Here is a 279,827-nt window from a genome sequence, read left to right as displayed (position 1 = left end):
ACTGTGCTTGTATGACAATGATATTTTTGGTAAAAAAAAACAGGCTATAAAACCAAATAATTCAGGTAATAAAACCAAAATATGTGATATTTAAATCAGTTCTTCCCAACCTTTTGATCGCTGCTGACCGGTCAACGTTTGATCATTTTACCACGATTCGCTGAAGGAGGGGGGATATTGATTGTTTATATTACAGATGGTTTTAATTTAATAACTTTAATTTGTGTTTAAACATGCCTTTAAGTAATACCGTTGTATGCGGGGTATGGGCTTTAAGCGATGGATCTTAGTTTCAAGTTTATCTCAGATTAAGTTTTTATCTCAGCTTCTAGTTAACCTCTTGTCTATAGAAAGTCCCACAAATCTGAGAGAAATACCTCACAGAAAATAAAATAAAAATAATTCAGTGTTTCTTAGGTGGGCCAGTACCATTTGATCCACTGACCAGTATCGGTCCACTGCCCAGTGGTTGGGAACCACTGATTTAAACCATGCATTTGGTTCACATGGAAATGGCTGGGAACAAAGTGGCCTCATAAGGTGGGCCTTTGGCAAGGAATGAATTCGGGTTATTAAACCGTATTAGATAAAAATAATCAATAAACGTTTTTTTCTCACTTTGACTAGCATCTCTTTTACTGTTATTTGACTGTTTTAGCTGAATATGGTAAAGTAACAATTAAATAAATTGCTATTTCACCATTTTTTCCGAGAAATTTCTAAGAGTGTGCATATGAATATTTTTACTGCTCTATACTCAATTATAATGATAATTTGGGGTTATAAAATCCTTGCCACTGATAAATTCAATTTTCCGCTTTCACACAATGTTTGATCATTAAGAATTAACCAGTCAAATTTCAAAAATTAAGTTCAGAATTCCAAAAAAATTTATTTTTTGCCATTCAAAGAAATGTTCCAATAACAACAATTTATAATCTCTACTTGGGTATCTTTCATCGTGCGTGTGCACATGTAGCGGAAACTCAATCGTGCCCTTAAGTGCACGCCGTTATTTTCTAGGCGCTTACTATGTAAACATATTGACAGAGAAATTTTGTCTGTTCCACCTAATCTTTTGAAGCTATTGTGAATGATACGAATAATGCAGGTAGGAATCAATATTTCTTGGTATGTTAAACCAATTTTTACGTTTTTTGCATATATTTTCAAAACTTCAAAGAAATAATATTTTGTAATTATATTTCCATGTTTACAAGACATTTTGTTATATTATCACCTTTTCTAGGGTAATGCTTGTTATTATATTGCATTACTTCAAATATAAGACTACGTAATATGAATCGGGTTGAGCATGGGTAACTGTAGATGGCCAATTAAAAGAAATTTTATTTATTGTAGTTATATTTGGTACAGTGGGTGCTTAAACAGTGGATCCTAAAAGACCTTTACGATCAAATACAAAAGCAAGATTGTCTAACTTGGATGAAAAGTTTAAATATCTGGAATAGCTGGGAATTTAAGTATCAAATATATGCTTTAAAATTAAACGTCTAAAAACTTGATGAATATGCCATGGTAATAACAAAAATTGTATGTCTTTAAATCCAAGCAGCAGAAGCCAAAATAAAAAAAATCACCTTTGGTCATATTCTTTACAGTACGAAAGCTACGCAAAGAAGCTCTCAAGAGATGAATCCAAATGTATAAAAATATCTGTATCTCCGTAAATATTTGAGATAGGCTCATGAAATTTTAAAAAATAAATCAATTTTAGTCATATTCTTTACAGTACGAAAGCTACGCAAAGAAGCTCTCAAGAGATGAATCCAAATTTATAAAAATATCTGTATCTCCGTAAATATTTGAGATAGGCTCATGAAATTTTAAAAAATAAATCAATTTTAGTCATATTCTTTACAGTACGAAAGCTACGCAAAGAAGCTCTCAAGAGATGAATCCAAATTTATAAAAATATCTGTATCTCCGTAAATATTTGAGATAGGCTCATGAAATTTTAAAAAATAAATCAATTTTAGTCATATTCTTTACAGTACGAAAGCTACGCAAAGAAGCTCTCAAGAGATGAATCCAAATTTATAAAAATATCTGTATCTCCGTAAATATTTGAGATAGGCTCATGAAATTTTAAAAAATAAATCAATTTTAGTCATATTCTTTACAGTACGAAAGCTACGCAAAGAAGCTCTCAAGAGATGAATCCAAATTTATAAAAATATCTGTATCTCCGTAAATATTTGAGATAGGCTCATGAAATTTTAAAAAATAAATCAATTTTAGTCATATTCTTTACAGTACGAAAGCTACGCAAAGAAGCTCTCAAGAGATGAATCCAAATTTATAAAAATATCTGTATCTCCGTAAATATTTGAGATAGGCTCATGAAATTTTAAAAAATAAATCAATTTTAGTCATATTCTTTACAGTACGAAAGCTACGCAAAGAAGCTCTCAAGAGATGAATCCAAATTTATAAAAATATCTGTATCTCCGTAAATATTTGAGATAGGCTCATGAAATTTTAAAAAATAAATCAATTTTAGTCATATTCTTTACAGTACGAAAGCTACGCAAAGAAGCTCTCAAGAGATGAATCCAAATTTATAAAAATATCTGTATCTCCGTAAATATTTGAGATAGGCTCATGAAATTTTAAAAAATAAATCAATTTTAGTTATATTTTTTACAGTTACGAAAGCTAAGCAAAGAAGTTCTCAAGAGATGAATCCAAATTTATAAAAATATCTGTATCTCCGTAAATATTTAAAATAGGCTTACGAAATTTTATGCAATTTACATATAACCAAAGTAAATGATTCAAATTGCAAATTTGTTGCTATATTTGTTTTGGTATAGTTTATTCAAAAACACTTTTTTTCGTTCGTAATTTATTGGTGGTACCTCAAACTTCTAAAATCTTTCAACTTCATTGATACGTAAAAGAAATTACGTAGCCTAAAAACAGTTATAAAATAATTCTCTTGTTGTTTCTTGAGAAATTTGAAAAAAATTCCCAAAACTGAAAGTGTTTCTTCAATTATTGTAGGGTAGTGTATGGAATGAGTATACGTATTGAAAGTATATGAAAAGAAAGAATGAAAGAAGATAACTAAATAATCCTTAATATATGTATATATATATATATATATATATATATATATATATATATATATATATATATATATATATATATATATATATATATATATATATATATATATATATATATATATATATATATATATATATATATATATATATATATATATATATGAGAGAGAATGAGTTTTATAAATGAATTTACGTGTTTAATTTTGGTGACACTACAAAAAGCATTTTGGAAAAAATTTTCCCTACATTGTACTTTTGTGAATATTTTAGTAAAAATAAATAAAATATTTCCTTAAAACACTATGGAATAAGTAGAAGGAAAGTAAGAATAGGAAAATCGAAAAAATAATGCAGAAAATATGTAAGGAATGAGTTCTATAAATAAATTCACTTGTTTAATTTTTTTGAACCTACAGAAACATTTCGGTGAAAATGTACACAACATTACATTTTTGTGAACTAAATGTTGGGGAAAATAAGTTAAATATTTTCTTATAAAATACTGTGGAATAAGTAGAAGAATAGAAGAATCGAAAATAATATTTAAAAATATATTTATGGAATGAGTTCTATAAATTAATTTACATGTTTAAATTTTGGAGACACAGCATAAATTTGATAAAATAATACATATGGGGTTATACTAAATAAACAGGTTGGAAAAAGTTGCACAAAGCCGATTCTTTAAAGTTTTCTAATTTTCTCTAAGAAATTCCTTGAATAAAATTGTTTAACTTTTTATTTGGTTGATAAAACAATCCTTTAATTTGAAATTTATACAAATTATTTATTGTAAAAAATGGCTTGGAGAGTAAAATATTTATTTTTTGGAAAGAAGCTATAGCTTAATTTTATCCGACCAGGTCGGATAAAACCAAGTATATGTAGAAATTATATAAATTTTTTTCTACTGAATTTTTAATTTATAGCAACAAATTATATTGACCCAACTGCACATACGGAAGTTTAGAATCCAGAGATATAAGGAATATGTATGAAATTTATAATAAATAGAGCATAAATCTCAAATGAAACTTTGATCAATTTCCTTTGTAATACTCCAAGTTTCATGTGTCCATCGTTTATAGTTTGATACACTGTATATAACCTTCCAGAAAGAAAGGTTTAACATATTTTAAACGTCATGTAAAATTTATTTTAACATTTGAAAGCAATAGCTAAAAATACACAACCATACGTTGAACTCACCAAAAGTTATAAGGAACTATAGAATTATCATCATTTTTCTAATAGAATTAATTAAAAAAGTAGACTTTGACAAACGAATAGCTTACTCTGTTTTTCATTTATCTCTAAAAAGCACGAATTCTGCCTGTAGCTATTTTCATGGAGTTTCTGAAACTTTCAACTTTCTTCAATTTTATGTATAATTGAACGAGAACCCAAAGTTTGTACCATTGAAAACACAGGGATGACATTTCCAGCAAATTTTAATACACTATTTCACTTCAGAAAATTTAATCACTAGGTTAATTAGTTATAAATGTTGTAACGTAAAATGTAATAGGGTAAAAAGAAGTTAGTAAAAAAGTAATACTTAGTAAATTTGAATAAAACTTTTAACTGGCATCTCTAATGCAGTATTTTATGAATAAAAATTCAAAATTTTTCGGTAAGGCTTTGTTAAACACTTTGTTGAGATAGATAGATAGAGAAATAAAAATAAAAATAGATCTGAAACTTGGAATGAGTTTCTGAAACTTTCAACTTTTCAAATTTCTTCAATTTTATGTACAATAAGAGGAAAACCCAAAGTTTGTACAATTAAAAACACAGGGATGACGCTTCGAGCAAATTTTAATACACTATTTCACTTCTGAAAATTTAATCACTAGGTTAATTAGTTATAAATGCTGTAACGTAAAATGTAATAAGCTAAAAAGAAGTTAGTAAAAAATAAAAATAAGTAAATTTTAATAAAACTAATAACTGGCATCTCAAATGTAGTATTTTATAATGAAAAATTGAAAATTTAAATTTTTCAATAAGGCTTTGTTAAACCCTATGTTGAGATAGATAGATAGAGAAATAAAAATAAAAATAGATAGAGGGGGGGGGGAGAAGGAGAGAGAGAATTACATACATGACAACTCCTTTAGTTTTTACGAGTGATTTTTTTGGAACATTTAAAGCGTTATTGAAATTTAAACTTTACCGTTTCATTTTTGTTTTAAAATGATATTTATAATGACAATTAAAAATTAGCAATCAAAACGAATAAACAAGATATAATAATCGCACAGTGAGAAAAAACTATGGTCAAGGCTATTAGATTAAGGAAAATGTATCGCATTTCTGGATCTATGGGAACTCTCCGTTGGTTTTTGCCGGAGCACTTTGTTAATGATTTCGGTAAAATTAACAATAAAATATGGTTTTATAATAACTAAATTTGAATAAAATTGTCATAAAATTTGGTACTTTTATCATTCCTTCTTTGAGGTTGGCATAAAAACCATTTATTCGGTTTAACTTGCTTTTTAGTTTTACGATTGTATTTTTTACTAAGCGTATGGTAATCAGCTATAATTTATAGAGCCAGGAGTTTCGGTAAACGTTAGCATATGAACGGAAAAATTACCAAAGGAATGGTTTAGGTACAGTGTCTTTCCGTTTTCATTATTAGAATCACGTTTTATATTAAATTATTTTTATCAGATATGTCATTTCCATATAGTACGGTAATTTTGTCGGAATGTCTTTCTCTGTGTACATTGAAGTTTTTAAATGATGATAAAGATAAACAAATTAAATCTGACCTTGACTGTTATATCAGTTAGGACTTCCGGTTTGAAAATATTATTGGCACTTGCACTTTTTGAAGTAATTAGCTTCTAAATGCAGTCATCAGATTTTGGATAGATGATAGGTTAAGTGATACAGTATCATTATCTGCTTTTAGAATTTGTTTTCTATTTAGGTCTAGATTTATACCCTCAACAATTGAGTTTCGTGCAAAATATATTTATTGTTGTAAAGAAGTAAAGTCGATAGTTTTTAAGTTAATGAGACCCTTATAAAACCTTTATCTAGACTTTTAAATATAACCAATTCTTTATCGGACTTTTAATATATCTGTTTAAATTATTTATATATAGTGGCAAAATTCTTTTAATTCCAATTTATTACTCTTTTTACCACTAAAAAATTTATTTTCTGAAACCGTAGCATTCGGAGGATATGTAAATTGAGCTTTGAAACATCTTCTGAGAAGTCATAAAGAAAATTAAAAGACTTATTTGAATTACTGTTTACAATATGTATAGGATTTTTTCTGCAAATTAGTAAAGATAGGATAATTGTAAAAAAATGCCATAAAAAACTCCCCATTATATTAAGAAATATAACGAAGTTAACGTATTTTCAGAACTGACTCCTTGCATTGAAAATGCCGGAATGGTTATGTCTTCATATTCAGGTAAGAAATTCATTATAAATTATGCATTGTTTTAAGTAAATTACCTTTCTAATATGTCGCGTATTAAAATTCCAATGTTGCAAAAGTTACTATTTCACATATTTTAACAATTTATACACTTATTTAAAACTTCAGCTCAATTTGTTTTACTTACTTTTGTAACATTTGTTTTATTTTATGAATTTGAAAATAGCGAGAGTAAATATATTAATATAACTTATTCAGGGTTCGTGCTCACCTAATAACACTCATAAAATGGTATTCATTTTGTTCTAAATAAGCTTCAAGTTTCTTAGAATAAGATTTTCCTTTAGAATGAAAAATCAAATTCTCTGATTTCGGAACCAGATATATTTCCTTTGTTTTATTAAAATATTCTAGTTGTGAAAAACATAACATCATTCTTAAAAACATTCATCTTAATATTGCTGCCGTTTTTTAATTTTTCCTAGAAGCATATGAGCACAGTAAGTGTTTATTACTTGATGTATTTTGTGTCTGCATGAATTGTTCGGTCCTTAACTTATTTTAAAATTAATTTATCATATGCTGGTCAAATTATTTTTATTTTGTTACTTACTTAACCCTAACTATTTAATATTTTTTTTAATCTTGAAAAGATATTATAGTTTTTATGATAATAGCTCTCTTTGCTCCGAAGCCCCTTCAGGCTTCGGATACTGCCTAAACATAAGAGTGAGAAAATGTTCTAAAAATGCAAAGAAAAAAAAAAGGAAGAAAAAAAGGAAAAAAAGAAAGAAAGAACGCTCCATTACTACAATAAGCGGATTCAAGATTGAGAATGGTCGCGTCTACAAGAAGTATTGTACGATAAAATTAGGAATTAAAAAAAAAAAAAAAAAAAAAAAAAAAAAAAAAAAAAAAAAAAAAAAAACTAAATCGAATTCGGACGTTACGGAAAAAAATGATACTTACAAACCTCAAACCGTTAACGCTTGACTTGTTAATATTAAAACTTGAAGATCAAAGGAAAAGAACGGTTATGTCGACGAAATCTAACTCAGAGAAAAAACGACTTTTCGCGCTGACGGGAATATTGTTCTTCATTTAGCTTATTACAGGGTTGTCCAACTGCAAAGAGCCCACGGGCCAGAATTCCGGTCACTGATCACCTGGCGGGCAGCAGTTTCAAAAAGTTGAACAATAACCTCTTACCTCTAATACAATAACAATTAATAGTTGAATTATTAGTTTTAAAGCAATGGAACAGATGGATTATAAAACAATTTGCTTATATTTTAATGGGAAAACTGAGCACCAGTGTGCAGGGTAGGAGTGCTCTTGACCTTGACCTGTAGATGTCCTGTACCTTTTTGTCCTAATACAATGAAAGGAGTGAAAGAGCGATCAAGAGGAAACTTCGGGGACCCCGACTTGACCTAGAATGATAGTCTCGTATGCTTCTCGATACCATAAAATTTCGAAAAAAGAAATATGCTGAATAAGAAGTTGGCGGGCCGCCAGTTGGACAGCCCTGGCTTATTATGGCGAAATGCCAAACTTATAAAAATCTCAATTTTGATTTCTTTTGTCACTTACGGTGATTGTTCAACTGCATGGCAGAATAGCTTCCCCCCACCCATCTTCACTGTGTCATAACTCTCGGGGAGAATCATTTTCTCACATTATTGATTTTTCAAAGCTTAGTAATCCTATAAATGCAACACATGACAGAAATGACGCTTGGATCATTGTCCTTTTTGCCAAAAATTTGCTTAAACCATTCTCCTCAATTGTTACATCGACACCATAGCATATTTACGGTGGACATGTTGCATATCCCCCAAAAAAGTATTAAGTAAATAAGTTCGGTACCTTATTTTTAATATTTTTAAAGAGCAAACAGTTCTCAAATGAATAAGCTGCTTGCTAACGAGTTAGTGCACAACTAATCATCTAAAGATTCAATATATAAGTCAATTATCTGTGAAACTAGAGCAGTGAATTTAAACAAACTTAATTGAAAAAAAAAAGTAAAAAGAGTCTTTTTGTTTACGTTAGACAACTGTTCCTAAGTATCAGGTATAAACTGTGCATATAAATATAAATTTTTACAATGAATCTTCCAACAGTTTGCTTCGAAAACAGTCTTACATAATTGAGACACACCTTTTAAAGTCATTTCGGTAGATGTCAAAGTATTTAAATTAAGCAATTAAAAAATGTAAATTGTTTTGTTGTATCGTATGATTCATTAGTTTGCTGTATATTTTTTATGAGATCGGCGTTTATGACCTTTAAAAAATTTTTTTTCTAGGATTTCGAATATTTTTAACTTTTTTTCCCTAAAACCACTTCAAAATTCAAAAAATATATTTAATTCAAAAAATATATTTAGGAGAAAATTCAATGACTACATCTATAGATACTTTTTTACTATCACTCTTGAAGCAGTTTGTTTCAAAGAGTAATATTACATACTTTTTATAACCGTCGTTGAACAGCCGATCCAATTTTTTGAGCTTACGACTACTAATGTTCAATTCCGTAGTCTTGTAATTTTAAACCCAATCCAGAAGACAAAGGAACTCTTGTATCAAGTATTCGTAGAAATGGTCCTTCGTGAAGAACTTTTTTGATGAAACTAACCCTCATTTTGGTTACATGGAGAGGAAAACCACGAAAAACTCCCACGGTTAGCTTCAAGACAAGGGGACTCTAACCCATGATCCGTCTACCACTGTGGACATTTTGCGTGAGCACTGTGGTCGGTGCAAGCCGAGTGCGGAATTCATTCCGATCAGCCAACGCTGGGATTCGAACCAGGTTCACCTTATCAGAAGACGAGCACTCTATCCCCTAAGCCAGTGGTGCGCAAACTAGGGGTCGCGACCCCTCTGGGGGTCGCCAGAAGTTTTTTGGGGGTCACCAAATTTTTATGAAATGCATTATCCCTGCATGCTGCATACCATACAGTGTACATATAAAAAGTGAAGCGCCATCACTCACTGTTTAATTGCAATTGGATTTCCGAAATGTCACGAAATATCGAGTCAGAAGTCATAAAACGCATACAAAATTCATCGGTATTTGCTTTACAACTGGACGAGACTACCGATATTACTAAAATATCACAACTAATTATTTACGTTAGGTTTATTTTCAATGAAGATATAACAGAAACGTTTTTATGTTGCAAAAATTTGGAAGGAAAAACAACTGGAGAAAAAATATTAGAAGTAATAAATGAATATTTTGAAACAAAGTCCCTTACCTGGGCAAACTGTGTTGCGGTTTGTACTGATGGTGCTGCAGCATTAACAGGTTCGAATAAAGGGCTCAGAGGCTTAATTCAGAAGGTGGCACCTCATATGGTATTTAATCACTGTATGATTCATCAGAAAGCTCTTGTTGCAAAAGATATGGATGAAGAGTTGCACAACGTATTACAAGACGCTGTTAGTTCAATTAACTACATTAAATGCAACAGCCACAACAGCCGTCTCTTTTCAATACTTTGCAATGAAATGGGCTCAACGTATGAGAAATTACTGTTACACATCGAAGTCAGATGGCTTTCACGTGGGAAAATACTACGACGGATATTTGATTTGAGAAATGAAGTGTACATGTTCTAAATCGAAAAGAAACATAGATTGGCAAGTTACTATATCAATGAAGTTTGGCTAGGGAAGCTGACCTATTTAGTTGATATTTTCGAAAAACTTAACGACTTAAATTTGAGCTTGCAGAGTGAGAATTCAACTATCATAACTACAGCCAGTAAAATTCAAGCTTTTAAGAATAAGTTTAGTCTCTGGCAAACTGAACTGAATAAAAACAACACCAACATGTTCCCTTGCTTTAACGATTTTATCAAGGAAAATGATATAGATATATTTACATTTAAAAACATCATTTCCAATCACATTGAAAAGTTAAAGAAAATTTTTTCGAGAAGATTCGAGGATTTTCCTGAAAACGATCTTGGTTGGATTCGTGATCCATTTTCCTTTGACATATGCAGTTCAACGCTTCAAATTAGTGAGAAAGAGCAATTGATAGATCTGATTAGTGATTATACTCTTCGAAATCAATTTAAGACTCAGCCTTGCCAAACATTTTGGCTATCCGTGGAGAAACAATATCCCGTTTTAAGCAAGAATGCCATCAGAGTGTTAATACAATTTGCATCAACGTATTTATGTGAAACTGGATTTAGCAAACTAGTTTCAATAAAAACTAAATACCACTCGCGTTTAAAACCTGAAGATGACATGCGAATTGCAATTAGCAACATACATCCAAACATCGATGAGATAATTAGAAACTTGCAGCCACATACATCTCATTAAAGGGCAATTTACTGATTTTTGTGTTATACAAAAAGTATTTTCTTAAAATTATAAATAAAATTAATATGAGTCAAATATGATGATGTTTTTATTCGATGAAACGAAAGAAACGCTCGAAATATACATCGTATTTGTGAACATTTATCTCTAGGGGTCGCCAAAAATTTTCTCTCTACAAAAGGGGTCGCGGTCGAAAAAAGTTTGCGCACCACTGCCCTAAGCCATCACTGCTCCCTTATTACGTAATAGAAGTACACGTTTTAAAATCGCTACGATAAAATGTCAACGTATTTAAATTCAGCCATTAAAAAATTAATATAGTTATGTCGCGCCGCATGCTTAGTTGACTTGCAATATATTCTTTATAGATTGGCGTTTCTGATGACCTTTATGAGATTTTTTTATACTTTCGAATATTTCCTTCTCTTTTTCCTAAAATAACATTTTATTCATGAAATATTTAAGTGAAAATGCAATATCTATACACATAGAAACTTTTTACTAGCAATCGTTCAACAGTTAGTTTCGAAAACTGCTTTGTTTCATAATTGAGATAAACGTTTTCATGCCGTTTCGTATTTACAATAAAATGTCAACTTATTTAAATCTTGGCATTAAAAAAATTAATATCGCTTAACTGTGCCGTCCTCTTAATTGATTTGCAGATTATTAATTGATTCTTCATAGATAGAAAGGTATTTATGGTGACCTTCAAAGAAATGTTTGTAAGCTTTCGAAGATTTCCTTCTCTTTTTCCCAAAGCCTCATTGTATTTATTCATGAAATAGTTGAGAGAAAATGCAATAACTGTGCCTATAGACACTTTTCTTACTAAAAAACTTTTACGTTTTAAAATTTTTACTTCCTAACGGAATAATGTCAACTAATTCAGATATTAAAAAATTAATGGCGCTTCGTTGTGCTGAATGCTTAATTGGTTAGCTGGATATTCTTTGTAGATTAGCATTTATGATTACCTTTAAAGAATTTATTTTAGACTTTCTAATATTTCTACCTCTTTCTCCTAAACCACACTATATTCATGAAATATTTGCGAGAAAATGCAATATTTGTATCCATCGATACTTTTTTTTTTACCAAAAGCCTTTTACGTTTTAATATTTTTACTTCCTTACGGAATGATGTCAACTAATTCAGCCATTAAGAAATTAATGGCGTTTCGTTGTGCTGAATGCTTAATTGGTTAGCTGGATATTCTTTGTAGATTAGCATTTATGATTACCTTTAAAGAATTTATTTTAGACTTTCTAATATTTCCACCTCTTTCTCCTAAACCACACTATATTCATGAAATATTTGTGAGAAAATGCAATATTTGTATCCATCGATACTTTTTTTTTTACCAAAAGCCTTTTACGTTTTAATATTTTTACTTCCTTACGGAATGATGTCAACTAATTCAGCCATTAAGAAATTAATGGCATTTCGTTGTGCTGAATGTTTAATTGGTTAGCAGGATATTCTTTGTAGATTAGCATTTATGATGACCTTTAAAGAATGTATTTTAGACTTTCTAATATTTCTACCTCTTTCTCCTAAACCACACTATATTCATGATATATTTGGGAGAAAATGCAATAGTTGTATCTATCGATACTTTTTTTTTACTAAAAACCTTTTACGTTTTAATATTTTTACTTCCTTACGGAATGATGCCAACTAATTCAGCCATTAAAAAATTAAAGGCTTTTTGTTGTGCTGAATGCTTAATTGGTTAGCAGGATATTCTTCGTAGATTAGAATTTATGATGACCTTTAAGGAATTTATTTTAGACTTTCTAATATTTCTACCTCTTTCTCCTAAACCACACTATATTCATGAAATATTTGTGAGAGAATGCAATAGTTGTATCTATCCATACTTTTTTTCTACTAAAAACCTTCTCCATTTTAAAATTTTTACTTCCTTACGGAATGATGTCAACTAATTCAGCCATTAAAAAATTAATGGCGTTTCGTTGTGCTGAATGCTTAATTGGTTAGCAGGATAGTCTTTGTGGATTGGCATTTATGATGACCTTTAAAGAATTTATTTTAGTCTTTCTAATATTTCTACCTCTTTCTCCAAAAACTACGTTGTATTCATGAAATATTTGCGAGATAATGCAATAACTATTCCTAAAGTTACTTTTTTACTATCAATTTTTCAACAGTTTGTTTGGAAAAGTCTTATTACATAATTGAGACAAACGTTTTAATATCTTTATTTCTTTACGGTAAATTGTCAACTAATTCAGTCATTTAAAAATTAATAGCGTTTTTTTGTGCTGTATGCGTAATTGGTTCGCCGTATGTTCATTATAGATCGGCATTTATGATGACCTTTAAAGAATTTTTTTGTCGAATATTTCCTTTTATTTTTCCTAAAACCACGTTGTATTCCTGAAATATTCAGAGAAAATGCTACAACTATATCTAGAGTTACTTTTTTGCAACTAATCTTTCAGTAGTTTGTTTCGAAGATAATATTATTGCATGTATGAGACACACGTTTTTATTTCTCTATATACTCACAGTAAAATATCTAGGATCATCTATTGCAATGTTTCGACTTAGTTTCGTATTCTTAATAGGTCGGCATTTATGATTCATGGCTAGGATGTAAATGACCTAAAAATTATTTAAAAATGCCCTTATAACGGAATAAAAGTTTCTGAAAACCGCTAAAAGTAACCAAACCTTAAATTAAAAAAATAATTCCATAATTTCAAGAACATCGGGATTGTAGTGTATTTTCTAATATTTTATGATGTTCTTAAAATTGAAAGAACGTCAATTGTCCAAAAGAAATTTCTTATATCTTAAAAAGTTTGCACACCATCAACGCTTTGCTCAGCATTTTTTTGGAGTATATTTGAAATAATGATAAGTAAGATTCAATGCAAAACTTACTGCAATTTATTAAAAAAATATGGATATTGAAAAAAACGACTCAAAAACGTTTTATAATACCCTTTTAAAATGACCAAAAATGTGAAAATTAAATAAATAAATAAATTATATATTTATCCTCACCATCCTAGGCCTAAATTGTCATTAAAATATTGTTGTAGTCAGTCTTTCGAATATATTTTTTCCCAAAAAGTTTTTTCTCTATTTTCTAAGAAAATGTATTTATGTAAGATTCCCCACTAAAGACTGGTACTTTTCCAAGTATCATTCTTTCAGCATATTCTTCAGAAGAAAGGTTTATTAAATGTCTGGGAGACGTTTAAAAGAGTTTGTTTCTTTTATTGCTCACGATAAAATATCTTTAAATTTCTATTTAACCACTAAAAAATAATAACACTTGGATTTCGTGTCTAATTTTTAATTGAACGGTAAGGTGATCATTCAGAAATTTTTTTTAGTCTATCTGGCACCTTTTATTCTATTTCTTTCGTTCTTTTTTTTTCTCACGCCATGTTGTATTCACAAAAGATTTGTGAATCAAAGGTTGCAAATAAAAGATTATATTCATAAACAATCAGTGTAATGAAAGATAACTAACAATCATATATTATCATGAAATCTCTTTACCCCTTTTTCATGGCCGTTTGTATTTCTTCCGAATTTAAGTTCAAGTGAAGAAAGTAAGTATGTCGCTGAAGTTTTAAAACAATTAAATATTTTTGTTTAAGTTTAATCATTTAAAAAATTAACATAATTGTTATCTATCCAGATCTTTACATCTATATTTATTTAAATATCTATGTCTATATCTATATCTATCTATCTGTCTCTCTCTCTCTCTCTGTATATATATATATATATATATATATATATATATATATATATATATATATATATATATATATATATATATATATATATATATATATATATATATATATATATATATATATATATATATATATATATATATATATATATATATATATATATATATATATATATATATATATATATATATATATAGAGAGAGAGAGAGAGAGAGAAATATGAAAACATATTATTATCTAAGTATTTTTTTTTAATTTCATAATCTTTTTCAGTCAAGTCATATTATAAAAATGGCAAAAAACCTATTTTATTGCAAGTTTTCTGTTAACAAAGTTTCCTATTAACTTTGAGAAAAAAGTATGGTCAAAACTACCAGAATACGGTAAAATTTACCATGTTTATTGCTCTATGGCAATACCAAAAATCTCGATAATATTTACCAAATCGCTTTGGTAATGATTTTGGTAGAATGATATTATAATATATGGTATTTTAATATGCATATATTATGTATAATATGTAAGTAATATGTATGTATTATGTATAATATGTAAGTAATATGTGTGTAATATATATGTGTATATGTATGTAATATGTATGTGTATATGTATGTGTATATGCATGTATAATATGAATGTCATATGTATGTAATATGTATGTGCATGTATAATATGTATGCAATATGTATGTAATATGTATGTGTACATGTATAATATGTATGTAATTCCTATGATATTATAAAATGTGATAATATTTGATAATTTTATCATGATATCTTAGAACATGTCATTGAAACCATTTATTCTCTTTTCTTTCAGTTTTGTATTTTTTTCTAAATGCGTGGTAATGAGAACTATAATTTTGTAAACCAGAATTTACAGTAAACTGTAACTACATGAAATGAAAAACTGCCAAATGAATGGTTAAAATACTGTACATTAAAATTTCAACTAGAAATATGTATTCTTTTTTAAAATTAGAAATGTTTTTATTATACAGTAAGGAAATTTTAACCAGAATTTTTTTCTCTCCGCATAATGAACTACAAGTTAGATAAACTATATAACCACATTAAAAGATCATACTATTTGTTTTACCAAAAATCACGAGAAAATAAAATTTATAGCCCACATTAGAAGAGAAATGAAATAAAATTCTACACTGTAAAAATGGATACTAAAATTTTAGGAAACTTTCTTCGTTTCTGACGAAACCGTTTTCTGGCTTATGCTCCGGACGAACATTTTGTCAGAGTGCCGAAATAACTATCACTACTTCTTCAAAGGAACATATTTCCTCAATCGTAAAGAAATATTTCGTATTTCATCGTTGTAATTTCATCAATTGAAGAGTTACTTTTGTAGATAGATTCGTTTTATGTTGAAAAAGCATGTTTGTTATAGATTTTAGAGTTTACGTTTCGTCACTAATTATGCGATTTAGTGACGAAATGATTCACATGATTAACGAAATACAGCTGAAGAAATCGTGATAAATCGTGAAAAGTGAGAGTTTAATATCTGAGAGGGGATATTATTTTGATATGAGAAGTCAGTAAACATTACCAGTACTAAATAACTTTTTTACATATTTATTTTTCTTTCCGATTCTTTCGCACTTTTAGAAATAAAATATCGACTTAAAGTCACGCAGGAAACCATGAGTTGTATTTCTTTGTTTTTGACAGAATTTTCGTAGCGGAATCATGTCATTTTTAATGAAACGTAAGCTGTCAAATATTTGATAAAACTACTTCTATATTCATGAATCATCTTAGTGTATTCATGGAGATTATGTTGTTTCCTAATTGTATGTGTTTGTAATTACAGTCGATAAATATATAAACTTGCTTTTCATCTAAGATTTATAAAAATGTTACCTTTTATGCAAATTTATGCCAAGTAAAAAATTCCATAAACTTTTGAAACACTTTTATTTGGTTTTGAAAAGGGTGTACAGTGAGCTGCCTTCCTCTAAAATAAAGATAACACTCTGAATAACTTTTGTGCTACTGACCAAATTTTCCATTCTATACATATCCTAATATCCTAGTTCTATATTTATCCAAACGATATTTAAAGTTTACTATTAATTAAATAGCTGATTTTATCACAAAACATATTTCTCTTGTAAAAACATTCTTTTTTTCCCCTGACGATATTGTCAATTTGATCATTAAAACGTGGGAGGGGGGCTCTTGAAATCTGGAAATATGGTCTCAATAGTTTAGCACAGAAAGCGTTCAAAAAATTAGGCCTCTCAATGTTAATTTTACCTTCTGCGTATTTTTCAAATATCGGAAACTTTTTAAACGAATCGAAATTTCTTTGCACACATCTATAAAAGACTCATTCATTAAGAAATAAGTGCATAAATTAAATAATTTTAAATAACAATTTCTTAATTTTAATGTTTCCTCTAATAATTTTCAAAATGATTTAAATAGCGAGTTACGCAGTTTTGAATGACAAATTTTGAACCAAAGCGTGTAAATACTTTATGAGCATTTAATTCTTTATAATTCCGAAAAGCTGTATTTTTAATTTTCTTATCTCAAAATGACGAAACTCTTTTGACGAAATTCGTATCTTCAAACTACAGAAATTTCCTCAATTTGACGAAATGTTTGCTCGGAGCATTTCTCGGAACACAATTATGTCAAACACAAAGTAACGGTTCGAAACATGGAAAATGAAATTTGTGTATCATTTCATTGCCATAAAATTTCGCGTCATGTCCATTATTTAATTAATAAATATTAATAAACTTTTAAAAATTTCATTAATAAAAATGCAAATTTAATTATTTTAGAAAATTTTCTTCATCTTGTAGTTTAAAGTTTTACAAAGTAATAAAAGTGCAAAACTAAATAGGAAATAGAGGTAACGAATAATTTGGGGTGCACAATTTTGATAACGAATAATAACGAAATATTGCTACGGCTTAAAGTAATAAACACTGCAAAATTAATTTCGTGCAAGGGTCATTCTTAGATTATGGGTAGTTTTATGTCTTCGTATTTTTAATTTGTATTTCTAAGATAGACAGTTTAGCAAGTCAGCTATGAATGTTTGAAATTTTTGTCAATATTTTTTTAAAGAATAGCCACATTTCGATGAAGTTCTTTTTTTCCTAACTTATGTAGATTTTAGATTTGTTCCCTTATGCGTAATTTGTTTTTATTTCACGTTTAACAAAGTCTTATGAAAAATTTTAGTGCGGTGCATGTGATATTTTTGGTTTCATATCTAGTTATAACGCTCCAACTTTACCCGGAAAAGTCACTGATAGAAATACAAGTTTTAAGCGTTTTCTGACCACTAAAACTAGAATTTATGTCAATCTTTTCACCGAAAAGTTGTTATAACCGTATCAAATGGCCTTATTTCCGACTAATTGTAGTGCCTAAATTTGAACTGAATTTCGGTTCCCGTTAACACTACATGTTTTAATTTTTTTTCCTAGCTTCTACAAGCTGTTTTCATCGCCATTTAACTGCCAAATAAAATTTATTGTCAATCTAAAATTTGACTGCTTTTAACAAAAAGAACAGGCGCAAAACTAAAATGATAATTTAAAAAAAATATGTCTTTAAATTAAGTAAAAAAACAATAGTTTAAATTTTGTCACATCTAAAACATACTTTTCAGGATTTTAAGTGAACACCACTTAAAATATTCCCAAGTTTTTCGAAAGTGAAGCTCTTCACTTTTTAGTTTCAGGTGAAACAAAAATGAAATTACTTTTTCTTTTTCAGATCAGTTTAAAAACATAGTTTTAAAGTGTTTATTTAAAAAAAAAAAGAAAATCCCAACTAAAAACTGAATAACTTAAATTTTATGTGTAGTTTCAGCTATTTATATTTGCTTACATACCCTTCTAAATTTTAAGATTTTGTCAAAGATTTTGTAGAGTGATAGTGAAAAGTTGAAATTTTTTAATCAAATTGATTTTTATCATCACTTATGAGCATGACCATTAGTCTCTGCTTTATGCATTTGTTTCACTTATTTATTAATACGGGAGGACAAAATTTATTTAATTCTCATTTATTAAAATGCTAATTATTTATTAAAATATAAAACATTATTAAAATATTTTATTAAATATATAAAATATTAGTAAGTATTAAAATATTAATATTTTCAAATATTATATAAAATATTAAAATTTCATAGTAGTTGAGCGCATGTCTAATACACTGTAAAAAAATTCAGATCAAATTACGGTATAAAGTGCAGGCAATTTGGGTGCATCATCTTTGAAATCCATTTTTACCATAAAATATTATACCGTAAATTTTACAGTAATATTTATTTAGTTAGCCTGATTTCTCAGTAATTATTGCTATAAAAATTACGGTATTAGATATGGTAATATTACGGAAAGTTACGGTAAAATTACGGTAATATTAAATTTTTGTTTCTTAACGTGCTCCGAAAAAAATGGTAAAATTTACCGGCACCCTGAATGCAGGTACTTTTTACCGTTATTGAATTCTGAATTTTTGACAGTGCTATAACAACTAATGCTGTCAGATTTTCACGAAGTATTTCATATTTAAAGCGATAACAAAATATAGGCTTTTCTGCTGAATTCTTGGATTGATGAATTTAATTTAAAATGATTTTAACTACCTTTGATCATTACAATTTGCAAAATGCCTATATTTTATTCGTGGCTATTTTTACCTATAATTGTAATTTGGTTATCTTTTCATTACCACTTGGAAAAATCATCTTTGGAACAAACCAGGAGGGAGCCAGTTGGCAGATATGGCCTAATTTGTCGTCCACTACCATTTGTCCTTAAACATTTGCATTTTTTTTTCGAATTAACATTTTGTCAATCAATATGATGCCAAAACAGCTGTTGCGGAATTTATTGGAGTCAAACAAAAGTGTACATTAGTGTATTAAACCCAAAGTGTTGCGAGCAGATGTCAGAGAAATGTTTTATAATTATTGCCAGAAGTACATTGACAAATTTGTACTTGGAATTCTATATAAAAATTGCAAATCAAGAAATTTCAGTTCACTCAGAGGAACCTACCTTAAAGTAAGCAAATCCTTTCAGATTTTCTATGTCTTAAAAATTAAATTCCGCAAATAAGTTTTAAAAGTTTTCTTTTTTATGTCATTAAATTTTAGTTTATTTACTTATAAAGAACTTTTTGCTCTGTACTTGTCTTACATTAATTTTTTATCCCAATCATTAGTTGAATATTTTAATTCAAATTATCTTTTTCTGCAATTAAAAAGCTTTTTTACGTTCTCAGATAACTACGATTTATTGATTTTCTTTAATAACCTTAGTTTCATTATTATACTTGCTTTCTTTATTAAACTTCATTATTCTTATACTTTCTTTGTGAAACTTATTTTCTTCATTATACTACATTATTCTTATACTTTCTTCGTGAAACTTATTTTCTTTATTATACTTCATTACTCTTATACTTTCTTTGGGAAACTTATTTTCTCTATTATACTTCATTATTCTTATACTTTCTTCGTGAAACTTATTTTCTTTATTATACTTCATTACTCTTATACTTTCTTTGGGAAACTTATTTTCTTTATTATACTTCATTATTTTTATACTTTCTTTGTGAAACTTATTTTCTTTATTATACTTATTTTTATTACACTTCATTATACTTTATTTCCTTTGTAAACTGGACGAAGTATACTAAAAAACGATCCATTATAAGCCATTACTATGTTGATTTTTACCCGCCTTATTCCTATTAGAGCAGGAGTATTTAAGGCTCTCATCTATCATTGTAAAGAAACGGGTACTACACTGAGAAACAAAATATGGTCAAAACTACCAGCATATGGTAAAATTGGCCATTTTTTGACTCGATGCAAGCATCAAAAAGCTCAGTAATTTTTACAGAGGCGCATAGGTAATGATTTTGGCAAAATCAACAATGAAATATTGTTTTATAATAAGCGATAAAACTTGGTGAATGTGATAAAATTTGGTAATTTCATCATGATACTTTAGAGCATGGTGTAATTTATTTATATAATTTACTTTTAAGTTTTATATTTTTTTGCTAAATATGTGAAAATGAGAACTATATTTCTGAAAACCAGAATTTCCGGTAAATCTTTTCTATATGAACAGAAAAATTACCAAACGATAGGGGTAAATACCGTATATTATGGTTATATTATCAGAATTATAGTGTTGTTTTTTAACTAGACATGCCATAACTATGCAGTACGGTAATTTTAACCAGATTTTTTTTCTCCGCATATACCAGGTATTGGCTACTCGATCTGACTACCCGGTTAACCCAAGGACAGGTCATTGAACACTAGTTTTTGTCTGGAAAGTGAAGGTAACTGGTGTTCATTGATGACCACCTTGACCACATTAAGCCCATTATACCGTTGGTCATGAAAATGTAGAGCCTTAATCTCCGTGATCATCTTCATCGATAATTGGCGGCTGCAGAAGTGTTTTTACTCTTTTTTTTCGTTTTTTGTTCACTATAATCCTCAAGCAACACTGAAATTAAGCAATTAGTTCACGCTGCAGATGTCATGATTTCATATTAAGGTTCATAATTAAATGTCTCGATCATTTATTGTTACAACTGTTTATTTTCTTCCAATGATACGATTATATTTATAGTCAAGAGTTCTTTTTTTGTTACTTAATTTCAATAAAATCTAATGAATCAAAATAAGATCACATAGTTTTATGTTTTGTGAAACTGATAACATAAATATAAAAAAAAATATTCTACTATATTTTCTTCTATGACATTAATAAATTGTCAGCAATTTACTAAGCCTATAACCAAGGATGAATAGTGAACTTATTTTGTCGAAAAATGTTGCCATTTTTGCACTCTTTGAAAAAAAGACTCATCCTTTTAAAAGATCTAGCATTAGAGTAAAAATTATGTAATTTTTTTCGTAATCAAATCCTAGTATTTGCAATTTGAAGATGAGAAATATTTTTTGTTCTACTTTTCTTTATTCTTATGCAGAAAAAATTCAAAATTTTTGCTTTAGACAAATAAAAAAAATTCTTAGTTACAAATATGTTTGACAAAGTCTAAGAAGTATAACTCTTTCTTTATAGATTCCAAGAATGTTTTAAACGTGGCGTAAATAGTTCAGAACTATTTTGTTGTTAACCATAATATAAACCATTGCAAGATTACATATCACATATCAGAAACATTCTGAGATCTTTTAATTCAATACATGAAATAAATCAGAAAGGAACTACAGAGCGGACAGTCTGTTCGCAATTTTTTACCGTAAGATTATTATTTTAAAAGCAAAATTTCTTTTTATTAATACTTTGAATGAGAATAATCAATAGGAATGGAGCCACGATGACTCAGGGGATAGAGCGTTCGCCTTCCAATGAGGTGAACCGGGGTTCGATCCCGACGATGGCTGGTCGATACGAATTCCGCATCCGGCTTGCACCGACCACAGTGCTGATGTGAAATATCCTCACTGTTTGACGGATAATGGGTTAGAGTTCCCTTGCCGTCAAGCTAACCGTGGGGGGTTCTCGTGGTCTTCCTCTCCATGTAACGCAAAGTTCTATCAAAAAGTCTTCCTCGAAGGCAAATTTCTCTCAATACTTGATCCAGGAGTTCCCTTGTCTTCTGGATTGGGTTCAAAATTACAGGACTACGGAGTTGAACATTAGTAGTCACAAATCCAAAAATTGGGTCGGCTTTTCAACGACCGTTATAAAATCAATAGGGATGAGACGTGGTGGCTCAGAGGATGGAACGTTTGCATTCCAATGATGGCTAGTTGATACGAATTCCGCTCGAAACACAATGATGACGTAAAATATTCTCACTGGTCGACGGATCACGGTATAGACTTCTTCAGCCGTTAGGCTAACCGTGGGAGTTTTTGTGGTTTTTCTCTTCATGTCACCCAAATTCTAGTTAGTTCTCTTAAAAAGCCGTCCACGAAGTCAAATGTCTCCCAATACTTAATGCAGGAGTTCATTTGTCTTCTGGATTGGGTTCAAAATTACAAATCTACGGGGTTGAACATTAGAAGTCGTAAACACAAATATTGGGTCAGAAGACCAACGACGGCAATAAATAAAAATCAATAGGGATTCGCAATGCAGTGAGTCTGCGACGAAGATCCAATAATTTAGAAGAATTCTGTCGAAAATCTGACTAATATTTACAAGGAATTGCTTTAGATTAGCAGAGACAAAGGGTTTATATTTAGCTAAAACATACAGAAATATTTACTGCATTTCTCTCCCTTTGTCTTAGAGCTGACAAAAATAGTTTTTTTTATAGGAACACATTTGCTACTTTTTGAACATTTTTATTTATGTTTCTCATCTTGCTCTTTGCTTTATTAGACAGCTAATATCATGATCAAGTGTGTATAAGATTTTTGAAAGAAAAATTACTCTGCTTAATTTTAAAAAATATATATACAAATAAAGGAGCTGAAGTTTAATATCGAGAAACAACTGATTAAAAACTGAGTAAATAAGCAAAAATGTTTGTCATATTTTTAACAACATCAATATCTATACGACATCTATACGACCCTCAGATAAAGTTTTCAATGTTTATTACAAAAAATACAAGTCATGAAATATTTGCTGATATTAATTCATAAGCCAATTACACGCTTTTATCGTAAAAATAGTAATATATTGAACAAGGTATTTGACATATTTTTATCAGCAACTGATGTGAAAAAAATAAAAACACATATCAACATATCAAGATTGAATATATATAATAAATTACGAATTTCGCGACTTTCACAGACACAATTTTAAATTAGTATTTTAGTAATTTAAGCGGGAATACTTGATTAAGTATTCTTCTAGATTAAGTATATATATATATACATATATATATATATATATCCTCAAGTATTCTTGAGTATAAAATGAAGATAAAACAAAGAAAAATTACAAACATATGAGAAAAAGAAAAGGGTGGAGGAGGAAAAAAAATAATTAAAAAAAGTAACAAATAACTGGGGAAAAAAAGGATAAAATTTTTTATAAAATCCGGAAAATAAAGGATATAATCTTTTCATCAGCCCACATGATTATATCCGCATATTGTTTTTCTTAATTTTCTTTGTGTTTTTTTGTATTTATTTATTTTGTTGTATATATATATATATATATATATATATATATATATATATATATATATATATATGTAATACAAAAATTATAAATAGTTTTGTATTAATAAAAGAATTAAACCTCTTTTGGTTTCATAAAATGTCTTTGTTGAAGAGTAAGGGTAGAGATATTCTATTTTGGGAATTCAAGGCTGAAAACATGCCATTGAATAATAATTAGATTTATATTTGAAAGGAGGAGTTATTTTAGAATCTTGATCCTCCTTCACTTCCATATTAGGAAGCATTAAATGATTTTCCATAGTGCGTAGAGTTACAAGGGCATGTACGACTGTAACCTAATTGTTTTCGCATGTCTCTTGCTGAATAACGTGTTCCAATAAACATCTGCCGGAACCATCCATAGTTTCGTCCACAACCCCTTCTTTGCAGGAGTGGGGATGTGAACTGTTATCACCACCAGCCTAACTTTTAATAAAACTTTTGATAACTTATTATGGTTTTGACTGCATTTTTTACACCCATGATAACAGAGATGTAGCCCTGTTATTATATATATATATATACTGGATAAAGTATTGGGAGAAGTTTGCCTTCGTGGAGGACTCTTTGATGGAACTAACCCATCCTTGCGTTGCACGGAGAAGAAAACCGCGAAAACCTCCAGCAGTTAGCCCGACGGCAAAGGAACTTTAACCCATAATTCTTATATCACTAAGGATATTTTACGTCAGCTCAGAGGCCTGTTCGAGTCGGGTGTGGGATTCTTATCAGCTAGTCACCTTTGGGATTCGAACCCAGTCACCTCAATGGATGGCGAACGTTCTATCCCCTCTAAGTTGTTAGTATAAACAGAATCGAAGATTTCTGACTTCTGTTTAGAAGCAAATTGCTTAGCAGAAGTATCATTCGTCTTACTTCTAAAAAGAAACTGTTATAATAAGCCTAAATTCTGTTATAATAAGCAAGTATTTCTTTAATTTGTGAATTTGTCAATTTCCTAAATTGATTAAATAAATTTAAGGTAGCACAGAGGAAGAAAATCGGCAATTTCGATGAAAATTTCGATTTTTATTAATTGTCCATATTTGAACTTAAGTTCATGAGCCTTCTAAATCTCTTTAATTTTTTGTCTTCCAATCTTAAGAAATGAAACTATAGTTGTTTTTTCGCATGCTGACGGATGAAATTGAAACCGCAAGCAAGCTCCCGAAAATGAAACTCTAAAACCTTAATGCTAACACAATCACAAAAAAAAAGTTTGGAATAAAATTTTTCGAAACTTAGAATGCGTATTTCCTATGCTTGTTTTTTCGTTTTGAGTTAAAAGCTGAGGTCTAAATGTGAATTTAATATTTTTAGCATGCTTAACAGTACGAAGTTTTAGAACTTTTCTGTAAAAATCAATATTAAAAATATATTTTGTTCTATTTCATTATAAATTTGATATTTCTCATAGAATTTGGTTCATAACACAGACAAAAATATTATTGATCTAGAAAAAACTATTTTGATATTTATGCATTACGCGTTGTTGTTAGCGGGCATGTTGTTAGCATGAATCGTGTTTTTATTCTCAAATCTGTTCTACTGGGAAAAAATACTTTATATTTATGTTACATTAAACTTACAATTTTAGCACCTTCTTACCAAAAATTATATGAAAATTTTTTAAGGCTGTTTTTGGAAAGAACAGTCTTTAATCCCTTGAAGTAGATGGGGTACCGGTCTCTTTATTATATATATTTTTTCTGATCTTCTAATTACAATCAAAAGTATATTTTGCTATTTTTTTAATTATGAAATTAATCTAATAGTTACTAAAAATTTGTCAGACGTTTGAGTTATATTTCTACTACATAAAATATGAAATCCAAGAAAAGTGTTTTTTTTTCCATTCATATTTAAATTTTTAATCAATAATTGATTTTGTAAATAAAAGCAACAATGATGAATAACTGTTTCTTTTAGATCTAAAGAACTATAAATAAGTGAAAATTTGAAAAATTATTGTTTGAAAGAGAGCCGTGTTTGGAAGATTTTACATTTAGCGCAGAAAAATACGCGAAGTCCCAAGCTGTATTTCATAATAATTATAAATCATTAAAATGTTATATATAGTATTTTTAACTTATTTTTATTTAAATCAGTATCAAAATAATGATAAATATGCTTAATAAAAACTCTGCGTCAAAGAGTTAAAATAAGCAGCTAAGTCTAACGCACTGTAAAAAATTCCAGAACGTAAAAGTTTGAAGTAAACAACGATGTTTAAAGTAAATATCGACACTTAATGCACGTGGACTATACATTGAGGTTCATGGGTCTTATAGCCGGATTTTTAAATAGTTTTGACAGTTAAAATAAAACAAATGTTCCATATCTTATTAATATTTTAAAAGTGTTTAGAAATAAAGTTTAATGCAAAAATGTAGCAATATTTGTTTTATGCAGTTTAAGATTCAAAGCTTATAGAAAAATCGTATAATAGTTGAAATCTGCTCTACACTGTTGAAAAATTCCAGATCTAATGATGAAAAGTACCGGTACTTGAACAAAACTCTTATGTACCGTACTTTTTTCAGCAACAATTACAGTAAAATTACTGAATCACTTTAATTAAATAATTGTCGCTGTAAAAATTACGGTATAATTTTTTATGGTAAAATAGAATTTATGGTGAAATGGATTTTACGGATGATGCACCCAAAGTGGTGGTACTTTTTACCGTAAGTACTTGCGGAATTTTCGATATAATATATAAGAGTCTTTAAATAAAGGGAATTTTGAAAGCTTTAATTCGATTTGAAACTAAAAATTGAAAAGGGTCGAAATACTAAAATGATACAAAATCGTATAATCTCCAATTATTGTGTTAAAAAAAGTGTGAATTTCAAATAACCAATTAATTATTGAAAAAAATAAGATCTGTCATGACAAACTATCATGAAAAGTTGTAACTGGAACTTAGGACAATTGCTTTAAAACAATTTCTTTTTAAAAATAGAAAAAAAATTAGCGTCATGGAGAATAACAGATCAAATCTTATGACATTGGTTAAAAGAAATTTTATTAGATGTTATTGCTAGCTCACGCATTATAATGAATACGCTTCCATGTTCCCCAGTTGTAATAAAAAGGTCTCTTTCTCGCGTCTTCATCTCGTATCTTTTCATGTTTAATTGCGATTCAGTTTCTATTCTGCTATCAACCAGCAATTTTCCATGTCCTAAACTAATTCCATAATTATAATAAAGGAATTGAAAGGTAACAAACATTTATTTTTAATGTTAATTATTGCTGTTGTGTGTATAAGCTTGCTGATAGTCGAATGTTTTATGAAACCGTGTATTTTTTTATTGCTTTTAAATCATCGGTGCCACATTAGGCATTACATATTTCCTAGCTTTTCAAATTTCTCTAATTTCTTAATCCTTCTTAATCAAATTTTAATTAAATTAAATGATTTATTTAATTTTTATAACATTTTGCAAAGAGCGAATATAAAATATTTTATCCTTTTCCTAACTGTAACTGTAACGGCTAACTTTTTATTTCAATGCTAATATAAGACTCATTAATTAACTGTCGCAACTAAATTGAAAGCAAAAATTTATTTATAACTTTTTAACTCTTTATTTCGTACCACAAATGTGTTTTAGTTACATGATTATACTAATTCTCACAGTCTTTTTGGTGATTCGCCAGATTATTTTCAAGTCTAATATTGATTATGGGGAGTTATATTTATTTTTGGCTAAGTTATCTTTCGATGAATCACCAACCATGGATCTCTTCCCATGCTCCTAACTGTCTGTTGGGAACAATTCAATCACTTTCTCAAAAATGAGAGTTTGATTTTTGAGAACGTTTGAAAAATCGCTTTTGACTAAGGGTTGAAAATAAATAAAAGCTATTACTATCAAACTACTTTTGCGTTCATCATTTATCGTATTGGGGAACAATTTTTTTTTGTTTTCTGTTGAATGAGATTTTTCGCAGATGTAAGAGATTTTCGTATCTCTGATTTCAAATTTTTCAATCAGCTTTAAAAAAAAAAAAAAAAAAAAAAAAAAAAAAAAAAAAAATAGTCTATTTGCACATTGCTTCAAAAAATAGACTAATTATTAGAATTAGTCTATTTTTTGAAGCAATGTTCAATTTTAAAAACATTGTATATATCATAGGGAGTCACATAAATGTTACGATAAACGTCCAAGGGAGTAAGAGCACATCACCAGGATAAAAATTGCATAAACGTCATCATACGCCAGTAGGGGTACTTTCCTAGCATTAACTGTTTCTTTGTGTGGTTTTGAACAGAGCATAATAGGAAAGCACCACCAACCACGCTTGATGACGTTTACGGGCCTGTGTTCCTATGCAATTTAATTTTAAATAATGTGCTTAAACTCCCCTAAAATCTGCAACATTTACTCTACTACTTGTTATATAAAACGTTTTTAAACTTGCATAGTTTGGCAAAAAATAGTCTAAAAATTACATTTAAAACAAAATCTGTAGCAAAAAGTAATTTCAAGCAAAATAAAGCATTTTTATAATTGCAACGAAAAATTTGTTCCCCATTGGTATTTATAATGTATACCAAAACATCTTCGAATTAACTCATTATTTATTTTAAATAAATACCGATGAATATAATAATCATAAGTTCATAAAATCGTTTATTTCTTGTTTGATTTTGTTTAAATCATATTTCTTTTAAGGTAGAAAAATGGAGAACCCAATACTTTATGTAGCAATATCACTAATGTTGACTTTTGTCGAAGTGATGTCCAATACGGACAATACTGCAGATTGTCCAAAAATATATCAAAGATTCAGCACTAGTCATACATATTGTCAGCCAAAAAACACTTCTTGTAACATAATACGATCAAATTTGGCACAGCAAGAGATTAACCAGGTCATACAGCTTCATAATAATTATCGAAGCACTATTGCAACTCAAGGAAAAGGAAGTAATGGTCTTCCACCTGCAGCTGACATGCTATATATGGTAAGTGAGAAAACATATTTATATCCAATACAATATATCTCATTACTAGAGGTGAGAGAACATGAATAAATAATTTCAGGAATGAAAAGTTTTACTCCCTAACATATATTCAGTCACTTGAATAACGTTTCAATGTTAATTGTTAAAATTTCGCTGTAAAAATTATCAAAAAACAATTTATTTAATTATTATTTTACCATATTAAACCGAAACAGCCAAATAACCATAAAAAATTATATTCAAACTGTTAAGTGTGAGGAAATGCGTTTAATGATTATTTTTCCCTGTTGAAGACAGTTTCGACTCTGGGAGCGCGATTGTTCTTGTTTTCCAGTGGCGCCATCTATGGGCAAAAACTCCACTCATACGTTACATCGGTTTACTATGCTGATTCATTCTTATATCCATTCATTCATCCACAGATCGCAATTTTGACTTGAGCTAGAGAACGATTAATCTGCATTCCAGTACCCCGAAAGGTATAATTTGCTATGGTAACATAGAGAACTTTGTGACCCGACTGATTTAACGTTCACCAATCACCATTTACTACACATGGAGTCTGCGACCGGCTGTATTCAAATTCCTATTCTCACGAACGGGAGTCTAGTACCCTACGAACCCGGCTATCCTGTCCATTGTTTTTTCCTAATAAGGTTCAATAACCAGAATTCTAGTAGCGCCAACCAGGCCCACCCTGTGAAACCATTTTGTGCAGCTTGTACATATTATAGCTAAGAGAAGTAATCAGTCAATCTCATTACCGGCTGAACAGGGGTTCGAATCCCAGCGTTCGTATCAAAATATTTCTCCCATTTTTTCAATTCATGATAAGTTTCTGGAGTCTTACATTCTTCAATCGGTGACTTTTGACTGTTAGAATGCGAAACTATTATTCACGCATAAATGGCGCAAGAGAGCAGCATTGTCCGTTTAAAGTTCAGTTTTATGGTCTTGAAACTATGCTAGTTGTAAATGGTTAGAAAACCGTGCAGTTTTGTATTAGCAGTTTCTTAACCGTATCAAGTGTTAGAGGGTTTCAAAAATCTGACTTTTTCAAAATTCGATTTCTCAGGAACTATTGGACCGATTTTGTTCAAATTTTCTTATTTTGTCATTTAAAATTATATTCTTTAAAATGATGTAAAAAATATAGTCCATAATTCAAAAATTCTTAGAATATTATTGAATAAAATAATGAAAAATAATGAATATTTACTTAAAGTTATATTTTGTATGTAATTATTTTTGGATAAACGAATTTTATATTTGCGTGCAAAATTCTTTCAATTCCCTTAAAAAGTTTTCGATATATGGTGAAATACTCAAAAAGTAAGATTCATATTAAGGGGTCCAAACTTTGGACCGCTCTCCTATCAAACTATTGGGGCCATATTTCCCAGATTTTGGCTACCCATTATATTACGGCGGTCAGAAATTTAATTAATTAATTAATTAATTATTTAAATTTAATTAATTAATACGGCCAAAAAAATTATGTTTATTCATAGAAAGTACGTTTTTATGTCTGAATACTCAACTTAAAATATCGTCTGCACTAATTAGCATATTTCAATTCATCCCCTCGAACAATTAACATTGAGTCCTAAAACGCGAAGATCCAGTCATTAGATCATAAGTTATTTATGGTGGTGCGTATATTTTGTGTGAACTCTATAACACTATCAAATGTATTGAAGTTGGACAATATATTTTGGCCGTCAGAAATCTGAATCCGTCAAAAAAAACTATGCTTATTCAGAGAAAATGCGTTTTGAGTCTGATTGCGTAACTTAAAATATCGTATGCAGTAACTAATTAACATATTTGAGGACACTTCTTTGAATCATTAAGAAGAACGTGGAGATCCGATTATTAGAGCAAAAGTTATTCAGGGTGGTCTGTTTATTTTTTTGCGCACTGCACAACGCAGAAACAAACAAAGAAATTATTTTGACATTTTTTAATTTTTATAATTTTGTAGTCGAATTATATATTTTCTTTGTTTGTTTAAGGAATGGGATAACGAACTGGCTGCGATTGCACAACGTCATACTGATTCGTGTGTTTACAAACATGACGAGGGAGATGAGAGACGAGTTAGTGAGTACTGATTATTGTTATATAACATAAATCACTTAACAACACATTTATTCTGCATAATTTTTTAAATTAAATTTAAGAAAATTCATGAGTATTGTGAAAATTCTTCCCTGATATCCGGAAAAAAATGTAGCGTCCATGTGTTTTTCTCTTTCTGGACACAGCTCCAAATGCATATTTGAGAAGACAGACGCAGCTCAAAATTCGTAATTAAGAAAATGGACACAGCAAAAATACACTTTTTCAATGCTTAAATCAAATTTAACAATTAAACAAGGAATTTCGTAGTTACCTTTTAAACACTTAGCTCGAAACTCGTATTTAAGAAAATGGACACAGCAAAAATTCGCCTTTTCGATGTTTAAATGAAATTTAACAATTAAGCAAGGAATTTTCTAGTTACTTTTTAAACACTTAGCTCGAAAATCGTATTTAAGAAAATGGACACAGCAAAAAATACGCTTTTTTCATGTTTAAATCAAAGTTAACAATTAAGCAAGGAATTTCGTAGTTACTTTTTAAACAGTTAGCTCGAAACTCGTATTTAAGAAAATGGACACAGCAAAAATACGTTTTTTCCATGTTTAAATAAAAGTTAACAATTATGCAAGGAACTTCGCAGTTACTTTTTAAACACTTAGCTTGAAATCCGTATTTAAGAAAATGAGCACAGCAAAAACACGCTTTTTCCATGCTTAAATAAAAGTTAACAATTAAGCAAGGAATTTCGCAGTCACTTTTTAAACACTTAGCTCGAAACTCGTATTTAAGAAAATGGACACAGCAAAAATACATATTTTCCATGTTTAAATAAAAGTTAACAACTAAGCAAGGAATTTCGCAGTTACTTTTTAAACACTTAGCTCGAAACTCGTATTTAAGAATACGGACGCAGCAAAAAATGCACTTTTTCTATGTCTGAATCAAATTTAACAATTAAGCAAGGAGTTTCAAAACACCAGGAACTATTCTTTTTGTTTTGGTGTAGTAGACCACAACACATTTTTTCACCACCATTTTTGGTTTTCAGACAAACAGAAATTTTTTACAGCGTACCAGTTGTTTTTGGCTGAAATTAAAAATTAATTACTAATCCTTCTCTAACTTGCATGCAAAATTTTTTTTTAAATGAAATTGAAAGAGAAATACACCGAAGAGCCATTACATTATGACCATCCTGCTAACAACATGTAGGACCACCTTTAGCCCTTAAAACTGCTAGTACCCGCCATGGCATTGATTCCACAAGGTGCTGATAGGTAGTCTGAGGTATCTGGTACCAAGCGCTCACCAACTGGTCCTGCAATTCCCTCACATTGCGAGGGGGTAGCGTGGCAGCACGAATTTGGCTTTCCAAGTAGGACCACAAAGTTTCTATTGGATTAAGGTCAGGTGAATTTGGGGGCCAAGACATGACTTGAAAGTCACTGGAATGTTCCTCGAACCAATCCAAGACGATTCCATCCTTATGACAGGGTGCATTATCCTGTTGGTAAACACCATCCCCCGCAGGAAAAACTGTTGCCATGAATGGGTGAACCTGGTCTGCAACTACGTTCAAGTAGCTTACAGACGTCAGGGATTGTTCTATGAGGATTATGGGTTCTAATGTGCCCCATGAAAACATTGTTCCTGAGCGAGAAACCATGAAAATCTGGGCGAGCCCATTGTTATGGATGAAGGGTGGTCATAATGTAATGGCTCTTCGGTGTAAGTTCAGTATAAAACTGCTTAAATAATTATTTATCTATAATTTATCTATCGAGACTTTTTAACGATAATTATTCGATAACATTTCCGTTTTGTCTTAGAACATTTACATAACAATTATATATTTTTAGTTTCATATTTTTAACTATATATTTCAAATTATATATTTTTATAATTTGGAATATATTTTGTATATTTGACTAATTTGACATAATTTGTATAGTTGACTTGATGTATTAATAACTGAATATTATATTCGAAACAGCTGAACTTCATATACATCAGATAGAGGATAATATATAAATAAATAATGTCGCAAATGCTATTTTCAAACGTAATGATTTAAAATATTATTATTATTTTTTGTTTAAACTAAAAAAATTTACGAATTTATTTATTAATTTCTTATTTATTAATTTTCTATTAATTAATTATTAATTTATTTATTATCTATTTATTACTATTATTTAGGAAATTTCGGGGTTGGACAAAATATTGGAAAACAGACAGTTTCTGGTTCTAATGTGGAACAGCCACAGCCTGATTGGGCGTGGGCTATTGGAGCGTTTTATAACGAAATTAAAGATTTTTCAAGAGATATGAATTGTGGATCCCGAGACCTGCCACCAGGTCATGGGGAAATTGGACATTTTACTCAGGTGATCTTTTTTTAAAACTACCTACTTTGTTAAAACATTGTTGTGGATAAAAAAAAAATTTATATAATCCCCCATAGGCAAAATATTTTCAAATATCTGCAAAAGGACTTATAGATTTATACAAATGTTCTGCAAGCCTTTCACAGCGAAAAAAAGTCAACTTAATGTTAAAATACTATATTTTCATTTATTAAAATACAGGATAACACACAGATACACTACATTATTTTTTAAACCAAGGCAAACAATCTTGATTGGTTACTTTTTCAATCACTTTTGAAGTACAAAATTTTGTTGATGATAATGATGATTTGTTGATAAAATGCCTCTGATATGAAGGTTCGGACATTAAAATAAAAGCTGCCTTAAAATTCTTTCGAAGGGACAAGTGCCCAGATGGTGCACCATTTGCAGACACAAATATTCGCTGGTCAGTTGTTCCAACAACTTCTTCATCTCCATCGAAAGCATTTGGCCTTTTAGAAACAATTCTGTCAATCGTGGATCCCCACGACTCACAAATTGCTTCTGAAATGGGAATTTAAAATGTAAAAGTCATATACTTTATGAGATTGGAAATCTCGGAATTTATTATCTTTTACAGCTTGCTTTAGGAGCTCTCTTAATAAAAATGGTGATCGATTTCTCCCGCTGTCTGATAATATATCATTTTATAAAATAATACAGCCAAAAGCTAATTCATTAATTTCCTCCTCAGAATGTCAAAGATATGGGAGGGAGATATTACTGATAAATGTGCTGAAATTTGTGCAGGGTGTCAAATGTTCCTCTTCTAAAGCAACATCACTCCTGGGAAACAGGAAAGTGGTGAAAGCTAAAGAGAATTTTATTCAAGATACAAATTGTTCTGCAGGACTTCATGTGTTCTGCGACGTACGCCACAGTTTTAGGCACTTTCTGTTCTGGGTATAATCCTAACTTTCAGAAACCAAAATACATCCAATTTAAGTAGTACAATCAAATCGTTCTGCAGTTTAACATTAGCTTTTCCTAAAATTTTCTCGTATCTGTTACCACTAAAATGCAGAAATCAGTTATTCCATTGATTATTTAGGTAATGTGCAAACTAGTGTGATCCTTTAAAGTGCCGAAGATTGTCTTATTTCTCAAATTACTTAGGTAATCTAAAAATTACCTAGATAATCAGTACATTATCTACGAGGTGCTCGTTAATCAGCACAGTACTTACATATTAAAGTCAATCGGTACTTGTTACCACTAAATTGCAGAAATTGGTCATTCTGCTGATTATTTATGTAATGTGCAAATTAAATAGATCCTTTAAAGTGCCAAAAATAGTTTGATTTCTCAAAACTACTTAGGTACTCTGAAAATTCCTAAGATAATCGGTACATTTTCTACTAGGCGCTCGTTAATCAGCACAGTACTTACTTATTGAAGTCAATCGGTACTTGTTACCACTAAATTGAAGAGATTGGTTACTCTACTCTTTTTGTAATGCGCAGATTAAGTAATGTGATCCTTTAAAGAGCCGAAGATTGTCCGATTTCTCAAATTATTAAGGTAATCTAAAAATTACCTAAATAATCAGTACATTATCTACTAGGCGCTCGTTAATCAACACAGTACTTACTTATTAAAGTCAATCGTTACTTGTTACCACTACATTGCAGAAATTGGTTATTCTACTGATTATTTATGTAATTTGCAAATTAAATAGATCCTTTAAAGTGCCAAAAATAGTTTGATTTCTCAAAATTACTTAGGTACTCTGAAAATTCCCAAGATAATCGGTACATTTTCCATTAGGCGCTCGTTAATCAGCACAGTACTTACTTATTGAAGTCAATCGGTACTTGTTACCACTAAATTGAAGAGATTGGTTACTCTACTCTTTTTGTAATGTGCAGATTAAGTAATGTGATCCTTTAAAGCGCCGAAGATTGTCCGATTTCTCAAATTATTAAGGTAATCTGAAAATTCCCAAGATAATCGGTACATTATCTATTAGGCGCTTTTTAATCAGCACAGTACTTACTTATTAAAGTCAATCGGTACTTGTTACCACTAAATTGCAGAAATTGGTTATTCTACTGATTATTTATGTAATGTGCAAATTAAATAGCGTGATCCTTTAAAGTGCCAAAAATAGTTTGATTCCTCATATTAATTAGTTAATCTGAAAATTAGCTAGACATAATCAATACAATATCAACTATCCATTCGTTAGACCGCACAATACTTACTCATTGAAGTAAATTTTTTCTTTGTATTTGTTACCACTAAATTGCAGAAATCGGTTATTCTACTTTTTTTTGTAATGTGTAAAGAGTAATCCTTTAAAGTGCCGAAGATTGTCTGATTTCTCAATTTATTTAGGTAATCTTAAAATTAGCTTAATAATCAGTACAATATCTACTATGCACTCGTTAGACTGCACAATACTTACTTGTAAAAGTCAATTTTTCTTCGTATTTGTTACCACTTAAGTACAGAAATCAGTTAACCCACTGATTATTTATGTAATGCGCAAATTAACTAGCGTGATCATTTAAAGTGTCGAGAATTGTTTCATTTCTTAAATTACACAGTAATCTACAAATTAACTAGAAAATCTGCATATTACTAACTAGGCGCTCGTTAATCTGCTTATTACTGCACGTTAATCTTACTTATTCATTAAAGTGAAAAAAGAAGATATGTGAACGCAATAGAAAAGTGCTTCTAAGCTTAAAATAACAATGTTATTTATTTATTTTTTGATATCAAAAGAATCAAGTTAATCAAACAAGCAATCAGCATATTGGTTGATATAATTAACCCTCAATCTCTATAAAATTATTATTTCAAGAATCATATGGTTTAAAATATTATCACAAATATGAAAAATAACATAATGTAATTTATTTATTTTTAGATATTTAATGAATAAAGTTAATAGAATCAAACAATCAACAAATTAGTTAATAAAATCAAGTAACGAGAAGAGGAAATGAGAGAAACAAACTTTTGAACTTTAACCATATGGAAGCTATTAATGTGCATAATAGGAAGACTCATCTAAGTATAATTCTGAAAACTCTTGATTCTGCATATTAAATTATTACCCTGATATGCATATTACCTACTTAATTCGAAGATTAACTAGGAAATGTGCATATTAACGGATTTCGAGTCTTAGCTAAAATATACTCATTATTCTTATACCTTTTGAATTTATTTTCTTTTATTTATTGCTAATTATTATTAACTTCGATTTTTTCATCCCATATAAAGAAAGGGTATATATATATATATATATATATATATATATATATATATATATATATATATATATATATATATATATATATATATATATATATATATATATATATATATATATATATATATATATATATATATATATATATATATATATATATATATATATATAAATTATAAAGAGTAATTTTTATCTCAAAAAATTATTTTTTACTCAGAAATATCGCATTTATCGTAAAGGAATGTGCCCTGATGATGACCTTTGCGTTTTCCCCTTAAAATATTTTATTTTCTATGTTATTTTATTTTATTCTTCTTTTTGTATATATATTTCTATTTAGGTTGTTTGGTCAAGATCTTTCAGAGTTGGATGCGGCTACACTCTGTTTAAGGAAGGCGATACTTACACACGATATTACGCTTGCAATTATGGTCCAGGGTAAGTACTCTAGTCGATTATGATGATCGTATGATCATAATAGTCGATCATAATAATGATTATGATTTATCATCGTTGTAATACTCGACACCTTAGGTAAAATGTTAAATACTTAGCACTGCTAAAACTTTGGTGTTTTTTTTTATCAATTTTATTGGTGCATTTTGTTTATTGTTAAATTTTATGAATTCATTGTGAGGTACTGGATTGGAACATACGACAGACTGCTATAGTGAACCCCATTTTATGCTTTATTCCACGGTACAATGGTTTAAATGTGACGGAATAAACCTGATTGAACTTATCTCGCAGCGAATTTACGCGGTATTATGGCTAAAAAAACTGATCTGATATTGTGGTTTAACAATTTTTTAAAAACTATTTCATTGTTTAATTCTTAACTGTTCATTCTAAAACAATTTCATATTTTAACTTTGAACCGATTATTCATATTAACTTGATCAGTAGATCACCGTTTTACATTATACAAACCTGTTGACATTTGACATAACCTACTTAAATTTGTTTAGCAATGTTTTGGACAGTCTCAAACAATGAAAATAAAAACCAATATTGCAAAAAAAGAAGCACAAATGAAACTTTTGGTCATATGTAGGCTATAAAAAAGTAACATTGCTCTATATTTCAATCTGGTTTAAACTTTAAAAAAGACTCTTTTTTGCGTAGGAATAACGAATATTGTTGTTTCAGATTTTTTGGAATCATTCAGTTTAAATCAAAACAGTAACATAAATGGAGTTTTTTTTAAAATTCAGTCTTCATATATGATAGAGTAGATATTTTACCCTTTTAATGGGAAATTGCAATACACGATACAATTTTTTAAAGTTTTTTTTGCAAGGAATAATAAAAGGACAACTATATTGATGAATCACTTAAGATACTGAAATAGTTACTTAACAATTGAGCAATTTATAAAATCCTTATTAAATAATTAGTTTTATAGTCTTTATTAATTAGGATAATAATCATTATAATATTTATTAATTAGGATAATAATCATTATAATCCTTTTTAACTAATTAGTATTTAAATAATAATAATTATACTAATTGAATAATTCAATAGTAATAACTACACTGTATAAAAGTTTGATGAATTTTTGCCATTATTTTGAGGTAAGCTAAAGTTATTTTAGAGTGCGTGTAGTCTCAATATTTACTTACCTTTACCCTGTAATAGTTTTATTTACTTATTTTTTGCTTGTTTATTTACTACTAACACACATTTCCATGCTCATTAAGGGCCAAAAATTTTTGCAATTGCAAAAATTTTTGCTTAACAATCATAGAATATTTGAATGCCAAAAAATCTAATGATTAAAATATTTTTACCTATTTCCTCAACAAGTAAAATATCGATACGTATGTTTGTACCACTGTCTTCTTAAAACTGGTACAAAAGTTGAATTTTTGAATAAAACAATAAAATGTGTGTTATTTGATAAACAAATGCAAGTTGTGTTTCGTACTTGTGTTATTAAAGACATTCAGTAATGTGTTCATTTAATGTGTTTTCTTTTATCCATAGAGGAAATGTTGGTGGTGAATGTGTATATACAGAAGGTCCAGCATGTAGTAAATGTCCAGCAAATACTCAATGTACAAAAGACACAACACATCCTGGGCTTTGCCGTATGCTTCCTTTTATTGTGATACATTTAACAAAAATGCTTAATGATACATTTTTGAAATTTTCCTGTTAAGTTTTTATTAATAAAAAACTTGAATAAGTTTTCAATCTATAATTTGTGGATAATATATCTAATATACTTCCTTTTATTTTTAAGTGCCAATGCAGCAATATTGCTCAAAAAAGTATATACTTTAACACCTTTGACTCTTGTATAAAAATTTAAACAGATATCGTTTTTATTACTTAAAACCACTAAATATATAATATAATATACTATAATATAATATAATATAATATAATATAATATAATATAATATAATATAATATAATATAATATAATATAATATAATATAATATAATATAATATAATATAATGTAATATTATATAATATAATATAATAAATATAATAAATATAATATAATATAATATAATATAATATAATATAATATAATATAATATAATATAATATAGTAGCTACCACTACAACTATTAAATTCCTATTCACTAGTATATAAGACATGTTAACTGGATTCTACCAAAAGGTTCCTTTTGATAGATGACGATTGACATATCAATCAACACCTTACATTACCGGTAACCAACACCTTACATTGGTGAACTTCGGACGTGATCTGAACACGCCTACCTCGACAGAAACGCCCACATCGATATGAAAACGCCTAGTTCGATGGATGGAACGCAGTGAATAGTTGACTGCGACATTGCTCTCCTCGTGCTGTTACTTCTCAGTCTCGATCACACATCACGGGAGCCTGTATAAACTCAACTGCTAATAGCAGCACGACCAAGTACACCATCGTAACCTTAATACAACACTCAAAGTTCAGTGATCTTAATATATCTCTCCCGTCCTCTCTCAAAACAGCAATGTATCAACTAGTGATATCCATTCATCGAATTCTATTCACTGATAAAATTCTAGTGGGGGGAGTAATATAGAGTAGCTACCACTGCAACTATTAAATTCCAATTCACTAGTATATAAGACGTGTTAATTCGATTTTCCTTTTGATAGATAACTGTCGACATTGTCGTAAACAACCTAACCCTACAATATAATATATAGCATAAAAACCTTAAGAAATCTTTTTTTATGTTATTTCTTTATCTAAATTCTCCTTTATTTTTATTTATTATTCAAAATTTAATGCGTTCGCACATTTTATTATTCACATCTGGTCTTTTGTCTTTAAATTTAGATTAAAGTATGCAAGAATTAACATTTTAGATTAAGCTAGAATTAACATTGTCATATTATTTTTTGATTTTTTTTAGAACGAACCAATACTGAGGCACCTTATCAGCCTCTTAAAGTACCAACTATCTTCAATTGCAACTTTATAAATGCCAACTCAGAAGATTGCAAAATACATGCCATTGGAGATAACAGTTGGTATTATACGCCAGCTTTAGGTGGTAAGTATTACTTTAGGATTAAAAGAATTTGCCCTAAGCGAATATAATTCTTAAAATTGTTTATTGTTTATTTTCAACAAATGATTTTTTAAATAAGTGGCACAAATTGATGGTTATATCAAAGTAATAATCAGCGTTATGATTATTTCTGGTTAATCTGCTCTATTGCCGTGCAAAAGTTTTTCATATTATGCGTATTTAAAATTTAAAACGTAAAATTTTACTAGTTTGACGTAAAATCAGTTGTCATAGATGCCAACCTGTATTAATAATTTTATTAGTTTGACGTAAATCAGTTGTCATAGATTCCAACCTGGATTATTAGTTTTATTAGTTTGGCATAAAATCAGTTGTCATAGATGCCAACCTGGATTATTAGTTTTATTAGATTGACGCAAAATTAGTTGTCATAGATGCCAACCCGGATTATTAGTTTTACTAGTTTGACATAAAATTAGTTATCATAGATGCCAAACCGGATGTTTTAGCCCCTCGCACTGTTTAAAATGATTGTGAACTAACTGTATGAATAGTCGGAATTTGTTTAATTTTGCTACCACTAAAAATTTCACTGACAGATTCGCAAGCCTCATATATTTAACGCCTTGACGCAGAATGTTTTATTAAACATATTTTTCATTCTTTTTTTTCAAAGTTGAACCAAAATAAGTTAGAAATATATTATATTTAACACTTTAATATCTAATGTTATGAAATACAGCAGAAAACGACAGTTTCTTTTTCTATGCTAAAAGAAATTTGCACTGATTTGCATCAGCTATTTAGATCTAAGAGAAATGTAAGGGAAAAAATTAAATTTCTTAATTTCTTAAAATAAAATTTCTTAATTTGTTTTAATTTACAAAATCAATCATTGATAAAGTTTTGAATATGAATGATTTTTTTTCAAACTACTTTTTTTTAATTTTATATTTTAGTACAAACGTAATTTAGAAAATCTATATAGCAGATTTTTTTCGTAACTATAAGACTGCTTTTATAATTAAAAAAAATACCGAAATGTATTTTTGCTTCTCATTAGAGTGTCAAAAAATATACATAAAAAGGACACCGGGGTTTCATCTGTATCAAAGGATCAAGTCATGGAAAGTCGAATCCAATTAAAAATAATAAAATTATTAACCATGAATTTTTCTACTACTTGAAATATTAAAAAAAAATCTTGCAATTAGACGAGAAAAGTGTCAACTATGAGGTGAAGTTAATTTCTTTAAGTGGCGGTCAAGTCATGGAAAATCAAATCTAATTAAAAATAATAAAATTATTAACCATAAATTTTTCTATAACTTGAAATATTTAAAAAAATCTTGTAATTAGCCGAGAGAAGTTGCCAACTATGAGGTTAAGTTAATTTCTTTAAGTGGCTGTCAAATCATGGAACATCAAATCTAATTAAAAATAATAAAATGTTTAACCATAAATTTTTCTATAACTTGAAATGTTTAAAAAAAAATCTTGTAATTAGACGAGAGAAGTTGCCAACTATGAGGTGAAGTTAATTTCTTTAAGTGGCTGTCAAGTCATGGAAAATCAAATCTAATTAAAAATAATAAAAAAAAAATTACAATTAGACGAGAGAAGTTGCCATCTATGAGGTTAGACAACAGCGTCATCCGGGCGAAATAGTTATAAAAGTAATACACTCTTTAAGTGTTGTTAGATTGACCTGCTGTTTAACTTCTCAAGTATTATGTATCGGTTGTTGCAATTCCTGCAAAGTTATTACACCATACGTAGTTCTTTTTTCAAAACTACCAAGGATCTTAGAGAAAAATTTGGCTAAAAGTTGCATCAGAAATTAAATGCATTTGGTTGCGCTTTTTATTAACCTATGTTTAAAAAATACTTATGAAACAGACAGGGCTATAACTGACAGAAACAAAAGAAAAAGAATGATGTAAAATGATTTCATTCTCAGCTTATTATCAGGGAAGAGAGAAATGTATGTGACTGCATGACTTAGTAATTTTTAAAACATACATTCAGGCCTTGTTTATTACCCAGAAAAAATGTGCAATGATGCATTATAATCAAGCTCAGAGAGGGCTCATAATTTTAACCTACAATCTATGTTTTAAAAATCGCAGTTAATGATAATTAAGGATACTTTAGCGTCTGAAAAAAGGAGGAATTAAAGCCTTTTTTTAAAATTTATTTTCTTATCTTTCGAATTAAAACCTTTTTATCTTAACTTCACAATTATTCTGTTATATATTTGTAATTGTCTTATGTATTACGTTCTTGTGTTATACAATAACTTTATGTTTATAGTAAATCTATTGAATTTTATATAGATTCCCAGCATTACATAAGGCAATTTTGAAGCTCAACTTTATTTTTATAGACTTGAATTAATAAGATTAATGACACAGCAACTCACAGCTTAATTAATTAGCACATGGAATATTTATAAAATTTCGAATGTGAAGTAATCTCAATATGATGTACTAAGTCTGAGTAGTCCACGCGTAAACTGCAGTTTTCTTAAAAAAAATTATGCGGTTAACATATTTTTGAAATTTGCTTCAAAAAACGAAATGGATTAATAAAAATATTTTTAAAATATAGTATCAAATTAAGTTTTTAGAAATTATGAATGTAAATAGTTTCTTAATTATGAAAATATTATTATTTTTTTCCTGACAGGTAATTACTTAGAAACAGTTCTTCAACCTGGTCAAAATGGGACTGTTATATTTTCCAAACGTATCATTGGAGGTCCAAGTGCAAAAAAGTTATGCGTCCAGATAAAATACCGTAAGGGACCAGAGTTAGCGAAGAATGCTCAAAATAATGTAGGAAAAGCAATATTTATTGTACCTGCTTACAACGACTTCACTGCACCTTTTGACTTTCCAAGTTATGATGGTGGTTTCCGGCAAGGTTTTACTCCTTATAGTCTTACTTTAGGGTGGAAAGAACCAACAGAAGTAAGTGATAGACATTTTCTTAACTCAACATACCTCTGTTTTTAAATACTTTGTCTCATTAACCCTTCCTCAATAATACGTCATACATCGAATACGATAATGCAGCGAATATTATCAATAATAATGATAATTATCCAATATGTTAATATCCTGATAATTATTAAATACTATAATATCGCGAGTAATGTATATAATAATGATAATTATCGAATACGATGATGTCGTGAAAATTATCAATAATTATGATAATTATCGAAAACAATTTCCTGATAATTATTGAGTACGATAGTATCCTAATATTTATCGAATGCGATAATGTCGTGAGTATTATCAATAATAATGATAATTACCGAAAACGATAACATTCAGATAATTATCCAATACTATAATATCACGATAATTATTAATCATATTATCGTAATTAATCATTATATTACGATAATTGCAACGGCATCACCGCACCTTTTGACTTTCCAAGTTATGATGGTGGTTTCCGTCAAACTTTTACTCCTTACAGTCTTACTTTAGGTTGGAATGAAGTAACAGATGTAAGTGATGGACATTTTCTTAACTCAACATAGTTCTGTTTTCAAATATACTATGTCTCATTAACCCCTTCCTTGCCTAAAAATAATGCGACTAACATCGAACACTATAATGTCACGAGTAATATTTGTAATAATGAAAATTAGCGAATACGATGATGTCACGAGTATTATCAACATTAATGATAATTATTGAAAACGATAATATTCTGATAATTATTGAATACGATAATATCCTAATATTTATCGAATGCAATAATGTCGTGAGTATTATCAATAATAATTATAATTATCAAAAACGACAATATTTAGATAATTACCTAATACGATAATCATCGACGACGATAATCTCACTTTAATTATTAAGGTATGTTATCATTAAATACGTCAACATAACTAACATAACTAAAAAGGATAGTTATCGAACACAACATTATTGTTAGAGTAGATAAAGTTCTTCTAAGTAAACAAAAATATTGACCAAAGTAAAAGTAATCTAATTAGTTAAATTGCTAAACTATATTAATATTTAGAAAAAGAGACTATTTTTTATTGTTAGCTTTCTTTTTAGCTTTTAAAATATCATAACAGCATGATTTCAGGTTGAAATAAAAATAGTTAAGTAAAGCATTCTCATAACAGCACATTGCACATTGGGTCACGGTATTTAAGGCTCCACAATTTCAAGAGTAACAACGGCAAGAGGTTGTCGATAATCATCTTTGTTTTCCAGACAAGCTGGTGCCCATCTATCTGATGCTTGGTGGTGTTGGCGATCTAATTCTAGTACTTCACAATGGCAACTTATTGCCTTAACCACAGATAAGAAAATGAAGTTGCCAGACTTTATTATTTATTTATTTATTTATTTTTGTAAAAGGACGTGTGCTCAAAATATTATATTTGCGCCTTATAGGTTATAACCTACAAATCAATGCATACATACATAGTCTGCATTTGATATGCTGGTTTATTTGCATAAGGAAAACGGAGTGAGGGGTACGAGCTCAGACGATGCGTACGTCGTTTCTCCGGGATCAAATTTCTGTGCCTTTCGCCACTCATGACTATTTAAAGGCTGAACCTAAAACGAACCATGGCCATGGTTGAATGGTGGGTAGTGCTGGTTTAATATTTGTGGGCTATTGCAATAGTGTGATAACTGACATTTACGAGTTGATTATAGATCAAAACTGTATTTCTTAAATCATATTCTCTTGTATACATAGCAATCGTATTGTAGTAAGTCCAATAAATCGGTATTTGTAGGATAAAAAAAAAGTATAGTTTAGTCATAATTTAATTAGCCTATCTTTTCCCTTACGCCAAATTTATAAGAGAGCATTTTTTTTCTTTGCCAACTCGTCATTTTCATATTCTGAATAGTTAGAATGTAAATTATTTTACTATACAAGTTATTAAGCAATTTAATTGGCTAATTTATGGTGTTTTATTTTTGATTTTTCTGCCTACCTTACACTTCTGATTTCCTTTGCATTTGTGAAATCAAGCTTGTCCCCAGACGTTTCCCTTGATTTCTCTAACTTTTACTAACTTTTTATCTAGTTAACTTAGAAACTTTCACATTTTTAGGGAAAAATAGAGCACGATGTGAAAAAAGTATTTGCATTGCGTATGACATTTTTGCGATTCAAAAGCGGCTTGTATATAGATTAAGAACGGCTGACCGATGTTGTGGAGAAGCTTATGGCTCAAGGGCCGCATGTAATATTTTTGCGATTTGAGAGTGACTTGTATTTGGATTAAGTGGAAGTGATAGAAACATTGGAGAAGAGAGTGCTAATCTATTGTTAAAATTAACAATAAAATATGTTTTTAAAATATGTGGTAAAATTTCGCATATGTGACGAAATTTGGTAATTTTATCTTAAAGGCTTACCGCATGGCGTTAAAATTATTTATTTGGTTATATTTACTTTTCGGCTTTGTATTTTTAATTAAATGTTTGGTAATAAGAATTATAATTTTAAAAACCAGAATTTCCGGTAAACCTTTACCATATTAACGAAAAAATAAACAAAGGAATGGTTTAAATACCGTATATTTTGGTTTTATTAAATAGAATGATTTTTTTACCAGAAATGTCACTACCATATAGTGCGGTAATTTTATCAGAATTGTTTTCTCCCTACACATATAAGGCGTTATTTTCAGAGTTAATATGTATGATTTTTTAAATTTTTTTATGTTGTGGTGGTTAAAATAATTTTAAATTAAGTTTTTTTAAGCCCAGAATAATATATTTCAGCATAAAGTTGGCTAACACTAAAAATTATAGTTCGGAAATTCGCAAAAGTTGAATGCTATTTTAAATTCTTTCAAAGTGTTTTGAAGTATATATATTAAAATATTTTTCAACAATGTTTCTTTCAGTTGAAGATATCTTTCGCAGTTCCAAATGGTGCTACACCCCAATTCTTTAATGTAAAATCTATAGTTGGATTTAATGACAAATGCGAAAATACTGGGGACTATTAGAAGAAACCAAAATGTTGTTATGGATACATTGTTTTGATTGAAAATATAAATAATTGTTGAAAATAAATATTGATTAACTTAGTTTGTCTGATATATTTTTTTTTATTTAAGTTTATACCTTTAATCCTTTGACGCAGATTAGCCACCGGTGTCCCTTTTATATATTTTTTTCTGGCGTTTTAATTGCAAGCAAAATTATACTTTGGTATTTTTTAATCTTAAGAAACAGTCTAATAACTATTAAATGAAAAAATTCTTTTTTTTATTCAGATTCAAAAATTTGTGAATGATTGATTTTGTAAATAAAAGAAATTTTAGTTATGAATAACTGTTTTTATTTGACTTAAATGACTGCAAATAAGCACAAATTCGATGAATTATTGCTTGGAAGTCAGCCGTGTTTGGAAGATTTTACTTTTAACTCATAAACATGCATCGATGCTTTATGCTCTTTTTAATAACCATAAGTTATAAAAATGTTAAGTATAGTATTTTTTTACTTATTTTGATCTAAGTTAATACAAAATGATGAAAAAAGTATGAAATTGATGTTGCATTAAAGTATGAAAGTATGTTATTAAAAAAATCTGTGCCAAATGGTTGTAATATCATCATGTAAATCATAGGTTTCCAACTTTTTTGGAAGATCATCCAATTGGAAAGTCAGAACTTTTCATCACCCCTTTCCCATTAGAAAGGCAGAAAAGAAATAATAATAAATAAATAAATAATAAAACTGTTTGCGCTAATATAGTTTTTTTTATGAATTTTTGTTATCATTATAATTATGTCTTTAAGTTTTTGAAAATATAGTTGATGACCAATGCTTTCAAATTAAAAACGTTTTTTACGGTAATTTCGATGAAAATAATCCATTTATAAATCCATTTGCATGAGAGTAAATTCAGCATGCAATTTTGTAGTTTAAATTAAATACTTAATTTTAATATTAATCTTAAATTAATCTCATTTTGATAATATCCCTTTAAATTATTATATAAAAAGATAACGCATAAATTATAAAATTAGATTAACTTAATGTTAAATTCAAAGTTTCTTTATAAAATAGGTTTGAAATAACAGAATAGTAACCAAACATTTTCATAGGGGAAAGTGGAGTAAGACCAGAAGATTCGAAAGCCTGTTAGAGCATGCTATAATCATAAAAACTCATGAAAAATTGTAGAATTAACGTGATTAACGTTTCTAAAATTAACGTGAGTTATCGTGTTTAAGGTGATGTAAAATGTGAAAAAAACTGATTATGAGATAAATGCACTAATAGACTTTAAATAATTAGTCTATACACTGTTATCACCATGCACAAAAACTGCTGTTTCTTGGTAAATAATTGAAGTACAAACAAAAGAAAAATATTTTTAGAAAGCTAAGAGTACAGGAATTTTAAATTATTAGTGAAGTCAATTTCAAAAATTTTACCCAAAATCATGTTTTTGCACTAATTAGATTACCTTAGAATTAAAATGAATTTGAAATGTAAATATTAGAAATAATCTGAGAAAGTTCATGAAAGAAATTTATTTTAATTAGAAGTTTCAAATTTAGAAAAGATTGCAAATAAATGAAAATATATGTCATAGAAATGATGGTGATCGTCACGCAGATTGCAATTCTTCAATTTCTCTTTCATGATTCTGCATTCTACTTCTTCGGGATCTTCTCGCTTGCAATTTCTCTTGCAATCCCTGTGTTGTTCGAGCCTTGTTCATTGTTTGAGCTTTTTCGAAATCTGCCATTTCAACTGCATGTTTCTTTCTTAACTCGTCAATTTTACCTAAACATAAAATTGAGATTTACAAAATTGATAAGGTTAGAACATTTAATATTTATACTTTTTTAAGGAATACGTTAAAAATAGCTTTCTCATTTTCAAATAATGAACACATAAATGTACTTTCTCGGAATAAACATTATAAGAACCAATATCAATGGTGCAATGGAATCAAAAACATATATGTACTTTCTCTGAAGAAATATTATAAGAACTAATCTTAATGGTTCTAAGTGCAATGGAATCAAACACATAAATGTACTTTCTCTGAATAAACATTATAAGAATCAATCTTAATGGTTTAAAGTGCAATGGAATCAAACACATAAACGTAGTTTTTCTAAATAAACATTACAAGAACCAACCTTAATGGTTCAAAGTGCAATAGAATTAAGCACATAAATGTACTTTCTCTGAATAAACATTATAAGAACCAATCTTAATGGTTCTAAGTGCAATGGAATCAAACACATAAATGTACATTCTCAGAATAAACATTATAAGAACCAATCTTAATGGTTTAAAGTGCAATGGTATAATGGTGCAATGGTATTAGTGCACATAAACGTACTTTTTCTAAATAAACATTATAAGAACCAACCTTAATAGTTCAAACTGCAATGGAATCAAACACATAAACGTACTTTCTTTGAATAATCATCCATTTTTTTGGACAGATTTGGATTCTTCAACACTCAGATGTAGGAGTAATTTCAATTCGGAAAGTATGATCCCAATATCTTAGTCAGGAGTGCAGCCAAAATTTTGGGCTCCTTTATTTTTATTTAACTTTTTCCGTATTACGCTATCTCTCGAGAACATTTGAAGCAAATGAAAAAATTTTATGCGCAATTATAAAATTTCTTCTACCCAAACATGATTAAAAGAGCAAAAAATAATTTTAATTATTGTTTATTATTTTTTATTAATTTATTTTATGGTAGACAAAAGCATTTTAAATTTTATGATACATTAAATTTTACATCACTTTGAACTATGTTATTTTAAATGACAAGATATCTCATAAAATATCCTCAGTGGCAGATGGATCATGGGTTACGGACCCTTGCCATCAGGCTGAACGTGGGATGTTTCATTGTTTTCTTCTCCATGTAACGCAAATGCGGGTTAGTTCCATCAAAAAGTCTTCCACGCAAACAAATCTTTCCCAATACTTGATCCGGGAGTTCCTTTGTCTTTTGGACCGGGTTCAAAATTACAAGGCTACGGTGTTGAACATTAGTAGTCCTTAACCCAAAAATTGTGTCGGCTGTTCAATGACGGTTATAAAATTGCTGATGCCTCTCCCCATAATTTGACAATCAAAAATCCAAATTGTCAACAAAAAAAATGCATCTTTATTCTGAAAAATTGAGGTTTTGTGTCTGATTTCGTACCTTAGTAAATAAATAGCCTTAAATAATTATTATATTAGAAGTTGACCCTTGAACCATTAAGAGTTATTTTTAGACTGTTCAAGGAGAAAAATAACTTTGCCATTATATGACCCCCTGACAAGAATGAAATTTTTAGAAACAAAATAAAATTTTTATAAAGATGTTATTGGGTTCGCTATCAAGAATAGTGTTAAAAGCTGTTTTCTACCAATTATGGTTGAGTTTACTGGGAGTCAATTCCAAAATTTATGCACGGTAGTATCTACAATTTTTCCCACCGAAACGGGATCCACACTGGAAAACAAAAATTGGTGTTAGTATAATATTTTTAGTATGACAAACGGTGGAGCTAAGCAGAGAAAAGAAAAAGAGTAAAAATTATTTTAGCGAGTGATTTAGCTCTATTGGATAAAAAAGAACATTAATTTTCAAGCTCTCTCTTTATTTCTATCTTCTTTATAATTATTTATATTAAAAATATTATTACAACTCCATTTTTAGCTTCTTTACTACTTCGATAAAAATGTAAGTGCTTCCATTCGAAAATTTCGAAATTCTGTTATTGCAACCATATTTAAGAGGTCTTGATAATCCGTTTTTACGTTATTCTTGAGTACACCCAATAATATATTTACAAATTTTTTTTTCTCATCAAAACACGGAAACATATGTTGAAAAAGTAATTTCATTAACACTCTGAAAACAAATTGAAATCTTGTTGAATTATAGATTTTTATATTATTAAAATGAAGAAATTACACAGAATTCATCTAAACGTTTATTTACATATGTAAATATTGCAAAAATGTTTTTATTTCCCGAAAAAGGGCTTTTAAAATGTTTCAATTTTTTAGATAATCTTTTCTATTTCACTAAAAATTATATTTACTAAATGTTCTTCAGCTTCAAGTGAAAATAAATAAGAATCACATATTTCATAACATATATTTTTGTTAACTTACCAAAAATTTCTTCATTTGTAGGTATAGGTGCTAAGTCCGATACTGGCACAGGTGTTGGCGCAAGGGGTAAAGTTGAAGTTGCTCGTAATAGGTTTTGACTCTGAAAAATATCTCTTTATCATTAGAATCATAGTTTTATTACATATAAAAATTTAAAAATATTAAAAAAAATATGCTAAGTAATTTCAGTTTATTATTTTTTTAACAGGGATCAAAAATGTATAGGTTCTTTTCAAAAAATTGATTTCATTTTTTTGCTTCCTGAAATTTTTTGTTTGCATCTGAATTTCACAAAGTTTCTTGTAGTTTGAAACGAAATGCAAACTTATGTTTAAGCATGCAAAATATATAGTAATAAATCTTTCAAACATACAGTTAGTTTATAGTATATTTAAGCATTATTATTTTTCAAAATATAAATATTTTTTAAGACTCATAAAACTGAGTAAAATTTTAAATTTTTTAAAATATTTATTTATATTTATAAAAATGTAAAACATACAGCTTTGAAGAATTAAAGTTCTTTGTGAAAGAACATACAAACAAGAGAGCTAAAGTTAAGCAAACCAAAACGTAAGTTATTGCATTAGAGAACCAAGTTTGTGTAATGTAAAAAATTAGCTATTTTTTGGTAGAACCACATTGGGGTAAACATTGGGATAACAAAGTTGTGTAAGAACTTTATGCAACTTACTGGTTCTTCCACAAATGACCTATTATTTTAAAAATCAATCACAAAAAACAAAGAAAGAAGAGAAAACGAAGTGACATAGAAATGTAGTTTCCTTCTGCTTTTCTTTAAAAATTAAATAAAGACCGATTTTTAAAATTAGTAGTAACATTTGTCACCAGATGGAGCGGTTAACTGAGTAAAACTGTAAAACAATGTTTTCAAAATATCCACTATTTGAAGCAACACCGTGGCGCAGTGTAAGAACAGAATTAAAAGACACCCATGTGAAAATTTAAATTGACACTATCTTACATGCGTTTGAAAACATTCTTTTATAATCATTTTCATTTTTTTGAGCCGTGATGGAGTAGGAGATAGAGCGTTACCCTTCCAATGAGGTGCTCCGGGTTCGAATCCCAGCGATGGCTTGTCGATACGAATTCGGCAAACGGCTCACACTGACTACAGTACTGACGTAAAATATCCTCAGTGGTAGACGGATCATGGGTTAGAGTTCCCTTGCCATCAAGTGAGCCGCGGGAGTTTTTCATGTTTTTCCTTTCTATGTAACGCAAATGCGGGTTTGTTCCATCAAAAAATCCTCCACGAAAGCAAATTTCTCCCTATATTTGATCAAGGAATTCCCTTGTCTTCTGGATTGTGTTCAAAATTGCAAGGTTATTAACAGTCGTAAACTCAAAATTGGGCCGATTGTTCAACAACGGTTATAAAACCTTTTTCGATAGCTGCAACCTCTGTTGTCAAAATTCGAAACTAATTTTGAAATTTAAGGAGAGAAAATTGTCGAATTTTAAAGCAAGACACTACAAACCGTCTATTTTCATCTCCCCCCTTTCATTCTTTATTAAGATATTTTTTAAATCGTTGGTCTCTTTTGTGACAACAATTATCTTAGGTGAGTTTTAATTTCTTCAGGCCCGTTTTTATCAGTTCACATTTTTTAAATTTCAATCATGTTTTTCCTGGCTAAATATATTAAGTATTAATTTTTTATTCCTAATGTACGTACGCTTTTGACTTCCATTTTGACAAGCATTCTGAAAATGTATATCAAGAGCAGCTATTTTAGGACACCTTGCATTTTAAAAAGGTTTCATAACTATAATAATAACTTTTGAAACTGAATAAAGTTTTGATAAGACAACTACAGTAAAAATAAAAATTATATTGAAATACTTATTACTCCCAAGATGAGACAGAATTTTTTACCTTTCCGTCAAGTCTTTCCGCTTCAAAAAGTTTAGCTACTTGTTCGTCGGCTGCTAATTCTTCAGCTTCTGTATCTAAAGATCCTACAATTGTTGAAATGATAAGTATTACAAACACATACTAGGCAATAACGTGATATTTTAAAATTAGTAATATTCGATATAATTTAATGATAAGAAATATCATTTTTGCGGTTTTAATAAATATAAAAATGTTTTAATACGTAGTCTTTAGTGAATGTGGCGCGACATGTGCTCAAGAAAGCCTATTAGACTTTAAACTAAGGTGACCAGACGTCTCCAACTTTAAAGACAGTCCTCGCATTTCAATCATTAAGAACTTACAAGCTCATTAAGACAGAAAATGTCGTCACATCTTTATATACGCCCTCTAATGTTGTCGAATTGTCCGAAAACGCATAATCGTTTGTTATATGTTTGTTGTTGTCAGTAAAATATCAACAAAAAAAAATCAGAAATATTGTATTTATTGTATTAAACAGGATTATTTAATCAAACGGAGAATACTATCGAAAGGCAAAGAAGTACCATGCCAGAACTAACTTGGAAACTTCATGCTCTTATGAAAAATATTACAGCAAAAAACAAACTAATAATATAATTTTTTTTATTTATGCTAAATAAAGCAGAATATGATAAGGTATATCGAAACTGAGAAAAATTTAGAAAACAAGCTTAGTTAACTTCATCTTTTTGATGCTTGAAAAAACGTTATTTTTTATCTTTGAAAAAGGTAAATCTAGTTATCAATAGAGTTTTTATTTAATGAATAATAGTTTCAGTCAAAGGTGAGTTAAACTTAGGTTTAATTTTTTTTTAAATATTTCAGATTCTTATTAATATTGTGATTTGTACACATAAAAGCGTAAAATTAATATTAAAAGTACATTTGTTAGAAGATAATAATATTGATACAATAAATTTTAACATAAAATTTTAACATAAATATTCAAAAAAGTATGAATTAAGAGTCTTTGAGAAAAAATATGGTCAAAACTACCAGAATATTGTAAAATTGATAGTGTTTTTGGTTCTACGAGAACACCAAAAATCTAGTTAATTCTTACCGAAGTGTTTCGTAATAATTTTAGTAAAATTAACAATAAAATGCGGTTTTATAATGTGTGATAAAATTTGGTAAATTTCGTAAAATTTGTTAATACCTTGAGCCATGATACCTAAGATCACGCCATGAAAGCGATTTAATCGGTAAAATTTATTTTTCAGTTTTGTATATCTGACTAAATGTGTCGTAGAAAGAACTAAAATTTTAAAAACTAGAATTTCCGTTAAACCGCTATTACATGGACGGAAAAAAAATTACCAAATAAATTGCTTAAATAAATTTTTAATAAAATATTTAAGATATTTAATTAAATATTTGGTTTTATAAACCGGATTTATGTTTTATTTTTACTGGAAATTTCATTACCATACAGTACTGTAATTTTACCAGAATCTTTTTCTCCTTATTAAAATAATGCAATTTATAAATCACGAATAATGGAGCTAAACATTCAGTTATATAGCAATACTTCATGTTGAAATAACAAATAATGTGTTAAGAAATTAATATCTTATATTATTTCTGATGTTGGAGTGAAATATTAAAAAAGACCTCCTTCTCGATAATAGAAATATGATACATTTTTAATTCGAAAATTAGTCTCTAATCACTTACGTAAAACATATCTTAAAAATATTTAACTTAATTTAAGAAAATATTCATAATTGCATAATTATAAATATTATAAGTACGTAATAATATAACCTAATAATAATGCATAATTTAATTAGATTATACATTTAAAGTCGAAGCAGTGCCTTCCATTACGAAATGAATTTCATATTCCAAGCAAGAGTAAGAAATGAAATAAAAAATTAGTTAAAACAATGTTTAGCTTCGACAGTTATTTAGTGGCGGAGGGGGATAGAGCGTTCCTTTTCAAATGAGGTGAACGGGATTCGAATCCCGGAGATGGCTTGCACTGATTGCAGTGCTGACGTGAAATATCCTCAGTGGTAGCCAGGTCATGGGAAAGGATTATCTTCCGAGAAAGCAAATTTCTCCAAATACTTGATCCAGGAGTTCCCTTGTCTTTTGGATTGGGTTCAAAATTAACAAGGCTATGGAGTTGATCATTGGTAGTCGTGAACTCAAAATTGGGTCAACGGCGGTTATAAATTGAAACTAGTTTGAGTTTTGAAAGGATAATTTTTTTTCACTAGTTAGTTAAATAGTTGATGGAATAATTTTTTGAAAATTCATTCAACAGCTAGTCAAAAAGTCTAAAAGAATTGTCCGAAATGTTTTAAAGTAGTTTTAATTCAATACTGGTTTTATTTATTTATTTTTTTAAATAATCTATGTCTTTGACCTTATGTAATTTTCATCAACTAAAAAAAAAAGAAGATAAATCTGGTAAAACTACTGAGCTTTATGGTAATACCATTTCTGGAAGAAAATTACAACATAATTCTGGTTAATAAAACCACAATATATGTTATTTGAACTATTCATTTGTAAATTCTTCTGTTCAGAAGGAGACGATTTCCCGGAATTTCTAGTTTTCGAAATTAAAGCTCTAAGTACAACACATTTATTAAAAAATACAAAACTGAAAAGTAAACTTAACCAAATAACTGTTTTTATGCTATGCTCTAAGGTATCATGATAAAGTTACCAAATTTTACTTTTTGACCGAATTTTATAACATATGATAAAAAATATTTTATTGTTAATTTTACCAAATCATAACCAAAGCGTTACAATAAAAACTACTAAGATTTTTGGTGTAACCATAGAACCAGAAACACTTTCAATTTTAAAATATTCTGGTAGTTTTGATCATAATTTTTCCCCAGTGCATCTTATAATATATTTTTTTATTAAACTATCACGCAGAGTTTATTACTAATTTTCTATATTGCAATTAGCAAATGATTTGTGTGTGATATTTTAATCAATAACCAAATGTAATTTACAAATGCATTTTATAACCCCTTCTTATAAAGAAAATTGATTAGAAATTCAGGTATTTTTCAATATTTTCTATCATAAAATAATAAGATCTATGAAAAACAAACAAGCCAGTATCGTATGTTTCTCTATTGCTTTTAGTCAATAAGTTATATCAAACATGAATGTTGTAGCAAATGTCGATAAGAGAGTCGTGGTTTTGTTTATCGCGTGATGATTTTTAAATAAAAAAGAAAACATTCGAGACTCATTTGCAGTCGGCACTCTCTTTTTGTAATTTAAATGTCAGTCCTTAGCAATATGGGTCAATACTTGAGCTGCTTGGAAACACAAAATTTCTAGTCAATACACTCTTTGAAATATAAATAATTTAAATAGTTAAAAATGGTTAACCGAACAATATAACCTCTCTAATCCATGTTTTATTTTAAATGTTTTAGTCCTTTTAAATGAATTAAAATGGCTAAAAAATTTTATGAGAAAGAACTAGTTAGGAATACCAGTCTCTGAGCTATAATGTATTCTTTAAGTGCTAATGCGTTTTCATTAGAGATACTACGCAACATAAATATTCAAACAATTGTTTTGAAAAGGTGATAGTAAAAGTTATTTTTCATATTCAGAAATCTCCATCTAAGAAATCAATATATAGAAGTGTCCTTTCTTTAGTATTGATTATATATATTTTCAATTTGTGGCCGTTTATTGTAGCTGATAATATTTTGAATCGGTACTAGTAGCGGGTTTTTCAGTGCTAAAGAAAATAGAGAATGTAAAAAAGTTAAATCATTTAATGAATTCTAAGCGCATTACAGATATCATTTTAATGAATGGTACAAATAATTGATTTTTGAATGTTGGAGAAAAAAGAGAAAATAAAGAATTAGGACCTATATTCAAGTTGAAACATATATTGAATAACATTTTAATATCTGAGTTTTGGGTACTATTAAAGAGTTTTTGAGTGTGATAGAAAATATAGAATGCAAAATATTAAAATAAAGGAAGTTATTTAAATGATAACTAGATTAAATTGCGAAAAAGAGTGTGATATAAGCTAATAAAACTTACTTTTAAGTATTCTAAAACTATAATTTACTATAACATTAAACATTAATTTACTACATATTTATTTTGATTGGATAATAATTTGTGCTTTTTACAGTTTCGTTTCATGAGTTTTCAAAATAGTCTTATAACGCAAACCGAAAAAATATTGTAAATTACCGTAAAATTATCGCATTGTAAGGACATTTCTGGTAAAAAATGACACAATTAAGGTATTAAGAACTAAAATATACGGTATTTAAACCATTAATTTGGTGATTTTTCCGTTCATATGGTAACGGTTTACCGGAAATTCTGGTTTTAAAAATTATAGAGCATATTACCACACATTTAGTAAAAAATACAAAACTGAAAAGTAAATTTTACCGAATAAATAGTTTTTAAGCATTTTTTTAAGGTATCGTGATAAAATTACTAAATTTTACCGTAACTACCAAATTTTATCATACATTATATGATCATATTTTATGGTTAATTTTACCAAAATCATTACCATAGTGCTTTGGTAATGATTGCCGAGTTTTTCGGTGTTTTTCCATATTCTGGTAATTTTGGGCATATTCTTTTTCTCTGCGCAGTATATATTTCCGTAAGTTAGTTAGACATAATAGTTGTAAAAATTGCTTAGTTAGGATCTTCAATATTGTCTACTTCTGTTGAAAAATTTGTTAATATCTTTAATGTTATCTTCCTGATAATAGAAAAGAACTGTAGTAAATATAATAATAGTTAAAAAAAATAATCGTCAAAAAGGGTCTCATAATATCAGCTTGGTGAATAACACAATTTCCAAATAGTTTCAAGAGTTAAAGCATATAAAATATTATGGCGAAATCTTCTTAAAAAACAACAAACAAGGAGAAGACAATAAACAAAATTGTATAATGGAATCACGTTTATTTAGTTTCTCATTTCAAAGCCATCCCTTAATTTTTTATTAAATGACATTTACAGTCCAACTTAGAGTAGAATCCTGCAAGACTGGATAATATTATCATAGAAACAATACAGTAGTACACCGCATAAGAAACAATACAGTAATTTTCAACATTTATAACGAAAAAAAATTTTACGATTTTTTTCATATTATTTATTAAAATTTATTAAAACAATTACGTTAAAAGAAAGGAACATGAAAACAATGCTCAAAGGCATTACTATTATACCAAAGTTTTGCGTTATAAAAGCATTGTTGTTAGCAGTTGTAATACGTTCTTAAGAATTCTTTAGGATTTTAAATATTTTTCAAATACAAACTGAACATTTTTTTACCGTGTGAGATATTATATATATATATGTATATATATATATATATATATATATATATATATATATATATATATATATATATATATATATATATATATATATATATATATATATATATATATATATATATATATATATATATATATATATATATACATATATGTTCATTTGTTCATTTTATTCGCTCCTCACTATGTAGATTTCCTTTCGTGTACTGTTCTCTAATCTCTTAAAATTTTATTTTCTGTTTTTGCTTGATATATTTGTTTGTTTTTTCGTATATATTCTTTACTTAACGTGTTCTAATTTCGTTTCAATTTTTTTTTAGTGCTCCTCACACTATTGTATTGATATATTTTTCTTTGGCTATATTAATGCAATATTAGAAAGCACTCCTTTTTGCGGATATAATTGTGTGGGCTGATGAAGAGATTATATCTTTTCTTTGTTCTGTTTTCCGGATTTTTAATTTCTTTCTCTTTTTTCTTTCTTTTTTTTCTTAGATATCAAAAATTATATTTTTTTAAATACTTTTGAAAAATTATTTTCAATAATTTTCCTCTCTTGTCATTATTTTTTATTATTTTCCATATTTTCTCAATATTTTAGCTTAATTTATGAGTTCTATATACTTGCAGCTTATGCGCAGTTAATAAAACTTATTAATTTTCTTCGTTTTTCTCTTTGTTTTTATTGTGCTATGCATATATATATATATATATATATATATATATATATATATATATATATATATATATATATATATATATATATATATATATATATATATATATATATATATATGAACCCGGTTTTGGAACTACTTATTACAAAAATATCACAAATCATCACTTGGAGAAAGATGACAGAGTAAACTAAAATTGTTTCGAGTTCTATGGGAAAACCAAAGCGCTCGGTAATGATTTTGGTGAAAGTAACAAAAAAATATGATTATTTTATTTGTGTAAAAATTTAGTAAATGTGGTAAAATTTGATAGTTTTATCATCAGACCTTTGAGCTCGGCATAAGAACCATTTATTCCCTTAAATTTACTTTTCAGTTGTTTTCTTTTTATTCAGTGTGTGGTAATAGGAACTATAATTTTGAAAACCAGAATTTTCAGTTAACCGTTAGCAGCCGAACGGAAAAATTACTGAATGACTGATTTAAGTACCGTATATTTTAGTTTAATTAACCAGAATTATGTTATTTATTTATTTATTTTTATCAGAAATGCATTTGTATTTCAAAACGGCAATTTTACTGGAATTGTTTTTCTCTATGACTGGATGTAGAGGATGTTTGGTTAAGATCACCTTCAATTAACATGTTTTTTTAGAAACCTGATCAAAATGAAAACAAAAATGATACACATGGAATGACTCAAATTAATAGTTAACCGAATAAAAAGCTAAAATGCTATCGAAATCTGATAAATCACAGTTCAGGAAGGAACATGTTACAGTCTGCAAGTCTAGTTTGATAGTGTTAGGAAGCAGAGATGGGTAGAAAGAGGATTTTTAGAAACACCTTCAAGTTTCAATCTAAAATTAAATCTGTTTTGATGTCTATTACATTCGCTTTCCTCTATCGAATTTTTAAAAATTTCATTAGGGATTTTGTTTTTTCCTAGCTTAAATATTAATAAGTGCTCTTAATGTGCATAGAGAGTTTTTCTTTATGTAAGGACTAAAAAATACACATGAAGGGTGATTTTTATGGAACACCCTGTGTAGAACTATCTGCATCTAAACGTTAATCCCATTTTATAAAACGCTAATATTTAAATAACGCAGAGATAATGTATATCTCTCTGCTCTGTGCTTTAGAAAGCATCAACAGTCGCACATATAATGCTGTGCTTGCTAAAAATTGAAATCCAAATGTTCAGCGTCGTGAAATGTTAAAAATATTTCTAATATTACTCTCAAGGTAAGTTTCTGAATGTTTAAGTAATTAAAACTGGCGACTCAGACTACAGGCTCAATAAAAGTGTTTGAAGTGTAAAATAAAACAACTGAATAAATTAAATTAACCAAATGTAGCACCATTTCTTTAAAACTAGTCACGCTAATTAGTGATTTATATTAAATATTTAGTGCCATACTAGTTCGATTTAATTATTTTTGTGAATTCCATACGTGATCTTAATACGTTAACAAATGGTTTTTAGTGATTAGAATTCAGCCATATTTTGAACATTTTTCTTCTTTACTTCTAACAACAATGTGAAACAGTTGAGAAGTATTTATCGAATATGTTTGCCTTGTTTCACACAAATTTAAATTTTACACCGAAACAATTTTTTTATAATTTTATTTATGCATATTTTAAATGAGAATATATCTCCTTTTATGTCTAGATTATGTAAGGAGGTAAGTACAGTAAATAAGACATAGAATGATATATATATTAGTTGACTATAGCTACAACTACTTTATAACAAATGTGGTTAGATATAAGTACAGCTAATTTTCTCCAAACTTCTTTCGAAATGTAGTCCCTATTTCACAACTTAAAAGAGACGATTTTTGTTGGAGAACTTAATTTTTATACCAATGTTCAAAATGAATTAAAAAAATTTAAAAAAGGTCTAATTTGATGGGTTGCGAGGAAATGTTAAGAAATATTTATCCATGTTTTCAGGAACCAGTTTGTTATTTTAAAACTTTTTTTTTTTGCGAATTTGTTCTTGCTTTCAATTGCCAGGACAGTTTAATACTATCCTCATGAACATTTAAAGTATCGGTCATTTTTTTGTATTTATAAAAACAAAAGCAATAACCATGGATAAAAGTAATTGCATATATGTGATTTCAATTCCAATATTTCCAGAAGAATATGAAACAAGCAATTGTTGTCAATTTTTATGACTAGAACTACCTGTTCTGGGCCATCAGATGTAATTCGTATTAATGCTCGGTTCTCGCTGTGTCATTTCATTGCGTTTATTCACGGACCCGCGAAGATTTGTACCAATCAGATTAGAAAAATTAGCCCAGTTTGAACTCATTTCTTAACTCAGAAATCGCAACAAACTATTGTTTTTTTTCATCGTACAACTCACAACACAACTTTAAAAAAAATGTAGCACACAAAACTACAAACTACGAAAAAAGTAGCGACAGCAGTTTCGCTACTTATAGCACACTACCTCCGACTACTGTAAATAAAATCTTAATAATTTTTAAAAGCGCAAAATTATAAAAAAGGTAATGATAATTATCCTCAACAAATAATAATTATAAATAAAATAATAATAATTATGAAATAATGTTTTAATTGTTTTAATAATAAATACGATTATGACAATCACAGCTAAAATTGTATTCTAAATGACAATCATAAATAACATAACATTAAAATAGTTATGGTTTTAACCCCTTAACGATCGGTTAATTTTCAAGAAAACAATCATAAAAGTGCCTATTTTTTTGGCTTTTGTATTTATATTACGTATTTGAATAGTGCTGCAAGTAGTTAAAAATAAGCTAACTATCTACAATTACCTTAAAAATAACCTGGTACTGCCATCAGGTGTGTAAAATGAGAAATAAAATTTTTTCCGGGCAAGGAAATGAATTAGTTTTATACTTATTGGCGAGTTACTACTGAACACTCCAGCCCGTCAATATCACGGGAGCGAGAAATAGCGGGCGGAATCTCACCCCGTCATTTTCACGGGAGCGAGAAGGAAGGGGTTAATATGAAAAATTAAGTATTTAGTTTTCGACATTCTGGCATTATTACTCTAACTTATTACTATGTTTTCATAGTGTATATCTGAAATAGTCCCCCATTGGACAGATCATAAAGATAAGGTTCCCAGTAGAAAACCGAAGTCAAGCATCACTGGCTGCGGTCAGTAGGCTGGTGGGTGACCACTTTGATCAACCTGCGTAGGGAGCGAGAGTGCTTGGGCTTTTTGATTTAAAATTACTTTTGTATTTATCATTGAACTGATAATAAATATTAGCAAAAAAAATAAGGTTCTCTACCGTTAATAATTTATAATAATTAATAAAGTTATAATTAATAAAGTAATATTAGAAAAGAAAAAAATAATTTAAAAAATAGAATTTAAATAAAACTGTAATGCATAAATATAAAAGGCTAACGCAGCTTCTGGAAAGGGGGTAAATTTATTTTTTACCGATATCAACGTAACACGAATTATTTGTGTTAAAAAACGAAAATTTATATAACTCAGAAAATTAAAGAAGCAATTTGCACCGCAATGGCCTAGTGATACTGCATCCCTATAATTTAAATAAAAAATAGACTGATAAAATACCAATATATGCACTAATTAAACACACTTTAAAGTTGTCGCTACATGTATACTATTCACATTATAAGGGCACTGAGAAAAAAGTATGGGCAAAACTACCAAAATATGGTAAAATTTACTCTGACTCTGCGAGAAAACCAAAAAACTCGGTGATCATTTCCGAAGATTTTGGTAAAATTAACATTAAAGTGTAATTTTATGGAACGTGATAAAATTTGATAAATATAGTAAAATTTGTTAAATTGATCATCATGTCTGATACCTTTATCATGATACCTGAAATTTACTTTTTATTTTTGTATTTTTTACGAAACGTGTGGTAATAAGAACTATAATTATGAAAACCAGATTTACTGTCAAACCATTACTGTGTAAGCAGAAAATTTATCAAATGACAGCTTATATTTTGGTTTTATTAACCAGAATTTTTTTTTTCTCATCAGAAATTTCATTACCATACAGTATAATTTTACCAGACTTTTTTTTCTCCATATGCCTAATATTTCCAACAAATTTGTATTTTTCTAGTAACATTATCTATTTGTAACTGCTAAAAACAAATACATTTATTTAAAATTGAATCATTTATTTATTTATTAAATTTAATATTACTCAGGTCACGAGGTGAGTATTTAAATCAGCTTTAGACTTTTCGTTCGATTGTATTTAAGTGACAGTTATTTGTATAAATTGTGTATTTCTTTCCTTCCCATTCAAACAACAATCAATCGAAGTACAGATGATTGATTACTTAATTTTTTTTTTAATTTGAAGCTTGCAATGTTCATTCTCATCACTTAATACATTTTAAAACTCATATATTTGATATCGACTTACACTGTTAAAATACCGAATCAAATCACAGTAAATTACCGGTGATTTGAGTGCTTGATTCGTAAAACCTATTTTAGCAAAAAATCCATTTTTACTGTTAAAAATTATACCGTAATTTTTACAGTAATATTTATTTAATTGGAGTGATCCAGTGATTCTACGGTAATTATCACTGCAAAAATTACGGTATATTAGATTTTTTGCTCCGTAGCAAGTAACGGTAAAAATGGAAATAAAAGAACAAAGCAATGTGTAACATGTTTTGCGTAATTTTAAATTTTGAACCCTAAACATCAGCTTAATTTTGTTTGTAAAAGACGCAAATTTCCTTAATCTTACTTAAATTTTCCTTTAACGAAAGCGAATAATATTAAGTTTCTTGTACAGAAAATTCCAAATTTTTTTACACATTTATAATAAATTTACATTTTACTATTGCATGTAATACTTCTTTCAATAACTTGGGACGGATAAGTTTGTTATCCATGTTCTGTCAAAATTCCATACAGTTTTGGATTATATACAAGCATATTGTCGAAACAAGACTTTTTTATAGACGCCTTTATTATAGAGACGACTTTATAATAGTATTTTCTGAACCAGTGAAGCAAGAACGGCCGCAAAATGATCTGTGAGGAAAACTGTGACAGTGAGCATGGGTTATATAAACCCCTAAACGGAGAAAAATCATTCTGGTAAATTATCATACCGTATGGTAATGACATTTCCAAAAAAAAACACATAATTCTTGTTATTAAAACCAAAATATAAGGTAATTTAACCATTCATTTATATTTTAACCGTTCACATGGAAACAGTTAACCGGAAATTCTGGTATTCAAAATTATAGATTTTAGTTTCGCTCATTTAGTAAAAAATACAAAACTGTAAAATAAGTTTAAGGATAGAAATGGATTTTTATGCCGCACTTTAATGATAAAATTACTAAATTTTACAACATTTACCAAATTTTATCACGCATCATAAAATCACATTGTTTTGTTAATTTTACTAAAATCATTCCGTAAAAATTACCGACCCATAGTGTCAGAAACACGATTACAAATTTTACCATATCCTAGTATGTTTGACAATACTTGTTTTCTCAGTGCAGAGTATTAAAAACTAAAATTTTATAAACTGAAAACAAAACTATCGTAACTATACGTAAATAAAAATAATTTTATATGACTATAATAATATTATAAAAAAGGACATTAATTATAAATAAATCGGAATAATTATTTGTAAAATAATATTAAATATAAATGAAATAATTAAAATTTGTATTATGTCAAATTTAGTTTCGTTTTTTAAAATGCGTGAGAAACAAATTTTAGTGACTTACAAAATGCACATTTGTGGAGGAATATTAAAAGCTGTATATGTTGTCAGCGTACACGAAATTACAATTATTAAGTAGGATTTTTTACAGCATATATAGCTATTTGATCAGGTTAATTTTTTAAATACTATCGAAAGTAGTGAGTTAATTACATTAAAATCTCAGAAGAAATAATAGTGAAACATAAATAATTTATTTGTTTTATTCAGTTGCAAATAAATAGTTTGGCAAAATGCAAATTTTTAGGGAATATTAGGCATTTATTATGTCGACAAAAAACATATGGTGTCAATTTGTTAAGTGTCGTTAAATACTGCATATACAGATATTATATCAAGTTTTTTTTTAATGCTATCGGGCGAAGTTAGTGACATAAAAAACAAATTTGTGGTTAACAATAGGTATGCTTACTAGATTGATGATAATTGTGATGATAATTCTTAAGTGTGATTAAATATTACTTAAACAGATATCTTATCAGGCTCCTTAATTATCGAATTCTACCGCGCGTTGTGAGTTATCTTTAAGTTTTAAAAGAAAAAAACATTTAAATACAAATAAATAGAGTGGTTTGCAATATATATATATATATATATATATATATATATATATATATATATATATATATATATATATATATATATATATATATATATATATATATATATATATATATTATATATTATGCTCGAAGTAGTTAGTTTCCTTAATGTCTTAGAAGTAATTATGTTGAAAAAAAACAGATACATTTATTTGTGCTTTATCAGTTACAAATAAATAATGCGGCTCACTAAATCAAATTTGTGGGAAATATTATGCACTTCTTACTTGGACAACAGACATGTGGTGATAATAGTCAGATGTTACTAAAGAATGCAAAAAAATTGTAAAAAATTCTGGATGAAATTACGGTATAAAATACCGGCACTATGGGTGCATCATCCATAAAATCCATTTTAGCATAAAGTCCATTTTTACCGTTAAATGTTATACCGTAATTTTCACAGGTAAAAATTGCGGCATATTATATCTTTTGTTCCGCAACATGTTCCGGTAAAAATGAAGTTTACGGTGAAAAGTATCAGAACCCTGAGTGCTGGTACTTATTAGCGTAATTTGATACGGAATTTTTTTATAGTGTACCAATTCGAAGCGTGAAATTTTTTGTAAAATAATTGCTTTGCGTTAAAAATGAAAATGTTGGATTTCATAAGTACCAATTATCAGTGTCAAATTGACAAATAAAATTGTGCAATATTCATGACAAATAAAATTGTGCTAATTAAATTAAACCATAATTTTTTTTACTCACTGGTGTCGAAGTCCACGTCTTTTCCAGTGATGTCTTTAACTTTCCGCTTAATGAGATGTATACGCTCCTGCCTGAGTTCTTGAGCTTTGGCCTTACTTTCTTCAGTGATTTCTGCCAAATCTTTGGATATCGTCGTATTCAGCACCTGTGGATGAGGACAGCGTTGTATAAAAAAACGTTCTTCAGGGGTAGGACCATAGCAGCTACATTTAGGTTCAGATTTGTCAATTTCTTTCCCACGAAATACCTCATCTTGAAGCCGGTTTTCTTCGAAATAGTGAATACCTGGATACTTTTCATTGGTTTCGCGGCGATCTCTTCGGTTGGTAGATTTGATGTCTTCAGGCTCTGGAGTTGCATCATCATCTGATACATATCCATCCCCGCATATATTTCCCATTCCCCACAATCTGTGGTAGTATATTCTACATTTTGCGTTGCTTCCAAAAAGAAATGTTACTGAGAAGATTGTAACTGGTTTTTGAGAGCCATCTAAAAAATTTTGAAAGGAGTGGTAAACTTTTAATACAGCATTGTAGGCAGTATTCCAATTCTGAAATAACATAGTCAGGCGTGGTAATACTGAATTGGTCATCAGCGTCCTTAAATTCTTTTTGAACTTAAGTCCCATACAACTTGGAATAGTTTCATTTTTAAATGTTGGAGTTTTGCTCGGTTCACTGTCGTTTTTCAACAATCTATGTCAGTTTTCATTATCAGCTGATATCTTTATATAAATAAACGGAATTTGAAAGGTCACAACAGAAAGAATCTGTGTAGAAAGAATTAATTGTACAATTTAAAAACAAATCCAAGCATCCATTGGTTCACAAGAGAATCTTTTTCGAAGATTTCTAAATAATTTTGATTGTATATCGGTCAATTCGAATTGTTGTTTACATTTAAGAAACTTGTTTATTATTTGTATTGTTAGTAAGAGATGCATCGGTTAAGTGTTTCAGCTAGCTGGTTATCAACCACAATAAATTGTAACATTTTCGTTATAAATATTTGTTGCACTTTTCTCTCACTGCTTGACATTTTGTTTACTACTGTAAAACCTATAAACACCAGTTTAATTATACACGCCGAAAAAGCACAAAACTAAAAAAATGCGTTACCTTAAAACACAGACAAAACCGCGTTGAAATAAAAGAAAAGGTAATAGTAGGTTAGAAAAGAACCAGTTAGAAATGGCTAACCCGAATAATAACTATCATTTATCTAATACCAAGTCAGAATAGATAAGTAACAACGTGGTGAGATTGCTAATCAAATTCAATGTCTGAGACGTTGTCATGGTCCACGCATGTCATCGCTAAGTTTGTGTCCTGACTGCTTCTTCGAAACATTATCGACCTATTACTACGAACATAGATCACGTGACCAGGTGAAAGCAACAGCACTTAGATACCACACAAAAATCTCTAACTCTTATCGATTTCAATTTTTTTTTCTTCCCCACAGAATGGACAGTAAATATTAACCGATAAAGAACTTTTCTTTCTTTGGAAACTCCCACCTTTAGCCAACAGGTCGCAATGGATCGATATAAAGAAGTGGGGGGTCTTTTTCTTCTTTATTTTAATTTGGCCAGCGTATAACCCAGGAAGATATAATGTAATCCCAGACAATGCATAAAAAAATACTTAAATGGAAAATAAATGGACTGTAAATCGTATTTACTCACCGCATAATGACAGTCTTGAAAGACGTAAAGATAACCGACAATCATACAATTTTGCAGAAATGCAATTACACTTCTTTTCGTGCTCTGTTCATATCTTTACATTTTTAATTCCATAATTTTAAACTTATTTAACTTTATAATTAATTAATTTATACATAAAGTGTAAAATTTAACATTAATTCGTCAAAAACTTCGTAATGTTGTTGACGAATTAATGAGGGAGTCTTTTTCTTCATTATTTTTATTTGGCCAGAGGATAACCAGTGAAAATATAATGTAATCCCAGACAAGGCATAAAAATACTTAAAGGGGAAGTAAATGGACTGTAAATCTTATTTACTTACCACATAATGACAGTCTTAAAAAACAAACCGATGTGTTAAAGATAACCTACAATCATGCAATTTTGCAGAAAGGCAATTACACTTCCTTTCGTGCTCTGTTCATATCTTCACATTTTTAATTCCATAATTTTAAACTTATACTTCAAAACTTATTTAACTTTATAATTAATTAATTTGTGTGTAAAATTAAACATTAATTCGTCAACAGCTTTGTGATGTTGATGTCGTTGGCTAATTGTAAAATAGAGAGCTTTGCAGAGTATTCTTCGTGACCTACAAGACTCAGTATAGTAAGAAGGAATCTAAAAAAAATTTTCTTCATCTGCTCTTCATCTTAATTGATACTGCGCTGGATATAGCACTATCTAGTATGATGCAATGAAATAGGCTTTGATGCTTTTAAATCCACCTTCCTCAAAAGTAATTCAGATTTCTGCGATGTTTTTGCTTTTCCTCACTTAAAAATCAATTTGCCGCCTCTGATGTGCACCCTTTTTTAATTCAGTTTTTTGTACTTCAAGGGTGGTCATTGTAGATCACTCAGTTTATATGATTTAAATATTTCATGTAACATAAAATGCATCAAATAAATAAATAAGTGTTTACACAAATCTGGGAATATTTGAAGCATGAATTTTTCTAAAAATGCTTTGTTAAAAAATTTGAAAAAAAAAAATCATTATTAAAATACTACAAATGCTCATTAATAATAATGTATAATCCGCAGAGTTTAAAAATGTGTATTTCATTTCACTTTCGTGTCCACATACTTAAATGACAAAAGAAAATTTGTTAATGACCTTCGAGAACATATGTATTTTAAGACAAAATTTAAGTTTATTAGCACTAATTAGGCTTAATCTAGCATGAGTGAAGCAAAATTAGCACTTATTAGGATAATAAAAATTCTACACAATGCATACAGTCTTAAGAATTTAAATTTTTCTGAGACCATAATAGACAAATTGAGACTATTAATTGTAAAAATTAGGCTTAACCTAGCATGAGAAAGCAAAATTAGTACATATAAGGTAGATAAAAATTCTACAAAAAAAATTTATCCAAGGATTTGCTACTTTATTCAAATTTTTTATATACTTTAAAATGAATAGAACAGTCGAATATTTAAAAAAAATCTGAGAATCTCTTTACAGTCTATGAGTAATTAATAAGAGTTTTTGGAAATTAAGAACATATTTTTTAAATTTTTCTAGTCTTTTAAATTTTTTACTTTTCAAATTTAACAATCAATATAGGCTGATAACAGTTATTCATAAAATAATTTTTAATAAAACTGTTAACAAACAACAGCTAATTAAAGTGCTTAATTAAATATTAGGTGGCTAAAGCAATTTTATATTCATAACGTAACAAAAATAACTGTTCGAAACACAAATATTTACAAATTTTTAAATAACGATTTAGATCAGATGTTTTTAAAACAAGAATTTTTATTAATTTCAAATGAACGCACTGCACCGTTTGCCAGCAAGATAAAAAGTTTCAGACTTTTGACTTAGATTTGCTCAGTTTTATGAAAGCATTTATGTATTAAAAATAAAGCGAATAAAAAATTAGCTAAATTTGATTTTTAATTCGATAAAGCTAAAGCAACTCCGACTTAGAATAGGAATTTTAAAGAAAGACCTGTCAATCAAAAAACGTGCTCTTAACAAGGAAAAATAAGATAATGAGTATAATTCTAGGCCACAAAACAGAAAGAAAGTATAAAAGGTTGTTTTGAGTATTTTATCTACGCCCCCACATAGATCACGAAATCACCATAAACAATTTTCTCTTCATTTTTAACTCGGAAATTCGTTTGAATTCTCTATATTAATGTCACGAATAAGTCGCATTGTTCTTTGTCACCCTTTGTTCACACTTGAAAGATTAAAGATATACGGCAGAACAAGCTGTTGAACAATGATGATTTGATTGAGTAATCATGCATTTAGTTATTTCTTTTTACTTTACCTTTCCGCAAATTGTACAAAATCCCTGTTCGACAATTAATTATCGTTTTCTTATTCTATTGTTACGAGTAAAATACCAAAGAGAATTATCTACTGAAACAATGTTTCTTCTTTGAGGGAGCATATCTTAATTTAATTAAAAAAATATTTTTTCACTGTTTTAAGGATTTTATTTATATTTTATTATCCGATCAATTTATTCTATAATTTAAACTTATTTTTCCTTTTCTGCAATTTATATAAAATCCCTTTAAAAGAATTCATTATCGTGGTTTTCTTTCAATTGTTACGTGTAAAACGCAGACGTAAAGTAAATAATTTTTTTTCTCCAACTTTTATGCCTTCGGTATCGTCTGCCAATTCATTTACAGAAATAAACAATTTTAATCTTTCTGCTACAGCTTGCTTAATGGAACAAAAAGTTAAATTAAAAAAATGAAATAAAAAAGTTTTTTATACTTATATCTTTTTTGTAGGTATTTCTAAAGGAAAAGAAATATTATGTTTTCTACTTTTTGTTCAGTATGAAAGGAAATCGAATTTTTTTAACAATGAAAAGTCGCTTGGTTTCGCTATTGCATATCTTTTTCAAATAAATAAAATTAATTCATTTATTGAACATTGTATAAATAACGCGAGTTTTATGGTTAGAAAAATATTGAAAAAATAAATTATTGTTCTCTATAAAAAACATTACAACAATAATGTTTCGTATCTGAATACCGATGTATCTTATTTTGTATGTAGATTATTTAATATGATATGAATAAAATACAGATTTTAAGAAGTATTTTTATATGCTGAATTAAAGTTAGAAGCTTAATAAGAAAAGTAAAGAGATAAGCACATGCAAAGTGACTTGACCAATCAAAACAGAATAATTACTTTGAATAAGATAATAAAAAAAAGAGTGATAAGAAACGGGCGTGAGAATTTTGACTTATCGAAATAAGGATATTAAACGATTTTTCGTTGCCGTACATAGTTGAAATTCTAATTATAGGTTTGAATTTTCTTCCGCTAATATCATTCAGCATTTCTCTTCATGTACTGATCTTGATTTCTGGGAATCATTCCATATTTTAAAAAATTCTAATAATTTAGTTTCTTCCAGTACCCAAACCTTTTCCAACTTACGGAAATCTATTCTAATTGAATTTTTTGCCCCCCCCCCTGAAGTTCCCTCCAACTTCCCTTATGCCTGTTACTTTTTATTATCTTGTTCAAACTTGTCCCTCTGTTCTGATTGGTTAAATCACTTTTCCCGTGCCTATCTCCCTATTTTTCTAATGTGTTCTGTTGTTTAGACACTGAGAAGGGTTTTGTCTAAAGAACCAAAACTATAGTATGCCAATCTTTGTATTCGATTTGCGTTTTATTTATGATAAGATTTTAATGAAATCGCCGTTTGACTTACTTATTTTAATGATTGAAAAGAGCCGTATCTTACCATCTCTTAATAATATCTTATAAAATTAAATCTATTATATAATATATTAAATTTTGTTACGAATTTATTAGAACACTATGAATAAATTTTTTTTATTAATTTTTATATTTGATAAAGATCATTAACAATTTGTAATAAGTGGTTGATAACATAATTATAATTTTTTTTTAAAAAATAGCACCGAATTTGATAGATTTATTTTTGGATAGCTAAGATGCAATGTGAATTCGTGATTACGGTGATTTGGTGATTATTTGGTGAATAATATATAAATTCGGTGTCATTTAGATATTGGAAATATATATATATATATATATATATATATATATATGAGATAAAAGGAGATAAAAAATATTATGCGAAAATAAACAATTCTTAAAAATAACATCTAACAGCAGTAAAAACATTATTGGCGAATAAAAAATAAATTTGCAAGTGAGTAATTTTATAATTTAAGTTTAGAGCAATTTAAAAAATTTTGTTAAATTTTTCTGTTGTTAACAATTTTACTTGATTTCTCCTTTAAAATTTTTTTTTTGTTTTGGATAATTTAACGAAACATTTTCTTTTCAAATTATCTTTAAAAAAGAAGAAAAATTTTAATTAGAATAAGTAAACAAAAAGCTTTCTCAATATATTTTTTGTTAATACTACAAGTTAATGAACTACACTATTATTTTTGATCAATTTACATGTGTGAAAGTGCAATGAACTTTCTTAAAGAAGTTATTCATGAAATCCGCAAGAAAGCAACAAAACAGTTAATTTAACGCATTTATTCAACCCTTTTGTGTACATTATAGTTCAGTCCTGATTATTACGATGATTGATTAACAAAAATTGATTAAATGCCGTGAAAATAGGGAATTGTATTTCTAAATTGTTCATTTTGAGTTTTAAGATTAAATAAACAATGTGTATGTCAGAAATTCTATTCGAAGTGTCATTCGATTTTTTTTCAATTTTGCTTCTTCTTAAAATCTGATTTTTAAAGTCTAAGTAGTTGTAATTATCGAAGATAGATGTGCATGAAGCTCCTAATTTCAGTTATTTAATTTTAAGATGAAGATGAAAGAATGAAAAATCAAGATTCTCTGCCGAAGAAAGAAGAAATATTAAGAAGAAATTCTATTCGAAGAGTCATTCAATTTTTCTATATTTTGATTTTATCAGATTTTCAAAATGCATGTGGTACTAATTATCGAGTATAAGGGTGCATAAAATATTTAAGCACAGTTATATGATTTTAAGATGAACACGAATTTATAAATAAACAACGTATAGGTCAGAAATTCTGTTCAAAAAGACATTCAATTTTTTTTTTGCAATTTTATTTTCTTGTCTGATATTTAAAATTAAATTAGTTGTAATGATCGAATATAATTGTGCATAAAGCTTTAAGGACAACTATATGAGTTTAAGATGAAGATGAAAATCTGAACAGAAATTGTGTCTGTCAGAAATTCTATTCGAAGAGTTATTCAATTTTTCTATATTTTGCTTTTATCAGATTTTCAAAATCTAAGTAGTCGTAATTATCGAGTATAAGTGTGCTTAAAATATTTAAGCACAGTTATATGATTTTAAAATGAACATGAATTTATAAATAAACAACGTATATGTCAGAAATTCTGTTCAAAAAGACATTTTTTTTTCTGCAATTTTATTTTCCTGTCTGATCTTTAAAACTAAATTAGTTGTAATGATCGAATATAATTGTGCATGAAACTTTAAGGACAACTATATGAGTTCAAGATGAAGATGAAAATATGAACAGACATTGCGTCTGTCAGAAATTTTCTTCGAAGAGTCATTCAATTTTTGTCAGATTTTTTATATCTAAGTAGTTACAATTATCGAATATAATTGTGCATGAAATTTTTAAGCACAATTATATGATTTTAAGAAGAAGATGAATATATGATTAAACAAGATGTCTGTCAGGAATTTTTTCTGAAGAATCATTTGATTTTTTTTCCATTTTACTTTTCCGTCTAATTTTTAAAATCTAAGCAGTTGTAATTATCAAAAATGTATTAAATTTTAAAGCAGAATTAGATGATTTTAAGATGAAGATGAATAAACAAGGTTTTTTTTTTTATTTTAACTTTTTTGCCTGCTTTAAAAATCGTTTAAAACTGGTTGCAATAGTCAAGTATAATTGTACGTAAAATTTTTAAAAATTTGTTGATATACTTAAAAAGTATATCCAAGTCATGTAATACTGTTGTGAAAAACGTTGAAAGAATAAATAAATAAAAATCGTACATAAATTATTGAGAAAGATTTTCGTTTTTTAGAATGGAACAAAAACTACTCATTTATATATATATTGGGTTAAAATTATGTAGTTGAAGATATATTTTTATATTTAAGGAAAAGATAAAGAAACCTAAAAAAGAATTAATAAATGATTGTTCCTTAATTTAAAACAAAGATTTTTACAAAAATGAAATTTAGGACTAAATAGAATATATTATATAATATAATAGATTATATTATATACACTATATGATACATAAGAAATATATTTTTATATGTAAAGAAAGGATAAAGAAACCAAAAAAATTTGATTAATAAATGTTTGTTAGTAAATTAAAAACTCAACATTTTCGTGAAGAAAATATTTTCACGAAAATATTAATATAATGCAAAAAAATATTTGGTACCAAATAGAATTTGAATTAATAAAAGTAATTAAAAATGTAAAATTTTTAAAAAAAAAATATTTTCACAACATTGAATTTTTGTACCAAATAGATTTAAAATTAATTAAAATAATTAAAGACAATATTTATTTTTAAAAAATTTAGTTTTACAAAAATTGAAATTCTATTTGGTAATATCCAAACAGAATTTAAATTAATTAAAATCATCAAAAACTTAAAATTTTTGAAAAAAATTTTTTTTCACGAAATTGAATTTTTGTACCAAATAGAATTTATATAAGAATAAAAATATTAAATATATTACCTGATCAAACCACTGCCTTAAGGCTCCAGACCGGCGATAAGTTGTATGATAGCAATTAAGAGCATGTTCATAACGTTCTGGTGTTTGCATGTCAGTAAAAATGAAGGTTACGGCCTAAAATTAGAGATAGAAAAGTATTTAAAGCTTTGATCAAATATTCAACATACATTTCGCGTGCCTGGAGTATTCTTTATTCGAATATAAAAAAAGTTTCTTTTGAATATTCTTAATATGATACATGAAGAACCTCGAAACAAAAGAGAAGAATTAAGAATTTAAATAAGAAACCTTGAATTTAAATATAGAAGAAAAATATCTTATGATAGATAAGACATTAACCTAAAAACAAATACTTAACATAACGACTGAAGATGAAATGTATATCGATCTTAGATTTGCAGATAAGTATAGTAAAAAGAAACTAAAGTTTTATGTAGAATGCTAAAAAAAGTGGATTTTTGTAATTTTTTTCATTTCCTTAAATGAGAAAAATTTTATTTCTCACAAAAGTATTATTATTTAGTAATGAACTAATGCTAAGAGAAAACTGCATCGAAAAATAATTAAAAATAACGTTCTTTTATTTCACTTATAAAATGCTTCCTAATTTTCTTAAGTTCATACTACATTTCAATGAGATTTTTTTTAATTTAATTCATATTTATTTTACTTTCAATTGGAAAGCAATAAATAATAATTCTTTAAACAATATTACACATTGTTTAAAGAACATTGCAAATTACAATTTAAACAATTTTATGAATTACAGATGGAATATCAATGAGATTGTCGCAAGAAAATTTGTTCTTTGAAGTAAATTAATTGATCACATTGAAAAGAAACGCAGACAAGTTTTTCTATAGCGGACGCCCCTAAATATATTGACTCTAAGAAGTTATAGATAATAATTCATTAAACAATCTTGCACTTTTTATTAATGTAGGAATACCAATGTGATTTTTATGAAAAAGATTTATTCTTCCTTCAAAGTGGATCGATCACATTGATAAGAAACACAAAAATCCTAAATTATTATTTTAAATAGAAAAACACGAAAATGTAAGCTAAATATGAAGAATAATATTAGAATTCAAATTCAACGACCTCGGACTTCTAAAAGAGAGTCCAAGCTCATTTCTAATCCCCACAATGATCTAAAAATACATATTTATGTATAATTCAGTTGAAAGTTACGTATAATGCATTGCTTTTATTAATGCAAATTATTCTGAATTAATCTCTTAGTTTACGTTCTGGAAATTTTATTGCATTGTCTATTATAATTCAAAGTCCAACTAAATTGGTAAAATTGAACGAAATAAAAAATTCTTAGAACCAAATTGCAGTAACATTAATTTAGTTTTCCTACTTTTTTAATATTTATGATCGCTACACTGAGAACAAAAGTATGGTAAAAACTACTAGAATACGGTAAATTTTACCATGTTTCTGGCTCAATGAAAACGCCAAAAAGCTCGGTAATTTTACCATAATGCTTTGGTAATAATTTTGGTAAAATTAATTATAAAATGTGGTTCATAATCTGTGACAAAATTTGGTAAATATGGTAAACTAAACTAAACTCAGAGGCACGACAGTCCATAGAGGGCCAAGGCCTACTGTGTCCATTTCAGTTTTCTTGACTTTTATGTTATGGGGTGCAAGAGGAGATGTTCCGGTTTGGCGGTCAGTCCAACTCGGAACACCCAGTGGTTAGTTCCCAAGCATGCTTGGTACTTATTTTATCGACCCACTGAAGGAATAAAGAGCTGAGTCAACCTTGCCCGGCCCGAGGATCGAACCGAGAAACTGTGGCAAGACCGAGTGAAGGGCAACCATTTAGCTACTGGGTGTCAAATGTGGTAAAATTTGGTAATTTTAACATGATACCTTAGAGCATGGCACAACTATTTATTCAGTATAATTTACTTTTTAGTTTTGTATTTCTTACTAAATGCGTGATAATAAGAACTATAATTTATAAAAGCAGAGTTCTCGGTAAACCGTTAGCATATTAACGGAAAAATTAGCAAATGAATGGTTTAAATACCGTATGTTTCTGTTTTATATTCTAGAATAATGCTTTTTTTTTTTCTTTTTTTAAACCAGCAATGTCATTATCTTACGGTGCTATAATTTTACCAGGAAATTGTTTTTTCTGTGCACCTTCTTGAAGATAATTCAACAAGTCTTTAGACCAGTGACTCTCAACCACTATATATATATATATATATATATATATATATATATATATATATATATATATATATATATATATATATATATATATATATATATATATATATATATATATATATATATATATATATATATATATATATATATATATATATATATATATATATATATATATATACATATATATATAAAATAATATATATCTATGCACATTTTATAATTTTTCCATGCTTTAACCGTGTGAACATCTTTGTCGGTGATTGTCTTGCCTCGAACAATCTCTTAAAATGAGAACGAAGTGTTTAAATTGTCTTTGACAATTTAAAAAAATGTTGAAATACGTAGGAAATTTAATGATTATTAAAATTATTAATTAACAAAGGAAAGCAAGCTAAATATTAACTTTCAAACTTAAATAAAAGCTAATCATTAAAGTAAGCTATGCAATTAAAAGTTATAAAACCAAATTAACAAAGGATAACTAACAAAAAATAAGCTAACAATTAATAATCAGCAAAAAAACTAGTTGACAGGAAATCACAAAAAAATAACAGTTAATAGCAAAAGAAAACAAGCTAACAATTAATAACCAGCAAAAAAATAACTCTTACTAACTAATAAAAAATTAGTCAAAAGAAATAATAAATCCCTTAATAAACATGCTTTTGTAGTACACATTATTTTATTTCACATTCAAGATTATTATCACAAACTATTTAACACAGTGTATTATAGGTATGTAAACAACTTTTAAACTAATTTTTTTCATTGTGTGCCGTCAAATTTCGAAATCGTTAAAAGTGTTCCGCCCTAAAAAAAGGTTGAGAATCACTGCTTTAGACCTTTATTTTTAATTATTATAGGAATTATTCTCTTTTTTTTTGAATTAGCTCAATAATTTAGCTATTTTCAACTTTCTTTTAATTTTTAATTTCTTTATTAACCTTTTAAGATTTTATTTTATTTGATACATAAATAAAATCTTAAGTGCTAATAGTGCAAAATGAAAAATTAATGCTCACGTAAACAACTTTTAAACTAATTTTTTTCATTGTGTGCCGTCAAATTTCGAAATCGTTAAAAGTGTTCCGCCCTAAAAAAAGGTTGAGAATCACTGCTTTAGACCTTTATTTTTAATTATTATAGGAATATGTCTCTTTTTTTTGAATTAGCTCAATAATTTAGCTATTTTCAACTTTCTTTTAATTTTTACTTTCTTTATTAACCTTTTAAGATTTTATTTTATTTGATACATAAATAAAATCTTAAGTGCTAATAGTGCAAAAGGAAAAATTAATGTTCACGGAAGTTTTTCTTTTCTTTCACAAAGGCGTAGTTTTTGTTATACATGTTTTAAAGGTTAGAAATTTATAAAAATGTTTGCTTTCAAAATGATGATAAGAGCAGTTTTCACCTATAATAATCCGATATTATAATAGGATAATAGGATGGGCGTGAACCAGTTATTTAAACAGTTTCTAATTTTGGAAGCAAATATCTATCCGAGTACACAAGATATTTTTAAATTATCGATTTTTGTGAAAATGACGCGTGGTTTTTACCATTTATCTGAACATAATTAAAATAAATCATTCATTATTATTTTTAACAATAAGAAATAATAAGTAAATATTGGTTAGCAAGAAAGTAATTACGGTTTTTTATTGTGAAATGAAACTTAATTTATCTATGCCAAAAATTAACTTTAATCAGTGATATATCTTCCATTCTGTTCGATGACCTTTTGTCATCTTAGAACAATTTCTTGATTCCTCACTGGAAAAATCTCCAGATCAAATTACGATATTTACGTGGATTACCGGCACCCTAAATTGCATCACCCAAAAAAATCAATTTAACGTAAAATACCGTATTTTTAAAGTAAAATATCGTAATACAGTAATTTTGCAATAATATATAATTTATTAGAATTATTGAGTAATTTTGTGCTAATTATTACTGTACAAATGACGGTATATAAAATTTTTTGTTCCGTAACATGTTTTGATAAAAATGGATTTAATGGTAAAAAGATTTAATGGTTACCCTGATTGCCGGTACTTTTTACCATAGTTCGATCCAGAATTTTTTATTCAATGTGTGCTCATAGAACTTATAAGCAAATATTTCAACCAAGTGTGATTTGAGGTCATCGATATTACTAAATTTTCACAATTTAAAAAGTTTTGTATATTTCACAAAAAAAAATGATAATCCAATTATGCAAGGTCACTGCTGTATGGGAGATCGCACATGGTAAAGAAAACCGTGTTTTACTACGATAATGCGTTTTCAGCAGCACATACGAAATTATTATAGCTTTGTTGGGAAGTGGCGTCACATCCCCCGTATAGCCCCAACCTTGCATCATCGGAATAATCATGTATTCAAAGTTTACAAAAAGTTTTAAACTGCAAAAATTTTAATAACAACTATGTTAACGCACTATAAAACGCACTTAGCTGAGTTTTTGATGATAGGGACTAAATGTTCTATGATCCATAGTTACCAAAAAAGTGGCAAAAGTCATCGAACAGAAGGAAAGATATTTGGCTGATTACTTTTTTTATGCCAGAAAAAAAATCGAATAAACCAAAAAAAAACGAAATATCTATTTTGTCCACCCATTATCTTTTTTTTTAAAAAAAATATATGCAAATTATTTATATATTAATGAAGATTTTTATCTAGCATTGTCCATTTGTAACTTTATGTTCAATAAAATTCATTAAACTTATGCGACAAATACTCGCATTCACAAATTTTCAATTATGCTACAATCCACATCAAATTAACATTTCTTTTATTGTAAATATATATCTTCTTAGTTAATAAACACAAAGGTATTGTAGAAGTAATTAGTTATAGAAATAATTTTATCAATATTTTACCTATGATTAATAGTAACGCTTCATAAATTCATGCAACAAAAATGTGAGGGGAAATAGTATAGATATAAAAATAAAATAACAATGCAAATCCAATTTATAAATTATAATACAGTATAAATATAAGAAGGCAGTACCAGTTTTTTTGAATCTTATACTTGATTTTTTTTGTAATGAATGTCAATGAATTATTTATCAGCACATGCAAATTCAATATAGCACGCAATGCAATAGGCGACACAAGGGCATTAAAGCACTTATTGATCTTCATATTATGACGCCATTGAAATTTTTGCTTCAAATGATACACTTTTTCGGCTACAGTAACCTACCTACTACTATCGATTCAGATATAATAATTTATAAATGATGTATTAAATTCATGCATACCATAGATCTCACCGGTAAATATTTACAGATCAATATTTGTAATACATTTGAGTCTAGTAAAATATAAGTCGTTGCATTTTCTTCGCATCTTAAGTCAATATACGCGTATATATTGGCACTTTACTAAGTCATTACGTGTAATTTATATATAAAGTAATGCATTTACTGAGAATTTGAATCAACTGCGAGTTCCGTCAGTTTTTTTGATCTGTTAGTATTCAGATGCTTTTTCAAAATATATTGTTAAAGTGAAGTGATTTTTTTTATTTAAACAATCTCTAAAAAGATATCTCATACACTTTAAAAATCTCCGTATAAAATTACGGTAAAAATTACTAACATCCTGAAGGTCGGTACGTTCTACCGTAAAGTCTATTTTTGCCGTAAAATATTGGGGAACAAAAAATTTAATATACTGTAATTTCTTATAGTAATATTTATTGTAAAATCATTGTTATAATTAGCGTATTTGAGTCTAGTAAAATCTAAGTCCAGCATTTTCCTTGTATCTAAAGTTAGTATACTCGCATGTACTGACAATTTACTGAGTCATTACATGTAATTTGCATATAAAATAATGCATTTACTGAGAATTTGAATTGGCAGGGAGTTCTGTCCATACTTTTTCCGTCCATTCCTTTCGTCTATTAGTAATAAAACGCTCCGTCAAAATATCATCTTAACCCCTTAACGATCGGTTAATTTTCAAGAAAACGGTCATAAAAGTGCCTATTTTTTACACACGTATATTATACACACATTTGATCAGTGCTGACATCTTGTTTAAAATAAACTAATTATCTACAATTACCTTAAAAATATCCTGGTACTACCATCTGGTGTGCAAAATGAGAAATAAAATATTTCCCGGCAAAAGAAATTAATTAGTTTTATTCTTATTTGCGCATTACTACTGAACACTTCAGCCCGGAAATAGCACGGGAGCGAGAAATAGAAGGCGAAACATCACCCCGTCATTCTCACGGGTGCGAGAAGGAGTGGGTTAAGGCGAAGTGACATTTTTCATTTAAAAGATCTCTAAAAAGACATTCCTTATATTAAAAGAAATCTGATGAAATTACGGTAAAAAGTACTGGCATCCTGAATGCCGGTACCTTTACCTTGAAGTTCATTTTTAACGTAAAATTTTACCGAAAAAAAATCTGATAAACCGTAACTTTTTACAGCAATATTTTATTCAAAAGTATATTTTATTCAAAGTAAAGTTCTGTAAATAAATAAATAAATATTACTGTATAAATATTACTCGGCTCCAGTTCTTTTTACCGTAATTATATCCGGAATTTTTACTATGTAGATAATTCTAAAAAATTGGAAGGAAAAATTGGGATTTGCAGCATCTTATTCTTAATTCGATTGATATTTATGCAATGTGTAATAAATGCTTACTTCTTATGCAATATGCTTATCTATTTAATAAAAATTAATACTATAATAAATTTCTTATTTAATTTAAGACATCAGATTATCTTAAACTGTAAATTTATCCGTAAAACTATCAACGTTGCATACGTTACATGAATAAATCATATAGTTTACGTTTTAGAAAATGGCATTTTGTAACATATATCATATTTCGTAAAAACTTAAAAAAACGCTTGAAAAATTATTTGAAGTACCAATAAATAAGTTTAATGTACTTACTTTAATTTTTATTAAAATGGTAGACCGAGGCTTGGTAGTTATTGTTTTAGAGATTCATCAAAACTTTATAATGTATTTTTTGAAAATATTTAACATAGCAATATAACATAGCTGTTCTTGCCATTTGCTAAGGATATTATCAATTACGTTTTATTTAAACTTAACATCTTTATTATTATTTGTTAACTTCTACATTGTTAATAATTCTGGATCAAATTACAATATTAAGTGCCGGCACTTAAGATGTGTTATCCGTAAAATAAATTTTTTCCATAAATATTATACCGTATTTTTTTACAGCAATATTTATAAAAATAGAGTAATTCAGTACGGTACTTATTACTATGAAAATTACGGGAATTTCAGATTTTTTCGTTCCTTAAAATGTTCCCGTAAAAATGGATTTTGCTGTAAAAAGTACCGACACCTTGAAAATTTGACACCGTATTTTCATTCAGTGTATTAATCCATTTAAATCAGTTTTTACAGTATAGACACTGCCAAAAGATGTTTTTCTGGTATTATACTGGCCCAATTAACATCATAAATATTCTGAATCGGTACTTTTGTTTGGAAAAAAGAATATTTTTAAGGTTTTTATAGAAAATCTTTGCAAAATAGTTTATATTAATTCCTGCCACTAGCTAAAATTATACATTTACTCTTAAGTTTTTACTATCAATCAAATTTTTATTTAAATGTGGTCAGAGTATAAAATTCAGAGTTGTGTTATGACCGAATTTATGCTCTGAAAAAAGAGCTACTGAAAAAAGAGCTCAAAACTACCGAAATATGGTAAAACCCACCGTGATTTTTGGTTCTGTGGGAGCACGAAAAAGCTTAGTAATTTTTACCGAAGCGCTTTGGTTAAAATAGCTGTAAATTATGGCTTTATATCATATGATAAAGTTTGATAAAATTTGGATTAAATTTGATAATTTATCATGATACCTTAGAGGCTGGCATAAAATCCATTTATTCGGTAAAATGCATCTTCTTTCCTTGCTTAGCTCATTTTGTCCTTACAAATATTGTTTTCTTAATTCACATTTGCGTTACTTCTTTTCTACAGTTACATTTCAATTTTTAAATTAATAAGGATGCATAGATTTATAAATTTGAATTATTTAAAAATCAGACAAGCAAATCATCTCACAATTACAAAAGATAATCCAAATGAGATTTAGAAAATAATTATAAACCTAATATTCGCACAGATAGATCAATAGTAACGAAGTAATTCTGATATATAAATTGTTATTACATATCATAATGTTTGCTTATTATATATTATAGTATCCTATAACGGGAGGGGGATTTTGCTGGGTCAAAATACTTTTATGTAAATAGATATGTTTGCAAATTTCGCCTTGACAACGGCTATTATCCTGTCAGTTCATTGGGTGATGAATAGGGCACTTCATCCGCCATCCCTTCGATCTTTTATCGAAAAGTTCAATAAATAAAGTTATAAAAAACTCATATGTCTTTTCTTTATACAAACAGAATATTAGACTGTTCATATATTACATAAATGATTAGACATTTCTTTGTAATCAAATTTCACTTTACTTAAAAGTATTGCAGTTCTCAGTAAACAATTTATGTCGGCGGTTATTTTTAATTAAAACTGCTTATTTAGTTTGTGTTGTTTTAGCGAGATAAAAAAAGCTTTCACTGTAATTCGTATGACATGCTTTACTAGATATGACAATGACATATTTATTCAGGTGACTCAGTTTGTCTTTACAATATGTTTACCAAAGCTTACAATTGGTGGAAATATTCCGATAAAATACATATTTAAAAATTAATTCTGGGTGTGTTATTCTCGTGAATAAAAGATGTTAATCTCATCAGTGAATATTTGTTGTGAATATGTTCAATTTGTGCGTTTAGGGAAATTTTCATTAAGAAAAATGTATGATCAAAATTACCCGAATATGGTAAGTTTAACTGTGTTTCTGGCTCAATAGGAACACAAAAGTTCGGAAATTTTTACAGAAGTGCTCTGGTAATAATTTTGGTGAAATATGTGATATGTGATAAAATTTGGTAAATGTGGTAAAATTTGTTAATTTTATCATGATACCTTAGAGAATGGCACAAATATATATATATATATATATACATATATACATATATACATACATATATACATATATATATACATATATACATATATATATACATATATATACATCATGCATATATATATACATATATATATATATATATATATATATATATATATATATATATATATATATATACTGTGCACTCCCGATTATCTGGGTTAATCACCGGGACAGGTCGCACGGACAATCGAAAAACACGGATATTCCGAAAACTTCTTTTTATTAAAGAAAAAATCCATATCAGTACAAAAAATATAAAAATTACTGACATTTGCATCCCGTATAACATTAAACTAGGAATTTTCCTTTTAAAAAAAATTTGTAATACGCCGTATATTGACACATATTTTACGAACCGTAGTAATGTCACCGTAATCAAATACTCCTATATAATCTAATAAGGTTTCGACAGATTGTAGAGCAGCAGAAATTGTATTTCCCTCATTTATTACATCTTCTGGATCTGCTACTATCATCACTATTTGATTTAACAACATAACGATGTTTTCATCTGTCAAATACTGGTGGCCAGGCTCATATGCATCACTTTGAAACCTATCTTCTAATTTTTCCTCTTCAAGAATTTCGAAACCTTAGATTTCTTTTGCTTGTTCGAGAATACTGTTATCATATTCTTCTTGAATATCTGAAGAAGGTTATTCATCAAGCAGTATGATCTTTCTCCACGATCGTGATAACATAGACGATTTTACCTTTGATTGTGCTGCAGATATTCCATATACTGCAATCCATTAACGAATATTGCTTACCAAAGATTTGGTAGAGTTATAACTTCATGAATGTTCTCTTTAAATTTTTTGTACGACTCCGGAATGAGCACGGATAATCGAGAGTGTACTGTGTATATATATATATATATATATATATATATATATATATATATATATATATATATATATATATATATATATATATATATATATATATTTATATACCGTCTCATTCTTAACTAGGATGCGTGTTCCTATTAATAAATTATTCTAAGTGGTTAAGTTTCTAATGAAGTTTTTATTGTTGTAGAAACCAGAACTTTAAAAATAAAATTTTAAAAACGATCGTACTAATGATGTTTTCAGTCAAAGCTTTTTGAATGCAAATAAAAAATTACCTCTATACTACTTGATACACGCCATCAGGAACTTAGTATTCTCTTTTAAATCAAAATTGGATGAGTGTCATTTTAGTGTATTCACCTCCAGTAAATGGAAGATAAAACCAATAAACTAACTAGTAAAAACTCCAATTTTCCTTGTTACAGAACGCGAATGAAAATTCTTGTTACATGTGATTTGTCTTCCGAAGAAGTTCATTATATGAAACAGTTCTTTTGATTCGATGAAATAAAAATGAAAAATTACAAAAAGTACTATTAGCAGTTAATTTTATTTTGAATAATAAAAACGTAATACTTTGTTAAGAAATATGAAAGATTATGTTTAAAAATATTGATATTTTGAAGTTTTTTTAACTTATGAGCTCGGAGAAAATATCTGGTAAAATTACCATACTATATGGTAATGATGACATTTCTGTTGAAAAAAGGCATTATTCGGGCTAATAGAACTAAATAATAGAATATTTAAACCTTTAATTTAGTAATTGTCCAATTCATATGCTAACGGTTTAAAGGAAATTAGGGTTTTCAAAGTTAGAATTCTTTTTACAACACATTTAGTAAAAAAAAAAAAAACTAAAAAATGAACTTAACAGAATAAATGATTTTTATGCCATGCTTTAAGATCTCATGATAAAATTATCAAATTTTATTACAAGTACCAAATACTTTAAAAAAAAACATAATTTTTGTTTTTAGGTATATTTAGTCCACCTTTGCAATACGGGAAAAATGGGGCAGGTTTTTTCGAAAGAGGAAAGAAACATCAAAGAAGACAACAAAAAAAAGTTTAGCTAATTACCTTGTGGAGCTCTTTGGAACTAAGTTTTGAAAGTCATTCAAACATTGTAAAATGTCAAATGATACGATATAAACTATAAGTTTGTCAAGAGTATTAACTAATCCAACAAATTGAAAAATTGTACTATAATTTCAAACTAATTACTCTGATGAAAATGTAACAGTAAGGTGAAATTCCTATATATATTTCTGAAATAAAAATTTAAAAGTTGCATTTAAGAAATTTTTTTTAGCATATTTTTCCTTACATTGTACTCTTGTCGGTCCAAAAAGTAAATTATAATGTTTGGAAAGATTATGGATACTTAATTTGGGCTATATTAAAACTGCCAACACATATTTTAGTTGAAAAATTAATTTCCTACTTATGACCAAAGATCATAGTCTTCTGGCCCACAGTGCATTAGATCAAAAGTAATCAAGAGTGATTCATTTTTTTTACGCATTAGCAAATTTAGGAAGTATATGTTTCTGTATGATGTTTTTTGCGTTTTGAAAATGTTATAGGTTAAGAAAGTTAGATAGAAGACAAGAATTATCAATTAAAAAAAGACAAAAAATGTAAACTAATTTTTAAACTTTTTTTTATCTACTGAACTTTCTTATTTTAAACGGTTTTTTTTTAATAACCGTTAAACAGAAAGGCAAATTATCATAAATTATTGAAATGTTTTTAGTATTGACGAGATATAATATGTAGCTTCCATGGTTACTAGCGGTAACGAGTAGGAAAATTATACGTCAGTAAAATTAATGAAATTTTTTTTCTGCTAATAGTTTCTAGTTTTAAAATGTGACAGACAATTCAATGCAGGAAAAAAAATATTTGCAATGACTTTTTTGTTTGTCAGGAGCAATCAACTAGTGCTGCCCTCTGCTTAAAAGTGGTAAAAAAAGATCGCGGAACACAAATTTTCTTTTAAGATATTAACTCCTTGTTTATTAGGAGTTGTAATAAAAAAATCAAAATTTAAATACAATATTTACATAAAAAATTAGTGTTGAATGTTTGAATGTAACTTATTTATTAAAAATGAAATAAAAATAATTGTATGTATACATTACATCGTATACATTAATTAATTTAAAACTGTGAAAATTTAAAAATACTTCATTAAAAAAGAACATTTCTTGCTCGTCATCTATTGCTGTTATAAAGTAACAGTAAAGAATATGTTTAACCATTAACAGAATGTAATTTTCTACTCCTTTTCTTTCTTTTCTGTTTCAATTTTGCAAGCTGAGGTTTTTTTATTAAAAAAACATTGGAAAACTCTTCTAATAAGTGTTGAATGTTTGAATGTAACTTATTTATTAAAAATTAAATAAAAATAATTGCATGTATACATTATATTGAATACATTAATTAACTTAAAACTGTGAAAATTAAGAAATACTTCATTAAAAAAGAACATTTCTTGCTCGTCATCCATTGCTGTTTCAAAGCAACAGTGAAGAATATGTTTAACCATTAGCGGAATGTAATTTTCTACTCTTTTTCTTCCTTTTCTGTTTCAATTTTGTAAGCTGAGATTTTTTTTTATTAAAAAAACATTGGAAAACTCTTCTAATAGAGAATTGAAGAAATTTATATATTAAAATATAAAATGGAAAAAGGTTTAGAGAAATGAAAATTCAAATGAAAAAAAAACAAGGTAATAGAAATGTTATTTTCATGTTATTTTTGACACAAATATATCAGAAAAATTAAACATTCTATCAAAATGAATAAATAAGTATATATATATATAATATATATATATATATATATATATATATATATATATATATATATATACAGTGGAGCATCGTTTATACGACGCCGAAGGGACCACCGAAAAACGTCGTATAAACGATAACGTCGTATAATCGATTTTTACTTCTAAAACTGAAACTAACTCTGTTTTCAGTTAATTTTAATGTTTAACGTGTTGATTTACATAAATTTCTAAATTAGACAAAGCAAAACAAACAAATAACCAAAGAAGAAAAATTGCAGTGAGCAATTTGAATGTATGTTACCTTTAATTATATTTTCTTGCTATTAGTCTCTACAATGCTTTGAATTGCGAGTTGAACTTACTGCCTTCTATGATGCAATTTTAGATTTCTAATCATGGCCAAATCTAATGGCTGAAGCGGGCTTGTGCAATTTGCAGGAAAAAAGAAAGCTTTTACATTTTCCAAAATAATTAGTATCGATGGGTGCGCTGGACATTGGTCGATGAATAGCAAAATTTTTCGTTTTTGTCTCTTCATAACATTGTCTAGTTTTTTCAGTCATCTAGTAAAAATTACGTTCGTCATCCAAGCATTCTTGTTGGCACCCTTTTCTGTATCATTCATATTGGCAAATTCCGCCCTTTTTAGAATACACGGGAAAAATAAAGAATTAAATAAACGGGAACAAAATCTAAAACCGACGTATAACCGATTCTGTGCGTCGTATAAACGATATATTTTTACAATAAAATGAATAGGAATGATTTGGGACCACACTAAAACGTCGTATAAATGTAAACGTCGTATAAGTGATCGTCGTATAAACGATGTTTCACTGTATATATATATATATATATATTTACATACAGCAATACAGCAAGTAAAAAATAAAATTTCGGTTGAATTAATAAATGAGAAAAAAAGTAAGTTCGATTCATAATTACCTACACAGCAGGTGTCAATGACTAATAATGTAAGAACTAATAAGATCGTATAAATAATAATTGTTTTTATTAGTTTATTAAAAACTAATTCTGCCATCCAATTTAATGATACAACTGAAGCAATTTTGACTCTTGAACCTTCAAACTACACTCTTCCTGTGTATTTGTTCCAGAATAGTTGTCGAAAATTAATTCATAATTACGTACACCATAATAGGTGTCAGTGACTAATATTTTATTAACGATGTTAATCTTAGAAATGATTACATCGTACGAATTATAATTATTTTATTAGTCTATTAAAAAATACATCGTAAAAGGTGTCAAAAGCTAATATTTTATTAACGATGTTAATCTTAGAAATGATTACATCGTACGAATTATAATTATTTTATTAATTTATTAAAAAATAATTCTGCCACCCAATTTAATGCGAAAACTTTATCAACTTGTTAATATGACTTTTGAAAATCACTGATTAGGAAAATAATCAGCCAGATGTTAAAAAGTTCCAGATTTTTGAATAACATAAGCAATCTTAAAATCTATAAATTAATTAAATAACATAAAATTATCCGAAAAAAATAATTTACTTCTGGGTTTTTGCTGTGTTTTGTTCAAAATTGTTTATTTGATTAATTTGAATACAAATATATTTATTATTATAAAGAAAACAAATACATTAAAGAATATAGCGAATACTAATTTTAATAATAAATATCACAAATACAAAGGTATTGATGAACATATTACCTAGCTATTGCTTTTCTGTTTTATCGGACAAATAGTTTTAAGTGCGTGGATTAATATAATAATAAATAACATTTTCCAATTACTCAAGACCGCGTTTTTTAAAATGCGCATATTGTGAAAAACCCCATAATTTCCATATATGTATTAAGATTTGTTCGTGAATTGTGCAGTTTATGGAATTAACCATATTAAATATGATTATGCGATATTCCAATCTGGAAACTATACTAAGGAAAAGTTTGATGAAAAAACCTCGTGAAGAAAGCGTTGCTTAGTATTATTTTCCTCCATGCCATCCATTTGACTTTAGTTGCTGCTCTTAACAATCACTTCAGAAATTTTAATATCGTTTGCTACTAAATAATGAAAGCTTCTAGCAATTCATAAAAATTAAAAAGGGCTCGCATTTTAACTGGTACAAACAATTAGAAGTGTTTTTTAATGAAATTAATTTCTCTTTCGGTTTTTTTTCTTTGTAAATAATCAAAGTTTCTTATTTTCATAAAACAAAAATTTTTTAAGAATTTTTGTAACTTCTTGACCATAGCTTTAGTATTTCCTCTTTCAGCTTTTCTTATTTTTCGTTACTATGGTAACCGATGGAAGGAAATAAAAATGTGATTTCTTGGAAATACCAATCGAATCTAAAAAAATTTGCAAAAATGTTTGGAAAAACAATGTTTTTGTTCGATTAAAGTGTAACATAATTTTTTTTCGATAAACGACTATTTAGTAATTTTTATTTTTAATTACTTTTTCAAGGATCATAATTAACTTTAGAAAAAAATCATTTGATAATATTAAATTCTTTCGGAAAATACGTTTTTTCCCTAACGCATTATACGTCATATAAGACTTGTTTATTTGTTTATTTCTTTTATAAATATTTTCAATTTCATATTACGAATAAAAATTAATTTTTTTTCAAAGCTGTTCAATGTCGCAAATCAAATCATCGTTTCTAATTAAAATTCATTAAGTTTTAAAAAAAAAGAACATTTTTTTTATTTCAGTTAAGTTTAGATATAAATATAATGACTGTTTTTTAATATATTGACTGCTTTTTTATATGTTTTTTCAAAATATAATATGTTTATTTCTGCTTTAAAACAATATACTAATTGTTGTATTTATTTTCAAAGAAACAGCTAGACAGTTTATCATTACTTTATTGTAATGATTTGGTTTCAAATTACAATTTCTCTAGAAGTTAAATAATCTGTGACAATTTTACTACTAAAAAGAAAGTTTTTATAACACAAGTAAGTAATTATAAGATTAGATAACATTATTATTAATTTTAATTTCATTTATCGTAATATACATTCATCATAAGGTATATGTTAAGGTATAATAGAAATAGGGTAATATGTGTCCAGCGTTTATTTATATGTTCATGTTTCTATGGTCATGTTTCTAGCGTTTGTTTATACTGTTATGTTTATAAATCAATAGCGAATTTCAAATTGATTTTTAAAGTGTTGAGAATTCATTTAAAGTGTTGAGAGTTCATAATCAATTTTTCACTAAATCACTAATACGATGTTAAAAATTTCTCGAAAAAAAAATTCAATTTTCAACCAAAAGCATCAAATTTTCATAAAAAAGATGATATTCAATCCATGAGAAAAATCCTTTAATGACTGTTTTCACCTAATACAGTTAAACAACCAGAATTTTAACAGCATCAATCAGGCACATAGCCAATGAGAATCGTAAGCACGTTCTTCGAAAGTTGGAAGCTAATCCAAAGAATCTAGAAAAGAGTCCAACTGTTTGAAATAATTTAGAAAATGTCCAGCTCTTTCAAATAATTTATGAAATGTCCAGCTGTTTCAAATAATTTATAAAATGTCCAGCTCTTTCAAATAATTTAGAAAATGTCCAGATCTTTCAAATAATTTAGAAAATGTCCAGCTCTTTCAAATAATTTAAAAAGTGTCCAGCTCTTTCAAATAATTTAGAAAATGTCCATCTCTTCGAATACATGACAGTATGCTATACCAGAAAGCAACTTACGGGGCGAGCAACATACTCCAATTTATCAGAGCGTCATCCAGCGCATGCGCATAAGAAGCAAAGTGACAGTCAAGAGGTACCGTCACCTGAAAATTTCATTCTTGTGATTTTGAAACTATTTTTTTTACAGTTTTTTTTAATAATACCAGCTATAAGCGGTTTCAAACTCATAAAGGTAAAGAAATGTTCCTAACTGCAAACTCTACGGTTAATTAGAAGGACAGACTGTTGCCAGTCATTTTATCATAGTTTTAGAATTAAAATTATAACAGTGAAATTATGTTAACATGTCGATAATGGATGAGACGTTGCTTAAGAGATCCTAACAGTAGATACTCATACAATTGAAGGCTTATCTTTGCTACAGCGGCTTTACAGTTAAGAGAACCAAAAAAATCCACGGACTCGTTGGCACAAGGCCCCGAGTAACGCTTGAGCAAAAGCATCACAATTGAGTCGATGGGGAGAGGAGGCACGCAAGGAGGGGATAAGAAAATTAACTGCGTTTAAAGTGGAGAACTTTTCTCTATCTACCTTCTAAATGGGTATAATATAACATTAAAATTACAAAAAAAGTAATAAAAACTTTAAAATTTATATTAAAATTAAATTTGATAACTGGATGGCTTACTGTTTCTAATTCGAATAGAAGTGTATTACATTCTAGATAAAAAAAAATATAATTTACTTATAGCTATAATTATTAGAATTAGTTTTTTTTTATCAAAAAAAAAATGCATGGGTTAATTTAACGGTTGAAGTATTAAAAAATATTTTCAGGTAGATTGATTTTTAAACTTTGTCGGAAAATAAATTAAAACCGTCTACTGCGTCCAGAGCTGTCGCTAGACTTGATGGGCCCCTGAGCAACACATTCTGCAGAACTATTTTAATCACCTTTTTCTGTGGGGCATTTCGTTCAACATAAAATTTTCGTGAAAGATATTAAAATAAATTGTTGATAAATTATATATAATATTTATTTAGGATTTTCTTTTTAATTTCATTTTTAAGTTACAAAAATATTATTTTAATTTTTTCTAGTAATTTACATTTTTCACCCATATAGAATTGCTTTATTAATGAGGTCCGGCGCATGACCCGAAAATTATTTAAATACTTAATTTGTTTTTCTACTTTTGCGGTTTCGATTTTCAGGAATAGGTTTTCGTGTGCCAGGCCATTAGAAATACGAAGAGCACTGATTTTTAAAAGTTATGCTTAGGTTATAGAAAATGCATTTTTCGATATGCATTTTTATTGATGCATTTTTCGAAAGCATTTTTTAATTCAAACACGCTATAATATTTTTAAAAAATAATATAAAGTTTTACAATAATTAAAAAATAAATATAACTACGGTAAAAATAATAATAACTCTTCAAAGTCTTAAAAATCCGGGATCCTAAGCAAATAAACCGTCTACCATTTTTTTGTTCGTCGTCCCAATTTTCCCATTAGAAATCCTTAAGAAGTCAAATTTTTCCACCATTTGACTTGATTATCGCATTTATTACTCAAAATATACCTTTAAATAATAAAATTAGTTACTTGAAGAACTTAGGAGCAATTTTATATCCCGTACTAAAAGTAATTAACTTTTTGGAATGCGAAATTAAATATTCTACGCTAGGAGAAAAATCTTTGGAAAAAAATAATGTGGAACAAAAAAAAAATATTATTCTATGATAAAATAAGGTTAGAAACCTAAGCAAATATGCAAATGTCAGCTTTTGACAGCTTTGTTGGTGACATTTCACGAATTTCAGATAAAGTATTTTCATATTTGGCGAAAGAAGATCATGTGTAATATAATATAAGCAACTTTTCTAAGGCACAAATGTCAACAAAAAATTGTTTCTTAGAATATTTTTAAAAAGCAAAATTTATTCCATTTTGTATCTTTGAAAAGGAAATTCATGTTTTCTTTAAAATGCGTATATCTATATTTATGTAAAAAAAATTAAACATATTTCGTCAAAAAAAATTTATATTAAATGACTGGTTTAATGCACGTTCAATGTATTCTAATTATTATTATTTATAATTAACAGTTCATTCTAATTATTAATATTAATAATTAACTGTTCATTCTTCTTCTTATTAATAATAATTAATAGTTCATTCTAATTGTTAATATTAATAATTAGAAGTTTATTTTAATTATTATTATTAATAATAATTAACAGTTCATTCTAATCATTATTATTAATAATTAACAGTTTATTCTCATTTTTATTATTGAAAATTAACAAATCACTATTATTCATCGATATTTTTAAATTGGAGTAACATATTATTATTTTAAAAATACTAGAGTAATTGTTTGTGATGAAATAAAATTTCAATAAAACAAAGTTTGAAACACTAACTAGTAAATATTTATGTCGCAATGCTAAGACTTCACCAGTAAGATAAAAGATAGGAATAGTATAATAATTATTACTAAATAATAGTACTAATTTATTATATCTTCAAGAACGGAAATATATTATTTTATCTTCTAAATAAAAAGTAATTGTTTTCTAACAATTGATGTTTTGTAACTTACTGATAATAATACAGTTTTGATTAATTTTAACGTTTGGCCGCATATGGGACATCTGTGTCCCTTTCACATATTTTCGGACGCTCTAATTACAATCAAAAATATATTTTGATATTTTTAACTATAAGAAGGAAATCAATAGTTACTAAAAAAATCTGTTAGATTATCGGAAATATATTTGCACTTAAGTTAAAAATACAAAAGAAAAAAAAATAGTTTGAAATAAAATCCTTTTTTATTCATATTCAAAAATTTATCAATAATTGTTTTGAAAATTAAAGGAATTTTAATGATGAATAACTGTTTCTCTTAGGTATAACTGCAAATAATACAAATTTTAAACAATTATTAGTTGGAAGTGAGCCGTGTTTGGAAAATTTTACGTCTAACGCAGAAAGGTGAGACAACTGTGTTTTCATACCAATATTTCATAACCATAAATTATTAAAATGCTAAATATAATACTTTTCACTTATGTTGATCTGAATTAATACAAAATAATGATAAAAATGTGAAAAAATATGTCTAATAAAAATTATGTGTCAGTGATTAAGAGAACATCTGAAATCTACACTGTTTTAGAAAAAATGATTAAACAACAGTTTATTTTACTATATCCAACCAAAACAGTCAAATAACTTTAAAAAGATTTTATATATAAACTGAGAAAAAAGGTTCATCGATTTTTTTCTTCTAATACGGCTTAACAACCAGAATTTTAACCGTGTCAATCAGACCCATAGTCAATGAGAATTAAACGAAAGTTCTTTGAAAGCTGGAAGCTAAGTCATGAGATAAGAATTACAAATTCATATTTTAAATTTTCATCATCGAATCACGACTAACACAACAACGGATGCTTAATAATCTTATAGTAATATATGTGGGATGGACACCTTATCAAGCCTCTTAGTTTCTTGGTGCTGGGTACATTCTTAAGCTGATAGGGCTAATCTTAACACATTCCCAGTGTCCTGAACTATCTATTGTTGATACTGGACTAACCTCTAAAGTCGATAAAATATTTTTTTCTTCATTTTTAATTGAATTTCATTCTATTTCTTATAAATAAAATATAGTTTATTTTGTTTTAATATAAAAGCGTTTTACATCAGCCCATGGTGGTCCAAAGAGATTAAGGCTCGACAATTTCCTATCTAACGGTATTAAGGTTTCAACGGGGTCGAAGTTAAGCACAATCGGAATTTATTTACTACACAATCCTGTACCCATGAATAAAAATCTGGTTGGATTTCAAGTCCCCTAGAGGGATTGATCTCCAGCGCCTTAACCACTGAGTGCCTTAACCACTGAGCCACAGCTAAAGTGTTTACTCTGTTAGAATTTTTACTCTAAAATTACAGTAAAATAACCGGCAGCAGTCAGTCCAACTAACCGTAAATTTAACTGCTCATATCATTTCTTTACCATTATGATTTTGAAACCGTTTACAATTGATAAGGGTAAAAAACAATAGACTATACGGTTTTGTAACCATTTACAGCTAATATGGCTTCTAAACCGTAAAAATGAAATTTAACTGGGATTGGAGTTTGAATTTTCCTTAAATAATGGGCATTAGTGTTGGATAGTGATTGAGTTGTGCTTTATCAAATTAATCGTGGAATGAGGCTTGATTATCTTGTGGTGCCATCTGTCGTGAGCGATGGGAAATACTAGACCTTTCACGTTAAACAGCTCTGTAGTACTGCCATTTAAGAGTGAAGGAAGATTTCATTTTTTAATAGTCCAGGGTCATCATTGGAAGTGTGAATGACGCTGGAAACTTCTCACGCTTTGAAGGAACGGGAGAAATTTTATTGCTTTAAAGTAGGGATTCGAACTTTAATAAGGTCTTGAGATTAACAGATTAGCCCTCTCAATTATAGTATATACCTAGCTTCAAGAATCTGAGCGAGATATACACTGAGTGGCCAAATTATTATGACCACCTCTTCAGTACGCTGTTGGGTCAGCTTTTGAGCGTATTACTGCCTTAATTCGTCTGGGCATGGATTCTATGAGATGTTGGTAGGTGGTAGAAGGTATGCCAGACCATGCTCGCTGATCTGCGCTTGCCAATTCCTCAACTTTGATGGCATTGGATCCATCTGCCTGAGCGCCTGTTCAATTTCATCCCACAAATTCTCAATTGGATTGAGATCTGGGGATTGTGTTGGCCAACGAAGCAAGTTAAATTCTCCGTCATGCTCTTCGAACCGTCTGAGGAAAATGCCAGCTTTATGACAAGGAGCGTTGTCCTGCTGGAAGTATCCATCCCCGCCAGAGTACACCATTGATATAAACGGATGTACTTGATCTGCGATGATACTTAAATACCCTTGGGCATTAAGTGGTTGGGGTACAGGAATTAAAGGACCCATACAATACCAAGAGAACATTCCTCATACCATAACGTTGCCACCACCAGCTTGAAGTGTCGTGGCAATGCAGTTGGGGTTCATGCTTTCGTGCTGTTTTCTCCATATTCTCTTGCTGCCCTCTGCGCGATGCATTTGAAATCGTGATTCATCGGACCACATGACCCTCTTCCAGTCATCTACTGTCCTATATTTGCGCTCCTTTGCAAATTAAGGACGTCTGTGCTTATTTAAAGCAGACAGTAGAGGCTTATGAGCAGGTCGTCTGCTTCCATACCCTATACGGCGCAATGTGCGTCGAACAATCCGTTCAGAGACGTTCACAGTTGCTCCTTGATTAAGATCACGTGCAATTTGTCGCACTGTTGCTCTTCTGTTGCGCTGCACAACTCTGGTGAGCCTTCTCTCTGATCGAGCATTCAGTACCCTGTGACGACCACAAGTCTGACGTTGAGACCCGGTTTTTTGCTTGATTGTCCATTCTTCGTACACATTAACAACTGCTGCTCTAGAACGCTTCACAAGTGCAGCAGTTTTGCTAATACTCGTCCCGATACATCTCGCACCCACAATCGTTCCACGTTGAAATTCAGTTAAATCACTTTTCTTTCCCATATCTGAGCAAGCAACACAGTATAACTGATGACTCACTTGTCCAGCATTCCCGTGTTATAGTTATCTTGCCCTCTAGCGGCAGCGCCATGACGCAATAACTCATTTGCATAAAACTCTGAGGTGGTCATAATAATTTGGCCACTCAGTGTATATCTTGCTATTTATATATCACGTTTGAAATTTCTTATGTTTATATTTTTTCTATGATTGAGTAATATTTCCTAGAAATATAAATTAAAAAAGCTATTTTTAATGCAATTCTCTTTTAATAATCTCCAATTAAAATAACATGAATTCTATTGCATTAGTTAAATTCGTTAATTCTATTATTATATCATTATTAGTTAAATTCTAGTGAATTTCTCACATTACATAAAATAATGCATCTTTTGAAGTAAATATAGTGATTATACATAAAAATTATCTGTTTTAAATGGAATTTTATATCTAATACGAAAGAATTTTAAATAGTTTTAAAAATTTTGTAAATGAACTAATAAAACCTGAATGTTTCAATCAACTATTGTTAAGATTAAAAAAAGCGAACAAATTTGAAACTTTACAATGATAATAAGAACCTTAATTTTGTACCTTCCATACGTAATTTTTTTTCGTTAAAATATATAGGACTACAAACATACATTTATTTTTTAAATAAAGATATCTTGACACTAATGCTACAATCGATATCATTTTTAATTAAATAATAACACTTTTCATTTAGTAATAATGTGTTTGATTTATAAAAGTTTTTCATTTTTTCAAAAGTTTTTTGAAATGAAAAAAAGGAAAAAAATCATTTTAAAAGTATTATTAAGGGGGAAAAATGCATTACTTTTTTTAGTTTAGTATTACTCTGCCAGATGGCGCTAACTGATCTAATGCCCCGGAAAACAAAATTCCATGTATTTCACCTGGAATATATCGATGTAAGTAAGAAAACAGTAGAATAAAAAAGCGAAAACTTCGTGAAATTGTAATGTGAAAAAACAATAAAATTCGGTGTTAATGGACGCTTTTATTCGCTACAATCTTTATTCGGAAACAATTACTTGTGTTACAATAAGTATAATAGTCCTATGATTGTAATTGTAATTAACTTATTAAAAAATTTGTTAAATTTTTTCGTTTCTTTTTTCAATTTGTTTTATTTTTCTAATACTTCCTTAAAGCTATTTCTTCAGCAACTTAAAACTGCTTGAACAAACGCATTTGTATGACATTTGCTTCATACTTGTTTTAATTTAATTGACATTTTGCAACGAATTAGTTGTCATAGTGAATTATTTATCACGTCGAATTAGTTATCATAATGAACTAAAGCGTTAATTTAATTAAATTAATGACTATTTTGGGTACTATACTTTTCTGATAGATAAGCATACGTTTCACATTTATCACTATGATGTGAATTAAATGAATCATACTATATACAATATTAATTATACAAACATTGCAAACACCTAGATTCTACATATTTGTTGGGAACTTCGAACTCAAATTTCAATCAGTGCGTTAGTTCAAAGCTATAAAACTTTATAATCCAATTTGTTAACTTTAATTAAGAGTTACATTTAATTAATTAGCATTTTCTAATAGAACAGTAGCATAACAAATTGCATGATTTGATTTTTTTTCTTTTTTCTTTATTTCTTACTTTTTGCTCTCTATTTTAGCTCTTTATGCCAATTTGTTAATTACACATCTAAATAAAATTAATTTATTTATATCTATATACAATATTATTTATACAAATATTGCAAACCACTAAATTCTGCATATTTCTTGGAAACTTCGAATTAAAATTTCAGATAATTGTGCTTATTCGAAGTTGTTAAATTTTATGCTCCAATTTATTAACTTTAATTAAGGGTTACCTGTAATTAATTAACATTTTCTAACAGAACATTAGCATAACAAATTAGATCATTTGATAATTTTTTCTTTTTTATTTATTTCTTAATTTTTGCTCTTTATTTTAGCTCTTTATGCCAATTCGTTAATTGCATATCTAAATAAAGTTAATTTGTTTGTATCTGCATTATATGATTTGAAAGTAAACTTCCTAGTACAATATTCATAGGAACAAATTAAATTTGTCTGTTCAAGTTGCAATTTGAACTATAGTTTTATTTACTAAAGGTTTTTATGAGAAAATGAATTCATACGAATTGTACAAAAAGTTGTAATCAAAACAAAATTGTACCGAAACAGTGAGCAAATTAATATTTTTTAGTTACTAAGATATAAAAAAACTTATCTGAGAATCAGATGAATGCACATTTGGTTTAGTTTTGAGAAGTGCGGTTAAAATTTTAGCAGTAAAAAACTAGTAAAATTTAATGAGCCCGAGCATTCTCTGGTTTTGATGAGCAATCTCACTAAGGCGATGGGTTTAGGTATCTAATGTCTAATTTCAGTGTTACAATTCAGATAGAAATCAGCTAAAAAACATAATTTTTAATTTTTAGAATTGCGATTAAAACTTAATCTGTAAGAATCTGGTAAAATTTAATGGGTCCGAGCTTTTCAGGATAAGCAATCACCACTAAGTGCGATAGGTTAAAAAATTCGTATGTCTAATTTAATTGCAACAATTTCTTTACAATTTTTTTCAATATCCAAATAATATTAATTTTTCTTTTGAGAAAATAGCACAAACCTCTACGTTTTTTTATTCCTTGAAAATCAAAGTTTGAAATAAGCTCTAAATTCCGATTTTTTCACCATGAAATATATTCGAGTTGATTTGCGCAGCAGGAATCTTGAGTAATTGAGTTCAAACCTCAGCGTGTGTATGTTTGGTGAATTGATTCAACTACATGTCCTTGACCTCGCGAAAATGAAAAAAAAAAAAAAAAAAAAAAAAATATTAAGGTTCAAATTCTTATTTTTGACATTCATTTGCGTTTAATATTCTACTATAATTTTCTCCGAAAAAAGCAACATTTATTTCCATTTCAGTTGCTATATTTGGATATATTTCAGTATAATTTAAATTATCACGAATTTGATTCAATATTAAAAATTTTCTTTTGTATTAAAATTTTTACTATTATATTACACTTTAAATTCTAAACAAATGAATTTGAATTCTAATTAATTACCAACATAATTAGAGGAACAAGAATTTCTATTTCTCTCGATATATTTGGAAAAAAGTCCTGTATTTGAATGCAATGATATCAGGAATTTGATTTAATATTAAAAATTCTCCTTTGCGTCAAAAGTCTTACTATTATATTATAATTTTAGTTCTCAAGATATTTTATATATAATTAATTACCAACATAATTAGAGGAACAGGAATTTCTATTTCTGTCGATGTAGTTGGAAAAAAGTCCTGTATTTAAATGCAATGAATTTGATTCAATATTAAAAATTCTCCTTTGCGTCAAAAGTCTTACTATTATATTATAATTTCAGTTTTCAAGATATTTTAATTATAATTAATTACCAACATAATTAGAGGAACAAGAATTTCTATTTCTGTCGATGTATTTGGGAAAAAGTCCTGTATTTGAATGCAATGATATCAGGAATTTGATTCAATATTAAAAATTCTCCCTTGCGTCAAAATTTTTACTATTGAACTGTACTTTTAATTCTCAACATAAGAATTTCAAAATTTATAAACTGTTGATTTCAAAATCTCAATTATAACTAAATATTAAAAATCCAAATTTAATCTTCATTTTAAAATTTAAAGAAAAAGTAACAGTTTTTTAAATTGTAAGATACATTGTAGTTGAAATTAAATTAAATTTGCTATTTTTTTAAAAAATTTCTGTGATAATACATGAGCTGAAAAACAAAAAGTGGTTGAGACTTAATTCATTACTATATATTTTCTCAATTTAAATATTATTCGTAACTACCACCATTATAAATACCTGAATTATAAATTTTACCAACATTATAAATTATAAATTATACATATTTAAACAGAAATATTCATTACATTTATTTTTACTAATTAATTGAAAGACATGAGGCATACGGCAAAAAAAAAAAAACTGAAAGCTATATGTTTAAAAGTACTACTAGTTTTAATCTTTTTATAATGGGTATTTACTTTTTATTGGTTACCTCTTTCAATATTTTTAGGTGCAAGTACTGAAAAAGGAACTGCTCTGTAAGAAGATTTAACAGGGTTTTTTTTATTGGTTACCTCCTTAATTATTTTTAGGTGCAAGTACTGAAAAAGGAGCTGCTCTGTAAGAGGATTAAAGAGGCAAAACTTTACTCTTTCTGTAAATAATTTGAATGACTGGTATAGAAGAAGAAAAAAACTTTCAGATATAGGACTAAATCTTGAAGAAATTCAGTTAACTTCAGAATCCTTTAAAAGGTTCATCAATTGATAAAAAGTAAGGTGAAAACTACCAGAATATGGTAAAATCTACCGTGTATCTGACTCTATGAAAACACCAAAAAGTGCGCTAATTTTACCGAAGTACTTTGGTTTTGATATAGGTAAAATTTACAATAAAATATGGTTTTATAAATTGTAATGAAATCGGGTGAATGAGGTAAAATTTGGTAATTTTATTGTGATTCTTTAGAGCAGGGATGGGGAAACTACGGCCCGCGGGCCAACTGTGGCCCGCCGGAGGATTTTATCCGGCCCGCGGATAGAATTTTTATTTGCCGATCAGCGGCAAATATAAACAATATATATCCATTTTATTGTCGACTATGTTTAAAATTATTTCTGTTTTTCCTTTTTTAACAAAGTACTGATGACATTTTTACTTTCTCTATTTTTGTTCTACAAAACATAAATTGATGGAAATAGTTAGCACAGACAGCTTCTATTGGTAAAATGTTGAAAGCAGAAGTTCTTTATAGAATAGCCGTAGATTGGCTCCAACTAGCTTTTGTCTTTCTCGAGGAGCTGACTTATGGAATCTAATATAGGTAAATTGTACATCACATTTGGCAGACTGCGCATTTTACGCTCCAAAGAGCGGACAATCTAACAATCATCTGAAGCAGTTGTTTCTAATTTTGCCTAAGTTTGACAAATCATTACCAAAAGCTAGTTTCCAAAATTTAAAATTTCACGCCCAGAAAATCAGTGCTATGTTAGCTTAATCTTATATACGTGAACAAGAGTTTTCAATTATGAACCTTAGAAAAAATTATTTCAGAAGTAGACTAACAGAAAAGGATTTAGCCTTGTTCCTTAAAATAAGCACATATCACTTCGAACCTTAATATAAGGAACTTTTAAAAATGAAATCGCAATTTCCTTCATCCCACTAAATATTTAAATTAAAACTTGTATATCGCTTTTTTTTCTTTCTTAAATTTTGAAGATCTTACTTGGCCCACCAAACATTTTTTTCTCTTGATTTTTGGCCCTCGACCAAAAAAGTTTGCCCATCCCTGCTTTAGAGCATAGTATAAAAACCATTTATTCAGTTAAAGTTACTTGTTACAGCTTTATATTTTTTATTTTTTATTCCCTGATTATCCCGAGTTAATTTGGGTATGCATATATTGTAAATACTTATTATCCCGAGTAAACTCGTGCGCAGCATAATTCGTCAATACGTTTTGTTTTATCACGTTTTTATTCGACCGGAAGCAAAACAAAAAATAATAATAATCTACTGTGATTGGAAGTATGCCAATTTTTGTTTGGTAGTTTTGCTATTTGTGGGACTGTAGACGTATTTTGTACAATTGTGTGTACTATGGTTGATGAATTTACATCGAAAAAAGAGTAAAAATATGGTGTTTGCTAGCGAAAGTGAAAGCAATGTAGATGATTTTTCAGATTATGAAGATGTGAACATATACAAAGACTAATATTTAACTTTTTTCATTTGCCCGAGATAATTTGGGATTGTAAACTGATGGTGAATTCAATATTTTTTGCACATAAAAAAATTAAAATTTCAAATTAGAACTTGTGTATTATGTTTTGTTTTAGTTCCTTGTACTTAATAATAAAATAAAAATTATGTTGATTTTTGCATTTTTTTTTCTTCAAACAAAATTGGCAAGGAATGCGAATAAATGTGTGATAATAAGAACTATAATTTTGAAAACTAGAATTTACCGTAAAATGTTACCAAATGAATGCTTTAATACCGTATATTATGGTTGGATTACCGGAATTTTTGTTTTTTAATTATTATTCTCCACTACAAAAACGTGGTTTTTGAAAATATTATTTTTATTTTGATTTTTTTAATAACTATTTTTATTCTATCCAATACTAATTATTATCTCGTTATTGTAAGCCACAGATTTAAATCTTTATAGAGGCATGCGTATTGCTCATATCTCATCCTGCATTGAAGAGACCTAAACTATTTATTTATATTATTTCATAAACTATTTATTTATATTATTTCATAAACTATTTATTTATATCATTTATTTAAAGAGAAAAATAGATTGATAGAGAAAATTTTAAATGATTAATGTCTGGAAATTTGATATGCTGAAGCATTATAAAACAAGTTAATATATATATTTAAAGTTTGAAGTCTAAAATTTTTAAGTAATTTTATTTTCAATCTATAAAGAGAGTTCAATGCTTTAAATCTCAGATCAGACTCCCATTCCATTTTAATTAAATTTTTTCTTTTTCGTTTTGAATCTAATTACAAGATTTTATTGTGCTCACAGTTTTAATGCCATTTTATTTGGTGATTGCAAAGGAAATTTTCTTTTTCAAAGGGGATTTTATTATTCTTTTTTTTTCAATATATTTTAATCAGTATACAAACTAGTCAAATTAATTTCATTTAAATTGTTAAGAGAAGAATTTAAGTAATAAAAAAATACTTTTAAATCTGCATACAAATGCTTTTAAATCTGCATACAAATGCTTTTAAATCTGCATACAAATGCTTTTAAATCTGCATACAAGGCCCACTAGTTAATTACAAAGAAAAATAAATAGGCCAGCTGTATAAATAGGTAAGTCTCTTTGGGTACAATTATTTTAGTATAATTATTTTATTTTGTAATCAGCGTTGTACAGCCAACGCGATTTTTGGTTTACAACTATCAATGTTCAATTCCATAACATTGTAGTTTTGAACCTAACCCAGAAGACAAGGAAAACCCTAGAGCAAGCATTATGACAAATTAGCTTGAGTGGGAGATTTTTTTTAGGAAGCAAACCTGCATTTGCATTACATGGCGAGGAAAACCACGAATATTCCGTGGTTATCCCGATGGTAAGGAGAGTGTAACCCATGAACCGTCTACCACTCTGGATATTATATATCAGAATTGTGCTTGGTGCGAGTCCTGTGTAGAGTTCTTTCAGAGCCATCTTTGAGATTTGAACTTAGGTCACCTCATTAAGAAGTGAGTTCTCTATACCTGGCGCTGCTGCATCTCTAGTGCATTTACTGAAATTAAAAGTGGGAGCCATGATGGCTCAAGGGATAGAGCGTTCGCCTTCCATTGAGGTGAACCGGGTTCGAATCCCACCGATGGCTGGTAGATACGAATCTGCATCAGCATGCACCGACCACATTGCTGACGTGAAATATCCTCAATGGTAGACGGATCATGGATTGGAGTTCCCTTGCCGTCAGGCTAACCGTGGGAGGTTCTTGTGGTCTTCCTCTCCATGTGCGCAAATACCAGTTAGTTCCATCAAAAAGTCCTCCACGAAGGTAAATTTCTTCTTATACTTGATCCAGGAGTTTCCTTGTCTTCTGGATTGGGTTCGAAATTACAAGGCTACGGATTCGAGCATTAGTAGTCGTAAACCAAAAAATTGGGTCGGCTGTTCAACGACAGTTATAAAATAAAATAAAATTGAAAGTGGAAATTTGTTTTAAATATGCTAAAAACCGTAATTTGTGGATATTTATAATATTCAGCCACTTACGAAAACAGTGTATATCCAAATGATGTCATTTTCATAGTAATCTTGAAAGCACAGTTCAAGGCGGTAATTAAAGAACACTCTGATTATATTTAACTTAATTACTAATATAGAACAATATTTAGCTTTTTGAATCTTGAAAGAATATCTAGGTTTGCTCTTTTTTTATCAATTGATATTTAATTGTCTACTATTTTCATCATTATAGCCTGAACATGAATTTAATTTTGTCGATATTGTTCTTTATGATTAATAAAAAATGACTTATTTGATGTTAGTTTAACTTATTTTTCTTAATAAATCCTTATTTATTGAATCAATGGAAATAAAATAGCCTTGGCATACGTCAAACATTTGCAAGAATTTCATAAAATCAGGTACACGCTCTTATGCCTAATCAACATACAATGCTTTTAGTGTGTATTTCCTCATCCATGAAAAACAACATAGCTATAAAAACTTTATACAATATAAAATTTTCACGTTTCTTTTTTCAATTTCTCAAAGCTCATATAGTTTTAAAAAGCCTATTTCATTTTATTAGTACATTACTATTTTAAATAGATAAATAGAAAATGTAAATTTTTATTTCAAAGCATTTCAGCCTTATTCAAGAGAATGTCTTCTGTATGGATTATTTAGTAATTCTTTACTTATACAATACTCTTAGAATGATAAGTTATTATAAAAAGAAAGAATGCCACGATAAATAAATAAATTCTGGTAAATTTACCGTACTGTATGGTAATGACATTTCTGGTTAAAAAAAATCATAAGTCTGGTAATTAAACTAAACTGTACGGTATTTAAACCATTCGTTTGATACTTTTAGAGTCCATATGATCACGGTTTACAAGAAATTCTGGTTGACCAAGTTGTAGTTCTTATTACCGTACATTTAGTAAAAAAGCAAAACTGAAAAGCAAATTTAACAGTATGAATGGTTTTTATGTCATGCTCTAAGGTATTATGACCAAATTTTGCCACATTTGCCAAATTCTATCACATGAGTCCCGCAGTGGACTGATCGTTAAGACACGGTTCCCAACAGATCACCGAAGTCAAGCATCACTGGCTGCGGTCAGTGTGCGGGTGGGTGACCACTTGGATCAGTCTGCGTAGGGACCGAGGGTGTGCGGTATTGGTCCTCGCTAAACTGTTCTACCGTAAAGAGCTCGACTTCGCGTGCAGGTCGTCGGGTTATCGAAGCGGGGGTGCCATCCCCTCTGCGGAGGATCAAAATTGTGATGGCATGTCTTCGGATCATCCTCAGGGATGTTTCCCAGACCGTCGCCAATAGCCCATTGTGCAGCTCTAGTGTGACGTAAATGAACAAATCAAATCAATCTATCACATGTTTTTTTAAGACAATATTTTATTGCATAATTTTATAAAAATATTTACCAATCAAAATCTTTACTTATTTTTCTGTTTTGGGAAAAATAACCGAGATTTTTAATGTTTTGACCTTACTTTGACCATACTTCTGGATACTTTGACCATACTTTTTTCTAGGTGCATAACACGTCAAATAAAGTAACTGTTTATAAAAGCATATATCAATCTAGAAAAGCTTATAAAATAATCATCTTAAACAATAAAATAAGTTTTTACGCTCAAAGAAATCAGTGAAATGTTGAACCATAATATTAATACCACGAACCATAATATGGTACGAATTTACTTCAACTTTAAGAAAGAGTTAAATCGAATCATGTTCCCGTTCAAATTGACCTAAATAGCATCGTGAAATTAAGTTTGAGAAGTACAATAAAAGTGTAAAATTTAGAACATTCTGAATTTGTAACAAATTTAAATGAAAAAATGGTTTATTATAATCCTTAATTATAAATCACTTTTGATTCGTAATATTGTACAGATTTGCAACAATTTAAATACGGGTCTAAAATAAACTATATTATCGGAAAAATTAATTCAGTTTTACTTGAACTTAATTATACAATACTTTGGTTTTATTTTAACGAAAACAGGGTACAATTTAACACTTTGTGAAGGTGCTAAATTGAAAACCTCATTATAATTTCTCACCTTATTAAGGTGCTAAATTGAACACCTTATTATAATTACACACCTTATTTTTTCCGTATTATGGTTTAAGGTACTAAAGTTATGGTTGGATGTTATACTGATTCTTCTGAGAGTGAAACGAAATATCAACAAACATTTTATTTACTGATTTATTTACTTTAATATTTATCAGTTTATCACTTATCATATATTTATCACTTTAATATTTGGAAGTTATGTTATCAACTGTGTTAAACGAGTCTAATTGAACAATTCAACTCGCTTTTTTAAATCTTTTACATTTGAATTCTACGAAATATAATACTATGGGTTTCTGAATTTGGTATACAGTTGCGACCGTTTTTAGTGTTGAGATAAACTACAACTTCTTAACAGTCCATGTCACATTTTTTACTTGCTTTATCACTGTTACAGTTTTATTTATTTCTTTATTTATTCAGTTTTTGTTTGTTTGTTTACTGACAACATGTATTTTCGTCTGCATTAGAATCAATTCAAGGCGTCATTGCAAATACAATTCGTTAATATAAAACAAGCACATTTTTAGTAATATATTTGCACTAATTCCTTCAAACAATTTGTCAACTTATTTAATTTTTTGCACGATAACTACATTTCTGTACTTGAAAATGTGTTAATTTTATCTCAACACCGAAAATTGGGGCAGCTATAAAAGAAAATGTTCTTAGTGCCCTTTATATTTGGGAAATAAACCATTTTCTTATTCAAATTTACTGAAATCAGAATACGGTGCTAAAATTAATCATTGTGTAAATCAAACTTTTTGAACTTGACTAAATTATACAATAGCTAAACTTTTATAGCTAAATTTAATATCTTCTTACGGTTGTAGTTAATTTGAACCGTATTAATGTTTAATGTAACGATAATATGGTTAACGCTGAATCTATTTTCCGGAAAATGTAATTTCCCTCTATTTCAATTTCAGAAATCACGTAATAAAAAAACGTTAAATAAAGAAAGTATTTGTTGAAAAAAAGCATTTTAAGTAAGTTAAAATATTTTAACCTTGTTCGTGAAAGTTATGTATTTTAGTTCCACTTTTTCAACATAATAAATTTCGTATTCTTGTTTTAAGAAATTAGCAGTTTGAGATATTTTGGGTCACTTATATCAAGGTATTATCGATTATCAATTACAGACCCACCCATTTTTCTTTTTGTGACATTTAAAATATCGGCAAAAAATATCAGTTAATATGATTTTTCCCGTCCGTGTTAAAAATTTAAGCATGTTTGGGCGGGAAAAAATCTATATTTAGATTTCACTAATGATTTTTTTTTTTAGAAAGTGTGCAATACAGTATTATATTTTAACAATTCTTCTGAAATATGCATTTACTTGTTTAAAAAAAACTTTTTTGTGTTGTGAATTTTATTAATTAAAAAATTTTTTTTCTTATAGTAACGTACTCTAAACGGGAAACTAAATATGTACTACTCTACAATAATGGAAGCGACACTTTCAATTTTCAGTATTTTTTTTAAATTTCTCAAGAAAGGACTATCTTGGACTTTAGAAGTGTTTAGTTCATGCAATTTTTAAAACTTTGTAATAAATTTTAAAGCTTTCAGAAGCTTGAGATACCGACAGTAAATTTCGAAACACCCTCTTCCAGAAAATCAAGCAATCAGTTTGTAACTTGTATCAATTACTTTGGTTGTTATTTGCAATAACTGAACATTTCCGAAATCTAGCCTAAATGTTTATGGAAATATGAGTAATTTTTTAAAATAAAGTAATTTTTTAGTCTTATATTTTTTTGCTGTAACTTTAAAAATATTCGTTAAAAATTAAATAAAATTTTTGAAGCAATTTAAAATTATTTACAAAACTATTCTTTCAAAATTTGAAAACAAAATTCTTAAAATGTGGTGTAGATATGAGTATTTAAAGTAGTTTTTGTGTACTGCGCATGCCTGGAGAAAATTTCAAATTATTTTTTCATGTATTTTTATTTGTAGGGAATCCTATTTGGCAATGAATGGGGAAAATTTGATTTAAATATCTTAAAATCGTTAAAAGTTTTAAGCAATTTTCCAAGTAGTTCTTGTACTTTATGAAAGAAGGCTCAAAATGACACGGGTTTTTCACAAATATTATTAAGTAATATTGAAAATTACACTATCTTATAATAACCGAACAACAAGAACAAAATTAATATGCTTAAACCCCTCATCGTTTTCAGCTTTCTTTCAAAAAATACAAAAACTACTTAGAAAATTGCATCAAACTTTTAGCGTTTTTAAGATATATAAATTAAATTTTTTTCCATTAGTTGCCAAATACGATTCACTACAAAATTACGAAAAAATAATTTAAAATTTTTTCCTACCATACGCAATACAAAACAACTACTTTAAATGCTCTAGCACATTTCTAAAAAAGAAATTTTCAAATTTTAAAACAGTAATTTTGTAATTAATTTCAAATTGCGTGCTTTAAATCTTGTTTAATTTTATTGAATATTTTTCAAATTATAGCAAAAATCCACAAGACAAAAAAAAATTATTTTTTATAAAACTCGTCATTTCTCCATAAATATTTAAACTTGATTTACTAACTTTAATACAGTTTTTAAAAACAACAGCCGAAGTATTTGATACACGTGACGAGCTTATTGCTTAATTTTCTGGCATAGGGTGTTAAAAAATACTTGTTTTCTTTCGTAGTTTATTGTCGGTCCCTCGCGTCACTGAGAGCTTTAAATTGCAAAATATGAATAATCGCATGAATTAAACACTTCTAAAAAACCCAAATAATAAGTATTTCTTGAGAAATTAATAGAAAAAAATTAAAAACTGAAAATGTCTCTTCCATTATTATAGTGCATTTAATAATACAGCAAAATCCGAAAATTTCTAAATTTTTTTGGCTATCTTTTAAATAAATAAATTATACATAATTTTTTCTGCTCTAAAAATTGGTTAAGTAGTTTTACAAGTTATAAATCTAAAGATTGCTGCATATTGTCAAAAATATTGAAAATTTACTCATTCTTTAAAACATTGCTTCATGGTTCATCATATTATCCTATTACAGTAACCTTTGTAATATATTCCTTTGAATCACAATACTGCGTTGGTAAATCTGATTTCATTTGACTATATTATATTAAAATTAAATCTAAATAGTAGTATGCTTCTTTTTAAGCACTAATTAAAGTCGCAGGAAATTTGCTGGATTACGAGATATAAAAACTGTATGTCATGGTTAAAGTTTATTTTAAAGTAATTTTTAGCGATTTCTGTTTTTATTAAAAACCAATCAATAATTAATTCTATAATTGTTATATTTTTTTAAACACATCGAAAATAATTTTATTTTGTCATTTGCTTCACAGGTTATCTTGTCTTCTTAATGGGTTTTCACTGTTGTTTTATCGAAACATTAGCAGAAATGAACGTTTGATGCTTCAAATCCACTTTGTGGAAAAGGTTGTTTATTGGTAGTATATAAAAAGGATTTATTTTCTGATACTGTATTTTAGTGGATTTTGTGTTTTGCAACTCTTTTAATCTTAGTGAATTATATATTTTTATATAGTTTTACTGGCTTATCTTACAAGATTTGCACACTAAAATATTTAATAGAAGCCATGGTTAATATTTCTATAAATTTTTTATAACGTAAGTTGGGAAATGGCTCATTGTTGAGAATTTTGGAGTATGAACCACAATGTCGTTTAAATTTACTGTAACCTTAATATGGTACCAAGTTTAACGATATCACAGTATTCCTAAAGTTGATTAAAATATGTTGAAAAATGGTGCACTATTTGTAGTTTAGGAGTAAGAACTACAATGCCTTTTAAATTTGTTGTAACATTAATATGTTACCAAGTTTAACGATATCACAGTATTCGCAAATTTGATTAAAATATGTTGAGAAATGGTTCGCTGTTTGGAATTTTGGAGTATGAACCATAATGTTGTTTAAATTTGCTGTAACCTTAATATGGTACCAAGTTTAACGATATCACAGTATTCGTAAAGTTGATTGAAATATGTTGAGAAATGGTGCACTGTTTGGAGTTTAGGAGTATGAACTACAATGCCTTTCAAATTTGTTGTAACATTAATATGTTACCAAGTTCAACGATATCACAGCATTCGTAAATTTAATTAAGATATGTTAAAAAATAGTTCACTGTTTGAAATTTTGGAGTATGATGTTTAAATTTGTTGTAACATTAATATGGTACCAAGTGTAACGATATCACAGTTTTCGTAAATTTGATTAAAATGTGTTGAGAAATGATTCACTGTTTGAAATTTCGGAGTATGATCCACAATGTCGTTTAAAATTGCTGTAACCTTAATATGGTACCAAGTTTAACGATATCACAGTATTCCTAAAGTTGATTGAAATATGTTGAGAAATGGTGCACTGTTTGGAGTTTAGGAGTATGAACTACAATCTCTTTTAAATTTGCTGCAACATTAATATTTAACCAAATTTGACGGTATCATAGTATTCGTAAATTTGATTCAAATATACAAAATTTCAACTTGAATTCACAAATTTAACACTTTATTAAGGTTGCAGAAAATATGCACCGTATTATGATTAAAGTAATCAATATTACGGTTCAACGTTAAATTGATTTTTTTAAAGTGTAAAGAAAAGTAAAATGATTTTAAAATTCCTTTTCGTTGTCGAATAAAATATGGTAACGTATTAATTGATTCTGTACGCCGAAGGAATAAAGGATGATATGTAACGTAGCGGTGTTAGAGGTATACGTTTTTACGAACCCTGGACAAAAACATCTATAAAAATTGAAAATCTTAGTTTCAGCACCATTTTCTTGAAACAAATATAACCTTTTGTTCAGTTTTGAAGTATTTACTTTTAAAGTTCGAAAAATCAGCGCCGACTTTCATGTTTAGAATAATAAAAATATTTAAATTTAATTTATTTTTTTGCAAAAAAAGAAATGAAAATTAAATGAATTCAGTTTGTTTAGTTTTTTTAAATCCCCCCCCCCATTTTTTTGACCAAATTTATGTCGTTTGAGGCACCATGGGCAGTATCAAAATAAAAGCTGAACTAATTTAATTCCAAACTACTAAATATAAGATAAAAGCGTATCATTTATAATAAAAAATCACATTTCATAATTGTTTATGTTTTAACAATTCGACATAATTATTTAATAATTCTTTGCAAAAATACTTTCTATAACATTCTGCAAAATTTTCCTAAAACAAACCTTAATATTCATAACTGATTAACAAAAAAGTGTGCTTTAGAAACTCTTAGAAATAGTTATTCAAATCTTACATTACATTAAATATCTTTGAGTTAACGAGTTTTCTAATTATATAAAGATAACGATAAATTTTAATGTTGTAATTGGTTCTAAAGAAAATAGAAACTGCAGAGAGAATGCAAAATGAATAATAACATTAATTGTCCTAAATCTTTAGCTGATTTTTTAGCCACCCAATGAAATTTTTTCGTGATTTGCAAATAAATGGTGCAAAAATAACTGAAAAAGTTTATTTAATATAAAATATTAACAATGTATTGTAACATATAACTGCGTAACTCTTGGAGATCTAATAGAATTTTCAGTTCTCCACTTAATAAATGACAGCATTTACGTTAAATTATTTAAAAATTTTTGTACACTTTTTAGACTGTTTTAAAAATGTAAATGAATTTTTTTTAAAAATAATGTTTAAAAAAAATCATTCATTAATAGCAAGTGTCCTACTTTCATTCAGCTATTAAATCTTTCGATAATATATACTTTTCGTACAAGCAATCAGCTTGGGCTCTAGAACTTTTCATGTAAAACCATAATATTTTTGAGTGCAAAATGTAATTTCAAATTAATTGAAATAAAAAAGTAAATTTTGATTTTATGATCTTTGTTATTTTCTACTAATTACACTGAGCAGTGACGTGTTTATCGATGCATTTTACTAGAAAAATAATTATATTTTAATAATTAATCACTTAAATTTTATAATATTATGCGTTTTTGTATCGATATGCTATAACTCCTTTAGTAATTAAATAAAGAAGTAAAATGCGTTTTGCATGACCAATATAATTCCCAACGAAATATACTGATTGATAATTTATGACACTTGTTTATTAGTATAATTTACTAAGAAAGTAACACTATATTGTTAATAAGTTTTTCAATGTTATGCATGTTTGTATTGCTACATAATATTTTTTTGGTTATTAAAATAAAGAAGTTCATTAAGTTTTCCACGAGGTTTGCAATTTCCAACTACAAATACTGAGCCATGATTTGTAAAACTTGTCTATCAATGTATTTTACTAGAAAAATAACTCTACATTGTTAATTATTAAAATAAAGTTTGCAATGTTTTATGTGTTTGTATCTTTACATAATAATTTCCTTAGTTAATAAAGTAAAGAAGTAAATTGTGTTTTTATGACTTTTCTAGTTTACATATAAAAAAACTGTGCAATAATTCTTGAAACTTATTTATCAATATATTTCCCTAGAAAAATAATTCCATGTAACTAATGTGGCTTAAATTAGCAACCAATAATATAAATAATCTTATAACAAAATTGACAACTTGTACATGCAGTGTTTTTATGACCTTTCTAGTTTACATATAAAAAAACTGGGCAATAATTCGTGAAACTTGTTTACCAATATATTTCACTGGAAAAATAATTCTATATAGCTAATGTGTCTTAAATTAGCAACCAATAATATAAATTATTTTATAACAAAATTGACAACTTGTACAAGAACACATCTGGGTATAGAACGTGAGAGTAGGTCTCCAGCTGTGATAATGGGAGCAGGTGTTTTCGAATAAAAATTCACAGATAAAAATGCAGTCGCCAGAATCAAAGCTTTTTTATGACGAAAGAAAATAATTTATTTAACCACACGCAGTATTTTTATTGTTTTTATTTGGGTATTGAATAATAACTGAATTTTCTTTGTATTTATTGACTAAGAAAACAGTTATCGAGCTGTTGCAAATCTGTAACCAATGTTGATCGAATTATGTAAAAACAAAACACACAATTTTGAAAAAAATACTACCTGAATCGATTATAAAATAGTATATTTGTTTGTTTTCTCAAATAAGCGACGTCTGTTTAATGCTGTTGTCAATGTTTGGAAATATAAGTGATCTTTTATATTTTTTATAATAATAATGTTATAAGAAGCTTTAAAATGATGCGCTTAATTGTTGTAGATTAATTTTTAGCCTAAAAAGTTTCAGATATCTTTTTTTAACAAAAAAGTGTTTGAAAGTGAAAACCCCGTTGATGGAATGGCTTTCACTAAAAATTGTGTTTTTTTTTTTTTTGCTTTAAAGTATTACTTTTCTATAAAATAAATAAGGCACATGAAGGCACTTTTTAGGTTGAAAATTATAAAGAGTATTAGTTTGTTGCTTAAAAGACCTTATTTAACAATGAAGTTTAAAATTAAAAGGTAGAGATTGATCACAAAACACATGTGTGGATTTATTAATTAATTAATTAATAAAAGTAATTAAATAATTACTTATGTGACTTTTTAAATTTCATTAAAACTATGCCTCGTGTTTCTGAAAGATGTGTTTAAATAGAACTTCGAAAATACTTATTTTACAATATGACTTTCACTGTGCATTAGCCAAGGTTATTAGAAAAGAATTGTCTTTAACAACTGGTAATAAAACAAGTTTTGAACTTAAAATTCAAAAAAAAAAATTAGTGTCATAATTCTTTGAAAGTTTTTACACTTTGTAAGAGCAACCCTTGATAAGAATGGAAGTTAAAAATGAAGCTTCTCTGAATTGCTCGATAACATGCACCTATAACTCGCATAAGATTCTTAAAACTACTTTACACCTAAAAATTGTGAAATAGTCAAATGAAACTTAAACAGAGTTGGAAGCTCTTTTGTGAAAGAAAATAAAAGAGCTACAGTTTAAGTGTCTTAACCTGAGGATATGACTTTTTAAAAATAAAATAATATTTTGCCCTAAATCGTTGAATAATTCTCAATTTTTGAAAATTCTTAATAGCCCAGATAATACAGCGTGGAGTAACTTTTTAAATACTTAAAAAATAGTTCATAAAGCTTTTCATATTCATAAAACTATGGTTTTTCTTCATTTTAACATTTTGGGCCGTTTTCAGAATTTTCCTAGAGCGCCCTTCAAAAATAGGCTAAACTAATAATTTGTTCATACAAAACCATTGTAAGAAAAAGAGAACCATACTTATATAAATTTATTGCTAACAAAAAATCCTTTAAGGAACTAGGAAACTATTTCAAAAAAATTCAATAAATTAATTTTCATCATTTTTCTAATTTACTTTTCAATGCAGCTCAAAAATTACTATTGGAATATATGAATTAAAAGCTAAATATTATAACTGAATTAATAAAATAGAACTTTAATAAATTCACAAAATATATGACGAAATAATTTGTAGTTGTATGTTATTTGAAGAAAACATATGCAATTCTTCTTAGCAGTATTACCAAACTATTATAACTATAGACATTTTATATGCAATAAATGTGCATAAGGATATTATTTTTGGAAAGTGGTGGCAATTTTTCTACTAAAGTACGTTCCATGCCAATCAACCAGTTAATTGAGAAAATGTCTTCACAAGGAAATTAATTCTGGAAAAATTACCGAATTTTATCGTATTGACATTTCTGGTAAAATAAGAAATATAATTATGGTTAACAAGACCAAAATATACGGTATTTAAGGAATTAATTTGGTAATTTTTCTCTTCATATGGTTAACGGTTTACTGGAATATCTAATTTTCAAAATGACAGTTCTTATCAATGCACATTTAGTAAAATATAACAAAACTGAAAAGTAAATTTAACCGAATAAATATTTTTTACGCCATATTCTGAGGAATTATAATAAAATTAATAAATTTTACTAAATTTTATCACCCATAAAACCATATATTATAGTAAATTTTACCAAAATATTTACCAAAGCACTTCAGTGAAAATTACAGAGCTTTTTCATGTTCCCCCTGAGCCAGATATATGTAAAATTACACCATATTCTGATAGTTTCGGCCATACTATTTTGTCAGTGTATTTTTAGTTTTATTTATATAGTAATAATTATTGGTCTCCTAGACATTAATAGTTAAATAAAACGTAAGAACAAAAGTATTTAAGTATAATAAATTAATTTTATGATAAAATGCGATTTAAAAAATTTTAAAAATAATTCTTTATCTTAATTTGCGCAATTATAAATGTTAGTCCAAACTGCTTTCTTAAGATGAAAGACTTTTTTCCCTTCTTTATTTTTATAAGAGTTATTAGTCGGTCTCTGGTAAAAATGTCTTCGACTTCTAAGCGCTGATCTACTAGTTTTTGCAATTATATTTTGAAAAACTATTATTTAGAACAGATTCTGGGCATGCAATAAATCGGGTCATAAACTTTGACCCAAGGACAGTTCTTGGAAAACGGAAAAGTCAGGTCATCCTACTTATATCGTCTCCTTATTATTTCAAATAAAAACTTCCCAGAAAAGGTTTTGTTGTAAGATTTTGAATATCTTCTAGTAAAGACCAATTTGAAATTTCATTTGGCTAAGATTTGTGTAGATGTATCATCTAACTACATTGTTCTTTATGAAAACTCTATTCTCTTTGCAATGGATTATGCTTTAGGAATGACCTTCGACGCAATGGAATGTATAAATCTCATCTTGAGAAACAATGGAACTTAAAATGTCTTTTAAGAAGCATGGTGGAAATTGAATATTTTATTTCGTTTACTATTTAAAATGTGTTGACACATATTTTGATGTGTCTGTGTTCTTGTTGATGCTTCTCACGGTCAATAACACGAACGGATGACCTATAAATTTTTGGAAGAAAACTGCAGTTACAATTTACTAAATACAATATGCAAATAAAACTATATTAATCGCAATAAAAAGAAATTGTAATTAATAAATTTTATAATTAATAAGTATCATAATTAATAAGTTTTATAATTAATAAATTTAAATTAATAAGTTTATTTCCTGCGCATAAGCTTCAAGTATATCGAACTCATAAAATTAGTTCGAAATATAGAGATAACATGGAAAAAATTACAGAATAATGAAAAGAGATTCTCTTTTCTTTATTCTGTAATTTTTTTCATGTATTCTATATATTTTTTACTTATCTATCTATCTTTATCTATATCTATCTATCCATATATATATATAGTATCTCTCTCTCTCTCTCTCTCTCTCTCTCTATATATATATATATATATATATATATATATATATATATATATATATACACCACACACACTACCCTGCAATAATGGAAGAGACACTTTAAGTTTTTTTATTTATTTTTTCTTTTTAGAATTCTCTAAAAACACTTAAAGGATTATTTTCTAACTTTAGACATGTTTAGATGCAATTTATCTTACCTAACAATAAGATTTAGAAAGCTTTCAATGACAATTAACAGTTGGATGAACAATTAGATTAAGAAAGCTTTCAAAGGTTTGGAAGACCGATAATAAAGTACGAAAGAAAATAAGTATTTTTGAACACCACAACATGCCAGGAAATCAAGCAATAAATTTGTAACATGTATCAATTACTTTGGTTGTTATTTATAATTACTGCATGGAATTTCGTAAATATTAAAAGAGATATGTACATTTATGTAAAAAAATAATTCTTTTGGCTTAGGTTTTTTTGCAGTAACTTTGCCAAACTTTTCAAAGCAATTTATTTTATAGTAAAATTATTGATTGAAAGTTTTGAACCAATTTGTCAAAAACTGCACAAGTTAAAAGCATTTAAGATGGTTCTTTTATAATGCGCAAGAGCAGAAAACATTTAAAGTAGTTTTTTTTTTTTTTGTAGTTTTGTAGTAAAACGTATTTGACAACTAATGAAAAACGTTTGATTTTATGAATATCTTAGAAACTTAAAAAGTTTCAAGCAATTTTCCGAGTAGTTTTTGTACTTTTTAAAATATAGCTCAAAACGATCAGTGATTTTCCACAAATTTTCTTTCGCATCCTAAGACAAAATTTAATAACAAATGATAAATATCTTACAATAATCGTTCGGAAACCAAAATATGATGAAATAAGGAAAGAAAACATTCGAAAGAAAACATATCTTTGTGGTTGATGACCCCCACGATTTAGGTCTCACTTTTAATAAATCTTGTTTAATAGTACAAAATGTAATGAGAACGAAATGAAAGTATTTTAGTTCACGAAACAAAAGTCAATACAAAATCAAATTTTATCCAAATTATATCACGTGAGAGTGTCTGGGAACCTAGATGGTTGTTGTTGTAGTTGTAGTTAATTAAAGAAACACTAGAGCTGCACAATGGGCTATTGGCGACTGTCTGGGAAACATCCCTGAGGATGATCCGAAGACAAGCCATTACAATTTGGATCCTCTGCAGAGGAAATGACACCTCTGCTCCGGTAACCCAGCGAACAGCACGCGAAGTCAAGCACTTTGCGGTAGAACAGTTTAACGAGGACCAATACCGCACACCCTCGGTCCTCATGCAGCCTGATCCAAGTGGTCACCCACCCGCATACTGACCGCAGCCAGTGATGCTTGACTTCGGTGATCTGTTGGGAACCGTGTCTTAATGATCAGTTCACTGCGGGACGAGCCTGGATGGAATTAGGTTTTGCATTGACTATGGAATAAATAATTTTAGGTTTTTTATTTCAGAAAAAAACCATTGCGTTCTTATATTATTATTGTTTGTTCTCATATTATTGTTTTTTCGTTAAAAGATACGTATGATTGATATTAGATGATGAATTACAAGACCTTTTATTATTTATAATGTTTTGCTTGAATGCATAATAAATATATATATATAGATACTGAGCAAAAAAGCATATCAAAACTACCAGAATATGGATATGGTAAAATTTACCTAGTTTCTGGCTCTATGGGAACACCATGAAACTCGACTGTCGAAGAGATTTATTAATGATTTTGGTGAGGTTAATGATAAAATTTAATTTTATATAATGTGATAAAACTTGGTTATTTTATCATGATATCATAGAGAATGGCATAAAAACTATATATTCGATTAAATTTACTTTTGAGTCACGTTTTTTCTGACTCTATGGGAACACCAAAACAATCGATAGTTTTTATAGAAGTGCTTTAATATTGATTTTGGTGAAATTAACAAATATCATTTAGTATTATGTGATAAAATTTAGAAAAGGTAATAAAATTTGGGAATTTTATCATGATATCATAGAGAATTGCATAAAAACCATTTATTCGGTTAAACTTTTCCTTTGAATTTTGTATTTTTTACGAAATGTTTGGTAATAGGACTATAATTTTGAAAGCCGAAGTTTTCTATAAGCTGCTACTACACAATATATTTTGCTTTTATCAACTAGAGCTATTGCTTTTTTAACATGTTTAATATATAATTATATATATAAACACAAATAATGAAATAATATAAAAATAAAATAATATAAAAAAAGAAAACTTCTTATGGGAAAAACCGAAAGTCTTCCTCAAGACACATCTGTTGATATAATTTAATGCTATATTTCTGAATAAAGAACAATTATCCTAAGATAAAAATTATTCTTTATGTGTATATTCTTCATATATACATATATAATTTTTTTAATATATATATATATATATATATATATATATATATATATATATATATATATATATATATATATATATATATATATATATATATATATATATATATATATATATATATATATATATATACATATATTGTTTTTGATGCTTTTATTCCCATCACTCTCACTTGTAAGCAGACAGGTAGCACTTCTGTATTTTCCTCGCTTGGATATTATTTTGAGATTATTAATGTGTAAATTCTCTTACTTTAGTTTTCATAATAACCTAAAATATATAATAAGAGCGATCATTACGGAACACCTTAATGAAGCATTTTAACAATTAAGTGAAAGTAAGAATATATGCTATTAATTAAACAATCAAAAAAAATTAGGTGCTTCAAATTGGTGTACATAAAATAATGTATTAAATTAACATTGATGATTTTAAATAAAAAACAGATAATGCCAGGTTCAAAAAAAAATTTTAATGCAAAATTTCAGCTATTGTATATACCAGAAGGTGATGCTAACATAGCAGGAAATTATTACATAGTAATCAATATACTTGCGGTAGTAAACACTGATAATTACAATTTGCACTTTAACACTGTATTAATTGCTTGAAAGAGTTCTTGAGAATAATAAATTACTGTTAGTTTGACATGATTAATGACCAAGTCTAAAAAACTGGAGTAAAACTAACTTGACATAGTTAATTTGAAAGCAAAGTATGAAAATCATCATCAGCAAAAAAAATATTGTTAGTTAATATATATAATAAAAATTTCCATAATATAAACATAAATATGATTTTTGAATCTTAGCAAATTTGGTCAGTGTTTTTCTAATGTATAGAATTAAATAAAATATTCATTTATATATATTTTTTTACAGAAATGCTGCTTTAAAAGTTAGATTCAAATTGGGAATGTTTTGTGTCCGCGACTGTATATTACAAATTCAAAAGAATTTGTAGCAACGGTAAGCAATACTAAATAATTAATTGTAACTACCCATTCTATGCATTTTTTATACTTAAAACAGAAATAAATTATTTATTCTTGAAATATGATTTAGTATAACAAATGAGCTTTCGTGCGTTAAAACAATGTCTAACATTCTTCTGAACTAAATGTCAAAACAATGCTTTTTCGAAAAAATAAGATAATTAGAGTATTTCTGCCAAAAAGTTTTGTTTTCAAATACAATTTTTCCTGTATAATGTAAATTTCGCACACTATTTTAACAAGTAATGAAGTAATTTTTTTTTAAAGTGCAGCAGTGTTTTCAAATTTAAGGTAAATGCATTCTTTCAAAACAGCTTTCACTGAAGCAAAAATAATTTAAAATTAAATAAAAATTTACGTGCTGCTTTTTATTATCTTGATTTAAGCAAACTCGTAAGTTAGTCATCAGCTTTATGATATTTTATCTTTAATTTATTAAACACACTCTTCAAAATATATCCCTTACTTCTGACTATTCAGAAATTTAATTAATTTTTTTAGGTATAAAATCACTTGATTTTTGACGAAACGTCAACACTTAAATTTTTGACAAAACTATTTTCTAACTTGCGTGTCATTTTAATGCATTGTAATAAATTTATTTGCCTCCTTCTTTAGGTAATTATCACAACAAAATATACGCTGTAAAAATTACGGTGAAAAGTTACGGCTAACATTTTTACCGGAACACGTTACGGAACAAAAAATCCGATTTGCCATATTTTTTACTGTAATACTTTCAGTAAGATCACTGAATCACTCAAATTAAAAAAAAATATTAATGTAAACATTACAGTATAATATTTTACGGTAAAAAAGGATTTTGCGGAGGATGCACCTAAAGTGCCAGTATAAATTTTAATGCCAGTGCGTGTTATTTTAATGAATTATAATAATTTTATATGCCTCCTCTTAGGTAAATATTACAGTAAAATATACACTGTAAAAAGTAGGGTAAAAAGTTACGGCTAACATTTTTAACAGAACACGTTAAGGAACAAAAAATCTCATTTACCATAATTTTTACAGTAATAATTGCAGTATGATCACTGAATCACTCAAATTAAATAAATATTAATGTGAAAACTACAGTATAATATTTTACAATAAAAAAATACTTTACGGATGATGCAACTAAAGTGCCAGTGTTTCATACCGTAATTTGATCCGAAATTTTTTACAGTGTAGTTTCAAAATTCGACCTCTATAACAAATTCTAAGAGGTAAGTTGTATAATCAATATCAATATAAGACCATGGTAGCTTTCTTTTTGTTCAAAACCCAGTTTTCATTATTTTTTTATCTGGTATTAAAGCCATTTTTTTTATATAATGGGATGGTGCAGGCATTAGCGCAATCAAGCTCCATTCATAGCAACGAGTGATTATTCTTTTGCTCGTACTTTCTTATTTTTCTTTGTTAACCTATTAAGTGTTTTCTTTATCATACATGTCACTACTATAATTTTATTTCCCCGTGTGTTAAAATACATGCAAAAAAGGCTTATTTTTACTCCACGTTTCGCTCAATTGACACTACAATAACATAAAACGTACTAAAAGAAATCTTTCATATTCATGAGATGTTTTCAATTCAGATTTCTGAAAATTCTGTTCTAAGTAAAATAATTTAAATTTAAAAAAAAATCAGTTTGCAGCATAAATTTAAATATTCCACTCAGTTTTTTTAAGTAAAACTTCACATTCCGCACACAATAAAAATGTTGGAAAAATTGTATATAATTGAAAATAGTAATTGAAAATACAATGTTCATGAATAAGTACTTGTTAAGGGAAAATTTATTTAAACCAAGCACGAGCTACTGCACTCACCTGATATTAAGAAGTATAAAGTAAAATAATTTTTATCAGGTTTAAGGTTTATCTTCTTTTGAAATCAAATGACAATTTGGATAAAATAGGAATATAAACATGGTATATAAACAACAAACTATGAACTTTTATAGTTGACCTTTGGGAAAAAAATTCCAGAAATAGAAAAACGATAAAATTCTCAATCAAATATTTTACGACGCACTTCCGTCGTGAGGACAGTACTCTGTGAGTACAGGAAAAAATACAGGAAATGTTTCTAGAATGTGTTTATTAGAACATTTCTTACAACAGAGAATTCTAGAATATTAACCTATTGTAAGTTTAGTCCGCACGAGGCGCAATTCACGAACGCATTTTTCATAAATACGACAAGATATGCTGAATATAGATTATGAAAGAAAGGTTTCCCATAAATTTAGAATTTTACGATCATCTGGTCTTTCGAAGAAAAAAGAAACCTAATAATAAAAAAAAGATTTGGAGTTGATCCAACTAGGTTATGAAAGCGTATTATTCCTTCATAAGCATTCTGATCTTTTTCAATAAATCTGTTCTTATAAATTCTTAAAAAAACTGAAAGTTGGTGTCTTTGATCGTTTTATTTGTAATGGCGACCATTCTTAACTTACGAGTTTCATGAACTAATATAATCGTTTCTCTATTAATTAAAAGTTTATTATTTTAATGACCACAATTAAGCACTAACAAAAATATTAAAATATTAAAAATGATTAATTAAAAGTTTTTCGCCTTATAGAAAACAGCTAACTAAATTAACAGCTAACTACATTAACTAAAAGTTTCCTCTCAATGACTACAAGTATAAACTATAAAAAAAATCAAAACTATTTTATCAAAAGTTTATTATTGTTATGACTACAATTGTACACTAACAAAAATATTAAAATATTAAAAATGAAAAATTAAAAGTTTTTTGCCTTAGCTAGTTATAATTTCAAAAAGACAATAATTTTGTTACGTAAATTGTGAATGTTTTGTTATTAATTCAAAGTTTTTTAACTTAATGACGATAATTATCAACTCAGAAACATAATTAAATATTGTGAGTGTCTTCAAGTAAATTAAAAGCTTCTTATTTTAATGACCACAACAGTACACCAACATAAATATCAAAATATTAAAAATAATTTATTTTTAAACAAAAGTTTTTTATTTAAAAATAATTTATTTCTAAATAAATTTTTTTAGCTTAATAATAACAGTTATAAACACAGAAATACAATAAAAAGTTGAGAATGTCTTGTTATTAATTAAAGGTATCGCATTTTAATATCGATGATTATAAACTCAGATATATAATAAAATATTGTGAATGTCTTTTTATTAACTAAAACCTTCTTATCTTAATGACGATAATTATAAACTAACAAATAGATCAAAACTATTGCGAATTTGTAGTTATTATTCAAATTCTTCTTAATAACAAAAATTATAAGTTGGCAACTTAGTTGCTTGCTTAGTCATATAATTAGAGTTTCTTATCCTTATAACTACCATGATAAACTAATAAATTTGGAGAATTGCTAAGAATGCTTAGTTATTAATTAAAAATTTCGTATTTTAGTGACATACGATAATTATTTCTCTACAAATACTATAAAATATTAATAATTTGTTGTTAAAAAATACCTCTTTTATCTTTAGGACGACAATTATAAACTAACAAATATTGCAAAATATCAAGAATATTTGACTATTAATTGAAAGATATATCTTTATTTTATTTATTTTTTTATGGAGCAAAATTCAAATATGGAAATGTTCATAAAAGTTAGGAGATAAAAAACAAATTGTTGAAAAATCAGACGAAAAATATTGAAGAAATCTAATATGTAATAAAATTTATGAATATTATTTTACTCTGTCAAAACTTTTTGCCTACAATTACTGCAAAATATACAATAATATACAATAAATAAATTCTACAATAATATGAAATAAATAGATATTGCAAAATAAACAATAAATAAATTTCAAAGATGAAGGTTGACAATGTCGATAACTACTATCTCTACATTGATGACCTCTGGACGTGATGTGCACATGCCTACTTTGACAGAAACTCCCTCTTCGATTTGAACACCCCTTGTTTGATGGATTATCCACATTGAACAGTTAAATTGCTACTTGTGACTGCGACATTATCCTCCTCCTCGAGCTGTTGCTACTCAGTCTCGATCACACATAAAGTCGGCAAGTATACACTCGACTGCTAAAGGCAATACAGGAGCGACCACGATCGTTAACTTAATACAGATCTCACGATCAGCACTCGAAAAGTACGGTGATCTTAATACAGCTCTCCCAGCTTCTCACAAAACAGCAATGAATCAACTAGTTTTATCCGTTCATCGAATTCTATCACAGATATAATTCTGGTGGGGGAGTACTGTAGTGTATCTATCACTACAAACATATAATTCCAATTCACTAGTATATAAGACATATGTTTATTCGATTCTACGGTGGGGTACCGTTCCATAGATGAAGGTTGACATTGTTTATAACTACTCTCTCCACATACTTTTATCGAATGCAATTTTAATAGTAGACAAATATATCGTTTTACTTTAAAGACAAAAACAAAATAAATTTGCATGTTATATAGTAAAACAGAATTTGTTTGCCTAAAATAAATTGCATTTATATACATAACTAGCATGGCTTTAAAATGAAAGAAACCGTTAACTGGACACGGGAGCTGGACTTTTTGTTAGGTGATGAGCATTGGAGTTAGGTTGTGGTAGAGTTGTGTTTTATTAAATAAACCGTAAAATGTGGTTTAATTAGCTTTTCTGATTGTTTTACCTATCGTAAGAGGAAAGCATCGGATTCAAATGGTCCTGTGTTACAAATTTGTGAGTGCATTTGTGAGTGGTACTGGAAATTCATCACGTTTGGAAGGGAATGAAAGAAATATTGTGGTTTCAACGCTAAAACTCGAACCCCCGTTCTGTCGATCGTGAAAATGACAGATTTGCCTTTTTGGTTATACTATGAACTCAGCTGCACGGAATTAAGTGGTTTCATATGGTGGTGAGATAAAATTCTGGTTGTTTAATCTTATTAGGTGAAAGCAGATAATAAACAGCTTTTCTTGCAATTAATATTTCGAATACCATCTTATTTATGGTTATTTGACTGTTTTGTTTGAATATGATATATATATATATATATATATATATATATATATATATATATATATATATATATATATATATATATATATATATATATATATATATATATATATATATATATATATATATATATATATATATATTATATATATAATATATATAATATATATATATTAATAAGGCTAAGAAATGTAAATTTAGTATTCTTGTTCAGAAGAATTGAAAATGAACAAGCATTAAAAATATTTCTATATTTCAATTTAGTGAGATTGGACTCTAGTAATTTAGACAAAGAAAAATATATGCTTCCTGATATTGATTTCTTCTCTTTGTATAATTTCGAGAATCTGGCTTTTCTTTTATTCTTGAAATTCTCAAAGGAATTTATTGCAATTAAATGAGAGAATCGAATGGAACGTGTATCATAATCTCCAAAACAGCTCTTCAGAATCTCTGAATTCATATGAAAAATTCGTAATAAAGAGGACTTTATCGCCTTTTAAAGGGTTTTTTACATCTCATTAAAATAACAAATAACTAACTTCCTACATAACAATCAATTTTTCTAACTATTTCTTATTTAAATATTTTTTAGACTAGAGATTAAGAGCTTTGTTCACTTTTCCCTAACATATAGCCTGTATTATTAATGCTATTTAATAAAATGGAAAATCCTGATATTTCATCGTTGAGAAAAAATAATGTGTTGCATTTTACTTTTTTTTGAAAAAATTATGCAAATTACGAACAGATACATGGTTGATCAACATGCTGCTGGCTAATATATAATTAAATAAATAAAAGGATACACAAAAAAGATTTTTGCTTCTCAAAATGTAACACGAGGCTTATACAAAAATATTTTTTTATCCAAACAGATAGGGGTATAAGAAAATAAAAAATTAAAATAAATGGATCTTTCAAAGTTGAATTTTTTATATGCAAAAATAGATAAAACTTTTGTGATTGTAATCGCCTGATAATGGGAAGTTAAAAATTTAATTTTCACTCTAATACAAAAAATTAAGCGGATCAATTTACATAAGAGTGGAAAAACACATTTTTTTATGGTTAAAGGAGTGAAACAGTTATGGAATTTAATATAAGTAGATTTAAAGCTAGAAGAATTTTTTTTTCATTTTTAATCAAGATTTTTGCATTAGAAAATTAATGTTATTTTTTAATAAACCCAATGCTTCGATCATAAAAGGTTCTGGTTCGCTACTCTAATTTCAATATTATAATCCCAACTCAACTTCCATTTATTGTTTTCCAATGCACTTTTTTTTATATGAATATATATATATATATATATATATATATATATATATATATATATATATATATATATATATATATATATATATATATATATATATATATATATATATATATATAATAGAGAGAGAGAGAGAGACACATATTAAGAATAATTTTTATCTTAGGATAATTATTCTTTATTCAGAAATATTGCATTAAATTATACCATAGATGTGTCTTTAGGAAGACTGTTGGTTTTTTCCCATTTATAGTGTTCTTTTTTTATATTATTTCATTTTTATATTATTTTATTATTTGTGTGCATTGTTTAGTTGACATATCATGTTAACATATCATTCTCGAAAAGTCATGTATGTCCTTCTAATTTTATCTATGATTTTTTTTTAATTCAGAAAAAGTCATACCACCTGGTTTTAACCCATTAGTGGGGTAAAATCGGGTACACATCTTAACTATGGGGTGTTTGGAAATACTAGAACTTCAGTAAAAAAATAGCAGACATTTCCCTTTTATATGAAAATTAAAGAAAACTATTCATGTAACTTTCATTTGGTGTAATGAAGGCCGTTCTCAAGTGGGGAGGGAAGGTAGAGGGACAATTGCACCGGGACCGCGAACTGCTGAGGGCCCAATCAAAATTTTTATTATTAATATTATTTTCAAATTATTATTGTTATTTTTAAGGTCAAAGAAAATGGCAGAGAGTTTCTTTATATCTTTGTAAGAACTGCAATTTATTTGTAGTGATCTTCAAAAATTCGACAAAATATAAATATTGGATTTTTTATGCTTTGTAAAGGAACCCGCAATCAATTTTGTCCTGAGGCCCGTAAAACCTTTTTTCAACTTTGGATGTAGTTATATTCTTTCTCCATTGCCCTGAAGATTTTTGAGTCCTTATTTTGTCTAGCAGAAAGAAATTTAGAGTTTGTTTTCTAGATATCCGAACTCATTTGGCCAAAATCGAGGTATCCGGCTTTACCCCTCTATATATATATCTATATATAAATGTTATATATATATATATATATATATATATATATATATATATATATAGCGAAATAAATGTAATATATATATATATATATATATAAATATATAAGTTCAAAATGAAGAATAAAACAAAGAAAAATTATAGACATATGAAAAAAAAGGGGGGGGGGAATAATAAGTAGACACATAACAAACAACAGTTTATTAAAAAAAAAAGAAAAAAAATGAAAGGTTAATTAAAAAATCGGAAAAAAATATAATCTTTTCTTCATCCCACACGATTATATCCGCAAAACAGAGTGCTTTCTGATATTGTATCAATAAAGCCAAAGCAAAATATATTAATACAATAGTGTGAGGAGCACTCAAAAAAATTTTTTTATAAAAATAACAGCAAATAAAATAGATCACAAAAAGTAAAAATAAGTAAAAATAACATGTAAAAACAGATAATAAAATAAAATAAAAAGAAAAAACATTAAAAAAGGGGGACTATAAAGCGAGTAGCAAAATCAGATCAACTTACATGGACGGATATTTTTCAAGAATGATTTAAAAATATTTTCGCAGAAAGATTGCCAGATTACAAAATATGAAAACAAAAGCGCAAATTGAGTGTAACAAGAGGGTTTTAAAGTGTCGTTCTTACTGCACTGCTGAAGTGATTTGTTATTCTGCGTTTTGATTTGTTAGTTACCAAGGATGGGTCCGAAATGGATGTGCGCAAGGTAATATTATACTGGATAATTTTAAAAATTGATCATAAATAGGTTTAGAAGATAGATGCTTATTTAAGAAAAAATATAAAATTGAAAAGAGAAACATAAATTGCTTGTTTTGCAAATAATTTTAGCCGCAGATTTGCACGATATGGATTAGCACAGAGAAAAATTATTTAAATTATCAAAGAAAAAAATTTTTTAATAGATAATTTTAACACGGATTTGCCCGAAATGGATTTGCACATTTAAAAATTAACAAAGAAAAAATTTTAGTAGATAATTTTAGCCACGGATTTGCCCGAAATGGATTTGCACATGGAAAATTGTATAAATTAATGAAGAAATTTTTAGCAAACAATTTTATCCACGGATTTGCCCGAAATGGATTTGCACATGGAAAAACTGTATGGATTAACAAAGGAAATTATTTAGTAAAGGCATTATTAGTAAATAATTCTAACCACGGATTTGCCCGAAATGGATTTGCACATGGAAAAATTATATAAATTAGCAAAGTAATTATTTAGTAAATAATTTTGGCAATGGATTCACCTGCAATGGATTTGCACATGGGAAAATCATAAAAATTAACAAAAAAATTTTTTTTAGTAATTATATCCACAAAAATATACGATTAATTCAATGATTTTATATAAAATTTTATTACATTAGTTGGGTATCCATTGTTTTTTATCAGATTTTGAAAGAGTTTAACGATTTGTTTTCTGGATAAATAAATATTACTACATATTCTTTTAATTGTGTTCATTTCATTAAAAGTGGTATTGAAATAGATGCTCCTAGAAACATTAGAATTCCAAGTAACTAGTTTATTAATATTAAAATTAAAATCATTTCTTTTATCGTATAAATCAACAAAGCAGATATTTTCAACTTTCATAATACCCAAATCCAAAAAATTGAAATTAATATTATCATCATGATTACGAAGTAAGATTAATTCCTTCCTCAGGGTATATATCACTCAATAAAACAGTAAAATCTTGGAAATTAAAGATAATTAAGTCATCAATATATCTAAAAACAAATTTAATACTAAGAGTATAATTTTTTTCATAATAATGCAAAAATAAGTTAGCTAAGAGAGATGAATAATTAGACCCCTGTGGTATTCCATTAATTTGAAGAAAAATATCCCTTCCATTGTAAAGATAATTACTATAAAGACAAAAATTAATCAGAATTTCCCAACAATCAAAATCGCAACAAAGGATATTTTTAAAATCATGGTAATAATTCAAAAGGACATCTTTTAGTTTAGAAACGGGAATGCCATTGAAAAGATCCTGGAAATCAAAAGTCGCAATAGAATTAATTTTATTATGTTCAAAATGAAATCTAAAATCTGTTGATTATTAGTGATAATCCAAGAGAAACCTTCTTTAGTAATATAGTTAATAATCTTATTTAAGTAGTTAGAGAAAATGTTGCCAGGTTTAGTTAAATAAGTATTAGACTCACATGTGATAGTTCTAAATTTTAAATATTAAGAAAAATGTGTTGAATTGTTATTCTTATTTAAATTATCCTTATTATTGAAAATAAAGCTTTTAAAGTAATAATAAACTCCCCATTTCCATTCTGTCAGCATACCTAAAGGTGAAGAGAATCTATTTGATATCTTTAAACCAAAACTATTGAGATCATTAAGAAAGTATTTTAGAATATATATATATATATATATATATATATATATATATATATATATATATATATATATATATATATATATATATATATATATATATATATATAGCGAAATAAATGTAAGTTTTCTGTCTTGGACCTTTCATTTTATTTATTCATAGCAAAACTTACAAAGAATAGCTAAGACAATCTTTTTACGTTTAATTCTTAACTATATTAAAATTGTAATTTATTAAAATATTTGTGATGTTTTTATAGCTCTGCCTTAAAAAAACATAATTAATAAATATCCTTTTCACCCTGTTAATTCTCCGTGTCGTTATTGGAAAAAAATAGGATGATTGCATATCTATTTGAAAAGTTTTTCATTCAAGAATATAACGAAGTTTATTACATTCTTTGGAAAGAAATCCATGCATGCTTTACTAAACTGATGAGATTATGAAACTAAATTATTACGTTTTCTTCGTGGAGTTCAGAAACAGGCACAAAAAAAGAAGAATATTGAAAAATGTTTCAGTGAAGAAAGAAAGAGATTTGCATAAAACTTATTTTCTAATCGAATAATATGATTTAAAAATCGATGAGATATTAGAAAAAATGCGTGTGTAAATTTGCAATATGAGTAGGTGTTGAATATGATGAAATTTAGGAATCTTATATTAATAAGAAAATATAAAGCATATAAGATTTTGAACTTTATAAAATTGACTGACAGAATTCGCTAACTTGCAAACTATATTTGAGACTGCGAAATATCAGACTGTAACTTTTAGTATCAGGACTCCTGTGAAATATCAGGACTCAGGCTAAGTAATAATAAAATGAAAAAATCCAACAATTATGGTAATGATACCAAAGCAAACAGATATAGCACTGTAAAAATTAGTAAGGATTATACTTTTCACCTGAAATCAAGATAAAATTGCTCTTATCGTATTCAACTTATCGCTTATCTTATCGTCTACTTATTCGCTTATCCAAACTTTTGTGCAGTGTAAATAAGTTATTCTTTCGTAAGTAGCAAAGAATTGGACGCATAAAAGAAAATTTTCGTAGAAATTTACCAATATGTCTCACAAGAAAATTACTAAATTAATCTGACTAATGGTTTTCCACTTTGTGAAATGGAATGCTTGAATCTTCTAAGAGCATTCGTGTGTCAGAAAATGTAAAGACACCATTTTCTATTTAATTTATTTTAGTCTGGACTTAGTTTAAATATTCTACACAGTAAAAAATTTCTTGGAAAAATGGATAAATAACAATTTATTTAAGTGTTATTTTACCATGGTTAAGAAAGCAGTCAAATGATCATAAATAAGATGGTATATTCAAACTGTTAACTGTAGGAAAACCGTTTATTAACTGCTACCTCCTAATACGGTTAAGCAACCAGAATTTTATCAAACCAACACATAAAGAAGCTATTAGTTCCTAGCAGTTTGGTACATATTATAGCCGAGAGGTCAAATCTGTGAAACCCAATTTGTGATCCTGGATTATTAGAATACTACAGTCTCATTCAAACGTAGATGACAGCACCATGAAGCTGCTTAACACAAGAAGTTTGGTATTTCCCATATCTTACGATAAGTTAAATAACCAGATAAATTAATTAAGCCCCATTCCACGGTTCATTTGAAAAAGATAACTCAACCACAACCAAAATCAATTGCATATTACCTAACAAAAAGCCTGGCTCCAATGTCAAGTTAAATTTCTTTTGTAAGGTTTAGAAACCATGCTAAATGTTAAAAAACAGTGTAATTTTGTATTCATGATTTTTTATACATACTGGTTCTAAACGGTTTCAAAATCGTAAAGGTAAAATATGGTATTTTCCGTAATTTTTCCTGTAATAGGGTGGACAGCTGCCGGTTACTTTACCGTAGTTTAATAATTAAAATTCTAATTATATAGGAAAGTGTTTTTCGAATCCAACTATTTCACACTTTAACTAACAACGCAAACTGTAAGATTAACTTAAACACCAGTATCAAATTACAATCATTCGTAACTACATTCATTTTTTAATATTATAAATATCACATTAATTATTTAAAATTAGATGTACATACTACAAATATTATAGCGCTAAGGCTATTACTTGTGTAAATTTAGGAATAAAAATTCTAATAATATAGGAAAGTGTTTTTCGAATTCAACTATTTCACACTTAAACTAACGACATAAACTGTAAGATTAACTTAGGCACCAGTATTAAATTACAAATCCTTCGTAACTACTTTCATTTTTTAATATTATAAATATTACATTAATTATTTAAAATTAGATGCATATACTACAAATATTATAGCACTAAGACTATTACTTGTGTAAATTTAAGAATGAAAATTCTAATAATGTAGGAAAGTGTTTTTCGAATCCAACTATTTCCCACTTAAACTAACGACATAAACTGTAAGATTAACTTAGACACCAGTATTAAATTACAAATCCTTCGTAACTACGTTCATTTCTTAATATTATAAATATTGCATTAATTATTTAAAATTAGATGTATATACTATAAATATTATAGCACTAAGACTATTACTTGTGTAATAATGTGTATGAGTTTAAATGTAACATAATATAAATAAAACACAAATTACTTTATCTTTCATATACATCAATAGCATTTCAAATAGATGGGTGATTAAAGCACCAAAAGTCGATTCTTTTAATGCATATATATTAAATACTGATCTTAAAATTACATATTAAGTTAATGATGATCCTAAAATTCTTTGTAGAATACTTAGTAAAAAATGTTAGTATGTCTCAATCAAACATGGCAATACTTTTACTTTCGTTACTTGTAATGAATGCAAAAGTAGAAAGTTCGTACTTTTGCTTGTACTTCATTATTTTTATAATTTAATACTTTTACTTGTTTTTCCGTTACTTTTAAATGAAAAAAGTACAAGTAATTGTAACGATAATATCAAAAGAAATCTTTACTTTCTTCTGAAATATTTTAAAAAATTTCCTTCAAAAAAGAATTTTTTTTCGAAATTTTTAAAATATATTTTTTTAATTTATAAATTAAATGCATTTTATATTCCAGTTTACTTCTTTGACCAAACTTTTTGAGGATTGCTATTTCTTGAAAGGGAGAGGACGGCTCATTTAAACACTTAATAATAACGTTTTCTGCAAAAGTCACTACATATGTTAAAGAAAAAACAAAATTTCCAAAGATTTGGCAGTTTTAAAATTAACGTAATTTGAAACTCCTTTTTATATGCAGACATTGAATTTTCATTTCTGGTTTGGTTTCCTGAATGTTTTCAACATTTACTATTTAAATTAATTTTGTAACATTTTCCTGCATTTTAAAGTTTTATAAATTTAAATTAAAATTTAATGCACTTTAAACTTAAAACAATACTTTTTCTTGAATTTTTTTAAAGGAAAATTAAGGTTATCTTGAAATTGTGATTTCATCGAAGAGTACTTTAAAATGGTTGCTTTTTGTTTTGTACTAGTAGTTTTATTTGTTACCTTTTAAAAGTAACGTTCCCTGTATGATCTTAACATCAAATATGGTAGCAACTACTTTGCACCAAAGTGTGTCCTAGAATGCTCTTATACAGTACTAAGTGTAAAGTAACCGTAACCATTTTTTTTCTTCTTTTGCATTCAGTAGCACTAAAATTCGTAATAAAAGTAAGATAAAATACACTTAAAAGTCAGTTAAGTTATTTTTAAGATTCAAATAAAATAAGAATAATTAACTTTGAATTCGTACATTAATTCTTAAAATAAAATTAGTTTGTAAATCAAAAATACACGTACACAGTGAGAATCTTGACATTAATTCTAACTAGGCTTAACAGAGCAGAAACGGATAGAAGTTATACATGATAAAATAAATTATTAAATTTCACAGAGATTTAAAAATTAAACTATAATTATCCATATTACATAACTAAAAACCTACACAGATAGTTTAACGGCAACCTTTTATTTCGATTTCTGTATCGCAATGTCGAAAACTTCCACTAACTCGCTGCAGCTTGCATTTAAATGTAACAATCTACAAGAAATATTCAAAGCTTGCCAATATTGGCATTTTCGGAAGTGAAAATGATTCTCGTTTGGTGTAAATGGGCGTGCTTTTAGTGTAAGCTTATTCAATTAAAAGTGTTTAGATTTCGATTATGCCCTTTAAATTGTTCAAAATGTGTAAGAAAACTCAATTTGGTGTTAACCTGAAAAATAATGTTTCTTCATACAATTTTTTGTGTTGGTTAGCATCATATTTGGCGAGATATTCAGCATAGTTTTTACAGTACAGAATTAACCAGCAAAAGTTGCGTGAAACCACTTGTGCTACTTAAAAGATTTTTACGAGCTCTCGCAACGAAATTATAGAATTTTTCGTTCAACTAGCAACAAATTAAATATTTTTAAAGTACTTTAATTAAGCATGTAATTTTAGGCGCTGGTTTTCTCTTGCTATGTTAAACGCGTTTAGATTAAAAGTTAAATGAGAATTATCTAACAAGTTTTAACGCCCAATAATACTGAAATAAACAAGCTTAATTAAGATAAACCAACTTTTTATGCCTAATTCTTATTAAGAAAAGCAAATTATATTGTAACAAGCTAATTTTTACAATCAGAAACTACTGAAAGCAAACGAAGTTTATTATGCACATTAAGAAACGCGCAACAGCAGTTTAAAAACATAACACATAATAAAATAGTTATTCTAATCATATTTATTGGATAATTGCGTATTTCTATCGTGATTACTAGGTAGTTACGTGTTCTAATCATATAATGATGCCTTATCATTTTAATAATTCAGAATGATTTTAACATAATGTATGGAACTAATAAGCAATGGTAAGCCATGTCCATAAAACAGTGCCTAATACATCATTTGGCCTGAAACTCGGCGCAGGACAATAAATCTCTTATATTATATGAGACTCAAAAGCCTTTTGTATACAATGAAGGGATGTAACGTTTGGTACAAGATTACGATTTGTGGTACCCCTTGGCAGTTGTGTAATTACAATTTCTGAATTTTAAAATCAGATCCTACCTGTAACATCTTTCATACTTGGTTCGAACTATCACAGGGCGTAGAAACAATATAAAATAATTTTGGTAGTCTGGGAACAATTTATTGATTTTAGATTAATTTCACTTTTTCGCAATCTATGTTCTTATTTTATAATAGCACAGGAAAAACAATAAAATTTAAATGCAATAATTATTATTTATTTAAAATTGGATAACAGCTAGAAAAAGACTTTTAAAAAAAATTCTGTTTAGAAAAAGGTAAATCGGTTCAACAAAACCGGAAAATCTTTTTGGTTCAAAGTTTGGACATATTCTACTGACTTGATTTATTTAAATTAAATAATAAAAATTATATTTCAACACCCTAGAACGAAACAAGCTTCTAAATAATAAAATAAACACTTTATGATACTACACTGTTAACCCCTTCATTGTTGCTCCCGTGAAAATGACAGGGTGAGGTTTCGCCCTCTATTTCTCGCTCCCGTGAAATTTCCGGGATGGAGTGTTCAGTAGAAACGCGCCAGTAAGAAGAACAAGAATAAAACTAATTCATTTTCTTTTGCCCGGAAAATATTTTATTTCTCATTTTACTCACCAGATGGCAGTATCAGGATATTTTTAAGGTAATTGTAGATAGTTAGTTTATTTTAAACTAGATGTCAGCACTAATCAAATACGTGTATTAGGCAAAATAGGCACTTTTACGACAGTTTTCTTGAAAATAAACCAATCGTTAAGGGGTAATAGAAATCCCATAAGTTTTGCAGTTTTTGACCAGCAGCAGGGTTGGTACTGCAAAACCATTAATTTTACAAAGTAAATCTGTTGCCTCAACGATAATCAGACTGATGCGATTATCATCCGTAATAAGACTGGCTTTTTACAGCAACAAAACGAGTTTTGCCAACAAAAATAAATCTGTTGTCTCAACAGACTTTTCCTATATGGGAACAAGTTTTTTCCGTGAATGTTGAAAATTAAATCTGTACTCGCACCAGACGGGAATATTTCACGTCAGCAGGATTTGTATCGACCAATCATTGCTGCTTTATTATGGAGAAATAGTGATAATGAGAGTTTCACTTCAATATTATATCAATTTGATAATATCGTCAAATCGCAATTTTATTTATATGATGTACAAAGCCAAAAAATAATTTCTGAAAAACGAGAGCAAGTACAGAATGTAATCGTAAAATAATTGGAGAGAAGATAAAGTTATATAACGGAATGCAAATCTGCATGGCAAAACTAGAACTTGAACAGCTGACTCTTTTAATCCGTTTGTGATTAGGGCGAAAAATACAGCAAAACCGTTTTGTCAACAAAACGGTTTTTCTCTGTTTTTAACTGTCACTAAACCGTTTAATATCTGGAGAAATTCCGAAAAACCAGCGAGCATTTTTTCTATTACCCCTTAACGATTGGTTTATTTTCAAGAAAACTGTCGTAAAAGTGCCTATTTTGTCTAATACACGTATTTGATTAGTGCTGACATCTAGTTTAAAATAAACTAACTATCTACAATTACCTTAAAAATATCCTGATACTGTCATCTGGTGAGTAAAATGAGAAATAAAATATTTTCCGGGCAAAAGAAAATGAATTAGTTTTATTCTTGTTCTTCTTACTGGCGCGTTTCTACTGAACACTCCATCCCGGAAATTTCACGGGAGCGAGAAATAGAGGGCGAAACCTCACCCTGTCATTTTCACGGGAGCAACAATGAAGGGGTTAACAGTGTAGTATCATAAAGTGTTTATTTTATTATTTAGAAGCTTGTTTCGTTCTAGGGTGTTGAAATATAATTTGTATTATTTAATTTAAATAAATCAAGTCAGTAGAATATGTCCAAACTTTGAACCAAAAAGATTTTCCGGTTTTGTTGAACCGATTTACCTTTTTCTAAGCAGAATTTTTTTTAAAAATCTTTTTCTAGCTGTTATCCAATTTTAAATAAATAATAATTATTGCATTTAAATTTTATTGTTTTTCCTGTGCTATTATAAAATAAGAACATAGATTGCGAAAAAGTGAAATTAATCTAAATATATATATATCTAAAATATATTATAAATATCTAAATATATATATATATATATATATATATATATATATATATATATATATATATATATATATATATATATATATATATATATATATATATATATATATATATATATATATATGCATATATATATATATATATATATATATATATATATATATATATATATATATATATATATATATATATATATATATATATATATATATATATATATATATATATATATATATATATATATATATATATATATATATATATATATATATATATGCATATATATATATATATATATATATATATATATATATATATATATATATATATATATATATATATATATATATATATATATATATATATATATATATATATATATATATAATAATAATAATAATAATAATAGCAATAATAATAATAGCAATAATAATAACCATTTACAAAAGAAACTGCTTTTTTCTTAAATGCTGAAAGGGATTTTCAGAAACAGTTTGTCTGAAGATTAATTTAAAATTTTTCTCTAGTTTTCTAAGGTAAGTTCATTTAATTGTACAAAAGTTTAAAAAAATAGAATAAAGTTCGCGAACTTTTGAAAAAGATTCCCTTTACCTAAGATTTATTATAGTGCAATAAGTTTCTTTTTGTAGAATTATTCCGCTAACTAGAGTCAGAAAATTCTCAATAGAAACTTTGTATCTAATGATTTATTTGTACAACATAAAACTTTCTTCAAATACTAATGGGATAGTTTGTTGAAAAATATAAATTTTAAAAGCAGAAAAGGCAAGTTATTTTTTTGTGATATAATCTAACAACTGGAAAGTAGAGTATTTTACAGAAAGAAATTTTTATTGCAATATTTATCATACTAAAATATAATATTAAAACAAACATGAAACTTGGAAACTCACTTTGAAATTAATGAACCACGCATAAGTTTGAGATAAGTTAAATGAAGTTTGAATAATCAAAATTACATAATCAAAAAATAACTATCACTGTTAAACTGTGCATTGACACTTTAAGAAAGCTTTTTTTTTTCAGAATAAATTTATTTATCATTTAATGATAACAAAAATCCAAATATTTATTTTTACATCATTCTAGAGTCTTTAATTCACTTTAAATACGTTGAAAATATTTGAAACCGAAGGATAATATGATACATGGAGTCGATAACTTCCTTAGCTTCCTCCCAATTAATTTCAAAATTTAATAATGTTGATATTATGTTACACGAAAGATTTTTTTTCGTTAAAAGAAGCATCATTATGTGAGTATTTTTTGTTTCAAAAAAGAGTAAACAAGTTTTTTTTGTTATGCATAAAGAATTAGGGCTAATTTCACAAAATTTTAACAAAGAATCAAAATCTCGAACTTGAAATACATTAGTTGTGAACTTGAAGTATATATGCTATTTGCAAGAGGTTAAATTTATTAATAAACTATTTGAAATTTTCGGAAATTATAAAGTTTGAAACTGCTTCTACTACTACAACTATGAATACTGTAACTACGACTACTACAACCATGACTACTACTACTACCAATATTATTATTATTATTGAATAAACCACTGCATGAAGTTACTGAAGACTCGAACTCATCTGTACTTCAATACAATATATCTTTGTCATTTATTTGATTTTTAGCTTGTAAATTTTCGTAAATGTAATCGATTTTGCATTCAGCAGAAATGTATAAAAAAATCCTACTTTTAAAATCTCGCAGTGCTGTTTTCCAACATTCAAACTCGCGAATTAAGCTGGCTAATCCTTATCTGGTCGACATCCCGTTATTTTTAATAAAGATCAACAACAATGTCATTCTTTCGTTATAATGCAGAAAGAAAGGGTAAGCAAAAAGCCATAAAATTTGATTTGAAAACAAAAGATACCTTATTTAGGGTGTCAACTTCATCTTCTGCACAATACGGAAATGTTATATTTGTAAGAAACCCATGAGCTCCCTGTAGATTTTGACTTGCAGCAACTAAATTATTTCTTGTCTCAGCAGCATGATAATACCTTTGCTCCATATCACTGTAATAAATACCACAAATTAGAGGTACAGATGGTACAAAAGTTTTAAATTCATTCAATTAGTTCAGTATATTCACCAAGATATAGATTGTTTTATTAGACCGGTAAGTAATGTCGTTTCAGTGCATTTGATGTTTGTATTCAAGATTTTATTTTTAATCAATAATGTATTCCCCCTCGTTAGCAACAACTTTTCAATGCCGGATCGAAAATGAATCGAAATGAATCGAAAAAAATGAATTGGTTTTTAAAACTAACGAGTATTTAATGCGACGAAACGGCATTACTTTCCGGTCCCCCTGAAAAATCGATCCAATCATACAGATCCTTATTTGTCACACAATTGTTTATACAAAAATATGATTTGTTAAATCTATATACTGTTCATAAAAGTGATGAAATTTGCAATATTCAACCAATTTGTATTAATAACGATTTTTGTAGACACTGAACTGCAAAAAAAATAAATAAAAGAAATCTCTCTAGTAAAATGTAATCGCTTACTAGTGTATCTCAAAATTACTTAATTACTTTTCTCTCTCATGGAGACCACCCCTCACAAAGAAGCAAGATGTTTTTGAGGTTGTTTTGAGGTTGACAGATGCAAAAAAATAAAACTTGGGGTTACATTTTGTAGCAAAAAAAAAATTCATCAATAAACCTCAATTTTAATCTCATTTATGCCTTACAAAATCAACCTCAAATATAACTCAGGGACTAATCACTCAAATATATTGGACGAAAAGGTTCTTTCCATCCATTTTTCACCATTTGCAATGTAAATTCTTTGCAACTGATTTTAAATTAACCCAAATGTTAACAAACCATGGAAATTTTAAGAGATATTTATTTCGTTTCCATCTGGAGGCCAGTGGAATTTGTGCTTGCGGCGATGCTGATGAAGATGTTGAGCACATTCTTCTTCATTGCAATTTATATGCGAGTGCCCGATTGAAATTAAAGACTGATTTGAGGCGTCTTTCTATTTTTTGGCCTCCTATTTAATCATAACTGCTTAAAAGTATCAAAAGTCTTCCTGCCTTGTGGAATTTTGTTTTTAATGTAAATTTGTAAATTTTCTTGTTTTTTCTTTCTACTTACTTCTGTAAGCCTCATGCTATACTTTGTGGTGCATGAGGAGTTTTCAATAGTTTAAATAAAAAAAAATATGTATATATAACTCAGAAATAATTTTAGTTTAGATTGGGGGAAATTATTCACACCTCAAATATATTTATTTTCTTAAAGAGTGTGTAAAAGAAAAATAATCCTTACACCTCAAAAACAATCACCTTAAGCTTATTGCTCTAAAGTAGACTTCTATCAACCTCAAAACAACCTCAAATGTGAATAAAACAACTTGATATACTTTGAGTATACACCCTGGGAGGTTGATCTTTTAAGATTGTTTTTGAAATCAACTTCGAATAAACCTCAAATCAACCTTGACACCTCAAATATGCCTCAAAAATTCCTTAAAATTTTGAAAGAAGAAAAAAGAAACAATAATTTTGTATATATTTATATTTTAACTTACTTTTCAGATATCTCCAACAACTCTTTCCATTTTTGAACAGCCAATCCAAGTTGAGCACAAGCTTGTTTTATCATTATTTCCGCTTGCTTCCATTTAAAATGTGCTTGATCAATATGATTTTTTCTCTCCTGTAATAAATCGTATTCTTTCTCAAGTCTGTTTTCTCTCTCACTGCCATACTGACCACCAAATATGCTATCTGAAAAAAATATTTCATGGTTTTTATAAACTTGAAGTTCTTTATTTTATTTTTAAAAATATTGGTGCAAGTTGATTTGAGAAATGAAATAAGAAAGAGATCATGAGGAAAAAAACAACTGAAGTTAATTCATAGTATCTTGCTAAGATAAAGGAAGACTATATAAAAAATCGTATTCTTTCTCAAGTTTGTTTTCTCTCTCACTGTCATACTGACCACCAAATATGCTATCTGAAAAAAATATTTCATGGTTTTAATAAACTTGAAGCTCTTTATTTTATTTTTAAAAATATTGGTACAAGTTGATCTGAGAAATGAAATGAGAAAGAGATCACGAGGAAAAAAAAACAGTTGAAATTAATTCATAGTATCTTGGAATCAAGATAAGGGACGACTATATAAAAAATCGTATTCTTTCTCAAGTGTGTTTCCTATCTCACTGTCATACTGACTACCATATATGCTATCTAAAAAATATTTCATGGCATCAAGCTGAGGGAAGACTTAATTGCACGATGATAAGGTTCTATTTATCACCTTATTAAGGTTGCTGTGAATTTACCGCTACTAGGGTTCAATGAAATAATACGGTCCTTTCATCTTTCAATTAAGATTGCAGTGAGTTTTAACACTATTATGGTTAAACAAGATAGTAAGGTTTAATTTATCACCTTATTGAGGATGCAGTGAATTTAAACGTTATTCGTTTTTATGATTCAACATGATAAGGAAGTTCTATTTATCATCTTATGAAGGTTGCAGTGAAAATTAATGCTAGCATGATTCAACGCGATAATAAGGTTCCACCGATCACCCTATTAAGGTTGCACTGAGTTTAACTACTATTATATTTCAACCATTTTATAAGGTTCAGTTTACCACCTTACTGAGGTCACAGTTATTTTCAATGCTATTATGATTAAACTGGTTAATAAGGTTCTATAGATCACCTTTTTATGTTACAGTAAATTTAAAAGCAATTATGAACATTTGGATAATAAGGTTCTATTTCGCACCGTATTAAAGTTGCAATGAAATTTAAAGCAATTATCGTTCACCGCTATAGTAAGGTTCTATAGATCACCTTATTAAATGTGCAGTGAATTTTAACGCTGTTGTGGTTTAACACGGTCCAAAATTTTAAACAGCGCATAGTATCACGTAAATTTGCTACAACCGTAGTAAAGAGTATAGTTAAACCATTTTATTGATATAGTTTGTTCCGCAATTGAAAAAAATTCTATTTTGTCGAAAATAATTGAAATTATCACCTTTTGACTTGCCTGATACTGTTCTCCTTATTATGGCCCAAAATACTACATATTGGTTCAACTTTGAACTGTTATGTTATAGACTGTCTCTACACTTGGGGCAATTTAATCATATTCATATTAAAATTTTAATGTTATATTAATATATTTCAGCATATTTTTAATGAATTATGCTTATATGAATTTGAAATTATGTTATATTACATTATGATTTATGCTATATTATACTATGAATTATGTTATATTATGTTACGAATTATGTTACATTATATTATGAATTATCTTATATTAATATGTTATGTTATTATTTATGTTATATTAATGTTTTCAGTTCTTCTTATAATTATTACGCTTTTTCTTATTTATTTTTAAAATGTCGTTATTATGTTTTAATAAAGAATGTTGTCATACGCCGCTAGGAGGGGAGTAAAAAAAAATTAAGCTTCCCTTCAATTTTGAAATATCGAGAATCCATTTGCATTCCATCGTGCCTGTCCAATACACCTAATTTCATTAAAATCTAAAGGGAGGCATTTCCGAGCCTGGATTCCTATGCAGTTTTAATCCTGATGATATGAACTAAATACCCTAGAAGTTTGTCACAACGTTAATCGGACCCCCTGTTATATATAACGATTTTCAAACTTGTATATTTCAACAAAAAATTGATTAAAAATGTCATTTTAAAAAAAATTGCAGCTTGGAAACAGAGACCGATTGCAGACTTGAAATCAGTGACGTGTCTCATGTAACAGAAAAAAAATCGTTTCCTATCGGATATTTTTCCTATAGAATATTTTCCTACAGTATTTTATTTTCCTATTTTTCTTGTAGGATATATTCATGGGATTATAGATATTTATTTAATCTATAGGACCATTTTTCATCCCATTCCTTACAAAAACAAAACGAAAAATTTTGAGTTTTCCACTATATTTTTGACATAGACAATAACATTATACTCTCTTAGCATTTTAAAAAAAATTGAAAAATTATATGGTTAAGTTGTAATGCAAATTTTAACATTGATTTTGAAAAAATTAGTAAATTTCGTAGCTGTAAAATTTAAAAAAAAACACTACTGCATTTGCTTTCAGTTAAAATGTATCGATTATTTTTAACACTTAGGACATAATTATTTATCCGCTTCTAGATTGCCGTAGTATGAACCGATAGTAATTCCTTTTATGCATGAAGTACATTTATTGTTATTAAAATTTGTGAAAATTTACGGAATAACAAATCTGTAAACCGAATAACTAATGCTCTCATTTATAACTTTCACATGGTAGATAGTGTATTGTTCGCATAATTTATTATAATTTATAGCTTTAATGGTTTGGAGTTGAGATAAAAGTACCAATAAATATGTAAAATATGGTGAATTTCTACCCTACTATGCAGATTGTTAGTTAAATATTCATGACAATTAGTTGAGTGATCAGCTGTTTAGAAAAATTACCATACTTAGCAAACATTGAAGGCAACTGGTATTGAATATTTACTATGAAATAATCAAAACAACAAGCAGAACAATATTTAAAACCAAAATTAATGAAAGAAATAGATGAACAATAGAGGGAGAAAAAAACTGAAAAAATTATTTTTTGTGAGTTCAATGAAAAATTTATTTTCCGATTTCGAAAAAATATGGATTAAAATAATAAATTAACAGCGAAGTTTTATTTCTCATGCTGGGCTAAATTCTCAGATAGCTAGATTCTTTCACTGGGATTTTAATTTTTATGCCTTATCGATTAAGTAATTTCTAAAAAAAGATATATATATATATATATATATATATATATATATATATATATATATATATATATATATATATATATATATATATATATATATATATATATATATATATATATATATATATATATATATATATATATATATATATATATATATATATATATATATATATATATATATATATATATATATATATATATATATATATATATATATATATATATATATATATATATATATATATATATATATATATATATATATATATATATATATATATATACGCTGGGAAGTATAATTATAAAATCTATATGAATAAAAATATAAAGTCTTTCGGTTATAACCTCAAAACTGTTTAGGTATTGAAGAAAAAGCAGTTTCTTTTGATATTGAAAAAGCGACTGGATGTTAATTTTTAAAAAAAATCATGATAAACTGCAAGTAAAATAATGAAAGAAAATAGATTAAAAAAATTATTTAAAAAAATATGTAGGTAAAAAGGCAGGAAAATATTGCCTTTTGATATTTTAGAATTTATTAATGTCTTAACAAAATTTTTAATAGGATAAATTTAATCCACATTATAAATTCCTTATTTATTGAAAAAAATATGTTTATAATATGGACTCTTACCATATTGTAAACTATGTTGAAAACTCTCACTATGGTGTTAGGATAAAATTTTGGTGTATAGTAATTGGCAAAAAATATTTAAAATTATTTGTGCAAATATATTACTAAAAATGTGCTTATATTAGAAAAAAATGTTTTTAGACCAATACGTTTTTCAATGAAGCCATAAATTGAATTTAATGCGTATGAAAATATATGTGTTGACAATAAACAAACAAACAAAAATTCAACAAATAAATAAATAAAAATTTATCCGTGAAAAAGTAAATAAAAAAATGTATCTACATGCACTGTAAAAGTTTTAGTTTACCTTAGCACGAAAAACTGTGGCAACTATACAACAAAATATTTTACAGTGTATTAAATAACCCCACTTCAAAATATCTAAGTGAATAGATTATAAATAAAAAAGGTAGCCATTAAAAAATAAATCCAGTAAGTATTAAACATCTTTTTATTACTGCACAAATTTTTCCTATAAACAAATAAAATGTATTTCATTCATCGCCATAATTTTATTATTTACCTTTATTTTGACGTCCTTGTTCTAAAAATAACAACCGTTAAAATTTCCTTTAGGTTTCTAATACATTGGCTCATGCATACAGAAGTTTGTTTTTTTATGACATTGATGTTCATTAATAAAATCTTTAAGGATTTAATGCCGAAAGAAATAAACTGAAATACACTCTAACATTAAACGCGAAACTTTATTGATATAACCTTGGTGTGGAAATCAGCAGTTACAAAATTATTCACGAGCAAGTATTTCTCAGATGTCACGGAAATGTTGTCGTGTCTCGTATTTTCTTAAAGAGAAATTAAGCTAAAAATTCATTTGACGTTTCTGAGTATTGAATAGAAAATGTCAAGTTATCGCAAAGGCTTTTATTCCGTTATATTTAAATGTTCCAAAACACATGTTTGAGGTTGTCTATGTGAAGGTGGTTTTTAATTAAAAAGAAATAACTTACAATTTATTTTTCTCATATTTAATTATGGGCAGTTTTGTCAATTTTACATGTATTTCCAGCTGACTCAGCCGCTCTGATTATCTTATAAGTTACGATTTTCTAAAAAAATTAACAAAACATAAAAATAAAAAATATGTATATTTACACATTGCCTTAAAAATTAGCGAATTGCCATAAATTAGCTTAAAAATTGTCATAAAAATTAGCGAAAGATTTGTCAGAGTGAAGCGAAATTTTACAAACGCTAGTTGTTGTTGTTGTCGGCCATTAAGGCAAAGGGGGTGCAATTGTTCTTGTTTTCCAGTGGCGCCATCTATTGCCAAGAATTCTACTTCTACCTCACCCATACGCCATACCAGTTTATAGGGCTGTCCCATTCATGAATCCATTCATTCATCTACAGATCGTAATTTTGACCTGAACCAGAGATATATCAATCTCCAATTCAGTACCCCCAGATGTATAGATTTGTTATGGGAACATGGATAACTTTGTGATCCGACATATTTAACATGCACCAGTCACCATTTACTATACGGGGAGTCTTCGACCGGCTGGATTTGAACTCCCGTTTTCGAAGAACGTGAGTCCAGCTCCCTGCCAACCAGGTTATCTCGGCCTAGATACGCAAGTACAATATTGATATAAGTTATTTAAAAAATCGGAGCTGAAAAAATCATTAATTACTGAAGAAATACAAACGGATGGAAGTAATAGTATCCTCTTGGCGCAAATGCAAAATGCGATACTGTCAAGAATTGAGTCATTCAAGTCTCTTAGATGATCTGCTGCATGTTTGACGCTGTTTTTACAGTTGCTGTAAAAATACCGCTAAATCGACCAAATTATGAGACTGTCCAATTACCCGTCCTAGATATGCTAGTTCGGTGACAAATCTATGAATCAGCAGGCCAGGGAAGGGTAGTAATGTGTAAATCTCGCCTACGTAGTACATAGTGCGCACATAGCGGTTCTATGTACTACGTACTACGTAGTACATAGAATAGCTTCTACAGTTTGTGTTATAATATAGGGTGCCCTCGCATAAGACGCACAGTTTTTCCTAATGTTGATCCACGGTGCTATAACAGCCCTGCGGTACATTCGTGACATCATTCGTGACAGGTCAACATGTATTACAGGTCTCCCAAAAACAATTTTTCAACAAGAAATTGCTCGGCCACACACGGCAGGGGTGTTACAGGATTTGAACACATATTATAAAATAACAATTTATTGTTAATTTTACCAAAATCGTTATCAAAGCATTTCTGTAAAAACTGTTCCCATAGGGTCAAAAAAATACTCTAAATTTTACCATACTCTTCTTTTTACCATACCCAGTTTTGACCATACTTTTTTTCTCAGTATGGTAATAACCGTTTAATTAAAAAAAAAATTTTTTCGTTAAATATTATTTGCAATGGTAAATGAAAAGCGAAGTAATTGAATGGTAATGCAGAATGTTTTTTTTAAATTCCCTGTTTTATTTTAACCTAGTTTTGCCATTTTTAAAATGGGGCAGGTGATAAATTATAAAAGGAAGAACTTTATTATTTTTTATTTGTCAGTAATTTAAGCAACCTTGCTTAAAATTTAACACGATACTTTTATACGGAATTACAATTTGCCTTAGGCATCATTATCCATTCAGATCCAATTTTTTTCTTCATATTAGCGTCTAGGAAATATATTTGTTTATCTTGAAAGCAAATTGAAAAATCATTCCAACATAAAATAAAATTCCTTTATACCATATAGAGCACATTAAGTATAAATGCTAAACTGCTTTTTCATTTTAAAAAGATAGTCATTGAATATTTTTTCTGGTACTTTTTTCAATTCGAAAATAACCGAGGCAAGAACAAATTAATAAAGAACAATTTCACTTTTAAAGGTTATCAATAACTTAACCACCATAACGTGAAATCTAAATTGACAGTTGCCAACTATCTTGGGTTTCACAACTAATTTATATTCAAGTTTTATCAAAATTAAAATAGGATTTCCCTGAAAGGAAAATTAAAGTATATTCCAAGTATCGTAACAAAACAAACTTGTAACTAAACATTCTTGTAACAAAATTAACAAAGAACATTTTTGATCTTAAGACTATCAACAACCTAACCACCATAACATGAAAATCTTGAAAGTTAAAAGTAATATTTGGTACCACTACCTATTTGTATTCAAATTTCATCAACAAAAAAAAACTAGATTTTCCTGAAATAAAAATCGATATAGGATATACAAAAAATATTAACTCGAAACCTTTCTATTTATTCTCTTGAAAATAATCTCGTGCATTATAATTTGACTGAAATGATGTTTTACCCCCTTAATTCATTAATATTGAAGTTCTATCAAACATAAAATCTGATTTTCCTGAAATACAAATAAGTATTGGATATCCAAAATATAATAACTCATAAAATATAGTGACAAGAACAAAAAAATGTTTTAAATATATTTTATAAATAATTTTTATCGTATATGTTTTTAGAAATTTTGGCACTTAACATTGATTTGATATAAATATCTAAGTTCTCCTTTGAACAAAAAAACTATTGAAAATAATTAAAGAATTAACCCCTCAAAAGCAGCTATTAATAATAATTAGAAAGCTGAGGTTAGCAATGCCTATAAACAGAAACTGACAATAGTATGCAGTAAGTGTAGGTTACACAGAATTTTATAAACCCGCCTCATATCATATTTGCATCATCTTCGATTTTAGTGACACCTGTGCTTACCGTATAGAATGACAGTGACAAAATAAATTTTTAAAAATACGTTTTATAAATAATTTTTATCATATGTATATGCTTTTAGTACTTTTGACACCTAACCATTGATTTGATATTAATAACAAAGTTCACCTTTGAACAAAAAAATTATAAAAAAGTATTAAAATGTCCACCAAATGAGCTCCTGAAAAGCAGCTATTAATAATAATTAGAAAACAGAGGAGAGCGATGACTATAACAGAAACTGACAATAGTATACAGTGATTGCGATACTGAATACAGAACAAATATATACAGAACATTTTTGATTTTAAAGCTGTTAACAACCTAACTGCCATATCATGAAATCTAAGTTGACTGCTACAAACAGTATTAGATATCACTATCTAAGCATATTGAAGTTTTATCAAAAATAAAATCGCTCTTTCCCAGAATAAAAATAGAATATCCAAGAAAAACTCGCAACACTTCACCTGAAAATACTCTCCTGTATTATAATTTGACTTAAATGGCGTTTTTACCCCTTTTATTCATTAATTAACATTCCTTTTACGAAATTTCTCATATGCTTTCACATAAGGGAGTGTATACCATATTTAGAAAGGTTTTAGGCGATCAATATGTTCCGTAAAGCTTCTCGCCGCCCGCCAAGCCTTTACGTCACGGAATGTAGAGGAATTCTCTAAGCTAGGAAAGCTTAAGACTTATGAATTCTTAGAAAATTTAGAATAATTAGAAATTAGTCATGAATGCACAACATATTGGCGGAATTTTCATTATAAATTAATAGTTTGTCAATTATAAGATTTTATGCAATAATTCATTGTGTTATATATTAATATGTAATGCAGTAATAATTAAGGTTGCAATTTAAAAAAAATAGCCTGTTGGGATTTTACGAAAATATATTAAATTGTGATTATGAAGCAGTTCGAAGTGTTTAAAAAATGCATGCGCGCAAGGAGAAAAAAAAGTATCATGAACTGGTAAAATTACCATATTTTATGTTAATAACATTTCCAGTTGAAAATAAATTACAAAAAACGTAATTCTATTTCATAAAACCGAAATATAAGGTGTTAAAAACAATCATTTCGTAATTTTTCCGTTTATATGGTAACGGTTTACCGGAAATTCTGGTTTTGAAAATTTTAGTTCTAATTACCGCACATTCAGTAAAAAGTGCAAAATTGAAAAATAAATTTTACCGAAAAAATAGTTATTATGCCATGCTCTTAGGTATCATGATAAAATTACTTCAGTCACCAAAATTTATCACATATTATAAAACCATATTTTTTTGCTAATTTTACCAAAAACATTACCAAAGCACTTTGGTAAAAATTACCGAGTTTTTGGTGTTTCCATAGAGTCAGAAGCATTGTAAATTTTAACATATTCTTGAAGTTTTGACCATACTTCTTTTCTCAGTGTTGAAGGTGCATGTTCTGAGCAAATCAAAATTTTAAAGAAAAGTTAAAAATCTACTTTTTATGTCAAAGAAGATAAAAATATTATAAATTGTAAATCTAAAATTATATTCAAAAACATGAATACTTCATAACAAAGGCGTAATAATTAAATAAAGTTGTTCTCATTTAGCAGTGCTTAAAAAATAAAACCCATTAGTTTCACGAATAAAAATTATCTTGCGAATAAGAAACATAATGAACAAATTCTTGGCATTAAATCTTAAAAAATAATCTGTAATTGCATTTAGTAAAAATGAAAATCTATTTTATTAAAATTAGTGCTCTTAGCTTGTTAAAAAATATTTTTGCATCAGTTTGTCTGAAAAAGCACAAAATTCTTCAATGTCAAAAACTATGAATTCAATTTTAATTTTCAAAAATAAAATGCATAATTTTCCGAATTTATCTTAAGATTGAATAACTAATAATTGATGAACACAACTATTGTATAATAATCAAAGAAAAATAATTAAATTCTTCAATTTAACTTCTTTTCATCAAACCTTTTAAAACCATCCATTAAATACTATTTCTTCTATAAAAAATGACTAATAGAAGAGGAATTTAACTAAATTTCATTTATTGCGCATTAAATCAGATGTTTTCACGAATAAAATTTAGTTATTTTTGCTGAATAATTCATTAATGCAAAGGAACTGCGGTACACATTTGATTATTTGACCTCCTACAGCTTTAGGTTCCTTTTTATAAGCATCAAGGCTTTTTCGAATAGTATAAACATCTCCATAGCGCTATAAAAAGTTCCGAAAAGAAATGAATGCAGTTCAGTGTGAATCTTATTAGTCGTAAATCTCAGTAGTTTTTCCGAGAAGTAGTTTTCAGTACATACTACCTTTATAGTAAAGGAAATTCTTTTTATTCTAATATTACAAAATCAATTATAATTCAGATAATGAAGCCGTTTATGTGTTTATTTTTTGACATTTAGCTTTTATTTAACAACTTTAAAATAAATTTGGAATATTTCATCTAACCCCCCCCCAAAAAAAATTTTTTTTTGTTTGTTTAAAACAAAGGATTAAAAATTAATTTACGGTCTTGATTAAAAGTATTTAAGGTATTACAAGATATTATCATAAGAATTTTTCACCTATTAATTAATATTAAGAATAAATCATTAAAAATATTCAATTTCCTTCCTTAATCATTCTGACATAATTAAAAAAAATAGCTCAAGATTTTAAATATGCTTTTACATTAATTTAATTTCAACTTAACATGAAAATGAAAATTTTGTACTTAAATAATTTATAAACTATCTGAACATGGAAATGAAAATGATCTCTACATATTATAGAATTTTTAGAGACATTATGACTTGATTTTAAATTTACTCTCATTAATTATTTTATAATTATATATTATCAGAAGAACAATAATACATAAACTTTTAAAAATTACAAATCGCATTTATTCATTTAAAGTAACACAGACTCGCATTAGAAATTAAATTCAAGATTATAATAATTTTTACGAAAAAGTTTCCTATCTTTCATTCGATAGTACTTAAACTATATTTATGTAAATAATTGAAACACATTTAGTTTACTTGAAATATCGTCTGCTGCTTAATAGTTAGCATATTTGAGGTCACCCCCTAGAGCCATTAAGATTGAGTCCTAAAACGGGAAATTCTGATCATTAGATTAGAAGTTATTCAGTGTGGTCCTTTTTTTGCGCACTGTACAAACTAAGAAAATCTTTAATAAAAATGTAGTAAATTTTTTTGAAAGTTTAGGATTAAAACTGTAGGGGAGAGTGGGGTCAATTGTAACAGGGTACGATTGTAACAGAGCAAAAATTTCGAGTGTCGGGCTCTAGATTTGGTTCCTAGGTGGCGCACAAGGTGTATTTAATAAATCTACTTGTACAACCCTGCTGGCAACCATTTTTTATGTACTTTTGAAAGAGTTACATCACAAAAGATATTTTCACGCTACGTAAGTACTTTTTTTGGTATTAGAATATTATATTGCAACAAAGTAATTTTGTTTAAGCAAATAAAAATTATTAACCGAATATGTAAGTGGACACCTTAATTAACATTTCAATAAAAAAAATTGGTTTTGTTAATTAACTAGCATTGTTTTTAACAAATGAAGCTGAAATGGCGTCTTGGGGACGATTGTAACAATAAGTAAAGGGACGATTTTAGCAGCTGAAAATAAATAATCTTATGTTTACAAACCATTACTTAACTCTTTAAGAACCACCAATGGTTTCCTATATCATTTATATTACGGTGCATGTGCATTATTTTATTTGTCACCTTTCACAGCATAAATTAAAATTTTTAACCCCTTAAAGTTAAAAGTTTAACCCTTTTGGTCTCTGCTCATTATTATTTTTGCTCCTAAAATATCACTGCTATTTTGATCAATAAAAAAATATATCACAACTATGATAATATGTCAAATTAACCATGTTTTAGTTGAATTTATGAACTGTTACAATTGACCCCGTAAGTGGGGACAATTGTAACAAGTACACGACTGTCAAAAATTGTTAATAACTAATATAATAACATTAAAATAAGGTATTTATATTTTTTTTCCAGTAGAGGATAGTCTACTTTGCTCGTCTGTCAATTAATACTAATAATATATTGGTTTTTTTGTTAGTTAAAAATAGTTAAGTAAAAAATGTTACAATTGACCCCACTCTCCCCTAGATTGAATTCTGTTTATTGGATTCTATTTACTTACTTTACATGACAAGAATCGTTCGTTACAGTTTGTAAAATGCTATTCAAAGTTGAAATGATTTATTCCCATTTTTTCTGTACTTATATTGGATGGCCAACTCTTCTCGACATTAAAAAATGATAAATGCTTTTAAGTTTTTTTCGAAATTTTTTTTAATGTTATGCTTACAGTGTTTCTTTATTTTTATCTCAAAATATATTTAAAAATTTAAAATATGTTGAATTCCATTCCAACTGAAACCAGTAGTAGAATTCCAAGCGTAACAGAGGGGAAATCACACAGGTATTTTATCATAAAAAATGTATTAAATATATACGAAAACAAAAAATTGCGCAACAATATGCTACTTTAAGGTGCAATGTTTAATTAAATGGCATGATATTTCCCTGTAACTATTTGTCAAATTTGCAAAATCTCCCCTCTGTTACATTGCATTTTTTGAAGTTAATAAAAATGTGTAAGCAATTTAAAAGGTCTTATAATAATTTATTTTACCTTGAAATGTGATAATTAAAAAAAATTACAAATGATTAGGATGTTCCAAATCACAGAACATAGCGAAAATAACAGCGCATGTCAAAAATGTGGCATTTTCCTTGTCCCCTCTGTTACGGATGCTTTTAACTACCTGGCAATTAAATTAGGAGGCTCTTTTATTATTTTATGCCATTAAATTACATTGCATACTTTTTTTAGGAAAAAATACCTGTGTGATTTCCCCTCTGTTATGCTTGGAATTCTATATATATGAAGGCATTTTTATGTATCTCTATTCTTAGAATTTTTATTTCAATTTGAAAAAAAACTGCGGCCATTTATCCTAGGTTCACATATAATTTTCAAAGGACTTAAGGAATATTTTCATTTTTTTACTACATTGGATAAACAACTTTTCTCGACAATAAGGAGCCTCTTGCAAGTTTATTTTCAAAGAATTATTCTCATACTATGTTTACAATATTTCACTATTTTTTCCTCAAAAAAGGTTAAATAAATGCATAAGAATTTGAAATATAAAACATTTCTTGAAACTCTTTCTTAGTATTTACTCTATTACTAACTCAGATGCACTACGAATCCAAATATATGAAACTTTTGTTTTTGTTAATATCCCTTTCTGATCTATAATTTTAAGAAACTGTAGATTTATTTGTCTTTGAAACTAAACTTTTCTCTAAACCAAGGTATTCATTTATTTTTAGTAAAAACTTTTAGAGTTTTAGAAAACATACGTAAAAGTTCTTAGCGTTTTTATACCAGAAACAATTCTTCCAGATAACAAAAAACAATGCTTTGAATCTATAGAATTTAAAAAAATTTACTTTTCCAACTGTAAAAGACATACAAATCTTGTTTACTTCATTTTTTTCCCTTTCTAAGGAAAGTTTGAAAAATTTCGTTATAATAATCCTTAGACTTCAATGAAAAGCATTATTTGTGAAGTAATATTTGGAGAAAAATTCTAATAACAGTAATTACTAATAAGAAAACTTCACTGGAAATTAAAAGTGAGTGTTCTTCATTTATCTAAACATGTTTAACTGGCATTATTGTTTATTTTTGAGGAAACTTGTGCACGAAAAAGTATTTACTTAATGTTATTTTTAATATTAGTGCGCTTTGTTGTTTTAAATGCTTGATAAAACGATAGTATAAGAGAAGAAATTTGAGGAGCACTTTAAGAACTATTTCTTTTATTTATCATCATTATCATAGTTGGCTCGACAGTTCAATGCCTTCCTCGTTCTTTTATAATGCAGATTTTGATGCTTTAGACATCACGGATGGAAATTAAATTTATTCAATGAAAAAGAAACATTTACTTCCACAAGAGCATTATGGAACTCGAAAATGGCTAAAATGTTATTATTTCTATACTTAATCGCTTTTTAGCTAGTATTTTTGAAAATACACATTTATTTTTAACAATACTTGAATGGAAAACAATATTATTTATAAAATTATTATTTTAATTTCAAAAAGAATGTTAAAGAATATTTAGTAATTATGACTAGTATTTTGAATTGTGACATGTAGAATGAGATAAAAAATCTTTTACAACATGAAGAACTTAAAATTGCTATACACTTTTTGCACTTTTACGCGGAGAAAAAAAACCTGGTAAAATTGCAGCTCAGTGTGCTAATGACATTTATGATGTATGGAAAAACTATAATTCTGGTAATAAAATCAAAATATATTGTATTTAAACCATTCATTTGGTACTATTTTCGATCATGCGGTAATGGTTTACCCGAAATTCTGGTTTTCAAATTCATAGTTATTATATTACCACACATTTAGCAAAAAAGCAAAACTGAAAAGTAAATTCAACCGAATAGTGAGTTTTATGCCATGCTCTGAGGTATCATGATACAATTACCAAATTTTATCACATATTATGAAACCATATTTTATTGTTAATTTTACCGTAATCATTATCAAAGCACTTTCATAAAAACTACCGAGGATTTTGATGTTATTATAGAGTAAGAAGTTTTTGACATACTTTTGTTCTCCGTGTAAGACAAAATGTTTCAATCATTTACAAGAAACGTAAGAATTAAAATTAAGACACCTAGACTTTCAACCATTCTCCTGACAAAACTATTGAGATCACTTTAAATAATTTTTAATATATAGCATTTCTCTAAAATTTTCCTTTTGCTTAAAAAGTTTGCTGTTTTTCGAAACATGATTTAGAATATAAAGTATAGTTTAATTCTTCTTAATTTTTATACATTAAATAAGCACAGATTGAAATGAAAAAAAATAAATAATTTTCAGTTTCAAATATGTCAGTAACTATATAGCTGATTTAAATTTTTTTTTAAATATGCCGAAATAACGTGTCTAAAGTGCATGATAATACTAAAAGTTATAAATACTGCTAAAACTATAATGTATATTTATTTAGAAACAGCTGAAAATTAGTTTTAACTACTAAAACAATGAGATTTTATTTATTTCATTGCCCTATTATAATTAAACTTTCATTTCTAACAAAAAAAGTACAATTGAAATCAGAATCAAATAAAATTTTCAATTCCAAGTAAAATATTATTGTAATATATCATAGATTTACATAAAAAAATAACATGGGTTTCAAAATTTTATTCCATTCTATTCAATAGGTTTTCTTAAACTTAGACCATTAGCATTATAGATGAGTTGTAGTAATAATAGATAAAGCTGCGTTTTTTTCCATGTGTGAAAAAATAAAAAAATTCAATAATACTTTATATTGTAAAATATATAAAATATATGTGGTAAAACAATCATTTAAAAAAAGGGCAACTTTGAAGGTATGCAGATCTTATGCAGATTTATTATGCAGATTATCTATATGAAGATTATCTATATGCAGATTATCTATATGAAGTAAACTTTTTAATGCACAGTCCTTTGAAGGTAATAAGCGCAAAATGTTTTCAATGTATATATAATAAATGTATACTCCAACTACATGTTATTGCAGTTTACCATCAGGCAATAATACGAAAATTGTGAAACACCTTTGAGTTCAAAAATCAATAAATTATTTCGAAAGCTTCCTTTGTGAAAAAATGCTTATACTTTATTTAAAAGTTCAAAGACTTTGAACAAAAATTGTATTCACTAAAGTAAGTCCAAAAGCAGGTAAAATAGATCTGCAAGCATCATCTCATCCAACTTTCCTATTAAAAATTAAAGCAACTTGATGTGGTCAGGGGAGTCCCCGAGGAAGTTAAAGTTTGACAATTTCGTCACTAACAGCATGATTAGGGCAATGTGATTAAGATTGCGTACGATATTCTTTTACTTCCAAGACAAGCTGGTACTCATTGATCTGAAGCTGGGTGGGCTTCTAGCCACCTCTGAGAATCGAACCCCATCTATATGAGAATCAACCTCATCTATCATGTTGATAGCTCAGTGGCTGTGACAGATAGTCTCCTTTGTGAAAAAATATTTATACTGTATTTAAAAGTTCAAACGTTTTAAACAAAGTTGCAGTCACTATAGTAATAAGTCCAAAAGTGGGTAAAATAGATCTGCAAGCATTATCTCACCCAGTTTTGCTCATTAAAAACTAAAGCAACTGCTTACTGTGGGTCAGGGAGGTCCCCAAAGAAGTTCAAGTTTGTCAATTTCATCACTAACAACATGATTAGAGCAATGGTGTTAAAATTGAGTACAATACTATTTTATTTCCAAGATAAGTTGGTACTCATTGATCTGAAGCTGGGTGGGCTTCAAGCCGACTCTGAGAATCGAACCCCAGTCCGTCATGAAGATAGCTCAGTGGCTGTACCCGATAGGCCATAGCGGCTCAGTTTTACTTGGTGGGACTTTTTTTGTTTTGCACCATCATTGAAACAAACAAAATGCTTGGTTACACCAATGACAATAAAGAAAATGCGTTCACAAATTCAATTACTTGACAGTGATGTTTTCTATCAATTGATTGAGTAATCTCTATGTAGTTATGATGATCATTATTTCATATGATCATATTAAAAACATTTTCAAAGAGGTTATATTAAAATATCATTTCATATTATCACATTAAGAGATATAATTCATTTGGAATAGTGTAATACATCAGAACTATTGTCAATTTCCCCAATAAATATTACCTAGGAGTTCATCTCTTTGAGCGTACAGTTTTTGAACCAATTCGCCATCGATTGCAAGAGCTGATAACTCTTCTTTCAGAAGATCTCTTTGCTTGCAAGAAGTTGCTAATTGTCTTTCGTTAACTTCCTAAAATGAAGGATGTTATTATTAGCATAATCTCCAAAGAACACCAAATATATATCTCAAATTTATGAAGCAAAGTATAGGTGGTTGAGAAAAATTAATGAAAATAGTTTATTTTACCACAGTTCATGTTAAAAGGATCATTTTCTGCAAACTTTTTTCAAAAGATACTGAATCGACTCTCAATTTCTTCTTGTTATGGTTCACATTTTAACAGGATTTAGGATTGCTTCCTCGCTTGAAATTTGAAAAATTTTATTTCGCTAACTAAAATTCTAAAGTAAGGAATATTCTTTTTTTGTGAAAAAAAATATTTTTAAAAGCAAATAAAAAAACACCCCTGAAAAAATCATGCTACAATATCTTTCCTTTTTAACGGCAGGCACTTAACTTATCGTCCTTCGCTATAGAAGGTGCCGGAAGTGTTGCTCATTTTGCATTGCCTGGTGAGCATCATGTGACCAGAGTCACGGAGGCGAGTAATATTACCCACGCCACACTGCTACAGATACCCATTTATAGGGTGGGTCAGATTCACATATCACACACAACAGAGGACAACAAACAGAGAGAAACACCCATGCCCTGAGAGGGATTCGAACCCACAGCCATTGGCTTTGCAGTCAGGCACGCTAACCACTCAGCCACCTGGCCGGCAGGTGTTAAAATATGCAATATAGGAAATTAAATAAGACAATTGTTTTAAAAATTCTCTATAGTATGGTCTGAAAGGGCCAATCAAAATAAACTATTTCAATCTAGACTGGAATGAACTAAACAACACGCCTTATTCTCTGGGTATGTTTCAATAAAATTCTTCTATTCAAACAGGCTAACGTACGAGCATTCTTCGTTCTATTATGACGTCCACAACCGGGAGAAATTTAAGCGATAGAAAAATATTGAAAGGAAAAAACCTTTTTCTTACTCCATTCTACCTAAAACTAGTTTTTTTTTAAATTGAAAGGAATTTATTTAGATGTTAAAACTGGCCATCATAATCCATAAAATTAAGTTGAAATTAAAACCTTTAAAATTTCAAACCGTAAGAAACATTTGCCACTTCTTAATTAATTTTCACGGTTGTGGTTGGCATGGTAATATACCACACTGCTGTTGATGAAGAGATTTTAATTTTTCTCAATTGCTATCTGTATTGTTATCCGATTTTTTCTTACACAAAGAGAAAATTGGACTGTCAAAGCAAAATGTAGCTAGAAACTGGGACAAGCTAAAATCTCTGCCAACATACGTGGGGTATATTAGGTAACATGTTACTTTTAGATCGATTTATTTTTGTCTACAATTGATATATATTTAATGGTAAAAAAACATAAAACTCATTAATTCTACCAAGAAGTCTAACCAAAACAATATATGGTTAAACTTATATTAGGCATTTCATGGACATTAGAGTTATGTTGTGGTCGAGTTGTGTCTTGTCGTTGGACTGTGGCTTAATTAGTTTAGTGACATCTCTTAGTAGTATCATCTACCGTGAGAGATGGGAAATACTGGAGTTTTAAGTGTTAGGCAGCTCTGTGGGGTTGCCATCTATAAGAGTTGATAGGAATGAAAGTTTCGTATTCCAATAATCCAGGGTCTCCAATTAAGGACACTGGAAATTCTTCAATTTTTGAGCTAATAGATGAAATATAGTGGTATCAACGCTGGGATTGGAACCAACGTTCAGCAAGTAATGAGATTGATTTGAAGGAACCAAATGGCTTCATAAAGTGTTCACCACATCTTACTATAAGATTATTATGAATATGCTTTCCAGCATATTCATTATTAATGGCTTAGCTTCTAGTTTTCGAAAAAAGCGTGCTCGATTCTCATTGGCTATGGCCTAGTTGGACTGGATAAAACTCTGGTTATTTAACCGTATTAGGTGAAAACAGTCAATAAACCATTTTTCTCGCAGTTAACAGCTTGAATACTATCTTTTGTAATAGTTCTTTGACTGTTTTGAATATTGAATATAATTATATAACAATGAAATAAAGAATATAATTATATAACAATAAAGTAAAGAATATAATTATATAACAATGAAATAAAGAATTTAATTATATAACAATGAAATAAGGAATATAATTATATAACAATGAAATAAAGAATATAATTATGTAACAATGAACTAAAGAATATAATTATATAACAATGAAATAAAGAATATAATTATATAACAAAAAAAATTGTTGCTTAACCAGTTTCTGCAAGTAATTTCTAACGGAGTACTACCGTAAACCGGGGCGAGTCTACCCATCCAGGGGCGAGTCTACCTATTTTAGTTTTATTTAATTTTCACTATTTTAAATTGCAAATAAAAGTTTTTTTACCGACGGAGGACTTAGTTCAGACTCTAAGGAAGATGGCGCTGCAGTAGTTTGATCCGTTTTTATTTATTTGGTGTCTTTTTAACCGACCTGTTCAAACGTCTTTTGAGCGATTTTTATGAAAATCAGCAAACTTTTAGTTGGTGCTCCGTAAGTATATTATTATTATTACTATTTTCACTTTGGTTAAGTGATAAACTTATCTAAGACTAAGATTACATTAATTTTATATAAAAAAAAAGAATGTAAGTTTTGCTGTTGTAAACAAAAAGCCAGAATTCGCGGGGCGAGTCTACCCATTCGTATTTAGTTTTAATAAAGCATAATAATATAATTTAGAACTTTGTTTATATTAAAATTAAGTCATTTTAAATGAATTTGAGTATATTATTTTAATTCTGCATTGATAAATTTATCATTAATAAGAAAATTTATAGGTTAAATATAAATGTAAATATAAAATATGTTTATTTTACCTATTTTTTCAATTTTTATATTACAAAATAATTTTTTTTATTTAATGCAAGTTAAATAAATTATTATTTATTATTACAGATGGTTCGAAATTATATTCGCAAAACAAATGGATTTAAATGTTACAAAAAAAGGCCACCTGAGATGGAAAAAGCTATCCAAAGGATAAAAGCCAAACAATAACAATATTAATTTTAATTTATTTTTATCAACAATAATCAGAAAAAAATGTTATTTTATAATGTTAATGATTATAAAAACAAAACTGTGATCAAAATGTGATAATCGATCAAATACTCAATTTGTGTTATTTTATGAATAAAAAATGGAATATATAATAAAGTTAAGAATTTTACTTCATAAATATCCTATATAGTAACTGAAATAACAATTTAATAGTAAAATTTGACTATTTACAATGTTAACATTCATTTTAGTAGAATGGGTAGACTCGCCCCATACGAGAGATTTGTCAGCAGTTCTATAAAAATATACAGTAACAGCGTAACTGTTAATATTTTCTAAAATCGATTTTACAGCTTTAAAGAGGGATAAATAGCGATTCCGAAACACCTATTAAAAGCCTTTTTTCTTTAATATTTACAAAAGTTTGATCACTTGAAAGTTGACAAACTGAAAAAATGGGTAGACTCGCCCCGGTTTACGGTATAGGTTTTTAAATCATTAAAACAATATCGAGTGGAAAATTTTAAAAAAGAATCGATCTTAAACCAGATTAAAATATAAACTATCAAAATTCACAAATGATTTATGCATAAACTTAAGGAAATAGATTGAGTGCAGTGCAAGTTTTGCATTTAGATCATGACCTACATTATTTAGAAAGTCATATTCAAACCATTACTGGTTTTTTTTTATATATAGGAAAGAAAAACATTGTATCACATGTATTCTTTGAAAGTGATGAAGAATCATGAGGTTGCGATAAATGTTTTAGGGTTTAATGCAGTGGGATTACCTGAAAGTAAACAATGTTCCAATCGATTCTTTCCGAAATGTTTTCTTATTGAATAATTCAGGTGCTTGGGGAAATAAAACACGTCTGTTCTTGAAAGAAAAAAAAAGAAATGTGCGAAAAACTAAAAAAATTTCAATTCAATCTCAAACTGAAAAAAAACGAAAGAAAGTTTGATTCTATCAACCTTTTTATCAGAAAATAGTAAAAAAAATAAAGGGGGTCTAGGTCATTATTTTAAAATTCCTTCAAAATACATAGATTATTTTGAGTTTTCTGCAGTTTATATTATTCCTTAAGTATACAAAAATAAAACATAAATATTCAATTAGAAATTTTGAAACATTTTTAGACTTTAAAAAATTGATGTTTCTTATTTTAGACGAAATTGAAAAATTATATTAGCATTAAAAATAATTGAGAAAAAAAAATTTTGATCCGTACTTTAATTTATTTTCAGTATTGTCTGCTATAGCCTTAAAATATTAAAAATATCTTAAATAAGGACAGCAAATGTTACCTCATTATTTTTTAAAAAGCTTATAAAACATGTTTTTAAGATTCTGTCATTCTTTAAATTCATTGGATAAAATATATATGTTCCAGATGTCATTCGAACCCTATTATTATTTCACAATGATGTAAAAAGAGCCTCTACAAAATGAAGTAGAAGTGCATATACTTTTGAACAAAGTAGGTATTTTCTTCTGTTACCTATCACTTTAAATTTATAAAGAATTTATGCTTTGACATTTGACCCAAATATAAATATTCTTATTAATTAAAATATTGATGTAGACGTAACTCGATTGTTTTTGCTGAACAAATGCTCATAATGAAACTTTTGTGCTATTACTTTTTACTGTTCAATAAAAAATAAACCGTCATTTTTAAAAAAAGTTTACACCGAAATGGGTTTAAATTGATGTAAGAGATGACAAAAAAGTGAGTTTTATGTCACTTTCTATTCGTGAAAGTTCTTCAAGAGGGATTTTTTTTAAATCAAATAAAGTTTTTGTCTTTTCCTTAATTCGCATTATGAATACTTTTATTATCTTAATTTTTGACGAGGTCCTAAATTATTGATAATAAAGGTGGTAATTACTGAACATCTTTTTTATCCTGCGATGTTCTCAGCAGAAAATGCTTATTTCGCTTAGAAGCATGCTTATTTGATTAAAATTAACCTGTCAAAATAAAATAAAATTAAACATGATAACATATTAACATTTAAATGTATTAATTAAGAGTTTTTATTAAAAATTTGATAAACTTCCATTCTTGACTAGGAAAATGCTTTGCTTCATCCATTAGAATAAGCAGTGAAACATACGAGCACATAATATATGGTTGAAAAATATGAGAATTGACATTTAACATGCTTATCTTATTAAAGTTAACCTGTCAAAACAAAATTAAACTAAACATGCTAACATATTAACAGTTAAAGATGCTAATTAAAAATAGCTTTTGCGAATTTGATAAACGATTCTTGACTAATGAAATGCTTTGCAATATCTATTGGAATAAGCAATGGGACATACGAGCACAAAAGAGATAGTTGAAAAATGTGAGAATCGCCATTTAACATTCTTAACTGATTAAAATTAACCTGTCAAAACAAAGTAAAAATAATATGTTAACATTTTAATATTCAAACATACTAATTAAAAATAATTTTTAAAAATTTGTTGGAGTAAGCAATGGAACATACGAAAGCATAAAAAAATTGTTGAGAAATGTGAGAATTGACATTTAACATGCTTATCTGATTAAAGTTAATCTGTTAAAACAAAATAAAATTAAGCATGTTAGCATATTAGTAATAAAACATGTTACTTAAAAATAATTATTAAAAATTTGATTAACTTTGATTCTTGACTAGTGCTTTGTAATATCTATTGGAATAAGCAACTGAACATACAAGCTCTCGTTTAAAAAATGCAACTGAGAAGGCTTCTCCCGAACACATTCTGGACTGTTTGAGACTTTAAAGAGAGGACATATACTTATACCCCCTTCTGGTCCTCGATTTCCTTAGGGTCAACGGTCTAATGGACCCTGTCTAACTTCGTCAAACATTTGGAGGATAAGCCAAAAAACAACAACAACAGCATACGAGCACATAAAAGATTTTTGAGAATTGTGAGAATTAACATTTAACGTGCTTATCTGATTAAGTTACCATGTCAAAACAAAAAAAAACTAAAAATGTTAACATATTAACATTTTAAACAAAACATTACAGAGAAATGTGGAAATTAACATTTAAATGTTAATAACAATTAATCATTAATTGGTGAATGATTAGTATATAAAATCAATTATGTAATAACAGTTATATAATAACTGTTGCACAATAACAATTATATGATAATTGCTATAGAATAATTTCAATATAGTAATTTTTATATAATAGAAATTAGATAATAGTATATTAGTAGATATATAAGTAGATTTATATATTTTAGTCGATATATATTATTAGATTTGTATATATTAGTAGATATTTAATAAACATTTTAAGAAAAAAACACTACAACTTGTACACTACTACGTCTTCACAAATCGAGAACTATTATTTATTTTGATGTAACTAGTAAAGAACTTAACATAGTTAGTTGAGAGAGAGAGAAAGCGGCTGAAATAAAATCAACTAATGGAACAAAATTTAATTTACGTCCCCTTACGAACAACTACTTTAGTTATTTTGTCTTTATTTAAATTTAGTTTCATATTGTATAATTCAATTATTTTGCTCTGAATTAAATTAAAAGAAAAGGCTTTTCAAGTCTTTACTGAAAACAAGAGTTAAAATTTTGTACTTTAAATAAAATAATCCAACTTTTCTATTTACTTCATCGAAATGTTATCAAAAACATTATGTTGATTACGGGAGATGTTTTATTTAGTAATAAAGAATATAAAGATAAACTTCAAAAGTTTTTGAAATTAAATATCAACTTTATAAATAATATGAATTTGAAATAAATATGAAGAATTATTGTAGCTATGCGACTATAAATAACTTGCATGAAAGCAATAAATATTGAGGCCCAGTTTGTAACTTAATACAACCTTTAATTAAAATTTCAAATGAAATCAATTTATTTCATCAGAACTGTTTAAGCATTTGAGACGTCTTCTTCGAATTCTCTTTCGCATAATGCAAAGAATTGTCTTTCTTTTTTTAGTTCAAAAGATATTAAACTAGTTTTCTCAGTAAACAATAAATAAATTCGTGCTTAAAGAATGAGAAAAACGCACAATTTAAATAGAAATGAAAGAAAAGATTTTTTGGAATTTGATATATCTCGTTTCCTTTACTCTTATTTGCAATTTGGATAACGCCATCTGAGAACTTCTTCTAAATTGAATTTGAAAACTTTCTTTTATTAAATAAGTAAATGAAATTAATATATTTTACATGATGAACATTATATTTGGTTTCACAGTTGAAATTTAAAAGCATTATTCTGTCTTGTTTTCTTCCTTTTTTTCTTCAAAATATAATACTTATGCAACAAAATTAACTTTAAAAAAAAACTGCATACTGTTAGATATTCAGTGTTTATTGAAATCATTTTTTTTTTTTACATTTGAGCAAACTTAATAAGAAAAATTTAATTTGAAGGAGTTTTTAAGCAATTCTCCCTAGAAAAGGTCATAAAAATTAAATTATTTACATTACTTTAAGAGTTAATTTTTTTTTTATTTGATACTACTTCGAAGTTTACTGACAGTATTTACTTCGGTTTTTCTGCACCCTTTCGCCACACTGTGGTCATTCAATCACTTGAATGAATTACTTGGTCATTTGAATGACAACACTGCGGTCATTCAAGTTCTATGATAAGCTTAATTTCATTAATTTAAATATTTGCTAATAAAATGAATTTTGTTTCTATGTTTAGGGGTTAATTTGTCAAGGTAACTGACTATAAATTGTATTTTGATATCTTCTATTTTGTTGTTAAAGATTAAATTTTTTTTCATGGAGAAAAAAATTTATGGAAAAATCTCCTACATGATGATAATATTTCAGGTAAGAAAAAAAGAAGCATAATTCTAGTATTAGAAACCAAATTATACTTCTAAAAAAACTATTTATTTCATTTATAAAAAAACTATTCATTTAGTAATTTTCCCGTTCATATGGTAACAGTTCACTGGAAATTTTGGTTTTCAAAATTATAGTTTTTATTACCCCATTTAGTAGTGAATATAAAACTGAAAAGTAAGCTTAAATGAATAAATGGATTTTATGCCATGCTTTAACCATTACCAAAGCGCTTCAGCAAAACTTACTATCCTTTTCCCATGAAGGCAGAAACAAGACAAATTTTACCATATTCTGGTAGTTTTGACCCTACCTTATTTTTCAGTGGAATTATTCTCTTTATAAGGGTTTCTAATCTGATTTTTGTCTTGAGAAACTAGAGCTGATTCCAGGAATGGAAAAAATATAAACATCCATTGATTACGTCATACTTGGCTTTAATGAGAAACTTGTGAAGAATCATGTTTTCGCTTAACTTGCATATAAATTAACTTGCCCAATAAGAAAGCATTCTCCTTAAACCAGGCTCAATATAGAAATGTCAAACAACAGTAAGGGAGAAACTAAAGGCTAAAAGTAAAGCAAAAGTTGTTGCCAAAATGCACAGTAAAACGCCTCTTTTCCGCCTATATTACTGTTAGAATTTTCATTCCAAAATTACGGTAAAATGACCGACAACAGTCTGTTCTTATGATTAACCATAAAATTGATGGTTGGGAACACATTTTTAACTTTATGGTTTTGAAATCATTTACAATTGGTATGGTTTAAAAACCATGGATATAAAACTATACGGTTTTGTAACCATATACAACTAGCATAGTTTCTGAAACATAAAAATGAAACTTAAACTAACACTAGAGCTCCGTGGGTACTGTTTCATTTATGCATGAATAATTTCGTATTCTAAGAGTCCAAAGACACCGATTGATGAGTGCAGAACAATGGAAACTTTTCATGCAATGAAGGACTGAAAGAATATTGTAGTATCAACACTGAAATTTGAACCCATGTTCATCCAGCCATGTGATTGGCCGATTAACCCTCTCAGCGACAGTATGTACCCAGCTGCAAGGAACATAACGGATTTATAAAATGGGCCCAGGTGGCGCGGATAGAGTTCTGGTGGTTTAACCGTATTAGAAAAAAAATCAATCTAAGTTTTTTCCTCACACTTAACAGTTTGTATGTCAGCTTTTTTATGGTTATTTCCCTGTTTTGGTTGAAAATGGTAAAATAACAATTCAAAAAATTGCTAACCATTTTTGCAGTTCTAATTGTCTAACAGTGATGTGATGTTTCTTTTTATTATTTCAAGAAGTTATTTAACAATGAACACTTATTTCAATACTTCTTCATCTGATAATTAAAGTTTACCCGCTTAAGACGAAAAATTCCCTATGTGGTCCAATGGAGATCTAAAGGAAATATATTAGAATTTATATTCCTCGAAATTGTTACTTTGTTTAACTTTTTACAATTGAAATTGAACTAAGCTATTCTAAATTTAAAAGTATCATAATCATATTTAGTTCCAAAAAATAAACTACAATAAAGGTGAAATATTTAGGTGCTTATTCCAGTGAGAAAACAAAGGTTTTAAAAAAAGTACGTAAAATGCATTGTTTGATGCTGATGGCATTGTGCCATAAATTCCAAGCTCTAATTATGTGAGTATAAACTTAGGAAATTAATTTTCAAAAAAAGTAAAAATAAGACATAATTAAGGAAGTTAATAAGTTTATAACGTTAAGGGAAACCTTAAATACAGTGATGTTCTTTTTACAGCAAAAATGTAATTCCAGCTAAATTCTTGAATTTAGTGATCGAAATTAAGAAAATATACCTGACGATTCAGAAGATCCACATATTCTTCTTCATCTTCGTTTAAGGTTTTACCATTTTGACTTTTCTCAAATAGAAATTTTTTTAATGATTGTGTTCCATTTGTAGTGTCAATAGCTGCTTGTAACTGATGCCTGTAATAAAATACAATTGAAACTATTAAGTCATTGAACAATCAAAAACATTTTTTTTCAGTGTTTACCAAACATATTATACTCTTCTTAAAAATATTCATAAAATTCTTATAAAGGAATCTACCAGCACAATAAGAAAAAAGTAAGGATAACACTAGCGAAATATGGTAAAGTTTACCATGTTTCTGACTTTAGAGGTGAAACCAAAAGGCTCAGTAATTATTACCAAAAACTTTAGTTAAGATTTTGGTAAAATTAACAATAAAATATGGTTTTATGATCTGTGACACAATTTAGCTAGCTTACAGAATTTAAAGTAAATTAATATAAAGCATTAGGTGCACTGAAAAAAGCATGATTAAAACTACCAGAATATGGTAAAATTTATCATGTTTCTGGTTCTATTAAAAACACTGAAAAACTCGATAATATTTACCGAAACGATTTGGTAATGATTTTGTTAAAGTAACAATAAAATATGGTTTGATTACCTGTGATAAAATTTGGTAAAATTATCATGACACTTTAAAGCATCGCATAAGACCATTTATTCGGTTAAATTTTCATTTCAGTTTTTGTTCACCAAATGTGTAGTAAAATGAACTATAATTTTGAAAACCAGGATTTCCTGTAAGCCATTACCCTACAAATGGAAGTTACCAAATGAATAGTTTAAATACCGTATATTTTGGTTTTATTAACCAGAATTATGTTGTTTTTTATACTAGAAATATCATTACCATACAGCTCGATAATTTTGCCAGAATTTCTTTTCTCCGTGTAATAAAATATAACAATAAAAAGCGAAACAAATTAATAAAAACATAATTAAGCATACAAACCATTGTTATTTCGAATTTATGTGAGCATTAATGTAACTCCTTTAGATATAGATTATACAAATCTTCTTAACTTTTCTTGTCACTCTATCATTTTTATTTTATTTTATTATTTTCATTTCAATTATGTTAATAATCTTAAAAACATTTGAAATAGACAAAAAGACGTGAAGCTATGTATTAAAATATGAGTGCATAGAGATGCAATAGATATATATTAATTGTACCAAGATGAATTGTATTAGTTGTCGCAGGTGAAAAAATTCGTTTTTTTGTTTTCTGTTGCATGAGATTTTTTTACAGATCTTAGACTCTTTAGGATCACTGATTTAAAATCTGCAATCGGTTTTTCTCAACATGCTCCATCTTTTATTTAAGTTACATTGTATGGCAAAATGTTCTTGTCTGTTTTGTTAGGTCATTAAGCAATGGGGTGCGATTGCTCTTGTTTTCCAGTGGCTCCAAGAATATGACTTCATAATAAGAATATGATGCGTCACAAGCCGCTTATAATGCGGGCACAATCATGCATCTATTCATCCACAGATCATAATTTTGACCAGAGAACGACCAATCTCCAATCCAGTACCCTCAGAGCTTCAATTTGTTATGGGAACATGGAGGACTTTGTGACCTGGCAGGTTTTAACGCGCACCAGTCACCATTTACTACACGGGAGGTCTTCGACCGGCTGTATTTGAACACCTGTTCTTACGAACATGAGTCCAGCGCCCTACCAACCAGGCTATCCCGGCCAAATGCTCTTGCTTATGAACGTTGTATATAACATTGGATCGCAAAAATGTTGCAGGGAGGAAATCTAGGGGAATTAGGGCACATCATCAGGATCAAAATTGCATACTCTTTAAAAAATTCCTGATCAAATTACAGTAAAAAGTACCGACCACCGGTATTTTTTACTGTAAAATCCATTTTACCTGAACATGCTAAGGAACAAAAAATCTGATATTCTGTAATTTTTACAGCTTATTGTATTCGTGATTAGTTAACACAGAATCTACTCAATGTTTCCTATTTTTATCTTCTTTTTTTTACAATACTATTTTTTGTGTATTCAATTTTTTTCTTATAACGTGTATAAAAAAATTTTCAAACGTGCATTTAGTCGGTACCTTCAAAAATATAGAAAAAAAATATTTTACGATGCTTCGAATAAATGCATATTTGAGAAGATTGTCCTAAAAGTAAAAGTAAATAAAAGTATATTTAATAAAATAATTCCCATCCGGAATGAAATAAAATTCAATAATGTTTAACTAATTAATATGAAACGATAATTAATGAAATAGGTAACGAAATAATTTTATTGAAATAAACGAAGTACTACTTAATGAAATAATATGAAATAATATTTAATGAAATAATTTCTAAATAATAAAATATAACGAATGACATAAGATACTGTTTAACTAATTTATATGAAAAGATTATTAATGAAATAAATAATGAAATATTATTTTTTGAAATAAAGTAAATACTACAATGACATTTATGGAGATAATTTATAATCAAAATAAAATGTAATGAAGTAACATTAAATTATATTTATTTAATTAATATGCAATGATAATTATTTAGCTGGAATTATCTAGCTAATTATTAAGCTCATTGCATTGCATTGTATAATGAAATGTTTTTTATGGAGGAAATACTATTTAAAGAAATAATATGAAATAATATTTAAATAACTAATAGAAAATGATGATTAGTGAAATCAATTTTATTGAAAAAAATTTTACTGAAATAATGGAAATACTACTTAATAAAATAATATGAATTTATATTAAAATAAATAATTTCTATCCAGAATATTATGTGTATAAATAACGTTGAATCAGGTTTAAATAATTAATATGCAATAATGATTTAAGAGCTAGATAATGTAGTAATTTTTATTGTAAAAAACGATATACTACAGACAAAATAACCTGAAAAAATATGTAATGAAATATTTTTAGCCTGGGATAAAATATACTTAAGTAACATGAAATAATATTTAATTAACTAATAGGAAATAATAATTAATAAAATAGGTACGGACATAATTTTTATTGAAATAAAGAAAATAACATTTAATAAAATAGTTTCTAACCACAATAAAATGTACTGAAAAAACATTAAATCACATTTAATTAATAATAAATAATGATAATTAATGAACTAGATAATAAAGTAATTTTTATTGAAATAAACGAAATTCTACTTAACGAAATATTAAGAAATAATGTGTAATGAAATATTTCCTACCCTGAATAAAACATAATTAAATATCATGATATAATATTTAATTTAATAATAGGAAATGATAATTAATGAAATATATAATCAAATATTTTTTATTGAAATAAATAAAACAATGTGAAATAATATTTAATAAAATAGTTTCTAATCTCAATAAAATGCACTGAAATAGTATTAAATCATGTTTAATTAATTAATATGGTGATGAAGAATTTTATTGAAATAAACGAAATACTACTTAATGAAATAATATTTTATGAAATATTTCCTACCCAGAATGAAACATAATTAAATATCATGAAATAATATTTAATTTACTAATAGGAAATGATAATTAATGAAATAGATAATCAAATAACTTTTATTGAAATAAAGTAAATACTACTTAATGAAACAATATGAAACAATATTTAATGAAATAATTCCTAGTCGGAATTAAAATGCAAAATAATAATTCTTAACCGGAGGCATCTCGAACAATATAAAAATTAACTGGCAAAATCTTCATCGGTATTCTATATTCCTAAATGCTAGATGGATTTAAATGTTATCAGATTAATTAAAATGAAGAAAAAAGATTATTCGTTGCATTATTCTTATTTTCCGTTAATTAAAAAGTCAAACATGTTAAAATTATCTTTAATTACTTTAATTAAATGTATTTTTTCACTCAGATCAAACACCAAATAAAAAATAGAATACATACAAAAAAAATAATGCGTGAAAAAGTTTAATTGAAAAACAAGCCCTTAAGAGAAGATTAAAAAAAAAACTTCTATCGATTTCTTTAATTTTATTTATGGATATACATCCCTATTCTTTGCATCGACTTTCACTTGCTTTAGGGCATTCTAACAGTCTGTTTTGAAAGAACTTTCCAAATTTCCATTTCATTTTTGAATTAATTATTTGACTTTCAAATGCCACGTCGGAAGTATTTGTAGCTTGAGGGTTCTTTTAAAATTTGCTCATTATCTTTGAGTTCACTTAATAGACAGATGTGAGCTTCAAATTAAATTCCAGACAAGTCATTCAATTACTCTTGATAATGATTGAATTTAATGTATTGAATTATAGAAGTTTTAGAACTAATTAAATGGATTTTATCAAAGGGAAATTTGAACAACGTTTGATTTTCAGCTTTGAAGTGGATAATGTGATTTACTCATTCTGAAGCGTTTTAATTAAAGTAGGTACTGTGAAGTCTTTCAATTTAAAGATTATTCAGCAATATGCAATTTATTGCGCTCATCAAATTTAGTTACATAAATATTATTGAGCACATTATGAACTTATTGTATAGTTTCGCCTTCAACTTAGATTTGATTAGAGAAAAATAGAAATAATTGCAAATCTTATCATTTGATGGAAATGATATATAATATCAAAGTTAAACTTCAAGTCAATGACTTTTTTTTCCTTTCTGTTGGGTTTGAAATTAGAAGAATCTTGATGTTGACACAGTTTAAAATATTGAATTATAACAGTTTTAGTGGAAATTGAAAATAATTTTATCTAAGGAAAGTTTAAACAGCGTTTGATTTTCCACTTTGAGGTGGATAATATGATTTAATCCGTCTGAGGCTTTTTTATTAAAATAGGTACTATAAAGTTTTTTTATTTAAAGATTATTTATCAATATGTAATTTATTGTGCTCATGAAATTTAGTTACATAAATATTACTGAGCACATTATGAACTTATTTTATAGTTTCTCCTTCAACTTAGATTTGATTAGAGACAAATAGAAATAATTGCAAATCTTATCATTTAATGGAAATAACATTAAATATCAAAGCTAAACTTCAAGGCGGTGTTTTTTTTTCTATTCAGTTGGGTTTGAAATTAGAAGGATCTTGATATTAATTAAGTATAAAATATTGAATTATAACAGTTTCAGCGGAAATTAAAAAGAATTTTATCTAAGGAAAGTTTAAACAACTTTTGATTTTCCGCTTTGAGGTGGATAATATGATTTAATTCACCTGAAGCTTTTTTTATTAAAATAGATACTGTAAAGTTTTTTCTATTTAAAGATTATATATCAATATACAATTTATTGTGCTCATGAAATTCCGTTTCATAAATATTGTTAAGCACATCATGAACTTATTTCAGAGTATCTCCTTTAACTTAGATTTGACTAGAGAAAAATAGAAATAATTACAAATCTTGTCATTTAATGGAAATAACATTAAATATCAAAGTTAAACTTCAATGCGATGATTACTTTTCTATTCAGTTGAATTTGAAAATAGAAGAATCTTGATATTAATTAAGTATAAAATATTGAATTATAACAGTTTCAGCGGAAATTAAAAGGAATTTTATCTAAGGAAAGTTTAAACAACTTTTGATTTTCCGCTTTGAGGTGGATAATATGATTTAATTCACCTGAAGCTTTTTTTATTAAAATAGATACTGTAAAGTTTTTCTATTTAAAGATTATTTATCAATATGCAATTTATTGTGCTCATGAAATTCCATTTCATAAATATTATTGAGCACATCATGAACTTATTTCAGAGTATCTCCTTTAGCTTAGATTTGACTAGAGAAAAATAGAAATAATTACAAATCTTGTCATTTAATGGAAATAACATTAAATATCAAAGTTAAACTTCAAGGCGATGGTTACTTTTCTATTCAGTTGAAATAGAAAATATAAGAATCTTGATATTAATTAAGTATAAAATATTGAATTATAACAGTTTCAGTGGAAATTAAAAAAGAATTTTATCTAAGGAAAGTTTAAACAACTTTTGATTTTCCGCTTTGAGGTGGATAATATGATTTAATTCACCTGAAGCTTTTTTTATTACAATAGATACTGTAAAGTTTTCTATTTAAAGATTATTTATCAATATGCAATTTATTGTGCTCATGTAATTTAGACAAATAAATGTTATTGAGCACATCATGAGCTTATTTTATACTTTCTCCTTCAACTTAGATTTGACTAGAGAATAATAGAAATAATTGCAATTCTTATCATTTGATGGAAATAACATATAACATCAAAGCTGAACTTCAAGTCGATGGCTTTTTTTCCTATTCAGTTGGGTTTGAAATTATAAGGATCTTGTTATTGATTCAGTTTAAAATATTGAATTATAAAGAATTTTATCCATGGAATTTTTAAACAACGCTTGATTTTCAGCATTGAAGAGGTTAATGTTATTTACTCCTTCTGAAGCCTTTTAAATAAAATAGGTGCTTCAAAATCTCTCGAATTAAGGATTATTTAGCAATATGCAACTTATTGTGCTCATTAAATTTAGTTTGTTAAATCTTATCGAGAACATCTTGAACATCTCTTATAATTACTCATACAAAAAACTTAGAGATTGCTATTTGAGATTCGTAGAAATAGATACAATTCATTTAAAGTCTCTTTATCTGATGCTCTCAGCTTGCAGCGAACACAATGGTGAAGTAAAGTATTGCAAATGGTAGACGGATTATGGGTTAGAACCCCTTTGCAGCTGGACTAACCATTAATTGTTTTCGTGGTTTTCGTCTACATGTAACGCCAATGTTAGTGAGTTTTCTCAAAAAATAATCCACAAAGGTGAGTTTGCCATCATGCTTCATCCAAGAGTTCACGGAGTGCATCCAACGAAGTTCAGCATTGAAAGTCCCAAACTTAAATTGCGTGAGCTGTTCAACGCCGTCTATAAACTGAAATAAAACATGGGATGTAAATTTTAAAAATCGAGAAATGCTTTTGATACGATTCAATACCCTCTTCTTATAAGGTAATGCTACGAGGAATAAACAAATTAGATTATTTTGCATAGAATTACAGACTATTTTGTCTAGAATTACATCTATACTATCCTCTTTTACTCAGTCATTCTAGATAATATTCTATGATATCTACATGTTATGATAAATGAGTAACAGTTGAAAACATAATTTGCGCTCTAAATGGAGTTCACGTGTCTGCAATCAATTGATCTAAGTTAAACCCTAAAGGGAGAGTATTTTCGAAGAGCGGAACACTGATTTGATTTCATCCTTTTAGCCTTAAATCTTGTTCACTTTAAAATGAATGATCTTTTGGGTTTTTCTTTCACTTTCTTTTTCTTTTTTAAAATTCTTACGGAATAATTCTTCCTACGAAAGAACGAAAGAATAATAGTTTTAAAAAAGTTCGTATTTCAGTAAATTACTCTTTCCTGATTGCAATGATTTTTTTGAATTTATTTTTTCGATTACTATTTCAAACGTAAATGAAAAGTTTAAAATATAAGTTTATGCTATTATTTTTGAAGATCCGCGAATGTAAATCTTCAAAGAGAAATATTCCTTTAAATATTCTTGAATGTCCATAAAAATAAGTTTTCTTCAAACAACAAAAAAATAAAAAATTGCCTCTATACAACTAATTTAAAAAAAAGAAGAAAAAAAAAGCAATATATATATATATATATATATATATATATATATATATATATATATATATATATATATATATATATATATATATATATACACCGAAGAGCCATTGCATTATGACCATCCAGCTAATAATATGTAGGAACACCTTTAGCCCTCAAAACTGCTAGCACCCGCCGTGGCATTGATTCCGCAAGGTGCTGATAGGTAGTCTGAGGTATCTGGTACCTTGAACACTTGGTACCAGATGTTTATTAAGTTTGTTATTAAGTTTTTTCTGTTTATTAAGTTTGTAAGTAATGTTCCTCGAATCAATCCATGACGATTTGACTCTTATGACATGGTGCATTATCCTGTTTTTAAACACCATTCCCCGCAAGAAAAACTGTTGCCATGAATGGGTGAACCTAGTCTACAACTATGTTCAAGTAGCTTACAGACGTCTTGTTCTATGAGGATTATGGGTCCTAATGTGCCCCTTGAAAACATTGTTCCTGGGCGAGAAACCATGAAAACCTGGGCGAGCCCATTGTTAGAGATGGAGGGTGGTCATATTGTAATGACTCTTCGGTGCATATATATATATATGTATATATATATATATTATTTTATATATATATATGAAGCTGTTTATTTACTTACAAACTTTGAGCTTGGATGTTTTTCTGGTCCTCTAGCACTTGTACGTTTTTTTCAAGTTGTTCAAGCTGATTTGTCTTCAATTGATAGTTGTCTAAAATACGACGTTTTTCAAAACGTTGGATTTCTTTTTCTAAATCTAAATACTTTTGTAGAGTTTCAACACTTATTTCAATAGGCTGAAAAAATCAAAACAATGGTTAACTCAACATATTTATACATTTTTTTAAATTGTGTTATTCAAAAAAATAAATAAGTAAATAATTGTTTATTCATAAATTTAAACTCTTCATATTTTTATTCATATTAAAATGAGTTTAAGTTTATTTACAATTGCAAAGCATAGTGGCTGTAAAAATATCTTAATGGTAGAGACAAATGCTGGTTTTCCCATAGAGCCAAAGGCACTATAAAATTTATCATATTCTGGTAGTTTTTACCCTATTTTTTTCTCAGTGTGTTTTCACTATAAAAGAAAATGTCAGCTTACGTCAACAACAAAATATTGTGGCAACTATGCAGCAATTTTTTTTTTTTGCATTTCGCAAACATATTTGTAACAAAATTTTTTTACTAAAATATTAATTTCAGGCTTATATCAAAGAGATAATTTAAGTTAAATTTTAATTTATTCCTTCATGACGAGTTATGCTTTTAAAGCTAAAAGTGTGATAGATTCTTCGCTGTGAATTTTTACGCTATAGATAAAATAACTAAGTAGAACGAATTTATTGCATTCAATAATTCCAATATCAGCTAAGAAATATGTCACTGTCTTCTTCAAGCACAAATATTTTATCAAAGTCTGAAGATTCCAAATCTTATCAAAATCGTCTGCCGAAGCTACTGAAGTGGAATTTTTATTAAAAGAAAGAAAAATAAACATAAATAAAGGAAAGAAAAAGAATGTGAAAAGCGGCAAAAGAAAATGCTTTACTTATATCTCCTTTAATGCGGAAGTGTATGATGTGGAAAAAAAATCACGAACTACCATTTCTCGACGATTTGACATAACATCAGAGATTTAGCATTGAAATATTACTTTTATCTTAATACTATTTTCCCTTACAGTTGTTGGCTGCTTTCGCTGAATTTGATTGTCCTAGAAAAATCTTCTTTTTCCAACTGCTGCCAACACAATAAGATAAATTGATGCTGAATATAATTTCTTATATCTCTTCCTACTGTTCCATTATTTTGAAACAAAGGATACTCATTACAAGTAAATGTAGTAACATAACTAAAGAAAAAATATTATTCTGATAGTTTATAAAAAAAACTATAAGATTGATACCTTAAAGCAGTTGCCATCTAACATTAAAATATCGGCGAATGTCTGCAGTCATATTTTCGATTGAAAATACCGACATAATCTTTTGCAAAATAACTATTGCTGTTTTATAATAGTTTATCAATATAAAAAAGCAATTTAAGTGCAATTTTTCTGAAACAATCTTGCAAAATAATCTGTAATAAATGGATGTAGATTTCGAACATAATGTGCATTCCAAATTTCCGTATGTACTGCAATGCTATATTAACAAGCTTTGGAATTTATCGTAGGAAGAAAATTTTTAAAAATTCTCGAAATATTAGAACCACTACGTAATCATAATTTTAGAAACGAAAATCGAAAGAAAGAGTTTTCCATTTTCATTTTTAAACAATACGTGTAAATATTGAAGTAAAGTTTTACATATTTTCAAAAAGCTCAATTTATCTTTAGAAAGGATATTTAGAAAAGAGATGCTAGATTCTAAAAGAGAAACGCTATGAGAAATCGGTTATTCCTAGCGTATATATGAATGCAAGATAATACAATAATGCAAGGAGTAAACATAAGGAATAATTAAGCATAACAAAATATTCACAAATCTCAGACGACAGTTTTTCCATACATACAATATATATATATATATATATATATATATATATATATATATATATATATATATATATATATATATATATATATATATATATATATATATATATATATATATATATATATATATATATATATATATATATATATATATATATATATATATATATATATATATATATATATATATATATATGGTTTTAACCCCTTCCTTCTCGCTCCCGTGATATTGACGGGCTGGAGTGTTCAGTAGTAACGCGCCAATAAGAATGAAACTAAGTCATTTCTTTTGCCCCGAAAACATTTTATTTCTCATTTTACACACCTGATGGCAGTACCAGGATATTTTTAATGTAATTGTAGAGAGTTAGTTTATTTTAAACTAGTTGCAATACTAATCAAATACGTAATACAAATACAAAAGCCAAAAAAATAGGCACTTTTATGACCGTTTTCTTGAAAATTAACCGATCGTTAAGGGGTTAAAGAACTCGCAACAACCCTTCACAGAAAAAAGTTCTTTTACCTTCAGTTTTTTTTTTTTTTTTTTTTTTTTTATTTTTTTTTATTTTTTTATTATTGTTGTTGAATTATCTAATACCTTAGCTATGATGTGCTTTTTCGCAATCTGGTAAAGTATTAAAAATATAATCAACATATGAAAGAACATATAAGTAGTCAACATATAAAAGAATGTTAAAAATTTTCTGATTATTTAAATCATTAAATTAAAAGTAATATAAAATATTTATATAGTTTGTTGAACAAGCGATGCTTTAAAATAAAATCATCCAATAAATCCATTATATGTGTTTTCTGGTAACTTAAGATAGTATTAAATATATCCAAAATTCATTTTAGAAAATATCTTTTAAAATAAGTAGTTTTTTTGTGAGGCAGCAATCAAATCAAATACAGTAAGGTATCCCTACAACGAAGTATTCTTTCAGCATATTTCTCGCTATAACGAGATTAATTTTTAATGGGAACGTTCGATAATGTTCAAATTATTCTCCATACGACGAAGTGGTAGTCTCCATATAACGAATTTTTCAGATCATAGCCTTTTTAATTTTAATCCTTTTCGAGAATTTTCTGGCGTTTTTATTTTTAGTTTTTGTTATTTTTATAAAAAGTTGAAGTTGAAAGTTGGAATCATGGAATACGTTGGCACATAAAAATGGAAAAAATAACAGATGTTTACGAAGAATTGTTGATTGCTTCACATCTTACAAATGAAGAGATTTTCAAAGGTGTAAGGGGCAGCGATGAAGTCCAAGAAACTGAGCTGACAGTGATTCCGACTAAGAATTGAAGATACATCATAGACTACTATGCGATGAAATGCTCCGATCATTTGAAACCATTAATAGAGGTTTCCAAACAGATTAAACGGTGCCAGACTTTATTTTTGACCTCTTCTTAAAAAGTGAATTTTTTTTTATAAAAATTTAACATTACGAAATTCAAAGCAATGTAAAATTACTTATTTTTTAAGTAAAATAAACATTAGTTTGTATTTATACATATTATTCTCTAAATTACAGAACTGCCTTCACATCCGAGCATTTTAATTCTGCAATAAGAATTATTAGTTTTAATAAATTTAAGCAAGTATTAATGTAATTTTCAATAAAAAGTCATAAATATATAGATTTGAAGTTCATTAAAAATTTGTAATATTTACGTAAACAACTTCAAAAATAATTAACCTCTGTATAACAAAATCTTCTCTATGGCGAATTTTTCAACTGAAACTAATTGGTTTTTGGCAAATATTTGATAAAATGATTACCATATTTCAATTTGTTTTCATGATGTCTAATTTATTCTGACGTCTATTTTCTAATGACGTCCACCTTGTTTTAATTAAGTCTAATTTCTTCAAGTGACGTCTAATTGTTTCTATTGACAACTGATTTTTTTCGAGTGACGTCTAGTTTGTTCTAGTGACGTCTAATTTGGTTTTAATAAACTTTCCATACTTTGAACCCTGCCAAAATTGCACATAAATTCTTGTTATGCTTTACTTTCTCATTGAAGAATATAGAGAAAATCGAGTTTTTGATAAAGATAACAATATTGGGAAAAAACGGAATTGACGCTTAGTGGGTTGAAAATTTAGAGGGCAATAAATTTGATGCTTAGAGGGCAATAAATTTGAAATTATATGAATAATATTTTCAATTGGTAATCACTACCTAGTAAGTCTTTATTTGATATTAGAACTGTGTAAAACAGATTTTAAAGAAATAGAAAATTCATATTCAGTACAGCATTGCTTAACTTTTGACTCAGAATTTTTATTAAACATATTTTTAATAATTTTTCTTTTTTGTATTTCTTTTGGTAAAAATGAATGAAAATTATTATATTTAGCATTTTAATAATTTATGGTTAGGAAATACAGTTTGAAATGTCTTTTTCTACGCTTAAAGTAAAATCTTCCAAACACAATTCACTTCCAACCAATAATTTTTCAAATTTATTCTTATATGCAGTTATTTAAATCTAAGAGAAACAGTTATTCATAAATGAAATTTCTTTTTTTTTTTACAAAATCAATCAAAAATGACAAATCAAAATCACTCCCTTCTCACTTAATAAAAGTTAATAAACTTTTTCAGAGCTGGGATATAAAAAATATTCTATTTATTTTTGTCAATGATATAAACCACTAAAATTATGGTAATTTTTATCACACATGGATTTTTATCAGTCACTTTAAATTTTGAAAACATAAAGCCTTATTGCAGACGTGCCTCAATGATGACCACAAATCTTTTGACTTTTTTAGACTAAAATTTTGTTTCAAAATTTTATATCCTGCAAATGGTCAGCTCTTTCTAAGTGACTGACACGGATTTTTTTTTAAATTATATCATTCAATTTAAATGAAGCGCATGTTCAACTGTTATCTTATAACACCCCACTCTTAGAAATAAAACTCTCACTTTTGACGGTTCAGCAGTCGTTGAGCAGCAGTTCGTTAATTCTGAGAAACAATTCATCGCGAAATCATGTGGTTTGTAACGAAACCCGAACTCTCAAATATATGCCGAAATTGTTTCCTCAATTCGAAACCTGATCGTAGTGCTTTCTGGGAGATTGTTAACTAGAATGACGAAACTAGAATATGAACTAGACAATCGAAAATAAAGCGGCGAATTCATCTGACAAGCCTATATAGTAGGCAAGGAGTTGATCTCGTAATAAGAAGATCTGGAATCGAATCCCGTTTCGGACATGGGTGTAATTTATCTCTCTGTTCTACCTGTTCTTGTTGTGATGTTACATTTATATGGTGCCCATGTTAAAGTGACCATTGGAAAAGTTTAATACAATAGGCTATACGAAATTTTTTGGAAGAAAAAAATATAATTACTAAATATTTCCTTAATTTTGATTAAATTCGTCTCGTCGAAGATAGTTATTTCGTCACGTAGACAAAATGTTTGCTCGGAGCATGTACTAGGAAACGGTTTCGGCAAAAACGAAGAAAGTTTCGTGATAAATGAGCATCCTTTTTTTTAGTGCATAGTGAAAACTAAGCAGCATTTTACGAGCACCGTTAAATTTGCAATAATATTACACTGTTGATAATTTTTATTACTTAATATCACAATTAATTGGAATGGTGTAAACAAAAAACATGCACATATTGCAAGCTTCTTTTCTCTTTTTTTATGTCAAAAAATAATGTCTTACTTTTATTTGAGTGGCTCCTTTTTCAGGTATGACCACACCAACATCCACACCGTTGGTTTCCTGAAATTTTGGACGGTTTTTCGGAATACTGTCACCATTCTAAAAAACAAATTGCAATTTGGTTACAAAAAATGCCAAAAGTATATTGAAAATAATGCATACATATATCGCTTTTATAAAACTATTTAAAACCCACATATGGAAGATATGCACTTCACGGAGAAAAATAATTTGGTAAAATTACCATGCTGTATGGTTATGCCATTTCTGGTAAAAAATATCATAATTCTGGTTATTAAAATCAAAATTTACGGTATTTAAATAAATCATTTGGTAATTTTTCTGTTCATTTGGTAATGGTATACTGGAAAGTCTGGTTTTCAAAATTATAGTTCTTAATACCTCACATTTAGTAAAAAATACAAAACTGAAAAGTAAATTTAACCAAATAAATGTTTTTTAAGTCATGGTCTCAAATATCATGATTATATTACCAGATTTTATCGCAAATTATAAAACCATATTTTATTGTTAATTTCACCGAAATCATTACCAAACTTTTTGGTATTCCCAAAGAGCCAGAAACGCGAAACATTTTACCATATTCTGGTAGCTTTGAGCATATTTTTTTCTGTGATCTTTCACTGTTTATTTTTGCAGCTTTAAAATACGTGACAAATTTAAAGATTCTGCCAAATTTGAAGTTTGTAGAGAATAAAAAGTTCATAAAAATTCTCCATAAAAGTTCATAAAAGTCACATAAAAAGTTCCCCATGAAAGTTCATAAAAGTTGCATAAAAAGTTCTCAATGAAAGTTCATAAAAGTTTCATAAAAATTTCCCCATAAAAGTTACATAAAAAGTTCCCCATGTAAAAATTTACAGAAAGGTAACCGAAGCAGTCCATAAGGGATTAATAGCTTAAGGATTATGGTTTTGAACCAACAATTTTAGAAAAATTTGTTCAATACTATACCATAATAGGTTTCGAACTTATAATTTCAGAAAAATTAGTTTAACGTTGAACCAAAATATCTTCACCTTGAAAAGCTATAATACGTTTCGAACTTACGAAACCATAATGAGTTTTGAACCTACAAATTCAGAAATATAAAAAATAAATATTCAACCAAAATATCTTTGCCTTGAAAAGCCATAATAAGTTTCGAACCTATGAAACCATAAAAAGTTTCGAACCTACAATTTTAGATAAACTAATTCAACATTGATCCAAAATGATTTTAACTTAAACAGTGCATATTCGCTGCATCTTAATAAGGTGTTAAATTAAACAATAGCATGGCGAAAACATTTTTAATGACTTACGATAACGAGTCAACTTAGCACGATGTTCAAAGTGTAACAAATTTAAACGAGATTATAGTTCAACATGCTCGAAATCTTCTAACAGTGTATTTATCAGCTCAAAATTTCGGTTAAGCTCCAATTGTTTCAAATTATCCTTCATAATAGTGTTCTTAGTTTAAATTAAATTTCTCTCAAATCTCGTAACACTCGTAACACTTCGACAACTTTATATTCGGCACTTCTAGTCTAGTCATATAATTTCTTATATGCATAAGAAGAAATTTAATGAAAAATTTATTTTATATAAGAATATTTTATATATTTATTTTTAAATATTTTATATAAGACTATTTTATATATTTATTTTTAAATATTTTATATATTTATTTTTAAATATTTTATATAAGACTGTTTTAGTGCTACAGGAGTGGTAAGCTCCATTCTTCTTAAACCAAAGTTATTTGCAAATGTGTGATTTGCTGTGAAATATATAGTCTATAGTTTTTTTTAAAAAAAAAGCCTTCCTAAATTAAAAAGATACCGATCTTGGATTTAAATATATTTTTTTTAAATATGAACAGGATATGACATATTTCTTATATGCATTCCAGGAAATTTAGTGAAAGATTCTATTATACAAGAAAATAACTTTTTGAATACAACTAGAATTGTAAGATTCATTCTTCTTTACCCAAAATTACACGCAAATCTTCGATTTGCTGTGAAATATTTAATTCATAGTTCCTGTTTTTTTCCCTTTAAAACAGAACCTCGTAAATTAAGAATACTGATCTTGGATTTAAAAATATTTCTTTTAAAATATGAGCAGGATATGACATAATTTCTTATATACATTCCAGGAAATTTAATGAAAGAAGTATTTAGTGTAAGAAAATAACTTTCTGAGTGCAACATGAACTGCAAAATTCATTTTTCGTTACCAAAAATTATTTGTAAATGCGCAATTTGCTGTGAAATATATAGTTTATAGTTTGAAAACAACCTTTTAGATTACGAAGATATAAACCTTGGATTTAAGCATATGTTGTTTTTTTTTTAAATATGGACAGGATATGACATATATTCTTATATGAATACCAGGAAATTTTAAAAAAAGTTTATTTCATACAAGAATATAATATTTTGAGGACAACAGGAGTTGTAAACTCAATCTTTCTTTACCCAAATTTATTTTCAAATGTGCGATTTGTTGTGAAATGTATAGCCTATAGTCTATAGTTTGAAAAAATAACCTTCTAAATTAAGAAGATACTGATTTTGGATTTAAGTTTATTTTTTTTAATATAAACAGAACATGTCAAAACTTTTTATTTGCATACAAGGAAATTTAATGAAAAATTTATTCTAATAATTTTTTAAATGCAACAAGAATTGTAAGCCCCATTCTTTTTCAGCCAAAGTTATTTGCAAATGTTCGAATTGCTGTGAAATATTTTCCTACAGATCTCGCATTAAAATATTATAAGGATTTATTTGAATATTCCTTCATTATACTCAACGACTCTCAATCGATTTTGGCTTTTCTATCACCTTTACGGGCGTCGACAGAAAAAGAAAATTTTTTCGAACTCTCTCAATTGAAGGCCAAGAATAATGTCTGGAAGTTTGCCATGTAAGTTTTACGAAGTATTAAAGAAGAGGATAAAGAAGAAGAAAATAAAAAGAGAACAAAATATTATGCCATAAAAGATATAAGTATCTTTTTCGAGGAATATTAGATCATAAAATTGAAGAGAAAATGTCGTTTGGGTTATTAACCATAGTAACATTCGATACTATTATCAATATGTTTCAGTATATATTTATAATTTAACCACTTCGCAAATTTGACATATATTTTACAAAAGGAGAAACTTTAATTGTGAAAAAAAAAATATATAAAAGCTATGTTTTCCAAAAAGTTTTTTTTCTTGGAAATGTCGGAGGAGATTTAGTTCAAACTTCACGGAGAAAACATTTCTGGTAAAATTACCATGCTGTATGGTAATGACATTTCTGGTAAAAAAAAATTTTAAAATGTGGTTAATAAAACCAAAATATTCGGTTTTTTAACTTTTCTACTCATATGGTAACGGTTTACGGGAAATTCCGGTTTTCAAAATTATAGCTCTTATTGACTGGTGTAGCCTGGTTGGTAGGGTGCTGGGCCCTTGTTCAAAAGATCAGGAGTTTCATCCCCTCCTACCGAAGACTCCCAGAGTAGTAAATGGTGACTGGTGCCCGTTAATCTGTAGGGTGACAAAGTCCTCTATGTTACCATTGCAAATCATATCTCTGGGGGTACTAAATTGAGATTGATTGTTCTATGGTTCGGGTCAAAATTATGATCTATCGATGAATAAATGGATGTATGATAGGTTCCGCCGTATATGCGGCTTGTGACGTGTGTACGGCTGAAGTGTTTATGGCACCTCTGAAAAACAAGAAATACACCCTATTCCTTAAATACGCTTGGTTTGACCAAGCAGGCTTGCTGTATTGGCAAGTAGCATTAGAAACAACAACATAGCTCCTATTAACACACATTTAGTGAAAAATACAAAACTGGAAAGTAAATTTCGGCGAATAAATAGTTTTTGCACCTTGCTCTATGTTCTCGTGATAAAATTACCAATTTTTACCACATTTACCAAATTTTATTACGTATTATAAACCATATTTTACTGTTAATTTTACAAGAATCATTACCAATATGCTTCGGTAAGAATTACCCAGCTTTTAAGTGTTCCCATGAAGGCCAGAAAAATGGTTAATTTCATCATATTCTGGTAGTTTTGACTCTGCTTTTATTCATTATCTCATTGTTGGATGCAATTTATTAAGAAAATTGTGATTAAAATTTTTAATGAAAACATGATAAATGGTTATTAATCAGATATCAGATACATAATAAATGTGCATTAATCAAATATCAGATTCAGCAAGCTAAAACTATTACTATTATAGTATATTATTCGTTACAAATATTTTATGTTACTATATTAACACGTCACTGCATATGTAAAAATTATTTATATCACAAAAACTTTTAAAGCTAATTATTTTATGTTACTATATTAACACCTGACTACATACTTAAAAATTATTTATATAGCAAAAAATTTTAAAACTAATTATTTTATGTTACTATATTAATACCTCACTGCATATGTAAAAATTATTTATATCGCAAAAAATTGTAAAGCTAATTTTTAGCTAATTATTTCGTGTTACTATCTTAACATTTCACTGCATACGTAAAAATTATTTAAATCGAAAGAAATTTTAATGTTAAATTTAAGCTAAATATTTTATATTACTATAGTAACACTTCACTGCATACTTAAAAATCATTTACATCGCAAAAAAATTTAAAGCTAATTTTAGGCTAGTTATTTTGTGTTACTATATTAACACTTCACTGCATACTTAATTATTTATATCGCAAAAATTTTTAAAGGAATAATTATAAATATGACACTGTTCTAAATATTTGCAAAGTTCAAAATAATAATAATAATATTTCCTAATGCAGTTTTAAAACCGATATTTATTTTTAAAAAAAAAATCAGTTATTGTCTGTGCAATAAACATGACATTCACTCATTTTTATATGTGTTTAAATCAGTTATTTTCTTTGTTTATCTTATTATAAAAATATTATTATTATAAAATTGTGTGACAATAACAATATGAAAGTTACACTTGCATTACTAGGTATCATTCAATTTAAAACTGATATGCTCTTTCTAATATTTAGATAGTTAGTCAAAAATCAATTAGAATGCATTTTTTTTTAAATCCTGTTTAATATTTCTTACATTTTAAATGAAATTTAGTTTTTAAGACAATAGTTAGAAAACAAATTTAGAGAAGAATGTCTGTCATTCCAACTAAATCGAAAAAGGTTCTCATATATATTATATTTTATCAGTTTTTGTTCCGGCATTTCTTAAACGGAATAGAAATGTATTTTTGTCAATCCTCATAAGTTAAGGAATGCTCAGGTTAGATAATGACTCATTATATAAGTTGGTCTTAGGTAACTTAGATAATGTTACGTTACTTAAGTAATTCAGAGAATATGAAATAAAATTAGATAATGATTCAAATAGGATTTTTAATATTTTCTAATAAAAATTAAACTTATACGTTACTTATGTAATTCATAGGATAAGAAATAAAATTAGATAATGATTCAAATAGGATTTTTAATATTTTCTAATAAAAATTCAACTTGTAAGTTATTTATGTAATTCATAAGATAGGAAATAAAATTAGATAATGATTCAATTAAAAATTTTTCTATTTTCCAATAAAAATATCTTATGCTATGTTATAGTTTTCAAATATATTTCTTCTTTTCAGAAAATTCCTCATTCATTACTTCTCAATCTATTTAGTTTTCAGTTTTTAAATTGGTTGTCAATCTTCAAAGATCTTTGGCAAGATAATGACAAATATAAAATATTTACAAAGTTTGATTTGCAACAAGACAAAACAAAATATATATTTGCAACAAAACAAGATAATATATTTGCAAAGTTTGATTTGACATGTTCTTAGATGTAAAGATTGGTCTTAGGTAACAAAAGGTAATAGTTAAGTAACTTAGAAATTTTCTTAGGCTAGGAAATAAAATTGGAAAATGATTCAGTTAGGATAAATATATTTTTAATGGTTTCTAATAAAAATTCAACTTATGTTATATCATTGCATTAAAAACAGCTTTTTCCATTACCGAAAATGCAGCATTCAGATATAAATGAAACCTCATTAATTTAGTAATCATCCAATCAATTATTTTTAATAAGTTTAATTTTATTCCATAAGTTAATATTTAGGTAAAGTTTGGATAAATTAGGCAATGCTCAAATTAGATAGTGGTAATTTATTTTAGATAATGCATACTATATGTTTGCATAGGTTGGAAAATAAATTTACACAATGCTTATTTTATATTAAAGATGTCTAAAAAATTTTCAAATGAAAACATTTTAGGATTAAATATATCATAGTTATTGAATACTTTTTTCGATTGCCGCATTTATTAGTTTACAACAGATATAGATAATGCATACTATATGTATGCATAGGTTAAAAAGTAAATTTACGCAATGCTTATTTTATATTAAGCATATTTAAAAAAATTTCAAATAAAAGCATCTTAAAGTTAAATATATCATATTTATTGAATACATTTTTCGATTGCCGCATTTATAAGTTTTCAACAGATATAGATAAAACTTCGTGACTTTATTGATCATAAAGTCAATTACTTTTGATAAACGTAATTGTTATTTTCCTTGTTTGCTCCGAAAAGAATTTCCGCTGTATTTTATTTTATTTTTCGAAAACCGGAAATCATTTTTCACTTATAAAATATAAACTCACTCATGTAAGGATAATCAATAATCGTGATTCGGTGCAAAGAGCTAAATTCACTGTAATTCTACTTTTATGTCCTTAAATATGAGCCTCCACTTTCGCATTCATGGCAAAAAAAATTGATAGATGTTCTTGGTTAAGCGTAATTACTTTTGAATTTTAAAGTGAATCGCCGTTCATCTTCAGTGATTTATTGAAAACAATTCTTCAGAAAAAAGAAAAGGCTTTAACTGAAATTAATAAATCGAAAAATGGCATTTCCATAGAATAATCGGGTGGAAATAAATGATACTTAAAAAAGCTGTTTCAAGTCGTGAAACCACATCTCTCATTTTTTTTATTCGAAATCATTTTAAAATTTGAATTTAATACTTTTTCAAAAAAAATATTGAAATAATGGTGAAAAAGTAACACTGAAAAAAAGTCCAAATCAAGTTACGGTAAAAATTGCCGGCACTTTTTATTGTTGAGTCCATTTTTACCGGTGCATGTTGCGGAACAAAATATCTGTTATACCGTAATTTTTGCATAACTAATTACCATAAAATCACTGAATCACTCTAATAAAATAAACATTTCTCTAAAAATTATATTTGCATTTTACTGTAAAAATAAATTTTTACTGTAAATTGGATTTTACGGATCCCGAAGCACCGGTACTTCATAACGTAATTTTAACCATGATTCTGTACAGTGTGATTATGTTTGTTGTATCGCAGAGATTTAATTTCTTTATTTGAAATCATTTCAAAATTTGAATTTAATACTTTTTTGAAGAAAAATATTGAAATAATGGTTAAAAAGTCACACCGAAATGAAGTCCAAATCAAGTTACGGTAAAAATTGCCTGGCACTTTTTACTGTACATACTACCATAGCATAGTTCCTGAGCATATTATCAGGATACATATTCTCAGGAAAAATTTATCCTGATCATTCAGGTAATTCTAAAATGATTTGAGCAAAGGAAAATTTAAACTACAGAACTCAAAACTGTATGGCAAAAATTAGAATTTCAATTGACGGTTTTAATCCGTTTAAGATCAGGATAAAAAACGGAGAATACCCGTTCTGATAACAAAAGGACTTTAAGCCGTTAAACATACAGAGAAATTCAGAAAAAAACAAAGAATATTTTTGTATTGTAATGTGCTCAAGTTTATTATAATAGCATATAGGAACATATTATAAAGGAACATAATATCATAGCATAGTTCTTGAGCATATTATCAAGATACATATTCTCAGGAACTGTTGTTCCTGATCATTCCGGTAGCCTTACTTTAATTCTATCATTCCTATTTTAGAATTGTTTTCTTTCTTTTTTTTAAGAAATCAGACGAAAAGCATATTTTTACACTTTTAAACGCTTATTTCAATATTTTAAAATAAAAATTAAGCAAAACTTTCTAAAGAATTATAAACAAAAACAAATTTGTAATTTAAATTTAAGTTTTACAAATCAAAACCACATTTTAATAATTTATTTCCTTCGGTTAATTCCGGGGAAATGCTGTTTTTCGATTTTTTAATTTCGGGAAAAGTGTTTCGGGTAATATTTTTGTAGTGAAATGTGCTCAAGTTTATTATAAAGACACATAGGAACATATTAAAAAGGAACATAATATCATGGCAGTTCTTGAGCATATTATCAAGATACATATTCTCAGGAACTGTTGTTCCAAATCATTCCGGTAGCCTTACTTTAATTCTATCATTCCTATTCTAGCGAACATAAATACTTGTGTACTAAATTTATCTGGATTAGAAATTGTGAGGTGGGGCCACTGATTTACTTATCAAAAAGCGTCACAATATCTTTTTTAGGGATAATGTTACACCTAAGGAATAAGCAGGGGATAAAAATTAGCCACTTGGATATATTGGATAATAGTGGAAGCCATTTGCGGAATCATAAAGAAGAAGTTTCTCATAATAAAGTAACAGATTTCATTTAGAACCACTTTCGCCTAAATAGAGTGTGAGGCCCTAAAAACAATTACCCTCATTCCATTCCATGGGGTTTACGGGTATTTATCCTCAACACAGCTGACGCTGATCTTTTCTAGTCACCGCTGTTTTAATTAATTTTGTTTCATATTCTTAATTAGGTGGGATAATATTTCAATAGTATAAAAGTCAACCTATTAATTACGTAACTTTTATGTTTATATTCTGTTGTATTTACACAAAAAATATTTAATTTAGTTTTTAAAGAAAATTTTACTAATTGAATCAGATTTTAATATTTATATTTTGAAAAACTTTATATTTAATATTATCATCTCATGCAGTGAGAAAAAAATGGTAAAAACTACTGTAAAATTTAAAATTTGCCGTGTAAATCTACCGTGTTTGTTGTTGGTAAAATTTGCCGTGTTTCTGGTTCTATGGGAGCACCAAAAAGCTCGAAAATTTTACTGAAGTCGCTTGGTAAAAACTATGGTAAAATTAACAATAAATAGGGCTTCATTATATGTGATATAATTTGGTAAATGTGGTAAAATTTGTTAATTTTATCATGATACTTTAGAGAATAGTATAAAAATTATTTATTTAGTTAAATTTACTTTTAAGTTTTGTATTTCTAACTTCAAGTTTGGTAAAAAAACTATAAATTTGAAAACCAGAATTTTCCGAAACCGTTACAATTTGAACAGAAAAATTACCCCAAACTAATGGTTTAAATACAGTATATTTTGGTTTTATTAACCAGAATTATGTTGTTGTTTTTTTTAATCAGAAATGTCATAACCATACATTACAGTACAGAATTTTTTTTCTCTGTGTAGAATGCCGTATTTTATAGGACTAAATTTTGATACTATAAAATATAATTAGAATTCATCTTGCATATTTAGACCACGAAGCCTATTTCTTCAGACAAAAATATTTTTTATAAATGTCAATCTTTAAAATATTGTCGCCTACTTTACATTTGAGCTGTAACTTCTTAAAACAATGAAAGTAGAACATCTTATTTGTGTGACGAAATAAGACTAAATTTTAATATTACAAAGGACATTTCGCATATTTATACGTCGAAGCCTATTTTTTTCGACACATTTTTTAAAATAAATATCAATCTTTAAAATTTGGATACACGCTCTGCATTGAAGCGTGAATCTTTAAAAAAAAAAGCTATAGAGCGTCGAATTTTAGGAAAAAAAAACATCTCCGAATTAATAATTCCGGGGAAAAACAGTATTTGCATTTCTTTAAAAATTTTGAAAAATAGAAAAAAAAGCCTATTATTCCTTGCCCTAAAAACAAGAATGAAAAAACTAAATAAAGCATCTCAGTTGGTATACATGAAACAACAGCTTCCATAAAAATATATCATTCGCAAAATTGCTGTATTTTAGAAGAAAATAGGCCTATTCTTGGTTGAAAAAAGATCACAAATCATTTTTAAAAAAATACCCCATATTACCCTTGTCAACGTTATTTTATTGAATGTTGTGTTACCCTTTCCAATTACCTCAGCTTAAATAATTCACCGAGTTTGAGGTCAAAGGCCTTCTTTCCCACCACTTTAGGTAATGAGTTCTGAGTTTCCGTCCTTGGTCATTGTTGTCTTTTTCGATGTTTCAAATCAATGTTCTAGCTACCGACAGATCACTTCACAACTACTACATGGCCAATTAGAAGCCACTTCCTGATCTGGAAAATATCCTGCGCATTTGATTGGTAGTGAACATTAAATATAGAATACTTATGTTTATTGCATCGCAAGATTCTTACAATTATGTTTTGCAGTGACAATAATGTTTACAATAATGCAATAATGTTTACAATAATGTTTTGGAAGTATTAAAATATATATAACGTGTTATATTGCAATTTTACTGTGAACATTCGAATTTTTTTTTCCGTGCTGAAATTTTTTCTCCCATTTCTTCGCTCTTGTTTGATTCTTGGAAATTATAAACAAAAACAGTTGGTTTTTATTGTATGGAATGCTAAAATGTTTTCTTTAGTGAATAATAATACGAGATTGCGACCTTTTTCTATTCACAATACATTTAGGTAACACATATTTACAATACAAGTCTATTTACAATACATTTGATTTACATACACAGCAAAAAATTCTGGATCAAATTGCGTTAACCCCTTCCTTCTCGCTCCCGTGAAAATGACGGGGTGAGATTTTGCCAGCTGTTCCTCGCTCCCGTGATATTGACGGGCTGGAGTGTTCAGTGGTAACGCGCCAATAAGAATAAAACTAATTCATTTCTTTTTCCCGGAAAACATTTTATTTCTCATTTTACATACCTGATGCCAGTACCAGGATATTTTTAAGGTAATTGTAGATAGTTAGTTTATTTTAAACTAGTTGCAGTACTAATCAAATTCGTAATACAAATACAAAAGCCAAAAAATAGGCACTTTTATGACCGTTTTCTTGAAAATTAACCGATCGTTAAGGGGTTAAAAAGTACCGCACTCTGGGAGCCGATACATTTTACAGTAAAATCCATTTTTACCGGAACATGTTTCGAAAGAAAAAATTTTATAGACGGTAATTTTTTCAACAATCATTACCGTAAAATCACTAAATCACTCGAATTAAATAAGTATTACTGTAAAAATTATTACTATAATATTTTACGGTAAAAATGGATTTTGCCGTAAAATCGTGATTACGGATGATACACCCAAAGTGCCGATACTTTATACCGTTATTTGATCCGGAATTTTTTACAGTGCACTTATGATTTTGTATTGCAGGATTTGTACAATGTTTTCTACGATAATATTGTTATTGGATGTACCAAAAACGTGATCTGTATTAAAGAACCATTTATTAGTTAATGCATTGAATTTCTGTTTTCCTTTTTATCGGCCTAATAGTTTTGAAATTAACAAACAAAATCAGTAAATCTTATTAAAGGACTCAATTATAGCTTTATAAAACTTCTAAACTGTTACATGAAAAAAAAAGACTGAAACACTTATGCACGACTAACAAGTTTATGATCGGTACAGATACTAACTTGAAGAGTTTAAAGTAATTTAATATGAAAGCATTTGGTACACTGAAAACAAGTATGATCAAAACTACCAGTTTACCTACTAAAATTCATCGTGTTTCTGGTTCCATGAAAACACCAAAAAACTCCGTAATATTTACTGAAACGATTTGGCAATGATTTTGTTAAAATATCAATAAAATATGGTTCTATTACATGTGATAAAATTTGGTGAATGTGGTAAAATTTGGTAATTCTATCATGACACCTTGGAGCATTGCATAAAACCAATTATTCGGTTAAATTTCCTTTTCAGTTTTTTTTACTAAATATGTTTCAATCAGAAACCAGAATTTTGAAAACCAGAATTTCCGGTAAACCATTACCATATGAAAGAAAATATTACCACATGAGTGGTTTAAATACCGTATATTTCGGTTTTACTAACTAGAATTATGTTTTTTTTAATCAGAAATATCATTACTATAGAGCACGGTTATTTTACCAGAATTTTTTTTCTCGGTGTAGCAACATTTAGAAGAACCTTAAATTCTGATTAATATTATTTAAAAACAATCGTGCGTAGTTTTACACGATAATGAAAGTATAAATAAAAAATTAAAGCCCTTAAAACACTGTTTTTTTCGTTTTTGAAGATATGAAGAAAAAATGGAATTTGCTCCACTCATCAAGTAAAAACTCAATTTTAAATAAGTTAAAATTTTACGATCTGTAATTTTTTGAAGATAAAATTAGTACCTTGAACCCAATTGATGTTATTAAAGCTAAAATGGCAACAAGCTAAACAGCAGAAAATAAATAAATTAATTAAAACTTAACTTACACTGTTATTATTAAATAAAAAAGAAATGGAAACTGATACATTTATGCACCACTACGAAATGTCAGATAGACACAAATGTAATTAATTTAAATAATTTAATGTTATACAATTTAAACGTTTTTATAACTAAGTTTAATAGAAGATCTTACTTCAAATAAGATAATTAAAAAATATCGCAATTTAAAATGGTTATGAAACCAAGGACAAGACGGAAGTAGAACTTGTCTGAATTGCTAATTGAAGGACAAACAAGAATATAGCAACAAACTCAACTTGGAAAAAAGAAGACTTTCTTGTTATTAGTAGTATTAAAAAGAAAAATCTCTTTTTCTTCCTGATTTTTTAGGGCAAGGAATATTATCAAACATCTGGTTTTACTTAGCCCTCAATGATTGTAATAATACCTGTATCATCAATTTTTCCCCTCTATTTCTTTTCAGTTTTTGTCAGTTGATACTTTTACTCAAAAAATTATTTCGATAACGCGTTAAATACGAATAAGTTCATAAACGCCTTTTTAAAAGAATAGGTTCAAATAACTAATTAATAAACGATGTAAGAGAACTTAGTAAAAAAACTTAGTAATTAAAAAAATGAGCAAAGAAATAAATTGAAAAAAAAAACAGCTCTAACAATTTTTCTAAATAATGAAAAAATTAATTTAAAACTTATCAAATTTTCTGTTATCATTAAACTTACATAAAAACAATAAAATAATATTGATTATTAAAAAACTCTCTTAATTATATAAATTAAGCAAATAATTTTAAATTTAAAATTAATAACAATAATATTACTACATTATTATTTTAATGTATTAAATTAAAAACATAAATAAATTAAATCATTCATTAATTTTAAGTACATTCATAACTTAAACTATTAACAGGGGCTTGCTTGGGGTTAAGTGAACAGGGTGGCCACCCAGCTCGCTAAAATTTAGAGGCTTCCAAAATTCAAGATTGGTTAATAGCCACGTTACATTTTTTTTTCTCTCTTTACTTTCTTACCAAGTTTAGGAAATTTCGTTAAATCTTTATAAACTGTGTTCCTAGTTCTATCTCTTTCTCAGTAGAATGTTTTAGTTAATTTTAGTTATATCAGTAAAGATTTTAGTTATTAAATATGTAGTTAGAGTATCTACTAATAATTAAACAATAAAAGCTTGTTCTGCCTGGAACAAGTCATTTCAAAAAATTCTTTCGGATCGAAAATTTACTTTTAATTTCACAAATTGGTTCTCAGACTTTAAAAATTCATTAAGGTTTTGAGTTCTATAATTAGTTTGCAATAATTAAATAATGATATTAACCTTTTTATTATTAGTGGTACTAAGAGTTTTAGTTGTAGTATTATTGTTAAATAATATTAAGTATTATATGTACATTTTATCAGAGGTTTGGTCTTTAAACACGAACGGAATTTACAAAACTGATCTGATTAAAATACAAAATAAAATCCATTGCTTGATGTATATTTTTCAAACAAAATAAGATATTTATCAGCCGTGATAAAATGGATCAACTTTTCAACCTGGTTCGCTAAGATCCTAAGCTAAACCTTGACCATTGACAACATAACATGCATTAAGTACATAACTCGAATAAAACAAAAAACAAATAAGTTTCTACACAATATGTTAATTTATTATTATACTTTCTGCTTTGTTGTTTAAATTGTTTGCATAAAAAAAAATTTACTTTCGCAAAAAACTTCTAAGTAATGCTTTAGAAAAGATATTTTCCACTGAAAAAAATTATTATTTATGTCTTTAATGTTTAAGTATTTTGTAAACTAAAACTAAACTTTAAAACTATGAACATTAAATATCAAAATCATTTCAAAGGATTAGAAGTATGATCTCTTTTTATAAAAAAAAATATATAAAAATGTTTCATATTTTATTCTTAACTATGCTACTCTTATTAATGAAGGGCATCAAAATTTATTAATTAAAAACTGCAGTTGATTTAACTAGTGCAGTTAATTTAACTAATATTTTACTTCCAAGTAGTATAAATTTGTTATTTCTTTTAAAAGTAGAATATTTCTTCAAAAAAACTTCAGATCAGAGGGAACTAGGCCAGCACTTTATAAAGAATTGATCTGGAATGTCTAATATATTTTATTCTTTATCATGACTAACACTCATTTTTGAAGAAGCATTTAATATTTTAATTAATATTTTATTCTTTATCATGTCTTATAATCATTAGTGAAGAAGCATTTAAATATTTTAAATAATGTTTTATTCGTTATCATAACTAACACTCATTATTGAAAAAACATTTATTTTTTTAATTAAAATTTCATTTTTTATCATGCAACACTTATAAGTAAAAGAGCATATAAATTTTTTGTTTAATATTTTATTCATTATCATGACTAACACTTATTATTGAAGAAGCATTTAATTTTTTTAAATTGATATTGTACTCTTTATTATGTCTAACACATATTAATGAAGGAGTTTTTAAATTTTTCAATAATTATGACTGCAATATATAACTTTCCAGTAACACAAACTAGCAATTTTTGTTGAAGATGTATGATTTAAAAACAAATTTCAATAGTATTGAAGTACGATCACTTGTTAAAAATATTTATTTCACAATGCCTCATATTTTATTCTTGATCATGTTTAACACACTTAAATGAAGAGGCGTTAAAAATTGTTAATCAATTAAAACTGTATACAAGTAGTCAAAATTCCTTTTTTTTGGAGTTGGAATATTTTTAAAAAAGAAATTTATAGGAAATGGAAGTATGACAGTGTTTCATAAACAATTATTCTAGAGCAGGGTTTCTTAACCTATGGTTCATGGACCCCTTAGGGGTCCATGGGTCATATTTTTGGGGTTTCCGCAGAATACTTCTAATTTTTAAAACGTTTAGATCAATAATATTTAAATAACAGTGATCTTCTTTTTCTAAAAGGTGAAAATACATACATATTTGAAACTAGGTGATTTGTGAGCGGCAAGTCACCCCATGATCGAGATACCACTAATTCAGCGAGGACTTCACACAGCCCTCTAATATCCATGTCAAATATTATTTAATCATTATTTCATTTAATATTATTTGATATTTCTAAGCGGGATTATCCACACTTGTGACAATAAAAACAGAACATTGAAATCGATTGAATGTTGAATATGATATACGCGTTGCTTTGTCGAAAACCATTCCTCAATTCAATTTATTAATTAAGGAAAAGCAGTAACAACCTTCATATTAATAATTTTAATTTTTAAAATTTCGCATACTATTAAAGTAATAAAATTTAATTTTTTCTAATAATTGATGTTTTTTACAATTATTTTTTTCTCAGGGGAGTGGTCTGTGACCTCTTAAAAATTTTTAAAAGGGGTCCGTTATACGAAAAAGGCTAAGAAACACTGTTCTAGAGTGTTTAATATTTTATTCTTTATCATGACCAACACTCATTATTGAAAAGGCACCTAATTTTTTTAATTGATATTTTATTTCTTATCATGTCCCTACTCATTAATGAAAGAGCACTAAAATTTTTCATCAATCAGAACTGCAATATTTAATTTTCTAGTTACATAAATTAGCAATTTTTGTTAAAGATATACTATTTACAAAAAATTCTTTAGAATTTAAGTAAGATCATTCGTTATAAATAATTATTCCATAGCTTCATGTTTTATTCATGATCAGGCTTAACTCTCATTAAAGAAATAAAATTGAAATTTGTTAATTAATTAAACCTGCAATATTTAATTTAACTACTGTTCTACTTAACTTCTTGGTGACACAAATTATTATTTCTTTTGAAAATTAAAAATTAAAAAAATGATTTAAAAGGAAATAAAGATCTTCTTTAACAAATAAATGCTCCAAAATGTTTTATATTTTATTTTTGACTATGTGTAAGTTTTATAAATGAAAGGATATCCAAAATTACTAATTAATTAAAACTGCAATATTTGATTTAACTAATACAATATTTTACTTCCAAGTAGTATAAATTTGTTATCTCTTTTGAAGATGGTATATTTTAAAAAAATTCAAAGGAAAGGGAAGTATGACAGTGTTTTATAAACATTTATTCTAGAATGTCTTAGATTTTATTCTTTATCATGACTAACAATCATTAATGAAGAGGCATTTAAATTTTTAATTAATGCTTTATTCTTTATCGTGCTAAACACTACATAGTGAAGGAACATTCAAATTTTTCAATAATTAGGACTGCAATATTCAATTTCCTAGTAACATAAATCAGCAATTTTTGTAAATTTATTATTTAAAAAAAAGTTCATTGAATTGAAGTAAGTCCAAATGGTATAATTATTTATTTCATAATTCTATGTATTTTTTCTTGGTCGAGTTTAAATGTCTTTAATAAAAGGACATTAAAAATTATTAATTAATTCAAAATGCAAAATTTAACTACTACTCTATTTAATTTCCTGGTGATATAAATTTTTATTTCTGTTGCAAATGCCAAAATTTTAAAAAAAATGAACTGAATAGAACTAAAGATCTTTTTTAACAAATAATTGTTCCAGAATGTCTCATATTTTACTCTCTGTCGTGTCCACACACATTAATGAAATAGCATTAATCAATCATCCAGACATTTTCATAAAAACAAGTAAAAATAATAGGTTTTCTGATTTTTCTATTAAATGAAGAAAATTTCCTGTTTTCCCAATATCTTTGAACAATTTTGAATAAACCAGTGATTAATCTTATACCTGTCAACATATTGATGCCTCTTGAAAGGAGAAATGTTTATCTTGTAAGTTTATGGATATTTCCTCGAATTACAAATTCTCCTTTTCTTGACACTTATTTTATGTGAAATTTTGATATAAATGGGGAATATATCTTTTTAAATATTTACAGGTTTTGTGAAGCATATTCGTGACTTCAAAGATGAGTGAGTTTGAAAAAAATCTATAGATGTCATAAATATATAGCATAAGAGGAACTCAAGACCTTGGAAAATAAGGTCAATCGTTCTCCGTGCATTTATAAGACATTTCATCACAGGAAAAAAACATCCAAGCAAAAAGTTATTATAATTTGTTTTCGCAAAGAAAAATTATTTAGGAAATTACCAAAATTTAATGTTTAGCTACACGTTGTATTAAATATGTCTTAAATAAGTTTGTTTCTATAATTAAGTTTATTGATTACAGATATATATATATATATATATATATATATATATATATATATATATATATATATATATATATATATATATATATATATATATATATATATATATATATATATATATATATATATATATATATATATATATATATATATATATATATATATATATATATATATATATATATATATATATATATATATATATATATATATATATATATATATATATATATATATATATATATATATATATATATATATATATATATATATATATATATATATATATATATATATATATATATATATATATATGCAGTCGAACTTCTATTTAACGAACTTCCATTTTGCGAATTTCTCTATTTTGCGATTTTTTTCGCGAAAATTCCTTCGCAAAATAACTTCCAAATAACGAAGTGAATTTTCTGTTTAACGAACTTTTATTTGAGAATCACTTTTAAAAAGTTTCAAAATATTTCAAACAGTTTCCCAAAATAATTCAGAACATTTCAAATTTATTAACGCATTTTATGGGGGAAATGACCTTGAAATGATTTTCAAACCCACTTAACTTTTAGACAAAGCAGCAAAATCCTTTCCCTTTTTGTTTGCATTTCAAACGAAAAACTCAGACAAAATTAACGTATTTTATCAGCAGCAATTAAACTTACTTAACGCATGTGGTAATGTATATGGAACGCTTGTAGTATGTTTAAAATTAATTTTATAATAAATACAGCTATAATTTTATACATAAATATAAATTTTTAGTCGAAAATGTTTGTAGCATGATAGTATAATGCTGGATAATGTTTTGCTCTATTTTTGCTTTCCATGCAGATTTCTTTTATGGTTAAGGGGTCAAAGTACCCTTGCAGCAATTTTTTTAAATAAAGGTATTATCATTCATTTTGTGGATGCTTTACATGCTCATTTAACTTATAATCAATAATTTATCTTCAAAAAACAATTAAACTGTTTAATTTCTTAAAATTCAAAAAATTCAAAATTTTTAAATCCCTAAGGCTTATTTATTCTTACGTATTTTCAAAAAATGTTTTTTTCTTAGTGATAACAATATTCATCTTAACAATTTTGTGCATTCATTTTTTTTTAAATAACTATTAAAATAATTTTTATAGATTCTTTTGTAAAAAAGTGGCAAAAAAAGGTTAAAAATTCCTGTTAGGTATATATAAAATGCTGTAAAAATTGTAATATCTCATAAAATGCTTATTCCATGCACAGTTTAACCAAGTGTATTATGCTTAAGATAAAAAAGTTTACTTCAAAACTTTATCTTAAATAGAAAAAAATTCCTTAGGGATTTGATTAAAATTAAAACTCAAAATTACCACCTATGAGAAAAAGCACTTTAAAGTTTGTCTGCTGAGCAAGTTTCGGTATTAGGACAATCTAAAATCATTCATAACTTTTTTAAAAATGCAGAGAGAGAGATGATTTTTTTTCAGTGCATTTGAAATAATTTAAGTTTTATTATAAACAATAAAAACTTTTTCGATTTTTTGGTCATTTTTTGGGTACTGTGACCCCTTAAGATTTATAAATAAATAGTAGATACTAGTTTACAAGATAAAGGTGCATTAATTGCTATTTATGAATTTAAAACCTGTTTTGTGTTGTTTAAGTATTTTAAAAGGCGATTTTCTATTTAACGAATTTTCCATAAAACGAACTTATTATCGGGATTTAATGACTTCGTTAAATAGAGGTCCAACTGTATATAAATTCAAATCCTTGTTAAAATGAAGACAAATAATATTAGGAATAATATGGATCACAAATTAATATTTAGTGAGGTAAGGCATTTCCGCAACAGCCCGATGTAGGCCTGGGGGTCACAGTGGTTAAGGCTCTACGATTTCGTGACTAACAGTATGATTCTGGCAATATGGTCAGTAATGCGCTCTAATTACCTTTTCTCCCCAGGCAAGCTGATACCCATCGATCTGATGCTGAGTGGGTGTCAAGCCGTTACTGGGGATCGAACCACAGTTATTCTTAATGACAGTTTATTGTCTTAAGCACTGAGCCAACGTGACTCCAAATTAATATTTGAATGAGGAGTAAACGGAAGCACTATTAAAATCTATCAAACTAATATGAAGGAAGACAGAATGAAAGCATCCAAAACCTGTTTGATTGTCTGATGAAATTTAAAACTAATTCAGATAATTGCTTTTCGTTTTCTGTCAGCTTTGTCGGAAAATCATGCATTTTTGATGTTTTCAAACACGTCTTATTTAATAATGATGCGTCACATTTCGATAATTTTCTGTCTTTCTTTCCACGTTTTAATATTATAATCTTTAGTAAGGTCGTAAAAATACTCGCGATAAGGAATTTAAATAATATTTATGATTAATATAGCCTAGCCTGAATTTATCTGTTGAACTCGCTATCATAAATCTTTAAATCACAAACTCGAAATTGTTGAAGTAAGCTTCATAGCACTTTATTTGATTTCATTATGCCTTTGATTCATTGCGAATTCTACTTACAATAGAAATCCATAACAATAAATTTTCGGCTGAACCTGGAATAGTTAGTGTTAATAGTTTTGAGCTAACTACCTCTTTCCATGAATTTATCATTGTTAACAGTAATGTTTCCTTTAAAGCGTCAAGTCTAATTTATTAATAAATAGCCATAGAATATGCATGTCATCTAAACATTAATTCGCATTCATCAAACTCACATATTCCCCATGCATTAAAATTATGATAAATTTTAAATATTTCTAATGTGAATGTTTATTTATTGTGGAGTTAGGGAGCAAGTTTTTGACCAGTATTCGAAGAGTATATTTTCGGTGCATCGTTTTCCCTGTCTTTAATGTAGAATGTGCAAAATAAAAAAATTGAGAAAAAGGGTATTTTTTTTATAACCGTCGTTGAACAGTCAACCCAGTTTTGGGTTTACGACTAGTAATGCTCAACTCCGTAGCCTTGTAATTTTGAACCAATCCAGAAGACAAGGAAACTCCTGATTCTGTACCCCCAGAGGTATGTTTTGTTATTGGTAGACTTTGTGACTTGACAGATTTAACGTGCATTAGTTACCATTTACTGAAAGGGGAGTCTTCGATCGGCGAGGATTGAACCCACGATTCCTTGGACATGGGTCCAGTATCCTATCAACCAGGCTATTCCGGCCCAAAAAAATAGTATGGTCAAAACCACCAGAATCTGGAAAAACTTACGGTGTTTTTGGAGCTATAGGTATACAAAAAAACTCGGTAATGTTTGTCGAAGCGCTTTGGTAATGATTTTAATAAAAATAACAATAAAATATGATATGTGTTGAAATTTGATTAATGTTGTAATTTTTTAGAAATTTTATCTTAAGCATTAGAGCATGGGATAAAAATCATTTACTCTGTTAACTTTTCAGTTTTGTATTATTTACTAAATGTGTGGTAATAAGAACTTAAAAATCAGAATTTTCGGTAAACCGTTACCATATGAGCGGAAAACTCAAAACATGAATAACTTAAATACCGTATACTTCTTTCCATTAACTGGAATTATGGATTTTATACCAGAAATTTCATTACCATACTATATGTTTATTTTATCAGAATTTTTTTCTCCCTGTATGAATAGTATATAACTAATTTATCTATAGTATATTTATACTATATATACATTACAGAATAGTATATGTAGTATAGTACTAATGATTGGATTTGCACGTACTAAAAAATTCATCTTAATGGTTTGAGGGCTTTACTTGAAATATGCTAATTATTAGTGCAGACTATATTTTATATTAAGAAATCAGACTCAAAAATGTACTTTCTCTGCATAAACATACTTTTTTTTTCAACGACAGTCGAAGGTTTGGAACCACCTTTTGTGTATTTCGATATATATTTCGAACTTTTTAAGTGAATCAAAAAAAATTTACATACATTTTTGCATAAAATTAAAACTGAAAAATATAAAATACTTTCATAATTATATAAAAAAATTTATTATTTTATTTAACAATAGTCCGTTATTTTAATTTTATTTAATAATAGCAAATTCCGTATCAATTTACGATACAAAGCATCATCCGTGAAATTCATTTTACCGTAAAATTAATTTTTACCGCGAATATTATATCGTGATTTTTACAGTAATATTCATTTAATTAGGGTGATTCATTGGTTTTACGGTAATTAAGAGTATTACTGTGAAAATTACAGCATATCAAAAGTTTTGTTCCGTAACATGTTCTGGTATAAATGAATTTTACGGGAAAAAGTACCGCCATCCTGAGTGCTGGTTTTCTTAACCGTAATTTTTTACAGTGTACTTCAAAATTTAAAAAAGATTAAAGGAATAAAGAAAGAAGTTATTTTTTATCGTCGTAATTTATATACCAAGAAATTTTTTTTTATATATATATAACAAACTGAACGCGTCAGAATCGTTATTTAAATTGTGTTTAATTCCGTAATTTAATGGATAATAATCTTTAATCAATTAGCATATTTAAGGTCAAACTTTTGGCTCATTAATATTGGGAGAAAATCTGATAATCAGATCAGAAGTTATAGGGGATGATATCTTAGTTTTTTGTTTAAAAATTCACACAAACATTAAATCTGTAGAAATTAAAATATATATGTGTGTGTTAGTAAGACAGCTCTTCTTCAGTGGACACACTGTCTCCAAACACACAGGAGCCTTTCTGCTGTCAGTAAAAAAACCAAAACTGACAGTGCCGCAGAGACCCCATAATGAATAGACAAAAAAGAAAATCCTTACCATAATTGAAAAGCACTGAAAATAATGAACAGGAAACACTACTTAAAAGTACATAAAGTGAGACTTAAAAATGAAACGCCTCCTTATAAAACAAAATATAAAAATATATATAGAAGGGATTTTAAATTTAGAGTAATTAGTTTAACACATTTTAATTCCAACCTTTACTTAAAGATTTTAAAGAATATTATTTTTGGTCAAATTCTTAGATTTAAATTTATTTGTGATAATAAAAAAGATTTTCTATCAGCTATTGGGAATTTCAGGATTGCTTTAAAGAATAATAATTTTCCTTTTAATTACTATAATTTTGATGTTTTAATTCAAAATATTTAAAATACATTAAAATAGTTTGGGCGATATTGAAGCCCGCATAAATAGGCCTATGCCGTGAAAATTAACGATTTCTTTTTCTTAAGCAGGTGTCAGCACTTGAAGAATTTTTTACTCATTGAATATTTTTGTTTCGTTGTTTAGGATTTTCAAACAGGTGTCAGCACTTGGTTTCAATATTTTCTTACTAATTCGGCAATTTAAATTTTATTTTATTTTGATGTGATTTATCTAACTGTAACTGTTACTATATTTATTTTTATACTTTAATTTATAAGGAGGCGTTTCATTTTTAAGTCTCACTTTATGTATTTTTAAGTAGTGCTTCCTGTTCATTATTTTCACTGCTTTTCAATTATAGTAATGATTTTCTTTTTTGACTATTCAGTATGGGGCCTCGGGGCACTGTCAGTTTTGGTTTCTCCACTGACAACAGAAAGGCTCCTGTGTGCTTGTAGACAGTGTGTCCCCTGAGGAAGAGCTGTCTTACAAACACACATATATATTTTAATTTCTACAGATTTAATGTTCGTTTGAATTTCTAAATTAAATAAAGCAAATTTGGTTTCAGCTGCTTTAGGCTCTTTTCCATTTTAATTTAATGTTTTAATAGTTTATTAACTTCTTTGTCTCTTTTTTGCTTTTGTAAATTGAATTCATTTTCTGATTAGATCTTTGTTTTTTATTCACTGTATTTCATAAGTTAGATAAATTTTAATATTTGAAGAAAGAAACCATTTTTATTTTAAAGTTGTAATTTATAGAATAATATAGCATATTTAACAGTTAATGATGTTATTAATATTTTATTAATAACATCATCATCACAACAACATCACGACAAGTGTTTACACTATATTCAAATTAATATAGCAAAACCATATTCTTGTACTCAAATTCCATTTACAAATGGTTAATGAATTCCCTTTTGATTAGGCGTTTAGATATCCAAACCATACCTTAAATCTTGCCTGCAAATTATTTTGAAATTATGTCAAGTAAATTGAAATCATTTTAAGCTCGCACTTATAACGTGTAAGTTAAATAAAACTTACACTGCAAGGAACATTTATGGAACTGTCAGTAGAAATTAGAAGTCATTAATATAGCAATAGGTCGACCAGTGAAAATTGAATGCATTAACAGACTAATAGTCTTACCATGTTTAGTTAACATCGTCGTTTCGTTTAGATAATGAGTTAATGTATTGGTTTCCTGTTTGTGTAATTCTCTTTACGTACTTGAGTTTCATGTCATTATAAATTTAACATCTCCTTTTATAGTTGAAGTCATTAATGGGGCTAGATGATAGGTTCCCAGCATGGATGCTATCACCCCCTAGAGGGAGGGGAAGATTTTTAGACATGGGCTGGCTAGATTAAGGTAGTTTGTGGAGTCTGAGGGATTTTTAAAGGGCTGTTAACAAATTATAGAGGAAATTAATATTGAGTTCAATCAATTTTAATGTTTTTTTTTTTGGTTTTAGTATTGTTTAGTCTATAATTGTTTGCATTTTCAACGCAGCATATAAAACTTAGCAGTTATTTAAAAAAACAGTTATTTAAAGAAATAGTTTTTTTCAACAAAAAAAATTAAGAAAGCCTTTTTTAACAGTGACTAGAAAATACTATATTAACTGCAATGTTAGAAATTTCATTTTGAAATTACGGTAAAATAACAGGTAACATACTGCTCCTCCGATTAACCGTTAAGTTTACGGTAATGAACATTTTTTAACATTACGGTTTTGAAACCGTTTACAACTAGTATGGTTGTAAGACCATGAGTGCTAAACTGTACGTTCTTTTTTAACCATTTGCAACTAGCATGGTTTCAAAACTGTAAAAAAGAAATTTAACTGGATATAGGAGCTGGGCTTTTCGTTAGGTAATAGGGATTGGAGAGTGCAGGACCCAAATTGGGGAGTGCAAGACACTGTAAACTCTTCATGTGTTGAAAGAAATTGAGGAAATATTATGGTGTCAACGCTGGGATTCATACACCCATTCTATTGCTCGTGAAACTGCCAGATTTGCCCTCTCGGTTATAAGGATTTTTTAACCACTTAAAACTAGCATAGTTTCAAAACCTTACCACAGAAATTTAACTAGACATTGTAGCTAGGCTTTTTGTTTGCTAATAGACTTTGAAGTTTGGTTGTGGCTGAGTTGTGTTTTTGCAAATGATCTGCGTAATGTAGTTTAATTAGCTTATTTGGTTGTTTCCCCGACCGTAAGAAATAGGAAATATTATATATTTTTTTGTGTAAAGCAGTCTCATGGTGCTGCCATCTATACGTGAATGAAAGTATCATATTCTAATAATCCAGGGTCATAAATTCGGATACTGGAATCTTTTAATGTGGTGAAGGGAATGCAGTAAACACTGGACTCTAACTTCTGTTTTGTCAGTCATGAGATTGATAGAGTAGCCCTCTTGGTTTCAATGTGTACCCAGCTATAAGGAACTAATTGACTTTATTAGGTGGGCCTAGTTGGTACGATAATATACTGTTTGCTTAACGATATAAGGTTAAAGCAGTTTATAAACGGTTTTCTCAATCGAATAGTTTGAATAAAATATTATTTATTGTTATTTGACTGTTTTGTTTGAATATGGTAAAATAACAGTTAAATAAATTTTTTATTTAACCATTTTTTTAAGAAATTTCTATAATTAACAATTTTCATCCTGCAATTGCGAACAACTAATTTCATATTTATGTTAAAATATTCATATAAAGAAAATAATTGTTTTTTATAGATACAAACCTTAAATAACTTTGACTTTTTTTTCTACCTATTCTTTTAAACATAAAAATCGTTAACGCATTTTCAAAACGTAAAAACATGAAATTAACGATTTTTTTCCTTCATAAAATTAATAACGAAAAATTCTTCAGTTTCTCAAACAAACTCTATCAAAGATAATTGCTCAGAGCAGGTGCTTTTTACTGAAAAAGAACTAACGAAAACTGTCAAAATTTATTTTTGCTCAGAATACGCTCAGCACTATATACACGCTATAAATCCATCAATAACAATTTCTGCTATAATAAAAATGTTCTTTTAAAAAATTTGACTTGTCATATGCTTATACTTCTGGCATTATCTAATAAAATGGGAATTTTATTTAGCTTTAAAAAAAAAACTTTTTTAGCTTAATCCAATAACACTGCTTAGCGTGAAAACCAGCTACGACGCTATTCTTTCTTATTCCTATGTAAAATAACTTCCTGAATTCGAAAATAACCTTTTCTTTCGCAATTCATCGTTTTCTCAAAACAACCCCACTTTTTTATACCCGCTTAATAATTTCATAGCCATGATTTTACTTTGGTGAGGACAAGGAATTAACTGTTTAATTTTTTTCGAAGGTCTTAATAGGTAAAATTTTAAAGCATAATAATTTGTAACACAGAAGGACATTTTTGGGATTTTTTTCGTTAAATAGGAAAAAATCACTAAAAATTAGGAATTTCCTGCATTTCCTTCCGCAATTTTTTCACGTATTTTCTACATATTCTAGCCTTGCTCCAAGCACTATTCATAGTGATTTCTACAGCACAGGGCGTTGTACTCTATGTATCGTATTACCAAGAATATTAATTCAATTTTAAAAAATAAATACTTTAATAAATATAAAACAACATAAGATTTGAAATAAATTTTACCTTGTAATGAATAAACTGTTTTCCAATTTTTGCAATGCACAAAATATTATCACTTAAAAACTTTCGCTAGCTAAGACAACACTTTCGAGATAAGAATTACTTAACTATGCTAAGTAAGCAATAACAAAACAATCCAGAAGTAAAAAAATAGCCAAATTGGCGATTTCTTTAAAAATTAGGCAACCATGCCTCTTCTTTTAAAATCATAATTTAAATTATACTAAACGATATTGCCTGGATTAAATTAGAGGATGAATATTTTATGAATGGCATACTTTTATTTATCTCCATGTTTCGATAAAAAACAAGGAATACAAGGGAACTCCTGGATCAAGCGTTGGGAGAAATTTGCCTTCGTGGTGGACTTTTTGATGGAACTAACCCACATTTACTTTACATGGTGAGAAAATCTACGAAAACAAGTTTAAAACTTTAAATTAAACAATATTTAAAGTTCGAAAATCATTTGCTCAAAAAAGTAGTATATTTTTCTTAGTTTAATATGCTATTTTAATTAATTGAGGCACATCAAAACATTTTTTGGGGGTAAAACTTTTTCCAAAGCAATAGCTTAAACTTAATTTTCCGGAGAAAATATGAAGTCAAGGATTCCCAGCTAACTCAAACGAGGTCACCTTTAAGTCATACAAATTGCAGTTTAACTTATTTAAAGAAGAAAAGATATCAAAAATATGCTATAAAATTACGTGATTTTAAAATAAAACAATATATTTAACACAAATGTTCAAACAAATGCTCCTTGCTGAGAAAAAGGGCTAAAATACTTGACAGTAACTTTGGATGTGAGTTATGCTTAACGTAACTAACACGCTATAACCTCATACAATATATTTTAAATAAGTAGAAAGCTTTTGGACAAAAGCGATAGAACTATTTTACCCCAAAACTTTTATTTTCTGTCAGAACTGATTCGTTGCTTCAACATTTTTATTTAAGTTATGTAAAAAGAGTGTCAAATTAATGATAAAAAGTGAAAATATGAGATGTTTTTATTTTAAAGTGAAAACCTTGGATACAAAAGCTTTTACATTTAAATGCTACAATATGGTTGTTATTCGCATCTTCTACAAGCATAGTAAATTAAAGGGATTGAAGGCATTATATAGTGTAGCCACCGTAAGAAGACGATTGAAGGCCAGATCATAATACGAGTCTATTAATTAAAATAGGGGTGCTGTAGAAACACAACACACACACACACAGGTTTAGATGGTTTTTCGAAGGCATTGACACTAGATGAAATAATACGAATACTAAGATGTTTTTCTAACTGTTGTGAAATTGTAACAGTTATTCATGATCCCAATTTAAGTTTAGCTAATCTTTTGCCAGCTCCCTCTAAGCTAATTATGAAAATGGGACAAAATTATGCAAATGTAAAATGGTTCAAAAAGCCCCAGTGTTGTGAAAATGTGAAGTATTCGTGATTTATTTTCTTTAATATTTGTCATTTCAACACTCAATTGTCTGTAGTTCATAAAAATTTGCAAAATTTAAGAATTAACAATTAATTTTAATGATTTTCATCAAATAGGAAAAATGTCATCAAACTGGCGATTTCTTTAAAAGCTTAATAATTCTTTAAATATTTAAACTATTTGTTCATTAATGCCCAGAAAATTCTTCATGGCAAGATAGTATGGATATATATTTTAAAACTGAAGCTTTATTTCGAATTTATGACGCTTACACTGTGACCTTTTCAGTTTTCTTTGCGAAAGATCTTAAAAAAAGCTCTCTAAGGAAGATTGTGAGTAACGAAAAGAATCATTGCATCTATGCCGATGACATCCCTCACTGAAATGAACTCGTCAAGGTCAATCGTTCTCTTACGGTGGCTACATTATAACGATAGGTCAAAATTTTTTAATGCACGAAGAAAAGACTTTATGGTAAAAATACCGTACTGCACGTTTATGACATTTCTAGTAAAAAAAACATAAATTTGGTAATAAAAATTAAAGTATACGGTATTTGAAACATTCATTTATTATTTTTTCCGTTTATGGTAACGGCTTACCGAAAATTCTGGTTTTCAGAATTATAGCTCTTACTACCACCCATTTAGAAAAAAATACAAAACTGATTAATAAATTTGACCGAATAAATGGTTCTTATGACATGCTCTAAAGTATCATGATAAAATTACCAAATTTTACCACATAGGGGAGTGTCGGGTACCCCCGCCCACTCTCAATTTCATATGTATAGAATATTTTTTCAAGTCAATGGGCCATCGGACACAAAATGTTATATTAAAAAAAGATTATTTTCAAAGTTTCGAGTATTTGTGCAGCTGGTAACATGGTAAACAATAGTTTACCATGTTATATCAATATAAATATGTAATAAGTAAAATAATTTTGTGACAAAAATGATAAATGAGGTTTATCTATTGTCAATACATTTGTCATTTTCCTTTATACCTGAAAAAACAGTCAAAAAACATAATTTTTGTAACTGGGTGGGGCTACCCGACACATTTTGAAAAGAACTGAAAAACATGTTTTTTTAAATTTCTATTTTTTTTAGTTAAACTATTCTTTTTTTGGTTTATTCTTCTTGCATTGTTTAATTAGATGATAAACAATAGAAACATAGAAAAATATTGATTATTACTCAATATTATACAGAAATATAAGCAATTTCTCCTTAAGTGGGCGGGGCTGCACGACTCTCCCCTATACCAAATTTTATCACTTAATCACTTATAAAATCACTTATAAAATTATCACTTATCACTTATAAAATTATCACTTATCACTTATCACTTTTATCACTTATAAAATTATGTTTTATTTTTAATTTTACCAAAATAACTGCCAAAACCATCGGTAAAAATTACTACGCTTTTCGGTGCTCTCATATAGAATTCGGTGTTCTCAAATCTTACCAAATTCTGCTAGTATTAATTAGGCTCTTTTAGGCTAGTATTAATTAGGCTCTTTTAGGCTAGTATTAATTAGGCTCTTTTAGGCTAGTATTAATTAGGCTCTTTTAGGCTAGTATTAATTAGGCTCTTTCAGGCTAGTATTAATTATGATCTTTTTGCATCAATTCGTTCCTTACTATTGTTTCCATGTATGAGGAATTTCCAGTTTAAAAAACTTTGCCAGTTTAAGGAATTCCAACAGATAACAGAATACAAGGATACGTGTTATTGCCTACGTGGTGTTAATATCGACTTTCTCAATGACTCCTTTATTACCTCATAGTATGATGGTACGCTACATGTACAGAAAATGAACAAGAGCAACGAATACAAGAATAATTGAATGTTTCTTATACATCGAGATTTAGCATCATCGGAGGTTTACAATCTATCGAGCATCTTACATTAAATTAGAAGTCAGGTGAATAAAGAGTTTAGATGCATCACGCTTTTCTCATGAGGAAAACACTAATCTCACGAGCATGATATACTGATACACAAAAAAAGATCGAGAAGTCGAACATTTTATTGCGTAAAGAAAATACGTTATGCTCTTTGACGCAGTATTTTTATCAAATATATTTTTCATGCTTTTTTCATTATTCTGTAATAAATTTGATCAGAATAAGTGAAAAATATTATATTTAGCATTTTAATATTTTGTGATTATGAAATACAGCATAAGACACCGGTGTTTTTTTTTTTTTTTTTTACATTAAAAGTAAACTTTTCCAAACACGGCTCATTGCAAACAATTTCTTTTTCTTCAAATTTGCGCTTTTTTGCGGTTATTTAGATCCAAGCGAAACAGTTATTCATCATTGAAATTTCTTTAATTCACAAAATCAATTATTGATGAATTTTTTAATATGAATAAAAAAAATTTCAAACTGTTTTTTTTTTTTAAATATATTTTTGTACAAACATAATTCTATAAATCTAACAGATTTTTTTGTAATTATTAGACTGTTTTTTTTATAATTAAAAAAGGCACAAATATATTTTGGCTTGTAATTGGAGAGCCAGGAAAAAAATCTGCATCAAAGAGTAAAAAGCGTAAGTGATTTCACCAAATTATCGATCATTGCAACCGAGAGCAAGTTTCGGAGAAAACAATTCTGTAATTTGTTAAATTTTCAATTTTGATTTTGGAAAAAATTATATAAAGCAATTGTTCTAGTTATAAACTGTTGACAAGACATATTGTTACAATTTTTTGAAAATTGAAGAAACATTTTACTTTAATATTCGAAGTTAATGAATAACGGTCTGAATTAAAAACAACATTTAAAAAATTTTCATAGTTATTTTATATTTTTCTCCAGACTAAAAAAAAATTTTTGTTTTCGGGAAATTTCTACTTTTATGATTAGAGGAAAGCACCAAATTAATCTTCCTTTCGCAAATTTTATAGCAAAAAGTATTTTAGCCAATAAAAATTAAAAATGTACAAAATAAGAAGCATGTAAGTGTTTAAAATATTTTTTTATGTAAATGCAAATCTTATTTAAAAAAAAAATTATTTTCGAAGCATTTATCTATTTTTATAAAAACATGTTTCAATGTTACAAATAATGTCTCGAACTTCAACAAAAAAAAATATTTCATTGGCATCAATGATTGAATGGAATATTGCTTAACATCTTGTATTAAAAACAAATCTTTTATATAAAAAGATTTATATTTTCGAAAACATTTATCTATTTTAATAAAAACATGTTTCAATGTTACAAATAATGTCTCGTACTAGAATACAAAAAATATTTCATTGGTATCAATGATTGAAACTAGTATTGCTTAACATTTTAAAGCTTCAAAATATTAATTTTAGAAAATAAACACTGTAGTAATTTTATATCATTTTTTACATGTTCGTTCAGAAAACGCAGCTGAAAGCTGCAAGTTATTAAATGTATATGTTCAAATTTTGCTAAACTCCCTGTTCATTATATATTTATTCCATAAATACTTTCAAGACATAAATAAATCTCTCCCTTTTTATGGCTTTGTAGTATTTATAAAAATAAAAATGAACTAAGGTGAAGAGTTGTTTCATAAATTTCGATAGAATCGACAATCGAACAATAAAAACTATAATAAATTGAAACTTTCGTCTCGAAGCAAAGATAAATAATACGATTTCAACGAACTGGAAACCGTTTTAGTTGAAAGGATTATTGATTTTGTCATGATTTTAATCTTCTCAATTTTTAATATCACTCTTGAATTCTCATAGCTTTTATTTCAATCATTTTGGGCTTGTTAGTATTCAAAATAACTCGCGTTTGACAATTCAGTTGAAATAGGCTTTATGTACAGCAGGCAAAAAAAACTGGCCACCCTGAATAACTTTTGATCGAATAATCGGATCTTCACGTTCTAGGACTCAATTTTAATGATTCGAGAAGGTGACCCTAAATATGTTAATTAATTCATGCAGACGATATTTTAAGATACTAAAAAAGACCCAAAAACATACTTTCTCTAAATAAACATATCTTTTTTTCGACGGATTTGAATTTCACACCCCCAAAATATAGAGGGTAACTGCAATCGGAGAAAAATAGTCCCAATAGTTTAGTCAGGAGAGCGGTCCAAAGTATGGTCCCCTTATTGCTAATTTCACTTTTTGCGTATTTCACCATATCTGGAAAGCTTTTTAAGCGATTTCAAAAAAAATTACACAATTATAAAATTCTTTTACTCAAGGTAATTTTATGCACAATATAAATTTTAGAAATTTTTATTGCTTTAAATTTTTTTATTTAATAATAAGTCAAAAAAATTTAAATTATAAGGTATACAATTTTTACATAATTTTAACGAGTGTAATTTTGCATGACAAAATATAAAATTTGTGCAAAGTCGGTTGAATAGTTCCTGAGAAATCAAACTTTGAAAAAAATATATTTTTAAAATTTGATTTCTCAGCAACTATATTTTGTTATATAAAATTGCATTCGTTAAAAAGATGTAAAAATTGTGTGCCTTACAATACAAATTTTTTTGATTGTTATTAAATGAAGTGATAAAATATTGCATATTACTTAATAAAAATTATTTCTTACATGGAATTAACTTTGGGTAAGGGAATTTCATAATTGTGTTTAAAAATTATTTAATTCGCTTAATAAAATTTGAGATATGGTGAAATATGCAGAAATTAAAACTAACATTAAGGGGTCCAAACTATGAAACGCTCTCCTGACCAAACTCTTGAAACCATATTTCCTAGATAGTGACTACCCCTAATATTTTAGGGGTAAGAAAACGGAATCCATCGAAAAAAAGTATATTTTTATTCAGAGAAAATACGTTTTTGGGTCTGATGACGTAGCTATTTCAATATATGCTTAACATATTTGAGATCACCCCTTCGAAACAATAAAATTGAGTCCTAGATAGTGAAAATCTGATCATTAGACCAAAAGTTATTCAGGAGGGTCCGTTTTTTACTTTGAGCACTGTACTACTGAGAAATCTATCTCGGGAAAAATTCTCATTTTATAATTTTTAGTAAACATTACCAAATTTTTTAAATGTCTATTTCATGATTTTGACCAGCCGTCGTTCAGGGGATAGATCATTTGCCTACCAGGTTTGCCTACCAGGTGAGAGGTGATCCAGGATCGATTCACAGCAGTGGATGGTATATTCAAATTCTACTTCCAGCTCGTACCGATCACAGTTCGAATGTAAAATATCCTGCAATGATAGACGGGTCATAGGTTGCAATCTCCTTCCCGTCAGGCTAACCGTGGAACATTTTAGTGATTTTCCTCTCTATGCAACTCAAATGCTGGTTTTTTCTGTCAAAAAATTCTCCAAGAAAGCTAGTTTGTTTTAGTGCTTGATCCAGAAGTTCCTTTGTCTTCTGCATTGGGTTCAAAATTACAAGGCTACGGAATTGAACATTGATAGTTGTAAACTTAAAATTGGGTCTGCTGTTCAATATCGGATATAAAATAAAATAAAATTTCTTGTTTTTTAAAAAACATTTTTAGTCCACTGCAAACTAAAATCTGTCATTATTAACTGATTAAATATTTAGATCTTTGAAAATTTTTAGCGAAGTGATATCTCAAAATCTTAAAAAATAATTTTAAATAAACAATTATGGGTTAGGAAACTTTCATTTCCTTTAATCAAGAATATCAAAAAATCCTTGCAATTTTTTTTTCTAGTTACTGTAAACGCGGATGAGAAAAAAGATATTTACAACTGCAAGAAAATGGCTGATAACTTCTTATTGTTTCATTAAATTTCCTATAAAACAATTTAAATGTAATTTAACCTATAGAGCTAACCATGGGAGGTTTCCGCGTTTTATATTTCATGCGATTACTTCTTACACTGAGAAAAAACTGCTCAGAACTACCAGAATATAATAAAAATTACGCTCTATGGGAGCATCAAAATGCTCGGTAATTATTAATTTTAACCGAAGGGCTTCGGTAATGATTTTGGTAAAATTAATAATAAAATATTATTTTATAAAATATGATAAAATCTGGTAAATGTGATTAATTATGATAACTTCATCATGACACCTTAGAGCAAGTTATAAAAGCCATTTATACGGTTAAATTCAATTACGTTCAATTTTGTATTTAGTACTAAATGTGTGGTAATAAGAACTATAATTTTGAGAACCAGAATTTCCGATAAACCGTTACCATGTGAACAAAATTCATCAAATGAATGGTTTAAATACCGTAAATTTTGGTTCTATTAACCAGAATTATGAGTTTTCTTGAAATGTCATTACCGTGCAGCACGTTGAGTTTTTCAGAATTTCTTTCCTCCGTGCAGTCTCTCTTAAATAGTATTCTACAAACACAATATATCCGATATTTTATTCAGGCATTTATTGATTTCAAGGTTGGATTTTAGAGATGAATATTAAGATTCCCAAATTCAATACTTTTATAATTATAATTATTGACCATTAAATCATTTAATATTTTACTTTAATGGAATCCTAAAATTATTCCAAATAATTACAATGAATAGAGATAAATCATATTAATATTTAATTGAATCCTTGACCTAAAGTTTACATTTATTTCCAGAAGAACCGAAGAAAAATGAGGGAAAAAATAATTATAATGTGTATTATAATAATAATAAAATAAAAATATAAATAAAAATATTATAATTATATTACAATTAGAAATATAATAATATATTTTTTATTTTATAGTTATAATTATTAACCACTAAATTATTTAATATTTTACTTTAATTAAAACCTAAAATTGCTCAGAATATTTACAATAAATAGAGATCTATCCAATTAATATTTAATTAAATCTTTGAACCAAAGTTTTAATTTATTTCCAGAAGAATCAAAGAAAAATGAGAGAAAAAATAAATGTGTATTATAATAAATATTAATAATAATAATAAAATTATACTATAAATATTAAACTATAAACTATAAATTAAACTATAATAATAAAATTAAGCGTAAATAAATCTCTGCCTTTTTATGGATTTGTAGTATTTATCAAAATAAAAATGAAATAAGGTGAAGAGTTGTTTCATAAATTTCGATAGAATCGACCATTAAAATATTATAATTACATTACATATAGAAATATGATAATATATTTTTTATTTTATTATTATAATTATCAACCATTAAATTATTTAATGATTTACTTTAATTGAATCCTAGAATTTGCTCAAAATAATTACAATAAATAGAGATAAATCATATTAATATTTAATTAAATCCTTGACCTGAAGTTTAAATTTATTTCCGGAAAAACCGAAGAAAAATTAGGGGAAAAATATAGATAATGTGTATTATAATACTAATAAAACAAAAATATAAATATAAATAAAAATATTATAATTATATTACAATTAGAAATATAATAATATATTTTTTATTTTATAACTGTAATTATTAACCATTAAATCATTTAATGTTTTAACTTTAATTAAATCCTAAAAATGCTCAAAATAATTACAATAAATAGAGATCGATTCCATTAATATTTAATTAAATCTTAGAACCTAAGTTTTAATTTATTTCCAGAAGAACCGAAGGGAAATGGGAGAAAATATATTCATGTTCCTGTTGGTTGTCAGTTGTCGCGTAGTTCTTGACGAAGTAATTGAGATAGATGAGTCATCCCATTAGGGTAGAGAACATGATGAATTTTTCGCAGTTATCTTCTCATCGGATGTCAGCGCCAAGGTTTTATCTTTTAAATTAATGTCCCAAAACGTATTGTAGAATGTTTTGTTCGTAAGGCTATCGTCTCACTTGGTACGTAACAGACAAAAAGATAGAGAAAACATAAGTGATAAAAATGAGATGGCTTTATCATATCTAGGAGAAAAAATATTTTCTGAATTTTTACTGATGATTATTCAATTTATATTAATTAAAAAGTTCCAGTTGATTTCAATTATTTCACCTAATCTGTCTGTACGAACATTTTACTTCCTTTTAATACATGTATGTCCATGAGTGTTCTATCTTCTATTCCTTCCAACAAAGATATATAACCGTCGGTGAACAGCGGACCCAATTTTATGGGTTTACGACAACTTATGTTCAACTCCGTAGCCTTGCAATTTTGAATCCAATCCAGAAGACAAAGGAACTCCTGGATCGAGTATAAGGAGAAATTTGACTTCGTGGATGACATTTTGACGGAGCTAACCCGCACTTGCGTTACATGATGAGGAAGACCACGAGAACCTCCCAGGGTTATCCTGACGGCAAGGGGACTCCGTCTACCACTGAGGATATTTTCCGTCAGCATTGTGGTCGGTGCAAGTCGGATGCGGATTCGTATCGACTAGCATTCGGTGGGATTCGAACCCGATTCACCTCATTGAAAGGCGAACGAGTAATCGCGGCTCTTGCAACAAAGATAGAAAAAAATACATGAAATTTAGTTCTGTCGGTACCTAAACTCTATTTCTATCCACGGCTATATCTAACAATGATTTCTGTCCTAGGCCAAATCTATCTACGATTGCTATTTACGTCGATATCTGATCAAACTTTTTATGCATGTTGATATCAGCACATGATTTCTATCTATGTTGATATCATTCCCAATTTCTCAACGGAGAAAATAATTGGTAAAATTACCACTCAGTACGGTGATAATATTTCTGGTAAAAAAAAAATTTTAGAAATATAATTCTGGTTTATAATATCGAAATATACGTCATTTGTCCATTAACATGGTAACTGTTTACTCAAAATTCTGGTTTTCAAATTAACAGTTCGTATTACAACACATTTAAGAAAAAATATAAAACCGTTAAGTACATTTAACCGAAAAAAGGGATTTTATACCCTAATCTAAGATATAATGATAAAATTATCAATTTTTACCACAATTACCAAATGTTATCATTTATTATAAAACCATATTTTATTGTTAATTTTACTAAATTTCTTACCATAGCTCATCGGTAAAAATTCCGAGCTTCTTAGCATTCTCATAGAGCAAGAAATATGACAAATTTTACCATTATTCGGTAGTTTTGACCATCTTTTTTTTCAGTGTAGCAAAAAGGAACACCAGTGCTGGAAAAGTGTGTGTGTTTCAGTGTAGGAAAAACACCGTAGCAAAACTTTAAGATATTGCTTGATTTGCTAAGCACGACAGAACAGCACGCCATCACCATATTTTATGGTTAATTTTAACAAAGTCATTACCAAAGCTCTTCGACAAAAATTACCGGGCCTTTTTGTCTTCCCATGCAGCCAGAAACACTGTAAATTTTTCCATATTCTGGTAATTTTGAATACACTTTTTTTCTCAGTGTATCGACATCAATATCTACCCTCGATATCTGTCCTCGTCAATATTATTCCATGTCATTTTTAACTTAATTCAAAATTCTCATTTAATAAAATTTTTAACTCCATTTAAAATTTCCCAACAGATATTAGACAAATAGCCAAAGATATACGACAAATTAGACTGTGTAAGACACATTTTGGGTTAACTAACTCATACTTGTAATACATGAAGATGAAAACTCTTATGGAATGCATGATTGCTGGCCACGTACGATATATTTTATGCTAAGAGCATATTGGAGCACTTAGTCATTCCTGAGATTCAAAATTGTGTCCTCTATATTACAAGCAAGCGCTATATTAATCGAACCCATCTGACATAATCATGCATTCAAACTATTCCAGTTAAACAGGCCTCATGACTATTTATTTCTCCTTTAGCGCATTATCACGCTTGCTTCATATTCCTACACTTTTTAATCTATTAGAACAAAGCAGCTAATTTACCAACGACATGTTTAGGCGATTTAGCGATTAATTCGTGATTTAACGACGATTCGTTAAATCCAGAGTGGATTTAAAACTTTAAACAAGTATTTATGCTATTCATTAAAATAGCATACTTGTAACACTACAACAATAACACACAAACCTCCAATTTTTCCTCGGGGTATTTTATCATTGTAGCATTGAAATCAGCTACGATGAACAGTGGTATATGTATCCTAATTATTCAAGGTGTTACTTAATCACCACCCTTAATATTAATTCTTAGAATTATCGCTTAAGTAGAATTTAAAAAAATTTCACATAAGTGTACACAATAAAAGTAGGAATCGCAAACTAATATCTTACAGAGAGCACAAAAGGTATTGAAATACGACAAGTTACTATTAAGGTAGTCAGATTACTATTAAGGCAAGGTAAATTACTATTAAGGCAAATCAAAACCAGTTCGTTTGTTGCATGCAATTAGGAGAGCGTTTTTAAAAATCACCTTTGAATACGAATTGATGTTAAAAAACAATTAACAAAATATACACGATATATATACATAATATATATATATATATACATAATATATATACATAAATATACACGATAAAAGTAGGCATGACAAACTAATTTTCGAACGAGGAAAGAATATTATCGAAATATAATATAATATAATATAACAAGGTAAGAAATATAATAAGGTCACCTTTGAACATTTCTCTATATCCTCCGGCAATTACAGAAAATTTTATATTTTTAATCTCGTTTTCCTCATCAATAATTCGTAAACTTTTGATATATATATATATATATATATATATATATATATATATATATATATATATATATATATATATATATATATATATATATATATATATATATAGTATATATATATATAGTATATATATATATAGCGAGTCATTTGTTGACCTATATTTGTTACAACGATCATACTAAAAAAATTCCAGTAAAAGGGGGAAATTTAATTAGTGACAACATTTTAGATATCATATAAAAATAATGAAAAAATGCAATTTAAAATAAAAAAAATTTCAAATTAGCTTTGCTCTATCCAATAATTTTTAATAAGCAAGCAGTTTTAAAATTTCTTGCAGATTTTCTCATTTACTTATAACTTGACTCCCATAAAAATTATCAACTTAAAAAAAAAATTATAAATTAAGATTGAGAATTAAGCAATTAATAATCGCTACTTTAAAATATTTTCAATTCAAAATTAACATGAACTTATATTTAGAATTAAAATTCTAAATTATTGAAAAAAAATAATTAAATTTTAAGTTTTGGACATGTTAAATATTTCTTATCTCATATTTTTAGAACTATGTACCTACAATATAATTGCTTTTAAACTTGTTTCATGTATTTTATTATGTATAGACTTTATATATGATGCAAAACGTATATTTCAAAACTTATTGACGATAAAGAAGGAATTTCATGATTTTTATAGACTTTTACAAGACTTTTACCTATTAACAATTCTTTTTTTAAAAAAATTAAGCTTTAGACTCGCTTCAATATTTCTTATCTTAATTTTTTAGAACTGTAAACCTACAATATATATCCTATTAAATTTGTGTTATGCATAGCATTTATTTTAACATACTAAACATATACTTCAAAACATACTGATCAATATAGAAGTAACTTTTTATAAGATTTAAAGAAATCTGAGAGCATTTCTAAAGCAAAAGCAACTTTTTTCTCCATTTTGTCAGACTTCAGTCTCTTCTTACAAATATTACAAATAGAGCTTTTATGCTCCGAGAAAAATTGTCATAAAATGGCTACATTTTATGTTTTCGCTTTATTTTTAAAGCCCGAAAACGTCAATACTCTTTTTTCAAAAACTAAGTCTGTATCCAGTAAATTTATTTTTCGAAGCAACTATAAAAAAAATTGAAATGTGAAGCTTTCCCGGTAAATTCGAAACTTCAGAAACTTACTTTTTAAGACTGCATAAAGAACCCTATTTATGTTTAGTAAATATTCTGGAAAATAAAATTTTAAACATTTGTTTAGGAGTTAATAAAAAAAGTTTTATTTTTACATGACATAAAAATTATTCGAGAAGATTTAGCACTATTTATGCAGCCATTTTAGGTTTTTTTTATTGAACTTTCATCACGGTATTAAGTATAAACAGACAGCAGAACCGATTCTCATAAAACAAACAGAAGACGCACAATATTGTCGATGATAAACTGATCGTGAATCTTCTTGCTGAATTAAAATCTTCTTGCAATCGGGCTAACCGCGTTAAGTTTTCGTGTTTTTTCTCTTCATACAACGAAAATGGGGTTAGGCTCATTCAAAAATTCTCCAAGAAGACAAATGTGTCTCTAGACTTGATACAAAAAATTCTGTTGGATTCAAAACTGTAAGATTATAAAGTTGAATATTGATAGCCGCAATTTAAGTATAGATCAGGCTGTTTGAAGAGTTATGTATAAGCTGTTTTGCTGAGCGTGCGTAGAATTTACATACTTTAACGCATGAGACGCTACTTTTAAGTGCGAAATCCTTGTATTGGGTCGTTCGGAAATTATTTTCCTTTTTTTTCTAAACAGAGGACTTAATTGGATTTCTTCATTGCCAACTTCCAGCTTAAGATTCAAAATTATTATATATTTTAATAGCTGACACAGTAAGGCTTGCTTGTGAAAACATTCGACTGATTCTAATAGTTGGCGCCTTTTCAAATGTGGAATGCGTGAAACAGCATTTTCGGCACATTTCACTTTTTTACAATGCAAAAGGAAAAATGATGTTCAAACAAGAGAAAAATATCCGATGTATATGAGAAATGTGTATTGAAAGTATGCCAGTGCCCAAACTGGTTTCAAAAATTGATATTCAGCAATTTTAATGTTGAAGATGAACCGCATTTTGCAAAGACAGTTGGATTTGAGTAAGACGCAATAGAACCATTAATAGATGCAAATCGGTGAATAGCAACTCATGAGATCGCTGAGAGATTAAGTTTATCGAATTCGTCGGTTCACGATCATTAGAATCGCCCAGGTATAATCTCAAAGTTTGATATATGAATTCCTCATGTCCTGGTGGAACGAAATTTTTGCCGTCGTGTTGATTGATGTCTGTAATTAGCTTCTCAAAAATTAAAAAATTATCCATTTTTGAAATGCATCATCTTTCAGAAAGAGAAATTGTTAATTCACAGCAATGCTAAGGCCTCTAAAAAAATTTATATTGTGAAACCTTTACTTTAAATGAGGAGGTCAAAAACCAAATGGATAAATATTTTTTTGCCAACAAAGAAAAAAGATTTTATGAACATGGAATTATGCTAATGCCAAAAAGATGGCAAAATATGTTGGGACAGAGTGGAAATTTTTGTCTTTTTGTTGACGTCTGTGACTAGCTTCTCAAATGTCAAAAAAATATCAATTTTTGAAACACATTATCTTTCGTAAAAAGAAATGGGCTGTCTACAACAATGTCTACATTTTTTTTAGATGGTAAAGCCTTTACTTCAAATGAGGAGGTCAAAAATCAATTGGATCATTTTTTTTCTTTGCCCAGCGAAAAAAAAAATATTTTATGAGCGCGCAATCATGCTACTGCCAGAAAGATGGTAAAAAAAAGTTGGAACAGAAAGAACAAATGGAAACTTTTAACGTCTTGTGACCAGCTTCTCAGAAGTCAAAAAATATCCATTTTTGAAACACATCATCTCTCGTAAAAAGAAATGGGCTGTCTACAACAATGTCTACAATCTTTATTAGATGGTAAAACCTTTACTTCAAATGAGGAGGTCAAAAATCAACTGGATCAGTTTTTTTTTGCTAGCAAAGAGAAAATATTTTGTGAGTGTGCAATCAAGCTACTGCCAGAAAGATGGCAAAAGATGTTAGAACAGAATGAACAAATGGAAATTTTTACCGTCGTGTAGGCGTCTGTGATTAGTTTCTCAAACGTCAAAAATATATCCATTGTTGATACGCATCATCTCTTGGAAAGAGAAATGGATTGTTGTCTACAACGATGTAACTGTCTCTACAATTTTAAATGGTAAAAACTTTGCTTCAAATGAGGAGTTAAAGAAAATCAGTTGGATCAGTGTTTTTTGTAAAGAAAAAATATTTTGTGAGCGTGCAATCATGCTACTGCCAGAAAGATGGCAAAAGATGTTGAAACAGAATGAACAAATGGAAATTATTACCGTCGTGTAGGCGTCTATGATTAGTTTCTCAAATGTCAAAAATATATCCATTGTTGATACGCATCATCTCTTGGAAAGAGAAATGGATTGTTGTTTACAACGATGTAACGTTGTAACTATTTTTAGATATTAAAAACTTTACTTCAAATGAGGAGAGAGAAAAAATCAGTTGGATCAGTGTTTTTCGTAAAGAAAAAATATCTTTGAGCGTGCAATCATGCTACTGCCAGAAAGATGGCAAAAGATGTTAGAACAGAATGAACAAATGGAAATTTTTACCGTCGTGTAGGCGTCTGTGATTAGTTTCTCAAACGTCAAAAATATATCCATTGTTGATACGCATCATCTCTTGGAAAGAGAAATGGATTGTTGTCTACAACGATGTAACTGTCTCTACAATTTTAAATGGTAAAAACTTTGCTTCAAATGAGGAGTTAAAGAAAATCAGTTGGATCAGTGTTTTTTGTAAAGAAAAAATATTTTGTGAGCGTGCAATCATGCTACTGCCAGAAAGATGGCAAAAGATGTTGAAACAGAATGAACAAATGGAAATTATTACCGTCGTGTAGGCGTCTATGATTAGTTTCTCAAATGTCAAAAATATATCCATTGTTGATACGCATCATCTCTTGGAAAGAGAAATGGATTGTTGTTTACAACGATGTAACGTTGTAACTATTTTTAGATATTAAAAACTTTACTTCAAATGAGGAGAGAGAAAAAATCAGTTGGATCAGTGTTTTTCGTAAAGAAAAAATATCTTTGAGCGTGCAATCATGCTACTGCCAGAAAGATGGCAAAAGATGTTAGAACAGAATGAACAAATGGAAATTTTCCCCGTCGTGTTGACGTCTGTGATTAGTTTCTCAAATGTCAGAAAAATATCCATTTTGATTCGCATCATCTCTTGGAAAGAGAAATGGATTGTTGTCTACAACGATGCAACGGTCTCTGCAATTTTTAAATGGTAAAAACTTTACTTCAAATGAGGAGATAAAAAAATCAGTTGGAACAGTGTTTTGCAAAGAAAAAATATTTATGAGAGTGAAATTATTCTACTGCCAGGAAGATGACAAAAATTGAACATAATAGACACTATATAATTCAATAAAATATTTATTCACTATAAGAAAATCGTCTTTCATTTTCATAAAAACTCTATTCTATTGGAGAAATTTAACACATTTATATATGTTTGTTCTCAGCCGAGCAGTTCAAAATTAAGTATAGCAAATGCAAAAAATACAGTGAAATTAATGTTTGTATTATCTGTTCCTGGTTTCTAAAAACATTTCAAATCACATTTCCAGACACATTTTATTGTATACAAGTTGAATTTTGCATATCAAAAAATGCACTGAGGATAATAAAATTAATATTTGCGTTATCCGTTCTTGGTTATAAGAACATTTCTAGACATATTTGTTGTACATAAAATTCCGAACTGAAAATACAGAAATAAAGTTGGAATATTAAATTTAATGTTTGCATTATCTGTTCCTGGTCATAGAAACATTTCAAATTACATTTCCAGACCTATTTTTTCTGTACAAATTGAGTATTGCAAATACAAAAATACAGTGAGAAATATGCTTGTCTTTCTATCCAATGACGACATATCGAGAATTCGGCTCAGAAATTAGATTTGGAGGTAAAATTCGGATGAAATCTCCTACCTTACAAATAGAAAAGGAGAAAAAAATGCTGTCTGTTACTTTTCTTTTGCTCCCTGAGATTTTTTTTTTCTTTTTTTTTTCTTTCATTCTCAAGAAAATCTTTCCTTTTCCTAAACCTGTCAGGTATTTCTTATGGTCTGTTAACTTTCGCAAAATAAATGCTGACAGTAGATTTGTTAAAGTAAATGCTACATTTACTTTTACTTTCTTTTTACGCTCGTGTAATATAAATCATAATTTTATGTCGATGTGTGTCTCTTAGAAAACTTTCATCATAAATAAAAACAAAAAATGAAATTTTAAATTGATTCATAAATACTGATATACTTATTTACGTAAAATAATTCCATTGATTTTTAGCAGTTGGGTAGATTAGAGTAAAATAAGCAGAAAACGATGTTTTTTTAATTATATTTGAATTTTTACATGAACATATATTTTGGTATATTAATTGGTTCATATATATTGATATGCTTATTAATGTAAAATGATTTTATTGATTTATAGCAGTAAGGTAGATTAGGATAAAATAAGCAGAAAACGATATTGTTAGTTATGTTTAAAATTTTATGTTAACATATATTTTAGTATGCTGTTTTTTGCACATTTTATACATTATACATTATTACATTACGGATATTTTCGCGATGTTAAGTTGATGGCATTTTTTTATAATTTTATCCAATAACTAATATTTAAGGAATTATTTTTTGTAAGTATATTATCAATTTACCCTACAATAGGGGCAACCATATTGGAAGTTGGCAAGACTATCTTTCATAACTATTCTTATATTAATTGGTTCATAAATATTAATATGCTTATTTGTGTAAAATAATTCCATTGATTTATAACAGTAGGGAAGATTAGGGTAAAATAATTCGAAAGCGATGTTTTTTTTTAATTATATTTGAGATTTTACATGAACAAATATTTTGGTAAGCTGTTCTTTTCCTGTTCAAGCTTGTTCAACTTACCCTACTGGTTAAACCATTTTTTTTCTTATTGCAACGTGTTTGTCTCGTTAATTTTCTACTACCATTTTGTGTTAAGATATTGAGGAAGGTTCTTAATTGGTGAACGTATAGTATGTTTATTTCTGTTCCTTTATTTGTACTTAATTTATGTTTTTCCTTTTATTTATTTTTGCCTTTTTCAAATTTTAAGAACTTAATTATTACTTTGAGAACAATTCATGTTATTTGCTATTTCATAAAGACAGAGAAAGTTTTAAGAATTAATTAATTAATTTGAGAATGATTTATATTATTGTATTAAGAGCCGAATTTAAGAATACAATATATATTATACTTATTTGGTCATTTCATTCAGTTATGAATTTATTACTTTAAATATTGATTAATTTATCTTTTTTTCTTATTTTGCAGATTTCAAAACTGACCTAGACACCTCATTACAGCAGATTTAGCTTTCAGCGACCGAAAATGTCTATTTTTACGAACAATTTATAATTTATTTCAAACAAATGCATAATGTTATATTGAAGATTTAGAATTAGTTATAAGGAAAAAACGTTTATTATCAATACTTTGCTTAATATAAATTTAGTAAAGCATGAAACATAATAACATGAAGAAAAATTCTTAAATGTAAAATTGTTTCCATAAAAATAATACGTTTTCAATCGATAGATTAAATTCTCACTTAAAAATAAATTTCACTTCTAAAATAACGTCTCGTTACTTTTTAAATGTTAAGTGTATAAAAAATAATAGCGAGTTTATTAATCCAAAGCATGTGTTGAAAAAAAAAGTGAAATAAGTACTCTATAACTTCCTTAAAAAACATCATAAAACTTGAAAAGAAAATCCTTTAAGTATCAGGATTTTTATTGCTTCTCGGGATTTAAAGCGCATAGGCTGTTATAATATCGGTTATAAAAACTTTATTTATCTTATTTAAAAAAATTTCTAGAGGTTAAAAGCTTATGTTAAGTGTTATTTTTTATTTTAATCTCTACCCGCTGACAAAATAAATTTTGACCAAGTAGCATAATTAAAAAGCTTTTTGTCTGCAAAAATTTATTTTATAACTACTCTGAATGATTTAGCACAATACATTATTTTATGTCGGTTGATTAAGGTTGGAAATTGTTTTGAGGCTCTAATATATATTCAACCGTTTTTTAAGAGTATATTTCATTCTACTACAAAAAGTAAGAGTAACTACATACTTGACTAAAGACTATTTTGGCTTTAAAAAAATTAGGTGATGGTAAAAATTTTTTGTTGGTTACCACTGTTTTTCTAGCTTCTTATTTTTCATTTTTTCTAGGCAACTTTACGGTTTATGTTTCAAATCACTTTTGTTTTTTTCTTATTCACGTCTGGCAAGTCTTGAAAATGGGCGCCTACTTTGGACGCCTGAAGAAAAAAAAGGTTTTTTTTTTTTTGAAGGGAATGGAGTCTTTGTTTTCCATCAAGTATATATTTTCGCTTCAATTTCTTAGAACTATTGATTTAACAGTAGCTATAGCTCTGATGACGATGAATTTGGATTGTTAGATATAACAAATTGTATATTTGTTTTATATTTATCTAATTACATACATTGTATGCATAATTTTAAATCCTATAAGTGTAATAGTTTTAAAATGTTACAAATAGGGAAATTTGGAGAGCGAATTATATTTAAAGCATTGTCAGTGCACTTGTCTTTTATATAAAGGTATCTCTTATTCATATGAGACAGGTGCAAAAATGAACGGACCATCCTGCATAACTTCACGTTCTAGGACTCAATCTGAATGGTTCGAGGGGGTGTTCTCAATTCTGCTAATTATTTAATGCAGACGACATTTTAAGCTACGAAATCAGACGCAAAAATGCATTCTTTCTGAATAAACATATATGTTTTTCAACGGATTCGGATTTCTGTCCGAAATATATAGGGGTAATCGCAATTTGGAAAATATGGTGGCAATAGTTTAGTCAGAAGAGCGATTAAAATTTTGGATACCTTAATTTTAATTTTATTTATTGCGTGCAAAAGTTTTGCAAAATCGGTCGAATGGGTCCTGAGAAATAAAATTTTTAAAAAAGTCATACTTTTAAAATTTGAATTAACATTAAAGGGTTCAAACTTTAGACCGCACTCCTACCTAACTATTCGGACCATATTAACCAACTTGCAGCTACGATCTAAAGTTTGTCCGTCGAAAAATAGATATGTTTATTCAGAGAAAGTAGGTTTTTGTGCCTGATTTCGTAACTTAAAATGGCATCTGAACTATTTGAAGTTATCCATCAATTCATTCAGATTAAGTCCTAGAACGTGAAGATCCGATCATTAGATCAAACACTAGTCAAGTTGGCCCATTTTTTTTGCACACTATATAAAAAGCTGAAAAATATAATTTAATTAGAAGTCTAGATTCAATAATTTATTAATTTCTTTATTCAGTTTATAGCATCTGCAACATGTTGCACTTCTACTCATTTTTCTTCATCATCGCCAAAAAAGGGAAAAAAGCACTCTAACAAAAAATATTTATATTTTTATTTTGTATATTTCTACCTCTATTCAGATTTTTTCTGTGTCCTTTAAATAGAGTGTCCCTTTAAAAGAGGTAAACGTATGAAAACTCCCATTATAAAGAACCGCTGCCAACAGAAGAGTCCCTTAAATATAGGGTATTTCATATTTAGAGGTGACCCTTACAAGGGAAAGTGCTGTATTTCAAGTACCTAAATTGTTCTCTATTAACTTTCTTAGTCCTGGTAAAATATTAAATTATAATAGAGTAATATAAGATCTGGATGGGACTATATAAAACTGTTATTTAACTTAGACATGAGGCTCAAGGGATCAAAAAACATGCGACCAATGAATCATGAAAAAAAATATTTCTAATTTATTTTAAAAAAATGCCTCATACCTGATGCAAAGGTGCTGCTTTTGTTCCACCACATCCCATTCCAGCTTACTGCAAACGTATATTTTCAGACCTCTGGAAAATGCATGATTAAATATAAGTATAAAAAGGGAAGCAAAATCTATACTTCGAAAAGAAAAACGGAATTTGAGTCTAGGAATTATACTGTTGGAAATGGTTAAATAACAATTATAAATAATATATATATATATATATATATATATATATATATATATATATATATATATATATATATATATATATATATATATATATATATATATATATATATATATATATATATATATATATATATATATATATATATATATATATATATATATAGCTATATATATATATATATATATATATATATATATATACATATATATATCTTATCGGCTGTTCAACGACGGCTATATATATATATATATATATATATATATATATATATATATATATATATATATATATAGCCGTCGTTGAACAGCCGACCCAATTTTAAAGGTTTACGACTACTAATGTTCAACTCCGTAGCCTTGTAATTTTGAACCCAATCCAGAAGACAAGGGAACTCCTGGATCGAGTATTGGGAGAAATTTGCCTTCGTGGAGGACTTTTTGATGGAGCTAACCCGCATTTGCGTTACATGGAGAGGAAGACCACGAGAACCTCCCACGGTTAGCCTGACGGCAAGGGAACTCTAACACGTGATCCGCATACCACTGAGGATATTTCACGTCAGCACTGTGGTCGGTGCAAACCGGGTTCGGAATTCGTATCGACTAGGATTCGTACCCGGTTCGCCACATTGGAAGGCGAATGTTCTATCACCTGAAACATCGCGACTCAAAATGGTTGAATAACAATTTATTTAATTGTTATTTTATCATATTCAAAGAAAACAGACAAATTACCATAAATAAGATATATTCAAACTGTTAACTGTGAGAAAAACTGTTTATTATCTGCTTTCAACTAATACGGTTCGGCAACCAGAATTTTATCGCATCAACTAGACCCACATAATGAAGCCACTTAGCTTCTTGCAGCTAAATACATATTATAGCAGAGTGGACTAGTCTGTCTATCTCATGACCGACAGGACGGGGGTTCGAGTCCCAGCGTTGACACAACATAATTTTCTCCATTCCTGTCGACACATGAGAAGTTTCCTGTGTCCTGCACTTCCTAATTTGTGACCCTGGGATATTCGTATACGATACTCTCATTCACGCATAGATGGCAACACCAGAAAGCTGATTAACCCAAAAATTCTAGTATTTCCTATCTCTCACGATAGGTGAAACAACCAGATAAATTAATTAAGCTACATTCCAACGTTTATTTGATAAACCACAAGCTATCTCCGATGCCCATTACCTAGCAATAAGCCTAGCTCCAATGCCCAGTTAAATTTCCGTTCTACGATTTTGAAATCATGATAATTGTAAATTGTTAAAGTCCGTATACTACTTCTGTATTCATGATTTTTTAACCATACTAGTTGTAAACGGTTTCAAAGCCATTACGGTAAAAAATATTCTTTACCGTAAACTTTGCGGTTAATCGGATGGATAGACTGCTGACGGTTATTTTACCGTAATTTAAGAACGGAAATTCTAACAGCGCTGATACGGGAAATTAGAGATTAGAGATTAAAACAAAGCATAATTAAAAATATTTTTTTTTTCGAATGGCAGGCACTGAACTTTTACGTCCTTTGCCTAGGAAGATGCCGGAAGTATTACTCATTTAACACGTTACGCAGTGGGCACCTGTGAAAATAAGTCACGGAGGCGAGCAACATTTCCCACGTCACACAGCCACAGATACCCGTTTATAGTGTGGGCCATATTCACACATCACACGATAGAGAGCAACACACAGAGAGAAGCATCCATGCCCTGAGCGGTACCTGAACCCCCAGTCATTGGCTTCGCAGTCAGACACGCTAACCGCTCGACCGTCTGGCCGGCTAATTGAAAATATCGACAACTTAATTTACTTCAACTTTAGTTAACATTTAAAGTTATTTTACTGTAAGTGGGTTTTTAAAAATTTCAATTTAAATTCCAATTTTAATTTCCAATTCCAATTTCCAATTCCAATTTCCAATTCCAATTTCCAATTCCAATTTCCAATTCCAATTTCCAATTCTAATTTCCAATTCCAATTTCCAATTCCAATTTCCAATTCCAATTCCAATTTCCAATTTTAATTAGAACTATATGAAAGGAAATACACTGTGCTTACTTTTGTATGATTCTAACAACAATATGATTTACAAATATCATACTTGTTTGTAGCGTAAAATAGTCTAAATTTTGTAGTGTATTAAAACATAAATGTTTCAAAATTGCTTCAACTTAAAACAAGAGCTAAATTGAACCATATAATAGTGATAACACGATACTATGGTACAAGTTGAATGGAAACATTGCTCAGCTTAATATTTTTTTAAGGTTGTAGCAAATTTACACGTCGTTATGGTTCAACATTTAACTGATTTTATTAAGAGTTTGTTATTATTGAAATGAAATCTTTCTCTCACTGAAACAAAACAATAATCTCGAAAATTCGTGTAGTTTCAGGGGTTTTTAATAAATGCAAATATCAAAAAAAGTCGAGAAAAAAAAGTCGATTTCTGAGTGGTGGACGAAAAACTGTCAAAACATTAGAACTCTTTTTTCATCCACCAAGTTCGTCTCTGACAATGGTAATTACATGGAAATGGTTGATAATTTTTGGCAATCTGTCAAAACATGACTTCACCTTTAAAAGTAGCTTTTAGCTTTCCATAAAAGGCATTTAATCACGAAATCCTTCGCTGCAACAGATGTTAAGATGTGACAAAATAATTTGCTATTCCGTAAATCCATTGTTTCTAATAGAGACTAAAAGTAAAGATGTAAACAAATGTTCCATTTTAGCACAATTAGTCGCGTGTAGGTTTATCGTCTCGTTTCTTTCTTATTATCTCGTTTCTTTATTTTTTCTTATTTTGCTTCGTTTTTAGTTTTCTTCTTCTTTTTTATTTGCTTAATAAATTTTGAAAGATATTACATTCACTGTTAGAAGTTTCAAATCACAATGACTCACTTAATTGTGTGGACTTGCTGCAACTTTAACTTAGGAACAAGTTAAACCATATATTTCCTCGCAAATTAATCAATATGAACCATAATATCCAGACATTTTGCAGCATTTTTATCATGATATCAAGTTGAAACATCTTAAAAATTAAACAATCTTCAACTTAATTACTCGATAATAAGGTCCAAGTTATACGGAATCATGGTTAAATCTATCACCTTATTAAAGATGCAGTATATTTGTGGGGTATACGGGTTCAAAGTACCTATATTGTAGGTATACATTGAATAGATTTTTCTAAGACATATAACATTCCTGTCAATATATATAGTAATATATAGCATATAGTACAGTATATAACATGGCGGTCAATTAGGCTAATTACTCCGATAGTTACAAAATATCCAAATGAAGCTTATGCAGTTATTTTTACATCTCAACATGACCCAAATTTGGAAATTCCATCTTGGCAAAAACATGTTATATAACATTACTGTCAATTGTGTTAATTAACCAGAAAATTGCAAAATATCCAACTAAAACTTTTTTCAGTTTTCCTCTACATCTGATAAGAAACGCATGGTCCAAATTTGAAACTTAGTTCTTGTAAAAATGTGTTACATAACTTTACTGTTAATTAGGCTAATTACCCTGATAATTACAAATATCGAAATGAAACTTTCTTAGTTTTCCGCTACATCTGAAAAAAAGCACATGGTCCAAATTTAAAAATTCTATCTTGGTAATAACGTGCTATGTAACATTACTGCTAAATCGGATTATTACCCCGGTAATTACAAAATATCGAAATGAAAGTTTTTAGTTTTTCTCTAAATCTGATAGGTCAAAATTTGAAATTTTGTCGTTGTTAAAAATGTGTTATATTACATTACTGTCAATTAGACTAATTACCCCGATAATTACAAATATATATATATATATATATATATATATATATATATATATATATATATATATATATATATATATATATATATATATATATATATATATATATATATATATATATATATATATATATATATATATATATATATATATATATATATATATATATATATATATATATATATATATATATATATATATATATATATATATATATATATATATATATATATATATATATATAGATAGATAGATAGATAGATAGATAGATAGATAGATAGATAGATATTTAGATAGATAGATATAGATAGATATGTCTCGCCAATATTGGCCGTGAAGTTAGAAAGCTCAAATTTAGACCATGTGTTCTTTATGAGATAAATCGAAAATCTAAAAACTTTCATTTCCATATTTCGTAATCACCGGGGTAATTAGCCTATTTAGCAGTAATGTTATATAACACGTTATTAACAAGAAAGAATTTTTAAATTTGGACCATGTTCATTTTTTCAGATGTAGAGAAAAATCAAAAAAGTTTCATTTCGATTTTTGTAATTATCGGGGTAAATAATCTAATTGACAGTAATGTTATATATTGATATTCTTCCTACTTCATCATATTTGTACTTTTTATCTTATTTTATCACCGTGCCGTATCTTATTTTAACAGCCGGTCGATATCGATTCTCAATTAACTATTTCATAACCTTGTAGTTTTGAACTCAACCCATAAGGCAAGGGGACAATGAAATCAAGCACTGGAAGAAACCCGCCTTCGAAAAGAACTTTTTGATGGAGCGTTACGGAGAGAAGAAAATAATAAAAAACTCCTCCGGTTAGACCGGCGGCTAAAATTGGACAAGTATTATTATACAAGTATTCAAACTTGGAAAACTTAGCTTTCTAAATCAATGTTCTATACTTAAAATCATTATGAAATATGTTAATGACATTGAGTATTTTCGAAAATTACTTAACATATTCTTAGAATTAACTCCACATTTCTGTTAGAAAGAAATTTAAAAAGTAGCTCATCATGATCAAATATTTTATTGGTTTATTCACTCTCAGTAAAATCAGTTCAAAAGAGAATCATAATATCGGTACTTTTACCCAGAATATGGTGCAAACTTGCTTAATCCTAATAAGGTGTTAAGTTGAGCTATGTTTTCGTTCTTATTTAACCATCGTCTGGAGTTATTGAGTTAAAAAGTACGAAAACAATGTTCACATCCAAAATATATTGAGGTTACAAGAAATCTGAACTATATTATGGCTCAGCACACCCCCTATTTTCCAACAGGGTAATCGGCTCCATTTAGGATAATATGGGTACATTGAACCATAATCTGATGCAATTTCGCTTAACCTTAATTTGTTAAATTGAACCCTGTTTCCGTTCAACTTGAATCTTAGTGAAGCGTTTTCAAGTTAAAAAAGTACGATAACATAGTTGATATCAGAAATATATTGAGGTTGCTAGAAATTGAACAAGTTCATCACACTCCAAAATTTCTAACAGTGTACTAATGCTAAAGTACTAACAGTGTACTAATGTTATGTAAGCATAAATGTACGCATTAAAGTCCATTAAAAGTACCCTTTTTTTTACTGAATTTTAATAAATATTAAATCATTTTTACCAAAAAAAGAAAAAGAAAGAAAAATAAGGTTATTAGAAGAATTGAGAATGGCTCATATGAAAACATTTTATATTTTGTTTAACTTGCTCCTCAAACTTTCATCTCTCGCAAAAGAAATTTATAGAAATAATATTCCTTTCCCTAAAGTCAGCTGGCTTTGAAGATTTAATTCATTTCAAGTTCGAATTTTTTTATTCCCTCGCAAGTATTGTAGTTGAAAAGAAAAACATTCTAAAGTTCAAAAAAAGATCTTTTCAAAAGAGTCTCAGAACAAAATAACAGATGAAAAGATTTGGAATAAAATAAGACCTACAGGTGTTATATGAATTGACGAATATTATTTTAAAATACTGACGTTATATCCAATTTCAATCTTCGTCATAAAATGCTTTAAATTGAATTTAGTATAAATGTTAGGGATTATTCCTTTTTTTTTTTTTTTTTTACTTTATCATCTCTAAATTTTTTTTAACTTTTACACTTGAAGATTTAAGACAATTAAATTTTTTGTGTGTTATGAATTTCACAAAATAGTATGCTTTAATAATTCAAAATTAATTATGTGCCCCCAAAAACATTCGTTAATTTTTATTGCCAATTTATTAATCAATTATCTGGCACAAAAAATAAGTGTTAGTTTTTATTAATTGACTGATAACTTTTTTGTCAAGTAAAATAATTGTTATTTTCAACAGTCAGAAAAAAGTATGGTCAAAACTACCGGATTATGGTAAACTTTACCGTGTTTTTGGCTCTATGAGAACACCAAAAAGCTCGGTAAACTTTTACCGAAGCCCTTTGGTAAATATTTTAGCAAAATTAACAATAAAATATAGTTTTATAATATGTGATAAAATTTGACAAATGTGGTAAAGCCTGGTAATTTTATTACAATACCTTAGAAAAAGGCATAAAAACCATTTATTCGGTTAAATTTACTTTTCACTTTCAAATTTACTTTTACTAAATGTGTGAAAATAAGAACTATAATTTTGAAAACCAGAATTTCAAGTAAATCGCTACCATATGACGGAAATATTACTAATTGAATGGTTTAAATACCATATATTTTGAATTTTATTACCAAATTTATGGAGTTTTTTTTAAGAAATGTCATTACCATACAGAACAATACATCACCAGAATACCATATGACGAAAATATTACTAATCTAATTTTTTAAATGCCATATATTTTGGATTTTATTACCAAATTTATGGGGGGTTTTTTAAGAAATGTCATTACCATACAAAACAGTACATTACCAGAAATTTTTTTCCTCAGTAAATAATTAATTTTCAGGTGATTAAAATTAGATATATTTGTTTCAAAATTAAAACATCTTCTTTTGTCGCACGTAAAATTATTCGTATGATCTGTTATTCTTATCCTATTTATTTAATTAAAATTTAAGCAAAATATTAATTAAACAATTTCTTTTCATTTTTCTTGTTGTTAAATATACAGTTTTAACAATTATTTGGACAATTTTAGTTGACTTTAAAACTTACTATACCACTATAAATAATAATTTAAAAAAGACAATCGTATTATTTTTATAATTAAAATAGTCAATTTATTTACTTATTTCTTATTTTTAATACTTTCTTCTCTGAAAATTTTCTTTCATTTCTAAGTTTAAATAAATACTTCAGAATATTATTTTCATGTTTTCATACATTTAACTTAGATACATTTTATTTAGATACATTTCAAGGCTTTCCTATAACGCTTAATTTATGTTTATTAAACATGGCGAAGTTAAACGTTTTCAAGCTTCCTTTTATGCAATTATGCTTTCTGCGAGAGTCAAATTTCAATATTGTATGAACCGTCGTTATCTAGTTAGGGTCGAATTTCAACATTTCTCTATAAGTAGCCCGTTTTACATTAAAGCAACCTTGAAACTAACTTAGCTTCAAAATATAAAGTTTCAAAATTCTGCTACATATTTATTAGTTTAAAAGTTAGTTTAAATTGCTATGTATGCTTCACTATTGAAGATAAAAGAGCTGGTAGAAAATTAGAGACTATTTGAAAATTAGAAATATTCCTAGTTCTAACAGAATTTGCGCTTGCTATTCCTCATTTTAATGAATGTTTTGAGAATTTTACTGTTGAATAAGAAGGAGCAGATATCGCAAAGTGATATTAAATTAGAAAAAAGAAGCAAAAACATTATCAAAATCTGGAGATTTATTTTCAAGACCAATCGGAGCAAGGAAGAAATTACACTCAATCAAAGCCAGTTTATATGACAGATGAAAGCAAAAAGCCTCCAACTTTTGTTCACATCTTCTTTCTAACTTAGATCTATGGCTAAAAGTGACTGGTTTATTATTTCAATAATTAGTTCAGTAACAATAAGTGACTATTTGAAAATAAGAAATATACTCAGTTAATGCAGAATTTGCACTCGATACTTTTCATTTTTCATTTTTTAAACCACTAAATTATACTATAGAATATCTTGTAAGAGCAGATAAAGCAAAGTCACATTTAAATTTTTAAAAAAGCAAAAACTTTTTTTATTTTATAATATAACCATCGTTGAACAGCCAACCCAATTTTATGGGTTTACGACTACTAATGTTCAACTTCGTAGCCTTGTAATTTTGAACCCAATTCAGAAGACAAGGGAACTCCTGGATTGAGTACTGGGAGAAATTTGCTTTCGTGGAGGACTTTTTTGATAGAGTTAACTCGCATTTGCGTTACATGAAGAGGAAGACCACGAGAACATCCCTCAGTTACCCTGACGGCAAGGGGACTCTAACCTATGATCCGTCTACCCCTGAGGAAATTTCACGTCAGCACTGTGGTCAGTGCCAGCCGGAAGCGGAATTCGTATCGACCAGCCATCGCCGGGATCGAACCCCAGTTCACCTCAATGGAAGGCGAGAGCTCTAACCCCTGAACCATCGCGGCTTCTGGCGACCCATTTTCAAGACCAATCAGAACAACAAGGAAGACATTAACCAGTTTATTTGGCATATGGAAACAAAAGGCATCCTACTTTTGTTTAGATCTTCTTTTGAACTTCATGCCGAAAAGTAACTGGTTTTTTGATTGAATAATTTATTTAATATGAAGTCAATAAAAATTCCCTTCTCTATTCTGATCGAAGTCGATAATGTTTCGTGATATTTTGATTGCGGTTTTACTCGCCTCTCTTAAAAATATTAACATAATACCCCAGATGTGCTTCATTTTACTTCATTTTAACAAATATTACAAAAATATAAAGTAAGGGCAGTGAAAACGAAGCATCCCACATATCGTCAACACTATAAGTGGTTGTTCCAGATGTACTCTATCAATAGAACCCTAGCAGAAAATAGCTTGGGCCCTTATTTGACCTATATTCACAAATCTTGGCTTAATAAGGGTTCGTAGGGTAGTTATTTCTCCGATATTGGCCCTATATAAAACATCTGATTCACCCGATATTTTACTTCCATTTTAACCCTTTGCTTACGGTGTTCCATATTGTACTATCACATTAGGTCCATATGTTGTACCAGCCGTAAGCAAAAGGTTAAAACCAATCTCGGCCCTATACAGAATTGTCAGATTCACCCGATATCTTATATTTATTATTCAGCCAATATAGGCCTTATATTGGCTCTATACAGACCGATACTGGTCCTATATAGGACCAATATTATAAAACCTGAACATCTCAATGATGGTCCCTAGGTGCATTTTCATATAGGACCTATATTGTGCCAATTTTCAGGTTAAATTGCTGCTAGGGAATATATCTTATATCATCTTATATCGATTATCAAGAAGTCTACTTTAAGAAAAGGGCGAGATTTCTTGTTCATGACAGAGCTACAAACTTTTTTTCATGTTTCCAAAAGTTGGATTCATACGGAAAGCAAGTTTTGAAATAACATGCTCTCACTTTCGTAACAAAAATATTCTGAAAAATCTATCTCTCCAATAAAATTGAAAATATATTTATAATACATTTTAATGAGGTCTAATTGCCGAGATAGCCTGGTTGACAGGACGCTGGACTCACGATCGTGAGACCGGGAGTTCGAATCCAGCCAGCCGAAGACTCCCCGTGTAGTAAATGGTGGCTGGATCGCGTTAAATCTGTCAAGTCACAAAGTCCTCCATGTTCCTATAACAAATTAAACCTCTGGGGGTACTGAATTGGAGATTGATCGTTCTCTGGTTCAGGACAAAATTACGATCTGTGAATGAATAAAGAGATGTATTAATGGGTCCGCCCTATAAACGGGTGCGGCGTATCTGTGTGGCAGAAGTCGAACTTGACCATAGATGGCGCCACTGGAAAATAGGAACAATCACACACCTTCTCTCTTAATGACCGACGACAACATCAACATAAGGTCTAATTAATTCAGCGCAGTTTAATTTTAAAAAATTATATATATATACAATATATATATATATATATATATATATATATATATATATATATATATATATATATATATATATATATATATATATATATATATATATATATATATATACACACACACCGAAATCTGGAGAATGTCAACATTCACGTATTCGCTTGGTGTATGTCCGAAATATTTGCTAAATACCCTTATTTCTGACTCTCACCGGTGAATGTCAACAATCACATAGTCTCTTTGGTGAATGTCCGAAATATTTGTTATATCCAATTTTATATTAATTTATTCGTAATATTATTATATTTATTTGATATATTTATATTTATTCTATATTTTGATACTTACTGACGATAGATCAAAAGAAACATCAGTGTTTGGAGTATCGGACAAATATATACCGGACAATGGCACTTAACCTTTAAAAAACATCAGTGTTGGGTATACCGGGCAAATGTATACCGCGCAGTGGCACTTGACCTTAAAAAAAACATCAGTGTAGGGTAAACCGGGCAAATGTATACCGGGCAGTGGCACTTAACTTTAAAAAAACATCAGTGTAGGGTGTACCGGGCAAATGTATACCGGGAAGTGCACTTAACCTTAAAAAAAATCAGTGAAGGGTATGCCGGGCAAATGTATACCGGGCAGTGGCACTTAACCTTAAAAAAACATCAGTGTAGGGTATGCCGGGCAAATGTATACCGGGCAGTGGCACTTAACCTTAAAAAAACATCAGTGTAGGGTATACCGGGCAATGTATATATATATATATATATATATATATATATATATATATATATATATATATATATATATATATATATATATATATATATACTATATAGTTACTAATTATCAAACGTCTTTTAATTTGCATTCTTAAACATCTAATTAAAATTAAATGAATTGCGTTTCAATTTTAAGAACATTTTAAACTTAATTCTTAACAATCTAAACAAGTTTCTTGAAAATTTATATCTTTCAAGCAAATTTCCTATTTCTAATTAGTTTCTTTACGCATGAAATATTCTTAGACAGTTACTTATATTCACATTTTAAAGATGGATAACCACATCTCTTTCAAACGCAAAAGTGTGTTACAAGCAGTCAAAGGGTGGGAGTATTTATGCGTCTTCCTTAATACAAAGGAGCATAAAATTTCCTTTCATTTCCGAAGTCAGTCTAAGTAGAAGTATTTCAAAGGGCAAAATTGTGGGTAAACATTTGGCCAAATCCTAAGCCAAACCTACTCACATATATTTCTAACTGTGCACAATGTTTAAACAAATGATCTCCCAAAACTATTTTAAGGATTCGTCTTCGAAGTAATTACAGCTGAAGCATAAAAATCATTACCAAAAAGGACGCGTAATTAAGAGAATTTCCGATTTTGGAACATCATTACGAACTTCTTTACGAACGAGGAAATGTAAATGTTCTATAAAGCAGTTCTTGATATCTATGGAAACTAATTGTTACTTTTATAGGAACACGATCAGACGAACTGTAACAAAAATGTATGCTAGTGAAGTTATTTGAAGAAATTAAGGATTTACATTCAAATAGATTTTGTATTTTAATCGTTGTCTGGAGATTTGTTTTTTATTTCATGAATAAAAATTTATTCTTTTTTGTTAATAAAAAGTGTTGGGGTACTTCTTTCAGCATTCGAATGCAAAGATAATTGCCCGATTTCTTTTCTTTTGATTTAAATTCTCGAATTAGAAAATTTATCTCACCGCTAATGGTGCATACAAGGTTGATAAGATTTTGCAGTACATTTTCATCAAACAAGTATAATTAAAATTTAGTTACATTTTATTTTCTACATTTTTTCTGTTAAAATCATTCAATCGAAAAATATTAATAATTAAAAATGTAATTATTTTTAACAGCCGGTCCATGAAATCATTTTTATTTATTTTAAATTTTGCAGTAATAGATTCAGCCTCTGAATAAAATTTAAAACTTCTATATTAAAGGTGAAAATCGTAATTATAACTCAATCATAAAATTCATTTTCAAAAATAACATACAATTAATAAACGAGGAAATGTAAATATTCTATGAATCAGTTCTTCATATCTATGAAAACTATTTGGTACTTTATTAGGAACGGGAATCGTTACTTTTAAAGGAACGCATTTTCGGAAGAAGTGTTACAAAAAAAAAATTTTTTTCATATTTTGTTCTCAATATTTCATTACTTTTTGCTCAAAATATGTTGAGTGCATGCAATAGAATTTAAAATACGTAGAATAAAATTTCTTTTATCTCTGTTCGTAGTGCTTTTATTTCGATTTGAAAAGACTATGGCCATCTATGGTAGACTAGACCTACATTTTCAGCTAACAAGCACGAAAGAAACAGTTCTTAATTTATTTTGAAACTAATAGTTACTTTTATAAGGACACGATTAAAGGAAAGGTTGCAAAGTTGTAATTATATATAAAATATAAAGTGAATATATTTGTAAAAAAATTGGGATTTTCATTTTAATAGAATTCGTATTTTAATGGTGGTCTAAAAAAATTATAGGAGAGATTTTTTTATTAAAAAGAAGTATTAAAACATGCCTTGCTGTATTTCTCTCACCATTCGAAATCATTTGAAATATTTTCTCCTTATTCTTAGTTTCAAAAACTTATTTTACTGCTATCATAAAGATACATATCAAAACTGCTTTTTAAAGGCTTTGCTGTCAAATGAAACAACAATCATGTCCCTTTTAGAGAATAAAATGGTATTTTATGACTATTGTGAGTTAGTAATAGTTATTCGCGGCTGTTTCGTTAAGTTTTATCCTCACAGCGCCCTCTATGGTAATTATGAAAATAGCAGAAAAAGCCATTGCGGAAAAAATACAGTTTTGTTGAAATGAAACTAATAAATTACGATTTATTAATATTTTAATATGATTAACTTTAATTCTGCTTTGCTTGGGCTTATAAAAACATGTAAAAAGTTAAAATAATTCATTGATTTTGTGATTTTCAGTTAAGGGAAAAAAATCTATCTCTAAAGTGCCAATTTTTTAAATATTTTGATAGTGTTTATCAATATAAAGCTTAACAAATTTTTCTTAATTTTTTAGCATTTGAAAGTTACTCTTATGCTGCTTAATTTGGGCTCCTAAAAATATATAAAAATTTAGAAATATTCACTGATTTTAATGATTTTAATTTAAACGAAAAATATATCACTAAACTAACAATTTTTTTAGATATTTTGATTGTATTAATCATTGGTAGGCATTAATTAATTTTTTTGAATTTCTTAACATTTGGAAAGTTACTCCTGTTTTGCTTAGTTTTAACTCAAGAAAATATGTAGAAATTTAGAATTGTTCATTTATTTTAGTGATTTTAATTTAAACGAAAATATCTAGCACTAAACTGACAATGTTTCAGATATTTTAGAATTTGACAATGTTTTAGATTTTGTTTAGATCGATTGGATTAATCATTAATAAGCATTAATTAATTTTTCTTAATTTCGTAATATTTGGAAAGCTACTCTTATGCTGTTTTGTGTGGGCTCATAAAAATATGCAAAAATTTAGAATTATTCACTGATTTTTAATGCTTTTAATTTAAACGAAAAATCTATCAATAAACTAACAATTGTTTACAAATTTTGGTTGCATTAATAAATGATAACCAGAAACTAATTTTCTGAATTTCTCAATATTTAAAATGTGACTCTTATGCTGTTTCGTTTGGGCTCATAAAAATATGTAAAAACTTAGAATTATTCAATGATTTTAAGAATTTTCATTTAAGCGGAAAAAAATCTATCCCTAAAGTGACAATTTTCTAGATATTCTAGTTATATATATCTATATTAATCAATATATATATATATATATTAGTCAATAGAAAGCATTAATTAATTTTTCGGAATTTCTTTATATTTGAAAGGTTACAAACAGACGCAACAACCAATTGGAAAACAGTTTTTCTCTTAGGTAAGCATCTTTGTTTAATATAGTAAAGACATTCTTCTGATTTTTTTAAGAGGATAAACTACAATTTCAGTCAAGGAACATAATACTTTGATGAATTTTCTTGTGCATCTGGGCCTCCAGTCATCGGTATCCATACTATACCGTTTAAACTCAGCATATCATTGACAAATTGCTGAATGTTTTATCAACACTCGAAACTTAATTTTATCTATTGTACTTCCCCTACTTATTTTTTCTACATAAAATTTCCTAACTAAAACGTCAATAACTAGATAAATAATAGTCGAAAAATTATAAAAATTCGACGGATATTTGACGTTATCTGTGGTTTTTTCTCAGATCTTTTTGATCGCTGTGTTGTTTACAAACCTTCAACGAAAATTATATAAATATTTTGCCAATAATAATTTTAAAAATTCTTATCCATGCGTCAATTACGGAAGGACATGGTGAAATTAAATTGTAAACTGATTTCTAAAGACATTTTTTGTAGACAATGTCACAATTTTGTTAAAATATCACAATTTGTTACATATAGTCACTTTTTTTTAATTTGATTAAAAATGGAAATATAGTTATTAGAAAATGTCTTTTAAAAAGAAGTTTAGAGAAATTTTTTATTAACTTCTGTTTAAAATGTGTAGTCTAGTGAAAAAATAAATAAGTGAGTTACTGTTTTCATACACGGAGAAAAAAATGCTGTATGGTAATGAAATTTCTGGCAAAAAAAAGTTCTAGTTAATAAAACTAAAACATTTGGCCTTCAAATTTTTCCATTCATATGGTAACAAATTCAAATTCCAGGTTTCAAAATTATATCACTTATTACAGCACGTTAAGTAAAAAAATACAAAACTGAAAATTAAATTCAGCCAAATAAATTATTTTTATACCTTACACCAGTGTTTCCCAAAGTGTGGTATGCGTACCCCCAGGGGTATGGGAACAATTTAGCAGGGGTACGCGTTTTTATGCGAAATATCTTGCAACAAACGAAAATTCCAAAAACATTTATTTAAAAAAAAAAAGCTAGCCAGGAAAATTTACGATTACTAATTTTTCTATTGGCTATTTTTTCCAGAGTTAACAGCTAATAATTAGTGGTGTCAACAGACAGTTGTGATTTTTGACTTTAGCACAATTTTTTTATAGTAAAAAATACATTCATTTTCTTATTAGTGGTACACAGCGTTACGAAAAATTTAGAAAGGTTACACAAAAGTCATAAGTTTGGGAAGCACTGCCTTACACTAATGTATCATTAGGATATCACCAAATTTTATCACATATTATAAATTAACAATAAGTTAATACTTTATTGTTAATTTCACCAAAATCATTACCAAAGCGCTTCTGTGAAAATTACGAAGCTTTTTGGTGTTTCCATAGAGCCAAAAACATAGTAAATTTTACCATATTCTAGTAGTTTTGATTATATTTTTTTCTCAGTGTATATTGTGCAATAATAAAACATCTAGAAAAACATCCTTCGATTAAGATTGGATTTAGTTATTATAAAATTTACGTATTAAATTATCATTTATGCCTACTATTAAATTAAAATTTATAAGCAACACATAAACAAATTTCTTGTTTAATATTACACAATAAGCATAATAAATTACATGCAACTTAGACAACATAATCCAGAATAAAACGAAACCTTAAAAAATATATTCGATAACTATCATAGTCATAGACTTATAAATAAAATTCTAGACATATAAAATACTCTTTTCCTTTGAACAAGAATCGTAAAAAAGTTAAGAGACCATTTTTATCTGAATTTATTTATCACTTAAGTTTTGTGTTCTATGATTCACGTGTTATAAACAAAATTTTATTGATAAAAGACGAAAGAAAATAATTTCAGGGAAAGTTAAAATAGTTTTTTAAAATTTTCTCGCAATTTTTCTCATTAATTTATTACTGTGTTTACTTTACATTTATGAGGTTGTAGAGTTCATCAAACACTTGAAAAACAGTTTATAATATATTGCTTTTTAGACAAATGAGGTATTGTTTCCAATAATTTGTTTTACGTTGAAAGGGATTAACCCTATCGCAAGTCAATAGAACCAACAAATTCGAAGTTATTAAGGTTTTACTTGTAAAAAAAATAGTTTTATACTTTACTGAGAAAGGTGGGAGGAAAAATGACAAATTTCTTTAATTATCGAAGTGCACATAGAAGAATTGCCAGGAGATTATTAACACATGCAATTTTCATCAGTCAACCAAACTGGTTTTAATTACTTTCATTCCCTCTGTCTTACAACAAATTTCAAAAATCTGTTTTTTTCTTTTTTTGTTTCTTTTTGCTTAGACATTAATTTGAATCAAACCATAGTATTAGAACTAGAGCTTAATCATTATCGTACCTTTTAAAATACCGTAAATTTCATATTCAAAAAAATACAGAATTAAAAAATACCTTAGTTTTTTATGTTCTCAATGAGCCAGAAAATAAAGTAAATTTTACTATTTTCTGGTTTGTAGTATTCTTTATTTTCAATGTATAATGATTTTATTTTTTCAAGCTCTCTGAATAATAATTTGTAACTATATTATATGTATTATACATTGTTGTTTTTCAAAATTGTATTTTGAGTCATAAATAAAAGCGTATAACTTCATTTAAAAGCTATTACAACAACAAAAATGCGTCACTATCATAAAAATATCATGAAAGTTATTTTTCAGATGTATAAAAGCTCACAATTTAAGAATAAGTACACTGAGAAAAAAGTATTGTCAAAACTACCAGAATATGCTAAAATTTACCTTTGAAAACCAAAAAGCTCGGTAAGTTTCACCAAAACGCTGTGGTAACAATTTTGGTAAAATTAACAATAAAATATTGTTTGATGATAATGTGTAATAAAATTTGGTAACTGTGGTAAAATATTTAAATTTTATCATGATACCTTAGAGCATGGCATAAAAACCATTTATTCGGCTAAATTTACTTTTCAGTTTTGTATTTTTTACTAAATGTGTGTTAATCAGAACTATTACTTTGAAAACCAGAATTTTTGCTGAACCGTTATCATGCGAATGAGTGAAAGAATTATCAAGTAAATGGTTTAAATACCGTATATTTTCACTTTATTAACTGGAAATATGGTTGTTTTTTACCGGAAATGTACCTTAGAGTAAAATAATTTCACCCGATTTTTTTTTCTCTGTGTATGAAAGACTTTTATTCATTTTACCCCAATTTATTACTATAATTATAAAAATTGTTCAACCAACATTCTTCCATTTCCATGTGATCAATGAATAAGATTACCTATAACTTATTCTTCAAAAAGAGGATATAAATTATTCATTTTTTTTTATAATATCTTTAGGAAAGAAAATAATTATCTAGCGGCTGTTCAACTCTTAAACTATAATTATTTGTGTTTGTTCAACCCAGTCAGCAAATTGTAATTGGTTTTCGAAAATTCAAAAAAGAAGGATATCTAATTAATTTAAATTAAATTGGAGTTGCAACGAATCATAGATAAACAAAGCTATTTTTACGATAATCTTTTGAACGAACTGGAAAAATATGCGAATTTTTTTGCTATCGTATAATTTATAAAAACTTTATAGCATTTAATAGTATTTAATGATGTCCTATAGCAGAATATCTTTTAAATTGGATAGATTCTAAATATAATTAGATTTCAATCAAAAGGTTTTAATGATTGTTTGAAGAACATTACGATTTAAAGGTTACGTACAGTTTGTGGGTTTTAAATGTTTATGATGTTTATGGTTATTTCGAAAAATTTAATTGAAATAAATTTTTCATATACAAAATACTAAATAGCAATTTTTTTAATATAAAACTTCTTCCTGTTTTTAATATAAAAATTTTAAATAGTGCATTGGGTTTTGTTTACATTATGTAGTTAGTTCATACACTTGAATCAAAAATATTTCCATTCAATAAATTATAAGTTTAATTTCAAACTGTAGCTTTGCTTAGAAAATGTAGTTAAAATTAAAACTCTCTCTTCATAATTCAATAAGGAATTTAAATATGAAGGTCTTAAAGCAATTTAATGATAAGCTACACTTTTTTTCATGTATGAATTTTTTACATCAAACTGTTATTTAGTATTTTTTACAGTTATGCAATTTACTAGTTTTTACTAGATTACAGCGTTATACGCAGAAAAATTCATAGCCCAGAGGGAAATAACAGTATTTTTAGCTAGAAGTGCTCTTATGAACAATTTTAAAATGTGTGGCTTTCCATTATGATGCCCCCCGGTCCTTCATGTAACCCTACGATGAACAAACATTTAGACAAAAAATTTTAATAAAAGCTTTCGTCAAGAAAAAATTGAAAGTGAAAAAAAAATCCGAACTTAGCAACAATAAAGTAACTTAATTATGTATTACACAATTAAGTTATCAACTGTATGATAAGTAAATGTTATATAGATTAATTTGATACATTTAAAATAGACTTTGAAGGAATATTTTTAATAAATTCAATATAAATATCAACAATGGTTTGAAATTTTAGAACATATTAACATTTTTTAAATATCCAAAGATAATACATTTTAAAGTCGTCAGCAAACTTTGCTCAAAAAGCACGTTAAAGAAAATGGACATAATTTTAAACGGATGTTTGAAAAGTTTGAAATGCATATTTAGCAAAGAAGCGTAACTTGATATGAGAATTTGAAAATATTGACAAAGGTCAAATTGCATGTTTAATAAAAATGAATATATCTTAAAATGCTTGTTTAAAAAAATAGATATATAGCTCAAAATACACTTTAAAGAAACTGCATATTCAATAAAACCTTTTAAATGTGAAACAACCAAGGTAATTTTCTAACATCTACGGTACCTCTGATACGGTTTGTTACAAAAAACTATTAACTAATTGCTTCTATTAAAATACAATAGTCATAACAGTATTTTAAGAAACGGAAACAAAAGCTATGTTCAATTTTTTAATGGTTAATTTTGAGTTATATTCGATTTTTCAAGTGCTCGTTCAAAGCTATCTCTATGTTTTAAACACGCATTTTGAGTTCTATTTTTCATTTTTGTCTATTTTTCAAACACGCGTCTCAAGCTATGTCTCTTTTCATCCACACTCGTTTTGAGCTATGGCTATTTTTTAAACATGTACCTCAAGTTATGTCTATTTTCCTGAATATGCATTTTGATATATGCTCATTTTTATAAACTATACATCAAGCTATGTCTATTTTCTTCCACACTCGTTTTGAGCTATGACCATTTTTTAAACATGTACCTCAAGCTATGTCTATTTTCCTTAATATGCATTTTGATATATGCTCGTTTTTATAAACATATACCTCAAGCTATGTCTATTTTCTTCCACACTCGTTTTAAGCTATGGCCATTTTTTAAACATGTACCTCAAGCTATGTCTATTTTCCTTAATATGAATTTTTATATATGTTCATTTTTATAAACATATACCTCAAGCTATGTCTATTTTCTTCAATGCGAATTTTGAGCTATGTCTATTTTTAAAACATGTACCTGAAGCTCTGTTTATTTTCTTTAAAGCTGATTTTTAGCTCTGATCATATTTTTAAATGATCATATATCATGCTATATCTATTTTCTAAAACACGCTTTACAAGATGTGTTCATTTTCTTAAGCACATATTTTGAACTATGTTGGATGAATGAAACCTTTTGGTCAATAAATATTACTTAAATGAAACCAATGACGCTTTTATAGTTTGCATGGGACGCTGCTTCAGTAATGCTGTTTTTTTAAAAATAAAAAAAGAACATTTTTAAAAATTAAACATAGCATGTAACGAGCAGTCTTTCAAGAATGTAAAAAATTACCTGTTTATAGAAATAATAAAATTTGTTTCAAATAGAACGTTTCATAGCAACAAGCTAACTGTTAATTTCGAAAATCATAAATTGAAATTAGTTCCGGCTCTAGTAAAAAATATATTTGCCAAACTCTTAAGTATTAGATGGAAAATAATTTACAATATTTTTGTTAGTAATTAGTGACTAATATATTATTTAATTTTTTCCCTTTAAAATAGATTAAAAAATTATTTTACAATTGAATTACTTTGTTCACAATTTCTTATTATCCCATTTTTTAAGATTTCATAAGGGAAAAGATTATGTTCCAAAAATAATTCAATTTAAAAATAAATATTTTTAACTGCATTATTTTAAATTCTTTTTACACTTAAGGGTAATTTAGTTACTCTATAGCTTTCTTTAATATTTAAAAAAATGAATAAAAAATAAAAGATGGAAGATTATTTTTTTCGAACTCATATTTTTTCTTCTTTCTTTTCTCCTAAAATCCCCCTATTAATTTTATTAAAACTTTTTTCTTCACTTTTAAGCTTCGTTTCCTGAATTTTTTTGAAGGTCTTTATTAAGTTTTCTTACATTTATCTACATAAATATGTCAAGCTAAATTATTCCATTTCCAATTTCCATATATATGACTATTTTCTCAGAGTTATTATAATCCTCAAGCCTTAGGTTATTACTTATATGCATTATTCCCTATATATAATTCCTTTTTTTAATTTTCGATGTCTTTAAAAAACTTTGTGAAAAAATAATAATGGAAAATAGGAATCTAAAAAGCTTTTTCTATTTCAAAAGAAGAACTATAAAAATTTCACAACAAAGAAAACTCTATTTGTATTTTAAAAAAATAAACAAAAAATTATCCCTTTCTTGAACTCACTGTACCCATAACTGACGCTAACACATTATTGATCGAAATAGAGAGAGAGTCAGGTTAAAGCTGAATGAACCTGACGCTTTGACTAGACAGCTCCGAAACATGATATCGTCTGCTGCTATTATACTAATGAAAGTACGGAAAACTTTCAATTAAAGTTTAAATCCTTCATTTAGTCCGCGAACTTCGAAAACAAATTTCGATGGATACATTAGGGGAGTATAAATTAATCCTAGTTGGGGAATTATTTTAGAGTTAAAGAAGTTTCATTTGAATTGAAGTGTGTCTTACAAAATTTAATTTAAAGCTTCGATCATTGCAATAAAATAAAAAAGAGACTTGGCAGCAACTTAGCCACTTTAATCAAGGAACTTTTTAGTACATCTCACCATCTTGGGCAATGAAGGAATTACAGTAGCATCATAGCAACGTATTTTACTTGCAATAATTCATTTGTTTGTTTTTTTGGAATCTTGAAGTATTTTAAAGGAATCGGAACGGCATATTCTATTTCTGACTTCTTTACGTTGCGGAGGAAAAAAGGAATTTAGGAATAATTTGATTGAGAAAATGAAAAACAAAACATTTAATTCTTAACTAATAACATAATTTTTAACTAATAACCCCAGTGTTGACCCTACAATAATTCATTCTTTCTCTTCAACACATGAAGGTTTTCCAGCATGCTGCACTCCGCCATTTGTGACCCTGGACTATTAGAAAATAGCTCTCTCAAATACGCATAGATGGCAGCTCTATAAAACTGCATAACACGAAAAGTATAGTATTTTCCATATCTTACGTTAGGTAAAACAACCAGAAAAAAATTAATTATACCACATTCAGTGGTTCATTTGATGAAACACATCTCAACCACAACCTAACTCCAATGCCCATTGCCAAACAAAAAGGCTACCTCCAATATCAAGTTCAATTCCTTTTTTATGGTCTTGAAAGCATGCTAATTGTAAATGGTTAAAAACGTATCGTTTTATATCCACGGTTCCTGAACCATACTAGTTGTAAACAGTTTAAAAACCGTAAATGTAAAAATTTTCTTGATCGCATGGCTAATAGGATAAACTGACTGCAGCCAGTTAGAATGAAAATTCGAACAGTGTAAACCCTTATATTAACGAAAAAAATATCAAATGAATGGTTTAAATACTGTATATTGTGATTTTATTAACCAGAATTATGGCTTCTTTTTCACTAGAAAGGTCTTTACCATACAGTTTCTACCAGATTTTTTTTCTCCCTGCCGGAACAGGTAGACTTTGATACTTTTGGTACTTTTTTTTTATTTACGTCGCACTAAAGCTGCGCAATGAGCTATTAGTGACGATCTGCGAAACATCTCTGAGGATAATCCGGAACCAACGTACATACGTCACTTCCCGTTACAGGGACATCATATTCACACACCATCCACCCATCCGCAGATCATAATTTTGACCTGAACCAGAGCACGATCAATCTCCAATCCAGTATCCCCAGAAGCATTGATTTATTATGGAGGCTTTATCATGGAGACTTTGTGACCCCGGCAAGTTTAACGGGCAACAGTCAAGATTTTTTACATGGACAACGGGGATTAAACTCATGACCTCTTAGACACGGGACCAACACCCTAAAAACCAGGCTATTCTGGCCAGGAACAGGTAGAAAACAAAATAAAAGGAAACACTAGACTCGTATTTCGTGCAAGCAAAACTAACTGTGGGAAATAGTTTTGAGAATCGATTCCTAAGTATAATACATTTAAATAAGCATTTCAAATGCCCTATTTGATACGAGTCACAGAATTAATTCGCGCTAATTTTATATTTTTGGTGTAGTTGAAATGCTCAATGCTAATTTTAACACAATTTCAACTCGAGATTATTGCTTAATACTACACGGAGAAAAAAATTCTGACAAAATCATCACACTTGTAAGGTAAAGACATTTCTGGTGAACGAAACCAAATATACGAAATTTAAACCATTCATACGGTAATTTGACAGTTTACCGCTGTTGTTACAGTTTACCGGAAATTCTACTTTTCAACATTATAGTTCTTATTACAAAACATTTAGTAACAAATACAAATCTCAAAAGTAAATGTAACCAAATAAAAACTTTTTTTACCATGCTCTAACGTATCACGATAAAATTACCAAAATTATCTTCAGAACTATCAATGATTTTACCATTTATTTGGTAATTTTAACCTTTTAATGTCTTTGTTTCTTACCAAACTACTGGTAATTTTACAAAAAAACTGGTAATTTAACAGTTTACCGGAAATTCTGCTTTTCAACATTATAGGTCTTATTACAAAACATTTAGTAACAAATACAAATCTCAAGTAAATATAACCAAATAAAAAGTTTTTTTACCATGCTCTAAAGCAGGGATGGGCAAACTTTTTGGGTCGTGGGCCAAAAATCTAGAAAAAAAAGTTTGGTGGGCCGAGTAAAAACTTCTGAAATAAAATAAAGTCAATTCATCATTGAGTGCATGTCACTCTACATCAACTTTGCGTTTTTTAGTTGCCATTTTGGGATAAAAAATGTTTACAAATAACTCAAAAAGGCAGTAACCATTTTATACATTTAATAATTTCACCATTATTTACAATGACGTTGTATGTGTGCAACCTTTCCATACGCAGTAAATTATGTTAGAACTAGAGCCGGCAGAAAAATCCGTTCGTTGGAACTTAAAACGCGTAGTCAGCCTCAAGTGAAGTACAATTCACCTATATTAGATTCCATATGTCTGCTCCTCGAGAAAGACAAATACTAGTTGGAGCTAATCTACAGCTATTGTATTCTATAAAGAACTTTTGCTTTCAACATTTTACCAGTTAAAGCTGTTTGTGCTAACTATTTTGATTAATTTATGTTTTGTAGAACAAAAATAGAGAAAGTGAAAAGGTCATCAGTACTTTGCTAAAAAAGAAATCAACAAAAATAGTTTTAAACAAAGTAGATATATTCGCCACTGATCGGCTAGTTGAAATTCTGTCCGCGGGCCGGATAAAATCTTCCGGCGGGCCACAGTTGGCCCGCGGGCCGTAGTTTCCCCATTCCTGCTCTAAAGTATCACGATTAAATTACCAAAATTATCTTCAGAACTTCTTACCAAACGGAAGGGTAATAATCTGTTTACACTTGCACGTTTTTTTTTTAAATGATAGTCTGTTTAAATAATGATAGGAGTTAGATGATTGTTGATTATTTCTTATTCTAATATAAATTTTTAATTATAACTAAAACTAAAGGGACAAATATGATGGCTTCAAATGTTTAATTATAGTGTTAGAAAGATACTAAACTCAAATATATGATACTATGGTGACTGTTTCATCCATCTTTCATGATCTAGTAGGATTCATTTATTTATTTACAAATATAAGTGGGTTTATTCGTTAATACAAAGAACGACTTAAAAATTCCTTTCAGTAGATAGCACAATGTTTTGACAGATAGCCCAATTTAACGATAGGCAGTAAGAATATACATCGAATGTTATAGAGGTATTGGAACCCACTACATATACGCTTCAGATCGGTTAGCGGAATAGCAATACTGCACGGCAAGGTTCTATTGGTGTGCTTATTGCTGTGTGATGTTGTCCTTCTGCCAAGCACTCAAAAGCGTTGAGGTTGTGGGCTCAATAAATTTGTGCTGTTTTTCTCATTTTTATCTTATCTGTTCAGCAATTTGACAAGAGACGAGCAATTATTTGCATTCAGCACACGACCCCTGTATGCATATCTAAACTAAATTTATTTAATTACTGTTGCACATATATGGTTACGTTTTGATTCGAATCCGCTACCACCATCTTAAATAGCGTTTGACGGAAAGATGAGACTGGTGTATAAATAATTTTAAAAAAATCATTACTATTCTAAGATTTTTTTTGACATACATATGGAGGCTTGTGTACTCATTACAAAGTACAATTTATTTAAAACCTCGTCAAGTTAAAGAGCAAATAATACAAATTAGAGATGGACATAAAAAGATGCATCTATTGAAACAGCAAGATTTGTTACCTATACGCTTCCATTTTAGACTGTTGTGATGGATTCAGTTTAGCTTTGTCCAAGTGTTTGTACATCTACAAATGCATATTTCTTAATTGTTTTAAATGTTGGTAGATATTAACTTACAGCTTACATAGGAAAAAATAGGCTAGGAAAAGAATAAGCAAATAACTTACGAGAAACAGAGTTAACAAGTGTTGGCTAAATAAAATCGAGGTTATCAAAATGAACATTTTTGCATCATCTCAAACTATACTAACGCTGTTAAAATTACGGACTTTTGCTTAAAATTATATAATTATACCGCATTTTTTACCGAACAGCATGGTAATAAAAACCATAATTCAGTATTTATTTTACCAAAAAGTCATTACCAAAGCGCTTTGGTAAAAGCTACCTCGTTTTTTTTTTGGTGTTCCCATAGAGCCAGAAACACGGTAAATATAACCATATTCTGGTAATTTTGACCACACTTTTTTTGTCAATATACAGATTTATGTGTATTTTAAGATTTTACAGTTGTATATTTCAAAGAGTTAACCAGAGACCAAGCTTACTATTTGAAATCTCAATCAAAAATCATCTTGTTTTCTCGAGCTCCATTAATTCTATTTTATTGTATCAGAGTTGTCTTCTTTAAAAGTAGAAAAAGTTTTTAAATATGCATAAAACTTTTACAAAACCATACATAATATTTATGTTTCTTTTACGCTATTTCTTTAAACTGATGGAAAAAATTTACAACATTAACAAAGATAAAAAGAAATCTTAACTATTCATTTTGAATAATATAGCCGTTATTCCAAGCTCTTTGAATTAGGGTGGCTTATTAAATGACTACTCCACCCGTATCGACATTTCGTATCTAGGTCATAGTCAATGACTTTGATAAATCTATTTAAAAGGACCGTTCTCTCAAACAACTATTTTTTCCAGTATTAAGATAAATATAAAAATAAAAATTGTTATTTTGTATATGTAATATACATATTGCTAACTACTACTGTTCCAAATTGCACAACTACCACTTCTTTGAACTATATCACGACTATTTCTACTTCAAATTTTATTACTTCTCTAAATTAAAGCGTAGCTCTTCTTGTTCCAAATTATACTATACTATCAGTGCTCCAATTTTTACCAAAACACAGGTAGCAGAAATTCTCTGGTGGCTTGCTGCAGATTAGCATCTGCAGATTTATTTCCTTTTTTGAAATAACAAACCTAACCTCGCAAAGCTCTTACATAAATTAAATTTAAACAGCATAAATTTAAACAGCATTTTCGTGGTTTTCCTTTCCATGTAACACAAATTCGCGTTAACTCCATTAAAAAGTCTTCCACGATGAAAAATGACCCAATAATTTATCCGGGAATTTCCTTGTCTTCAGAATTGGGTAATTTGAAGGCTACGGAGTTAAACATTCGTAGTCCTAAACTTAAAATTGGGTCGGCTGTTCAATGACTATTATAAAATGAAAGAAAAATGAAATGAAATACTTTTTTTCTCCATGTGGTTTATAAATAATTAAAATATATATTATTTTGCTATACTTTGCGACATATAAACATTTAAGTTCATTAGATTTAAGTTCATTCCAGAGGTTCCATGTAACGCAAATGCTGTTTAACTCCATTTAAAAGTCTTCCACTATGAAAAATGCCCCAATAATTTATCCACAAATTTCCTTGTCTTCTGAATCGGGTTCAAAATTTCAAGGCTACGGAGTTGAACATTAGTAGTCCTAAATTCAAGATTGGGTCGGCTGTTCAATGACTGTTATAAAATGAAAGAAAAAGAAAATGAAATACTTTTTTTCTCGATGTGGTTTATAAAAAATTTAAAAATATATTATTTTGCTATACTTTGTGAAACATGAACATTAATGATTAGTATGAAGGCACAACCTATTTTCTTTCGATAATTTAATTTAGATTTGCGTGTTCACAGATAATAAATTTTATGTATATATCATTGCAAATGATGCAGGTCTCATGCTGACAACAAAACACTTGTGTCACGCTATTTCTGAACATTCATAACAAAAGCAAAACTTAATTTTATTATAATAGATCACGAATTAAAGTATAGACTACAATAATAATAAAAAAGATTTTAATATTAATATGGAGAAAAAAAACAATGCAACATTAAACAGAAAAAAACAATAAATCTTTAATTCTTTGGACTTCTTTTATTATAGAGTTCATATAATGATTGTTCACGGGGAAGTCTTTATATAATATTTAAATTTGTTAAAGAAAATATTGAAGCAATAATGGTGGCAAAAAAGAGAATAACTAGCTTAAGAAAAGGTGATGAAAAAAATAGGACGGAAAATTATTCGAAATGTGAATTATTCTCTATTATGAGTACAATTAACTGCAATAGGGAAAAGTTAAATAAATTTAATACAGCTATTGTTTTTTTAGTTTCGTCTATAATGAAATTTTAAGTGCGATAATAACTTTACACATGTAAGGAAAACTGTGTAAAAATGTAAATGTATACGCTTTTTGAGTTAAATGAGTAATGGAAACTGTAAATTATCAAAAACTTACTTTTTTTCATAATTCGATTACATAGACAGCCAAGAAAATATTTTTTAAAGTGTAAGTTGAGATTCTAATAAATAAGAAACTTATAATGTATTTTATACAAGATTAATTTAATTTATAATTAATTTGACAATTGTCATGGTAAGGATATTTTGCGAAAATATAAACCCGTTTATCTCCTGACTGAAAATCTGAGGATTAATATTTTTTACCACCAAAGTCTTCATTTATTATATTCACTATTTTGATTTAAAAATTATATAAGCCTGTAAGTTAGAATAATTAATTTTTAATCATTTACCAAATTTAACCGGAATTCTGAATCAAGCAGTATTTGTACATTTGTCAGTAAAAGTTGGAAACGTATAAAAACGGAGAAAATATTCTGGTAAAATTATCGTGCTGAATAATAAAAACATTTCTGGTAAAAAAACATAATTTTGGTAATAAAACCGAAATGTACGATATATAAACCATTCATTTGGTAATTTTTATGTTCATATAGTAACGATTTACCCGAAATTCTAATTTTCAAAATTATAGTTCTTGTCATCACACATTTTGTCAAAAATACAAAACTGATAAGTAAGTTTAACCGAATAAATGGTTTTTATGCCTTGCTCTAAGGTAGCATGATAAGACTACCATATTTACCAAATTTTACTACGTAACATAAGACCATATTTTATTGTTAACTTTACTAAATTCATTATCAAAGCACTTCGGTAAAAATTATTGTGCTTTTTGGTATTCCCACAGAGTTAGAAGCATTGCAAATTTTACCATATTCTGGTAGTTATGACTTTTTTTTTCAGTGAACAATAGAATGATCACAGAAAGACAGAAAATCACTAAATTAATTACATTTAACGTAAAATAAATGAGTAGGAGAATGAAATTAATGTCATTATAGTAGCATCTGTCATTTAACTAAATAACTTATAAACTACTACCCATTCGGAATTGAAATAATAAATTATCTAATCCATCCTTAGATATTAATATATAAAAAATTGACTTTAAGAAATATAGAAAAGTACTGTTCATGTAAGCTTAGCCTTTCAAAATGTTTAAGATAATTTTGCAGTATAAATTTTTATATTGAAACTGTGCGCGAGTGAAAGTTTTTCTCATATAAATACGAGAGATATCTCAAAAATAATGTCTCCAATTTCTTAAAAAAATACAAAATAACATTTATTTTCTTTAATTTTTGCATTATTTTCAAGGAGGAACGATTGTTCATTTTTCTAAACAAACACCCAGTCTGTCGATACGTTTTTTAAAGAAGCTGTGACGGATGTGACAGCCCATGTCATAACAGCTCCCTGTTATTTCCTTGAGAGAGTATTGAACTCAATTTTTCCCCTCGTCATTGAAGCAGAATCATTTAATGCTGGAATGGATTGATTTAGTTTAAGAATTTTTAAATGTGATAAATTGAAATTTCATTTGAAATAAACAATACAGTAATTTCTATTTCGACTGATATTTTTTGTTGTTATTTTAAAGGTAGCACAAAAATTCATATTTCTTAAAAATAGCTTAATAAGAAAAATATTAAATACCCCCCCCCAACTTACCCAACGGAAACATATTTAAAAACAAACATATATCGTACAATCGTATCTTTTAAAAATTAATTCAGAAAACAAACATCAAAACAAATAATCTATTACTTTTAAGGGTTTTTTATAGCTGGCTCTAAGAGAAATAAATCACTGAACGCATATTTTTGAAATATAAGTAAATTAAAATATTCATTTTAAATTCTACACTAAAAATATATTTAGAAAATAAACATTAATCAGATATTTTGTTTACAAAGAATATTAGATATTGCTTCAAGTTATACAAAAGTTTGATTTTATTCAATACATCTCTTCATATTTCGTTTTAAAACATTGTTTACCTTTATGTAAAGATATTTTTGATAAATGCGCTTTTCAAAGAAAGGTTTTGAATCGTTATCTATAACTTTTGATGCGACTTCTTTCAAAACTGAATAAATATGTTCTAAAAAAATGAAGAATTCGGTTGGAGTAATGACCTAAATATTAAGATCAAGGAATTATCATTAGAAGTAATATCGATAAAATATCTAAGATGAACTTCATTTTTATCGTTATTCTAAGAATTCTACTTGTTGCAACGTAAGAGGCATGTTGTTAACAATAATGTTTATAGTTTATCTCTACAAAACTTATTCTTTTAGGTATTTAAAAGAGTTAGTTTTGGAATAAATTTCCCGAAGTTAGTGTAATATGTAATCAAATTTGGTCAATATGGTAAATTTGGTAACTTTATAATGACACTTTAGAGCATGGCCATTTATTCTGATAAATTTACTTTTCAGTTTTGTGTTTTTTACAAACTGTGTGGAAATAAAAATTATAATTCTGAAAACCAGAATTCCCAGTAAATCATTAGTATATGAATGTAACAATTACTAATTGAATGGTTTAAATACCATAAATTATGAATTTTATTATCAGAATTATGGTTTTCTTACCAGAAGTGCTAGTCCCATAGATTACGGTAATTTTACAAAAAAAATTTCTCCGGGTAGATATTAAACAATTAAATTTATTGCTTAGTATAGTCTTTATGATTATTTTACATAGCTGGTGAATTATTTAATTATTATAATTTAAATATTAGTTTGTCCTTAAATCATTTTATTTTATTATGTTATTTTATAACCGGCGTTAAACAGTAGGCTCAATTCTGCGTTTACGACTACCTATGTTCAACTCCGTAGCCATGTAATTTTGAATCCAATCCAGAAGACAAAGGAACTCCAAGATCAAGTAATGGGAGACATTTGCATTCGTGGAAGACTTTTTTATAGAACTAACCCACATTTTCGTTACATAGAGAGGAAAACTACGAAAACCTCTCATGGTTAGCCTGACTGCAAGGGGACTCTAACCCATAATCCGTCTACCGCTGAGGATATTTTACGGAGCGAGTCGATTCCGGAATTCGAATCGATCACCTATCGTTGGGATCGACCCGGGTCATCTCATTGAGAGGCGAGCCCTCTCTTGAGCCACCTCATACCTTGAGCCACCACAGCTCACTCTTTAAAACATTTGACGAATCATGGTCGGGAACTAAATACTGCTCATGCTTATCCTAAAAAATACTCTGCTTGCTTTTAAGTATTTAACTGTTAATTTTAAATTAAAAGTTAATAAATCAATTTAATTGTGGTAAATTATTCTAAAAAATATTCAGAAATTTAGAATATTCAGAAATAAAATTATTAACTTATATTTGTTTTTTTGTTTTTTTTATAAATCTATTCATGAAATATGATTACAACATGATTAAAATTAATATCCGTTTTATTTGACAACAAAACTATGGAGTATAGAACTATAATGAACAATAATAACGATGAGGACAACTAAAGTAATAATAAATTTTATGGAAGAAATGGAAAATATTTTTAGTCTTTTTATTGTGAAACCATAAAGTACACAAAAAAATTGTGTGTAATTTCTTCAATATTTTTTATTGAATTATTGTTTTCTCTTTTTAAATACTTGATGAATTTATTGATGGAGTTATACACATAACTTATTTAAGATGACATTAGATTTAATTTGACTGTGAAACTGTGGGATATACTCTATCAATAAGGACAATAATAAAAATGTGTATCTGAAATTTTAAAAGTTTTAATAGGAAAAAAGTTTGCTTTTTTTATTCAAACATTATTTATGAAGTACGACCATTAATGGGTTGTCAATAATTATTATGCATGTTTTAATTATGAGTAAAAAAAATTTAGTTTTTAAAAATAAAATAAAAAATGCAAATTGGGAGCAGCAAATAATTCATGCTTTTAATTTAAACACACACATTTTAAAATGTATTCTGTTTTTTTAAACGAATTGACATTTACTTTTACGAAAACTGCGCTATTTACATTTATTTAGAATAGTATGTATCTGTTGTTTTACTTATAAGTGATTCTTTCAATCATTTAAGAGGACATGCATCAGATCAAATTCATAAAACAAATTTTAAGGTTCATTTTAGAGTTCATTTTTATAGTTTACTTATAATTTAGTTATTGCAAAATTTTAAGGATCGACCAAAATTTTAAGATTTATTTTATTTATAATTTTGCATACGAATTTATATTTTTAATTCGTAAATTTATATACATAAGAAAATACTCAATTACAATTGTAAAATCTTTTTTTAAATATTATTTTACTTTAAAGCTTTAAATTTGGGGAAAATATTGAGTTGCTATGTTATTTGAATTTAGAGCTACAAATCTCGAAAATTTATCAAAAATTATGCTTGATGAGTACTTTAAAAATAAATGTTTTGTTACTTACTTTCATTTTCAGGTTCAATACCTACTGTTTTTTTTTAATCAAAAGAATAAATTTGAATAATTGACTTGAGAAACTAATGGCTTTAAATTCTAAATACACAGAGAAAATATTCTCTGTGTATGAATCTGTTGAATAAAAACTATAAAAAGCTTGGAAAATATAGAAATTGAGACGATAATATGCTTTCAAAAATCTCCAAATCCCTTACTTATCAATTACAAACGTGACACATTAATTTTAAGTCCATAAGAAAATAAAAATAAGAAATAAATAAATAAAAAGATTGACATAAAAAATGTCGTGTATAGGTGAAATATTACTTTCAAGCAATTTTAAAAACCCATTGAATAAAGACGATTGTAAAATTGAAACGATAATACACTTTCCAATTTATACAATAATATACTTTTAAATTTAAATGATAATATGTTTTCCAATTGAAACGATAATATGCTTTTCAAATTGATACAATATTTTGAAAATCACCAAACCATTTCTTATATATCAATAACATTTGTGACACTCCGTTGCTATATTCGTAAATAATTTATGGAGGATAGACATAAAAACACAAAAATGTGCAATATTAATGAATTGTACGTATATCAACAATTTCATAAATTCAGAAATAAAAATCCAAAGTCATTTTGTGCGAAATGACAGTGTTAGTGAAATCTATATTTACCTCAAAAAAATCTCAAATAGCACTTAAATTTCGTAAACTCCAAAAATATTCTATGTTTGGTTGAATAACATTGTCAACTGCTAGCATTGTTCAGACGTTATGATTATTTTAGATTGAGTATCGTGGCTTTGAATATTCGTGTAAAATTGAAACGATAACACACTTTTCAATTTTAACGATAATATACTTTTAAATTTAATTTCATAATATGTTTTTCAATTTAAACGATAATATGCTTTTCAAATTGATAAAATGTTTTAAAAAACACGAAAGCATTTCTTACATATCAACAACATTCGTGAAACTCTGTTGCTATATTCGTAAAAAAAGTAATGGAGGATACACATATAAACACAAAAATGTGCAATATTAGTGAATTGTACGTTTATCAACAATTTCATAAATTCAGAAATAAAAATCCAAAGTCATTTTGTGTGAAATGACAGTGTTAGTGAAATCTATATTTACCTCAAAAAATCTCAAATAGCACTTAAATTTCGTAAACTCCAAAAATATTCTATGTTTGGTTGAATAACATTGTCAACTGCTAGCATTGTTCAGACGTTATGATTATTTTAGATTGAGTATCGTGGCTTTGAATATTCGTGTAAAATTGAAACGATAACACACTTTTCAATTTTAACGATAATATACTTTTAAATTTAATTTCATAATATGTTTTTCAATTTAAACGATAATATGCTTTTCAAATTGATAAAATGTTTTAAAAAACACGAAAGCATTTCTTACATATCAACAACATTCGTGAAACTCTGTTGCTATATTCGTAAAAAAAGTAATGGAGGATACACATATAAACACAAAAATGTGCAATATTAGTGAATTGTGCGTTTATCAACAATTTTATGAGTTCAGGAATAAAAATCCAAAGTCATTTTGTGTGCGAAGTGACAGTATTAGTGAAATCTATATTTACCTCAAAAAAATCTCAAATAGCACTTAAATTTCGTAAACTCCAAAAATATTTTATGTTTGGTTGAATCACATTGTCAACTGCTAGCATTGTTCAGACGTTATGATTTTTTAGATTGAGTATCGTGGCTTTGAATATTTTGTTGTGAGCGACATATTGTAGCTATGGTAACGATGCCTGACCTGACGCAACTGAGATCAAACCGCTTATTCACTTGAAGATTATTCGCTACACACTAAAAAGAAATATTAATCCATTCATCTCTTTTTGTCACTTTTATCAATTTTGTAAGCACCCGAACTCAAACTGTTATCTAGGGGTATCTACTTATAAAAACAAATAAAACTGTTGCTTGATAATTAGTTACTGTTTATCGTGGTTGAAGGAAAGGTTGAAGAATTATTTTAATAAACAGTTTAGTTGTTATAAGTAGGAAGATTGATTCTTTCATTTATTTTTGTCAATATTTATTTATTTATTTTTTAATTTTGTGAGCACACGAACTCAAACTATTTTCTAGGTATATTGATAAAAGCCTGTGCTACTGTTGCTTGATGATTAGTAATTCTTGATTGCTGTTATAAGAAAAGTTTATCAATTTCTTTGGCAACCGTTTCAGCTGATATTATTGCTCTCTTTCCTTTTTTGTCTTTTTTATCAATTTTTAAGCACTCAAATTCAAACTATTTTCTGGGTGTATCTATATATAAAAAAAGTATAGCGAGTGCAGATATATCTATTTTTATCAATTTCGCTAGCACGCAAACTCAAACTGTTGTCTAGGTATCTTTATAAAAACCTGTAAAACTGTTAGAACTGTTGCTTGATAGTTAATTATTCCTTATTGCAGTTATAAAAGAAGCTTATAAAGTTATTTAGTAAATATTTTAGCTATTACTGATAAGAATTATTAACCACATTTATCTCTAATATAACTGTTACTTGATAGTTAATTTTTCTTTATTGCGGTTATAAGAGAAGATTATGAAATCATTTAATGCATATTTTAGCTATTATTAACAAGAATTATTAACCCCATTTATCTCTGATATAACTGTGACTTGATAGTTAATTTTTCTTTATTGCGGTTATAAGAGAAGCTTATGAAATCATTTAATACATATTTTAGCTATTATTAATAAGAATTATTAACCCCATTTATCTCTAATATAACTGTGACTTGATAGTTAATTTTTCTTTATTGCGGTTATAAGAGAAGCTTATGAAATCATTTAATACATATTTTAGCTATTACTAATAAGAATTATTAACCCCATTTATCTCTAATATAACTGTGACTTGATAGTTAATTTTTCTTTATTGCGGTTATAAGAAAAGCTTATGAAGTTATTTAATAAATATTTTAGCTATTACTATTTAGAATTATTAACCCATTTATCTCCTTTTGTCATTTTTATCTATTTTGTAAGCCCACAAACTTCAATTGTTATCTGGGTACATTTGTATAAAAAGCCCGTAAATATGTTTCTTGATAATTAGTTACTTTTCATAACGGTAATTAGAAAAGTCTACAAATTATTTAAGTAAACATTTAAAGTGCCATAATTAAGAAATATTAATCTATTAGCGACATTTTGTCATTTTTATTAATATTTTTGGCAATCGCAAACTATCTTTTAAGTGTTTTAATGAAAGCCTATAAAAATGATCTTCGATAATTAGTTACTTAAAGCTGCTTTAATTAAGAAGATTCCATTTCTTTGTTCGTTCCTCTATGTTTGCCATTTAATAAGCACACAAACTCAAAAGGTTATCTTGGTAAATTTAAATTTTTTGAAAAAAACTGTAAAACTGCTGATCAATGATTGATTAATATTTATCATGGTTATTAGAAAAATTTATTAACTATTTTAGAAAACATTTTAGATGCTATTAATAGAAGCCATTCATCTGTTTTGATATTTTTATCAATTTTGATACAATTATCAAAAAAATGCAAAAAATTGAAATTTTTAAATAAGTTCGTTATGGTTAACATAATTCCTGAATAGTTTATTTCTGGAGATTGCAACACTTAACTGCCATTAGCAAAAATATTAAAAATAAAACTCGAAATTACTTTCTTAAGGTACTCTTAAGCACGTTCCGTTATTTTAATAAATATAATATTGGACTTCGAACAAATCTTATGCTTTCGAAAGCTTACATATTAAAATCGGGGAAACTGAAGCATCCGAATTTATTTCTAACATAGCCCGCGACATTCCAAAAAGGTAAACAAGTCATTTGAAATTCAAAATAATCTTTGCTTGTGGCCAGATACGTAACGCATAAACAACATATAAAAATAAAGAAAAACTGAAAAGATAATGAAACGAAAAAATAAAATTCATAGAAAATGAGGAAAAAATACTTGTGATGAAAAATAAAATGAAACTAAAAACTTGACATTGTCGAAGTTCTACCAAAATATTTATGTTTATTTACTGAAAATATAGTTATTTTTTCACTGCAGTTAAACTAACGAGCAAACGTTAATGATATATCTGGAAAAATAATGTCTTGAAAGTCTATTATGTTCTGTTATTTGAAATGTTGAATAAAAAAAATTTCTGTTATTTAATTAAGTATAACATATTTCAGATAAAATGGAGAAAAATTGTTTGCATAGAAAATAGAGACCATTAGAGAGAAAAATAGGGACAGAAATTAGAGGGAGAAAAATATTGAGAAAAATAGGGTTTCATTCATATATGCAGTCGGACCTATATTTAACGAAGACGTTAAATACCAATAATAAGTTCGTTATGTGGAAAATTCGTTAAATAGAAAATCACCTTTTGAAATTACTTAAACAACACGAAACAGGTTTTAAAATCATAAACACAAGACATAATTAAAATAGCAATTGATACACCTTTGTCTTGTAAACTAATATCTACGATTTATTTAATAAATCTTAACCATAGAAGAAATCTGCATGGAAAGCAAGAATAGAGCAAAACATTATCCAGTGTTATACTATTATGCTTTATGCATTTTCAACAACAAAAAAGCTAAATTTATGTATGAAATAATAGCTGCATTTATTATAAAAGTAATTTTAAACATACATTACCACATGTGTTCTTAAGTTACATAGCTACTGATAAAACCCGTTAATTTTGAAGTTTTTCGCTTGAAATGCAAACAAAAAGGGAAAGGGATTTCACTGCTTTCTCCAAAAGTTAAGGAACTTCGAAACTCAATTCAATGTTATTTCCCCATAAAATGCATTAACAAGCTTGAAATGCTCTATAATATTTTGGGAAATAAGGAAAGTGGAGCTCAAAGAAAAGTTCGTTAAATAGAAAATTCACTTCGCTATTTGGAAGTTATTTTACGAAGAAACTTCTAAAACGTTCTTGGTTCCACGAAAAAAATCGCGAATTATATATATATATATATATATATATATATATATATATATATATATATATATATATATATATATATATATATATATATATATAATATGCTAGATCTATAATATGTTGAAAGGTAAAGCATATTATAGATCTAGATGCTTTAATTTTTTTCTTTTTTTTGCTGCTCTGGTGTTGTGTTTCTTGATAAGAATAGTTCATAATTTAACGAAAATAAATTGTGAACAAGTATGATCAAAACTACCAGAATATGGTAATTTTATGATGATATATTAGAGCATGGTATCAAAAATTTTCAGTTGGTTGAATTTACTTTCAGTTTTGTATGTTTTACTAAATCTATGGTAATAAGAACTGTAATTTTGAAAAACAGAATTTCAGGTTAACCCTTACCATATGAACGGAAAATCTACCAAATGAATGGCTTAAATACTTTATATTTCGGGTTTATTAACAAAAATTATGTTATTTTTTTAAACCAGAAATATCACTGCCATGCACCGTATATAATCTGGATCATATTACAGTAGTAAAAATAAATATTACTGTAAAATTCACGGTACAATATTTTACAGAAAAAATGGATTTTAGGGTAAAATGAATTTTACCGATGATGCACCCAAGTGCCTTTACTTTTTACCGGAATTTGATCTGGAATTTTTTACAGTGTTCAGTACGGTAATTTTTTTGGAATTTTTGATGTGTAATTGAGTAAACAGAGAAGGAACATTATAAACTATAAATAATGTAAACGTAGAAACTTAATCATATAAGAAAAGTGAGAAATAGTGTAAGAAAGTTTTGTCTCGTCATTTTCTGTTTTTTCTAGTTGTTTTGCTTGCTCATCATATGGTATTTATCTTTATTATTAATAATCTTTCAATAAGCTTTTCCTATAGATTCGCAGTATTTCAATTAAATAAACCTTACAATTTAAATTCAATAGTTCCATTTAACCCTTTTGCAAAATTTTCACTTTTCTTCTTTTATTTATTTATTCATGATGAATAGCAGAATCGTTAAAATTGCAACGAGACACAATTTTCCAAAGTTGTAAGCCAATTTCAAATTCTAAATAAAATTTAGAGAAGAATATTTGTTTGGGAAAGAGAAAGTATTTCAATCTAATCAATTCTTCCCTTGCCTTGCGGCTCTGGTATAAAGTTTCTAAAATTAGAAAAGTGAGGAAAGAACTTCAAAGGGTCTATCTAAACGTGTCATAGAATTCTGCAGACTTAAGAGCGGAAGATAAAATCTGTTAACATGCATTTTCTCTAATAACAGCTATTTAAAATTTTACTCTTAATTGAAATTTGCAAAGATGACTGCAACGCTGAGGTTTATAAGATGTGATTATCGAAATTATTTGACTCTTAAAAATACTTTTGAAATATCGATAAATAATCGTTTTCTAATCTGCTGGTTAATTTATAACTGTTTTCTACTTAAGGTTAGTTAAAATATTGAATTCTGACATTTTAGTTTTTAGATAACAATGTTTTTATTTAGCTAAAATAAACTAACACATAAAAACTTCATATAAAAGTATCCAACAGTATCATTAAACAAAAATCAACTTCAAAATGGAATATAATATAGGTTTCATTAATAATAATAAATATCGTTTTCAGAGAAATATCGTTTTCAGGGTCTATCTAAACGTGTCATAGAATTCTGCAGACTTAAGAGCGGAAGATAAAATCTGTTAACATGCTTTTTCTCTAATAACAGCTATTTAAAATTTCACTCTTAATTGAAATTTGTAAAGATGACTGCAACGCTGAGGTTTATAAGATGCGATTATCTAAATTATTTGACTCTTAAAAATACTTTTGGAACATCGATAAATAATCGTTTTCTAATCTACGGGATAATTTATAACTGTTTTATATTTAAGGTTAATTAAAAAATTGAATTCTGACATTTTAGTTTTTAAGCAACAAGGTTTTTATTTAGCTAAAATAAACTGGTTTTAGAAAAGCATGTTCATTTAAACTCTTATTTTACGTTCTCATAAAATATAGTTAGGAGTTAAATCATATAATCGGTACGTTGAGTTATAATATGACGCAAATTAAATACATACTTAATATGGGGCTTAGTTGCACCACATTTCTATTCAGGATGAACTATAATATTGTGTTGTCAAATTTAAATTATACACTAAGAAAAAAAAGTATGGTTAAAATTGCTAGAATGTGGTGAAATTTACAGTGTTTCTTGCTCTATGGGAACACCATAAAGCTCGGTGATTTTTAACCGAAGCGCTATGGTAATGATTTTGATAACATTAAGAATAATACATGGTTTTATAATATGTGATAAAATTTGGTAAATGTTGTAAAATTAGGTAATTATATGATATTTCCTTAGAGTATTACAAAAAAAAACTATTTTTTTGGTTAAATTTACTTTTTAGTTTAGTATTTTTTAGTTAGTTTTTTCTTATAATAAAAACTATAATTTTGACCTCTATTTTGAACACTAGATCACACAATAATAAATAGTAGATTATATCAGTGACGTAAGCATTTTAATACAATGGATTACTAACAATAAAAGTAATAATTAGCATTTTATTATTTATAAGCAAGTTTGTTTTTTCTTGTAATTAATCTCGCTGATTTTCTTACAATATCGCACAACCCCATAACTAACAACCCAACTTCATTTAACAATCATAAATCAAAATCTACGAATAATAAATAGTAGATTATATCAGTGAAGTAAGCTTTTTAATACAATGAATTACTTACAATAAAAGTAATAATTAACATTTTATTATTTATAAGCAAATTTGTTTTTTCTTGTTATTAATCTCGCTAATTTTCTTACAATATCGTGCAACTCCGTAACTAACAACACAACTTCAGTTAACAATCGCAAATCAAAACCCAAACCAAATAAGAATATACTTTCTTATTCAAATAAATAGTAAAAACTTAACTAAGCTATAAATAAACTCAAAAAAGAGAATTACAATGATTCTTGGCGACATATAAGGAATTCCCATTTTCACTTCTCAAGAAGCACGAAATCTCGTTAAAAGGAGACAAAAAAAAAGCGAAAGAAGCTTTCTAAAAAGATCATATATCTCTCTTCTTTCCTCTTTATAATGAACTAGTGATATTTCCTTTAAAAAAAAGAAAGAAAGAAGCTTTCTATCTCTTTACGTTTCCTTCTGAGCTAAGACTTCCCATAAGAATTTTTCAAGTTTCTCATTAGTTTAATTTTATTCAGCCTACAAATTTCTAAAATCCTGTTTACTACACGAACGGCTACAGATAGTTCTAGCTTCCCATGAGATTTCCGCGTACCGTTCCTTCCGGAGTGTGACTCCTGTTAAGGTAATAAAATAGATTAAATGATTGATTTCATTCAGCTAGCCTCGTTTCCCTCTATTGAAACTAATTGGATGAGTATGTTGACCTCTGTAAAGGCTGGGTAGAATATATTTTGGTGGAAAAAAAAAAACACCTATAAATTTAAAAATAAAATCCATTAAAAAGTGTTATTTTTTCTCTTTCACGAATCTATAATTATGTACTTTAAATAAATGATGTTTTTAGCTTGTTAGTTTTACGTTGGTGTTATGAAATATAAGAGAATATCAGTGATAAATGACCTTATGAAATATAAGAGAATATGAAATATAAGAGAATATGTAATATAAGAGAATAACAGTAATAAATGATCTTATGTCACATCAAAAGAAATTTTGGTTTTTAAATTAGAGTTCTTTTCTCTTTCACGAATCAATAATTAAATACTTTAAATAAGTGATATTTTTAGCATGTTAGTTTTACGCTGGTGTTATGAAATATAAGAGAATAGGAAATATAAGAGAATAGGAAATATAAGAGAATATGTATTATAAGAGAATAACAGTAATAAATGATCTTATGTCACAACAAAAGAAATTTAGGTTTTTAAATTAGAGTTCTTTTCTCTTTCAAGAATCAGTAATTAAATCCTTTAAATAAATGATATTTTTAGCCTGTTAGTTTTACGCTGGTGTTATGAAATATAAGAGAATATCAGCGATAAATGATCTTATGAAATATAAGAGAATATGTAATATAAGAGAATAACAGTAATAAATGATCTTATGTCACAACAAAAGAAATTTTGGTTTTTAAATTAAAGTTCTTTTCTCTTTCACGAATCTGTAATTAAGTATTTTAAATAAATGATATTTTTGGCTTGTTAGTATTACGCTGATGTTATGAAATAACAGAGAATATCAGTGGTAAATGATCTTATGAAATAAAAGAGAATATCAGTGATAAATGATCTTATGAAATATAAGAGAATATGATTACTATAAAGCTGCATAATACAAAAAGTCTAGTATTTTCATGCTAGATGTAAAGGGTTAAAAAACGTATAGTTTTGTATTCATAGTTTTTTTAAATATACTAGTTGTAAGCGGTTTCAAAACCGTAAATGTAAAAATTGTTATTTACCCTTAACTTTACGGTTAATTGAATGAACAGACTGCTGTCTATTATTTTACCGTAATTTAAGAATGAAAATTCTAACAGTGTAGCGTGACATGTACGTCACGCAAGTTGCGAGAATTCTATTTATCAAAAAACAGGACTGTTTTCACAGCAAGCAAATGCTTTTTTATTCTTTTCAAGTATAAAGTAGTAGCTAACAGAAGAAAATATTCATTTAAGAGAAGAAATAACCCCTTTTTTATTAGGAGCTTTTTTTGCGCCTCCCCATATTAAAAAATTCTGGTGTTAATGGGTTTTAATAATCTCGTAATATGTCAAGAACTATTAATTCCAATTAGGTAAACAACACCTTCGCCAACTTAGCGACTAAAGAGTCAACGCTTTAGATTAAATGTATACTTATGAGAATTCGTCAGGATTCGGTATAGAACCAGCTGAATCCATGCGTAAGACATGCTCCAACAAATCTCGCCACCGAGTTAAACAAATAAAATGACTCCAAAGAATCAAAAGCTAATGTTAATGCAAGTTACTGAAGAAGAATATAAAATAAATGAAATGACTATGATAATAATAAAAAATAAAATAATAATTTAATTTTGAAAAATTGATTACATTTTTTGATTAAAAAAATTATATAAAATTATAAATAAAATATCGATAAGGAAAACGATGATGATCATACGTGATTCGATTAAGGAATATCTTTCAATTCAAAACGCAAAATTTTATGTCATTTGATTGGCTTTCAGTTTGCATAAAAGGTTAACTTACGAATCAAATTATTTTTTTATTTTTACCGGAACTTTGTAATAAAAAAAAACAAAAATATTCTCTTGTATTTTTTTAAACGGTTAAAGAAAATACTGCTTAAAGTTAAGAGAAATTTCACACGCGAATTCTTAAAAATGCTTTGAAGTCAAAGAATGTTTTTTCGAGGATGACATATACTCTAAAGTAAACTTTACCCAAGTGTTAGTACAGAACATATTGACTAGAATTTTAAATCTAATGACTGTTTTTTAAACTAGAAACTCTTTGCCCTAGTTCATTTCTTTTTTCATAGGAAAAAATAAGTAAAAAGTATTCATGATCAAAACCAATATTTATCTTTTTTAAGTGCGAAGATTTTTAAATAAATCAATGAATAAAACATCTTTCCTTCGGTATTGCATTCTTAGATAGCAAAGTGATAATTTTCTTCGCATTTTACTTCTTCATTCAATGCTGATTGTAAGATCTATTGTTTAATTCACGACTTATATTCTGTGATGATTGTTGATCGTGTATAATTTGTGTGAAATATTCCCTTACCCTTATGAGATGAAATAAAAAATAGCTCGTATATCAGATTGATAATGAATTTCCTACCGATTGATTTTGTTGCCTATTATTATGAAAGAAATGTATGTGAAGGAATTGTAAGACCAGGCTAATTTAATCACTTCTTTTTAAAATGAAGCATTTTCAATAAGTTTTAAACCGAGTGATCAAAAACAGCTTTGAAGAACATTACTTATTTTTTATTTAAATACACTCATCAATGTTTTTTCAGTTTTCTCCAGGAAACATGCAAAGTAATAAACTCTCGCATGGATCTCATCTTTTGTTCAAAAAGACATATTTCATTAAATAATTTAGCAAACAAGACAGAATTTTGGACTTAAATTTCCCTTAATCGAAGTAGCTCCCTTTGGAAGCGATCCAACACCCCCCCCCCCCACGCGCACTCAGAATTTATATATTTATATGTGTACACATACACACACACATATATATATACATATATTATATATATATATATATATATATATATATATATATATATATATATATATATATATATATATATATATATATATATATATATATATATTGCAAATTTGTTATACTTTCAGAAAAAAAATATCATATACACTACCACTCCTAATTTTTTTTATCTTAATTTTTTATTAAAACTACGCAAAATACTGTATTTTCAAGTAATATTCACGTTGCTGTTGCTCGTAAAGCTGCCTTAAATCATATTTTTATCTAACATTGATCGTTAAAAAAGGTAACCAAAATATAACGGATGTTTTGTGAAGACCACCCTTAATATGCACTTTTAGAAACTTTATGGAATCTTTGAAATCCTTATGCACTCCTCACAAAAATGTATGCACATTGTAGGATGCTAATAATTATTTAAACGATGGTATAACAAAAATCGTATCGAAATCTGACAAACTATTGTAAAGGAAAGCTAATGCAACGAAGGTCCAAACAGGTTTAATTGGAGGTTTAGTTTGTTTTCTAATAATAACTTGTTTTTCTAATAATCATCTTTTAACTCTCCTCTATTTACTCCCGCAATTTAACTTGACTTGTTTGATTTTATCTGCCTACCTGTTCTGTAAATCGTCTAATTTCAATAGCATTTTTTTTTCGGTTCAATATTAATTTGCGTCCCCTAAAGTGTGCATTTTTTTTATTATTTTCTATAAGGATTTTAAAAATACATGATAAGGGTGGTCCTTACGGAAAACCCTGTATGTTTTCAACAAATTGTCCAAAAATGATAATTTTATAGCATATTTTGATCGTGTTCAGTAAAACACGCAAGTTGCAAGGTGAATGATTAGTATCTCAGTGTTTCTAATATTGCTAAACAGAAAAAACAAAGCTTAGTAAGATAAATCCTTTGATTCTGGCATATTTATTAAAATTTCATATTAAAATCTTTCAATTGAACACGATACTTACTAACTTAACACTTATGGTTGTGTTAAATAAATCCTTTCACATTTTAAAAAAAAAATTCTAATATTTTCAAACCTTCAAAGCTATTAAGATAAGAGAAATAGTTTGGGAAAAATGGGAATTTATTCTTCTTCTTCAACTCAATTCAAAAATAGATCCTTAACTTCCTTTCTTCTAAAAATATTTATTACAATGTAACAACATAATACCAGCCACAACATAAAACGTTTTTGAAATGTCAAAAACAGACACTTTCTTTTAACGACGTAAAGCAGATTACGAACCCCCACTGAAATCAGTAATTGGAAGCGATTCAGACAGTTGAAATAAGCTTTAGCAATACGTTTTATGAGTCAGTCTAGAGATTATATAAGCCCGTTCTTCCACGAAGTTAGGATGACACTTTTTCGTGGATTTTTGAAGTTTATGTTTACATAGACATTGGAGACTTTAATGCGGATGAAACAAGTTAACAGAATTTAATTCTTTTGAACAATAAAATTTCTGAAAAAATACCAATGGGATAAAAATGAAACAACTAAGCGAATTTCTTATATTTCTTTATTTTAATCATTAAAATATTATTTCAGAAAATTGTTAACTTATTAATGCCCGACTACCAAAAGTAGCCTATAAATTACCGCTAAAGTATAGAAATAAGTTATAAATAATATAATCCAATTCTTGTATTTCTTTATTTTAATCAAACTAATATTTCAAAAATTGTTAACCTATTAATGCCCGGCTACCAAGAGTAGTATATAAGCTTCAGCTGAAGTATAGATATAAGTTATAAGTAACATAATGTCTTTCTTGTATATCTTTATTTTATTCATTAAACTATTATTTCAAAAAATTATTAAACTATTAATGTCCAGCTTCCAAAGGTAGAATATAAGTTGCCGCTGGAGTATAGATATAAGTTATGAGTAACATAATGTCATTCTTTTTTCTTTTTTTTTAATCATTAAACTATTATTTCAAAATTTAATGCCCAGCTATCAAAAGTAATCTATAAGTTATCGCAAAGTAAAGAAATAAGTTATACGTAACATAATGTCATTCTTTTTTCTTCTTAATTTTAATCATTAAACTATTATTTCAAAGAATTGTTAACATATAAATGCCCGGCTACCAAAAATAGTCTATAAGTTACCGCTAAAGTACAGAAATAAGTTGAAAGTAGCATAATGCCATTCTTGAATGTCTCTATTTTATTCATTAAGCTATTATTTCAAAAAATTATTAAACTATTAATGCCCGGCTACCAAAGGTAGTATATAAGTTGCCGCTGAAGTATAGATATAAGTTATAAGTAACGTAATGCCATTCTTTTTTCTTCTTTTCTTTTAATCATTAAATTATTATAAGTAGTTATTTAAGTAGTCAATAAGTTACCGCTAAGTAAAGAAATAAGTTATACGTAACATAATGTCATTCTTTTTTCTTCTTAATTTTAATCATTAAACGATTATTTCAAAAAGTTAACCTGTTAATGACTGGCTAGCAAGGGCAGTATATAAGTTACCTCTGAAGTACAGAAATAAGATATAACTAACATAATTTCCTTCTTTTTTTTCTTTTTTGTTTAATCATTGAACTATTATTTTCAAAAACTTTTTAATCTATTATTGCCCGGCTAACAGAAGTAGTCTCTAAGTTACCGAATAATAAGTTATTCTACACTTTATCTAGCTAATGCGTAGATTAACTAGTGTGATCCGTTGAAGTGCCGAAAATTATTTCATTTCCTAAATTACCTAGGTAATCAGTACGCTACCTAGATAATCTGCTCATTACCTACTATATTGTTAAAGTGAAAATAAAATCTTTGCTGGAACAACTGAACTGTGTCTGTATGCTTAAATTAACATAATGTTACTTATTTATTTATTTTTCTCTATCTAAAAAATCAAGTTAATAAAAGCAAACAAACAACACATTAATTAACAGAAACAATCATCAATCACTTTAAAAAATATAAAACAAAGAATCAAACAGTTTAAAATTTTACTACAATTAAGGAAATAAACATAGTATCATTTATTTATTCTTCGACATCTAAAAGAATCAAATCAATTCAATCAAACAATCAACAAATTAGATGATAGAATTTGAGTTATAAGCTTTTGAACTTTAACGATACTGATACTGTTAAGGGGCCCATTACCTAGATAAATTGCGAAAATACTTAATTTCGCAATTTAACGGATCATCCTAGTTAAGCTGAAGATTATTGTGGTGATGAGCAAATCAATGCACTTCGAGTTTTAGCTGTAACTAAATCAAATAAAGTGCTATTAAAATGAATAAAATGCTATGCCTACACTGTTAGAAACTTCTCGCAGAAAAAATGGTTAAATAACAATTTATTGAATGGTTATTCTACCATATTTAATCAAAACAGTCAAATAACCATAAATAAAATGGTAACCAATTGTTAAGTTTGAGAAAAACTGTTTATTAACTGCTTTCACCCTATACAGTTAAACAACCAGAATTTTATCGTACCAACTAGAACCACCTAATGAAGCTACTTTGTTTTTTGCAACTGTGTACATATCGTAACCGAGCGGGATTACCTGTCAATCTTATGACCGACAGAACTGGAGATCGAGTCCTAGTGTTGACACCACAAATATTTCCTCCATTCCCATCAACACAAGAAGAATTTCCAGTGTCCGGCACTCTCCAATACCCATTACCTTACGACAGTGTTTCCCAAACTTATGACCTTTGTGTACCCTTTCTAAATTTTTCGTAACTCTGTGTACCACTAATTAAAAAATGAATGTACTTTTTACTATAAAAGGACTACACGAAAGTTTAAAAATCACAACGGGCTGTTGACACCACTAATTATTAACTGTTAACTCTGCAAAAAATAGCCACTAGAAAAATACATAATCGTAAAATGTCATGGCTAGCTTTGTTTTTAAATACATTTTTTTTTAAAGTTTCGTTTGTTGTAAGATATTTCGCATGCGAACGCGTACCTCCGCTAAACTGTTCCCGTACCCCTGGGGGTACGCGTACCACACTTTGGGAAACACTGCCTTACGAAAAGCTGAGCTCCTATGTCTAGTTAAATAATTCAATTTTTTTGTTTTACATTTTTGAAAAATGCTAGTTGTAAATGGTTAAAAAACCATAAAGGAAAAAAATTTTCTTTACCGTAAAATTCGGGTGGACAGACAGCTGCCAGTTATTTTACCATAATTTCAGAATGAAAATTTTAACAGTGTATTGAAATGTTAATAAAATAATAGTTTAATGTTTCAGCCCAACAAAAGTAATCTTTTCTGCAAATTTATGAAATTCCCAAAAAATTTCTGTGCCAGAAACAAAAGAACGAAAGGAAAAAAAACTCTAAAATGCAGAGTTATTATTTTTCAACAAACAAAAGAAAATTAATGAAATCCCTTTTGTATGCATATTGAATGCATTAATACATATGTACTCTTATGAAAAGTTGTCTTTTATAATAATATCAGTGTTTTCGATAGGTAGATACAGTAGGTTTAACTTTGCAAAAAAAATATATTTTTCAGAAAAGGATACAATATAATGGTTTGACTCAAAAAATAAAAAGCACTTTCACTTAGGAAGAGAAAAATTTGCGTGAGAAATGGTTTTATTCAAGGCATCAATCCAAATGTAAATTTAAGTGACAATAATCTCGAAAAGCTTTGCCAGAAATACTTTTCTTTTCAAAAGAAATGTTCGAAAAAACAGTCTCGAGTCAAATGTAAGTAAGTTAACTTTGAACTATTCACTATCTATTGATCTGCAGTCGATTTAAAATTATTTTTTTTTCCTCCGTTGAAATAAATGTACAGTAACTCAATAAAAAATAAAAGCGCTATAAGATATTTATATTTTTCTGAACTGGATTTTAATCATTATTCATTGCGAATTTAGAAAAGGATTACTTGAGATTTCAATATAGAAAGCAACAATTGGTTCCCTATTATAATGATAGAAGATTCTTAGTAATATTGTAGAGATTGTTAAATAATAATTGTAGGGGAAAATTCGGCCATTTATTTATATATATATATATATATATATATATATATATATATATATATATATATATATATATATATATATATATATATATATATATATATATATATATATATATATATATATATTTATATATATATATATATATATATATATATATATATATATATATATATATATATATATATATATATATATATAAAGTTGGCTTTCAAATCTCGCACAACTTTCTAACTGTTGTAGAACTATATACAAGGAAGCCGCGATGGCTCAGGGAATATAGCGTTCGCCTTCCAATGAGGTAAACCGGATTCGAATCCACCGATGGTTGGTCGAAACGAATCCGCATCCGGCTTGCACCGACCACAGTGCTGACTTGAAATATCCTCAGTGGTTGCATGGGTTAGAGTCCCTTTGCCGTCAGGCTAACCGTGGGAGGTTCTCGTGGTCTTCCTCTCCATGTAACGCAAATGTGGGTTAGTTCAATCAAAAAGTCCTCCATGAAGATAAATTTCTCCCAATACTTGATCTAGAAGTTCTTCTGGATTGGTTCAAAATTACAAGGCTACGGAGTTGAACATTAGTAGTCGTAAACCCGAAAATTGGGTCGGCTGTTCAGTGACGATGATAAAAAAAGAAGAGAAAAGAACTATATACAAGGGTGTTCTTTAACCAACGCCCTTAATATACACACATTTCCACAAATATCTACGACTCTGGAAGGAATTGTCAAAATGAAGCGAAATTTTACAATCGTAAGTACAACGCTCATATAAGTAAGTGATTGAGATATCAAAGTTAAATGATCATTTATTGCACAAAAAAATACAAATGAATGGAAGTTTTAGCACCCTTTTGTGCTACCTCTTACGCGAATGCACAATGCGATATGGCCAGGCATTGAGGCAAGCAACTCCCCTGTGATGCTCTTCGGCATCTCAGTCCACAGTTGCCATAAACAGGCCTCTAATTTGACTAAATTAGAGGATGTCCAACTTGATGCCTCAACTAATCGCAGATATGCTCGTTTTGTGTCATATCTGGCAATCGGGTAGGCTAGGGAAAGGTGATGATGTGGCTGAGGCTGTCCTGTGACACCGTTGCTGTGTGTGGCGGAGCATTGCCCTGCTGAAAAATTGCTCCTGCGAGCCCTGTTATGAGTGGCAACACAAGCAAGTTTTGATGTTTCTAATCTCGTTTTTCTCAATAATGTTTCGTCAGATTTCGATAGGGTTTTATCCCACTTAAATATTAGTTTGCGATCAACGATGAGTATAATTTTTCATTATATGTGTGTATTTATTAATATATATATATATGCGTGTATATTTTCCAATATTTATGTATTTTTAAATATATTTATATGTGTGTTTATTTTTCAAAATAAATGCATTTTTGCCCTTTAATGGGCCATTTATTTTTAGTATAGGTAAATTAAAGTATTTTTGGAATTGAAATTCTTTTAAGAGTAGTAATTGATATAAGAAAAAAAACTCATTTAGTTTATAAAAATGCCATTTTTTTGGTGATAAATATATTTAACATGACCTAATGACTTTTATTTTCCTTATTTCTAAAATAAATTTTATAAATGCAACTAACTTCAAAATGAATTATGTATTTTATAACTTTTAAACGTTTTTTTAAACTAACAAATGATTATTATTTTATTCAAACACACTTCAAGAAAGGTAAAGTTATTAACAAATGGAAACCTAAATTAAAAGTGGTAAAAAGTGGTGGTAAGTATACTTCCCGCGGCCTTCGAAAGGGTTAAAGGCCGTGACAACAAGGGAGAATGTATTAAGCAAAAGTTTCTTTAATTAAAAGGGCCTTTCACTATACTGAACAACAAAATTTTCCAATGAATATTCAAAGACTATGTATTCCAAACCATTAATTTCTGCAATGAATTAAAGTATATATGTTTTAATATTCTTACTCGCAACTCGTGTAATAACAAGGAAATTCATACAAATTTAACGAGACTTCCATTACTTTGTATGATACGTTAAAAAATTTCTTAAAAATATAGACTTTTTTTTTTTTTTTTTTTGTTACTTTAGATTTTGGAAGAGACAAATAGCAGAAATCGAGAAACTACACCTTCAACCATATTTTTTACGAATAAAAATTTGCATCTAATCTTTAAAACCACTACAATTATCCGACAATTAACAAAAAAAAATATAATTAAAAAAGTAGAGCATCCTAAATAATACATAATTCCCAAAAACAAAAGGTAAAATTTTGTTTTTGTTAATTTATTAGCTATTTGCATAAAAAAATATTTTCAGGAAACGTATCAGTTTCTTCACGAAAATTAAAATTTATTTTTTTAAAAACAATTAATAAAAACAAGTAATTTTAATAGTAGTACAATAGATTTCTTTTTGATTAAATATAAAATATAAGGAATGGAAAAGAAGCACGAAAAATAACTACTTATTTTAGAGAAGGGTATATTTTTCAAAAAATATTTTCAGAAGTTTTAGAAAATCTAACTAAATATATAATTATTTTGTATATTATGCTTAATTTTTATGTAAATATCTTCATTATCTTTCTTAACATAAGAAAGGGAAAAAATTTTACATACCAAAAAAAAAAAAAAAAAAAATCATTTAAACTTCAAAGCTTTTATTTCAATGGATATAAATCAAAATTTTGAGTAATTTGGATATAAATTTTTAATACCAAGTAGTTTGCTTGAAAATAATAATCCTTTGACAAAATAACCATCCATAATAATCCTTAGCGAAAAATCGACGAAGCATTCTGAAGATATTCATATTTTGTGCTCCATTGTTTAAATAATTCATACAAAATATTAAAACGCGTTAATTAAAATTATTGTTCCAGTTTTCTATTTAATACGATATAATTGAATTTTTTTCGAAATGAATATTACTGATGTATTTCATAAAATATTTCAAATATATTTAAAACTGTTTTTCGAAAACTCGGTACTCATATGAAAAAATATGTTTATTTTTTTTTTTTTTTTTTAATCTGTTAGAAGTTTGTAACAGATATTCCTGATTGTTGGATTAAGTTTTGCCTAAATACAATACTCTATGGAATACTGAATCAATTATAGCAAAATATCATAATCGTACGAGACAATAGTTATTATGTATCGTATTTCAGTGTACTTATATACAATTTTCAAAACATATAACATAGAAATATTTATTGAGCTGTATGGTTTAAAATAGCATTAAAAATGTAATTTGTTCTGTTTTTTTTTCCTGGTATTTTATCCCCAGGAAATTATCACTTTAGAGTATATTTACTAAGAACAGTAATTAAATTTTTGCAAACTGTTAATTTTCATAATTTTATAAATTCCTAATTTCATGTCAGTTTTCAAGTCTTAGTGCATAATTTTCTAAACCATATAAAATGGAAACACTTATTTAACTCTTTTATTCATTGAGATTTATTCCATTTATATCTATTGACATCGATAAAAGCAATGTAATTATCACCTTAGATCTTCAAAGTAAAGGAAAACACCGCGAAAATAACTTTAATATGATTTAATTAAATGTGATGATAAAATTATCAATTATAGCGAAACTTACAACTTCAAAATCATCCTGAAATTTTTATCTCCTTACAACAAGAAAAAAATAAAATGTTTCATTTATTGTATGCATGCTTTAAATTTGTTCATCTAAATCGAAAAATAGTATTCCTTTTAAAGTAAGAGTTAAATTACTTATGTTCTAGTTGTTAAAATCTGAGTGCATTTTCATTTGTAAATTAATATGATATATTATTAATAAACTCATTTAGGTGTCTTGATTTCTTTAAAACTAAGTTAAGGAATAGCTGAAAAGTTTTTAAAAAAAATCAAAAAGTTCTTAACTGAATCCCTAGCTGAATTCGAAAAAATTTTCGGTCAATTATTTGAAATATATTTCTCAAAAATAGAATTATTCTCTGTAAAAATATCAAAATAGACAATTTCCTGATATTTTATAGCATTAGATAATACATAACCAAATCACTATATTTAAAATATTTTAATATTCTCAATATAACAAGCACATTAATTTTGTCCTTAGTAAACAGAACTTCCATAAGTAACTTAGAAAAAATTTGTCTCTTAACTTCTTTTTTCTGATAATACGCATCTGACAAGTATATATCGATTGCAATTTTTTTTACCCTAATATACCATCTCTTAAAAGCTAGCAGAGCAAAATAGAAAAAAATATCTATATTCTTCTTATAAGAAACTTATAAGAAATTCTAAACAATTTGAGAAGAATATGAGTGATGGATTAAATATATGATTTGTGCCTTTTATAAATTAATTTTTTTCCCCAATTTTTAAAACAGTTTTATGTCAGATAAGCATGCTATAAACTTAATTATAACTTAAATATTGTATATAATCTTTATTTAATGCTCAAGTTCTTTGAGATGTAAACGATAAAGGAGAAATAACTTATATCGGGTACTGCAATTTTCGTTTAAAAAAATAACAAATTTCTCTAAATTGTCTTCCATTTTTTTCGAATAATCTTTTAATTAAATATGAAAGACTTTTTATATTAAGTTTTAGGCTAATCAACCAAAACGGGATAAATGATTTAAATACAATTT

At 27.7% G+C, this 279,827-nt stretch overlaps 1 protein-coding gene and 1 non-coding gene across 7 annotated transcripts; one reads left to right on the top strand and one right to left on the bottom strand.

The window, feature by feature from the left end:
- The first annotated feature begins 1,075 nt into the window (after positions 1-1,075).
- On the top strand, positions 1,076-46,066 carry LOC107454189 (cysteine-rich venom protein AnHyalC). Of its 5 annotated transcripts, none has more exons than XM_071188020.2 (10): positions 1,076-1,111; positions 6,481-6,531; positions 28,447-28,739; positions 30,755-30,842; positions 33,024-33,211; positions 36,799-36,896; positions 38,448-38,551; positions 39,850-39,990; positions 42,658-42,941; positions 45,881-46,066. In XM_071188020.2, exons 2-10 carry the CDS (start codon positions 6,510-6,512, stop codon positions 45,983-45,985), a joined length of 1,323 nt encoding a protein of 440 aa, XP_071044121.1. In that variant the 5' UTR covers positions 1,076-1,111; positions 6,481-6,509; the 3' UTR covers positions 45,986-46,066. The 5 variants fall into 5 exon arrangements, with proteins under 5 accessions (XP_071044121.1, XP_071044120.1, XP_042896961.1 ...); XM_071188019.2 differs by having other exon boundaries at positions 1,092-1,131; XM_043041027.3 differs by lacking the exons at positions 1,076-1,111; positions 6,481-6,531 and adding an exon at positions 14,306-14,440.
- A 1,443-nt stretch (positions 46,067-47,509) lies between these two features.
- On the bottom strand, positions 47,510-260,783 carry LOC107454187 (uncharacterized). 2 transcript variants are annotated; one of them, XR_015430869.1, is made up of 13 exons: positions 260,594-260,783; positions 227,283-227,354; positions 179,809-179,907; positions 174,219-174,394; positions 165,942-166,074; positions 156,120-156,246; positions 139,715-139,913; positions 138,033-138,177; positions 73,593-73,706; positions 65,160-65,304; positions 52,040-52,122; positions 50,137-50,236; positions 47,510-47,780 (listed from the first exon to the last, which is right to left on the bottom strand). It is a non-coding gene; the product is annotated as an uncharacterized LOC107454187 (transcript). The 2 variants fall into 2 exon arrangements; XR_015430868.1 differs by lacking the exon at positions 260,594-260,783 and adding an exon at positions 259,657-259,791.
- Between the last annotated feature and the right edge of the window lie 19,044 nt (positions 260,784-279,827).

Source organism: Parasteatoda tepidariorum, chromosome 12, assembly GCF_982258835.1.
Source record: "Parasteatoda tepidariorum strain Cologne lab strain chromosome 12, Ptep-v5.0, whole genome shotgun sequence".
Lineage (NCBI taxonomy): Eukaryota > Metazoa > Arthropoda > Arachnida > Araneae > Theridiidae > Parasteatoda > Parasteatoda tepidariorum.
The sequence above is the reverse complement of the archived record's forward strand: the minus strand, read 5'-3'. Positions and strand labels throughout refer to the sequence as shown.

Excerpts from the sequence above, each read along its gene's own strand:
- LOC107454189 (XM_071188020.2), top strand. The coding sequence starts at position 6,510 with ATGGTTATGTCTTCATATTCAG. Across the intron at positions 36,897-38,447 it reads GCTTGCAATTATGGTCCAGG|AGGAAATGTTGGTGGTGAAT; the intron begins GTAAGTACTCTA and ends TTTTATCCATAG. Across the intron at positions 42,942-45,880 it reads GGTGGAAAGAACCAACAGAA|TTGAAGATATCTTTCGCAGT; the intron begins GTAAGTGATAGA and ends TGTTTCTTTCAG.